Source organism: Macaca thibetana, chromosome 1 (assembly GCF_024542745.1).
Source record: "Macaca thibetana thibetana isolate TM-01 chromosome 1, ASM2454274v1, whole genome shotgun sequence".
NCBI classification, from domain to species: Eukaryota; Metazoa; Chordata; class Mammalia; order Primates; family Cercopithecidae; genus Macaca; species Macaca thibetana.
Window position 1 is genome coordinate 164085744 of NC_065578.1, and position 244990 is coordinate 164330733.

At 35.4% G+C, this 244990-nt stretch overlaps 1 long non-coding RNA gene across 1 annotated transcript; it reads left to right on the forward strand.

The window, feature by feature from the left end:
- Nucleotides 1–112117: 112117 nt before the first annotated feature.
- Nucleotides 112118–238313, forward strand: LOC126949682 (uncharacterized). Its single transcript, XR_007723881.1, has 3 exons — nt 112118–112425; nt 193472–195567; nt 232571–238313. It is a non-coding gene; the product is annotated as an uncharacterized LOC126949682 (long non-coding RNA).
- The last annotated feature ends 6677 nt before the right edge of the window (nt 238314–244990 follow it).

Genomic DNA, 244990 nt, shown 5'->3' on the forward strand with positions numbered 1-244990 from the left:
ATTTATTTTCCTTTCTTCCTTTCAATATTACAAAAAAGGTTGCTGTAATTTAATTTAAAATTTGTATATATCTTTATTATTTATTACGTTAGAAATACTGTTTGTTGTAAAAATATTTAAATAATACTGAAGTGTGTAAAGTAAAAAAAAAAAGAGCTTTACTGTTAAACGTTTGCTCTCTTTTAAAAGTACATTTTATGTAAGTAGAAAAATAATACGTAATATTTTAGATGCTATATATGTATGGGTACACATGTGTTCATTTTTATACAAATTATGTTATTAATTGGCATTTTTTATTTGTTTTTGTTTGTTTGTTTGTTTTTGAGACGGAGTCTCGTTCTGTCACCCAGGCTGGAGTGCAATGGCATGATCTCGGATCACTGCAGGTTCTGCGTCCTGGGTTCACGCCATTGTCCTGCCTCAGCCTCCCAAGTAGCTGAGATTACAGGCCCCCGCCGCCACGCCTGGCTAAATTTTTTTTGCATTTTTGTTAGAAACGGGGTTTCACCATGTTAGCTGGGATAGTCTTGATCTCCTGACCTTGAATTCCGCCTTCCTCGGCCTCCCAAAGTGCTGGGATTACAGGCGGGAGCCATGTGGCCAGCCTGTTTGTTTTTGTTTAACCTATCTTTCCCTCTCAGAACACAAAACTATAATACTTTATTTTTTTACAGGTTATGTAGTATTCCATTGCGTGAATGTCATGCTTTATTTAACCAATCCCCTATTTATATACATTGATTAAATCTTCTGAATGCTTTATTTGTATCATCTCATTTAATGCACATTCAATCCTATTTGATAGATGTTATTATTCCTAGAAATGTAAACTGAGGTTTAAAAAAGTACATTCTCAAGAGTTGTGAAGCTAGTAAGAGTTAGAACTCAGAGTTTAATTCAAATTTATAGAATCCCATGCCTTTAGTCTTATTTAGATTTTTTTTCCCTAGTGTTGACTATGGTAAGTTTTGGCTATGATGATTTATAAATTATCCTGAGGTAATTACTTATATACATTTTTCTCATTTCTTACTTGTGTAATTTAATTTTGTTAGAATATGATATAACATATCTTCTTTAATTATTAGTTTATAGATTAAATTGTTTCTCCAAGTCCAAAATATATGTGAGCAAAGAAAGGAAAATAAGTCACAATACTTTATTTTATAAAGGTTCTTTGTATTCATCCAAGTAGGGAGGCTTCTTTGTCCAGAAAGAAGGGAATGAAAAGAAAACATGTAGGGATAGAACGAACCTCTTTCTTCAGGAATCGTTCTCTACTTTCTGTCATGTTTTTATGTGCATGATTTAAAATTTCTGAAATTCATGCCATAACCATAATGAAGTAGGTTTACCAATAAGCATTTGGAAGATACATAAATAATTTAGAATTCTCTTTGCTCTAAAATTTAAGTTGAATTTTATATTAGGAATAAACCTGATACTATTAATTATTCTTAGAAATGTTCAGGTTGTGAAAGTACATTTTTTATCTTTTCATAATATTAATTTTGTGGCAATTCCTCTGAAATCAGGGATCCATGCAATAGAGATCTTTTTCAAGGATTCCACATGGTGAAATGTTTGTCATCTCTAACTTAATTCATTCTGAAGTAAATAATAATTAAGAAGCAGCTGAACTTTAGCAGTGTTTTGCGGCTGCTGCTTCTTCTGGAGTGCAGTGGCATGTGGTTTTGTGTTGCTTTTTTTTTTTGAGGCAGAATTTCACTTATGTTGCCCAGGCTGGAGTGCAATGGCACAATCTCGGCTCACTGCAACCTCTGCCTCCTGGATTCAAGTGATTCTCCTGCCTCAGCCTCCTGAGTAGTTGGGATTACAGGCATGCGTGAACATGCCCAGCTAATTTTGTATTTTTAGTAGAGATGGGGTTTCCCCATGTTGGTCAGGCTGGTCTCGAATTCCCGACCTCAGGTTATTCGCCCACCTCGGTCTCCCAAAGTGCTAGGATTACATGCGTGAGCCACTGTGCCCGGCCTTTGTGGCTTATTCTTAATCTTTAACTTTGATTTATTGCGTTCGTCATGGTGATAAATATATTCTAAGAGTATTGGTTCTACGTACAAATAACTAATGTCAAATTCTTAACACCACTCGACCACTGAATAGGGAAATAATAATGCATAATACTTATGTATTTCACCGACTTGACAGAAATCAGAAAAGTTTATTCACAGGACTTTTCTATAATACAGAAAAAATTAAGTATTCCTAATATATAATGTAACTATTATAACTTATGTATTGCAATGAAGACATGACCTGAGCATAACAGCTTAGGGAGAAGTACTTAAGCACTTTTAGGTTATGGAAGATTAAAAACTTTTTTTAAGAAAACAAAGAAGTTAATGCCTTTATAAGTATTTCTGTCTGGAAGTGAGTGACATACATATTTTCCAAATCGGGAACTAGGTTATGTGGTTCATTTGACAATAGTTTGAGGCAGTTCTGTGTTGAAAGACATATTGGAGGATTCAGTTTCCAATGAGACATTTAAGGTGTATAGCATTTTTAATTTTTCTGTAGATAAAAAGACCATTTATTTAAAAGAAGATTTTTCCAGAAAACTTCATGAGTATAATTTATTTTTTAGTTGGAATTTCTCTCTGTTGTCTAGGCTGGAGTGCAGTGGCATGATTTCATCTCACTGTAACCTCTGCCTCCTGGGTTTAAGCGATTCTTCAGCCTCAGCCTCCTGAGTAGCTGGGATTACAGGCACCTGCCACCATACCTGGCTAATTTTTATATTTTTTAGTAGAGATGGGGTTTTACCATGTTGGCCAGGATGGTTTTGAACTCCTGATCTCAGGTGATCCACTCGCCTCGGCCTCCCAAAGTGCTGGGATTACAGGCACCAGCCACCGTACCCAGCCCAATTATAATTTTTTATTTTAAAATTCCAAAGTTTCGGCCGGGCATGGTGGCTCATGCCTGTAATCCCAGTACTTTGGGAGGCCGAGGTGGGTGGATCACGAGGTCAGGAGTTTGAGACCAGCCAGTTTGAGACCAACCTGGCCAACATGGTGAAACCCTGCTCTACTAAAGATACAAAAATTAGCTGGGCATGGTGGTGTACTTCTGTAATCCAAGCTACTTGAGAGGCTGAAGCAGGAGAATTGCTTGAACCTGGGAGGCAGAGGTTGCAGTAAGCCGAGATCGCACCACTGCACTCCAGCCTGGGTGACAGGGCAAGACTCCATCTCAGGAAAAAAAAAAAAAAATCCCAAAGTTGCAAGGAACCAATATACTATGTCTTGCAAAAAGTAAACCAAATATATTGCACATAGATATTTCTGAGACAATTTAAGGGTTTTACCTTACAAAAGTATTACAAAAATTCAGTGTTTTTTAAAGTAAAAATAATTTACTTTATAATTTCACATATATTATAATAGCTTGATTGTCAACACATAATTGTATACAGGCCCATAAGCACTATATCTTGATTATTTAAGAGGCATACATGGCTCTATAATTTGCAAATTTCTCATGAGGATGTTTGAAATATTATTTTCATTTTGTCACTGGGCATCCAAACAATGATGTCTTGGAGCCATGTTTCCTCAATCCCACACTTGGCTATTTCATGGGAAGAGTCCCTGGGTATATGTTAATGAAATGTACACAGGATAAAATAAGCTTTACTTTACTAAATGCTCTTTCCATTTTATTTTTATTTTTATTTATTTTTCTGAGACAGGGTATCACTCTGTCGCCCAGGCTGGAGTGCAGTGATATGATCATGACACACTGCAGCCTCTGCCTCCTGGGCTCAAATGATCCTCCTGCCTTAGCCTCACATATCACTGAGACCACAGGCACACACCACCACACCCAGCTAATTTTTAATTTTTTTTAGAGAAAGGGTCCCACTATGTTGCCCAGCCTGGTCTCAAATGCCTGGGCTCAAATTATCCTCCCGCCTCAGCCTCCCAAAGTGCTGAGATTACGGGCATTAGCCACCATGCCTAAATGCTCTTTTTAAATTCATTGAATAGAACCAAACAAATGAGACACTGTACTTTGAATTCATCAGTACTGAACACCTATGTTCTTCAAGGTTTTTCAAAATGGCTGCTTTATATACCTTCCAACAAGTCTACTGCAGTTCTTTCTTGTATCAGTTATTCTAATGTCACCCTAAAGCTTACTCTGTAGAAAATCAGAAATCATAAAATCTCAGGTATGAAGAGTGTACTTACGATCAACTAGTCAAAAATCCCATAATTTGGTTCTACAAAATGGCCACAAAGTGTTGATTTAATGGATTTTTAAACTCTTCCAAAGAGGAGAACTCAATACTTCCCTCTGCCATTAAAACATATTTTTCTTATATTAAGCTGAAATCCATCTCCTAAAATCTTTTAGTTGATGCTGAATTCAGATCTTCTCTTCAGAACTGAGGGTCTCTTTCTTGAGTTGCGTGCAGTGTTGGCTGCTAATGGCTCACTGCTGAGTCTTTTCCCAGAAATTACTCAAAGATAAACCTAATCTTTCCCTTACCCAGTGACTCATTGGAGCGTGCGTTTGTGTTGTGGGGGATATAAACTACCAGCCCTTTACCTTATTTCTGGCCAACTCTGAAAGGCCATCTCAACTCTGAGATCCCTGTGGAATGAACCAGGCTTAACTTCAACCTCTTTACAGTTCAATTTCCCTTTTCACCTATTCTTGCTTTCCTCACTTTCTTACAGGTATTTCCAATAGTTACTCATCAATGAAACTTCTGTATGGAAATCTGCATCATAGACTCTGTTTGAAGAGAACCTTGCCACAAAAACTCTACCATTTCTTTTCATGAATACTTTTGAATCTTGCTGAATAGGTATAATCTTTTAAGCATGACTGAAGTATTCAGAGAAATCAAAGGTTGTTTCTTCATTTTCCATGCATGTATTATTTTAATATTAATATATATCTAGATATTGCAGTTCATGTAAGCTAGTTAACCCGTTCACTTAATGAACTAAATCTAGGATTTGGAAAAGCAGATTTTAAGAGCTCTGTGGTAGATAACAAAAATGGCCACATTCTTTCCATATCTCTATGTGTGTTCCACATGCCCCTTTGCAATGTGCTATTGCTGTTTCTTCCATTGAGAGGTAGGTTTGATCTTTTAACTTGCTTTAGCAATTGAGATGTTAAACAAAAATGATGAAAGTAGAGGTTTTGAAAGTATTTGCACTCTGGTTCTTGCCCTCATTTATTGGTGTTTGGAAACAGGAAACAGCCATATTAAGAAGCTCCAGCTTGCCTACTTAGGCAAGAGAGACCACATGAAGAAGACATAAGCCACCGCAGACTAATCAGTCTGTCAAATACCAGGCAAGAGGATGAGTACATCCTAGACCATCTACCACCAGCTGATTTGACTCAGTCCAGAGGAACTCCCTAGTCAACCCACAAAATCTTAACAGATAATAAATATTTGTGGTTTTAAATCTCTAATTTATGTTTAAATTTGCAAAAGCTAATGAATACAACCTCCATATGAATTATGCAGATCTTCAAACTAGTGATTCTGCTTTCCATCACATATTTTAATATTGTACAGGAACATTCTGGAAAGTTTTAATGAATTTTATCATTAAGAATATTCTGTGTTTAATGAGCTTTCCTTTTCCTTTTGAGACAGAGTCTTGCTCTGTTGTTCAGGCTGTAGTACAGTGGTACAATCCTAGCTCACTACAGCCTTAACCTCCTGGGTTCAAGTGATCCTTCTGCATCAGCCTCCTCAGTTGTGGGAGCTACAGGTGTGCGCCATCAAGCCCAGTTAATTTTTAAATTTTTTTGTAGAGACAAGGTCTCATTATGTTGCCTGGATTGGCTTGAATTCCTGAGCTCAAGTGATCTTCCCTTCTTGGCCTCTCAAAGTGCTGGGTTTACAAGCATGAGCCACTATGCCCTGCCTGAGTTTTATTCTTAATACTGATTAATGTAAGGAAAATTTGTGTGAGTCAGAGTAGCTAAGACAATGACGTAAAAAAAAAAAACCAAAAAACAGAACAAAGCATTTTGTTGTATGTCTTCTATATTAGATTAGTTTCTGAAAGTAAGAATCTGGGTCTTCCGTGACATTCCTTAAAATATATTCTACAGAATAATAATTCAAATGAATGTTAATACATTTTGCTTAAATAATTTGTTCCATGGTCAAACAAATTTGAGAAAACAATGAACTAAAATAACTTATTTATTTCAGAATTTATTGGAGGTTTTAATATGCTCTTATGCATCAGTAACTTCTGAGACAGAAATGTATTATGAATTATCTCTAAAGTAAGCTTAACTATCTGTCTTGGCCATCTGTGAACAGCCATCAACCAATTTTAGTAACCACATCCTGGTATTTATCTGGGAAAACACTACCATTTCCATTCTTCATTTACGTGATTTTGATGACAGCCATTCTACTAGGAATCCCAACTTAATGCCAGTCTGCTTATGAAATGATTCTGGCCACAGTGATTGATTTGGACATGAACATGTAAACCAATCAGAGATAATATGACACAAATATATTTCACATATATGTGATATATATATCACATAGTATGACACAAACATATTTTTATTGAGACTTATGGAAGAGTTTGTGACTATTGTGAGCAAAGCTGAGAGGATATGAGGACTCAATTGCTGCCTCCATCCTTTACTGCTTGGAGCCCAGGGTAAATCATAATGATATAATCTGAGTCAATATTCCTAAAACCAGTCACCCCGCCAACCTGCACCAACATTTTGGCTTCTTCAGCTAATACATTTTATTTTTGTTTAATTAATTTAAATAATTTTAATTTATTTAAAATTTAATTATTTTAATTAATTCTAAATTAATTTAAAAACTACTTTAAATAATTTCTGGTCATTTAACATTGAAAAAGTCATAACCAATAGGCCATAAGCCCTGTTTTTTTTTTCATAATTTTGGAGAACTAATATTTCACAAAACACTTCTTTGGAGAAATCTACACATAGTTAGCGGAGTAGTCAAATACATAGACTTTACTACCTCGATAAAAATCCTAATTTTATCACAAATTAGTTGTCTGTGCTTCAGATTGTTTGTAAAGTAGGCATCATAATATAGCTTGTCTGATAATGATTTTGTGAGGATGTAATGAGTTAGTACTTGTAAAACATTCAGAAAAGTGTTTAACACATAATAAGTACTCAAGAAGTTTAGCCAGAGAATAGATTGAATATCAACTTTCAGAATCATGGACTTTAGTTACCAAAACTGTACCAATATTCCTTCATCAGCTGTAGAACAAATGTACTAGACTAACATAAGATGTTACTAAGAGAGACTGGGAAGGAGGGGTAAAGGGAGTTTATGGGAACTCTCTGTACATTCTACTCGATTTTTCTGTAAAGCTGACACTGCTCTGAATATAATCTATTTTTTTAAAAGTTATTCGAAAAACCTGAATTAGTCCTGAATTGGGAAAAAGGAAGTAACCATGAAATAGCTAAGTTCTATCTTTTGTTAAGAATATTATACATAACCAATATCTATTTATAATAAATGATGTATCCTCAGCCTTTTAAATATCTGAGAAAATCTTGTTGCTGTAATGATCAGAGTCTGAATGAAAATAAATTAAACTTTAAGCCATAAAAAAAAAGTTTAGGTAGAGGGTAAATTGAATAGCAAATTTTAGAATCATAGATTTATAGAATTTTCAAGAGGTGAAAAGACCTTGGTGATTTTCTAATTCAACATTCCTCATATTACAGTTGAAGAAACTGAGAACCATGAAGGCAAGTGATTGCTCAAGGTCAAGTAGCTAGTAAGTGGATTAGGAAATAATTCTCTTTGTTATCATCCATCGTGCTGTAACAGAGTTCACGGGTTTCAAAAGTAAGGAATAATTATTGTTGAGGATCCTTGAGGATTTAGTTTTCAGTTTCCATCTGAATAAGAACACCTACCTTGTGAAAAATGGCCACCTCTACTTGAGAATAAGAATGTGCCATGGTCAAATAGCCAAGAATTTTGTCCACAATATTTGTGCTCGGATAGTCAATATTTTTATATTAATGATATAAATGGGTACTTAAGACTTTGGAATATTCCTAATGAACACATTATATTGAACAATAGACTTTTACTTTCAATTCCAGGTTTTAATTTTTTTGTTTGTTTCTTTTTAGTGATTTGCATTTTTAACTTAGCATTAGGTCAATTTATATAAAGAATACAATGTTTTGTTTACTTTTACAATAAATTGAAAATAATAGAATATATTTGTTTCAATGTATCTGAAAGGTGGTCTCAAATTATCAACCCAACAGTTGTAGTGAAGAATTTTCATCCACTGGAAAGTATTGATTTATGAGAAATCCGTCAATGAATTAAAAGAGAAGTGAGCAGGTGTCTGTCAACTTAGTAGAGATAAAGGAAAGCAAATCATTTTTTATTTATCATATAAAAGACTATCTTTCTCACTCTTCTTGCTTTTCAGATAGAGTTTTTACTTAATATTTTTCTATGGCCACCGAGTCAAAAATACCTTCTGTCATTCCAGATTGCTTGAAAGGTACCCACAGAGAATAAAGACTCCCTTGGCCGTTTGGGAGTATATTATCTCAAGTGGTTAGCTCATTTCCAAATACAGCATTACCTTTACTCACTCAAAACCACTTGGGTCATGACACGGATAAAAAATCCGAAGTTGAGAAGTAAAAGTAAAAGCAACTTAGAATTCTTATAATAGCAGAGTGCAGACCAAGAACAATTATTTATCGAATATACTTTAAAAAATTTTGGAAGACTCTGGCTCCAGACTGTTAACATGTTAATGGGCAAGATGATCTTCTTATGAAAGATCTTAGGTGTTACACAAATTAATAAATCTTGAAGAAAATCAGAATAATATGCTCTAATTAGTCTGATGTTTAATCAAATTAAAAAAAAATAAAATTAAAAGAGTTAGTTATAGCTGTTCTGACCTAAGGGTGGATTTCACTTTGACATACTCCTTGCATATGTTTTACTGTTTCTTAGGACATTTTGGAATTGGTAATCTGCCATGATTAATCTGATTAATGGCAATTTAAACACAAAATGCATGTGGAAGTATAGCAATAATATTTTTAAACTTTAAAATAAGATCTATCAACATGGTTTATGAATTCCAATTTTTAGTTACTACTCTATGACTTTACTTGTATAGGTTTAATATAAGAATCCAGATTTCTGTTAACTGCCAGAAAGTAACTTAATAGATTAAAATTGTAGCAGTTTGGGCAATTTTATGGAATTTTGCAGAACAACCCTTTAACTACATTTCATTATAGTTATTGCTTTCAGACTTTACATTTGAAATATGAAAATGCTTAAAAATTAACATGCACACCATATGAATGTTGATTGAAATGGCTGTTTTTATTCTGGTATACATTTGAGTAGGTCCAGGCCTAAAACAAAAAGAAAAGAAAAAAAAATGAGTGTAAGTATCCCACTAGGATGCCCTTTGCTTTTACCAGCTTCTGTACTGAGAGGCAGAACAGGCAGTTTAGAGAGGAAATAACACAGTTGCATTCCATTTTCTTAAATCTGAAACCCTTCTTGCCAAATTTTAGCAGTATTACCATCAAAAACAAAAGTCCTCAGACTTTAGGTACCAATTAGCCTGCAAAGACATACCTCCGCTTTTAATTTCCTCTCTTTAACCCATGATTCAATCCCTTTTTGTGTCAGTATTAGCAACATATTGTCTTTGATCCTCTACTGTAATAAAAATAGTTTATTTTTAAAAAGCAAAAACTTTTATATTTTGTTTTTCATACAAATGATGTAAAAATTTCATAGGTATTATTTAAATAGAAATGAGATTTTTAGGTGGAATGAGAAGCATACAGTTCTTTTTTTGTGAATATTTGCGTAATCTTATTTAGACTACAAAGAATGGTTCCTATGAATGACATCTTGATTTAGTAACATACAGTAAAGATATATGGCTTGATGAGAAGCATTAAGTACTCATACTAGGAACAGGATAAAGACCCGTTTTTTACAAAGTAAGCTGTAAGTTCATGCCTAAATTGTGTTTTTTCAAAAAAAGAAAAAAAAAATTATTTATTTTACCCTTAGTATGTGTGAGAAACTTTCAAATACCTTCTTCAAGGAAGCAACTTAATGAGAAAACTATTAGTTTGTACAGTCAGACACACGTGAATTGGAATTCTGCCTCTGTCCCTTAGCTACCTTGGGCTGATTACTTTATCTCCTTCTGTTTCTATGCATGAATTTGAATATTTGACAAATGTAGTTAACTGGTTGGTCAAATGAAACTTGATTATAATCTTAAAGAAAGGAATGGTAAATAATGAATATGATCATTAGACTGGTAATATGAAAGTCATTATCATTTTACTCTAACAGCTAAATAACATGCACCCTTGAGAATAACAGAAGTCAGCCTTGGTCTCCTATGTGTTATCTTGTGATCTGTGAAATAATCAGCTTTGTGAAATGGTAATGGACACTTAAGAAAAATAATGGACTTTACTTGGCTAAACACTCCACACTCAGGGAAGGTGTTACTCACCCAGGCTCCAGAAATAATTGTCTTGTTATAACTTGAGTTAGCCTTGTGTCCACCATAGGCATAAACTACAAATGTTATTATAGTTACTAATACTACTACATGAAAAGCATTGGTCAAGTAATAGTACAACCATTGCCAAACTCTTAAATTGTATACTGAAAGGTCTCTGCTGGTACCTATTCTACGTGTGGCATCTGTGAATAGAGAAATAACTCTACATCTTGTTTTGGGCTGATCACTATCTTTGAAAATTTTTACAAGTTGTTTAGTTAATTCCTTATATCATTACAAAACTCTTAGTGATTGTGCAACAAGCTGTGGAGATAAGAGAGTTTAACTTTATAGTAGCCATTTTAGAACACCAAGTTTAGAATAAAACTGTAGAACAATGGAGCCCACTTTCTATAAACAACAAAAATCTTGTGTCTACTTTGGTCTACTCTTGGATATTAGCTCTGGCATCTCATATCATGAACGGTGTTGCCACTCACTTTGCAATTAAAAAAGAAAGAAAGAAAAAACCTATGGGTGAAGCTCTTGGTTCTAAGAAAAGAAGTCTTGAGATATCATACATTTTGAAAGTATTATCATTCATTCAAGAATGATAAAATATTGTTTAAAATTATTTCAAAACCCAAAACACACATACAAAATAACCAACAAAATAAACCTTTGCTAAAAAATAAGTACATATGTCTGTTTCATAAATCAACACATAGATGCATTAGAAGGTTAAGTAATTTTTCCACAATTATTTACTCAGTAACTCTGCAGAAAAGTATTTGGCAGCAAAAATGGAAAATCCTAACATTGAAAGTCTTGCTCTGATTACTAAACAACAGTTTCCTTAAGGTAACACATGATATTGAGACTAAAACAAAATAAACCCAAACATTTTGTGTAAGATAGAGATTGAATTTATAACACAAATGACTTTGCACACAGTAGGTACTCAATAAAAAACTGTTCAATAAACTACACCAGTGATTCTCAGTCTGGCTGCACATTCAGATCACCTGAGGAGCTTTTTAAACATACCAAATGCTGGCGGTCATCCCAGATCAATTGAAATGTGATCTTTGATGGGAGTAAATACTTCTGCTCAAAATGTCCCCAAATAGTCTATTCATTTCTTCCTGCTGCTTCTCCTTTTCCTCAGGTTCTACTAACAGAGGAGGAGACAATTGCATTACACCACATCACACCGCGAGGGTAGAGGAGCACACAGGGAAGCACTGTAGTTGGTAAGGAGGGAGAAGGAGAAGGAGAAACTGTTGGCAAGAAACCTTACTGTGGTTCCCATGAGAAGGAATGGACAAGGCTGGGTAAACAGGCCTCAAATTGGCTATTTTGAATAATTCCAATGGTCCCTAGGACATAAGGGCTGTTTCAAGTTGTCTGGTGCCTGGCCCTAGAGTGATTAGAGAAGGTGAATAATAGCCTAAAGTGTGAGAGCCCAATAAAGAAGGTGGTTGAGGATATGAGGTCTAGATTGCTTGGTTTCAAACCAACCAATGAAAAGCATGCTCACTGAGTGAGTTGTTTACTGTCTCTAGGAATTGAGGTAGTAATATATCTCTCCCTTTATGCTAACCCTGGCTAGGATGGAGAAGTTAGTTTCTTCAGGGTTACCAAGACCCCAAATGTCACAGTATCATAATATAGAAAATAAAAGACAAGATTAATACAACTGGCTTCATCATGCTGTTTCATCGTATTAAGACAACTTTGGGGTGATAACAGAGGAAACATTTAGATAATAGGGAATAAATTGCCTTAAACAGTATAGAAAATATTTTACTATGAGAGTAGAAAAGAATAACATGAGTAGAAGTATAAGGAGTCCTTATAGACCAGCCTATAACCAACTTTCCCATTTATATGGCATTAGTCAAGAAAATAGATCTGACATTTCCAGGATCTCTAACAATACCTTGGTAGAGTTGCAAACTGTCAAGTGGCAGCTCTGGCGTTATGTTGTTGGAGAGTATGTGGTTGGTTGTTTAGTAAATTATATGTAAAGATTAGTGATATTTGTGAATTACCAATGAAAACGAGTAATTATAGTGATCATGATAGGAGACCCAGGGCAGGAGGTTGTGGTGGAAAACTGGAGGTTGGTAATAGAAGAAAGTCCTGGAGTGAATAGTTCTTTCCTCAAGGGGCCTAGGATTGATTGAAATGATGCAGTTGCCTCCTGGGGAAAGTAATAATTTCCATTAATTTTTGAAATGTCACAGATAGTAGTAACCTCTATCAGATTTTTCTTTAGAGAGAAGCGTGTGTATTTGGTCATAAAGCAAGGAGTATACCAGGATCATAGGCTAAGTAGACAATGAGACAATGAGACAACAGAATCCTCAACGTCAGTGGAAGAAAAGCAACAAATGTCTCATGTCCACTTTGTCAGGGCCTTAGGAGAAGTCCATGTGTGTCACTGAGATAGAGGCTTTGACTTCGTGGGTAAGGTCATCTCTGGTGCTGGGGAAGAATTTGTTTCCATTGATGAAGACTTTGGTTGGGGCAACATCATCCAGGATGTGGGACTGATGATCCTTTACAAGTGAATGCCCACTCACATTAATGTGGGTCTTACTTTTGTGACTGTATGATGTTAATGTGACACTGAGCCATTTGTGTCATTTGGAGGCAATGTTAGGCCTGGGAGCCTGGCTTGCAAATATCTTTCAAGTCAAAGGGATTTTGGGTTCACAGCTAGCAAAGGTGATATTGGCATCATGATGCTGTTGCAATGGACAAATGTGCCAGACCCAACTGACACCACTTAAGCCCCCATTAAGGATGGCCATATCTAAAACTTTCCAATAGTCCAAGGTTTCTATTAGATGGGTAATGAGAGAAGTTTGGTTGGAATTTGGTTTTGATTCAGATTTTCTAATTTGGTTGTTATTAATATGATGCCAGGTTATATGTCAAATAAAATATCTGTGCTTGAGTTTGGAGTGCCAGCATTAGCCTGTAGGCATGTCTTGTATTTTTTTTTTTTTTTAATTTATTTATTATTATTATACTTTAAGTTGTAGGGTACATGTGCATAACGTGCAGGTTTGTTACATATGTATACTTGTGCCATGTTGCTGTGCTGCACCCATCAACTCGTCATTTACATCAGGTATAACTCCCAATGCAATCCCTCCCCCCTCCCCCCTCCCCATGATAGGCCCCGGTGTGTGATGTTCCCCTTCCTGAGTCCGAGTGATCTCATTGTTCAGTTCCCACCTATGAGTGAGAACATGCGGTGTTTGGTTTTCTGTTCTTGTGATAGTTTGCTAAGAATGATGGATTCCAGCTGCATCCAAGTCCCTACAAAGGACTCAAACTCATCCTTTTTTATGGCTGCATAGTATTCCATGGTGTATATGTGCCACATTTTCTTAATCCAATCTGTCACTGATGGACATTTGGGTTGATTCCAAGTCTTTGCTATTGTGAATAGTGCTGCAATAAACATACGTGTGCATGTGTCTTTATAGCAGCATAATTTATAATCCTTTGGGTATATACCCAGTAATGGGATGGCTGGGTCATATGGTACATCTAGTTCTAGATCCTTGAGGAATCGCCATACTGTTTTCCATAATGGTTGAACTAGTTTACAATCCCACCAACAGTGTAAAAGTGTTCCTATTTCTCCACATCCTCTCCAACACCTGTTGTTTCCTGACTTTTGAATGATTGCCATTCTAACTGGTGTGAGATGGTATCTCCCCCCGCATCTCCAAGACAATCCTAAGTCAAAAGAACAAAGCTGGAGGCATCACGCTACCTGACTTCAAACTATACTACAAGGCTACAGTAACCAAAACAGCATGGTACTGGTACCAAAACAGAGATATAGACCAATGGAACAGAACAGAGTCCTCAGAAATAATACCACACATCTACAGCCATCTGATCTTTGACAAACCTGAGAGAAACAAGAAATGGGGAAAGGATTCCCTATTTAATAAATGGTGCTGGGAAAATTGGCTAGCCATAAGTAGAAAGCTGAAACTGGATCCTTTCCTTACTCCTTATACGAAAAATTAATTCAAGATGGATTAGAGACTTAAATGTTAGACCTAATACCATAAAAATCCTAGAGGAAAACCTAGGTAGTACCATTCAGGACATAGGCATGGGCAAAGATTTCATGTCTAAAACACCAAAAGCAATGGCAGCAAAAGCCAAAATTGACAAATGGGATCTCATTAAACTAAAGAGCTTCTGCACAGCAAAAGACACTACCATCAGAGTGAACAGGCAACCTACAGAATGGGAGAACATTTTTGCAATCTACTCATCTGACAAAGGGCTAATATCCAGAACCTACAAAGAACTCAAACAAATTTACAAGAAAAAAACAAACAACCCCATCAAAAAGTGGGCAAAGGACATGAACAGACATTTCTCAAAAGAAGACATTCATACAGCCAACAGACACATGAAAAAATGCTCATCATCACTGGCCATCAGAGAAATGCAAGTCTTGTATTTTTTTGTTGTCTTTTTCTTTTATTTATTTATTTATTTAGAAATAGAGTCTTGCTCTGTCCCCTAGGCTGGAGTGCAGTGGTGCAATCTCAGCACACTGCAACCTCCACCTCCCGGGTTCCAGTGATTCTCCTGCTTCAAACTCCTGAGTAGCTGGGATTACAAGTGCCTGCCACCGCGCCCAGCTATTTTTTGTATTGTTTAGAAGAGACAGCGTTTCGCCATGTTGGCCAGGTTGGTCTCGAACTCCTGACCTCTGGTGATCCACCCTCCTCGACATCCCAAAGTGCTGAGATTACAGGCATGAGCCACCATGTCTGGCCTTTTTTTTTTTTTTTTTTTTTTTTTTTTTTTTTTTTTTTGAGATGGAGTTTCATTCTTGTTACCCAGGCTGGAGTGCAATGGCATGATCTCAGCTCATTGCAACCTCCGCCTCCAGGATTCAAGCGATTCTCCTGCCTCAGTCTCTCAAGCAGCTGGGATTATAGGCATGCACCATCACACCTGGCTAATTTTGTATTTTTTTTTTTTAGAAGAGATGGGGTTTCACCATGTTGGCCAGGCTGATCTCGAACTTCTGACCTCAGATGATCTGTGCAACACAGCCTCCCAAAGTGTTGTGCTTTGTATTTTTGGCCAGTTGTTGTAGGCCGTTTGTTTCAGTTGTTAGTTTGGTTGGTGATGGGCAAGCTGGTAGAGATTTTGGGTTATAGGGCTTGTATTAGCCAAATTAAATGGCATATGGGCTTCACCATTTTCCATGGTTAGTTGAAATAATGGCTTACTTAGATGATTTGAGCTTGTGGATTGCAGACCAATGACATCAGAGTAATACTGATGAGATCAACAGTCAACAGGATAGTTTACAGCTGCATTTGACAGGTGTTTTGGGATTTGGTGTTTGTTTGTTTGTTTGTTTTTGCCCTTTGATTGTTTACCTGATAAACTCCTGGTGGTCCCAGATGATCATGTTCATACATGATTGCCTCCTTCTCTAGAGTGTACCAACTGGCCTCTGAAGGATTTGGATTTACTTCCAAGAGAGTAATAATAGCCTTATAAGTATTTTTGAAGTTCTGGATTTTGAACATAAGGCCCTTTGCATGCTGGTAAGCAGCAGGTCCCGATAAGACATGTGTGCACTATCTGAGTGTTTTACATTATTGAATCAATTGCACGACCTTCTCAGGGGTATTAGGTGGGCCAGGGATAAAGTGTTCCTTCCTTCATTCCTTTTAATGTAAGCATCACGCCATTGATTTACATGGGTGTGACCCCTTAAACCCCGCTATATCAGGAGACAAATTGTGACAGCTACAAGGCAGTCAACAACACAGGAGTTTACATTGGCTCCATGCGTGCCTCACAACACATGAGCATCTCTAAACAGCATCCTCCCTCTACTCAATGGAGCAAATTGAAATGTATAAGGAAAATAGTAACTTAGTTACCCCACCACTTGTCAGCAATGCCTTGTTGATTGATAAAGCCCATTTCATATCACTTGGAGGGAAGTCATACCACATTCTTTTTGGAGGAGACATTGTAAGTCTTAGCTGGTCAGTATAGATGGGTACTCCTGGGAACATTGTTCAGAATCTAGGCAATTGACTCAGCTTACACTAGGACTGCAGGAAAACTCAGCTTTCAAGTTCTCAATCTAGGGTGTGGATTTATAGTAATGCCTGCCAAATCCAAGAAGCAGTTGCAGCCATAGTGCAAGTGCATGCCAGTAGGTGGCGATACCTTTCCAGGCTGCCACTGCTATCTGGTAGAACTACTTAGTAAGCTGTTATGGGCTTGAAGTTTATGCCCCACTCCCCAGTTTAATAGGTTGAAATCCTAACCCCCAATGTGATGGTATCAGGAGGTGGGTGGGGTCTTTGGGAGGTAATTGGGTCATGAGGGTGGGCCTCATGAAGGCTTAGTTCCTCTCCATCACATAAAGTTACAAGGAAAAGGCATGTGCAAAACAGGATGGAGGCCCTCACTAGACAACAGACCATCTGGCACATTGACCTTTGACTTCCCAGGTTCCATAACTGTGAGGAATGTTGTTGAAGACACCCAGTCTATGATATTCTGCTATAATAACCCAAAGTGACTAGACAAAAGCCAAGTGCAGTTTAGTGGCACATTATTCCAGTCTGAGGCCAAACCTCAGAAAACTGCAAGTTCAAGTATTTCCTAAAATCACCCTCAGGTTTGCTAATTCACTCAAAAGACTCACAGGACTTATTGAAAGCTATTACACTCACATTCATGTTTACTATAGGGAAAGGATAGAATCAGCTAATGAAAGAGACATGTAGGGTAGAATCCAAGAGGATTCCAAATGTGAAGCTTTTATTGTCCTAATCACAAGGCATACCTCCTGGTATTGACATGTGACAGTATAGAGCATTGTCATCCCAGGAGGTCACTTGAACTCCCATGTTCAGAGTTTTTATTGGGGCTTCATTAGGTAGGCATAATTGATGGATTAATTGCCCATATGGTTGAACCCAATATCCAGTTCCTCCCTCACCATGAGTAACATTATTAGCATAGTTTATTAGGTGTGGCCTGAGAGGCCCACTGTGTTTCTGTACTATACACTTGGGAGTTTAGAAAAGTCCTGTAATGTCTTTAAGCTTGAGTTTCCTGTGTGTAAAAATTAGAATAATGATTTCTACCTCATAGGTTTATAATGGTAAAAAATGAATTAATTCATATTCCTCACACATAGTAATTATGCAATAAATGGTGAAGTAATTAGGTCATGAGGGTGGATCCCTCTTGAATGCAATTAGTGCCATATAAAAAGAGACTTGAGAACTTCTTTCTTCTCTGCCATGTAAAGTACAATGAGAAGACAGCCATCTGCAAATCAGGATGGAGGCCTGGTTATTATTTCATTAATTAATAATTTATTATTAATGTATTATAAAATATTATTAATATTCTTCTCTTTTGCAAAGTTATTCTTAATTCATTATCTATGCTTTCAGTAAATAGTGAGAAAAGAATCTATGTAACCAGCTCATTTACACAACTGTTGTGACTAAACAAGAAGACATGAAGCATAGAAAAGTTATTTTAATCCCTAATATGACCAGTTTTGAGTATTAGATAAGTGTAAAGACATCTTCAAGTCCTGATAATCCATAATTCTGTGGACTCTATGGCTTTTTTGGTGTAGGAAAAGAAGTGCCTCTTGAAACAAGGACTAGAGTTAAAGTTCCAGCACTATATTTGTTAAGTGTGTGACCTTAGGCAAGTTGTCTGTCATCTCTCTATCTAAGATTCTTTTCTGTAAAACAGGATAAAATAATAGCTACCTCAAAGTATTGTTAAATTTGGAAAAGATAGCATACTTAAAAATACACAGCACTGTGAATTGCACATAATAGGTGCCTAATAAATATTAATTTAAAAATTTATGCAACAATTAATTTCTTACTTAGTGCCAGTCACTAGAAGGTCTGAATGGTATAGTGATGAATAAAGTTTGATCATTGTCCTAAAAATGTATTTTATCCAATAGGAGAGATAGACAAGCCCACCAGGAGTGACCACACAGTTGATAGATCTAATTTTTTCTCTTTTGCCTTTCAATGTAAATGGCAGTCAACCCCTGAATTTATAGCTCTTTCTCCTCTACTTTCATCGATTCTTGCATCTGAATAGATCTTTGAAGCATTTACTCCTGTAAATCAAATAAATAATTATTTAATTAGTGAAATTTCAGCAAGTATAAAATGTAGGCAGGTGTTTTTTTGGTAAGGAGTATTTGATGACTCCTTGCTTGCCAACAAATAGACTCAAGTGACAATAAGTAACTTTTTAACCAACTTTCTTTTTCATTATGCAAGACTGATAGACAAATTGGGAGGTCAAAAGTACTAGTTTAATTGAATGCCAACATTTATCTTTTAGACTGTGGCTGTGAATAAATCATTAAAAAATGAAGACAGCATACATTAGAAAAGTTTATAGCCCTAGATTTGCTTCTGATTTCCAGTCTGATCTTTGTAGGTCTCAGCGAGTTTATTTCCCAGTTTTCTTTTCTGCAAATTGAGACTATGAGACATGATATCTAAGGTCCCCACCAGTGCTATTTTATGACGCATTAATAATTAATTAACAATATATTAATATAATGAAGCATTAACAATATATGCACAAAATATAGATTAGAAGAATGAATAATACACATAAATATATATGCATAATTATCATTTTACTAGAAAAATTGCATAAACTGATTAGATTTCTTAGCTATACAAGTTTTTAATGATCATTTCATATATTGCTCATTTTTCAGAAATATCACTGATTTTATGCTAATATATGTAATTATTGGTAATTATAATTATTATAATAGTAATTGCTATTTAAAAAGTAGTGCTGTCTGCATGATAGGAAGTTTCAGCCCTCATTCCTGAAACAATGGTTTAACAATGATATACAGACCAAAATACTTTTATGAGGTTTCCAGAATCCAGTTAAGAAGTTGCAATACCTCAGGTGAGCACAAAGTTTAGAAGAGCTGAATTGAAATGTGTAAGAACAATTTCACCATACCTGTGATAGCCCTTTCCCTGAGCCCACACAGCTCAGTATATGGAGAGAAAGCCCTGGCGTGTGAGTCTGGCTTGGGGGAAAGAAAGAGAATCCAACATTCTGACTTTATGGAGCCCTTCATAAGAGACTCGTTTCTGTTTCACCTAACTTCTCACTCAGAATACAGATAGAACTGACATGACATAGATTGGAGGACTGAAGGCAACTGAGAATAGCAGAAAGTCGCTGGCAGCCTGCAGCCTTTAGTACTGCTTTGCATGATTGGGAGAAGGCTCTTAACCTGAGACTTCTCCCCCAGGAAGTAGAAAGAGAAATGGAGTTTGACTCCAATGTCTGAGCTTTTTGGAGAACTCCCTAAAGGACTTTTCTCCCTTAACTACTTCCTCAGCTGGAGTACTGTAGGAACTAGCACAGGTTGTAGGCCTGGGGGCAGCAGAGAACAACAGAAAGCAGAGGGTTGCCTACAGCTGGCATGGATTTGCATGATTGAGAGAAGGTGCTCAATCCGAGTCTTCTCAAGGAGAAAGAGAGAAAAATGGAGTGTGCCTCCAATGCCATGGCTTTTTTGAGAACAGCTTGAGGGATTGGCTTTGTCTCACCTCATACCTCACACAGAATGGGAGAAAGGGAGAGGAGCAGTGTGTGTATGCTACAATTCAGCTTTCTGGAGGACTGCTTGAGGAACTGACAGCGGTCTAGAATGACTAAGGGTGTGGACAGGAGCTACTTGATGGCCACTGGGAATGAGAGAGCATGGGACAGCTTCCTCTTCTAGAACTAAGAACTTGTAAAGCCATATACACCAGAGTGCGCAAGAGATCATGAGTTCCTGAATAAAAGTAACCAGAAAATCCCTCTAATTTGGGCTTCAGATGCACAAATCCAGAGAAAACACATTCACAGGAAAGGTTTGAGAGGTCTCCAGATTCTAGCTGGGCTGACCAATAAAAGTCTTTCTCTATATACTGTTAGTCTATAAAGACTAACACTTCAGTCTTTGTAGAAGTCTTCATTAGTCTTTGGGAAACGTGGCTGGTTTTTCAAATGCATAGATATAAACACAAAGCTTCAAAGAACATGAAGAAACAAACAAACATGGCCAAAGGAAAGGAACAATGTACATCTTCAGAAACCAATCCTGAAGAAAAAGAAGCATGTAATATATTTGAAAAATAATTGAAAATAACTGTCATCAAGATGCTTAATGAGCTCAGGAGAATGATCCATGAACAAAAACCTTCCAACAAAATATAGAAAATATGTGTAAAAGGAAACAAGCAAAAATTTTGGAACTGAAGGATATGATAACCTGAAGAAATTCACTAGAGGGGTTAAACTGCAGACTTGATCAAGCAGAAAAAATAATCTGTGAATGCTGAGATATGTCATTTGAAATTATCCAATCAAAGGAGCAAAAATTAAAATAGAATGAAAGAATGAAGAAACCCTATGGGACTTATGGGGCACTATTTATAAGCCAATATATTCATTATGAAAGTTTTAGAGGAAGAAAATGAGAAAGAGGCAAAGCAATTATTTTAAAAAATAATAACCCAAAAATTCTAAACGCTGAGGAGGAAAATAAATATCTATATTTACAAAGCTCAACGGATTTAATGTAGGATGAGTACAAAGAAATCCACACTGAGATATTAAAACCAAATTGTCAAAAGTCAAAGACAAAAGAGAATTTTGAAAGCACCAGGAGAAAAGCAACTCATCATATACAAAAGAGTCTTCACAAGACTATCAGCAGATTTCTCAGGAGAAACTTATAGACCAGAAGGGAGTGGGTTAATACATTCAAAGAGCTGTAATTAAAACAAAAAACACTGCCAACTTAGAATACTATAATATCCAGCAAAATGTCCTTCAAAAGTAAAGGACAGATAAAACCTTTCCTAGGTAAACATAACCTGAAAGAGTTCATCATCATTAGACCTACCCTAAAAGAAATGTCAGAGTCTTTCAAGTTGCAGTAAAAGAGTGCTAAACAACATCATGAAAGCGTATGAAAGTATAAAGCTTACTGGTAAATCTATCTACATAGAAATGCACAGAATATTGTAATACTGTAATGGTGGTACATTAATCACTTTAAATTCTAAAATAGAAAGTATAAAACAAAAGAATAAAAAGTAACTATAGCTACAATAATATGTTAATGGATACATGATATAAAAAGGTGTACTTTCTGATATCAATGATATAAAATGGTGGGAAAGTAAAAGTTTGGAGTTTTCGTTTGCAATTACATTAAACTGTTACCAGTTTAAAATAGATTTTTATAGCTATAAGATGTTTTATGTATGCCCTGTGGTAACCACAAAGAAAATGCCTGTAGAAAATACACAACAGGAAATGAAAGGAATCAAAGCATGTTACTAGCCTTTCATATTATTGAAATATGAAGGAAGACAGCAAGAGTAGAAAAGAGGAACAACAGAGCTACAAGATAGGCTTAAAATACTTAAGAAAATGGCAATAGTAAGACCTTCCTTAGCAATAATTACTTTAAATGTAAATGGATTAAACTCACCAATGAAAGGACATAAAGTGACTGAATGGATAAAACCACAACAACAACAATATCTAACTATATACTGCCTATAAGAGATTTACTTTAGACTTAAAGCCACATAGAAGTTGAAAATGAAAAGATGTCCTATTTGTCAATTTTTGTTTTGTTGCAATTGCTTTTGGTGCCTGCATCATGAAATCTTTGTCAGAGCCTATGTCCAGAATTTCCTAGATTTTTATTTTCCAGGATTTTTTATAGTTTTAGACTTTACATTTAAGTCTTTAAACCATCTTGAACTGATTTTTGTACATGGTGTAAGGAAGGGATCTAGTTTCAATCTTCTTTATATGGCTAACCAGTTATCCCAGCACCATTCATGGAATACAGAATCCTTTCTTCATTGCTTGTTTTTGTCAACTGTGTTGGAGATCACATTGTTGTAGGTATGCGACATTATTACTGGGCTTTCTATTCTGTTCCATTGGTCTAGGTGTCTGCTTTTGTACTAGTACCATGCTGTTCTGCTTGATGTAGATTTGTAGTATAGTTTGAAGTTGGATAATGTGATGCCTCCAGCTTTGTTCTTCTTGCTTGGGATTGCATTGGCTATCTGGGCTCTTTTTGATTCCATATGAATTTTAAAATGTTTTTTTTTTTTTTCTAATTTTGTGAAGAGTATCATGGGTAGTGTGATTGGAATAGCATTGAACCTATAAATTGCTTTGGGCAGTATGGCCGTTTTAACAATATTGATTCTTCCTCTCCATTAGCATGGAATATTTCCCATTTGTTTGTGTCATTTTTATTTCCTTGAGCAACATTCTGTAATTCTTGTTGTAGAGGTCTTTCACCTGCCTGGTTAGCAGTATTTCTAGGTATTTTATTCTTTTTGTGGCTATTGTGAATAAGGTTGTGTTCTTGCTTGGGCTTTCAGCTTGGATCTTGTTGGTGTATAAAAATGCTACTAATTTTTTTGCACATTGATTTCATATCCTGAAAATTTACTCTATTTGTTTATCAGATCTAGGAACTTTGAGGCAGAAACCATGGGTTTTTCTAGGTATAGAATCATATCATCTGCAAACAGAGGTAGTTTGACTTATACTGTCTTTCTATTTGAATGCTTTTATTTCTTTTCCTTGCCTTACTGCTCTGGATAGGAATTCCAGTACAATGTTGAATAGGAATGGTGAGAGTGGGCATCCTTGTCTTGTTCTGGTTCTCAAGGGGAATACTTCTAGCTTTTGCCCATTCAGGATGATGTTGGCTATAGGCTTATCATAGATGGCTCTTATTATTTTGAGGTGTATTCCTTCAATGCCTACTTCGTTGAGGGTTTTTTACTTGAAAGGAGGCTGAATTTTATTGAAAGTCTTTTCTGAATCTGTTGAGAGATTCTGCACAGCAAAAGAAACTATCAACACAGTAAACTGACAAGTTACAGCAAGGGAGAAAATATATGCAGACTATGTATCTGACAAAGGTCTAATATCCCAAATCTATAAGGAACTTAAACAAATTTACAAGCAAAACACAAATCATCCCATGAAAAAGTGGGCAAAGGATGTGAACACTTTTCAAAAGAAGACACACACATCTCCAACAAGCATATGATAAGACACTCAACATCACTAATCATTTCATTATAGAAATGCAAATCAAAACCATAATGAGATAACATCTCACACAGTCAAAATAGCTGTTATTAAAAAGTAAAAACAAACAAACAAACAAAAACACAGATTCTGGTGAGGTTGGAGAGAAAAGAGAATACTTACATACTTCTGGTGGGAATGTAAATTAGTCAGTCATTGTGGAAAGCAGTGTGGCAATTTCTCAAAAACTTAAAAGAGAACTACCATTCAACTCAGCAATCACATTATTGGGTATATATATAAAGGAATACAAATCGTTCTACCATAAAAACACATGCTTGTGTATGTTCTTTGCAACACTGTTCACAATAGCAATAACAATAGCAAAGACATGAAATCAACCTAAATGCCCATCAATGGTACACTGTATAAAGAAAATGTGGTACATATACACAATGGAATACTATGCAGTCATAAAAAAGAATGAGATCATATCTTTTGCAGCAACATGAATGGAGGTAGAGGCCATTATCCTAATTCAGGAAAAGAAAATAAATACTGCATATTCTCACTTGTAAGTAGGAGTTAACCATTGAAAACACATGGACAAAAGGAAGAGGACAATAGGGGCCTACTTGAGGGTGGAGGGTGAGAGGTGGGAGGGGATCAAAAAACTGTCTATCAGGTACTATGCTTATTATCTGGGTGATGAAATAATATGTATACTAAACCCCTGTGACATGCAATTTACCTGTATAGCAAACCTGCACATTTACCACCTAAGCTAAAATTAAAAATTAAAAAATAAGAAACTTGAAGGATGGCAAAGATATTCTACATAAATGGTAACCAAAGAGAGTAGGGGTATCCATATTTATATCAGAAAAAAAATGTTAACTGAAGAACTGTAATAAGAGACAAAGAAGGACATTATATAATCATGAAAGGGTCAGTTCAACAGGAATATATGGTTATGAATATATATGCAGCCAGCATCAGAACAGCTAAATATAAGAATCAAACACTGATAGAACTGAAGAGAAAAAAATAGATGACAACACAATAATAGTAGGATATTTTAATAAACCATTTTCTATAATGGATAGACATCGAGAATTAAGGTCAATAGAGAAACAGAGGGCTTGAAAGTACTAAAAAACAAATAGACCTAACAGACATCTACAGAATATTCTACCCAAGAGTAGCGGAATACATATTCTTCTCAAGCATGCATGTTACAGTCTCCAGGAAATGTCGTGTTAGGTCACAAGTCTTATCAAATTTAAGAAGTTTGAAATCATACCATGAAGCCTTTTCTGACCGCAGTGGAATGAAATTTGAATTTAATAGCAGAAGGAATACTGGCAAATTCACAAATACATGGGAGTTAAACAACACAATCTTGAAGACAGAATGCATCATGGAAGAAACCAAAAGAAAATTTAGAAGATATCTTGAGACAGATGAAAAAGGAAATGCAACATAACAGCAAGTGCAGCAAAAGCAATACTAAGAGAGCAGCTTATAGCAATTAACATCTATTTTTAAATTACAGATTCAAAGTAAACAGCCTAAGTTTACACCCCAACAAACTAGAAAAAGAGCAAGCTAAACCCTTCATTATCAGAAAGAAGGAAGTAATAAAAATTACAGCAGAAATAGCCAAAATAGAGAATAGAATAAAAATAGAAAAAATCTCAACGAAGTAAGGTATTTTAAGAATCAATACATTGACAAACCTTTAGCTATGCTAGGAAATAAAGAAGACTCAAATAAAGTTAGAAATGAAAGTGCAAAACAAAGTTGATTATTAGAGGGTATTCTGAACATACAACCTACCAATACTGAATCATGAAAAAATAGTGAATCTGAGCAGTATAACTAGAAAGGAGGTTGAGTCCATAATCAAAGCTGCCCAACTAAGAAAAATCAGTACCAGATGGCTTCAGTGGTGAATTCTACCAGATACTTAAAAAGGAGTTAACACCAAACCTTTGCAAACTCTTCCAAAAATCTTAAGAGAAAAGAACACTTACAAACTCATTTTATGAAGCCAGCATAACCCTGATACAAAAGCCACAAAAGACACTTCATCAAAAGAAAATTACAAGTTAATATCCCTAATGGATACAATTCAAAGTCCTTAATAAAACACTAGCAAACCTAATTCAACAGCACATTAAAATGATCAGACACCATGACAAAGTGGAATTTATCCCTGGAATGCAAGGATGTTTCACCATAAGAAAATCAGTTAATGTGATACATTAACAGATCAAAGGAAAAAAAATCACATGATAGTTTCAATAGGTGCAGAAAAAGCATTTGACAAAATTTAACACCCTTTTATAATTAAAAACATTCAGCAAACTAGGAATAGGATGAAAACCTCAACATAATAAAGGTCACATATAAAAAGCCCACAGCTAAAACCATACTCAATGGTAGAAAACTAAAAGTTTTTCTTCTAAGATCAGGAACAAGACAAGAAGGTCCACATTTGTCATTTCTATTTAATGTAATACTGGAAGTCCTAGCCAGATCAAATCAGCAAAGAAAAAGAAGTAAAAGGTATTCAAATCAGAAAGAGTAAAATTATCTCTATTCATGGATGACATGATCTTACATGTACAAAACCTTAGACTTCACAAAAACACTGCTAGAATTAATAAATTCGGTAAAGTTGCAGGACAAAAAATTAATATGCAAATTCAGTTGTATTTCTATACAATAACAATGAACAATTTGAAAATGAATTTAAGAAAACCATTCCATTTATAATAGCATCAAAATTATAAAATGCTTAGGAATAAACTTAACTAAGGAAGTGAAAGTCTTATACACTGAAAATTACAAAATCTTGACCCCAAAAATTAAAGACAAAAATACATGGAAAGATATTTGTATTCATTGATTGGAAAACTTCAGCATATTAAAATGCAATCCCTATCAATAAAAAAATCCCAATGGCAATTTTTACAGAAATAGAAAAAAAATCTAAAATTTGCATGAACCCACAAAGGACTAAAATAGCCAAAGCAAACTTGAAAAGAAGGACAAAACTAGAGGCCTCACACTGCCTGGTTTTAAAACATATCACTAAGCTAGGGTAATCAAAACATTATGGTACTAACATAAAGATAGACATATAGACAATAGAACAGAGAGCCCAGAAATAAACCCAAGCATATATATATATGTGTGTGTATGTATATATGTATATATCACACATATATACAGATATATACATATATACATACACACATATATACATATATATACACTCATATATACACATATATACACATATGTATGATGTGCAAACAATGTAAATGTCCATCCATGTATGAATGGATAAAGAAAATTTGGTATACCATTAAAATTATAGAGCCTTCAAAATAAAGGAAATCCTGTTACATGTGATAACATGGATGAACCGTGAGGACATTGTGCTAAATGAAAGAACCCAGTCACAAAAGGACAAGTACTGCATGATTTCATTTATTTGTGTTTATATGTGTATATCTAAAGCAGTCAATGTCATAGAAGCAGAAAGTAGAAGGGTGGTTTCCAGGGGCTGAGGGGAGGAGGAAATGGGGATGTGCTGTTTAATGCATTTCAAGTTTCAGTTACACAAGATGAAACAGTTCTAGAAGGGATCTTTTGTACCAAATTGTTCATACTGTTAGCAATAATGTACTGTACACTTAAAAATGTGGTCAGAGAGTCCAGGCATGGTGACTCATGCCTGTAATCCTAACACTCTGGGAGGCCGAGGTAGGCATATTACTTGAGGCCAAGAGTTCGAGACCTGCCTGGCCAACACTGAAACCCCATCTGTACTAAAAATAGAAAAAATTAGCTGGGTGGGGTGGTACACACCTGTAGTCTCAGCTACGTGGGAGGCTGAGACATGAGAATTTCTTGAACCTAGGAGGTGGATGTTGTAGTGAGCCAAGATCGCACTACTGTACCCCAGCCTGGGCAACAGAGCAAGACTCTGTCTCAAAAAAATAAATAAATAAAATAAATGGTCAGAGGGTCTCATGTTGTGCCTTTTTCTTATTACAACAAAAAAAATGTGCATCATTACCTGTAAGGCTTATTCCTTGCAATTTATTCTAAACTTGCCTGTTCTTTGTGAAGTTCAGCTTAACCTGCGGCCTAAGATTAGAAAGCTGGTAAAGGAATGTTATTGTCATTATTAACAAAATGAGGAAACTGTTCTGGTGTGATTGGGTAATAATCTCAGGAGGGCTTGGTTATATAGAATTTTGTGTGGTTGTTAATTATGATGTTGAAATGTACAAATATCCTCTGTCCTTTTTAAATTTGACCCTTAGGTCCTCTGAATTTTCTCTAGTTTACTCTCACTGCTGTGACTAATACCTGGGGCCCGTTATTGGATTTTGGCTCTGGATGCATCCTCTGCACTCTGGGCAGAATTGAGAATTGCTGGAAACTGTTATTTCTGAGACATCTCTGTCAACTAGTTCACCTTTAATTTTTTGCCCATGGAAGCCAGAGGGCAACTGGAAGTCAGAGGAAAGGAACAAGCGACACCCTCTCTGCATTTTAGCTTCTGACACTGTCCCTCATAGGAATGGCGGGGCCACTATGGAAAAAGCATAGAGAGCATTCAGAGCAGCCACCTCCAGGTGCAATCTCCAGACTATTTCTGGTCTCCTGCTGCCAGCTACAGGGAAACCTCTCAGGGGGACTAGCAGTAGCTTGACCTTGGCAGTTGGAGTTACAGTTGTGGTTTCACCCTCCTCAGAGATCTGAATGTCAAATACATGATACCCACTCCACAGAGTGTCTCTCCATAGGTCCAAGCACAGGCCTGCCAGATCCATCCTCTAAGCTCCTAAATTCTGATAATCCCACTTTTCTCTCAGGTTTTTCCAGTCTTAGGAGTGAAATTTTCTTCCTTAAGTTATTCATCTCTGGGTAGTCTCAATGTCTCTTTTACGCTTTTTTGACTTTCCACTACCTGTGTAAACAATTTTCTGTATTAAGTCACTTTCTTTCTTTTCTTTTTTTCTTTCTTTTTTTTTAATAGTGCAGATGCAGAGAAGAGGTCAACATTGACTGAGCCTCCCATGAAAGGAATTTGTTACACCCTTCCAAACAAACGCCTACACCAACAAGGATCCAGATCCTTGGAAGGTGCACACAGAATCCTCCTCATTTACATCAATGCATTGATCTCTAAGGGCAGTATTTATCTAGAAATGATCCCACCAATTTTGTGAAGCTGGACATTAATGCTCTCACTTACATTTTAAGTCAAATGTGGGAGTGTATTGCAGCAGTATTAAAACCTCTGTCAGAGTATCACAAGTATCATTGAGAAGATTTTAAATTGATTTTCCTTTTTGAAATAAATTGGTTGTTTTCTTTTTCTTTTTTTTTTTTTTTTTGAGGCAAAAAATGCTTTGTCTTTTATTACCTATCTTTGTAGGTCACATAGCATTATTTCCATTTTTCTTTAATATTTTATTTTATTTTATTTTATTTTTTTAAATTTATTTATTATTATTATACTTTAAGTTGTAGGGTACATGTGCATAACGTGCAGGTTTGTTACATATGTATACTTGTGCCTTGTTGGTGTGCTGCACCCATCAACTCGTCATTTACATCAGGTATAACTCCCAATGCAATCCCTCGCCCCTCCCCCTTCCCCCCTCCCCATGATAGGCCCCGGTGTGTGATGTTCCCCTTCCTGAGTCCAAGTGATCTCATTGTTCAGTTCCCACCTATGAGTGAGAACATGCGGTGTTTGGTTTTCTGTTCTTGTGATAGTTTGCTAAGAATGATGGTTTCCAGCTGCATCCATGTCCCTACAAAGGACACAAACTCATCCTTTTTTATGGCTGCATAGTATTCCATGGTGTATATGTGCCACATTTTCTTAATCCAATCTGTCACTGATGGACATTTGGGTTGATTCCAAGACTTTGCTATTGTGAATAGTGCCGCAATAAACATACGTGTGCATGTGTCTTTTTTTTTTTTTTTTTTTTTGAGACGGAGTCTAGCTCTGTTGCCCAGGCTGGAGTGCAATGGCCGGATCTCAGCTTACTGCAAGCCCCGCCTCCTGGGTTCACGCCATTCTCCTGCCTCAGCCTCCCGAGTAGCTGGGAGTACAGGCGCCCGCCACCTCGCCCGGCTAATTTTTTTTTTGTATTTTAGTAGAGACGGGGTTTCACCGTGTTAGCCAGGATGGTCTCGATCTCCTGAACTCGTGATCCGCCCGTCTCTGCCTCCCAAAGTGCTGGGATTACAGGCTTGAGCCACAGCGCCCGGCCGCATGTGTCTTTATAGCAGCATAATTTATAATCCTTTGGGTATATACCCAGTAATGGGATGGCTGGGTCATGTGGTACATCTAGTTCTAGATCCTTGAGGAATTGCCATACTGTTTTCCATAATGGTTGAACTAGTTTACAATCCCACCAACAGTGTAAAAGTGTTCCTATTTCTCCACATCCTCTCCAGCACCTGTTGTTTCCTGACTTTTTAATGATTGCCATTCTAACTGGTGTGAGATGGTATCTCATTGTGGTTTTGATTTGCATTTCTCTGATGGCCAGTGATGATGAGCATTTTTTCATGTGTCTGTTGGCTGTATGAATGTCTTCTTTTGAGAAATGTCTGTTCATATCCTTTGCCCACTTTTTGATGGGGTTGTTTGTTTTTTTCTTGTAAATTTGTTTGAGTTCTTTGTAGGTTCTGGATATTAGCCCTTTGTCAGATGAGTAGATTGCAAAAATGTTCTCCCATTCTGTAGGTTGCCTGTTCACTCTGATGGTAGTTTCTTTTGCTGTGCAGAAGCTCTTTAGTTTAATGAGATCCCATTTGTCAATTTTGGCTTTTGCTGCCGTTGCTTTTGGTGTTTTAGACATGAAGTCTTTGCCCATGCCTATGTCCTGAATGGTACTACCTAGGTTTTCCTCTAGGATTTTTATGGTATTAGGTCTAACATTTAAGTCTCTAATCCATCTTGAATTAATTTTCGTATAAGGAGTAAGGAAAGGATCCAGTTTCAGCTTTCTACTTACGGCTAGCCAATTTTCCCAGCACCATTTATTAAATAGGGAATCCTTTCCCCATTTCTTGTTTCTCTCAGGTTTGTCAAAGATCAGATGGCTGTAGATGTGTGGTATTATTTCTGAGGACTCTGTTCTGTTCCATTGGTCTATATCTCTGTTTTGGTACCAGTACCATGCTGTTTTGGTTACTGTAGCCTTGTAGTATAGTTTGAAGTCAGGTAGCGTGATGCCTCCAGCTTTGTTCTTTTGACTTAGGATTGTCTTGGAGATGCGGGCTCTTTTTTGGTTCCATATGAACTTTAAAGCAGTTTTTTCCAATTCTATGAAGAAACTCGTTGGTAGCTTGATGGGGATGGCATTGAATCTATAAATTACCTTGGGCAGTATGGCCATTTTCACGATATTGATTCTTCCTATCCATGAGCATGGTATGTTCTTCCATTTGTTTGTGTCCTCTTTGATTTCACTGAGCAGTGGTTTGTAGTTCTCCTTGAAGAGGTCCTTTACATCCCTTGTAAGTTGGATTCCTAGGTATTTTATTCTCTTTGAAGCAATTGTGAATGGAAGTTCATTCCTGATTTGGCTCTCTGTTTGTCTGTTACTGGTGTATAAGAATGCTTGTGATTTTTGCACATTAATTTTGTATCCTGAGACTTTGCTGAAGTTGCTTATCAGCTTAAGGAGATTTTGGGCTGAGACAATGGGGTTTTCTAAATATACAATCATGTCATCTGCAAAGAGGGACAATTTGACTTCTTCTTTTCCTAACTGAATACCCTTGATTTCTTTCTCTTGCCTAATTGCCCTAGCCAGAACTTCCAACACTATGTTGAATAGGAGTGGTGAGAGAGGGCATCCCTGTCTTGTGCCAGTTTTCAAAGGGAATTTTTCCAGTTTTTGCCCATTCAGTATGATATTGGCTGTGGGTTTGTCATAGATAGCTCTTATTATTTTGAGGTACGTTCCATCCATACCGAATTTATGGAGCGTTTTTAGCATGAAGGGCTGTTGAATTTTGTCAAAAGCCTTTTCTGCATCTATTGAGATAATCATGTGGTTCTTGTCTTTGGTTCTGTTTATATGCTGGATTATGTTTATTGATTTGCGAATGTTGAACCAGCCTTGCATCCCAGGGATGAATCCCACTTGATCATGGTGGATAAGCTTTTTGATGTGTTGCTGAATCCGGTTTGCCAGTACTTTATTGAGGATTTTTGCATCGATGTTCATCAGGGATATTGGTCTAAAATTCTCTTTTTTTGTTGTGTCTCTGCCAGGCTTTGGTATCAGGATGATGTTGGCCTCATAAAATGAGTTAGGGAGGATTCCCTCTTTTTCTATTGCTTGGAATAGTTTCAGAAGGAATGGTACCAACTCCTCCTTGTACCTCTGGTAGAATTCAGCTGTGAATCCATCTCGTCCTGGACTTTTTTTGGTTGGTAGGCTATTAATTATTGCCTCAATTTCAGAGCCTGCTATTGGTCTATTCAGGAACTCAACTTCTTCCTGGTTTAGTCTTGGAAGAGTGTAAGTGTCCAGGAAATTATCCATTTCTTCTAGAGTTTCCAGTTTATTTGCGTAGAGGTGTTTATAGTATTCTCTGATGGTAGTTTGTATTTCTGTGGGGTCGGTGGTGATATCCCCTTGATCATTTTTAATTGCGTCGATTTGATTCTTCTCTCTTTTCTTCTTTATTAGTCTGGCTAGTGGTCTGTCAATTTTGTTGATCTTTTCAAAAAACCAACTCCTGGATTCATTGATTTTTTGGAGGGTTTTTTGTGTTTCTAACTCCTTCAGTTCTGCTCTGATCTTAGTTATTTCTTGCCTTCTGCTAGCTTTCGAATGTGTTTGCTCTTGCTTCTCTAGTTCTTTTAATTGCGATGTTAGAGTGTCAATTTTAGATCTTTCCTGCTTTCTCTTGTGGGCATTTAGTGCTATAAATTTCCCTCTACACACTGCTTTCAATGTGTCCCAGAGATTCTGGTATGTTGTATCTTTGTTCTCATTGGTTTCAAAGAACATCTTTATTTCTGCCTTCATTTCGTTATGTACCCAGTAGTCATTTAGGAGCAGGTTGTTCAGTTTCCATGTAGTTGAGTGGTTTTGATTGAGTTTCTTAGTCCTGAGTTCTAGTTTGATTGCACTGTGGTCTGAGAGACAGTTTGTTATAATTTCTGTTCTTGTACATTTGCTGAGGAGTGCTTTACTTCCAATTACGTGGTCGATTTTGGAGTAAGTACGATGTGGTGCTGAGAAGAATGTATATTCTGTTGATTTGGGGTGGAGAGTTCTATAGATGTCTATTAGGTCTGCTTGCTGCAGAGATGAGTTCAATTCCTGGATATCCTTGTTAACTTTCTGTCTCGTTGATCTGTCTAATGTTGACAGTGGAGTGTTGAAGTCTCCCATTATTATTGTATGGGAGTCTAAGTCTCTTTGTAAGTCTCTAAGGACTTGCTTTATGAATCTGGGTGCTCCTGTATTGGGTGCATATATATTTAGGATAGTTAGCTCTTCCTGTTGAATTGATCCCTTTACCATTATGTAATGGCCTTCTTTGTCTCTTTTGATCTTTGATGGTTTAAAGTCTGTTTTATCAGAGACTAGTATTGCAACCCCCACTTTTTTTTGTTCTCCATTTGCTTGGTAAATCTTCCTCCATCCCTTTATTTTGAGCCTATGTATGTCTCTGCGTGTGAGATGGGTCTCCTGAATACAGCAGACTGATGGGTCTTGACTCTTTATCCAGTTTGCCAGTCTGTGTCTTTTAATTGGAGCATTTAGTCCATTTACATTTAAGGTTAAGATTGTTATGTGTGAACTTGATCCTGCCATTATGATATTAACTGGTTATTTTGCTCGTTAGTTGATGCAGTTTCTTCCTAGCCTCGATGGTCTTTACATTTTGGCATGTTTTTGCAATGGCTGGTACATGTTGTTCCTTTCCATGTTTAGTGCTTCCTTCAGGGTCTCTTGTAAGGCAGGCCTAGTGGTGACAAAATCTCTAAGCATTTGCTTATCTGTAAAGGATTTTATTTCTCCTTCACTTATGAAACTTAGTTTGGCTGGATATGAAATTCTGGGTTTAAAATTCTTTTCTTTACGAATGTTGAATATTGGCCCCCACTCTCTTCTGGCTTGTAGAGTTTCTGGTGAGAGATCTGCTGTTAGTCTGATGGGCTTCCCTTTGTGGGTAACCCGACCTTTCTCTCTGGCTGCCCTTAAGATTTTTTCCTTCATTTCAACTTTGGTGAATCTGGCAATTATGTGTCTTGGAGTTGCTCTTCTCGAGGAGTATCTTTGTGGCGTTCTCTGTATTTCCGGGATTTGAATGTTGGCCTGCCCTACTAGGTTGGGGAAGTTCTCCTGGATGATATCCTGAAGAGTGTTTTCCAACTTGGTTCCATTTTCCCCCTCACTTTCAGGCACCCCAATCAGACGTAGATTTGGTCTTTTTACATAATCCCATACTTCTTGCAGGCTTTGTTCATTTCTTTTTCTTCTTTCTTCTTTTGGTTTCTCTTCTCGCTTCATTTCATTCATTTGATCCTCAATCGTTGATACTCTTTCTTCCAGTTGATCGAGTCGGTTACTGAAGCTTGTGCATTTGTCACGTATTTCCCGTGTCATGGTTTTCATCTCTTTCATTTCGTTTATGACCTTCTCTGCATTAATTACTCTAGCCATCAATTCTTCCACTTTTTTTTCAAGATTTTTAGTTTCTTTGCACTGGGTACGTAATTCCTCCTTTAGCTCTGAGAAATTTGATGGACTGAAGCCTTCTTCTCTCATCTCGTCAAAGTCATTCTCCGTCCAGCTTTGATCCGTTGCTGGCGATGAGCTGCGCTCCTTTGCCGGGGTAGATGCGCTCTTATTTTTTGAATTTCCAGCTTTTCTGCCCTGCTTTTTCCCCATCTTTGTGGTTTTATCTGCCTCTGGTCTTTGATGATGGTGATGTACTGATGGAGTTTTGGTGTAGGTGTCCTTCCTGTTTGATAGTTTTCCTTCTAACAGTCAGGACCCTCAGCTGTAGGTCTGTTGGAGATTGCTTGAGGTCCACTCCAGACCCTGTTTGCCTGGGTGTCAGCAGCAGAGGCTGCAGAAGATAGAATATTTCTGAACAGCGAGTGTACCTGTCTGATTCTTGCTTTGGAAGCTTCCTCTCAGGGGTGTACTCCACCCTGTGAGGTGTGGGATGTCAGACTGCCCCTAGTGGGGGATGTCTCCCAGTTAGGCTGCTCAGGGGTCAGGGACCCACTTGAGCAGGGAGTCTGTCCCTTCTCAGATCTCAGCCTCCGTGTTGGGAGATCCACTGCTCTCTTCAAAGCTGTCAGACAGAGTCGTTTGCGTCTGCAGAGTTTTCTGCTGCGTTTGTTATAGTTTACTGTGCCCTGTCCCCAGAGGTGGAGTCTACAGAGACAGGCAGGTTTCCTTGAGCTGCTATGAGCTCCACCCAGTTCGAGCTTCCCAGCGGCTTTGTTTACCTACTTAAGCCTCAGCAATGGCGGGCGCCCCTCCCCCAGCCTCGTTGCTGCCTTGCCGGTAGATCACAGACTGCTGTGCTAGCAATGAGGGAGGCTCCGTGGGTGTGGGACCCTCCCGGCCAGGAGTGGGATATGATCTCCTGGTGTGCCTGTTTGCTTAAGGCACAGTATTGGGGTGGGAGTTACCCGATTTTCCAGGTGTTGTGTGTCTCAGTTCCCCTGGCTAGGAAAAGGGATTCCCTTCCCCCTTGCGCTTCCCAGGTGAGGCAATGCCTCGCCCTGCTTCAGCTCTCGCTGGTCGGGCTGCAGCAGCTGACCAGCACCGATCGTCCGGCACTCCCCAGTGAGATGAACCCAGTACCTCAGTTGAAAATGCAGAAATCACCGGTCTTCTGTGTCGCTTGCGCTGGGAGTTGGAGACTGGAGCTGTTCCTATTCAGCCATCTTGCTCCTGGTTGTTTTCTTTTTCAAATGAAACCAGATAAAAGTTGACATTACCTTAATTTGTTAGAGTCTCAACATAAATTCTTCCCCAACCCAGTCTTTCCCAAGTCCTCATAATTTCCTCCTATTCTGAATCTAATCAAGTTCATCCATTGACAAATGATATCCATGCTCTACTGAAAGTTCAAAGTTGGCTTATAATTTTTACAAACTTCAAAGCAGAAAGTACATATTCTTTGGAACTCGATAGATGTAGGGTTAAATCCCTGCTCTGTTACAGTCAGTAGTTGCTTAATTTCTTTAAGGCTGTTTCTTCATCTGAAGACTGCAGATAAACTGACTACCTAGTAGGGTCAAGTGAGGATTAAATGAGATAATGTACATAATGCATGAGCACCCTGCTTAACAAAGAACAGAATAGCTTAAGAAAGCTTATATAGCTCTTACTACTTTTTCCTTTCTTGTATGACTTCAACTGAGTTCTTTGACTTTGCTAACTTTTTACCTTTTTAAACTCAGAGTTGTGCAAATGAAATGAGATACATGAGTAACTTTTTTTGGAATGGATTAAACTGTGTGCATGTAATCATAAACAAACCTTATTCATTCTCACCATTGCCTCTTTCAATAAATTCTATCAAAGCTTTCGTCCCCTTCCAAGATGAAATCCTGGGCAAATTGCATGGACATAAGACTTTCAGATGTTTAGAAAGAGCAATGCTGAAGGTCCAGTCTCTTAACCAATTTAAAGCACTTTTCCCTCTCTGGATGCCTGGTGGCCTCAAGCTGGTGAACTGTAGAAAGGTGAACTGGGAGGGATGGGGCTCTGCATCTTCACCTTCTTCTGTCATATACTTTGTATTAGGGTTCTCTAGAGGGACAGAACTAATGAAATATATATATATATGAGAATATATATAATGGAATATATATATGGGATGGAATATATATTTTCCATATGTATAATATAGAATATATACATTCCATTATATATTATATATGAGATAATGTAGATAATGCATGACCACCCTGCTTAACAAAGAACAGAATAGCTTAAGAAAGCTTATGATAGGTCTTACGTCTTACTATTTTTTCTTTCTTGTATGACTTCAAGTGAGTTCCATTATGTATTATATATTATATATATGTGTGTGTGTGTGTGTGTATATATATATATGTATGTAGAGAGAGAGGTTTAAGGATTAACTCACATGATCACAGGGTCCCACAGTAGGCCATCTGCAAGCTGAGGAGCAAGGAGAGCCAGTCTGAATTCCAAAACTGAACAACTTAGAGTCCAATATTTGAGGGCAGGAAGCATCCAGCATGGAAGAAAGATGGAGGCTGGGAGGCTGGGAGGCTAGGCCAGTCTCTCTTTTCACATTTTTCTGCCTGCTTATATTCTAGCTGCACTGGCAACTGATTAGATTGTGCTCACCCAGATTAAGGGTGGGTCTGCCTTTCCCAGCCCACTGACTCAAATGTTAATCTCCTTTGGCAACACCCTCACAGACACACCCAGGATCAATACTTTGTATCCTTCAATCCAATCAAATTGACACTCAGTTTTAACCATCACAGACTTCTACTCTGCCTCTTTCCTAGCTTGCAGTCAGGGATAAAAGGATATCACTGAATGGTGTAGTTGTCATCTGGCTTTTGTATTTTTTTGTTATTGTTGTATGCTCAATTGCAGTGCCTTTACAACTGCCTTTCCTGAGTAGTTCTGAGGGAAATTAAGAAATAAAGCAAATTCTATTCAGGGATTAAAATTAGGTTTTAAACAGCATATGCATCAAGATGTAGATGAGTTCTTTAGTACCCTTGTAATCTACAAAAGTTCTCATCAAGTCACTCCCTCATCCTTAAACCTACAATTCAGGTGAAAACAGGTGTACATGCTATGAAACACAACTTAAGCAAAATCTCTAGGGTGGCTTAACATAGTGCATATTTATTATCTTAAAGTTCTGAAATCCAAAAGTTCAAAATTATTTTCATCAGCTGAAACAAACGCTGGCAGTGCCTCCTTTGGGAGGCTCTAGGGGAGAATTCATTTCTTGCCTCTTCAGTTTCTCATGCCTGTGTCATTCCTTGGCTTGTGACTACATCACTTCAACCTCTGCCTCTGTGGTCACATGGCCTTCTCCTTTGTGTGATACTTCCCTCTGCCTTGTTCTTTTTTTTGAGTTGGAGTCTCACTCTGTTGCCCAGGCTGGAGTGCAGTGGTGTGATCTTGGCTCACAGCAACCTCTGGCCTCCGAGTTCAAGCAATTCTCCTGACTCAGCCTCCCAAGTAGCAGGGATTACAAGTGCTTGCCACCATGCCCGGCTAATTTTTTTTTATTTTCAGTACAGACGGGTTTTCACCATTTTGGCCAGGCTGGTCTTGAACTCCTGACCTCGTGATCCACCTGCTTCAGCCTCCCAAAGTCTTGGGATTACAGGCGTGAGCCACCGCACTGTGCCCCCTCTGCAACCTTCTTATAAAGACATGTGTGATCGCATTTAGGATCTACTCAGATTATTTAGATAATATCTCCATCTTAAGATCTCTTACTTAATCACATCTGCAAAGATCCTTTTTCCATATAAAGGTGGATTCCAGGGATTAAGACCTGGATATCTTTGGGGAAAATTTTTCATCTTGCCATAAATCTCAAAGATAATGTGAATACAGTTTATATCAAACTTGATAATATGTCCAGAGTTTGTTCTTTCTGGTGGGTTTGTGGTCTCTCTGACATCAAGAATGAAGCCACGGACCTTTGCGGTGAGTGTCACAGCTCTTATAGGTGGTGCAGACCCATAGAGTGTGCAGCTGCAAGAGTTATTGTGAAGAGCAAATGAACAAATCTTCCATAGCATGGAAAGTGACCAGAGCAGGTTGCTGCTGCTGGCTGGGGTGGCCAGCTTTTATTTCCTTATTTGTCTCCGCCCATGTCCTGCTGATTGGTCCATTTTACAGAGTGCTGATTGGTCCATTTTACAGGGTGCTGATTGGTCCATTTTAGAGGGTACCGATTGGTCCATTTTGCAAACCTCTAGCTAGCTACAGAGTGCTGATTGGCGCATTTTTACAGAGCACTGATTGGTGCATTTTACAAACCTCTAGCTAGCTACAGAAATGTTCCCCAAGTTCCCAGTCAACCCAGGAAGTCCAGCTGGCTTCACCTTTCAATCCCCACTCTAAAGAGGACACCCCAACTGCTGATAGAGGTTGGGCAATGACCGCTCTGGCTACTTCCTGCTGGATAGGAGCGAAGAAAGAGCCCTGAGGTGGTAGTGTCCTCCAGAGGGGAACTCTGTAGGCCAGCCAAGGGGTCAGTGGGTCCATCCAGGGGTCCTTGGTAGAAGTTGTTAGTTGAGCTCATTTGGGGTTCCATTTGTAAGACCATCTGTAGCTTGATGGCGTCGATCCTAGAGGAAACAAATTTGACAAGGAGGTTAAAAATACAGGGCCCAAAGGCGAATAACAGCAAGATGGCTGTCACGGGACCTAGAAAGGGGAGAAACCATGTCGCCCAGAGGTTGGTATAAGAGTTTGAAAGGCATTGTCTGATTTCAGAAGCCTTTTCCTGTAAATGCTGGGTGGCATCTCGTACTATCCTTGACTTGTTAGTGTAAAAGCAACACTCTTCCCTAAGAAGATGCAGAGTCCTCCTTTCTTAGCAGTGAGGAGGTCTAGACCTCGGCGGTTTTGGAGAGTCACTGCTGCCAAAGTGTCTATTTGGAATTCTGGAGTAGGGATAGATTTTGTTATTTCTTGTAAACTATCTGAGAAATCTTTTGAGAGTGTGTGGTAGTAGGAGAATGAAGTAGATAAACTGGCTATTGTGGTTCCTAACCCTGTAAGTAGGTGAAACTAGGCCTCATAATTCCTAAGCCTCATAAAATTTAAAAAGCTTGGCCATCATGAAACTTAAACCCCAGATGGCCACGGATAGCCCCCCGATGTTCCCAGAACCCAAACAGAAAGACAATTCCGGGAAATAGCCTCATGGGGTCCCACCCTGATAGCCTCATGAGGTCCCACCCTGATAGCCTCATGGGGTCCCACCCTGCCTCAATGTCCCCGATGTTCCCGGAATCAGCAATTCCAGGAAAGAACCTCCTAAGGTCCCGCCCCAACCAATCAGAACAAGATACCTTGCTCAGGCCATAGACAGACCCAATTACCACGCGCCTAAAGCTTTGTTTGAATTTCGCGCCCTAAGCTGTGTTTGAACTTGTGTTTGCCTATATAAACAACCTGTAACAAGCACTCGGGGTCCCAGGGCCAACTTAGAGCTTGGGACCCTAGTGTGCTAGTAATAAACAACTCTCTGCTGTGAATCTCGTGTCGGTGATCCTTCGCGGCGACCCCTGCCCAGGAGGGAATCGACAGTTCGGTTCCAACATAGGGATATTAGTTGTATGGCCCTGCACTGATGGACTTGAGCTTTGAGGGGCATGGATAGGGTCTGATTTCCACAAGATTGGAAGTTAGGATAATACATGTTACACTGTTAACTTTTAGCAAACTTTTGTTGAAAACCTTGTAAGTTTGGGATTTCAATCATTCCTTGCTATTAATAAGACCTCGTTCAGTTCATATTAACGTAGAATTGGTAAAGATGACTCCTTCCTGATACTATAAGTACTTTAAGGTTTGGCTGAGTGCAAACAACTCCCACGTTTGAGGAGACCAATTATTAGGCAATTTTCCTAACTCTGCTTCTACAACAGTTTCCTTATCACTTATTGAATACCCATTGTGTCTTTTTCCCTTAATCTTCAGGGAGGAACCATCTATCATTCTGTCCTGAAGAGAGTTCCTCCTAGATCTGGTTGGACCTTTGTATGGTAATTAATTAAAATTTAGATCCTCTGTTAGGAAACTGCTGAGTTAAGGATTTTTTGATAGGAAGGCTGTGGGTTGTCAGTGGCCTCAGTGCTTTTGGGCTACGCCCTTGTTTACACCAACAACAAGGTGGTATTGGAGTGCTATAGGGTCACAGAAAAGACCTTCAATTATCAATTATAGGTTTTAAATTTCTCTGGCTTTTAAAGGAATAGGGTACACTTTTTTCTTTACTACTTTGTCTCTCTCTCTCTTTCTCTCTCTTTGACTCCTTTATCTATCTCTTTCTCTCTGACTCCCTCTTTGTCTCTCTGTCTCTTTCTCTCTCTCCCTTTCTGATTCCCTCTTTGTCTGTCTCTTCCTCTCTCTCTTTTCTTTCTGTCTTTACCCCCTCTCTTTCCTCCTCTGACTTTCTGTCTTTCCCACTCTATTTCTCTGACTTTCTGTCTCTCTGTCTCTTCCTCTCTCTCTCTTTCTCTTTCCTCCCTGTTCTCTTTCCCTGCCTCTGCCAGCCGCTTGTGCTGCTGCTCTCCCCTCTCCTTCCCCTTTTTGATGGCTTCAGTGGTATAAGACTGCCACCTCCTTGGGTTTTTGCACTGCGTGCAATAACTCCATGATTTCCTTGTGGTATTTAAGGGAGGTTCCCCCAGAAGTTAGGAACTTCATTTCTTTCCATATTGCAGCATGGGCATGTAGGATTAGATAAGCATGCTTGCTATCTGTAGACACATTTACTCTTTTTCCCTTTCCCAGTTCTAAGGATCAGGTAAGTGCCACTAGTTCTGCTAACTGGGTGCTGGTCCCTGGGGGAAGAGGCTTACTTTCAAGTACTGTTACATCACTAACTATGGCATAACCTGCCTTTCATGTCCCATTTTTTTCACAAATGAATTTCCATCAGTATATACGTTAAGATCAGGATTAGCTAAGGGGACTTCTAAGAGATCCTCTCGGGCAGCATAAGTCTGGACTATAATTTGTTGGCAGTCATGCTCTATTGGTTCCCCATCCTCTGGGAGAAAGGTGGCAGGGTTGAGGGTCACACACGTGTGTATTTGAAGTACCAGTCTCTCAAGGAGTAGTGCCTGGTATCTAAGCAGTCAGTTGTCTGATAGACATAAACTTTCTTTGGCACCTATTATGCCATTTACATCATGAGTAGTCCAGACAGTGAGATCCTTTTCTTGTGTTATTTTGATAGCCTCTGATACTAAGACAGTCACCACTGCAACTACCCATAAACAGTGAGGCCAGCCTTTTGCTACTATATTAATTTTCTTACTTACGTATGCCACTGGTTGTGGGATTGTCCCATGAGTCTGAGTAAGGATGCCAAGAGCTATTCCTACTCTCTCTGTGATGTATAAAGAGAAGTTTTGTCCTGTGGGAAGGCTTAAGGCTGGAGATTGTACTAGGGCCTGCTTTAAGGTTCTGAAGGCTGTTTCTGCCTCTCATTCCCAATCTACTAGATGAGTATTTGCCCTCTGGGTCTCCTTGATTAGAGTATAGAGGGTCCTGACTATCTCGCTGTATCCAGGGATCCATAGTCGGCAAAAAACAGTGATTTGAAGGAACCCCCGCAACTGTTTTAATGTCTTAGGGTGAAGATAAGCCAGTATAGGCCGTATTCATTCCTTGCTGAGGGCTTTGGTTCCTCTGGCCAAGATTAGGCCTAGCTATTTGACTTGTTGTAGGCAGAGTTGGGCCTTTGATTTAGATGTCTTGTACCCTTGATTAGCTAGAAAGTTCAAGATATCTAGAGCAGCCTGCTGGCATGAGGCTTCCGAACTGGTAGTCAAAAGTAAATCATCCACATACTGAAGGACTAGAGTGCCTGAACTTGAGAAGTGGCCTAGATCTTGGGCCAGTGCTTGACCAAACAGATGAGGGCTATCCCTAAGCTCTTGAGGCAAGACCGTCCACATAAGTTGGGATGTGTGGTCTGTGGGATCCTCAAAGGCAAAGAGAAACTGGGAATCAGAGTGCAGGGGAATACAGAAGAAGGCATGCTTGTGGTCCAGAACCATGAACCATTCTGCTTCCTCTGGTATTTGACAGAGTAAGGTATAGGGATTGGGTACAACTGGGTATAGAGGAATTACTGCCTCATTGATGACTCTAAGATCTTGAACTAGTCTCCACTGACCATTCAGTTTCTGTACTCCTAGAATTGGGGTGTTGCAGGGACTGCTGCATTTTCTACTAAGTCTTGAGCTTTTAAATGTCTAACAATATCCTGTAATGCTTTATGAGCTTTAGGCCTTAAGGGATATTGCTTTTGATAAGGAAAAGTGGTGGGCCTTTTAGCCTGATTTGGACTGGGTAGGCATTATTTGCCCTTCCAAATTGTCCTTCCAATGCCCAGACTTCAGGGCTGACTCCCTCCTCAGTCAGGGGACAACAAATGGATATCTTGTTCCCCATATTCATGTAGATAATAGCTCCAGCTTTGGCTAATACGTCCCTCCCTAATAAGGGTGTGGGACTCTCAGGCATAACAAGAAAGGCATGTGAAAAGAGCAAAGTCTCCCAATTACAACTGAGGAGGTGGGAGAAACACCTGGTTACAGGCTGTCCCAGGATTCCTCAGATGGTAACAAACATTGAGGACAGCTGTCCGGGACAGGAGATTAACACTGAGAAAGCTGTGCCAATGTCCAGGAGAAAGTCCATTTCCTGGCCCTCAATGGTTAAACATACCCAGGGCTCAGTGAGGGTGATGACATCAGCTGGCGCTTGCCCCGGGCACCCTCAGTCCTTTTGTTGGATCATCTGGTTGGGGGCTTCTGACCCAGAGAACCTTTGTCCTCTGGGGCAGTGTGCCTTCCAGTGATTGCCTCGGCATAGTGGACATGGGTTGGGGGGCAGCTTGTTTCTCACTGGACAATCTTTTTTAAAGTGCTTTTGCAAACCACACTGATAACAAGCCCTACTGGGTGATTGGCCTGCTCCATTTTCTGTGCTCTCTGAACCAACAAGATTTGTTTGTCTGAGGGTCATGACTAAGACTGCAGCCTTTCTCTGATCTTGCTTTTCCTTTTCCACCTGTTCCTTATTATAGAACACCAAGGCTGCTAGGTTTAATAATGCCTCCAGATTTTGTTCAGGGCCCAGGGCTCACTTTTGGAGCTTTCTCCTGATATCTGCAGCTGATTGGATAATAAACTTATCTTTTAGGATCAATTGACCCTTGAGTGAGTCAGGTGACAGGGGAGTATATTTTCTTAAGGCCTCCCATAGCTGCTCCAGGAAAGCAGAAGTACTTTCTTCCTTTCCCTGAGTTATGGTGGACATCATTGAATAATTCATGGGTTTTTTCCTAGTTCTCCTTAGTCCTTCTAGAACACAAGTCAGCAGATGTTTATAACTCCAGTCCCCATGATCTGAGGCGAGGTCCCACTGGGGATCCATACTGACGACAGCTTGCTGACTGGTAGGGAATTTGTCCCTTTCTTCAGCTGTCATTTTATCATTTACTTGATTAAGATATCAGGTATCTCCAAACTTGGGCTGCAGCTAAAGCTGCATTCTTTTCACTAAAGGCCAGGGTTTGATCAAACAATAGCATGACATCTCTCCAAGTGAGGTCAAAGGTTGGCCCTAGACCCTATAGGGCATCTATATACCTATCAGGATCATCTGAAAGCTTCCCCAGGTCTACTTTGATCTGCTTTAAATCAGAGAGGGAGAAGGGGTCTTGTACCTGGGTTGGGCCAAATTCCCATCCCCCCACAGCTTGAAGGGGACATAACAGATAGCCCAGGGGTTTTTGCGGTCCCTTGGAGATTTCTTTACTTGTTTCCTTCCGGGTGGGGAAGATTAGAGGAGACTTATCATTAATAGGAGGGGGAGCTACTTGGACATAAGGTATTTCACTCCATTTGCCTTCTCTTACAGAAAAGGTCAAGCTGCAGCATAATATTGTAATTTGTACTTTCCTCAGGTGGTGATTTTTCCCCATCAGAGAGAGAATATTGGGGCCAGGCCATAGTGCAGAAAAAAGTGAGCCATCTCTTTTTCAGGGTTTGTGGGTCAAATTGGTCCCAATGGTTTAGGATGCATTTTAGGGGTGAGCCTGTTGATGCCTGAATGTTTCCCATCTGAAAGAAAAAAACACCCGCAGTTTTGGTTTGTTTGTTTTGCACCCCCCCGGCCCCCGCCCAAGAACCCGCAATGGTCCCTGGACCCTGCTCATTGGAATAGTTGCACTCACTGACGCAGCAGCAGATCCTCCTCTTGCCCAAGAACCTGCAACAGTCCCTGCACCCTGCTGATCAGAATAGTCACACTCACCGACGCAGCAGCAGAAACACTAGTTTTCCTCCTAGACCACAAAGAGGACCGAGAAAGGTCAGATTTAGTGGCCCTTACTGACGTATTCTCGAAAACCTGCACCCTTGCCTTTCCTCTTAGACCACAGAGAGGACCAAGAAAGGTCAGATTTAGTGGCCCTTACCGACATATTCTCTAAAACCTGTTAGAGTCCTAAGCATTTTCTCCTGTTAGCATTGGGACCTTACCCTGTCCTATAAAGGTGATATGCCTCAAAATGGAGTGGAGGGCTATATCTTCACGATGAGTGTTACGTCTCTTAAAGGTGGTATGAACCCAAAGAGTGATCAGCAGCAAGATTTACTGTGAAAAGCAAAGGAACAAAGCTTCCACAGCATGTAAGGTTGCTGCTGCTGGCTGAGGTGAGGAGCTTTTATTCCGTTATTTGTCCCCGCCCATGTCCTGCTGATTGGTCCATTTTACAGAGTGCTGATTGGTCCATTTTACAGAGCACTGATTGGTCCATTTTACAGGGTGCTGATTGGTCCATTTTAGAGGGTGTTGATTGGTCCATTTTACAAACCTCTAGCTAGCTACAGAGTGCCAATTGGTGCATTTTTAGAGCACTGATGGGTGCATTTTACAAACCTCTAGCTAACTACAGAAAAGTTCTTCAAGTCCCCACTTGACCCAGGAAGTCCAGCTGGCTTCACCCCTCAATAACTCCTAGTTCTGTTTGGAGCTCATCTCTAGAATCATCTGGCTTCACAGTCCAACCAGAATCAATAGTTATGAATATACCCTTGGTTGTTCTGGTCCACACTCATCCTACTGTCTTGCATGATCCAGGCCTGGATTTAAATTCCAATCATGTAGTATCTTCCCAAACTTAGACTACTTATTGAACTTTATCATCTGTAAAATAGGGCAATGTTATCAGCCTCACTGGATTATTTTATGGATTAAAAGAGAACAAATATAGGAAGTTAAGAACTAACTCTCGAACATGATAAGTGCTCAGTGTATTTTGATCTTTTTTCTTATATTAATCAAATAACGCCTCTCACTGCAGGCTTCATGAGAGTCAGTTTGTTTCTACAAATTACTTTTTATATCTTTTTAATATGTACTTCTTTGTTTTCCTACCAGGATAGCACACTGATGATGCTAAAAGTCTCGTTGAGAAACAACTGATAAATATCAGAGTATTACCTCCCCTAAAAAGGGTAATTCAGTTTGTAAGCAATGACATTAATGGAAAATGCCACTTCAATTACAATTTTTTCTTTTCTGCTTTTTTTTGGAGGGAATTGTAAAGAAAAATTATTCTAAGTTTTAATATTTCAAATTACATAGGATATTACATAGTTTAATCAAATTACATCTTTGCACATCTTGATTGATTCATTCATTTTGAAATATTACTTTAAAATCATGAAAATACAATAATAATTCTCATTTCAGTTGCTTTGATATTTTATCAAAACCAATATCCATCATCAGTTTGTGGCAATATTTGATTTTTTTTATCATGATTTAGTTCTTCTATTTTTAAGGATACATTTATTCTATCATCACATCACATTTTCAGAAGCATCATAAGAAACATTGTTGAGAACTCTGTGACCAAGTACTTCTTTTAGGATGTAGTTCTTTCATAGCAAGCTCTAGATTTTAATATAGTTGAGTTAGTACTACTTTTTGGCAATTTAATATAGAGGTATAAAATATTTGCACGAACTTACGTATTTCTTAGAGGCACCCTTCAATGTTTTGAAACCAAATACGTGTGTAACATCACCTAAACCAAGGAAGAGGATGTGGCCAGTATGTCAGAACACCCCACTTATGCCAACTCCAGTTATTATTCTCCACCCCATGGTTGACACTTATCCACTTCTAAAACCAGAGATGTTGTGTATCTCTCACCTTTATCAAAATAAAATTCTTCATTGACTGATTTTGTTAATTTTAATTGATTTCATTAAACAAAATGATATTATATCTATTTTGTTGTGTGTCACTTCCTGTTCAACATCATGCTTGGTAAATTTAGAACTGTTTTTGCACACAGTTGTAATCAGTTCCTTCTTACTGACATATAATATTTCACTAGAATTATGAACATACTAATACAGGAATTTTGGTAAACATGTGTATGCATTTCTGTGGGGTATATCCTTAGAATTTGAATTGCTAGGCTGTAAGGTATGCATATATTTAGCTCTAGAGGACACTGCCAAAGAGCTTTCTATGAGGTTGTCCTAAACTATACTAAACTATGTCTCATGCCAATAGTATATGAAACTTACTGTTGCTACAGGTGCTCACCAACACCTGGTATTGTCTGTCTGTCTTCTCATGTTAACCATTCTGGTAAGGAAGTAGAGGTATCACATTGTGGTTTTAACTTGCATTTTGTCAATGAGTAATAAATATGCGTAACTTTTTCTATATTCATTGACCATTTTAATGTATTTTATGTGAATTGTTTAAGCATTTTGTGCATTTTATCATTCGATTTTCTATCCTTTCCTTATTAGTTAGGAGGTGTTCTTTACAGAGTCTAGATATGATTTTTTTTTGGGTGGGGTAAATTTTTTGTAGATATATTCCTTTTTTATTTATTTAATGTTATAAGTTGATGAACAGAGCTATTGGTTTATCTTTTTGTTTTAGTTTAAAGATATTTGTGTTCTGTTTCTGAAATATTGGACTACTCTAAAATCATGAAGATGATTGCCCATGTTTTCATCTAAAGCCATTATTGTTTTACCTTAACTACATAGACCATAGTCAATTTTAATTGATTTTTGTGATTTGGGTGAGCAGAGATTAAGATACTGATTTTTCTCAAATAAGTAATCCATTGATGCAGCACCTTTATTGGAAAAACTACATGTTGCCCACTGCACAGCAGTGTTACTTTTCTGATAAATTAGGTTGGCATATACATGGGTAAAAGTGCTTTTAAAAAATTGTTTCTTAGTGAATATATCAAACATATATAGAAAATTAAAGAGAATAGTATAATAATCTCATACTATCCATCACACAGCTTCAATAATTATCAGTTCATGGACACTTTTCACATACACGCACTCACTCCTTTCTGCAATCCCAAAGATTATATTATTTATCCATTAGTATTTCAGTATATGTTTCTGAAAGATAAGATCTTTTTTATAACATTCTGTAATATTATATTATCACACCTAAAAACTAACAATCACTTAATATTACCAAATATCCACTTATTGTTTTATTGTTCAATTTCTGATTGTCTCATATATTTTTAAGGAGATGTTCATCCAAATTGCATTTTTAAGGAGATGTTCATCCAAATTAGAACTAAAAAAATGTTTATGAACCTGAGCAACATAGTGAGAGACCCCATCTCTTAAAAAAAAAAAAAAAAAAAAAAATCGGCTGGGCATGGTGGCATGCGCCTGTGGTCCCTGCTACTCCAGGGGCTGAGGCAAGAGGATCTCTGGAGCCCAGGATTTTGAGGCTGCAGTGAGGTATGATTGAGTCACTGCACTCTAGCCTGGGTCGTTGACAGAGTGAGATCCCAGCTCTTAAAAAGAAAATGTTTATACGTTGTAATTGGTTGATTGGTCACTTCAGTCTCTTCTAAAAACTACATTTTTTGCTCCCTTTCTTGTGTGTGTATGTGTGTGTGTGTTCTTTGTGATGAATTTTTAAGAAGCTGGTTCAATGGTTCAGTAGGGTGGTCCACATTTTGGATTTTGTTATATTAGTCAATGATTACTTCCTATTGGAACAAGACTTTTTAAAAAATGTATTGATTTCTAGGTACTGAAACAAAGCAACAGTTACTTCAATATCACCAAAGTGGAGTATCAGCTGAAGTTTGTGCTCATACCTAATGCGTATGTAAGAAATTCACCTAATTTTATAAACAGTTCATCTAAGTAAATATCCTTAATGGGTTTCAATATGCACTGTCCAAGGGCATTTTAACTGCAGTGCTATTGACATTTTTTTTGGGGCTGGTGAATTCTTTGTTGTAAGAGGTTGTCCTACACTTTGTAGGATGTTTAACAGTGTCACTGGCCTCTTTACTCTAGATGCCAGTAGCAGGCCCCAGTTGTGAACATATAAAACATTTATTGTCATTCACCCACTACTTGCCATTTTTTATCTCTATTCTTTATATTTTCTCACCTTGATCTGTTATAAGTTCCTTGCGAACAGGAGGAATGTCTTCATGAATGAATTGACGTTATTGATCATTTTTATGCCCTCGTGATATGGTGCTTCTGAGAACCAAATGAGATAATCCACAAAAGAAACCCTTTGAACAATTTGCAGAGCTCTGGTAAAAGTATCGGACATTTTTAGATCCTGTTACTGGTTTTGCCTCACCATTTCCTGCAGTGTTGTACTCAGTCCACTGCTATTGACTCCTCCATTTCAAACCAAGCATTTTTGTGTAGTCAGCAATGTTTTTCCATTAATTCTTCTTTCCTTCTTCACACAAATCAACCAACTTTTTCCTCTTGACTTAATTCCCACAGTTTCAAGTTACAGCTTTCCCAGCCTCGTCTCTCAGCTTCTCACACACTAATCTTTCTGTGTTTCCCACAGTTAACCTCCCTATTTCTACTCCTTTTACCTACACTCCCACCATTCTCTCCCCGAATACACTCCCACGCCATTTCTTCTAATTTATGTCTTCCTCTTCTTCTCTGTCTTAATAACATTTTCTCTGCTAATTCCTAAAAATCCATTGATGTATTCTTCTTTGTATTTTCTAACCTTCTACAATAATTTTTACTGTATTATTATTTTTTAAATTATTGAGTGTTGAAGCACAGCAAATAAGTTTAAAAAAGTTAAATAAGGCATAGGTCCTGCTCCAGAGGATCTTGGAGAAGAGACAATAGATAAAATAATTTCTGTGCCAAGAGGTCCTGTTATAATGATGCCTCTAATAGTGTTGTGAGACTCACAGATGAAGCAAAAAATTTTGCTTTGAAGAAGGTAAATTATATTTAAAAAGTGGTGCTTCTATTTTGTCTTAAAGGGTGTTAACTGAGGAAGAAGTATGGAAAAGGATTCCAGGCCCAGAAAAGATCACAATTCTTTTTTTGGTATGAAGAGTATTCCTTAAGATGGATGCATGGAGTCTCTGAAGTTGAGTGCCTAGAATTTTGTTCTATGTATGCTACTTCATTGGTCTATTTTAGTCATAAATCTTATACACTCTTCCATTTAGATTGAAATCTCTGAGAGGTTGGAATATAAATGGCATCAAATACCAGACTAATCCACTCACTGATGTTTTGAATAAGCATGGCACTGATAACATGCCCCACGTTCTGAAAGTCATACAGGGCAGCACATCACCCTCTTCAGTTGTCTCTAGAAAGAACAAAGTAAAGGTCACTTTCGCTGTCCAAAAACAATCAGCATGCTCTCTTGGGCAACTGATTTTAATTTCAAAATAAAAGATAACAGCTAGGCACGGTGGCTCACACCTGTAATCCCAGAACTTTGAGAGGCCAAGGTGGGTGGATAATGAGGTCAGGAGATCAAGGTCATCCTAACTAACATGGTGAAACCCCGTCTTTGCTAAAATACAAAAAATTAGCCAGGGGTGGTGGCGTGTGCCTGTAATCCCAGCTACTCTGGAGCTGAGGCAGGGAATCGCTTGAACCCGGGAGGCAGAGGTTGCAGTGAACCAAGATCACGCCACTGCACTACAGCCTGGCGACAGAGCAAGACTGCGTCTCAAAAACAACAACAACAGCAACAACAAAACCTGCATAGAATTCTCTTTCATGCTAACCATTTTCAATGAAGAAGAGATTTCAATTCAATGAAGACACAAGATAGTCTAATTGCCTTTTTCTCCATGGTTGTGGTCAGCAAAAGAGAGAAAATGTTTCAATTTCCTTTATTTCTTACTACTCTTTCCCTTTCTCTTCCCACTCCTGCTCTTCTTCCTCTCTGTTCTCTTTCTTCTTTTCTTTCTCTCTTTTTCTTACTTCTTTCCTTCTTCATTTTTCCTTTCACATCAGAGATACTATCTAGATGACAATTGAGATCCTCCTGGCTGGATTGGATTTGTGTGTGTGTGTTGGATTGGATGTGTGTGTGTGAGTGTGTGTGTGTGTGTGCGCTGCCTACCATGGTTTGGGAAGAAATGCTGAGAAAACATACTGGAGCTTGTCAGAAAGACCCGAATATGCCCTAAGTCTTCTAATTTTTCCATTAATTTAATAATAAACAGTAGACAGCCTTTTACTTATAAGTTAATAAGCAAAGGGAGGCACAGTTCGTTTTCATCCATTTGCTCTTTTCTGTGCCGTTAGTAGGGCTGATGTGCCTATTCCCGCTGCAGAGATGCTTGCTCCATAGCTCCTGAGTGGCTTGACTGATTTTCAGGAGTTTCAGTGATACTCTTATTCTACCACAAATTTCGATTGCTAGTTAATCTGAGAAACATGCATCACATTTAAGGGCAGAATAAAATTTTCTCTTTTAACAAGTTATAAAAGCAGCAGGCCGGGCATGGTGGCTCACACCTGCAATCCCAGCACTTTGGGAGGCCGACGTGGGTGGATCATGAAGTCAGGAGATCGAGACCATCCTGGCTAACACGGTGAAAACCCGTCTCTACTAAAAATACAAAAAATTAGCTGGGCGTGATAGCGGGCGCCTGTAGTCCCAGCTACTCGGGAGGCTGAGGCAGGAGAATGGCGTGAACCCGGGAGACGGAGCTTGCAGTGAGCCGAGATCGCGCTACTGCACTCCAGCCTGGGCGACAGAGCGAGACTCCGTCTCAAAAATAAATAAATAAAATAAAGGAAATAAAAGCAGCAAATCCTTACTAGCTGTACTGTTCTTTAGGGAACCAATGCCAGGAAAACTTATTCTCAGTTGTGGTAAGTAAACCTATGCAGTGAAATGTTCCCAGGAAGATACCCCATATTGCACATACTGTTTTATTGTTTTCTTTTTTGTCATTCTTTCTTGTTCCTACTTCTCCATTTCATCTTGGCATTAAGGTTTTCTGACTAATCTCTCTCTGACTTAGTGATGAGGTTCATCGCTAAAAGAAGGTCATGACCCCCATCCCAGATTTGTTTATCACCATAAGTCTTGAAAAAAACACACCACTGATAAATGTGCTCACAGCATCATATTCCTTTGCAAAATCCTCACAATAAAAAATAATCTATTGGATAAAATGTTGTAAGATCATTTTATGTGCTTTCACTAGCTGACTGAGAGACAAAAGTCACTGAAGGAGGAAATTCCAAGTCTTGCTGAAGATTACTCTGTAAATGATAAATCTTTTCTTAAGTCAGAATACAGCATTCTATCCTTCATGAAAAATTCTTACCAAGTTAAAATTCGAAATTCATTTTGTGTGTAGCTTGACCTTCCTTGTTAATGTCATGACAGGCATCTATTATGCTAAATTGATAGCTTGAAAAGTTCTGGATCAACATCAGGCAAACAAGAACAGGAATAGACTTTATGTAAGGGCTTGAAGGAGAGACCATTACAGTCTGGCCTTCCCTTTCTCTCCCCAGCAGTTCTAATCACATGGTATAAATACACGACCACAGAATCTAAATACATGACCTGGTAGGAGCATTTCTGTGTAAAGTCTGTGGTCACAGGGACAGATGGCAAAGCTTGCAATTGCATCAGCTGTCTCCCTGCTACTCAAGAAAAGGCACATGTTTCTTGTAAAACAGCATGCTTTCATCCTGCTGGGGCAGGGACTGAGGAATGGCTGGAAATCACTTTTCCTGGTTGTCACAGAGCCCCAAGAGTGGTAGAGGTAGACTTTTCACCCTCCTGTGCTTGTTCTTAGCACCTCACAAGAATCAAAGTTTGACAACTTGGCAGCTTCGAAAAATGTCTTAAGTTGCTTTTCAAGTATACTTTCTTTTTCTCTGTCTGAAGTGGAAGGAAAGTAGCTGGAAGTAAAATACTGCATTAATTTTTTTTACCTTAGTAAATTAATATATTCTACTTATATGGACATTTTAAAAATGAAATGATTACTAGGGAAAATATATGCTGAATCATCTTCAAAACATTTGCACATATTTTTTTCACATAGATACAAAACTACAAGAATGTAATATGAATTTGTTTAATACAAACTAAGAGCTGATGTGTTCAGAGATAACACTTGAAACAATGTCAAGGTTAGAGGACATAATCCAGATGCATGTCATCATTTACAAAACCAAAGCCAAAATTATCTTGAAAATTACAAATTTGGTGGGTTATTTTTAGTGTCAGCCAGGAGGAAAACCCAGGGTTTTTGTACCATAACAGCAGTGCTTAGTTTTCATGAGTCTGGAATGTAGTCATCAACCCAGCTGAAAATAGGCAACAGCATCAGTGTGTGCTAGAACAGAGACTACATTGCAGTCAGTGTGTGTGGACAAAGACTAATTCTTAGTATTGTTGGAAAGAGTGACTGCCACATCACAAACTGCTACTGTTCAAACTTCTCAGAAGCTGCATGCAAAGTCAAATAAATAAAACAACTCTCCAGCACAAACTTTACACAATACCACTTCAATTTCAATGGCATCCCATCATTTGACCAGGATAAATAGGTTTCATATTTGTAAGTATCCATATTTTTAGATTCAATCTATGAAACCAAATATTCTTTAACTAATGGGATAAGATGATGTCTTTTTAGAGAGGAAAAAAACAAAAAAACAAAAACACTTGAGCTCTTCTTCTTACCTGAAAGAGAGTTTTGGAAACTCTGGGACTAAACAAATGAAGACAGCACATTGATTTGTTTCTTGTGAAAGTAAAAGCCAGGGGAACTGCACATCTACAGCCTGACTGATGAAAACCTTTACTCTATTATGGAACTAAGACATGGTCATGTTTTCTCCTCAAGCAGCTATAGTCAGTGAAGCTGGGAATCTATTTGCTAAGGCAGGAGGAGATAACCTTGAGGGACTGAGTTGGCAATGATCAGAATTCTGTAGGACTCGAGGCCAGGTATGAACAGTGGAAACCGAAAATGCCTTTGACTATGATGCCACTTATACATTGAACACCTCCTTACATTCTCCTTTCCCCTGGGAAGAGGGGAGATCAGCCACACTCAGCTCTAACAAAGGTCTTTTGAAGCAGATGGAGCTGAGGCTGTGGCCACTGACCAGCCCTGGCTATGATGATCAAGCCTGTTTTAAATTCACTTGTCTCTTGGAATTCCCGGTTGTTGGAGGTAAAACAATGAGGTCGTAGACATATAAAGAAATATGATAAATATAAAACAGGAATGATTTGGTTCTGTTTTGTATCAGTAAAAAATATAAATTTAAATTATGCATAGCAAAAGAGAATATTCTAATTAAGAAAAAATAAAAGAAAATGAGAAAAGAAGAAACTCAGAAAATACAGCTTGGCTTGCAATATACATACCCAGGTTTCTGCTTAGTGCTTTTCAGTACATTATCTCATTTAGCCCCTTAAGTGTCTTCTTACCTTTAATCAATTATTAAGCCAATTTTTAGAAATAAAAAACTCAGAAAGGTTAAACAAATTGCCCAACATAATAGACACATAGATAAATATTACATGAGACATATAAAACAGAAGCTATGAGTATCAGAAATGAAAGAGGACAGTTGGCTTCAAATGTCAAAAAAAAAGAGATACCAGAATTACTATGAATCAAAGATACTCCCAAGACATAGAGTAAGGAAAGAGTGACTATGTAAGTTTGCGAAGAGAGATTGAATTTAAAATTGGAAAATAGGTGGCAGAATATTAAGGAAAAAAGTAAAAATTTAAGGTATGACTTTCTAGAACACATAAACAAGGACTCTTCAGAAAACTTAACTACTGATGTCATCCTCAGAAAAGCACCAATCCCCAGGCCCAAGACATAGATGCTACCTATGGTGTCCCTTAAAATGGAAGAATCCTAAAAGTGGTGGTTATCTCCTAGCTAAATTCTCCAGTGCTATTGAAGATTTACCTGAAATCTTACCCATTTAACAAAATTGCTATATTATTATCTCTTAATACTCATTTGTAAATGGAAATTGAAACATTTAGTCTTGAGTTTTCTCAAGTAAAATGTGGTGAAACTGGGAGTCTAATTACTTGTAAACATTCTAAAAATAGCTTGGGAATGGATTTGAAATTGTTAGGTATGCCTTGCTGACTCCTTTCTGGTTATTCCTCCTACTAATTTGGTGCCACTAATTGCCGTAGGCTTCTATTATTAAAATGTGGTTAGTGAAAGGGTTATGAGTTATGTCCACATTTTGCCTTTGAGATTGTAGACAGTGAATCTCAGTAGATTATAAAGGGTAGTTTTAGTCATCTGGCGGCTGTCATAGTGAAGCTATTTCTCATGACTTGCATACACATGTGGATAGACTTTTTTAAAGAATAAATTCAAATCCTGAAACAACTTAAAATCATTTTCAAGGGTTTCAGAAAGGTTGGTAAAATGACAAGAGTGATAAGAAGTTGGTAGCTAAACTCTTTCTCTGGTCTGAATACTCATTTTACTATTACTAACAAATTCTCCCTTACTTCCTGGTTCCTTATTTTTATTTGTCCATTATCTTATTTTCTAACTAGTCTGAAACCATTTAAAATGTTTTGTGGGCTGCATCATGCTTTCTACATAAGTATGTCATCAAATACTTACAAGAAAAAGAAATCTGAAGATTAACAATAGAGTGACAATGGTTTATTCTCTGAATCTATTTAAAAGGGAATGTTATGATCTATTTCAATGTTATGTACAAAATAATAAACAAAAATTGAAGCTTGTTTCAAAATCGGATTATAAAATTTAAAGACTGTGAAAGAAATATCAAATGCATACAAGTTTTAAAATTCACAGCAAATTTATAGCATCATTTTGAAAAGTGCAATGAATTGAGAATCTATACATGCTAAAATAATGAACAAATAACTTCTTCCAGGAGATGTCTAGGAAAATATCCACTGATTACAAGCTCAAAGTAACTATGTGGGGAAAAAAAAAAAAGGAAAATAAATACAATATAGTAGTTGGAAGAAATGAAAACCACCAATACTTTGGGTGCCTTGGGTTCACTTCCTTTTCATATATTTGTTTTAAAATCAATCTGAGAGCATGGAAAAGTGTGGAAAGACTTGACCTGGTGTGCAGAAGACAAAATCTCAGTGACGTCAGAGACTACCGCATACTTAGAGTGAGGATGATGAAGGGGTAGGAGGGAAAAATTTGGCCGCAATCAAAATGAACCAGCCAAAGAGGCTGCACATGTTTCTCAGATTTCAAGTAGTTCTAATTTTGAGGAGCAAAATGACACCTAGACTAGTTGTATTGGTAAGTTCAAAATCACTCTACATTTATCATCCACACACCTGTACTTACAGAAGAAGAGTTCAAAGCTAAAAATTCTAGAGAACAGAAAATAATGAATGTTATGAAGAGGCAGGAAAATACCATGTTTTCTGCCACTATATAAAGAATGGCTTAATTAATGACAGAAATTATCTTTAATTAATCATCTATTTCCTGTATTGCAGATTTCAGTTCTGTTTAAATCTTCGTGATATAGTGACTGAGGTTAATGCAATAAGGTTGCATATGCTGAACTTTCTTGCAGTAAAGTGATGGAAAGAGACGTGAGTCAATCACTGAGAATGTTTAAATTGTTGATAAAATGGTTATTTTCACGTGATATTGAAATGCAGCAGTTTAACCATAAACTGAATATTCAAACAAGGAGGCAATTGATCTGAGAACTCAGCAACATGCATTGGTTATTTTCAGATTTCTACAATGTAATAGGGAAAATATATGACTGGTGTTAAACACAGAATGATGAGGCCTCTGAGCGTACAAATAATTGAAATAAGCAAAAGAGTATCAAAAAACAGATGGAAATTTGACAGGTAAACACTAATGAAAATCTGGTTTACATGAAGACAATGTATTTGAGTTCTGCTTGTTTGGCAAATGAGAAAGGTTAAATGGAGGTCCTTTTAGTTTTAGGCCATCTGATCCAGATAATGATCATTTTGAAAATCACAACGATCAACATTCCATAAACAAAAGGCAGTACAAGATCACTAGGTATATTAAAAAATGTAGAATTAGTTCAACTCAATATCACTGTGTAAAAGGTAATCAAATAAAGTTAGAGCTATTTTTTTACATTTAAATGAATATGTTACGAGCTAAAAGTGAGAAAATTGAATAAGAAATAATTTTAATACTATAAAATTAAATGAATTGAGTAATATCTAAAAGAGGGAGTGGCTTAAGCTGAAATTTAAGTGATAAGGAATGAGCTTCATTTTATTAGCAAATATTTTTAAAAGGCTATTACATGTGCTCAAGAAAATTAGTGATACCAAATGTTCAGTATCCCTAAGCATGTTTTTAGTTGAGAAGTTAATCTTTCAAAAACACTAATGATACTGATTTGCTTGTTAGCTTGCAAGGAGAAGATGAATAATATTCTTTTATCTGTGTATTCCTAAGGGCTCATCCTTTTCACCGAGGAAATTAATTACCAGCACTCATAATATCCCGATAAAAACCCCCTTCTTTTCTTGAATTTCTCCTTTTCTTTCTTTATTTATTTGTGTAATAAAATGCAATGGTATTCTTATTTATTTTTTATTTTTTTATTTTTTTTTGTAATAAAATGCGATGGTATTCTTCCAAATTGGAAAGTTGAAATGGGATGGTCTATGTGAAATCACTTTGAAAAATGAGGTGCCAGTAAACCCTACAGATATCTGATACCACAAAAATATCATGTGGTAAAGTAGAAATCTAAAGACAAAAGCATAGGTTTCATATGATGCCTTGTCCATTAATAGTAATAATGCTGGCATGTGACACTTTCAACAGCACAGTTACCCCTCTTGAGAAAATCTAGGAGAAACAAACAATTTTCTGAACATTTTCATTTATAAAAGTTGAAAAGAAAAGATTCTGTATTTCTAATTCTAGTAAGAAATTTAGACAGAGCAGAGTAATATGTTGATAGGAATTGACTCAATCTATAAAAGTGGAAACAAACTTTCTGAATATATTAGAACATTTCAAGAGTGAAGTTTATTCAGGTGTAATTCATATGCATTAAAATTTATCTTTTAAAAACTATGCAGTTCAATTAGCTTTGACCTGTGTTTACCACAATCGAGATGCAGAACATTTCTATTATCCCAAACATTGTATTATTCAATAAATACCCTGTTCTGCCCTTGCTATGGACAACTGATCTGTTTTGTTTGTAGAGTTTCCTACCAATTAGATTTTTCCAGAAGATCATATAAATGAAAGCACACTGCATGTAGCTTTTTATGTTTTTTTTTTTCTTAGTATAATGATTTTGAGACCCACCAGTGCTGTAACATGTATTAATAGGTTTATATCTCATTACTGATTAGTATTCCATTGTGTGGGTATATCAAAATTTGTTTATCTACACACCCACAGACAAAAATTGGGGTTATTATGAGTACAGTTGCTGTGAAGAATTGCTTACAGATCTTTGTCTAGACACATAATTGTGTTTCTCTTTGGTAAATATATAAGAGTGGAATTGTTTTGGAAAGTATCTAGGAGTGAAATTTGTGTATTTTTCAGTTTGGGGTTATTATGAAAGATGTTGCTCTGAAAATTTGCTTAAACATTTTTGACTGGACATATATTTTTATTTCTATTTCGTAAATATTTGGGATTGGAAATATCTAGGTAAATAAAAGTTTTCATTTATAAGAAACTGTTAAAAGGTTTGCAAAGTGTAGTTGCTCTGTGTTCCCGCCAGCACTTTTTTTGTTTTTGTTATTTTAGTACTTGTTCGGCATTTAATACTACACATTTCCCCAGTGTAGCTTTGTCCTAAAAATTGTGATAGGTTGTATTTTCATATTTATTTAGTTGAAAACATTTTCTGATTTCCCTTGTGATTTTTTTGACCAATAAGTTACTTACACATTTGTTGTTTAATTTCCAAATATGATACCCAAAGAGCATATTTTGTATAATTTCAAATCTTTCAAATTTATTGATGTTTGCTTTACTTATGGTTCAGAATATGGTCTATATTGGTGTTTGATCAACACGTACCTCAAAGAATGTGTTTTCTGCTCTTATTAGGCACAGTGTTCAACAAATGTCATTTATGTCCAGTTGGTAATAGTGATATATATCTTTAACTTTACTGCCTTTTTCCCCCATCTTATATCAATTACTCGGAAAAGAGTGTACCCTACAACCGTAATTGTGGAGTTGCCTATTTCTCCTTTCAGTTTTTCTTTTATATGTTTTTAAGTTAACAGTTACATACACATTTAGGGTGGTTATATCTGTCTGATGGATTGATGTTTTTGTCAGTATGCAATATGCCTGATTGCCATTGGTAGTATGTTTTGCTCTGAAATCTACTTTGTTGGATATTAAAATAGGAATTCTGTCTTTCTTGCATTTGGTATTAGCATTGCATAGCTTTTTCTATCCATTTAACCTTTATATATATTTATATTAAAATGAATTTCCAACAGGATATATATAAATATAAAAATATATATAATATATATTTTATAAAAAATATATAAAAATTTATATATAAAAATATATATTTTAAAAAGTATATATATATATTATTCCCCGAGACGGGGTTTAACTCTGTCACCAGGCTGGAGTTCAGTGGCACAATCTCGGCTCACTGCAACCTCCACCTCTCAGGATCAAGAGATTCTCCCGCCTCAGCCTTCCGAGTAATTGGGATTACAGGCGTGCACGCCACGCCCAGCTAGTTTTTTTATTTTTAATAGAGATGGGGTTTCATCTTGTTGGCTAGGATGGTCTCAATCCTATGATCTGCCCACCTCAGCTTCCCAAAGTGCTGGGATTACAGGTGTGAACCACTGTGCCAGCCCTATATTTTTTAATCCACTATGACAATATCTGTCTTTCAACTGAATGTAAATGCATCTAATGTAATTATTAAAATGTTTGAGTTTAAATCTCTTATCTTCCTGATTGGTATCCATTTGTCCCATCTCTCTCTCTCTCTCTCTTTTTTTTGCTATCTTCAAGAGAGCAATTGGAAATAATGTAATAGTTTTTTTATTATTCAATTTTATCGCCACTATTTGTTTTACATCTTTTTTTGTAATTGCTCTAATATTTACTCTCTACATCTTTAAGTTATCACAGTCTACAATCAAATAATAATACTGTACTTCACATACATTTCTAGGAATCTTACAACAGTCTTTTGCTACTTCTTTTCTCCATGTTGTAAACTCCTCAATACGTTGTTACTAGTTTTGCTTTAAAAAGTCAATTACTCCTTAATGTTTTTAAAACGAAGAAAAATAAACTTCTTTTATACTTACCTACATTTTTATAATATCAAATGTCCTCAATTCCTTTGTGGAAATCTACATTTCCAATTGATATCATGTTCCTTCATTTAACCATTTATTGTAGTTTTAATTTGCTACCAGCAAAGTCTCTTGGTTTTTTAATATAAAAAATGTCTTTTTTTGTTTGTTTGTTTTGGTCCTCAGTTTTGAAAGATTTTTATTTTGCTGAGTACAAAACTCCATGTTGATAGAAGTGGAGGAAGAATCATGTAGGATAAGATGACCAGAGAATCCTGCCAGTAATCAACACTGTGGAGAAATAGAAAGGGTGAACAAAGATAATGGGATTTGTCAATTAAAACAACATTCATGCTCCACAGGACATTGGCTCTGTATTCTTCAGAATTAAGGAGAAAATATAGACAGTAGCTGTAGCTTATTTTTGCAAGAAGATCGGTATTAAAATTAGGAGGCAGAATAATAGACCAATAGGATAGGATAGGATAGGATAGGATAGGATAGGATAGGATAGGATAGGATAGGATAGGATAGGATAGGATAGAATTTAAACACGCACACACAAAACAAGGGCTAGTTGATGGAGCAAGTTTCAGAATCAAGTAGAGAGAATTGAATTTTTTAGTATGAGTTTTCTTTTGCTGTGTAACAAATTCTCACAGATGTAGCAAGTAAAAAAATCATTGCCCATTTATTGGCACACCATTCTATACGTCAGAAGTCTGGAATAATGTGGTGGGGCTCCTTGCTCAGAGTATCACAAAGCTGAAATCAAGATTTCGCTGGACTGACTTCTCGTCTTCACGATCTAGGGCACAATCAGCCCACAGGCCCATTCCTGTTCTTGTCTGAATTCAATTCTTTCAGGGTGATGTCCTCATTTCCTCGTTGGTAGTTAGCCAGGGCCTGGTCCAGGCTCCAAGAGATCACTGCACTTGTGGCCATGTGTCCTCCTCCATCTTTAAGCAAGCAACGGTGCTTTGAATCTATAAAATGCTCTTTTGCAACCATCTGGAGGAACCTCTCTGCTCTTAAATTAGTTATGTGATCAGGTCAGGCCCACAAGGATAATCTTAAGGTCAATTGATTAAAGCCTAAGGCTTTTAATTATATCAGCAAAACCCTTTCACAGAGATACCTAGATTAGTGTTTGATTGAATAACTGAGAGAAAATGTGTATACACCAGGGACCAGGAATCCTGGGATTTCAGGGGATGGTGTATTTGAACTCTGCCTGCTACACAGTACAAAAGGACCTGAACTAGTTAAAAATAGAGAGAGGGAGAAAGGTATTTCTTTCTCTACTTTATATGAGATAAAATATGTGATATTTTATTGCATATAGAATAATGAAACATTAGGGATACCTTTATGAATAAAAGGATGAAAGTTGATAAATTTAAACCACATGGAAAAATTAGCTGAATATTAGAAAGACAGGGGTAAAATTGATACTTTGAGGACTATACAATAGAGTAGGTAATCAACATAAGTTAGCATAGGAGTCCAGACTTCTCTGAAGACCTTTTGGAACCTGGCAAGGATGTAGCTATGAAGAAATGAGAGATTTACAATAGAGAACATTCAAGCAATTAAGGGATCCTTAGCTGTCAGAGAAGTTATAATGAATGGCTGAATATGTAGTTTAGAGTGATAAGTTGGTCAAGAGAAGACAGAAAAGCTCTGAGGTACAGGAAACTGTAGGGTTTAAAATACGAAATATTACAAATCATAATGGAGAGAAAATAGTAAGTTCAGATATTAGAAAGTGATACACGATAAAAAGCTATAATGCTGATCTTGAATTTAGATCTAGAATTAAAACATTAAAAATACGTTTCATCAGATGACACAAGTTGATTGTAATGACAAAATGTGATTATATGATGATGTGTGGCTAGAGATAAAGAACATTATAATATAATAATGGACGTAATACATACTATAACATAATAATGTACGTGACTGAGGAATTCTGAAGCCAGGTGTATTAGTCAGGGTTCTCTGGAGGGACAGAACTAATATATTTCCTACTGTATATATATATATTGGAGGAGCTGAGGAGCAAGGAGAGCCAGTCTGAGTCCCAAAACTGAAGAACTTGGAGTCCAATGTTTGAAGGCAGGAAACATCCAGCATGGGAAAAAGATGTAGGCTCGTTTTTCTGCCTGCTTTATATTCTAGCTGCACTGGCAGCTGATTAGATGGTGCCCACCCAGATTTTGGGTGGGTCTGCCTTTCCCAGCCCACTGACTCAAATGTTAATCTCTTTTGGCAACACCCTTACAGACACACCCAGGATCAATATATTTCATCCTTCAATCCAATCAAGTTGACACTCAGTATTAACCATCACACCAGGATAATAGCTTTTATTTTTTTACATTTTTAAATGTGGTTTTGTTTTCATCTTTATCCTCCTTGTATATGTACATGCAAAGCTATTTTTCTTATAACAAAATAGAGAATTCATTATGCCCTCTCTCTCTAATTTGCCTGTCTATAGATGCAACTCTTTTCAGCTTTTCAGCTGATTTTTTTTTTTTTTGGCATTTACTTCTATACTTCAGATATCAGAATTATATTGTTATGTCTTGACTTTTTGTTCAATTCTTAAGTATTCTCTACTTATTTTCTTCTATAAAGAAATGAGGTTTAGGACTCTTGTACTCTCATACACTCAGCTCTTACCATAAATGTATACCTCTTTTCTTTCTTTCTCTCTGCATCTCTCTCTGTCTCTCTTTCTCTCTCTCTTTCACACACACACACACTCACACTCAATCTTCCCCATATTATCAATACAGTTATAAGTTTGATTACATCAGTGTTTACACAATTATGTGTATGTAAATGCTATTTTAAGCTATTTTGCATACAAAAAGTATTTTTCCTTTCTTAATCAAATTTTTCACCCTTTATATTTGGATACTGCAATGGAATTTTTAAAAATTTTGCTGAATCCTTTTTTTTTTAAAAAATGTCTTATTTCTCTAAGAATATCACCGAAATGCTTTTTTTATAGATGTCCCAATTTCCAAAATTTCATATTTTTTCTCTGTGTATTTTGATCCTTTTTTTTTTTTTTAAACTTGGAAGTTCACAAATGACTGGTGATCCTTGGGTGTCTGCTAATATTTAAAAGTAGGGCATTTAAAAGCTGCCTTGGAACATTGAGCCCCCAAATGAAACTTGTAACTGTAATTTTCACTATAGGTTATGTCACTGTCTTAAAAAAAAGGTATATTTATGTTTTTTCTCTTGGCTAAGTAGAATCTCCATATAATGATCTTTCAATAACCCAGAGGTTATAACCTTGGCTGCTGTCATTCTGGAAGATATGTTGGGGAGAGAGCTAGGTGATCAATATTCAGTATTATAAATGTTAATTTAATTATCCTATGCTCAACAGAATACCCTACCTTCAAATATTTCCCAGATTAGAAACCTTCTATCTCTCCCACCTCCAGTCTTTTTTTTGGTACAAAATAAAATAAATCCTTTGGAGCCTTGCAATGATTGAGAAGACCTGAGGTTCTAATTGTTTCTTTGTTCTATTTTAAATTGCTTTTTCACTCATTGATTTTACTGAGGAATAACAGGCATGCAATAAATCCCTTCTACTGAAAGTATACAACCCAATAAATTTTGATAGTTGTATTAGCTCATGACCACACAACTGCAATCAATATACAAAATATATCCATCACCCACAAAGTATTCCTCACATCCCTTGCAGTCAATTCTTCCTTTAGTCCTTACCCCAGGCAACTACTATAGACAATTTTGAAATTTATACAAATTTATACAAATTTATTACAAATGTAATACAACTTGTAATCTTTTGTGTTTTGCTTCTTTCAGAATAATGATTTTGAGACTTATCCATGTTGTTGCATTTACAATGATTTCCTTCTTTTATTGTTGAGTAGTATTCCATGGTATAAATGTACATCCTTTATTTTATTCATTTTACTATAAATGGACTCTTGAGGTGTTTATAATTTTTGACCATTTCGAATAAAGCTGTTGTGAACATTTGTGTATAAATCTTTTTGTGGACATATGCTTTTGTTTCCATTCCATAAATACTAATGTGTAAGATTACATTTCTAAGAAACTATCTGCTTTTCAAAATGATTGGACCATTTTATAGGTACTCCACATCCTTGTCAACACTTGTTATTATCCGTGTTTACAATTTTAGCCATCCTAATGGGTGTATGGTTTTAACAGTTGCTTAGAGTTTTCAACTACTCATCCTTGTTTTAATCCACCTTGCCCTCATTTCCATCAGAAAACTGGCACTACAAGTTTATAATTTTTAAAAAGTATTCTGTAGTATAGATAAGGTTGTTTCTTAGATTTTTGCCATGGGTTAAGAGTTCAATTTTTCCCAGATTGCTAAATCAGTTACTATCTATTCATATGATTTCTGTCTTCCAAACTACAGTTGTGATGGTATCTACTCTACTTATGTTTGTCCTTATAAGTGTTCACATTCCAAAATCCCTTTATTTTTATTTTCGTGGGATTTTTTGATGGGAATATAAGAAACAGGTTGTGTTTAATTCACCATCTTCATTCCTCTGGTATTTAACAGGTATATTTAACATTTAAAATTGTTGTCAGAGCACAGACAATGTTAGAGGTAAAACAATTAATTAGATGTTAAGATAAATACTATGCAAATAATGAAAGAAATGATGTAATACAAATAATGAGAGAAATGATGTTGTAAGATACATAAGTGTAGATTCAAAAAGGCATATATATTAAAAGGGAGTCCTTTTTAAAAATTATTATTATGTTGGCATGATAGTTTGACAGGCCTTGAGGAAAAATAAGGGGTTAACATGTCCTATTTTTCAAAGATCTGGGGGAAGTAGTAGGAGAATAAATTTACTGGAGAGAGATATAGAAAATGAAACCACCTCACTAAAATAGGAGGACTCCACTTACATTGAGGCATTTTGATTTTGTTTTAAACATTTAGTGCACTGTTGCAATAACAGCTTCTGAAGGTGTCATATTTGGTATGAAATATGCATTCAGATATTTTTGGGGATCTCATTCAAACTTTTCATGGAATAGAAAAATAAAATTTAAATAATTTGAATGATCTTGTTCGCCATTCTATGTTTTCAACGTATTATCTTGAATGAGTGACATCAAATATATATTTTGTTGTCCCATTATTCTTTGATGTGTCACATTATTTGTCAGTGTATTGCCACACTGGAATTTGAGTGTTATAGGAACCATGTTTTCTTATATAATAGAATTATTAACAAAAAAATTCAATTACTTTAACATACTGTTCAACAGAAATATTAATGAAAAAATTCAATTGCTTTAACATACTGTTCAATTAAAGGAAGGAGCTATATTCCAGCGCAAAAGGAAAATAACAAATAATACATTTTTTTCTATAACATAATCTCCTCTAAAGCATTTTGAAACATAATTCTGAACTATCATTTATCTGGAGAAGTATAACCAGAATGAAGATATCCTAGAAAAAAATGTAATAGAGAAAAGTTTAAAAGAATTAGGATTGTTCAACTTTGAATAAACATTTAGGATGAGCGTAATAAATCTACTAGATTACTTTACTGCAAAGGTTCTTATGTGAAAGCTGAGATAGATATATTCAGTGTACATATAGAAAATAATCTTTTTCATAGGATGTAATATTCTGAATTGGGAGGGATGCTAATTATTGGAGCTCTTTCTAACTCTCGAAGAGCTTACTGGTTAAGCTCATAGCATTATAGTCACATTTAGAACAAAGTATCTAGTCTGCAAGCTTAATCATACAGCATAAATGACAGTCTTTGAAAGGTCAGTTAAGCTACCTGTGTTTGAGAATGGCTATTTGAAGAAAAGTACCAATAAATCAAGGAAGCAGAAATGTAAAATATATGTTACAATTTTTCTGATACTTAAACTTGCTAGCTGTCAATGTTTCGTCCTTCATATATTTTTAAATATCTCTAATTAGAAATTAAGCTAAACAAGCCTAAATTACTCATTACATTTTACATTTGATATGTGGAAAAACCCATCACAATTTTGAAGTAACATCATATAGAAAGGGTTAAATTTTAAGCTATTTATGTACAAGGTTAATTCTTTCCAGGTATTTACTGATGTAAAGCTAGGATGATATAGCTTAATCTTACATGCAGTTAAACCACGTCACAAACTAGAAAGATTAAAGTGCATTGGGTGGCCACTTCTTACAATGCTCTCCAAGGAAACTACTATAGATAAACCAAGCTAAAATTTTAAAATATGCACTTGATAAACAACCTAGCATTCACTTTTATCTGCTGTTTTAAAAAGGGGGGAAAAACCCTTAGTTTCTTTTTTTAACAAATGTCCAAATGCAACTGAAGAAGTTGGTAGGAACATTTTAAAGTTATTTTTTTTAACCTTTTATAGAAAGTTCAGAGTAGCAAGATGCAGTCAATATATCCAAGTAAAGATTTTTAACTACTGTTAAATAATAGTTTTTGCTTGTGTGTTTTTAATGGCTTTGAAAGTATTTTCCAGTGTTTAAGAAATAAATTCATAATTTAAATGATAATTATATTTATGTAAAACTAGATAGCAAAAATAATCAAGAGTGGCAAGAAATACAATAAATCAAGTCATCAGATTGACATGGTATAATGTGAAGAGTTGGGTGAGACAAAGCAATATCTTCTTTGGGAGAAATTGTGAATGGAGCAGTTAGACATGTGGTCTTGCCTAGACAATAGGTCAAATGAACTAGCTACGGTCTTCCTTGTTTGTAAAAATAATGACATACATCAGCAGTAGACCAGCAGTAAGAGTTTCCTGTTTTTCTTTCAAACTGTTGACTGTTAAAAACACACCTGTAATATAGCTTGCTATTTCTGCATTCACTTGTTGTCCATTGAACTTAATACATTAAAATTTCCCAGTTATGAATAAAGGTCAAACACTCTTAACATTTTCTTTCAGAAAATGATTCAGGGATTGATACATATATTTCACTGTTGGTTCTGCCCTTAGTCTATGCAGCTATCAGATTTATGTTGCTTCCATAATAGAGACCATTCTGCAACCCAAAGATCATTTACTTAATAAAATTCACATTGCTACTCACCAAATATTACAACTAGACAAGCATGCACTGAGCCACCCAGCACCCAGATGAATTAAATTTATGTTTTACTCTTTGTAAAAATTAAATCACAGCTTTTTAGTGATCTATGAAATTCTACATTTGAGAGCATTTCTGAAATACTATACCAAGGCTTGAAATATTTACATACTAAAGCATCTATTTCAACCCTAGAACAAAATTATTAACATGTTACATAGAAATAAAGAGGTAGCAATGGAAATTTATAATACAGACAGTGCCTGAAAATTTATTCTTTTTTAGACCAAATTAAGTGGTGAGCACCTATATAAATTTTTTTCTTGATTCACTGTAAGACAAAAAAAAACTAACTCAATTTAAGCTACTTGTTTATAGCAAGTAGGATATCTGTTAAAGTGCTATTCTGAGTTTCATATAGACCCATTATCTGTATCCTGTAACATGACTACTCAGTATAAACATACCTTCAAAATGCAGTCCAAGTGTACAAAGATTATTCACCTGATCACAGCTGGAGCAGAGGTGGTTACGTAATGATTTGGCTGCAAAAATAGCCAAAGGCATTTGTAAGAACACAACCAGTCAAATGCTCCTGTAAACTTTTAGAAAGACAAGAATATTGAAATTAAAATGAAAATGTCAAGCTTATGTGTTTATATACATATGTTTGAAATAATTTTATTGTCTTAATAGTTTATGCGTCTGTAGTGAATTGACTTTCATTTTGTTTAAAATGTTTTTGTTTTATTGAACAAATGTTCAGAGATTTTTTTTAGTTGATGAAACATATAATCTTTTTGGAAATTAATTTTGAAAAATACCCGATGTGTTTCCCAGTTTTACGATCTTGAAGAAATCGTTTCACCTTAGGATTTGAGGGAAGCTTACTTTCTCATCCACTAAATGAGGAGATTGGACAGATGATTTCTAAGTCTTTCCAAATATTACATAAGCTTGGATTTGCAAAGTGCATATAACATTTAATTTAAAAAGGTAGTGTTTGCTAGGAGAACTACAAACTGAATGATGATTAAGTTTCAGTTTAACAAGGACTATTCAAGGAGGCAGAAACATTGAGAAGAGTGGAATGGAGGAGATGCTGATTAAAAAATAAAGACATCACCTCATCACTTTTTCAAAACTGAAACCCTTCACCACCAAAAATATCATGAAGACTGAAATCGAAAATCTAAACATAAACGGAAACAATAGCATAGCAACAGAAGATAATATGCTTTCTATTTCAGAAAAAATGATTATTTAAAGAAAAATCAATATACTCTAGAATAGATGTATACATAATTTATCATTCTAAATACAATGGATTATAGTCTCTAGAGTGTTTATAAATACAGCTGTCACTCATTATAAATAAGCATAAACTGCAGAAAATTGAAACTTAAAAAACTAAAAAAAGAACTAATGTGTTTTAAATCATGTGAAATCATGGAATTAAGAACTTTTAAAGAGGTAGTACATTATATGCTAGAGCATAGTACTCCTTAGTGAAATAGTCAAATATTCTAAGCCCAGTGCGTAACAGAGTAGTATCTGTAATAGATGATTGAGAGAGAGAGAGAAACTTCTTAAGATCAAGGAGTAGCCAGTGAAAGATGGCATGACTGTGATCCCAGGGATGGGAAAAGAGACATTCGAAATGCCAGTGTTAGAAAAGATGGTACACGTTTTAAGAAATGCTTTTAAGTGTGGCAATTTTAGCAAAGAAAACAATTGAGTTATTGTAGGAGCTACACATAGTAGAATGAGAATTATTATTTTATCATAAAATATTTAATTTTTTTCATTATAGTCTTCAAATAGGCTTTAAGAAAATTATTTTTTTCCTGTTTGGGTAGTTAGCCTTCTCCATAAAAATAATTATAGCTTTAACAAGTTCGTTGGACTAAACACACAAAAACACTTTAAAATCTGCACAAAAATAGTCTAAGTCAAATTTCTCTTAGAAATAAATTGGTTGTTTCCATGTGGAGAATTCCAGAGAGTGTGCAGCATATGGTGAACAGATTCCATAATTTTGACTGGAAGACCTTCAGTGCAATACATATTAAAGATTATAGAATTGTAATATGTACAATTTCATCAGAGTCCTTAATTTAGGTTGATTCTCACCCTCTGTATCTCTCTGTCCTCCTACTGATCACCCAACCAATGGTGGATATTAGGAGGCCATGACAAGTGACATAATTTATAAACAGGCGCAAGTATTTTAGTGTGACCTGACTAAAGCCATTTGCTGATAAACTACTTGGTATTGGGGAAAAGTGACTTGTGAATTACTGTTCAGGGGAAGACTCTGTTCACATACATTTAACATAGTCCACTACTATGTTAGCTTTTGCATTATTGTCTCCAAAATATGACAAAATCATTTAGAGGAGCCCCCATCTTCAACCAATTTTTAGTGTAGCCTCCATTTTCCAAGCTTACATTGACATTACCTATTAAAATAACTTCAAGCACACATATATCTTAAAAAGCCATTTTCCCTGAGGCTGTACTATGATGATCAACAGATATTGCTTTGCCAGGAAAGACAATTTTATCAGTGTATTTTGAGTCATTCTGCCTAACGTGAAAATTACATTGAGCAAAAAAATCCACTAAAATTGTGTATTTTACATTGCTATGACAAGAACTTAAAATATTTCACCTAAAATCTTAGTGAAGTGCTTCAAAACAAATGTCATTAGATAGTTTTCTCACTTTTGGTTTTAAATAGACAGATGATTTTCTATGTAATGTTTTAATATTTAAGCTATGATGTTTACATAGATCACTAGTAAAATACCCATCAAGTACTTACTGGTTCTTTGAAGAGAAAAAAAAAAAAAAGGGAGGACTTAGTGTTCTTTCTTTTAAGTAGTAAAGTTAAATATAGCCCCAACAGAAAGTCTGGTAACACCTAACATAAGCTAAGCTAAGGTTTTTATTTACACCCCTTTCCAAAGAACAGCAATACATCAGTCTTTTACAAGTAATCTTTTTATTCATTTAAAAATATATTCTGACTACCCTCTATGTACCTGGGATTTTTTTTTCTTATTTCAATTTCAAGCTTCTCATAAACTGTTTTAATATTCGTGCCTGTTTTACCAGGATTTAAAATTTTACTATCTTAAATATTTTCGTTATTACATTGTTTATAACAGATATACTTTTATAATCTAAATGTGTAATCAAAAGAATCAGAAGACTCTGCTGCTAAAATTCAATCGTTTTTCTTGTTAATCTCCTGTAATATCTCTCCTAAAAGATTCTTCCTCCGTTCTGAAATCCTCACTACATACAATTCTTATTTTCATTGTAAGAAAAAAATTTGCTCAGCTTTTACCTGCAATTAACTGTTCAACTTACTGCAATCTGACTTCCCCACTTTTCCACTGAAATTCCTCTTAAGGTCATCAACAGCTACCATTTTGCCAAATGCTAAGGACTTTACTCTGTCTTTATCTTCAAAGTTTCAGCAGCCTTTAACAAAGGAGATCCCGTGTCTTTTCTGAAATACTTCTCTCTGTTGGCTTTCACGATGCCAGTATCTTCTATTTCTTTCTTCCTTCACTAGCTACTCCTGCTCCTCACTTTTGCCTCTCCTCTTCTGCCCACAATCTACATGTTACAGTAGCTTAGAGTCAAGCACCAGGCCCTCTCCTCCTTTCTGGCTATGCCATTTCCTGGATGATCTCATCTAGTAGGCTGGCTAAAGCAACACTTACATCAGTAGATCTCATTCCTATTGGATCTAAGGCCTTCTGTTATATAAAATATTTTATTGCACTGCCATCTTTACTATCCCCAAATAAAATTTATAAATACTGTAAATTATTTGGAGACATGATTAGAAAGAAAGTCAATACAGCAGCCTAACTCAAAGAAAAAGAAAAAAATAAAAGGAAATTAATTTATAATAAAATAATATGATTTAACATGTAAATTTTTAGAAATGTCTTTATTAGCAGACATACCCATAGATAATGTTTGTACCTATTTATAATGAATTTATCAGTGAGACAATCAAAGGCCATTATATACGAAAAGCAAACAAATATATAAGTGCAGAGAGGTAGAAATGGGCGTGAGAATAAAATCTAGTTTAGAATGTTATAGTAAATACAATTCATTTGTTTATAGTAAGAAAATAACTACCACAGGAATAAGAAAAGTAGCCAAGATAAATTTCAGACTGTTGAAGTGGAACCAATAAGAAAGTCTGATACTCTATGAAGGAACTTTTTTCTTAGTACCAAAATAATTCCTGTGTTATTGCATGGTATGAAGTAGTGATAAAGTATCTCAAAATTTCAAACATATTTTCTCTCTTAAAATTCTACCACAAATGGAAGCCTACATTTAGTTTCTAGTACTTGAGACAGAGGACTCTACTTCAATGGGCAACCGGGAGTAGAGTATAGCTAGCAAGAGAAGCAGAAATATAAGAGGATGCAGAGAAGTTGTGTTACACCTCTGGGGACAGAACGAGACCAAAGCTGAGAAACAACAGGCAGCCCCAAAACAAATGTAACATTTCCATGTTATTTTCACTATAGTCATTTCTTACCTTAGCAGTGATATATCTTTTTTTAAGTCTTATTAATGATATTCCTTAATACATATGCGCTATTTTAATTAACATTTGGTTCTGAGTCTGTTGCAAGCGATTTCATCTGTTACATCGGGGCTCCATTACAGCACTAAAACTACTGATTTTTAATAGCTGCATTACAGCACTGAAATGCTTTACCGCTAAATATATGGTTGGAAATACAATAATACATCAAGTACGAGACAGATAAACAGAGTACACAAATTTATTTCATGATTTTAAGACAATATATTTGTTTTCCTTCTCCTTCACTATCTTTTTATAAGTTATTGGGCTTCTTATGTAACTGCTTGTTGAATAAAAAAAGAATTATCATGCAATTAACTACTACCAATTTATCTTTACAAGGCATTCAGTTGGAGAGAACATTGAAAAGTTGTGTAGGACATGGGCCAATAATTTGTTTTTCCAAATTGTCGTACACACGGCTGGTCATCTAGCATTCCCAGCCACTGACAGCCAAATGTCAACAGAAGCCCCCAAATCATTGTGACGTCTAAGTAATGCCCACATAAAATTTCCAAACATTCCATGATGGCAATACAGTGTTTACTATGAACCATAGATCTCTATGGGAATAACCTTGTGCCCAAACCAGACTCATATCCGACTGCCTACTTGACAAATACCTAGTTGTTTTCTGTGATAATTTCCTTTCCATACCCCCAACATCTAATCTGCAACACTTCCTATTCACTTTATTTCCAACAGATATTTTAAATACATTCAATTCTGTCTATTTCCACCATCCCTCCTCTAGTCCAAGTCTTGATTAGTTCTCCCTTCGAGCGATGTGTTAGTCTACTAATTGTTTTTTAGTTCCATCATTATCCTTATTTCAAATACAACCGCCAGTATAAACATTTTAAGACATGCATCAGATCATCCTACCCCTTCATGTAAAATCCTTCAATGAATTCCTAATGTGCTAGATTAAATCTCAAGTTTTCCTATGGTTTGTAAGACTTTTGATGACTCCATTCTATTTCCTCAACTTTGCCACATAAATTCTTCCTTTGCTCATTCTGTTTCAGGTACACTGGCCTACTTTCTGTTTTTTCATGCAAACTGTTTTTGCACCAGGGTATCATTTTCTTTTCCAAGAATGCCTGTTACCACAGTTTCTATTTGGTGTGTTCATTTTAATTCTACTGGTCTCAGTCCAAATGTTGCCTTCTCTGACAGGTTTTCCCTAATCATACCATCCAATTGGATTCTCTTGATTATCTGTCATCTTTCTTTCCAAGTGTTCATTGTATTGTCATTATTTCTGTACTCTTGTGTTTCCATGCTTTTTATTTTTCTTTCATTCCAGAAAACATGTTCTACAAAAGCAGGAAACTTATCTCTCTTGCGCTTCACCATATCCCCAGTTTTTAGCAAATGGCAGAGAATCAATAAAAATGTGTTAAATTCATAAAACATTTAAAAACTTCATCTATAAATCATATAGCAAAAAGTATTCTAGATTCTCCAAAATATGGTGTCTTTTTAATTTATTTGATTAAAGCTTTAAAAGATAAAACAATTTCTTTCTTCTAATGCTGATATTAAGAAGAAAACTAAAGTTGGCAAATACTTTTTGGGTTGACATTATGATCTTTTAGTGATGTATAAATCAGGCAGTAAGTTGGCTCAGAGATAACTCAAGGGTCCTACGTGTACATTGTCTCCTATTAATATAACTTTAATTTTGCCTAGCAGGAATTATAATTCTATAAAAGACTGATTGATAATTTATCAAACAAGGCTTTGAAATGGAAAAGAAGAATGGAAGTAAGTACTTTCCAATGAAATCTAGTACCTTCCCTAACTTGAACCACAGTCTACAACTCTAAGTATGCCTCAGGCATCATGAAGTGAATGAGAGAAGAAGAGTGTAAGAAATGTATAGGGGGAGTGTGGCAAATCAGAAAGGAAAGGCAATGATATACTTATGTGAATTTATACACTGAGCAGACATGGGGAAAAGATTTAATATCAACCAACAGATTTAAAACACTTAAAATGACTTCAATCACTTTGTCAACATTTTTTAAAATTTTTATTTTATTTTAACTTTTAAGTGGATTTTATTTTTTCAAAACAGTTTTAAAATTACAGCAAACTTTTGCAGAAAATGCAGAGTTCCTGTATACCCTCGGCACTTATGTACAGTCTCTCCCACTATTAACATCTTGCACCTGAGCGGTACATTTGTTACCATCAATGAGTCTACATTCACACATCATTATCCAGTGTCCAGAGTTTATGTTAGGGTTCACTGTTGGTATTGTACATTCTATTGGTTTTAACATATATATAATGGTATGTATGCATCCATTATTATAGTATTATACGGAATAGTTTCACTGACCTAAAAATCCTTTGTACTCCACCTATTCATCCTTCCCTCTACCCTAATTTCTGACTACTGCTGATGCTTTCACTGTTTACATAACTTTGCCTTTTTCTGAATGTCATATAGCTGGAATTGTATAGTACACAGCCTTTTCAGATTAGCTTCTTTATCTTGGTAATATGCATTTAATGTTCCTCTGTGTCTTTTTAGTTGGCTTCATATGTCATTTCTTTTTAGCACTGAATGATATTCCACTGTCTTAATCATAGGATGTTTATCCATTGACCTCCTGAAGAACATCTTACTTCCCTCCAACTTTTGGCAATTGTGAATAAAGCTGCTGTAAGCATCCATATGCAGATTTTTATGTGGACATACATTTTCAGTTCATTTGGGTAAATACCAAGGAGCATGATTCCTGGGTCATATGGTAAGAGTGTGTTGAGTTTTGTAAGAAACTCCCAAACTGTCTTCTAAAGTGACTGTACCATTTTGTACTCTCACCAGCAATCAATGATAGTTCCTGTTGTTTCAGGTCCTCACCAATATTTGGTGTTATCAATGTTTAGGATTTTTGCCATTCCAATTCTATTAGATGTGTATAATATCTCATTGTTTTAATTTGAAAATTACTGATGATGTATGATGTTGAGCATCTTTTCATATGCTTATTTTCCATGTGCATATTTACTTCGGTGAGGTGTCTGTTCAGGTTTTTTTGCCCATTTTTTAATCTTGTTGTTCATTTTTGATTGTTGCATTTTGAGATTTATTTGTATATTTTAGATAACCATCTTTTATTAGGAAAAAAATTCAATATTTCTTTTAGATATGTCTTTTGCAAATATTTTCTCCCAAACTGTAACAAATCTTCTCATTCTTTTGACAGTGTCTTCTGCAGAACAGAAAATTTTAATTTCAGCGAAGTCCAACTTATCAATTATTTCTTTCATGGATTCTGCTTTTGATATTGTATCTGTAAAGTCATTACTATACCCAATGTCATGTAGATTTTCGCCTGTTACATTCTAAAAGTTTCATTGTTTTGAATTTTACATTTAGGTGTAGATCCACTTTTAGTTATTTTTTATGAAGGGTGTAAGGTCTGTGTCTAGATTTAATTATTTCTATGTAGATGTCCAATTGTTGGACACCATTTGTTGAAAAGATTATTTTTTCTCTATTATGTTGCTTTTGCTCCTTTGTTGAAGGTCAGTTGACTATATAAATATGAGTCTGTTTGTGGCATTGTATTCTGTCCCATTGATCTATTTGTCTATTTTTCCATCAATATCACACTGCTTTGATTATAATGGCTTTATAGTAAGTCTTAGAGTTCAGTAGTGTCATTCCTCCAACTTCGTTCTTCTCCTTCAATATTGTGTTGGCTGTTCTGGGTCTTTTCCCTCTCCATATCAACTTTAGTAACCCATGCTCTTTTTTAAACTACACCTTCAGATCTAGTGACACTAGATGTATGTATGTCAACATACATTACATACGTATATGATAGATATACTCTCAAAATTACTGTGAAATAGGTTTTAATCAATGGTATCTATTTTAAACATCAAGACAAATGACTTCTGAGTGGAAGTGCTCAATAAATACAAAACTATCATAATCATTGCCATCATCACCATTATTAAAAGCAACAATCTTTTCCACAGTGGTTGGAAACTCTGGTTAAGTGACTTGCCAATATCAGAGCTGGTAAGTGTAAGAAGATTCAAATCCAAGTCGATTAATTTCAAGTTTAGTGTTCTACTCCTGCATGCTATGAATGTTGAGGCAGTAAATACACTCTGAAATCATTTTTCCCATTTTTTTAACCAGATGAAACTTCTATGATACCAAGTAGAATGCAGTAGAAAACAGACTTTGCAATTAACTGAAACTCCGCTCCTAAGGGTGACATTATTTAACCCTATTCTTTCCCAAGTGTATAGAACATTTTATCCTGCAGAAAAGTTAAAGAAAGTATGGCCTAAGTAATATTATCATCTAGTTGGGATATTATTTCCATGGGATTTTCTCAACATTTGGGGGTTTTCAATAGAGATTAAGCCTGACTTACTAGAGGAAAAAATCATAGATTTTGGTCTCAGATTTTTTTTTTTTTTTTTTTTTGAAATTCACTTGGTTGTTTCGAGACTCCAATAAAATACTGGAGGTGAAAAATTTTCTCAACACTATAAAGTACAAGTATAAAAGTATACTACACTATAATTATCAACATGTCATTTTCTAAATTATAACTGTATAATATTTGAAACCTAATGGCCTATCAATAGTTGATTAATGAATGAATGTGATACATTCTTAATAATTCATAACTCTTAATAATTATTATTTTTGATGTTATGTAAATAGATGAGCCATTTAAACCATTAAAAATACAAAGTGATAAAATGGTTCCTCTGTAGGGAAATTAATAACTAATTTATAATTGTTTTATATTAAGTAAACTATAAATTTATTTTATATTGGATTATGTGATAGAAGCTATGTTCATTTCATTGATTATATTTTTTAAATGTTACTAGTTTAAGTATTTATAATATGCTTAATGTGTATATATAATGCATTAATTTTTATAGTAAGATAATTTCAGAGTAACAATACAAGAAAACAATGCAATAGAATTTATCTAAGAGAGATGTTTAAGTTTTTACTGGAGTATCAAGTGTTAATAGTCTTTCTTAACTTCAACTATAGGAAAACATACAGTCCTTTTCTTCTATATTGAATTATGTTTCAGTTAAAACTTAAAAGTTGGTATAACTGAAAGAAGAAAAAAATACATTTCAAACTAATTTAAAAATTTTTTGAATCATTTTTGATATTAAAATATCTTATTTTTTTACAGACCAAATTATAATAAGTGGGAGATCTAGAAATCTATTGGGAAAATAATACATGCTAAAATAAAGCATAAGGTAAAATTCCTGCACATGAATCATACCATTTTAGAATAAAGCTATGCAATTTACAAGGTCACCTTTATAAAGGCAGATGTATATTAAGCAAATGTTGAGTTGATTTATTTGCAGATGACATTCTACCTAATTGTCTTTTAGCTGTCCAGATACCTAGACAACTTTCAATACAACCTGTACTTTTTTTCCCATAGGTTATTGGAGTACAGGTGGTGCCTGGTTACATGAGTAAGTTCTTTAGTGGTGATTTGTGAGATTTTGGTGCACCCGTCACCCAAGCAGTACACCAGTATACACTGCACCCTATTTGTAGTCTTCTATCCCTCGCCCCCCTCCCACCATTCCCCCCAAGTCCCCAGCATCCATTGTGTTATTCTTAGGCCCTTGCATCCTCATAGCTTAGTACTTCTTAAAGTCCCACTATCACTATGTCACCATGTCACTATGTCTTGATCAAAGAAAGGATGAGATCACTGAGCCATAAGCAAAAAAGAACCAAAAAACAAACAAACAAAAAAACCCCTCACTGTTGACTTTGCTTGTCTTGTAGATTTCAAGGGCCTACTGAAGGCAGTGGTGAGAAATTCTGGCTGTTACTCTAACCCTTGAGATTGCCTCCAGAAGATACAGTTTTCCTTCCATAGGAAAAAAAGAAAAAAAGAATTCAAAGAGAAATGTTAGAAGCTGGGGGAGGGTATGCACTAGAGTGGAAGGGAATAAAGAACTGTTTTTGAGTGGGAGTTGATGCTCCCACTCCAGCTGCTGGTTTCTAATCTGGAAAATACCCAGTATGCTTTTATTCCTTAAGTAACCCAACAAGTATGCAGCTCTTGGGAGGAAACACATGTATTCATATGCAGATACTCATATTTATGATTAATTATACTGACATTTATAATTAAATATAAATACTTACATTACTTTAAGTGATTTTTCCCTCACTACTAACCTTTGGAGAACTTCCTTCCAATAATTTCTATAACTCTAATTTCCATCTCCTTCCTAAAGACTTAGGACCAATGGTTGCTGGGAAAGAGAAAAATCAGTTATTGTTTGACAATAGACAGTTTGTAGATATTTTTCTAGTTACTCTTTCCTCTCTTTTTTCTATGTTTGGTAGTGACAAATAAATATTAACAAAATTAACTCCTTAACAGCATGAAGATTTAGTAGTTATTATAAAAGCAGAGTTCTACCTGGGAGTGTTGCCAATTGCAGCGGACAATGTTTGTGCTCACCAGTGTCTCTCTTCCTCCTGGGCACACTGCAGGACTCATTTCTCAGAGTCTTTGCAGGTAAGTGAGCCAATGGAGTATGAGTAGAAATGATGTTCCCCATTTCCAGACCTGACCTTTAGACCCACTCATGCTGTGTTTCATACTCTCTTTCTTTGATCATTTACTCAGCCAGGTGCAGAGGATTCCACTGAGAACTTTGAGGCTTTAGGAGAGAGACATATGAAAGAAGCCTGGGCCCCTGAATAGCAGTGCACAGAGAGCCTTTTACCCCAGTTACCTTCATGGGACTCTGAGAGGAGCAAGAAATAGATCTTTATTGTGTTAAATCAAGATGCTTAACTAGTACAGAAATTCAGAAAGAACTAATGTTTGTCATGATCCTGGTAGTTTGGGTTTCTGCCCTGCCTTAGCAAAAGAACATTCTGATATATAAGAAATTGAGACTTCCACATAAAGCACAGACTTTCTCTCTATGACATGCAGACACGGACTGCAAAAGATGTACGCAGCTCTCTTCAGGCTCTCTTGAAGTCCAAGTCATTTATTACCATCAGTTCTGGAACAATCATTTTCCAAATCTAGAAATCAGGACACATAATTAGATAACTCACAATTCAGATAATGTGTCTATTCCTTCGGTCTAACTTCTTGTTTTATCACTTACTCATTTATACTTTTTAAATACCTTTTGAGTCATGTTATGTGCTAGACACTGTACTAAGTGGTAGAGGATACAATGAAGCACAGGCTCTGGCACCCAGCATAGTATTCTACAGACTGTAGGCACTCAACAAATAATTTAGTGGTGTGAAACAGAAAACTAACAGGAAGTTAATTCAGTAAGACATGAGAAACACAGGGGGGTGCTCCCCATCCTCCTTGACGTAGAAAGGACACCTTGACACAAGAAATGCAGAAAAAACTTCCTATAGTTAGTTCTCTCTACATAAATGCTTTCTTATGATGTGAGACACTTCCTGGGATTGAGTGACACCAGAGATATGCAACCAGCCAATGTGTAGCTAACCTGATCTTGCCATCTCTGATTAACCACTGGATACACACATGCGCACACACATGCACACACACAGGCACACACACTCCTATATGATTAATTGCAAATTGGTTAATTGAAGCTCTCTGTGGTGTTTTCCTTCCTGATAGTAATAACATAGTCAACTTGTCTATCCTACTCATTTTGTCTTTGAAAGAAAAATTGATTTTTAAAGCTCTAAAAGTTACAAAATTATTACATTATAAACTTTAATTTTATTATTACATAGTATTTTTATTATAAATCATACAAGACTAAAATTCCTTGATAATGTTTCTAATATTAGATGATGAGATGTCTAAACCATATCTCATTGCATTTAAATATATAGGAGGCAACAATTACCAAGTTTGTGACAAGGATAGAGAATGCATTCTAAGCAAAGCTCAAAAATAAGAAGGTGAATTTAAATTCCTAATTTTCTCCTTTAAAAAAAGAGTTAATTCTTTGTGTAAGCGTTTTGCACAATACAACTACACAATATTTATAAAGTCTTTGTAGAAATCTAGTTGAAATATACATATTTGGGCATTTTCCCTTTGACATATGTATATACGTACATATATTTATGAAATTTGAATACAGTGTTTATAATTTAATTTATTTATTTGTATGTGCATTTTTGATATCCCCAAAATAATCAAACCACTTAATAATACACTCTAATAAATAAATAAAAAATAATAATAATAAACTCTAAATACAATAAGTCTATACAATACATTTTTCTGCATAAAGATAATTTTTGCAAATATTAACTTAGGCATATGTATGCAAAGGCCAACCTAACTTTTTCACATTATCTCGTTTCTCCAGAAATATACAAATGCTCAGCAGTGTTTATAGTTACTGCCACAAAGTATTTTTGTATCTTCAAGAGTGCCTTTGGGTTTTTATCTGTAGGAAGGCTTTGATTGCCAAAAGTAGTTTCATCAACAGTAGAAATTAAAAGTAACCTTCAAGAGCCTTTTAGACATGAGTAGGCTTTCTGGGGCAACTCTGTAGGAAAACTGACTGAGAAAGATAGGCTATTCACCAGACACTGAGCTGAATAATTTAAGTGTGGTGAGCTCAATCTCCTTTTATACTGTTTTCTCATTGAGCATTGATTGAAATGTCATTAAAAATAATGAATGGCTAAATATATGTTACCCAAATTATTTCAATGCCTATTATCTAAAATGATCAAATGATTTTCATAATGGATACCATTGTGAAAGACTCAGTTTTTTGCTCTTGCCTGTTCTTGCCATTCCTGTTGTGATAACTCAAGGCACACTCATCAGACTCCATGTGAACTGGCTGGAGTGACAGTTGGTGAATCAGCAGTTGGCCAAATGATGAACTAGAGCATAGTTTGTCATTCACATGTTTCTCTAGTGAGGACTAATCTTATCCCCGGAATGATGTAAACTTTTCTAATGTTATTATCAGGGGTTGAATTGAGCATTCAGGAAATGCTCCACATGCTATAATTTGGTCTTCTGAAAATTAGGTTCCAATCTTTGTGTAATTCATCTTTAAATATTTTGGCAACAAACGAAATGTCTTTTTCAAATCCTTTTCTTTTTCTGCTCTGAAAATCATTTATCGGCCTATATAAACCAGAAATGCTGGCATGATTTGGTCCAAGCATACTATTTCAGTGCTTGTCTCTATGGTGGCATATTCCAAAGATCTCAGTAGATTTCCAGGACTTTCCATTAGTGTTCACTTCATCCCTGCAGGTGATCCATCAATTTTATTTTCTAATGAGGTACATGCAATGGCACTCTTTCTTATAGTATATGTCTCTAAGAACAGAATTCCTTCTAGCTCAGTGCTCTCATCTTGTGTTACCAAAAATTTAATTTTGAAATGCTTTGGCTAACAAATGAAAATTGAATTTAGTATGGCAATCTATTTAAAGAAAACTCATTATGTATTTCTTTTTGCCCCTGTAGCTTAACAAACTGGAAAATTTGAAGTAGCATCATGATCATCATCACCAAAAGCAGTAACAGGAGCATAGCCACAATTTACATTAAAATGCCTAAGAGATATTTATGATTTATATTGGACCTAGTCAGTTAGAATCATATCTGTTGACTTCTTGAGAGATCTACTTACAGTGTATTTATTTGTGTATTCTGGGATGGAATAGACTCAAAATTAGTACTGCAGTCTCAGACTACATGGTGTATCTCCTCTCAAAAGCAAAATCATATTTTCTATCTCTACCAGTAAAGATTTATTCATATCTCAATGAAACCTAAAAGGTTATTTATAATAAATGGAAACATTATGAAAAAATGCAGTGCAATGTTTGGAATAGAAAGGATCTTATTTGAAATGATATTTTTATTTAAAATACCTTTTTTACAAATGTTAACCATTTGTGGATTTAATATGCTAAAATTATGTGAAGAGTTTGCTCCATCCAAAATGTAACTCCATCATGGAATAGCATGCACACCGTAACTAAATGTAAAAGAGAGACAGATTTAGGACTTTAATAATATAACATTGCAAAAATAAAAGTTTTTAATAAATGTTAGTAAGACAAGTGAGTTAAAAGAAACAAATGTGTATACTTATGCAACTATATGCTACTATAAAAATCTGGTTTTACTCATAGTGGCAATTGTTTATTGATCTTTTAGGACTACCAGATAAATTGCATAGATGATCTTATTTAACTGGAGATATATATATATATGACTGGATCTTGCTGTGTTGCCCAGGCTGGAGTACAGCAGTGTGATCATAACACACTGTAGATCAAACTCCTGGGCTCAAGGGATCCTGCCACCTTATTTTCCTGAGTCCCTATGACTAGGGATGTATAATAGCACACTGGACTAATTAATTTTTTTTTGTTATTTCGTAGAAAAGATGCCTTACTATATTGCCCATGCTGGTCTCAAACTCCTATCCTCAAGTGATCCTCCCACCTCAGCCTCCCAAAGTGCTAGGATTACATGCATAAACCACTGTGCTGGCATTATTTTATGTATTTTGTTTATTGTTTTCTTTTTTTTTTTTTAGAGATAGGGTCTCACTCTGATGTCTAGGCTGGAGTGCAATGGTGCAATCATAGCTTACTGTAACCTCAAACTCTTCAGTTGAGGCAATCCTCCTGCCTCAGCCTCCTGCGTAGCTGGGACCACAGACATCTGCCACGATGCCCAACTAATCAGTCAAAATATTTTATATTTGGTACTTTAGCTTCATTTTCAAAACTTAAAAGACAGATGTTCAGTGATGTTCATAAGCTTCTCTAACTTCTGAGAGGTGGTAAGTGGCTGAGTTTGGATACCAACTACAGTCTTCTGGGTAGATAAAGACTGTACCTTCTGCTAAGCTTGCTCTGCTACATAACTTAAAATCAATCAACTCAAATAATCGGAATCTTATGCAGTGTTTGTTTGTTTTTTGTTTTTGTTTTTTTGAGATCGCTGTGTCGCCCAGGCTGAAGTGCAATGCACGATCTCAGCTCACTGCAACCTCCGCCTCCAGGGTTCAAGCAATTCTCTGTCTCAGCCTCCCAAGTAGCTGGGATTAGAGGCGCCTGCCACCACGACTGGCTAATTTTTTGCATTTTTAGTAGAGACGGAGTTTCATCATCTTGGCCAGGCTGGTCTTCAACTTCTGAGCTCGTGATCCACCTGCCTCAGCTTCCCAAAGTGCTGGGATTACAGGCGTGAGCCACAACGCCCGGCATTTTGTTTGATTTTTAAAATCAGCTTTCCTAGTATATATACTTGTAAAATAACTATGGGTTGGCAGGGAAACAGAGATCAATATTGTCTTCAAATGAGAGCAGATAGGTAGGATAGTCCATCTGCAAATTATTTTCTAAAATTAGATTATAATAAATAAAAATCGGAAATAAAAACTTAGTCAAAACTTAAAATTTTAGTCCAGTGGACAAGTTTCAAGACCAGTTCAGCCTCGACTTTAGAAAGGAAGTGACTATTTTAGAAAATCTCTTCATTATCATCATTGTCATTCAGATTACAAGGAAAGAGTCAATTGATCAAATAAATGGAATGAAAAAGTTAATTTATATACTTTTACACATCCCAAGTATTAAATCAAACACTTAAAAATACTTTTCATAGAGAATAAGGTGTTCGCAGGGCAAACTAAACAAGCTATTTAAAAACAGTTTGATACATCTCTTTTGGTAAGTATTCTGGGTATTCTTTTGAATGTGATCTTTGTTTAATCCTAATAGTTGTTATATGGTAAGCCAGAGTTCTGAAATGTTATGTACTTGTTTTTTTTTTTTTCCTCTAAAATTTCAACTTTTATTTTAGATAAAATATGCATATGCAGATTTGTTACATGGGTGTACTACACCCAGGAAGTGAGCATAACACCTGTTACATAGCTTTCCCACCCATGCCCCCTCCCCACTTCTCCCCCCAGTAGTCTGCAGTGTCAGTTGTTCCCATGTGTATGTTCCTGTGGCTTAATGTTCAGCTCCCACTAACATGTGAGAACATAGAGTATTTGATTTTCTGTTCCTGCGTTAATTCACTTAGGATTATGGCTTCCAGGTCCATCCATGTTGCTGCAAAGGGCATGATTTCATTCCTTTTTATTGCTGTGCAATATTCCATAGTGTGTATGTATATTTTTTTAATCCAGTCCACTATTGATGGGCACCTAGTTTGAGTTCATAGTCTTTGCTATTGTGAATAGTGCTGTGATGATGGTCTTTTGGGTTTAATGATCTAAATACCCAGAGGTGGTATTGCTGGGTCAAAGTGTTCCCTTTTTTCCACAGCCTTGTCAGTATCTGTTGTTTTTTGACTTTCTGTTAATAGCCATTCTGACTGGTATGAGTTGATATTTATTTCACTGTGATTTTGATTTGTATTTCTCTGACAATCATGAGCATTTTTTCCTATTTGTTGACCACTTGTATGTGCTTTTTAAAGAAGTGTCTGTTCATGACCTTTTCCCATTTTACAAATCAGGTTATTTGTTTCTTGCTTGTTCATTTAAGTTCCTTCCAGATTCTGGATATTAGACGTTTGTTGGATGCAGAGTTTGTAGATATTTTCCCCCATTCTTTTTTTTTTTAATTTTCCCCCATTCTGTAGATTGGCTGTTTACTCTGTTGATGGTTTCTTTGCTGTCGACAAGCAATTTCATTTAATTACGTTCCACTTGTCCATTTTTGTCTTAGTTGCAATTGCTTTTGGGGACTTAGCCAAAAATTCTTTGCCAAGGCTGATGTTGGAAAGGGTATTTCCTAGGTTTTCTTCTAGGGGTTTTATAGTTTGAGGTCTTATGCTTAAATCTTCATTGCATTCTGCATTAATTTTGGTATATGGCAAAAGGTAAAGGTACAGTTTCATTCTTGTGCATGTGGCTAGCCAGTTATCCCAGCACCATTTATTGAATAGGAAGTCCTTTCTCCGTTGCTTGTTTTTGTCAGCCTTTGTAATGGTTGTAGCTGTGTGGCTTTATTTATTATTAATGAGTTTTCTGTTCCATTCTATGGTCTGTGTGTATATTTTTATACCACTACCATGCTGTTTTGGTTACTGTAGCCTTGTAAGTATAGTTTGAAGTCAGAGAATGATACTGCTGGCTTTGTTCTTTTTTGCTTAGGATTTCTTTGGCTATTTGGGCTTTTTTTTAGTTCCATATGAATTTCAGAATAGTTTTCTCTAATTCTGTGAATAATGACATTGGTAGTTTTATATGAATAGTGTTGAATGTAAACATTGTTTTGGGCAGTATGGCTATTTTAACAATTGATTTTTCCTTTTAATGAGCATGGAATGTTTTTCCATTTATTTGTGTTGTCTCTGATTTCTTTCAGCAGTGTTTTGCAGTCTCCTTGTAGACATCTTTCACCTCCTTGGTTAGCTGTATTCCTCAGTATTTAATATTTTTTTTGTGTGTGTGTGGCTATTATTAATGGAATTGGCTTCTTAATTTGACTAACAGCCTGGACATTATTGGTGTATAGAAATGCTACTGACTTTTATACAGTGCTTTTGTATCTTGAAACTTTCTAAAATCATTTATAGCTCTAGTAGCCTTTTGATGGAGTCTTTAGAGTTTTTGAAATATGGAATAATATTGTCAGCAAAGAGATAGTTTGACTTCCTGTCTTTCTATGTGGATGCCTTTTATTTCTTTGTCTTGCCTGATTACTCTGGCTAGGAATTCCAGTACTATGTTGAATAGGAGAGGTGAGAGTGGGCTTCTTGTGTTGTTCAGGTTCTCAAGGATAATGGTCCTAGCTTTTGCCCATTCAGTAATTTTATTGGCTGTGGGTTTGTCACTGGTGGATCTTATTATTTTGAAGTATGTTGCTTTGATGCCTAGTCTCTTAAAGGGATGTTCGATTTCATCAAAAATAGATACTTTTCTGTATCTATTGAGATGATCGTATGGTTTTCTTCTTTTAGTTATGTTTATGTGGTGAATCACACTTATTGATTTGCATACGTTGAACCAACCTTGCCTCCCAGGAATAAAGCTTACTTAATTGTGGTGAATTATCTTTTTGATGTGCTGCTAGATTTGGTTTGCTAGTGTTTTGATGAGGATATTTGCATTTATGTTCATCAGGGATATTGGCCTGATTTTTTTTTTTTGTCATGTTTCTGCCAGATTTTGGTGTTAGGGTAATGCTGTCTTCCTAGAATAAATTAGGAAGAAGTGCCTCCTCCTTAATTTTTTGGAATTGTTTCAGTAGGATCAGTACCAGTTCTTTTTTATATGTCTAGTAGAATTCGGCTGTGAATCCATCTGGTCCAGGGCTTTTTTTGGTTGCTGGGTTTTTATCACTGATTCATTTTTAGAGCTTGTTACTGGTTTATTCACAATATCCTCCTGATTCAATCTTGGAAGATTGTGTTTTTTCTTGGAATTTATCCATTTCCTCTAGATTTTCTAATTTGTATGCATAGAGTTGTTTATACTATTGTCTAGGGGATCTTTTGTATTTCTTTAGGAACAGTTGTAATGTCATCTTTGTCATTTCTGATTTTATTTATTTGAATCCTCCTTTTTTCTCTCTGTTAATCTGGCTAGGAGTCTATTAATCTTGCTTATTTGCTTTGAAGAACCAGCTCTTGGTTTTTTTGATCTTTTGTATGAATATTTTCACTCAATTTTGTTAAGTTCTTCTCTAATTGTAGTTATTTCTCATCTTCTGCTAGTTTTAGGATTGGTTTTATTATTTTTTTTCTAGCTCCATTAGGTTCAAAGTTTTATTGTTAATTTGAGATCTTTCTAACAACTTCTTTATGAAGATGTTGAGGGCCATAAATGCTCCTCTTAATACTGCATTAACTGCATTCCAGAGATTTTGGTAAACTGTGTCACTGTTTTCTTTAATTTCAAAGATTTTAAAAGTTTCTGCTTTAATTTTGATGTTCACCCAGAAGTTATTCAGGATTAGGTTGTTTGATTTCTATATATTTGTGTTGTTTTGAGAGATCTTGATATTGATTTCTATTTATATTGCACTGTTGTCTGATGGTTTGCTTTGTGTGCCTTCATTTTTTAAAATTTGTTGAGACTTGCTCAATATGATGAAGCATGTTGTCAATCTTAGAATATATTCTGTGTGCAGACGAGAAGAATGTATATTCTGTGGTTGTTGGGTGATATGTTCTGTAGATGCCTATTTGGTCCAGTTGGTCAAGTGTCATGTTTAAATCCATAGTTTCTTTGTTAGTCTTCTACCTTGATTGTGTAATGCTGTCAGTGGGTTATTGAATTCTCCAACTATTATTCCGTGGTTGTCTAAGTCTTTTAAGCCTTTTCATAGGACAAGAACTTATTTTATGAGTCTTGGTGCTCCAGTGTTGGGTGCATCTATGTTTAGAATTGTTCAATCTTCTTGTTGAATTATACCCTTTATCATTGTGTAATGTCTTTCATTGTCCTTCTACATTTTTATTGGCTTAAAGTCTATTTTATCTTATATAAAAATAGTGACTTCCTCTCTTTTTCTTTTCTGTTTGCATGGTAGAGCTTTCTCAACCCTTTACTTTAAGCCTATAAGTGTCATTACGTATGAGGTGGGTCTCTTGAAGAAAACAGATAGTTGGGTCTTGTCTTTCCATTCAGTTTGCCACTGTACATCTTTTAAATGGAATGTTTGGCCGCACTTAATTCAAGGTTAGTATTGATGTGTATGGTTTTGATCCTGTTAGCTGGTTGTGCAGTTGCTTTAAAGTGCCTGTGGGCTATGTGCTTAGGTGTGTTTAGTGGTGGCAGGTGTTTTTTTGATTCCATGTTTAGCACTCTCTAAGGACCGGTTGTAAGGCTGGTTTCTTTGAAACAAATTCCCTCAGTGTTTGCTTATCTGAAAAGGATTTTATTTCTCCTTCACTTATGAAGCTTAGTTTGGTAGGATATGAAATATTTGATTGGAATTCCTTTTCTAACAATGCTGAAAATAGGCACTCAATCTCTTCTGGTTTATAAGGTTTCTGCTGAGAAGTTTGCTGCTAGCTTCATAAGGTTCCCTCTGGATGTGACTTGACCTTCTCTCTGGTTGACTTTAAGATTTTTTCATTTGCATTGACCTTGATGAATATAATGACTATGTTCCTTGGGGATGGTGGTCTTACATTGTATTTACCTGGGGTTTTCTGTATTTATTTTCATGTCAACTTCTCTAGTGAGATTAGTGAAATTTTAATGGACTACATCCTCAAATATATTTCCCAAGTTGCTTATTCTCTCTCAGGAATACAAAGGAGTCTTGGATTTTGTCTCTTTATATAATCCCATATTTCTTGGAGGTTTTGTTCACGTCTTAAATCTTCTTTTTCTTATCTTTCTTTTTTTTTTTTTTTTTGGTCTGTGTTGATTCAAAGAGCCAGCCTTCAAGCTCTGAGATTATTTCCTCAGCTTAGTCTTTTCTGTTTTTAATACATCTAATTGCATTACGAAATTCTTGTAGTGAATTTTTCTAGAATTTCAGTTTTTTTTTTTTTTCTTAAAATGGCTGTTTCTCTGGATTATTTTACTGGATTCCTTGAATTCACTGGATTGGATTTCAATATTCTCCTGAATCTTGATGAGTGTCCTTGCCATCCAGATTCTGATTTCTATGTCTGTCATTTCAGTCATTTCAGACTGGTTAAAAACCATTGTTGGGGAGTAAGTGGACTCATTTGGAGGTAAGGGGACATATTGGCCTTATGAATCAGCAGAGTTCGTGTGCTGATTCTTTCTCATTTTGGAGGGTTGGTGTTCATTTAACTATGATATAAGTTGAGTATAGTCACTTTGCTTCATTTCTGGATGGTTTCTGAGGGCAAGGGCTTTGCATAGGATCTTGATGTACGGGTGAATTGTTGTGCTTGGTTTCACAGGCATATGTATTATTAGCAGGATAATTTTGTTTTTGTAGTTTGGGCTGTGATCCAGTAGACGGTACTTAAGACTAATGGCTTATGGGTACACTAATACCCAACTATACCACTTTGTGTATTTCATTCAGTTTGCAGACGTGCTTTGTGGTTGAGGGGAGCTACATTACTCCCTCACCAGGTCTGCTTATGGCCCATGGGGGTGCCCCCTTCAATCACTGGCACCATGTCCACATTTCTTTTGTTAGGTGCTCTGGGCCATGGGGCTCCCTTAGGGAAAGGTTGCAGCAGGGAGGTATGCCAGTGTTTCTGCAATGGTTCTTCAGAAGGAAGCTCACCCAACTTCCACCCTGGCCCAAGAACCAGTGCATCTCACCCGTTGCAGTACTTTTAAGATGGGGGCTCCTTCCCTGCCCAGGTGCAGGCTACAGAGCTTGGCTCATTCTCCCCAGATTTGTGGTGCATCCCTGGGGGCATCCCATGGCTCAGGGTTGGATTCTGGCTGTGCTGAGGGATCTGATGTGCTCTTGGGTTAACAGGAAAGTATTCATGTGGAACAATGCACTCAGGCTGAACTGCAGAGGCTTCACTATGCACTTGTTTCTGCAGAACAGTTAGGCATGGACCCTATGGGGTCCAGTGGGCAGGAGGGGCCAGTGGGCAGGAGGGCTTATGGAATAGATGTGCTGTAGTTCCTCAGGGAAACCAGCCCTGCTCTTTCTTAGCTCGGAGGTCAGCTAAGACCAGTGCCTCCTGGAGGTGCATGGAGATCCCTGGGGCGTGGACATCTATGGCTGCTCTCTGCTGGAGCTGCCCAGTGAACAAAAGCTCCCAGGCTCCATGCTGTCTGAAGGCTTGTCTCTGCCTGCTCCCTGGGAAGATCCTCTAGATAACTTATAAGTCCATGGGTGATGTGGGGTCCCCTGTAGCAAGGATCCCAGAGGTTCATGACAAGTGTAAGTCATCCTTCACTCACTTCTTTCCCAGGAACCATTCGGGATCAGGAGCTAGCCCTAGCATTCAGGTACCCTGCATGGGGTTCCCAGCTTCCTCCCTGTTCAGTCTCAGCTTCAGCATCACCTCTTCCTTGAGTTTAGGCATTTTCTCTCTGAAGACATTCCCAAATTATGGTGGTTTACTTGATAATTTGGTCTCTCTGAGTGGGAGCAGTGCCTCCTGGCTGCATCTAATCAGCCATCTTGTTCCCCCTTCCCCATGTTCTGCACTTCCAAAGATGTCTACAATGATCAACATTATCCAATAAATTGACTGAGCAATCATGCAATATAAGTATTTTGTAAAAGTGGAGAAAAGTGCCGAATGTGTTATACATTAATTTGAGTAATACAATAATATCAGATTCCATTTGTAGACAATTATTTTGGTAATATTTAATATGACCAAAGATAAGAGAAATAGCATCAATGATAATACTTTATTATTTCTTAGTACAATAATATTTTAGACTTGTGGTTTGTTCTCTCCTCTCTTTCCGTATATATATGGATATATAGATAGATACAGATATTTTATTTTGTGTTGCCAAAATAATCAGTCTGCTTAACTTATTTTTTCCCAATATTCTTACATTTCACCTAACAGACTTGCACTTCTTTAAATTTGCATTTCCTTCTCATTCTTTTTTAGTCTTTCCCCAATTTGCTCTTCTTCTATTTTTAACATATTTGATTTCTTTTTTTAAATTCTAGAAATTACTTTTTTAAAAATCTGAATACAAATCTCTTTGTCCTCTGCTATTTTCCACTATTCAGTCTGTAAGAACTACTCATTTCCACCATATGGAGAGCTGAACTACTCCAATGTCCCTATTCTCAACCTGGTGTCTGTAAGGCCAGTGAACAATAGCAAATTCAAAACATCTTTCCAGAGCACACATCGGGACCAAGAATGTGCATCTTAAAATGTATAGTACAAAAAATTATGACATATAGATATGAATAGAGTGAGTATTGAAGGTGATCAGTGATCAGATTGTTTTTGTGTGTGTTACGTATGAGTGTGTGTGTGGGTACATGCATGTGCATGTGTGCCATTTTAATTTTAATTTAACAAGGAATCAATTAAAATTGGTGGGTGGAGGCTAGTTATTTATTCAAAGTATATCAAGATAGAGACAAGTAAATATATATAGTGAAAGATAAAACATCTATCTATATAGATGTAGGAATGCAAATAAACAGTATGAAAACACAAATGGCAAATCAACTTCCTTAACTTCCTTAATGTTTATAGCCTATATCATTCTGCTTGTGAGTTTTAAATTTCATCATTGATTTAATGAAAGGCAAAGAAGAAACTACAAGGCAGGGTTAGAAAGCAGACCACACTGGGGATTCAGAAACTATGAACTATGGACTATCTGAACCAAGTTAGGAGATTTGGTGGAAGATATTTTTATCTACAGGGGGATGATTAAAGACGCTTAACAAATCTGAAATATATGACCAAAGGCTCTTTGCCAGCTCTTTTCCAGCTTGTTCTAGACCAGACAAAGAACTTCATTTAAAGTACAGCATGAGAAATGATTCTGATGAAAGGATTTGTTAAATGCTATTACAGAAGTCAAGTACAAGGTCCTCAAAGTCATTAATCATAGAATTTAGATTTACTCATTCATGGTTGTGTCTGCTTAGTCCTCCTTGTAACTTAGGTTTATTCCATTTTAGTGATTGTATGTGGTTTGCTTTAGAAAAAATTGCCTTAATGATCCAACTGGACCAAAATAATATGATCATCTTTAAAAGTCATTAAAATGACTTTCAAAATCTAAAAGTGAATGAATCAGTGATCATAAGGACATTCAAATATGGCGTCTCAGGCCTCATCAAATCCATTGATATGATATTTTTCTCTAAAACGGTAATATTTAGGCCAAAATGGTTCAAGCTATTTTGATCATTTATTTTTTTATCTGCTCTGGGACCCTGGGCCCAATGTCTTACTGAGTAAAAATCAATTGCTAGTAATTATACTAAATTAAGTACACAATATTGGAAATCAGAAAACAACCTGATCCTTGAGCCAATCTTCAATATACTTACGGTGCTGAGTCTTACTTTCCTTAGCTGTAAAATAAGAGGATTGGACTAGATTCCTACAAGTGGTTGCTCCCATGTTAAATGCTTTAATCCTAGGAATCTTCTGTATTTAAAAATCCAAAAGAGCTGTATTAAAGGATAGTGTGACAATGTGAATATGGACATTGTAGAGAGTTTTAGACAAGTCTTAAATGTTTACAATATAGTCATCCTGCTACATAAAAGTTTGTCTCCCAGAAGATATTTCTAAATCATTATTTGGCCTGCCTTGGCTCTGGGATAGACCAAACAAACATCATGCATGAATTGTGCATGCGTGTAAAGCACACAGAAACATGTTATTAGAAAGTAGTCTTTAACCTAAATAGAAAATCAGTAAAGTAGCATTTTAAATTATCTTATAGCCTGATGAAAATTCAATTAGAACATGACACAGAAACATTTAGGAAATGAAGAAGTTTTCTAAGTGCCTTAAAAAAGGAAAGTGAGATTGACTCTTCCTATGTTCAAGAAGTATTTGAGAGAGTTATGCGAAATGGAAGAGGCCTCAGATGTGAATTAGCTATTGATATACTAGAGTGTTTGTCTTTGAGATGTTTTTCCCCAGTAATAGTACCTAGATTGCTTAAAGAAATTACCAACACACTTAAAATCTTACAAATTCACTAGATGAGTAGAATAGAATAAAAGACCAATGAATCATGCTTTTAATAAATTTATTTCAACTTTGTCATCATTTTCTACCTCACACTTCTTTTTTCCACATATATTTTATAGCGAAAACACACAATTTTTCCATGTGAGTGAGAATTTGAGTTATAGCCACAATATTATTGTTGAAGTTTGTTTAGTTTCAAATTGTTTCCAATAAAATGACTCTGGTAGTATGTTACAATATTGTGAAAGAAGAAGAATAATGATCATTAAAAACAGAGTAATGAACAAAACCAGAAGCCACAAAGAAGTCTTTCCAAGAGAGCATTTCCAACATTGTATTTAAGGATGAATATATTCTTATATTTCCTTATATGGAGAATAATATATATGACATTCTGGAAGAAGAATAAAATAACTAGAAAGAGAGAGAGAGAGAGAGAGAACAAACCAAACACAGAATGTAATTATTTTTGTTACTGTTCAAATTATTATGATGGGAGTTTCACAATAATATTTAAGAAGCCCAAGCTTCAGACTTCATCACATCTGGGTTCAAAACCTGAGCCCTAGGAGCTTGGTCAAAAGCCTCAATCTCTGTGAGTCTGTTTGCTCATCTATAATATGTGGATGGCAGTTCTGAATTTGCATTACAATTAAGTGAACTCACAAAACCAAATCAGTTCCTCTTAAGTGAGAAAAAGTGGCAAACTTTGTTGTTACTATTTTAATATTTATTATGAATATTTTTACTTATTACCTTTTTCAATATCTATATTTAGAAAATAAAAATATTTCCATTTCAAAGCATTCAATAATAGCTCTGTGAGCTTATAAAATGCTTCCTTGAGTTTCTTTTGGTTTGGTAAACATTTGTTTTTAACCTTCATTGAGATTGCTCTGGTTTTCAATATGATAAAGTGTAGGTCTCTATTTTAAACATCTTTGCTGAGAAGATATGTAGCTATGTGATTTGCAAAACGCACAGCTTGTAGGTCTTGTAACTTTAAAACATTTCCCTTCTCTCTGCATGCAGCCCTTCACGTCTCCGTTTCTTGGTCACCAGTTGAGTACAAACTCTCTCATTTTAAAATGTTATCTATGTAAATTCGTCTGCCACAGCTGGACAAGATGCATTCAAGAGTTTTTCTGTTTCCTGTGTGGTGAAGCAGCTTTCCCCTAACGACTATTTCCCATCAGTACCACAAAGACCTACCTTCTTAACCACTGTTTCAACGGTTTCTTACCACTTCCACCTTTCTATAGAACGTTTCATTTGGAAGGAGGGTCACAAATACTTGTTCACTGGGCTGTTCAGACTGATAACATCTCTTGGGACTTGAACATTGATGAACAATTCTCATCTGGAAAAAAAATTCAACTGTCAAACATTGGCAAATAATACCAGAAATGAAAACAAACTCTTTTCTGTCTCAGTGTCACCATAAAATAATTTTCTTTGCTCTCTTAGAAAATAAAATTCTTTACCTTTTTTCTAAAAATCAAAGTAAAGACATTTCCTTATTTATCTCTTTTGCTTACTTACAAAAATTTTTAATATATTTGGATTCTAAGCATGTGTTTTACTGATAAATTCATTACATTTTTAGTAAAACTTTAGACCTAAGAATAGAAAATCAAATGACATTGACAAACATGGTAACATAGACTTATTTTTTTTAATAAGGAATGAGAGAATTCTAGTACTTTATTCTAATAAAATAATGTCAAGACTTTTCTTTACATGTTCAAGATTTTTCATCTAAAAAAAGACCCATGTTAATTATTAACTGCAGAAACAAATTACAAGTGTTATGTTTACCTTTCTTATACAGAAATAATAATATAGTCTTCAAAAATCATAATTATTTTACCTGCTCATTTGTAAAATACTAAATGTATTTGAATTATTTTTCATAAATTAAGGAATTATAAAAGTTTAACTGTCATTTGTACATTATATCTTGATCTTTTCATTCATTTTTATTTTCTGGATTTATGGTCTTTGTTCTTATGGTTTTCATTGTATTGTATGTTTCCAAGATATTTTCAAATAGAGTTTTAACTGAGTGATGCTAGATTAGAACATTTTCTAGTTCAAAATATTTGATGATTCAAAATTATGTTACGGCTCAATATTACCCCTGCCCTCAATAAGCACACACTGATAAGCAACGACGTGTGTGGAATAAAAATGACAAGAAAGTGTGGCTGTGCCATAGCAAAAGGCAGAACTGAGAGCTAACGTTTATTACTTCTCTAAGCACCAGAAAGTGTGTACTAAAGAATACTAGGTTTTTAGACTATGAATAGGTGTTCCACATACAACTACAGACATGCCAATATCTACTGGAGTAAGATGGATAATTCTTGCTGAAATAAAGTTAAGTTGGTATCTTTACACAGGTCTTCTCATAGACTTTGATGTGTTAACACTCTGAATGTCCCAGAGGAGGATATGGTGCAGATCTCTTGAAGCACCTCCTAAAACTACGAAACACCCTTCGGCCCTATTAATATGTAAAACAAATATTGGCAAATTATTGATTAAGAATCTGCTTATGCTGTTTTTCTGTACATTTAAGTAACCACAAATTGTGTTTTTTCTTTCACAATATGTCACTTCCTTTCCATTCTCAGTGTCCCCACCCTAGTTTGGGCTTTTACCTCTCTCTGCCCACCTCTAGTTTCTCTTCTTGTTCCATCCTATGAATTTCATCATATTAATCTTCTTAATGCAGCTCTAACAAGAACACAAATTTCTTTGAATATTTGCCACAGCTTCCTTTATGAAGAGCAAAAATCTTTAAAAATGTAATCTGATATGCAGGGGTATCTATAATGCAATCCCAACCAACTTTCTAACATTTATTTTCAAATGACAGTGTTTCTTGGCCCACTTGTTTGATGAATTGACCTGGTCACCAGTCATGTCAGAAATTTCTTTTCTCTGATCTTTTGATCACATTAGTCCTTTGTCTGGAATATGCTCAACCAGCTTGTTCCTATTGAGATCCAGTGTAGTCCATTCCTTGGTTCAAATTGAAATGAAATTTCCAGCATGGAACTCTCAGATCCTTCCAACAGGACACAGCCTTCCCCTCATCTGAAACTCCATAAAAGTTTCTTAGAAAACTTTTGAGGTATGTATCACATCTGTGTGTAGTTGCCTCAGTTGCCTGTCTAAAGTGTAAAATGGTTTGAGATAGGAGATAGAACATCGGGGAGAGATTTCTGCTAGGAAGTCCATAGCTTTAGGCAGTGGTCAGTTTATATAAGAAGCGAGTGCAGGGGCAATCATCTGATGAGTTTATTATTCTGATAAAGTAAACGCTAAAACATTTCAGAATCACTTGTTTAAGAGAACAGCTATAAGACACTCATATTATCTTCAGCAAAACAGCTATTATTTTATATACTTTATTGAATATACCAAATTTAGAGTGTGTTTTGCAAATATTTTATGTACCTTCATATTTGCTTTTATTCTTTGAACAGAAGATAGAAAAAAAATTCCTAGTCCAAAAGAGTACATCTTCTTTGCCTGCTTTTACTAGTGCTATTGCAGTCCTTCAAGACCCTAAACCATGCTAGCCCCAGATAGGTATGTTAACCTTAAAGACAGCTTTTAGGAAATGCTTGAGTGCATCACATCTAAAAATCTCTATTTATGAGCATTAGACATTATTGTGGTTTTTAAATTTCCCTAAGACAAAAATAAACTAAAATATTTTAAGTAGAAAATAAATAAATACATATAAATAATTTTACATTAAAGCAATTAAGAAAGTTTCTCCCTAAGACAGCAGTAATTTCAGGGCAACTATGGAGCCCTATCAGGACTGAAAGACCATCTTACATCTAGGATAATCTGGTCATTAGAGTTGTGGAGGGGAACTCACAGACACGAATCAATATTTCTAATATGTAATACTTTATGCTGTAGACCAAATCTTTAAAACAATTCTGTTCTCTTCCAAAGAGCAGTTGGGACACAGATCCTGAGTTATACTTGAGGAACCTTCAGCAAGAGCATTACGATAGATTCCCAACAACTAGAATCCTTTCTTGGAATTCATAATGAAAAGAAAAGACCTGCTTTTAAACCTTTCTCTCAGCTTTTACCTTAGGTTCACAATAGACATGATTTTAATGGAACTAATGTGTCCATATCCAAGGTTCTTCTCCCATCCTTAATTCAAAGCAATTTTGATAAAAGTAAAGGTGAGTTAGCTATATGGATTTGAGCTCATATAAGTGAACGCTGACTTCAGAGCTACAATTTACATGTAGTAAGGCTTTATTACTTCTGGTCTATCTACTGTCATGTAACTGACAGGTGGTAGGTTAATGTATGTAGAACACACACGTGTGTATTTGATATACTTCCTGCTAATGCGCATGCAGATTATTTAGACATCTGGAATCAATTGAACAATTGTGTGAACTTTACGTAAATAGCCATTATCCAACTTAATGATTTTAGTGGTTGCAGTTGCCAGGGTTGTCAGTGGTCCTGGCATAGGAAATTTGAATTGAAGAAGATTACTTCCCTTTGGGCTCTTTCACTAGAAGAGCAGTTTGAATCAAAGAGAAAAATACCTGCTCAAACTCATTATCAAAACTGGATAATGGTAAATGGCAGCCTGTGGGAAATCTAAAGATAATTTAATTTATTTCTCTAATGAAGGGACCAGCATTATTATTTAAAATTAGTCCCTTATCTTACTTATACCTATTCTCTAGGCAAATATTTTAGAATGGATTGTAATTCATTTCTTTTTAAATTTATACTATTTGTCACTTACTATTGCTGCCCTGAGTGACTTGTACAATATAAATGATTTGGAGGTAAAACCAAGGAATGATATGGTTTAGGCAGGCTTCTAATTTGATAAAAATAATCCTTTGATGTCTAAAATTTTTTTTATACTATGCTGACCAAAAAGAGTGTGGGAAAATATTGCCTCTTTGTTTATTTATTCCTAATCAATTATAGAAAGTTATCAAACAGGCTTGACTATTTCATTTTTGGACAATTAAATGTCACTTAATCTCTATGTTTTTTAAAGATTGCCAAGAAGAAAAAGAACAGTGCTAAAAATAAGTGAGTTAAAATTCAGATGGAATTTTGATTTTAAATAATGAATAAACATTAATTTTAAAATTTAGAAAGTCCAAATAATTTAGGGGGAAGATAACATTGAGTCTCAACAAATGATATTTTACTCAGCCAGCAAGAGCAACTATAAATGTAGAAATTGTAAATATCATTAGACTTCTGCAAGGATAATCATTAAGCAGAAATCTACCGATTACTAAACAATTTATTCCACTTGGGTTCTATAAAAATTTATCCAAATTGTGGCTTTTTAAAAAAATTTCAGATCCAGTTATACTACCCTATTATATAACAACAAATTTCTTGCTTAAAGATAAAGGTAACACCAAGAAAAGACCTCTAACTTTACAAATTATTTAAATATTATTATTTAATGACCTTCTTTTTTCATGCAAAATTATTTTCTTAATTATATCTTTAGATAACATTCTCCCAGAATGAACTCCTAGTATTGTTTATGCCATCTTTCAAAATAGAAATCCAAATTATAGCCTTCTTTTGCTATTTCTCAAATACAGCTATCAGCTTTCAAACAAATTGTTGCCCAGGATTCTCAGTCTACCAAACTGTGAGATAAATGGGGCTGGCAGTGGTGGATCACAGTTGTAATTCAGGTAGTTTGGGAGGCAGAGGTGGGAGGTTCACTTGAGCCCAAAGTTCGAGAGCAGCCTGGGCAACATAGTCAGATTCCTGTCTCTACAAAAAACTTAAAAAATTAACTGCATATGGTGGTGTGCACCTGTAGTCTGAGCTACTAAAGAGGCTGAGGCAGAATGATTGCTTCAGTCCAGGAGTTCAAGAAGGCAGTGAGCTGTGATCACACCGCTATACTCCAGCCTGGACAACAGAGTGAGATCCCATCTCTATTTTAGAGAGAGAGAGAGAGAGAGAGAATTGTATGCATATATAAACTATTGAAACCTAGTGGAGAAAAGGAATAAGCAAGGAATACATCTTTTTTTAAGTCCTTAGTAGTCTCTCACTAAACGTGTTAGTTCATAGTTTGGAACCGCCTTTGGTGCAAATCATCCCTTTAATTTTAGATTCCAGTCTTTAGTATTTTCTTAAAGCATATGCCACAACATACTACCAAAATTAGAATGCACAACAACAGTGAAGAACAAATAAATTTCAATTTAAAATAGTGTAAAAAAATATATTATCCTAGGTCTTATTTTAATTCTAATTTATTTGATGTAGCTATTGTATTAGATGAAATGGACTAAAAGAATATAAAGTGATATATTCATCTATACATGATAGCATAGATTCATTTTTAGGTTCTAGCAAGTAGCTTAACAAAGCTACTACTTTTGTTGCAATAATTAATATTTTAAAATGAGGAGAAAGTCTTTGTTGCTTAAGTTGACATACACTTCATACCTAACGTGCAAGTAACATGCAGCATTGCTCAGAATTAGCCTTTCTACATATAAAGTAAAAATAACGACCGATATTAGTGAATGTTACCTATGTGGCAGTCAATTTATATATTTGATAATTTATCATTTAGAGAAAAACCGAGGCTAGAGGAAACTAGCTTGAATATAGGTCAGACTTTTTACATTAGACTCAACCCTGCTTGCTCCATGTATTTAGATGACAAATTGAGCAAAAGGAGGAGGCTTCTCTCAGATGAAGGTGGTAGCCAAGGGGCTCTTGCCACCCACAGCGCTGAGAAGATCAATACATGGCACTCATAGACCCATTTGCAGTGAACCAGCAGGGAATGTGGCCTACAGTACATTAATCTCTATTCTTCAACACAGTAGTCACATTTTAGACATTTGTCAGAGAGTTCAACCATAAAATGACCCACTTGAGATATCTAACACTTCAAAGATGCAGTCTAAAAATGGACCTATTTCTCATTTTGAAATTATCAAAGCTTTAGTCCTGTTTTAAGATTGAGCTTTCATTCATTTAATTTCTTTTCAGGCCCACTCTGAAGCACGGTGCTGAACCTAAGAACACTTTCAATCTAGATATGTAATGGGCATTCCTTCAACACATTAATCCTGGATTTATTTATAGTGCTTCTGCTATGTGCCGGGCATGGCTTTAAAGTTATAGAAGAAAATAAAGCAAGTCCCTGACCTCAGGAAGCTACATTCCAGTGACAGACACCTGTTTCTCTTTCCATGTAGGCACTTGATTTTCTCTAATAAACCAATACGCATGATGAAGCACACATAACAGAACAATATTACAAAATATTAAGCAGGCTTTGCTACCCACCCATCCTATCTACCCCTGCAACACACACACATTTTCTTTCAAAGCAGTGATGCTCCCCTTCCCCACTCCTTTGAGACTACAGGGCTTGACACTCCCATTGCTCCAAGGGAGAGGTATTATGACAGAGCCAGAAAATCATGATGTCAGAAAACTTTTGGCTTTATGAAAACATGAATGTCCAAGGTTTAAGAGAGAAGAGCTAGAAAAGTGCAAAGCATTTTCCTCTGCTCTAAATGGAGATGAGATTAAAATTTTAAAAAAGGATAAATGAAAAACCACCTCTGAAAACTTGGAGAGAAAGAGAATGGGAAAAGAAAACAAGAAAGTCAGACTCAGGTGAGGGTCTCTTGGAAGAGCTAAGGCCTCAGCTCCAGGAGATGAATGGTAGAATGCCGGGAGAGAGCTAAGGAATTCAAAGCAGAAAAGACCTTGCCATCTTCTGAAAGGGAAGAGATATGTGAGAAAAGTTGTAGATGATCCTGAACCATGGTAATAGTTGACATGAAGTATAAGCATACTGAATCCAGATGAAACCTGATCCAGCTCCCTGGTCTCTCATTTTGCAGAGTGCGCATTTTGCAGAGCATCTCAAAATGACTTCTGCCTTTTAAAGGGTGAGAAATGTAGGGAGAGAGAAATTAGGCTGAGCAAACAGAGAATGTGTGGGCTGATGGCAACTTGGACAACTCCGTGAGGCAGAAAGGGCCAGCAGAGAGTGATACACCCTGTGGACACCAACAGACATTTGGTGTCCAAGGACTCAGTGTTCTCTCACCCATCTCTCAACAACTTTAGGACTCAATATCCCTAAATTAGATGCATTCAAGGGAGAAGAGTTTTAAGGAAAATCTGAAATGACTGAGTTTAAACCTTTATTTCTTAAACTTACTCAAAATTGGTGACTATTACATCTTCTGATATGAATCACATAAGGTCTTTAAAGAGAGATTTGTTTGAATTATATACAAATGTAAAAATTATATTTTTATACCTAAATGCTCCATGAAATATATTGTGCATGTTACAAATATAAAGCAGGGGGCACTGCATATAATATTATCATTAAAGTTGAAGTTTAGATGACAGAGTCAAAAGGCATTCATCAATATTTATGCTTTGCTTTTCAAATGAACTCAACTATCCTCTTATTTCACTGACAAAAATCAGTGTGAGTTATTAGTCTTATTTCAACATGATAGCATTAAAAATATTGGCTTCCTGCATGGTTCATAATAATACTTTCAATTTCAATTTCAATACTTCACTTAGGAAAAGGTGGATAAAAACTTTTCTTATGTCAACTCATTACTCTTTGAGAGTTTTAATTAATAAAATATTTCCAACTAATATTTTTATAAAAGATCTAAAATGATTCTCCTTGTGAACAAAGGACACTTTAGGAAAATACAATAAAATTCCCACTTTATTTTTAGTGTCTTTTTTGATCTACTTACTAACATCATGTAGAAATAAGATATTACTTATTAATAAAATAAATTATGCTTTGAAATAAAATTCTTTCACAGATTTAACACAGGCCTGTGACTATAATGGGGTAACTCATAGATCTCTAGATACCCAGGCAGGGTTAACTGAGAAACATTCAAACAAAATTTCTGCCACAGATTGCTTATACAACCAAACAGTGGAAAGAATAAAAGTGCTTCTGGGGTTTATATCTTTTGGCTCAATGGGTAACATATTTAGGTACTAAACAAAGAAATGCAATTCTTTGTGTTTTTGTTTTTTTTTTAAAAAGGCACTGGATCATTTTAGATTAACAAAAGCAAAGAGGATTAATGCTGCTTTTAATCAGAAAGAAATTTCAGCTTTACCAGACTTTCTTTATTACAGAAAATTCAGACCACTTCAGACAGAACCAAACATGATTACAAATAAATCACTCCTTTTCTTCATGGCTATTTACTAATGTGTTGTATCAAACAAATAAACAAACACACACATAAATTAAATGTTTACTTCCTCTAGGTGAAAAAATCTCAATATCAGTTTTAACAAATATTCTATTTCTGTCATGATTTCCAGATTTTCACTCAGAGAGTCCTATAATTAATGTTCTTTAGTTTGTGAAGGTGCTGCCCAGCACTGGATAGGCCATTAAAGAAGTGCTCTGATCATTGCAGAACAAAATGCAACAAAAGCCTATCTCAGTCTGAATGCCTCCTGTCCACTGATGCAATTTAAGACTGAATTAGCTTTTTATGAAGTCAAATCACATTTTAGAGATGTATTATTGCCAAAAAACCAGTGTCTCTTTCACCTGTCTGCCTTGTCCATCCTGCACTAATGCAAACAATTTCTGTTTGTTTGTTTTGGACTAGATATAGGACTCCACATTGATAAGCATAGTTTTTATTATCTATTTAGAATTTAGCAAATTAAAAATCAATTTGGAGGCATAATATGGAGGCTATCTAAGGATAGTATTGAGAGAGAAGAACCGAGGCATAGTCACATAACACTGGAAAAACGAGCCAGAATTCAATCCTGGCTCTGTTACAAGCAAGCTCAATGGCCCTATGTCAATCATTTCACCTCTCTGGGCATTGGTTTCCTCATCTATACAATCAGTGGTTTGAAACTGTGTGATCTTAGCTTCAGTATAATTCTAAGATGGTATTCTTCTCTAAGTTTTACCTTATTAATTTTGTACTATGACTAATGATATGGTTTGGCTCTGTGTCCCTACCCAGATCTCATCTTGAATTGTACTCCCACAATTCCCACATGTTATGGGAAGGACCCAGTGAGAGAGAATTTGAATCATGTGGGCGATTTCCCCCATACCACTCTTTGTAGTGAATAAGTCTTATGAGATATGATGGTTTTATCAGGGGTTTTCTCTCTTACATCATTGTCATTTCCTCTTGCCACCACCATGGAAGAAGTGCCTTTCCCCTCCCACCATGATTCTGAGGCCTCCCCAGTCATATGGAACTGTAAGTCCATTTAAACCTCTTTTCCTTCCCAGTCTCAGGTGTGTATTTATCAGCAGCATGAAAACAGACTAATAAAGTAAATTGGTACCAGTCATGGGGTGTTGCTGAAAAGATACCCAAAAATGTGGAAGCAACTTTGGAACTGGGTAACAGGCAGAAGTTGGAACAGTTTGGAGGGTTCAGAAGAAGACAGAAATATGTGGGAAAGTTTGGAACTTCCTAGAGACTTGTTGAATGGCTTTGACCAAAAGCCTGATAGTAATATAGACAATAAGGTCCAGGCTGAGGTGGTCTCAAATGGAGATGAGGAACTTGTTTGGAACTGGAACAAAGGTGACTTTTGTTATGTTTTAGCAAAGAAACTGGCAGCATTTTGCCCCTGCCCTAGGGATCTGTGGAACTTTGAACTTAAGAGAGATGATTTAGGGTATCTGGTAGAAGAAATTTCTAAGCAACAAAGTATTCCAGATGTCACTTGGGTGCTGCTAAAGGCATTCAGTTTTAAAAGGGAAGCAGAGTGTAAAAATTCAGAAAATTTATAGCCTGACAATGCGATAGAAAAGAAAATCCCATTTTCTGAAGAAAAATTCAAGCTGGCTGCATGAATTTGCATAAGTAACAAGGAGACAAATGTTAATCCCCAAAACAAGGGGGAAAATGTCTCCAGAGTATGTCAGAGACCTTTGTGGCAGCCTCTCCCATCACAGACCTGGAGGCAGAGGAGGATAAAATGGTTTCATGGGAAGGGCCCAGGGTTCCCGTTCTGTGTGCAGTTTAGGAACTTGGTGCCCTGAATACAAGCCACTCCTTCTGTGGCTGAAAGGGGCTAACATAGAGTTTAGACTATGACTTCAGAGGGTGCAAGCCCCAAGCCTCAGCAACTTCCACATGTGTGGAGCCTGATGGTGCACAGAAGTCAAGAACTGGGGTTTGGGAACCTCTGCTTAGATTTCAGAAGATGTACGGAAATGCCTGGATGCCCAGGTAGAAGTTTGCTGCAGGGGTGGGGCACTCATTGAGAACCTCTGCTAGGGCAGTGCAGAAGGGAAATGTGGGGTTGAAGCCCCCACACAGAGTCCCTACTGGAGCACCACCTAGTGAAGCTGTGAGAAGAGGTCCACCATCCTTCAGACCCTAGAATGGTAGATCCACTGGCAGTTTACACTGTGCACCTGGAAAAGCCACAGACACTCAACACCAGCCCATAAAAGAAGCTGGGAGGGGGGCTCTACCCCACAAAGCCACAGAGGCAGAGCTGCCCAAGACCATAGTAACCCACCTCTTGCATCAGTGTGACCTGGGTGTGAGACCTGAAGTCAAAGGATATCATTTTGGAGCTTTAAAATTTGACTGCCCCACTGGATTTTTGGACTAGCATAGGCCGTATAACCCCTTTGTTTTGGCCAATTTCTTCCATTTGTAATGGCTGTATTTACTCAATATCTGTAACCCCAATTGTATCTAGGAAGAAATTAGCTTGCTTTTGATTTTACAGGCTCATAGGTGGAAGGGACTTGCCTTGTCTCAGATGAGACTTTGGACTGTGGACTTCTGGGTTAATGCTGAAATGAGTTAAGTCTTTGGGGGACTGTTGGGAAGGCATGATTGGTTTTGAAATGTGATGACATGAGATTTGAAGGGGCCAATGTTGGAATGATATGGTTTGCCTCTGTGTCCCCACCCAAGTCTCACCTTAAATTGTACTCCCATAATTCCCACATGTTGTGGGAGGGACCCAGTGGGAGATAATTTGAATCATGGGGGCAGTTTTCCCCATGCTATTCTCATGGTAATAAATAAGTCTCATGAGATATGATGGTTTTATCAGGGGTTTCCACTCTTGCATCTTCCTCATTTTCTCTTGCTGCACCATGTAAGAAGTGCATTTCACCCCCTGCCATGATTCTAAGGTCTCCTCAGCCATGTGAAACTGTAAGTCCAATTAAACCTCTTTTTCTTCCAAGTCCTGGGTATGTCTTTATCAGCAGTATGAAAACGGACTCATACAACTTTACTCTATTTTTAAATCTTAGCTTTTTTCATCCGACTTTGCTTTTATAAGTGTACCTTTATTTTTATCCAAGCCATTGATTAAAATGTTGAATAAGACAGTATCTAATGCATGTCACAAGAAACCTAACTCAAGGCTGACAGTGATTCAAAGCTTGGTATTCTTTAGGTGTGGTTATTCATAACTGGAATAATAACTTTATTATTCTTTCAACATTCACTCGTTTTATCTGCAGGAATATCTTGGAAAACTGATTAAATGTCTTTCAGAAATCAAGATATATTCTGACAGCTCAAGTCAGTGTGCATGTACAGATCTCTGAAAATTAACCTTGAAGGAAGCTGAGAAAGTTACACTTTATCTCAGTGTTAGATTATAGTAAATGGGTGACTCAGAAGGTACTCTATAGGAGGAAAAAATATATTTGAGATAGAGATCTTTTGCCCCCACAATCCTCCCCTTCTTCACACACGCACACACACATACACACACACACTTCTGTTTATTCTTACTCCTGATATAGTTACAGGCAGAACACTATCAGTTTGGTAGAGATGAAGTGACTGGGAGCAGGTGAAACTGTGTCATACACAGTGGAATCTGAGACTGGTCACACTCAAGCAACACATCATGTGTTTGTTTCTACTAATCCATGTTAGTAGAAACATGGGTTAGTAGAAACACATCATGTTAGTGAGAATCTAAGAGTAGAGAAACTCCCAAGGGCAATGCCAGATCAGGTCTCCTCAGTAGGTAAGAAGAGGCTACAGTGGCTAGAACTAGTGTAGGCACTCTGAAGTTATTTCCAGGTGGGCAAGATGCAAGATGCATTTTTGTAGCTGAGGTCCAGAGGAGCTGGATAATTTTAACTACTCAACAGATGAAGACAGAAATGGGATCACATATTTCCAATTGTGTTCATCATACCTGTGATATTCTCCTGCTACACAGTCTAGCTCAATCTGTACAAGCCACGAAAACCACAGAGGGATGAACAGGAATTTAAGGGCAGCTGCCTCAATAAGGAGTCACAATTTCTTTCCTACTGCAGAACTTCTAGCAGTTTTCAGTCCAGGAACCACTGATGGGAGGAGAGACCAACTCCTCAGGGGAAGGACCCTACGTTACCATTAAAAGTGTTTAGGTAACAATTCTCCAGTCTTTCCCCAAAAGGTCTGTGGCCATTTGCTTAGGTAATTGTTCACTGGGGAAAAGGGAACACTGAAATAATTCAAGGACTGTTTCATGTAGGACTCGAGTTGACCTAGATAAACAGGGGCTGGAAGAAATACCATGGCCGCTATATTAGATTAGGTATAAATGAGGGCTGAGTAATAAATTCAGGTTCTGGAACAGGTCCAGCTCACAGTGGGTCTACTAGGACCATGGATGATCATTTTCTCGGTCTTCAATATATAATTAAAGTAAGAACACCTTATTGTTGGGAAAAATCCCACTCTGGTTCCTTGGCCTGTGAGGTAGGGGATATTGTAAAAAGAAATGCCAAATGGAAGCCTCTGAAATTACCCTTGTACTCTACAGTCAAGAGAGTAAATCCAAAATAATACCTTATTCTGGAAAAATAGCAACAATTAGTGCCATTATTAAAGACCTAAGGATCCATGGGAGGTAGTCCCGATGATATTGCCATTTATTCACCAACATAGAAAGTCAGATGGATCTTTGAGCATGAGAGTGAGCTACCATAACTCAAGTAAATTTTTGCCTTAATTGTAGATGTTGTGTCATATATGATATCTTTTCTGGAGCAGTGGATTAGTTCGTTCTTGCATTGCTTTAAAGATAAAGCTTTATTTTATCTTTAAAGCTTTATCTTTAAAGCTGCATTGCTTTAAAGATTGCTTTTTATACCTGAAACTGGGTAATTTATGAGAAAAGAAGTTTAATGGTTCACAGTTCTGCAGGCTATACAGGGAGAGCAGGCCTGTCACGTGTAAGCAGGAGCAGGAGAATGAGTGGGGAGGTACCACATACTATCAAATGACTAGATCTCACGAGAACTCACTCACTAGTAGGATTTGATCAGCTCACTATAGGAGTGTTACAGAAAGTAGATACCATGAGCAGAGATTTTGGCAGCAGCTGGGCCACCTTCTCTTTTTTATCTACTCCTATTTCAAGCTATTTGACTCTGTTAACCCAGGAGACTTTGGAACTCATGGAAAGCTGGTATAATTGGGATATGACGTCTGTTAAAATCAGAGCAAAAAGAATTGTGGCAGGGCAAACTACTAGAGTAAAGCATTATTGCCTGGGCAAAAGGAAAATAAAGAAGTAGATTGTAGGATGACTCTAGCTTTCACAGATTTGTGGACTCATAAGCAGCAGCTTTATATCCTCTGGACCTATCCTACGATTCTTTCATTTTTTTTTTTTTTCCATAATTGCTATCTTATATTTTGGGAAACCACAAGAAGACGGGTGACATTCTTCTGACTGAATATACAAGGTGCCTCTGGCCCCTAGAATATTGAGAGGGTCAGTGATGAATGAGTTCTTCTGTCCCTAGAGGCTGAAAGAGTTCAGGGGAGCTAGGGAGTGAAGAGAATTCCTCCAGGTGCTTTGGCAAAAAACAGGCAACCCTCTAAACTGTGGGTGTTAGAACTATTCTGCTTTTCTTAGCAGTGGGATTCTAAACTCTTAGGAAACTCCAACCTCTAGATCTGAGCTGCATGAGACAAGAAGTCAGAAATAACAACCTATCTAAAATTTCCCACCAGTCAGAAAGGATGATCAGGCAGAATAATCAGGGCATATTTGCAGTGAAGCAAAACTGCTTGTGGGGAGAGATAAAAATATAAAATGTAGAATTGAGTACACTTGAGTTTTAAAAGTCTGTCTTGTGCTAAAACAATGGCAAAGCAAAATAAAACAAAAAATCATTATTTTAGGGGAAGCAATACAATAGTTGAATTGAACAAGAATGGCCAATATAAAAATCATATTAAGTAACTTAAGAGGTCAAGTACAAGTAACATTTCTAATGACAAAGCAAAACTATAGAGAGATGGTTATCATGAGGGAAAAATAATATGACTGAAGACTAGATTCATGAGATACAATATAAATGATAGAATTTTCAGAAGAAAAAAAAAACAGAAATAGGAGAGACAATAATTGAATAAATTATTTAAGAAAATTCCCCTGACATGAAGAAAAAACTAAAGTCTGAGCAGTAAAAGGACTTTAAGAGTTCTAAATAAAGAAACAAATCTAACATTTTATCCTGGTGAAATTCCTAAAGTCAAAAGTTTTTTAAATATAGACACCTCCAAATAGAAATAAAAGTTGTCTGCAAAGTTTGTAGAGAAGGTATGTTTGGCATGGTATTTCTTATTAGTAATAGTTGACACTAAAAAGGGAGAAAGGATTTATAACTCGAGAATTCTGTAACCATCTGAGATATTATTTAAGAATTTAGAGTATGTACCACACAAATACCTTGCCTGAAAAAAATTACTTGAGAAAAGACTCGCAGCGATCAAAAGGGAATTCAAGAAATAAGAGGCAGAAGGAAGGTGGTGACCGATGTTCCTATCCGCCTATCCATTCATTCATTCGTTCACCTATTTGTTTACTCGTTCTCTCTTTTTCAATATATTTTTTCTATCTTAGTAAATAAAATCTAATAATAGGTTATTTAATGCTAAATTAAAACATCTTGAGGCTGGCCAGGTGCGGTGACTCATGCCTATAATCCCAACACTTTGGGAGGCCAAGGTGGGTGGATCATGAGGTCAAGAGATCAAGACCATCCTGGCCAATATGGTGAAACCCTGTCTCTATTAAAAATACAAAAATTAGCTGGGTGTGGTGATGCACGCCTGTAGTCTCAGCTACTCGGGAGGTTGAGGCAGGAGAATCACTTGAACCCGGGAGGCGGAGTTTACAGTGAGCCGAGATCACCGCAACTGCACTCCAGCCTGGTGACAGAGCGAGACTCTGTCTCAAAAAAATAAAAATAAAAAAATCTTGAAGCAGCCAGTTGTAGTGACTCACATCTGTAATGCCAAGACTGTGGGAGGCTGAGGTGGAAGAATCACCTGAGCCTAGCAGTTCGAGGATGAAGTGAGCTATGATCGTGCCACTGCATTCCAGTCTGGGTGACAGAACAAGACTCTGTCTTTAAAAAAAAAAAAAAAGAAAAAATCTTAAAATTGAAATGGTATCTTGCAAAGAGTGGAGGGACCTAATATAATTCTTTCTAAGGTTTTCATCTTCCTTTGTTATTGTTTTGAGGAATAAGAGAGAGATCAGAGAAAACTGAGTGTTGACTGAGCAAGACAGTCTATCTCAATTGGGAGCATAGTTGATCTTAAAATAATAGTAGAGTCATAGATATCTAATAAGGGCAAGAAAAAGGAAAACCATTAACAGAATGGAAAACCATAATTGAAAAAAACAAACAAAAGGAAAGGTAACATAAATAGTAATTTGTTCAAATAAAACAATAAGAGAAAGAAAAAAAATAAAAAACTTAAGCCAGTAATAAACATGAGATATACTGATCTCTACTCTAAATGAGAATGGCATGAATTTTGCCATTAAAGGTAGACTCTCACATAACACCAATGTACATAATGTTTACAAGTCACACTTAAAACAATTGGTAAGGAGAGTTAGAGAGTCAAGAAGTGAACAAAAGGATAAAAAAAATGCAAACAAAGAAAGTAAAAAACTTAAAGTTAATACCAAAAAAGGTGTCATTTAAGGCTAAAAGAAATGCAAGAAATATGGATGGCCATGATATAATGGTAAAAGCTATTAAAAATTGCAAAGTTTCAACAGTAGTCAAATAGTAAGCATTAAATTCTGTACCAGCATGAACAAAGTCATAGCTGAAATTATAAAGAAATATTACAGAGCAGGTCTTGAGCATGGGCAAACTCTCCATCTTGATGGAGTGGAAGCTCCATCTGACTTGAAATGTTTAAGGCAGCAAAGTAAGTTATTTTAACTAGTGTACTCAGTGTCTACATACAAACATGAAATGAAAATATGTTAAGACAAATCTTATTTACACATGTCTAGTTGAAGCATGCCCAAAGAGAATGTGTCATGAAAACCTAAGAAGAAAGACCATTCATTTATGTTAAGGGCAAAATAATAGATCTCGCAAATGTATACTTTTTTTTGTCACTTCTCCCTCCTCTGGTTCAGTGCTTCTACTTCCACCCAGATGCCCAGTAAACCATCCACCTACTCAAAGAGTCAGCCTGGAACTTTCTAAATGTTGTTCTGCAAATAATCTTGTCTTCATTCTATTTACTAGAAGGGGAAATGGAAGAGGGTTGACTGACTCCATTTAGAGCACTAATTTATCTTAATTCTTATAAATAATCAGATAATATAACTGCAATTGCCTTTTTGCCTACACATAAAGCTAACCTATTCAGACTGAAGAGGCAACATTGATTCTCTTTTCCTGCTTAAGAGTTAGGCTAAAATAAAACTATCTTAATCCATTCAGTTGATTGTTTAATGTATAACATGCAATATGCTTATTGACTTTTGTTCTTAGGGAAGAAAACTCTGCAGATTAAAAATGGGGAAGAAAACCAAAATGATTTATCTGCAACACACAATTGACTAAGGGATACACATATATACAGAGAAAGATTAAACAGCTTCTATTATAGCTAATCTATGAGACAGCGTGTTTATGTCAAATAAACTTATTTACCTTCATGTTAACTTTTAAAATCATACTTAAAGTCTATCCCCAATTTCCATGTGCCTGAGAGAAATAATGGGAAGAAAATAGTACTTGCTATATTAACCATAAATTATAAATTGTACTTAAATTTATCAATTATAAATTTTACTTAAAAATTTTGAAGTGATATAAAAAGCACAGCATGAAAACAATGCATGTCATTATGTATGTTTCTGAGATACTCATTTGTTATTTGTCAAAACTTTTAAGTGGAAGAGAAAAATATAACAGATTTTTCAAGGGGGAGGAAAAAATGAATTTTTACATGGGTCAGAATATACACGAACTGAAAGTAAAAATTAAACCAGATTCCCATTATCTTCACTTACATTATAATTCTTCATAGTTATATTTTCTAGAGAAAATAAAGGAAAAGTAGTTGGTAATAAAATGCTCAAGATGTATACTTTTTCTATTATTGCAAGACGCCAAGTGGTCAAGGGCAAGGATGTTGTTCTGAGTGGCAGGAGTTGTGAATTGCATTCCCTTTTCCATTGCCAACTTGCCAAGTTGTCTTGGGTCAGCAAATTTATCTAACTAAGCCTCAGTTTCTTCAACTGTTAAATGATAGGGTTAGAATAGAGAAAAACTATAGTTCATTTCAGTCCTAAAATAATTATGGTTATGATGTCATAGCTAAGTAGAGACATTGGGGCAGCCTTTAATTATTGGTGGTGTTACTAGTGCTCAAGCCATATGGAACTTCTTTAACCTTGGCTATATCCATGATAGAACAATAGCTTGCCACTTAAAAGAAAAACTCTCCAAAATATTTCTCATGCTTGCTATTCAAGTTTATTTCCAAAGTTAACCGAAAGTCATTTTCCATAATATTATTATTAACAAACTGTACATTGTCTTTAAGGAATAGTAATAAAGGTGATGCCAAATGAGAAAGAGATCCCCAAAGGGAAGATTCTTCCCAAATATTACCATAAGAGTTGGATCATAAAATGGTTAGAAGTGGAAATTATACATATATAGTTTGAGCTTTTGAAAAATTGAAGTCCGACAGTGTTTTTATTTTAATTTGGTGAAAAATGATAGTAGAAACTTAATGAGACATGTAGTTCTCCTCTTTGATTAAAAATATGCCAGATATTAGAACGACAAGCACAAATCCTTCCATTCATCTTTCACTTTCTTGTTTTCTAAGAAGAGAATGCAAACAACATGGATTTTTTTCCCCCCTGGTCCTTCTCTTATGTAGTACACGTAAGAATCTGGTGCTATCTAACTATTCCCTCAGCTTAAGCAATAATAATAATGAACATTTGTTGAGTGCTTATAATGTAAGTTCTAGCCTAAGTACCACACAAGTGTTATTTAATTTATTCCTTATAACAATCTAGAAGGTAGATATCATTATAACCTTCCATTCATAGATGAGGAAACCAAAGGTCAGAGAGGGCCCAGTGTTGCACAGATAGAAAGCACTGTGGCAGGCCACCTGGCTTCAGAGCATGCATGCTTAGCCACAACAGAATACTTCCTCTCCACCCTGCAGCACACATGGAAATAAAGACGTAAAAAACGTAAATGAAGTTCATTTGAATTATATAGATCCTTATTGGTAAGTTCTGAATAAAATTCTGGTGGCAAACTCCTTAAAGTTCCAACTCCAAGCACAGAGATGTTCATGGAAGGTTTTATATAACATGTGTAGAACCTGTCCATGGCCGGGTTTTCTTTTGTTCAGTTTTGGGTCTCAGCACCTAGAAGACTACCTGGCATAGGGTGAGTAAACTCTGTGCATTTATTCTATAAATTAATATTTTAACATAGCATTGGAATGCAAGTTTTAATCTGAATAAATCTATATTTTAGAACTGTTTTGTATACCCGTTTAACTTGACACTTTTGAAGCGTCTCACTGTAATTCAAGTGGTATGTACTGAATTAACTCTGTTTTTCAAACTTTGTGAGGAGAAACAAAATTATTAGATATTGTTAACAATTATAACAAATCCAGTTTGTTCATCATTTGATCTTCTTTTCAATAAAGCTTTTCATGTTTTATTTGAGGAGAAAAGAAGAATGCCAAAACCCATGTGGGTTCCGTCTTTGGTCTAACATGTATTTTTCTAAAATAACAAATGTAACTGAGAAGCTTGCCTGGGTGGTATAAAAGAGTCAGTTAATTGGTAGTCAGCCTTTCTTTTTATAGTTGACTATAAGTCTAAACGCTGATTTAGGAGAAAGATACGTTTTTACTAAAGAAAGCTGTATATGCTATATTAAAAGTGTGATGACTTTGCTTTTTCAAAGAATCCATAAGCCCCACCCATCTCCTCTGAAAAGTTCAGACTGCCACGTGGCTTTCTAGCGTACAAAACTTTTGCTTTCCTGCTATATCTCTTTCCTAAATCAACATTCGCACATTGACCCAAACAGATTGGTCTAGCTTGTACATTAGTGACAGCAACCTGTCATTTTCTGTCTTAGAATATTGTAACTTCATTCATTCTTATAGATTTTCTTCCCTTACCCCAGAATTTTTTCTAAAAGCCCATATTTTCAGATTTTTCTATTTAAAAGCCAACTTTAAAAATAAGATTTAGAGACTATATTTCCAATAATGTTGCAAAACAGAAGGCCCTTACAGCAGCATAAATTTAAAAAGGTGAGATAATTAAATTTTCTGGAGGGAAAAAACTCCATATTTATAAAAATGTCAATCCTCACATATTAGTTACATTTTAAAACATTTAAAAAGTAATACTTGTCTTTCATTAAATAACATTTATCATCAGCCCACCCGTCACTTCCTTTTTAAAAATACGTTGATTTTCAGTACTCTATAGAGTAATAGAAGTAATGGAGCATTTGAATCATGTGCCTTCATAAAAACGTAGACAATGTAAGATGAAATCTGTAATAGTAAAATTAAGGTGGCATGAAGTACTTTTGAAACTTTATACTCTTCTGTATTGATTGTTTTACATTTGCAAGAAAAGACAGACACATGTTATGGAGAAAAATTACTAACAATTAAGTTGAGAAAATTACTTTTAAATCCAAATATAACCTTTAATGTTTCTTTTATCATTCAAAAGTTTATTTTTTCTCATGTGTTATTTTATGTTTTAAATTATTCATAAGTGACATAAAATATTAGCCTCAGAAATATAATGTATTGTATTGAAGATGAGACTCTTTCGCTTTCTCTTCATATACGTATATATGTGTACATAGGTATACAGACATATATATGCATTTAAATAGCTAACAATTTTTGACTTGTGTATCAATCAACAAGTTAAATATTGAATACATAGTATGTCATTATTATTCAAAAATCCTCATGAAATAGATATGACAATTTTATTTCTACTGATTAGGAAATAGGCTTAGAGAGTTTGAGTAACTGCCTAAAGTCACAGCAAATGAGAGAAAAAGCCAAAATTTAAGAGTTAGGAGTTGCCGGGCGCGGTGGCTCAAGCCTGTAATCCCAGCACTTTGGGAGGCCGAGACGGGTGGATCACGAGGTCAGGAGATCGAGACCATCCTGGCTAACACACTGAAACCCCGTCTCTACTAAAAAATACAAAAAACTAGCCGGGCGAGGTGGCGGGCGCCTGTAGTCCCAGCTACTTAGGAGGCTGAGGCAGGAGAATGGCGTAAACCCGGGAGGCGGAGCTTGCAGTGAGCCGAGATTGCGCCACTGCACTCCAGCCTGGGCGACAGAGCGAGACTCCGTCTCAAAAAAAAAAAAAAAAAAAAAAAAAAAAAGAGTTAGGAGTTAAGCTACAGCAAGCCCTCTGTATCTTAATGTTCCACTCATCCCTTCAAAACATCTACTAAATGCCAGGCACTAGGTCTATGCTGCTTACTTTTGGTTGGGTGTGGCTGACACCAAACCAAAATAAATATATATACACCTACATACACAAAGGATGACAACTCAGATGAAAATTAAGCAGGGGTGAAATTATGGACAATGCCTGGAAGATGGCAGCTACTTTTGGGGTGGTGACCTACAAAGACTTCTCTGAGATGGTGACATTTAAGCTAAGATTTGCGTGTCAAGAAGGAAATAAGCATAAGAAGATAAAGGGGTGGCAGCTGTGACCATAATGCAGAGGTAAATCTTCACATATTCAAGGACATTCAAGGGCCACTACGTTACCAGTATAGCTGGTATATCACACCCTGAACTAAGGAAGAATGATAGGCGTTGACATTAGAGAGGTTGAGGCAGGGACCAATCAAGTAGGGTGTTGAGCAGCCAAGTAATTTGGTTTATCCTAAGTGTTATGGAGAGATATTGGAGTGTTTTAAGTAGCAGAATGGCATAATCTGGGTTTCATTTTAAATGGATTACTCTAGCTGTTCTGCAGGAAAGTGAGGGGAAAGGAGATCAAATCTATATTCATAAGAATTATGTTTGGATACTTATATGTGCAGATTCACAGAAAATTATAGGCATATTGAATTTAAGACATTTAAATTTTAAAGAATGTACTCATTATAATGATAATCTTGAAATTATCACCTTGCAGAGAAGCACAAAATGAGAGTATATGCTTTAAAAATCTCCCATTCAATGAAAAGCCACTGAAAGTAAATTTGAAGATTTTTTAAAGTATTTTAGCAAACAGCATTATGAAAAGTATATTTACAATAATGTAGAATTTAATGTGTTCCTTTAAATAATGTATGTTATGACTTTTTTGACAATAGCACTTCACATGCTTTATGACTCATGCTTTGAAGTAATATTCCAAAATGACAACACAAATTGTAGTGAGTGAATATGTTTTTGATGTAGACTGATTCAATAGCAGTTTCTGAATGCTAAATGGAATGTTTTATACTTAAAGGAAGCATATTAGGGAGTAAAGCATTAATTTGTTGTGAAGCTTTTATTCCTTCTTTTATTTTTGATATTTTTGAGATAGACTACCATTTTTAAATCTCTTATCACAAAAGATCATTTTCATCTTACTCTTAGCAATTTAGAGGTGTTTATCAAACACACTTGGTGTGATACTGGTTCTACCAGGGTTATATAGTACAGATCTAAAAATGTTCTTTTTAAAAACCATAGTTCTGTAAATAAATAATATTTGAATAAATGAAAATTTAGAAAAGTGTCCTGAGTCTCCATTACATCTAAGCAGTTTTCAGAACAATCTTATATCTTTGATACACTGGCACTTACTGCTATTAGGAAATGAGCTAATTCATATAGAATAAGGATATAATAATCATGACTTCTCAATGTAGACAGAACTAGTACATGAAGACACATTCCTAGCAGAAAACATGTACAAATCTGCTTATATTTTAATGGTATTACCATATGTAATATTAAACATTATTCCAATTATCTTTACTATTCAGCAATTCTTATAAAGTACAGTTTCCTTTCACATACAACATGGATGCTCCACAAAGCATAAACACAGCCTTAGACTATCTTCCTGCTAATAGAAAATTACTTTCATTTCACTTACTATTTTTATAGACTTTTTTGAAAAACTAAAAAAGGTTAAATTTGTATTTTATGCTCTTATGTATGTTAATCAAAATCATTCTCCCAATACAGACAATAGTTATGAGTGTAGCAGATAGAATGTTCATTATCAATAGAAGACAAATATCGTAGACCATGGAGAAATAAAGTTAAACTGCTTTTCTTTATTTTAATAGTAAGTCCTTTGTGAAACCTTTAGAAAACTATTATCATTTACATAAAAATTAATTTCTAATTTTGTCTAATACTATGTATTTGTATCATTCCTTTAGAAAAACTTCTTGTATTTCACAATGCAAAGTAGTTTGAGCAGGTTATGAAAAAATAATGAGAAGTGCGAGTCTACTTCTCTGCAGTATTTACTAGTGTGATCAACTGCCCACTAAGCTTGTCATTGTATAAAACAGAAAGCATATATTTTAATCTTCCCAGCACCGAAATATTGAGGCTCAAATATTTTGTAAAATTTTTAGTGAAAGTATTTATTGAGCTATTAATATATTCAAAGCAATGTGTTGGATCCCTTGTTATTAAAGATGAATCAAATACAAATTCCGCATTTTAGAAGGTTATGGTCTAAAAGAGAAGATAAGCACCCATAATAAAAATGTAAAAGAAGTATGTTCTTAGAAGCAGATCCAGTAAGGTGATGTTGGAGTTGAGAGATGGGATAGATTGCTTCCCAAGACATGAGGATACTTCTTGGAGTAACTGGCATTGAGTTATAGCATACGGTAGAATTAAAATGTATGATCAGATAGAGAAAGACTTTTCAGACATAATGCAAAAACAAAAGGTGAGTAGTAGTCTTCTATCGCAGAGTAATAAATTATCACTAATTTGCAGTTTAATGTAACACACATTCGTTACCTTAAAATTTCTATGGATCTGGAATCTGGGAAGGGCTTAGCTGAGTCCTCTGTTTAGGGTGAACAAGATTGCAATAAGGATTTGTCTGCAAGTGCAGTCTCATCTGAAACTCAACTGGAGAAAGATTCATTTGTGTTGGCAAAATTTAGTTCCTTGCAGTTGAAGGACAGAGAATTTCAATGTCCTGTTGATGTTCAATTGGAGAACATCCTCAGCTCCTAGAGACCACCCTAAGTTCCTTGTCACAGTGGTCACCCAACATACAGCCTACAACATGACAGTATAGTTCTTTAAATACAGCCAGGAAAAAATAAACTTTCACAAGATGATCACACCTTATTCTCTATGTAATCATAAACATGTAATCACATTCCTCCTGTCTTGTTTGCTGTATCCTATTGGTTAGAAGCAAATCACAGGTCATGGTCATACCCAGGGGACAGTACTATTCAAGGCCATAAATGTCAGGAGATGGGGATGATGGGGAGGCACCAGAGAGCCTATCCACCACAGGGTGGAAGGTGAAAGTTTTGGTTTAGCTGAAGGCACATGTACATGGGACAATCAGGTTGGAAAAAATTTTGGGTTCAGGTTGTGGAAAGAATTGAATGCCCTACACTGAAGTTGAACATTATATTTTATACACAAGAGGAAACCATTGTTATATTTTTGAAAAGTAGAGGAAACTTAATGGAACTACGTTTCAGAAAGTTTAATCTGGAAATGAGTTATAAAATGAATAAGGAAAAAATAATTGGTTTAGGAATAAAAGTTAGTATATTAACTTGTTGAAAGAATGAAATAACAAATATTGTAGAAAATATGACTATAAAATTAGAATTTAAAATTAAACTTTTGTTTCTTAAACTGAATTACAAAAAGGAAGGGTGATCAGTCAGTCACTAGTTCCTTACTAGGTCATAATTACAGGCTTCCTTTTATACACACATGTAATGTAAGATGTTCTTTGGGAATGTCTTTGTAAGAAGGAGAGGTGAGTCTTTGAGACACCCAGGTGTGGAAAAACAGACTTCATGATACTCATGAAGGGGAAGAAAGGTGAGCCCAAGACAATATATTAAAAAAGAGTAACAGTAGTATGTCTAGGAAAATGCTGGATATTGGATGTGCAATATTTTGTGTAATTAAAAAGAAATTTACTCTATTGGCAGCACCATCAAATTAAAGAAAAGCTGATTTTTCATGAGCATCATATAAGGGATGTGGAAATGAGGATAAAGAAATATGATAGATGGCAACAAACAGAACTTGACAATAAAGAGACATTAGAGAGAGATAGTAGTAATAATTGACATTTTTAATCTAGTCAATTAGGAGGTTACTAATAACCAGAAGGATATGTTGGAAAAAGAGTAGGTTTGGGGGCTACAATAAAAATATTAGTTTATAAATACTCAATTTAAATGATTTGAAGAATTTTTGCTGAAGATGTACAATGTACACTAGAACCCACAGGCAGTCAGGAGGACACAGGTGGATTCTTGGAAGTCACTAGGTAAAGCTGACAATTGAGAGTATAAGATTGAGCAAAATTACCAAGGAAGTGAGTGTGGTTTGAGAAAAAATAAAGACTGTGAGCAAATCCCTATAAAGTATCTATATCTCAAAGATGGGATGAGGAAGCAGAATTGGAAGAACTTGAGAGAGAAGAAACAGAAAGAGTGATCCTAAAGGTAGTTGAAAACAACAAAGAAAGAGTAGAGTAGTAGCTCAAAGGAGAGAATCATCTAAGAGTGGCAAAGTTGAATCTTTTCAGTGGTCAGGCAAATACTGCAGCAATCCAAGTCTAAAGTAATAAGAAGACATGGGACAAAGGCAAAGTGAAATACATGTGACCCATATAAAGTAACTGACTTCAAAAGAAATACATTTTTTAAAACACAATATCCTTATGGAAAATCCACTGCTATCTTGATTTGGTCCACAGGGTGCCAGTTTGTGATCTCTAGCCTATAGTAATAAACAATCCAGAGAAGAGAAATAGAATGACATTGAAACAAATCATTGTTTTGCAAGTAAGAATTTCTTAATCATATCTTTGTGAGAGAGGTTTTATTAAATGACGGAAGCAGAAATTGAAGTGTAAGATTTAAGGAGAAAGTGGGTGATCAGGAAACAAAAACCTTGTCTGATTTTATAGTGATGTAAAACTTGAAAAACTCTGTCATGCAGTCGTGAAAACAGCCATGAGAAGGTTATGGCTGGTCACAGACAACAGGGGAATGACGAGGCTAAATACTGTGTCCCCACTGGAGACAACAAAGAGCTTCATGAGGCGAACGCAACAGTCAGGGCTGGGAGTGGGAATCAGCAGCAGTAGCCAAGGAGCAGAAGTCCAGCCAAACCTATTGGATGGTATCTTGCTGGTGTGTAGGCTCCTTCAGAATCGCTATCCATTCCACCTCACCAGCTTCCCCACAGGTTTCAAATGCCACCCAGATTTTCAGTGAATCGTTTACCTTGGGAAGGTGATGGGAAATTATTAAAGGGGCAGTGAATTGATCAGCTCCTTGGGTGCTGGAGGTTTGATTTTTTTATTCTTAGAAGACATGAGTCATGCACAGTTGTGGAATGGATGGGAGCAGCCATGGTAAGGAGTTGTATTCCAGAAACAAGAGGGCAACTTGGTGGAATCAGGTCCTGGAGCAGGACCATGGGGATTGGATCCCAGGCACAGGTGGAGACATGAGCTTTTGAGATCGAAAATGACACTTCTTTCTCTAAGTCTGTAGAAGATGGAAAGTGAATCCTTGGAGTTAGAGATACATTTGAAGTGGAGTAGAGATATATCAAATAAACTCCCACTGGGAAGTTCTGGCCTGTTTAGCATCAGCCTAATGATGGGAAACACTTGGAAGAGCCATGACACAGGTGACCTGGGCATGCCTGTGTTAGGTGTTCAGTTTTATCCTGATGAAAAAGGTGTGGTTTTCATGCTGCTGAAGAATAGTGGCTCATGTTTCGCAGTCTGCACAACGAACTTCATGCTCTTTGCTTGGGTTCAGTCACTCAACAAATGTTTACAGAGGTTCAGTAATATGCTATATTGCATAGTTGTTTAAAAAACTTTATTGCTTATTTTTCTGATTAGAAAAGGAATTTTTTTTCTTTGTAAAAACCTATACAGAAGAAAAATGAATATAATATCATTTAATCAGTATTTCTTGAACATGTATCATGGGTTGAACCCCATATTGGCAGTTAGGCATGCAATAGAAAACAAAACTGACATGACTTTGCTGTATAAAACTTATAATCTAGTAGAAGAAACTAAATTCTGCCCAGACTCTCCCATCACACCCTCTCCAGGTAAACACTGTTTGGTTTTGTGTATATTCCGCCAAATATTTTTTATTTTTAATATACTTCAAATAGTTTTCATCACATTCTATGAGTTATATTTTTCCTTTTTGCTGTGTAGAGATTAGGGTAGCTTCATGCTACATTCAGATACTAATTTTGAAGTTTTAGACAAGATGACCCAAAAAGGATGGCAAAGAAGGAGCTTAGAGCTGAAAGGGATTTCAAACGTGATCCCTCTCTTTACAATCTCTCTTTGAAATCTTCTTATTCAAAGCTGTATAATCAAATAGGTGCATTTACATGAAATAAAACACATTAATTAATTTATTTAATACATTTTGAGTGTCTTCTCTGAGTAAGATAATTTTCTAAATATGGTTTACTCGCTAAAGCAAATTTCCAAGAAAACCTAATTTTTCAGAAACAAACAAAACCTGTGGAGAAGAGCTAATAATAAGTACTTTTGCAAAATTCATATGCTCCAGTTTAAAAAAAGAAAATTAAAACTCATTTATTAAAAATTAAAACAGGCAAAAGGAAGACAAAAAATTTCAAGCTAATCTGAAGTATGGAGAGGCAGATTTCTTGATTTCTTGATTTTTCTGGCTGCAGTCATATACTAACATTTTAGTTTTATTCTTCTCTTTTATTGGAATAGTGGCTGTTTTAAAGATACATAAGCATTTATACTCTCTGTCAGCTATCTCTGTAGGGAAAAAAGAATTTACACACCAGAGCACATGGAAAAATGCATGCATGATGATAGAGTTTTACAAATTTATTTATTTTGGGTTGTTATAGCCCTTCTACCCTTTATTCTCATTCAAGTTCCCATTTTTTAAAAAAAATTCCATCTACAGGGAACTGCACAGAAAATGTGAAATTGGTAATTCTGCTTACTCGGCTATAGAAGAATGTAAGAAATAGCTATAGTGTATGTCACTATAATTTATGATGAGGCAGTGACAATAACTTAAAGACACAGAATAGAAACCAACTATCCACCATTAAGTAGTGGATGAGCTTGGAGTATATCATTTTGTTGATATTTCTATCTCCAACACTCAACAAATTATTACCCCTGCAATTCCTTACATTTTTTACTTCCTGGAAATGTCATGTATGATCCAACATAAAATGGAGACCATTTGTGCACTTTTCACTCAGTTTGTTACTGTAAGAAAGATGTTTTAAGGTAAGAGCTAAAATATTCAATCCAATTCAGTACAAAATTTATTGAATACCCAATATTATGGCTGCACTGTAAGAAGGTACAATAAATTCATTTATTGTCTTAAACACACACACAAAGATTGGAAAATGACTACCTCTTTATGGGGAAGGGCTGGTTGGTATTGAACAATTTCTTTCCATAGGGCTCACGAGTCTCTTGGCTCTCTAGCATCCTTACGAAGGAAACCTAAGAGTAATAAACTAAAACTAAAATAACAAAGGAAAGTATGATTTAGGAAATTTCACCCATAAGGTCCAACCTGCTGTAAAACAGTAAATATATCTAAATGTTCTGTTTTGTTTGCTGGCAGTAGATAGGCTCATTAGAGTTGGAGATGTTATCCCAAAGTGTTTTCAGATAGGATCTCAATGGCACTTCAGTTTAATCCTCCCAATTCTTTAGGGGACCACTCTGAATTTATCTTACAGGGGGCCAGTAAGCATAGAGAAAAGATTACTTCTCTGCGCCTTTCCCTAACCAGATCTTCGGTTATTCTCAGACAAAAGGAAAAACGTATCTGCCTTCAGAAGTCTGACTTCAGAATATTCTCTCCTATTTGTGTTTAAAGAGTCATCTTTCAGGAGCAGCAGCTCTCTGTGTTACAGCAGTTCCTTTATTTATTCATTTAGTTACAACCAGCGCTTACTAACTGCGCATGAGGCCTACAGGAGAAGCCATCAAAGCATACAGGGAAATAGCCTAGAGAATATTAGAGGATGAACACATAAACTTGGAATGCCCAGCCTAGACTTGAACCACCAAGGAAGGAAAAGCATGCTGAGACTGGAAATACAAAGAATCATGTGAAGTGTGTGTGTGTGGTGTGTGTGTGTGTATGTGTTTTCCCAGAACGTTTCAAGCAAGTTGACAGAATGTTCAGTTTAAGAGACAAGCGAGATTCCTTTAGAAAACCTCGAGTAGCTTACAACCTTGTGTTATGTTATAATTTGAACATCAGGTGTGGCAGGTTTTACATAAGCTTTCTGTACAAGTGTCTAAAGAATGAGTGCACAAGTTGAGAAAAAAAATCTTTGCTACATAAACCCAGGCTAACTTGCTTGATGTGGACAGAATGAGGGGGAAACTTGGATCCCTGAACATGGTTGCTTTTAGATTTCGTCCAGCCTACTGACATACTGCATATTCTTAGGAGTTAACAGATGGCTCTGGTTCTGACCCTGGCTTTTCCTGTGCAACTTCCTGTGTTACTATCTGTGTGGTACTTAGAAAGTTAGTTCACCATTGGAGCCTCAGCCTCGACATCTGTAAATTGGGAATAATAGTAGTATCTATCTTAAAGGGTAGTGTAGTCAATGAATTATTACATGTAAAAAGCTTAGGACATTGCCTGACGTGTCTCCTTGTAAATGTTATTTTTCTTTCTTTTTATTTCCTTTCTTTTCTTTTCTTTTCTTTTTTTTTTTTTTAAGATGGAGTCTCACTCTGTCACCCAGGCTGGAGTGCAATGAGGCAATCTTGGCTCACTGCAACATCTGCCTCCCAGGTTCAAATGATTTTCCTGTCTCACAATCTTGAGTAGCTGAGACTACAGGCAGGTGTCATCATACACAGCTAATTTTTGTATTTTTAGTAGAGATGGGGTTTTACCATGTTGGCCAAGCTGGTCTTAGACTCCTGACCTCAGGTGATCCACCCACCTTGGCCTCCCAAAGCGCTGGGATTACAGGTGTGTGCCACCATGTCCAGCCATAAATATTAATTTTAATTATCATTATGTATTAAACTTATTGCACAAGTGTGAAAAAGAAAATTAACCCACTGACTTTGAGGGATGTATATTCTGATTATCCCTTATAGTGTGGAAAATAAGTTGTCTTTAATGAAAAATAAAATACTTCAACAAGATCCTTTTTAGTAACACCAGACTAATGGCAACGTAATGGACAGAGTTTGCTTTAACTTCCTGAGAAAAATTAAATCACTACATTTTAAAATAACTAAAATGGATCTCTCTGTCTCTCTTTTAAATAATATCATGCCCTAAACCCAAAGGCCTAATTCTGCTTGAGAGCTGTTTTAAAATATGACCTATTTCTTTCAAGTTTCTCATTTTATTATTTATCCTCTTGGAGCTCCCAACTTTCAAATAAAAGTGAATGTATTTCTTTTAAATAAGAGGAGGTCTGTGCAGTGCACACATCTAGATTCTGATAGTGCCAAGAGAATTTTTTTTTCAAAGCAGCAGTTCATGTTCAGCCAGCGCCAAACGGAACTTAAAGCTCAAAGGGTTTGACTAAATTTAGAAACCACGATGTTCAAGTGGTTCTAAATTTGACAAAGCAAACCAGAAGCTAACCAAAATCGTACATAAAATGATCTTTTCTATTATGACAACAGATTAGACAAGATATTATTATCCTAAATTTAGGAAAATCAGACCAATAACTAAAAATGAGTGACTTAAGGCTGAAAATAAAACAAATGTATTTCTATTCCAGAAGAAGGAATTCTAATATCTTCATGAATATTTTGAATGACTTTTCTGATGCTATGAAGTTGAAAATATCAAAATTACTTATCAAATTTTAAAGAAGAAAAGAAAACTGTTCCTATCAAGTGTGTAGTCTCTATGGCAATACTTCCAATCTGAGTTCCAATATTATCAAGAGCAGCTCATGTTTGGCAATACTTCATAAAATAAACTTGAGTTGTCCACCTGGTTTTCCACACCAAGCCCATATATTTCATACATAATATTACACAATGATATGTTAAACAAAATTGATTTAGTCCTTTTTCTGTGTCTTATAATTTTAATTGTGTGTAACATTTGTAACATTTCCAATTCTTAAAGCATTGTGGTTTATTCCCAGAACACACCTTTGCTTCATTCTGAGGCTACCGTCTAGTACACTGATAAAAACCTGCTAAATTGTTTTTCCAGGGCAGAAATTTTAGGTTGAACCAGGAAAAGTAAGATTAACTGCTAACATACTACAGTTATACTTTAAAATTATTGTGAAACTATTATTTTAACAAACAGTAAAACAATCAAATGCATATGATGAAGTTTTCTATTTTATTTCAAAATAAAATATAGAATATGGTATATATGAAGTTTTTGCAATAGTGCTTTAAAAATAGTAGTAGTGCAGGATTTTACTAATGTCAAAGCTGTAACTGCAAGTTAACTTTGAGCCAGGTTAAAGGTGAAAATTATGTATTTTCTGAGAGAAACAAAATTTCAAGTTTTGAAAACCACTTTATACTTTAAATCAAACTTTAAGAGAACTACTCCAGTTTCACTGTGTGTTCCCTAGCCCTTCTACTGGCCTTTTGTGTAACTACCTAGCTTACCTAAGGTTCTCTATTGAAGTAAGAGTGTTTTCATTTCAGAATTCCTGTGATCTGGTGCACATAAACAAATATCAAGAGAAGTCAAATTTTAAAATGGTGGACATTTTCCAATTAGATTACTTCTGATCAATACAATGTCTGATTTTTATATGATGTCAACTAAAATTCAAATTCAGATGTCAAAAAGGTTTAAATAACCCTCCCTCCAATCTCTGTAAGTATATGTTAGATGTGGGAACCAATAAAGTTTTAGACAAGGAAGATTATTCCATGTAATGGGAAAGCTGAAACCCCTAACACTTCTATTGTGTACCTGCCTTACTTCTGAAAATAATTTCTTGCAATGTTCCATGAACATTAATGCATCAGTAAATTACCTTGGATCATGAATTTTTACTGGAAACAGTACCAAAACTCTGGGTTTTCTGTTGGTTATTTATCTCTAAGTTCATCACACAGTATTTGAACAAGGCACAAAGAGTCAAATTAAATCATACTGAGTAATTGCAGGTAATTGCAGGTCATTCTTTACTGTCTATAGGTGGATAAAAAACAATTTATTTGGGGATTAAGAAAAGTATGTTGATAATTTTCTTATCACAAACATAGTTTTATTGTAAGGACTTAGAATATGCAGATAAGCAATATAATGACAATATATCCAAAGATAGCTAACATTAATACAATCTGGGGGGTATAATAATTTTATACATGTTTATAGTTTGATTTCTATTTATCCAATGAATCAGTTGGGATCCAATCAATTTGAACAAAGAAGTTTATGATAATTTTTTTTAATTAATTAATTTATTATTATTATACTTTAAGTTCTAGGGTACATGTGCATAACGTGCAGGTTTGTTACATATGTATACTTGTGCCATGTTGGTGTGCTGCACCCATCAACTCATCATTTACATCAGGTATAACTCCCAATGCAATCCCTCCCCCCTCCCCCCTCCCCATGATAGGCCCCTGTGTGTGATGTTCCCCTTCCTGAGTCCAAGTGATCTCATTGTTCAGTTCCCACCTATGAGTGAGAACATAATTTTTTTAACTGTAACAGAGGTTTGAAGTAATGAGGGATTTGCAAGCAGCAGTAAAATAATGTTAAGAAATTTGGGAATACAGATATACAGACTAGCCACTATCCCTAGGGTTGAGCTAGAGATGGGCCAAGGGGTCAAGTGAGCATGCCGTGACTACAGGCACTCTGCTATTGCCCAAGGGAGGGAGCAACAGAGAAGTGGCTCACTTCCATGAACTGCAGGAGTCATGTGCAACAGAAACCACAGGCTCCCAAGAGTGAGGTTGGATGAGTGTCTGAGTAAATTAATGAGTCTCATCTTACTTACCTGATATTTTCTATCAACCTTTAATTGATGATTTTCATTTCCTCTTATTGTTGTCTTCAAGGTCTTCTTCCCACTCTATACTCTCTCTGGGGATCTCTTTACATTCCACAGCCGTTGAATCTTAAAAATAATACAATAAATAATTGAATGAAATTTCCAAGAACTTAAGAATATAGACCACTTTTTCCCCCTAACATCTAGAACAGTATCTACATATTGACAATATCCAATAATATTTGCTAAATAAATAAAGAAAAACACACACCGAAGAGTCAACATAATAAATGAATAAAAACATATTCAAAAGTATATCATTCTGAAATTGTACAATGCATATAAATATTTGATGCTGAAAACTTCTATAAAGATAAAGAAGATCACATATGGGAGTTACAACATTTAGACTTCTGAAAGAAAATTAATTCTAACCTAGAATTCTATGCTCCATTAAAAAAATTAACCAGAAGACAAAGATTAAGTAAAGCAACTTGCAGATAGGTTAGATCTAAAAATATGTATTTGTGATACACCCTTCTGTTGGAAGATATACATCACCAAAATAATGGAATAAATAAACAAGACATAGGATTAATGAAAAATGATTACAACACAGGAGAGGTTGAAAAGAATTCCTGGAATATTGTTGAAGGGAAATCCTAAGACATCAGCCATTCTTCTAGAAGCCCCAAGGCTATTGAGAGCATGAAGACTAAGGAATGAATGTTTCCAGGAAACAAAAAAGGAACGAATGAATTCATGACACGTTACCTGGTGAGACTGACTATAAACAGACATAAACAAAACAATTTCCATAGGTGTTTTATTGTTTGCAATGTAGCAATTTATGAAAAAGAAGACACAAGTATTAACTCCAGGACAAACAAAGAGTTATTTAGGTAAGGGTGCAAATCTTAGTAAATGACTTGGTTCAGAAGTGAACAATGTAACACAACTTTTAAAAAGTTGAGGGGTGAAGACTGAAGTGGTAATTTAAATACAAATTCTGACAAAATTTTATTGACAGGAGGGAGACGGGAGTGGAGAGAATTTCGTAGCATGGTACAAAAGTGCTAATTTTAATATTGCATAAAAAGAAGTCATTGATAGCAGTAATATATATTATTTAGCAATATGAAGGCTGAAGAAAGAATATTTTATTTTGGTAGAAATTTTTATTTCTATTATCTCCCTCCTTTCAATAAAATATCAAAATTTGTGTTTAAATTACACTTCAGTGTCCCCTCTCCCTCTTTTGTCCCTGGGTGCCAGAGTTTTTATTATTATTTTGAGTTATTACTTGAATTTTTAAAAGCAAACACATATTAGTTTTTGAGGTTTTTTTCTTGTTGTTCTTGGGTTATTGACAGCAATGGAGAGAGAAGGAGAGAGAAGATAAAATGAGAAAATACAAAAAATGGTGAAATACACAATTACTGGTTTCTAGGACTCTTTTGTCACTAAACTGAGCTATTGCAATAAGGTTCCTGCTGATTTTTCTATCACCAATCTTTCCCTTTAATTCCATCTTTCACAGAGCTTCCAAAATTATCTCCTAATCACAGATCTGGTCATTCACTTTCTTGTTCAAAACCCCAAAACAACTACTGACTGATCACGTTAAACTCCTCTGTGTGACATTTAAGTCCTTATCTTGTCTAACTCCAACCTAACTAGAGTTTATTTCTTTATTAATCAATGTTATAAAACTACATCCTAGCAATAAAAGATTATTTTCTCATCTCTAAATAAGACAATCCCTTTACACTTCCATCCTTTTCTCTTTTTTTTAATTTCAATAGGTTTTTGGGGAACAGGTCATGTTTGGTTAAATGGATAAGTTCTTTAGTGGTGATTTCTGAGACTTTGGTATACCCACCATCTGAGCAGGGTACACTCTACCCAATGTGTAGTCTTTTATCCCTCAACCCCCTCCCACCCTTTCCCCGAAGTCCCCAAAGTCCATTTCTTGGTCCAGAGTTCCTATCATTTGCTCTTCCCTCTTTGACCTAACTTATTTCCTATTTTTTCATACACAAAATGCTAAAGGCCCAGGAAAACTTCTCCAATCACTTGCATTGATATATCTGAAATGCCACTGTGTTGCCACTGTGCATTGTGTTTTTATTACAACACTAGCAACATTTTGTTTTGGGTCACAGTATGTACCTTACACCTATCTGGTCCACAAAACAAAATTCCCTTTTTCCTTGAGAGGAGAATCTGTGTCTTACTCAGAGGCATACTTCTGTGAATGTTTATCACAATGCATACAAAGAGTAAGTGTGCAAAAATTGCTTGTTTAATTTTAAACAAAGTGTTTTAAAATTGCATAAATATGTATGCCTATTTAATGCTAATATTCATAATAAGTCTATCAAAGATAGTGACCAAAATGTTCTAACTATAAAATGTTTTCATGCTTTGCCATTTATAAGGAGAAATTCAAGACTCAGCAACCAATTGTTTTAAGGCTTCCAATGACTCATAAAATTATTCCAAAAGTTTGAGAAAACTTATGTTTGAAATTATTTATTCAAAAATTATTAGCAAAGCCCTAACTAATATTTCCTAAATATGTTAAAATTAAATACGATAAGAAAATCCAAGGTCTCACAGGTGTTATTAATAGTGGCATTTTTATCAGCAAGATAATCTGTTCAATTCTATGGAGAATATAAAACTGAGAAAGTTTTAATAATTGTAAGCTAAAGACCTATAGATTTTAATGCTTGACTTTTTTTTTTTTTTTACCTTAATGCTCATTCTTTATTTGTTTTTTTTTAAGTTCTTTTAAAATTTTTATAAAGTGCAGGAGAGATAGCAATCTACAAATAAGGACACTTTGCTAGGTTCCCCCCACCCCAACCCCAATCCACTCATTCTCTTTGTCCTCTGATAATTTATGAGTTGGTTGAATACATCAACTCTCAGATTTGATCATGAGTACTTTCTTGGAATAGTCCAATTAGCCTTGTTCTGCTAAATATGTCAATAAGAGGAAACCGAGTGTATTTTACAGTATGTTTTTCAAGCATCTCTCCACCGCAGCTGTGTCAAGTATACTCACAGCAGATGTGAACAGTGCATGCAGTGCTGTTTCCTAACGCTCTATCTGCAAATCAAAAGTACTTATTATTAGAGACATAACAATTTTTACTCCACTTATTTTAATATCTTTTATAAACTTAATGAAACAACAACCATTGTGACAGGTCAATGTTGAAAGAAGAAATTAACTTTGCAATGAGTGTTGCTCTTAAAACTTAGGAGCTCCCAGATTATATGTAACTCAACATTTCTTGAATGATTTTTACCACCCTGGTAAGTATGAATAAATTGGGGCAACACTTTAATAAATGCCAGGTTGTGAAACTATTTGAGATTTTAAAATATTTGAATTCCAGAAATTAAAAAGTGAGCAACAAATAATATCAATGTAAATTATTTATCAATAGTCATTTTAAATGTCTCTGCAAGCATTTTCCTATTTTATAAACATCTATACTGCATACCATCTGCTGATGCTTATTTTAATTCATAAGAAGACTATGTTTAAATGAAAATGTAAGTGACAGAATCAGAACAAAAGGGAAAGGGCAGGAGAATAAACTGAATAAATTCCAAATATGACTTCTAAAGGCAGACAATATAAAAGCTGTAATCTTAGTTTAAGCCTTACACTCCTTAAACACAGTAATTACAAGACATCTGCTGGGAACACAGCTTTGCTATTGGATAACCTTAATTGCCCTGTAATATTTCCTGACACTCCCCAAAATATGCCCCATTGCTAATAATTCATTCACATTTCAGCACCATTATTAGCTACTAATTCAAACAATCAAGACAAAGACAATAAATGGATGACCTTGAACAATTACCCACTCAGTGAACAGAATTTATTTTGTGCTTTTCAAAGACGTAACTGCTTTCCTGCGACTGTGAATAGCACTTCAAAATCAGGCAAATGCAGACAAGAGAAAAAAAATTGTGGCATAAATGTAATGTTCCTTCTGATATTCTTAGAGGACTAGTGTTAAAACTTATCCACATATTATGCTTTCTCTAAGAAAAATAAAAGAAAGTATGAAGTTCAAGCAAGAAACAAATTCTCTTTATAATAAATAGAGACAATTTAGTCATGAATAGTCAAGTATACATTCAGTTATTTCTTTTTGTTTCAACCTGTGAGAACGTTTAAGAATCACATACATTCAGAGCCAGGAAAAACATTCACTACTCACAGCAAAATGGTGGGAGTTTAATGGACAGCTCCTCAGGGGGCTCCTCTTGCAAAATATTTTAAACACAGTCTGCCAAGTTAACACTCCCTCCCCCTCACCACCTCCCTGTTTCTCAAGAAATTTGAATTTTTAAAGAAATGTTGTACTCTTGGCCTTTTCTAATATGGAATGCATTAAGCGAAAACCCATAAATAAATGCTTACATATGCTTGTGAGAAATAAAGCAGACACCTCAAATTGATCTATTTGCCAACAAAGGGGAGGGGGAGCAGGCACAACCGACAACTAAGGCCAAGGAAGTAACAAAGATATGGGTGAACCTATGTTATCACTATATTTCTTGGATGTGTTGTGGGGCATATTCTGGTTTGGTGTGATCCAGTTACAAATGCAAGAAGAAAGGATGTAGAAAAATGGGTTAAGCAGAGGCATTCCAGTAGGGAAAGAGTTTTAGCATATTTTTATGGTCTGAAAAATCCCAGCAAAAATATTGAGTTTTTAAATATACAATCAAACAAAGGAAAAGCAGGTTTTGAATTCTCTTGATGATATGTGATCCTATAAAACAATTGTCATAACATTACAGAAATGTGTAATATATATATTTATGAACTTAAAAGTCATAATATTATAATTTTTCCCAGTGTTTAGAGAAAAAGTCTTGGAAGACAATTATTTCTAATTGTGTCATATTCCCCCTCCACCCCAGTGAATGTTTGCCAAGGCATTTGAAAAGTTCTATCATAATTTTTCACATAGAAAAAAATCCAAAAAATATTACTTATGTAAGAATTTTTATATACATTCAGTTCAACATTTTTATTTTAATGTTAGCCTAATAAAAACTAAAATAGAATTTATCCATACAAACCTTACACATTCATTTTTTTGTTTTGGAAATTTCTGTGTTCAAGAATTTTTATACAACATTAGAGACATTTATGTTAGACCACATATTATATAATACAGAAAAAAAAACATTATTTGATTCTATGAAAGCGAAAAGAAACTCTACCAAAATGATAAAGAAACAGGTTAGAAAGCTGAGGGTGAGAGGTTGAGAAAGAACCTGAAACATTTTTTCCTTAACAATTGATCAGAGGTGTACAAAACACACAGCAAAAAATCAGCCTTAAGAAAGCCGAAGATGATAACGTATCACTGGGAGATTCACCTAAGTCCAGAGGTGGTTCTAGGATCACTAATTATGCAAAGCACAGAGTGGGAAAATAATGATCAACTATCTACGTGTTGGGCTATATACTAGAGGCTTTTCATAAAATAGGTTTCCATTTGAAGACATTATAATGTAGTTAGAATGACAAAATTAATACCCAGTATAACCCAGTTTCCTTTACAAGCCTCAAAGTAGGTATTAATAGGGTCGCTGTCAAATGTGTACACATGTATGTGCATTTACAAAAAGGATTTCAGGTTGCTTCCCTCAAGGTTTCAACTTGCTATTTCTAGAAAACCCAGAAGAGATTCTTCTGTGTACTTCACACTAATGTATTTTCATTCCTTCCCTTCTTCCTCCACATTTCCCTTTTGGTACTTAAAGTCCCTGGAAGGTGCAAGCTTCCTATGATCGACAGCCTCTGTCTCAGTGAGAAAAACCAATGTGCACACCAAGGGCATGATTACCCTCTGCTCCCTGACTGCCCAATCGTGAGATTTCCAAGAGTTTCTGGGCTTCCTATTGCCCTCCCTGTTTTAAAGCAATGAGGAAATTCTTTTGTCCTCCAAGTCATGCTACATATTGCCACACAAAACACTGAGTAAGCCTTGTGTTTTCATAGACTGCTTCCTGGAACTGGTGTCTTCCTTTAGGGTCTAGACATGAATTCAGTCTGCAGCTCAGAGAATAGACCACAAGCTATTTTCTCCATGTTTCTCCTGGTGGCTCCATGCAAACATTTTCACGTCATGCAAATGTCCTCATGTAAATAGTATTACATGCTTATCGTTTTGAGGTTCTTTACCTATGGTTTCTCCTTTGATTCACAAAAAAGGTGATGATGTAGTTACTCCTATTATCCCCATTTTGCAGATAGTAAACCGTAGTTTATCAAAGTTGAATGACTTGGCCAAAAGCACCAGGTAGTAAGTAGTTGTGCATGGCCTCAAATCATCCAAATTCCATATTCTAGCCCTAGAATTGTCTAGATTCCTAAAATGGGCACAAATTGGGGTACATTGGAATGTCTGTTACACATTTGAAATTGTGGGAAGTAATGTAAAAGATTGTGCTGATGATACACAGCCACATGAGAAGGCGTCAATGCAAAGAAAAGGCAGCTCCAGAAAAGGCTCGTGAGTCCTGAATTTATTAAATCCTTGCTACTTGTTTTCTTTGGAATTACTAACCACTTTTCAGCTTGCCTCAGGTCAAATGAACACCTCCACACTGCTGAGTAGAATCTATGAGGCTCCTATTGTAATCCCGTCACTAAAGAAGCACATTTGGGCGTCATTAACCTAATCTAAGAATTAGATTAGTGTAACTTGCTCATGGCCATATAGATATTAAGTGGCAAAGCTGAGTTTCAAACCCAGGCAGTGGGGCTTTCCCAAAAGAAGTGCCCGTGCAGCTAACTTCAGGACATTGCACAACAATTTATTAAGGAAAAAGACATAAGCCTAATTTACTGTGTGTGGTATATAATTTTCCAATGTGTTATTTCCCAAAAGAGTAACATCCTAAAATCTCTACAATAAGCTTCAGATTATTTCCAAACAAGGGCCGTGGTCAGAATAATTTAGTAGAAAAATTTCTTTGATTCTTCTATAAGAAATCATGTTAGGAATATTAAATGCTTAGCATATAAATATTATTTAAAGTAAACAAATGCACATCTAAAATTGACCTTTAAATGGATATTAATAGTTTTCTCAAGCACTTCTTTTGGGAAAACCTCACTGCCTGGGTTTGAAACTCAGCTCTGCCACTTAACAGCTAGATATACATGAGCAAGTTACTTAACACTTCCTTCTCTGTAAAATGGGTTGTATAATGTGACCTTCGTCATACTTGGTAGGAAACTTAAACAAGTTCACATGTGTAAAGTATTTAGAGCGATATCTAGGCCATGACAAATTCTCTTTAAGTTGATTATTTTTTTAATTAATGTATGAAAAATGACCTGGAGCTGTTCATTTGAATCAGACCACCCAGCGTCCCTGATTTTTCTGGAGTCTAATCCAGCTCTGCCCTCAATAAGTATCTAGAGTGAAACTTCTGGCATACTGTATAGAGAATAAGGAGTAGGAATGAATTTCAGACCACAACCGTAATTTATTTACAGCTTTGAAACTCACTAAATCTCATACCTTACTCACATATTCTTGATATTTGATTTCCATTTAATTTTGGCAAAATGTGCATTTCCCCATATAAAGAAAAAGGTCCGGGATAGATAACTGGCTATCAAATATCCAACTCTTGCTGAATAGCATTTTGATGAGAGGAAAGTAAATTAATCAGACTCATTGTGATTAAATCTCTTTAAAAATGCACACACACACACACACACACACACAAAGGGAAAAATGAACAAGGGTTTTTTAGAAATCCATTTCAGTGAAATCCTAAATATCACTCCACAAGCTCATGGAATGTCTTGGACTTGCTTAAAATGGATGCATTGTTGAGCTACACAATTCTTTTCCACTTTAGAGACACTCAAATACATTTATATATAAATTGCTTTTTCTATAATTTTATTAAAAGAAGAAACCCTAGGTGAGTTTCTTTTTATATTTGTATAACAAAAAGATTAATATCCACTTAAAGGTCAATTTTAGGTATGCATTTTTCTACTTTAAATATTTGTATGCCAAGCATTTAATATTCCCAACATAATTTCTTATAGAAGAATCAAAGAAGTTTCTCTACTAACTTATTCTGACCATGGCCCTTGTTTGGAAATAATCTGAAGTTTATTGTATAGATTTTAAGATGTTACTATTTTGAGAAATAACACATTGGAAAATTATATACCACAGTCCATGAGGCTTTTTTTTTCTTAAAAAAATTTTGTGCAATGTTATGAAGTTAGCTTCATGGGTATAAAGATAAAGGGCATCTCTCTTCGAGGATAAATAAAATCTCTGGAAAGATACTCAATTGTCTTTTGTTATTTGTTTTCTTCTTCATCATCTTTATTTTTTTTAATAACTATTTGTTTAAAGTAACATTGTGTAGATTAAATTATTTTTTGCTTACTTGCAGTTTTGATATTTCCTTTTCAGAAAACCCCAAAGTTTTCAGCTAAAGTTTAGGTTCTAGTTTTAACTGCATACTTTTGTTTTTCTCATATTTTATTTCAAATACTGAGCCAACTTCGAATTAGATTCATGTTTTCTGTGCTTTTCTGAAAAAGAAAATTCTACAATTTCTATACAGATATGGATTATGTATGTTCAGAAAGATTTAGTGAGACTAAAAAGATGTGCTGTACAATATGAATCTCATAATTTATCCTACAAAATTCTCTTTAAATTGTTGCCATTTTTAAAAAGTAAAAATAAAATGCATCAAGCCTAGCATGAGGATAAGTGAATTTATTTAAATAATAAGGACTCTAAAGAAAACAGGACTTCAAGCAAAATTACCATTGTGGATGACAGATCTCATTATTTCTGCATATTCAACATGTTTGACCAACCTTCAGTAGTGCAAAATGCAAAGAAAGTCTTGTGCAATCACTTTATGAAATATTTATTTAGGAAATGAAAGCCCAGTTCCATTTATTAATTACCTTTTTTTTAAGTAAATCATTTGGAAACATCCAAATGTTATTATTTTATCCAACAAGTGTGCTGTTCTTTGATCTCTCATCTTAAACTCTGCCTACATGAAATACAGAATGCTTTGGATACTACAGTCTCACAGGCTCATTCTCAAAGTATGCTCTGCATGAATTTTAGAGACACCAGATTTCCATTTCTCACTTTGGAACCTAATGTTGCCAGATATCCAATGAGTAAGCTCAGGCAATACCACACATAGCTCATCAATACTCCAGAAAATTGTAGAATAATCAAATGGGTCAGTTGGAAACACAACTAATAGAAGGAAGGCTGTGAAGTCAAAATGGCAAGATCTAGGTTCCAATTCCAGCCTTACCACTTATTGCCTTTACCCATGTTACAGAGTATTAAGAATTATTGTCATTTTAGGTCTGTGTACTAGAGTGAAACTTCCTTTAAAAAGCTGAACGAAGAGTCAATCTATAATGTCTACGTGTGAGAAGGTAACGCCAAGTGAGACCACCTGGGTCTGACGACAGGGCTTGGGAGCACTCTGGTCTGGATGCCATGCAGAAGATGAGAAGTGAATGCACTGATCGTAACCAAATGACAGAGTTCAGAGAACGAGGTAAATGGCAGCTAATGAGAATGTAGCGAAAGCTTGTCTTGAAATAGAAACCCATTAAGTTTTGACAAAGTCTACAAAGAAGACAGATGGACATAAATGTCTTTGTGAAGAAAGCATCTAAAAGATAGCAATAATTAGCTTTAGTTTCTAAAATAATGTAAGAATTCTCACCTAATTAAATTAAATGCTGGCAGGGATAAATCTTATAAGCTATTATTGATGCATAAAATTAAAAGTGGATTATAGAACAAATTTTTCCTGTGCATTAGGGCAAGTCATGCTCACTTCAGAGTGCTAAAATTTGCAAATAAACATATATATACATTATATATGCATACATATATAATATATACATGTTATATATGTATACATACATATATGTAATATATACATATGTGTGCATACATATTATATGTAATATATGCATATATAATATGTATACGTACATATTATATATTTATTACATATAATATATATTACCTATGTAATACATATAAAACATAAAGTGGTATTTATTCTGTTAAAACCTTAAGTATATATAATACATATATATGTATTACATGTGTAATATATATATATATAATATGTATATTTGCAAATATATATGATGTGTGTGCATGCGGTTTCATTGTATTTTTCTAAAGTTACTATTGTTTTAGTGTTGTATCTATGTTTACTGTATACTTGTGTCTATGTTTACTGTAATACATGTCTATTCAGTAGATACTGTTATCTGGGCACTGGGTTAAATATTAGGAATGCCAAAATGTGTCTGCTCTTGAGGAGCTCTCAAAATGTTTACCAGAGACATCGTAAACATACATAAACTTACACTATCATGCACTAGGTATTCTAGTAGATATATGTACAAAGTACTATGGGAACACAAATGGGGAAATAATTCTGATTGGGAAAGAGGGGGACCCATTTTTAAAGATACACAGAGAAGATCTGTGATTGAGGCATTGAGGAATAGAGAATATTCTATGCATTCTAGAATTTTAAAAATACTATTAAAAAGACGAGCAATTGTTTATTTCAGTTGCTTAATTTTAAACATGAATAAAATGAGAGTTGGAGCTGTGAAATAAGGTGTTGAAAGGAACCAAAAATAAAAGGGAAAGAGAAATAAAGTACAAGGATTTCCAGGGTTTTCAGGTCACCAGACTTTCTATTTCACACAGGGACTCTATCCCTGTTCAGTGGCCCTGGCTTCACAAATCCTACCCCTAAGTCCAGTTGAGGCCGGTTAATAGAAGTACAGTTCAGGCCAATTCATATAGGTCCATTACTGAATAGGAAAACACTTAAACTTAAATCTCTATTTAAAGAAGACAATGATTCAAACAACCTAGAAGTGGTATTTTTAGTTGTTGTTTCAAGATGTTCCCATTTACTTACTTCACTTGCTAGGAAATATGATGTTTATCTATATACTATTTACTTTGGCATAAAAGAAGTATAATATGATTTCTTTTTTATTAGAATGCCAGAAATCCTTAAATGACAAGTGTTATTTATTATTTAGAATATCCCTCGAAACCCATAACCATCTGAAAACTACTTGCTAGGATCTGGCAACTTTGAATTGGGCCTTTTGCCATTTTGACAGATGGTCAGAAATATAAGAAGCCAAAATACCATATATGTGCACTGATTGTGAAAGTTTTGGGTGTGATTCTCAGCTTAATCACCCACATGGCTTTCAATGCTGATTTACATGACCATGATTAAAAAGAAGAGCATGGAAAACACACACACACACACACACAGACACACACACACGCACACATACACATAGCTCTTCATTTGGTAGCTAGATATAGATGCTCAAGTTCTTCTGCTGCCTTGTAGTTCTCTTGATAGACAGTCCATGTTGATTTTTAAAGCTATAGGAAAGTGCATTTTGAGTATTTGTAGGCTTCTATATATTTCAACCATATGCTTTTATTTGGATGTACCTTAATCCCAGAGCAGCCAGACAACAAATTTGGCACTCAAGTATGGAATGTAGCCATATTATGCTCTCAGATGGTATCAGCAGAACATTTATATGATTTAGATTTAATATTGTTCTTATAAGAAATATATTTTACTGCAAGTTTGAATATTGGTTACATGGTTACTCCAATTTGTACTTAAGGTTTTAACAGAATAACAAATATCTCTTTATATTATTTTGGTCACTTGGAATAACTAAATTAGTTTGGCCATATGGTGACCAAATGGCAATTATTAACTGCTCATTGATTAGCTATTACAATAATGCAAATATAACCATATTTGGGTCAATTTAGTTAAGCTATAGAAAATCTATCTCTGCATTATACCACCTATATAATCTTTTTTTAAGAAGCCAGTGATTGAACTCAATTAATTATCACTTTCAATATAACTAAGATGAATACAGGTATTCTGTTAACTAAATGCTGATATGGTTATTAGTATCAGTAGGAACCTTTTACTGCATGTTGATTATATATTGCATATTAATATAATTTTAATACATGCTAAAATGTATGCAGTATTTATATCATGAAAATGGTCAAATTCTACAAATTCTTTTGATTTCCATTAAGTGTGGTCTTCATTTTTTTCTTTCAATCATTAAATTTAAAAAGACTTAACATTTCAACAATTCTGATATAGAACAAAACAAAAATACCTATTTTTGCCTTTAATTTGAGCACACTGATTATGATTCAGTGTTAATGTTAGCATTTGAAATATTAAAGGATTAGATGACAAATAAAATGTAGTATCTTATTTTCTTATTGCTTATTTTTATTAAATGAGAAATTCTATAGTTTTATGGGGCACAGAACTGTGGAATCTTATGGGATAATATGTGGTACACATTTAAATAAATGAATCAATACTTTCTGTAAAATTACAGTACACCAAATAAGATAATCATACTAATTGATCTTTCCCTTTGGGGAAATGAAATAGGAAAGATGATTGGCATGGCTATATCCTTGTCTTCATCCAAATGCCAGGAGTATAATAATCACTCAACTCCTCCATTCTTTCCCAGTTTGAAAAATCATATGTGAGGGAAGATCTGGTACATCATGTGAAATATAAACTTCATATTTACTACTCTTTCTTCCCACCCACTTGCCCTTCAAAATGAGACGTTACTTGATTGGTTATTTGAGGATAGCAGTAATTCAAATGCAAATAGAGACCCTCTTTTGCACTCAAAATGACGTACCTCAGAGCTCTTTTTTTTTTTTTCCTTTTTTTAAATTATACTTTAAGTTCTAGGGTACGTGTGCACAACATGCAGGTCTTAATAAATAGGTCACAATGTAAATTCTTTACAACTAAACAAAGAAAAGCATAGACAATCTAGATTTTCATACATGAATCAAATTTTTACAAGTATATAAAAATTAAATCTCCTACTAGTTGGGCGGGATGTAGAATTAGAGAAAGGCAGTGTTTTTTTTTTTGTTGTTTTTTGTTTTTTTCCCAGTCTTTTCACCTTTGGTCCAGTAATGGCTAAACTGGAAGGAAAATTGGAAGGGAGCAATTCTTAAATTTGTTTTTCTAGTAGATTTTTTTTTCTTAACCTAATCCCTGCATATACCGTGTATAATAACACAGCACATCATATCAAGAGTTTCGGCCGGGTGAGGTGGCTCATGCCTGTAATCCCAGCACTTTGAGTGGACGAGGCGGGTGGATCACTTGAGATCAGGAGTTCGAGACCAGCCTCATCAACATGGTGAAACCTTGTCTCTACTAAAAATACAAAAAATTAGCCGGATGCGGTGGCATGTGCCTGCAATCCTAGCTGCTGGGGAGGCTGAGACAGGAGAATCACTTGAACCCAGGAGGCGGAGGTTGCTGTGAGCCAAGATTGTGCCACTGCACTCCAGCCTGTGAGATAGAATGAGACTCTGTCTTAAAACAAAACAAAACAAAAAAAGAGTTTCAAAAATTAACTGGATTATTTTGAGATGAAGTAAATGCTTGCTCACAAGAGAGAGATATATAAGAAATGTTTATAACATTAATCTATATAAATGTTAATTATATGTAACATTAATTTATAAGTATATATTCTTCATAGTTTGGTAATTCTGCTTTGGCATATAATAGCATAAAGCATGTAGAAGTATTGATGAAGTTTTAAATCTGATCAAGAAAACTTAGATGATTTTTCCTAATAAATGTTGGGGCAGAGTTAATGATATATTCTTGTGGGAAAGTTAATACATATAAATAAAATCATAGAAACACAGAAGAAACTATCATAGTAGATTATTATAATACTGTACTTATGATAGTTTTCAAGCAGATAAACACCATCTAGTTTCTTTACAGACAAAACAGAAAGTGAAAACCTTATATTAGATACTGAATGTAACATAAAAGAGGAAAATTGTTAGTATGAAAATCTTCTATTTATTTCCAGATGATCTCTTGTGTGCTAAAATTCATTCTTTATCTTACAGAGAAAAATAATAAAGATCAGGATTTTCAAGGGCCATGGTTTATAACACCCCAATACAGCTACAAAACGTACATACAGAGTTAGGATCGATGTGATGTTACATCAGAGTAAAAGAAGAAAATGTATTAAATATTGTTTTTTAGAAAGTCATTCTATAGTAATTTATGATTCTCACATCCATTAATATTACAGAAATGTCACTCTTAATAATTTTATGTTTTAATCACAAAAATGTTAAGCTTAGAATAAGATTTTATTTTTTCTAACTGGTGAATTATTTTTTCTCTATTTCCCCATGCTAGGGAAAACCTTAGATTGCTAATGTTAGTACATAAGATAGCATTGATATTACTATGAATTCCTAAAACAGCTGATCTTTGATTTAAAATGCTTATGATGTTTCTATAATTTAGTCCTAAGAGGAAAAATACACACACACACACACACACACACACACACACAAACACACACACTCTCTCTTGAGTTTTACCAATTCTTCTACTTGAATGTAAGTAGAAAGGCAACTGGAAGGGGACTGCAAAATATTAAAAGCAAAACCACGCCCTGTTCTCTGATGTCATCCCATGCATCTTCAATCCTTGGGGGCTACTCACGTTTTACACCTGAGCCAGGCAGATCTGTGTTTGCTGTCTCAATAAAAGAACAAGAAGAGGTATCAAGTTTTAAAATAATGAATAGATCTAAGACTCTTAACAAAGAAAATACTAGTATATTAATTAATATCCTATTGTGTTTCTCTGAAGTCAAGAGATGAGTCATTTTTCTGATAGTGTTAGGTCTTATCTGATAATCAACGTGATACAATGCATGGGTCATTTCACTGAAGATTAATTCAGCATGTTCTTGCTTATAACCCCCTGTATCACTGTATAATCTTGTGTTAGGTCATACAGTTCCCACATTGTACTATAGTGTTTTCAATTTTCTATTGATTGGCTAGGGCTTACTATTGCACATGAGGATTGTCAGTCTTCTGGTAATTGACATTTCACTGGGGCTGGCTGAGCTCACAAATGGACATTAAACTTTAGAGGTCATGAATTTTGCTCTTTGAAAATAATCATTTGCATTAGTTTGTATTTTCATCCATTTTTTTCTTGCTTAGGTTGAGTTTCTCCTGAGTACCAGTATTCCTTTCCTCTATGTTTTTTAATATGTCACTTTGGGTGACATATATTTATTGATGTGAATTAGCTCTTGAACATCCTCAGCAATGAATTTTGTTGCATTGTTTGTGTTTTCTTCAAGTCTTTGCCAAAATATGATTCAATTTGTACTCTTGAGTTTACTAATTATTCACTACACTGCCAAATGGGTCTATCGTTCCAAATTTTATTATATATTTATAGAGTAATAAAGCTCTGTATAGACAACTAAGGCACAATAGTGCAAAGAAATTATCAATTCAGTTGCTGATTTCCCTTTTTCCCAAATTTATTATGTATCAAGAAAATGTATAAAAATAGTTACTTATTGCTTTTAAATTGTTCCTTAAAAAGCCCACTTAGCACCATGGGTGCAGGATGAATTTTATTTCTTCTTTCACTTGTTACTGTGTCCTGTGTTACAAGTGCTTATGCATTAAGCAAAATTTTTTCAAGGTAGTTTTAAAGAGGTAGTGATATTTTAAAAGTTTAGATTCAAGAAAACCCCGATGTCCTTGGAAGTGTGTAGCTGTAAGAATTGGCAAACATAACTTACCCGTGTAATTCATTTTTAATAAATGCATTTTGAAAATAAATACGAGTTAATTAACTTTTTACTCGTCTACTGTGCTTCGCATGCACTAGACATTTCTATTTTAATGAGATCATTTGAATTGAACTCCAAACATTAAACTATGTTTGCTTCTTTTATTATTACCATGCTATTTATTGGATGATGTGATGGCAAATAGACACTTTCTTTCAGAAGCTGGTATAATTTTTGGGTGAATTTATAGGATTAATAAATTAAGATGAGTCTTTAACTTTTGCATAGCATTTCAGAGGTATTTCTATAGCTTTAAGCTCTGTCTTCTGGAGAGTTGGTTTCAAAATCATGTTGAGAATTAGCCAGACTACTCTGTCGCCTCCTCTTTTCCAGCTCTGCACGCAACACACACTTGGCACACTTGGTACTTTCTCATTGTCCTTGAGGGACATGGATGCACCCATGTTCGATATGAAGGTTAAGCAACTTACACGAAAAACATGCAATATAATACATGCGTAGGGACACATTTGGCATGAATATTTATGTACATATAAAGACATACACTTGTAATTTAACCTTCATTAGCACAGTTTTCAAATGTGAAAAAAAATTATGTAAAATTGAATTTAAAGCAGGCATAATTTCACTTGTATTAATACTTCTTTTTCCATCAGTGGGAGGAAGAACCCACATATCAGAGAATTAAACTGTAGACAGGATTCATATCAATACTGAATTTAATCTTCTCTCAAAAGGTGTAGTGGGAGTGAAGGATGTTCATAGAAGCAGAGGAATTATCATAGGTCATGAGGCACCTACAGTGCTCGGCAGGCCTCCTAGAAACATTTTGCTTTACTCTTTCTTAAAAAGAAAAGGATGATATTTAAATTTTTTCAGTTTAAACATTTTTTCTATTAAAAATAAAATACTTGTGCAATACCTATAAGTACGATTTCTTGAGCACCCATCATGTAACCCGTATCACCACTATGCAAGGGAAGCTTTGTTATCCCTATTTTACAGATGAGAAAATATCAAGGTTGGAGGGTTTTTTAATGATTTGGACATGTAATATATTAAATAAAACACATATTTAGGAACCAAAGCCAGCTTAACTGACTTCAGAGAAATATTTTATTCTTTTCTTCATAATGGCTGTTTAATAACTGTTTCATTTAAGCTTGTGTGGTCAACCTCATCCATGGTGATTTTCCAAATCACCTATTTTGTTGTTGTTGTTTAGAATCTCTTCAGTCATTCATTTATTCATTGGACATATAATGATTGATCACCTGGTGTATGCCAGCCACTGTGCTGGACCTGTTCTTCTGGCCTGAGAAATATCTTCCATATTTATATATCACACAAGTGATGATATGGTTTGGCTGTGTCTCCACCCAAATCTCATCATGAGTTATAGTTCCCACAATCCACACGTGTTGTGTTGTGGGAAGGACCTGGTGGGAGGTAACTGAATCATGGGGGTAGTTTCTCCCATGCTGCTGTTCTCATAATAGTGAGTGAGTCTCACGAGATATGATGATTTTATAAGGGGCTTTTTCCCCTTTTGCTTGGCATTTCTCCTTGCTGCCGCCATGTGAAGCAGGGCATGTTTTCTTCCCCTTCCACTATGATTCTGTTTCCTGAGGCCTCCCCAGACATGTTGAACTCTCAGTCAATTAAACCTCTTTCCTCTCGAAATTACTCAGTCTCAAGTGTGTTTTTATTAACAGTATAAGAATAGACTAATACAAGAGAATATTAAACTTTTCAGGGCCACAAACTCCTGTTCTTTCATTATGTTTTGATATAGAGCAATAAAATATAATAGACATGAGCTCAGAGCTCTCTGAATATTTATCACAAAATCTGAAAAGAGTACATTTTGCATTTCTAGATTGTTCAATAATGTTATGCCATAAATCAAATTACATCAAATAATTTAGCCATAAAAAGGGATATATTTGTGTCTTTAAGAAGGTATATTGTTTCTTCTAATAGAATGATTCTGGCAATTTTATTATGAGTGTAGTTACATAAATGAATCTTCTTTTCCTTTTTCTATTAATAAAGTGCTTTTAGAAATAAATTACTTCAATTTGTGTGTAATGGATAGGGACATTAAGCACAAGACTGTGAACTGTTAATCATGACTGCAAATCACTTATTTTTACCCAGGAATTATCTCATAAATTTTGAAATTGGGTACTGGTTACTAAGTTTGTCTATATTTCTCAATGTGAACCCATAATAAATCGATGTATCATACTAAATTAAATAATGAAAAATTCATAATTCGAAGGATCTCCTCTATCAACAATTTTATAGTGTTTAATTCCAACTGATACTCTGCTTATCCCCAGAGTTAAATCAGGCTATGGGTCTTGTTTTAATAAGGGAAGTAAAAATATCTGTAAGTATTTTTGTGTAGACAAGGATTTAGGAAACTATCGGCTTTTATAAAATTTCTTACAAAACTACAGCAAATACTGGAACAATGGGCTCTCTGATGGCCTTTCTAGAATGATTGACAGAACACTGTGGCACTCATTTGCCAAGTGAACTACCACTTTCTAATACAGGCAGGAAGATGGAGAATCAGGAGTTGAAACTGCAACTATTGAACGTGAGAATGTATTAACCTGGCTGTGATGCAGGGATCAGGAAGCCAGAATCAGGCTCCCTCCCCGAGAGAAGCTTATACCCTGGAAACAGAGTATGGTCACAGCTAAAATGCCATTAACATCCTAAGACAGTACAGACTAGACTCTGGTATGCCAGGACTTGTGACCACCATCAAGGTTTCTCAACTTCCACAAGGCTAACTCTGGCATCTTCATGACTTGACAACAGAAAATAGTCAACAATGGTAAGTTGTTTTCAGTCTTTGGTGCATCTAATTGAAAGAACTAAATTTGCATTGCCTATCATGGTTACAAAGGAAATTGAGAAGTATAGTTTTTAATTTTCCATACCCTGCAGAATAGACAGATACACAAAAAGAGTAGTAATTAACCACAGCTAGCAAAGGTTCTGTAGTGAATAAAATCATTTTTAACAACAATAATCTGAATACAGTAAGAAAGGGAGAAATTTACAAAGTTATCAGGCAACTTAGTAACCTAGACTCTGAAAAGTAGCCAAAAGTTTTCAAACTGCATTTAGACAGTCTCCCACTTTTCATGGCAGTTTGATTTTTGATTTTTTGACTTTAGGATTGTTTTGAAAATAATGTGCGTTCAGTAAAAACTACACTTCTATTTTTCACTTTCAGTACAGTATTTAATAAATTATGTGAGACATTCAACCCCTTATTATAAATTAGGCTTTCTGCTAAAAGGTTTTTGTCCAACTATAGACTAATGTAAGTGTTCTGAGCATGTTTAAAGTAGGATGGGCTAAGGTCTGATGTTTGGTAGGTGAATTAAATGCATTTTTTGTTACAATATTTTCAATTTACGATGAGTTAATCAGGATTTAACCCCAATCTAGGCCGAGGGGCATCTGTATGTGATTTGGAGAATGCGTACTTTCATACATCACTAAGCTATACCAGCAAGCTGGAGTTTATTTAAAACCATGACGGTTTATTTTAAGATTTTTTTCTATGAGACATGAATACTAGAATGGAACTTTAAAAATTTGTATTTGGAACCACAGAGTTTGCTACTATCTTGCTACCAGGTTTTCCTCTGTCTCTACATTTCTTTCCTCAGGTTCCATACCCCTTGCTTTAAATAACAGTATTTTAACTCCAAAATGAATATATCTAGATCCCAGATCTCTCCTTTGCATGCCAAACTTACAGTCCCAAATTCATATTCAGCCTCTCATCTTAAATGCCTCTTGAATATGCCTTGGAAATAGAGATCTCATAATCCCACCAATTTAGAGTAAGAACGAATCTGTTTCTTTCTTATTTCCCATCTCCGTAAATCATGCCACCATTCATCCAATTACAAAAGATAGAAACTTGAATTTCCCTTTTGAACATTACATTATATCACCAAGGCACTAGCCCAATCTGGTTGAAAGGGTACTCTTGATTTACTCTCTCAAGCACCCTTCTTCCCCAATTTTCCTCATCCCAATAGATGTAGATGCCTTTACCATCTACCAGTTGCTCAGGCTAAAAGTTTTGGAGTCTCTCCTGATCCTTCTCTTTTCCTTATCCCATACATGTAATGTATCAGCAAGTCCTGAATGTTCAGTCCTCAGAATATACTTTGAATTCTCCTGCTTTTCTGCATCCTCAATGCTATTCCTTCATTCAAACAATATCATCTCCTCCCTGCCTTACAGAGACAGACTCCAAATTTGTTTTCTAGCTTCTGCTTTTCACTCATCTAATCTATTCTTCATGCAGCCAATGTAAAACCCTTGCTACTGCATGAAGATTAAATGCAAAACCCATTTAATGGCTGAAAAACCTGTTATAACTCATTCCTGTCTACCTCTCACACCTCTTCGCATTCAATTGTTCCCCTCTTTCACTATACCACAGTCATATTGGATTTAGACAGTCCCTTACAATAAAATTTCTCCTTTTCTAACTCAAAGCCTTCATTCCTACTGTTCCCTGATTCATGGCATCTAATCTTTTAGAAGAGCCGTAACACCAGTTCTTTGAGAGCTTTTTTGCCCATCATGTCTAAATGAGATTCCTCATTAAACTCTTTTATTTCCTTCTGCTTTTTTCCTTCTTCTGAACTGTTTACCATCTGTCTTCCTCATTTGACTCTATGAGTGCATATGGGAAACTGTGTAATATTATTTTTTCAGTATGTATCCTCAGTGTCTAATACAGTGCCTAGCACACTGTAAATGGTTAATAATTAATTTTTACAGCATTTTTTGAAAGTGAAATAACATCTCAAAGTGTAAGTAGGATATGACATATATGTGGATTAATATTTTATACATACACATATTAATTTAAAAAGTTAGATGGGCATTAAGCATTCTAAGTATCTGTATTCACTTTATTCATCACACTCTGACAGATAACTCCATGCTTTCTCTGTTCAGTGACATACTCCAAGGCAAAGTGAGTGGGCATTTCACAATGGAAAATAACCACAATGTTTAAGCACATTGTGACATGATTTTTGTATGCCTAGTGGTATGGATTTATGAATTATATTTTCAAAGTTTAAAAGCACAAATGCTCAAAAAATTGACAAGTGATCAAAAAATCTTTCAATCAAATATGGATTAAATATACCACAAAATAGATGTGAAACAAATTAGAAAGTGGCAGAGCTAACACCTTTTCTCTTTAGAGCTACTCACTGGTCACGTTAAGAAGCAAAAGTAATGACACTCTAGTAAATTCTAAAAGGAGGCTGGTCAAACATTTGAAATGATCATGAGGACAATTTTCTTACAATAAGACAAAACTGAGTTTGAGCATTTTGAATATGCATTACCCACCTTTGAGCCTTATAACATTGCATGCAGTTCTTCAAGCTTTCTTGATTAAAAGTCTGTTTTAATATATAATAATGTTTCTTATTATAAAATAAATGAATTTTACCAGAAAATATAAAATATTGAGAGACAAATAGAATAACTGAAAATCATCTGCAATCGTGCCATCTAGAGATTACTTATATTTATCATTACCGTCTTCGTACATGCAGTTAAATCCATTTAACCAAAATAGGATGACTCCAAATTGATCAATACATGCTCATGAACACCTGGCAGATTTGTCCAAAAAAAGCAAGAAAAACAAAATCACAAATAAAATATATTCATTTTAAATAACCGATATTTATTAAGATAGATAACTTTTTAAAATGCTTATTGTAAATTGGCTTGTGCTAAAATGTCGATAAACATTTTCCCACTTAATTCTTAAAATTAATCCACGAAGCTCCTATTTTTGGTTATTCTTATTTCACAAGTGAAGAAACTGAGGCTAGGAGTATTAAAGGAGCTTGATGAAATCATTGGGAAAGTTAAAAATGCCAATCTTCCTTCAAAAATGCAACTTTTTACTATTCTCAAGTAGAATTATTTAAAATACATGCGATCCCCAGTTGCACTTTCTGAAATGATAGGGATTTTAACTGTCAAGAGTCTCAAATACTTCTCACAAAATTTCTTTAGAAATTAAAGGTAGTTTTAGCCTTCTGTGCTTCAATTCTCTTATCTGTAAAATAGCATAATAGTGTTTATATTTATAATATTATTGTAAAAATGAGATAATACATATGAGAGCATCTATGAATAAATATACAAGTCACAAAATATAGGTTTTTATGTTAAGAAAAGGAAAATGAAATAAGCATTCATGTGTGCCTGTGATATAAAAAATAGTCTTGGGTGCTGTTCTTAATTCTTTGATTTTCAAAACAAGTGTATGGGATATCATTTAGTTGCTGCATTTTATAAATGAGGAAATCAAGACTTAGAAATGGAGACTGTACATAGTCAAATGCTAAAAAACAAAACAAAACAACAACAAAACAGAACCAGATTCAACCCCGGGCCCAGCTGACTTCAAACTGAGGGAATGCCTGAAGTTGATGTGTTGTCTCAACCTGAAATTGTTTATTTCCTCAACAGTCAAAAACCTGTTGAAGATCTGTTTTTCTCTGGGGATAGTATAATGAGAGATCCTTTTAGAAAATCATAATTAACCAAATAAAAAAACAAAATAATTAACACTAATACGCACTCTTACAACATACATATGTCGACATGTACACATACCAGCTCTGCTGTGCTCTGTTTGTGTATGTAAACTGTTTTTTCATACATATATTTAGAACTTGAGCTACGTCATAAGTTTTACAATATAAAATGTATAAGTTTTACATTTTTAAAAGTTTTTTAAAAATGTATCAGTATAGACTTATTCTACTACAAGAAAACAAAAGCAAAAACCTTATTTTATTTGAAGTTTCACAGCGTTGTGCTTCTCGTAAGAGCTGTGATGTGCCACATGTACATGTGGTTTGAAACCTTCCTAGAGAGTAACGTTACCTCATTGTAAGTATTTCAGAACACTGCTTATAAAACAAACACAAATACTATGAACTGGAGTGCAAAATTAGATACCACAAGATTTTTAAGAACTTACAAGCTTCGGCCAGGTGCCGTGGCTCGCGCCTGTAACCCCAGCACTTTGGGAGGACGAGGTGGGCGGATCACGAGGTCAAGAGATCAAGACCATCCTGGCCAACATGGTGAAACCCCATCTCTACTAAAAATACAAAAAATTAGCTAGGCATGGTGGTGCGTGCCTGTAGTCCTAGCTACTCAGGAGGCTGAGGCAGGAACTCACAGGCTTCTGATGATCCAGTTTAAGTTATGACCTCGTGGGGAGAGGTACACATTACTTGCTTTTGTGGTTAAGGGATTGTATTAGTCAGATTTTCTTGAGGTCATGCTACATTACAAATAAGCTAAAAATACTGAGTGTTTACAACGACTATTTATTATTCACATAAATACATTGTTAACAGATACCAGCAACTACAGGTCATCTGCTGTCTTTGCTCCTGGTGGTGTTTCAGGTTTGGATTTGCTTCCCCTCACTTTTTATTCCGAGAATTAGGCTGCAGGAATAGTCATTGGCTGGGGCACGGTAGAGGGGGCAAGAACAAGAACACAGGCACAGACTTTCCTATATTTTACAAGTTCTGCCACTAGGTACCTATGTATGAGGAGTGTATCACATACACTTCCATTTCATTGGCCAAAGTAAGTCACCAATGCCAATGGGAAAGGGATATGTAATCCTCGTATGGAAAGAAGGGAGTAACAAGTTGAGAAAAATAGTTCAATCCATCACAGGCGCTTTGTAGGAAAGTTCCTGGAAATAGTAGTATAACATACATTCTTTCATTTTCATGGGGAGTCAATGATACTCAGCTTATTGGTTCCTATTTAACAAATCATGGAACTGAGTCTCAAGTATGTTAAGCGACCTGCTAAACATCAGTCTCCTACTTCATATCTCCCATCTCCATAAGCATGTTCTTTCATTACTTCTCTGACTTTTGGCCCAGATCAAGTGAACAATCTTCTTTCTATTACCATCACAGAGTACATAGGATACTCATTTTTGTATTTCTTTAATGTGTAACACAGTTGATTGCTTATGGTATTGATTGATTTGATTTGATGAAATATAGTTCGTTCATTCATTTATTCATCAAATATTTATTGACCATTTATCTTGAGTCAGGTACTACACTAGATGCTGTGGCTAAATCTATGAATAAGACAGAAACACTCTGCTTTCATTGAATTTACCTGAAGTGGGGAATATTCCATTTTTTAAATACAGAATTTGATCACTTTTTTTCTCATGATTTAAAATATCCTTATGAATTTATGTTAACATAAGTCTATTTACAAATGAAAATGGCTAGAAAAGTTATATGCCATTTCATCATAGAGAATGATAAAATAGGATAAGAGTAGAATAGAGAATATAAAAAGAGGATCATGTTCTGGGATCCTTGGGGGTTCATCCTGCAAATCATTTTTTTTTTTTAATTTATAGTTTTTCCCCTGTCATTCTAGCCCCTTCTGTGTGAACCTTTAAAGTTTTAATATTTCCAGGAAAAGGTGATTAGTATTTACTTTCAGATCCTTACACTTAAAATGGAAGATTAATGATCAATAAAGTAGTCAAATGTGAGCTGTGGTTTTCCTAGAAATATCTTGGCGTCCTAGGGGAGGCAGCCTGAATCAATGGCTAAAAGGAAAGCAGAAACTCAGGTTCTAATCATTGGCTTGTCACTAAGGTGCCTCAGGGTCACTGGTTTCATTGTGAAATCTTTAAATTGTGAGGTAAGATTAATCTTTAAATTACATGAAACATTTGTTAAAAATTCCTAGCTATTATTCTAAGGATTAGGGATAAAATAAAAATTGTCTTTGTGTGTTTCTATCATTTTTGCTGTTTCTTTGTACCGCATACTTACTCTTCACATGTATGCATTCCATTTTACTATACACTTGACTCCGCACTTTTTACATATATTCCTTTTCACTGTCTTCTTGTCTAGCTTAAAAAGCTGTCAAGACACTGTTTCCTATCTTGGGAGAAGACACTGCTTCCTATCTCAGGAATGGAGCAAATATTTTTTGATAATCAATAGCAGCTAGACAATCCAGAAAACACAGGTCAGCCGTAATAGACACTGCTCGCCTCATACTCTCATTTGATGTGCTTTATTTGTCTCTATGCTGCTTTACAATTTTCCCTATGACAAAATTTATATATATATGTTAATTATTAACCGATCAATATATTTGTGTATCTATTAATTATGCATATATAAATATTATTAAAGCTACATTTGATTCTGATAGTCATAAACTAGTCATTTTCAAAAAATTTAGTAGGAATATTTGTAATAAATATTCAAACGAAAGTAAAGTGACAAAAAATTACCTTTCAAAGTTGGAGAGATGAAATCACAGTATTATATCTAAAAATCAGAATTTTAGGCAAACTTTAACTTGGCTAGAGGGGATTTGGAAAAGAGGAAAGGGCAATAAGAAAGCCTGAAATTGCATTGCCCAAGTGTGCCCTATGTCATCAGCATGTATCTGCATACGCTCTCATCCTTCTCTCCTTTCCTTTTTTTCTTTTCTTGTCTAAGTAGCAGCATTTCCTCTTCCTATATGCAAGGTTAATCTCTCTGGTGTTCATGCCATACTAGCAACTCCATGTGGACAGATGCATCATTAATACTTTCTCTTTGCACAGGCCATTCTCTTTATCTAAATGAATATTAATATGACTAAATTGTTATTCACACGTGCGCGCACACACACACACGCGCGAAAAGGAAATCTCAATTCTGTCTACACATTGTTCTCATTATATTCCTTTACAGCCAGTCCTCTCCATCACCTTTAGTCTAGCCTCTTGCCTTGCACTCCTCTGGAACAGACTTACCAATGCCAGCAATTATTTCCCACTCCAGGGCCCTCCCCCTTTCTCACAGAAGTATATAGAGAAAGACGTGAATGGTCAGATACTCTCGGATCAGAAGAGTGTACTTGGACCTATCTTGTTGTAAGACTGAAGGTTTTATGGTATATATTTTACCTGAGAAATAAATGGAATATTTTCCTCACACATATGCATATATCAATATTTACCTAGATATAAAGATGATTAATATCTGTCTTTTTGGAAAATGAAAAAAATGCTGTTTGAATGTATTCACCATATCTAAAAATGTATTTTGAGGGCCTACTCAGAGCACTCCACTGAGCTTAAATAAAAAACAGAAATCAACTAGGTTTTTGCCTTCATGAATCTTCTGTTCAATAGAGGACATCAAAATTAATTAACCATACAAATGTAAAATTAAAGCTTTCTTAAGCATATGAAGGTAAAAAATTGTAGATCAAATTTTTAATGTCCTTGATGAGAGATTATGTGCACAAAAATGAGCTACTTGATACTATTTTTTAAAATATATAATTTGATGTTAGTTATTCCTTGTATTTTTAAGGTCAGTTTTCCAATTTTATTTTATTTATAAGTCTAGCTAATTTTAAGAGTAACTTTAAATAGAGCCCAGATTAATGTTTGGCTTCACCTATAAATTTAATTAATTAAACTCACCTAAATATTTTCAGCTCCATATTTAAGTTTATTATATTCTACTTTCTTTTAGAATATTTCAGTTATATAATCAACAAAACCACAAGCAAAATCTATAAGCATTTTAATAATTTTTAAGAATAAGACAGAGCTTATAACAAGTGAACCTTATGTTTTCTTAAATGTTTGAATTTTAAATATGTACTTATTACAATTTAACCTTAAAATCATGAGTATAATTAATATTCAAGAATCCTTTAAAAATTGGTGCCCCGAGTCTGACCAATTACACTAATAGGGTAAACATTCTAAAATATTTTAAGTACATAAAAATAAACCTGTAATCCAGCACTTTGAGAGGCTGAGGCAGGTGAATTGCTTGAGCCCAGGAGTTTGAGACCAGCCTGGCCAACATGGCGACACCCTTTCTCTACAAAAAAAAAAAAAAATACAAAAATTAGCCAGGCACGGTGGCATGTGCCTGTAGTACTAGCTACTCGGGATGCTGAGGTGGGAGGATAGCTCATGCCCGGGAAGCGAAGGTTACAGTGGGCCAAGATCACACCACTGCACCACTACACTTCAGCCTGGGCAACATAGTGAGATCCTGTCTCAAAAAAAAAAAAAAGAAAGAAAAAGTCTATATGTTCTTGTTTTCATAGCATATAATACTTTATTGCCAAAAATTGATAAAATAGTTATAATTAATATCATTGTAACTATATTGATCTATAGCTATGGCAATTACAGAGGAAAACTGCAGATAGCTGAATCCTTTTACATGACAAAACTAACAATATAACTGCTATGCCTCATCATTCATTCAGGTCTCTGGCTCTTTGCCTGCTTTGTAACAAACACACCAGAAACCTCACCGTATTTCCCTTTTTACTGTATGATGTCCATAGTTGCATATTTGAATTTTCTGTTCCTTTCTTAACTTTTTCTGCTCAAAACTTTATAATTGTACTGGCAGTAATCGCCTTTCTTCTTCTATCTGTATTTTGCAGAGTATTGAGGCAATACATCAACAGAAAAAGAAAAATGAGGTTGTTAAAATGGATGGAGACTGCAGGGCAAGATATCAAATGGAAGACAGTGGTTCAGAGAAAGTGATCCAGAAATCTGCCTAGGGGTCCCCTACATTTTTGTTCAGATATTAACTGTGCGTGAACAGGGTAGGTTAAGATGAGATCTGGCAAAGATAACTAGTAAGGGGTCTACGAGCCGAACAAAGATCCCGGTGTTGGGAGATGTAAGATTCCCAATGACCCAGAGTAGAGAGAACACATTGAACAACCCAGGTATTTAAGTGAGTCCTCAGAATGGTTACATATTAGTAACAAGGCAGTCTTAGAACTAAAAGTCCACTCTAGAAAACAACTGAAAACAAGCCTCCAAAGGATCCAACTTATCTGCCAGGACAAAACTGCCTTTCAGAACTAAATTAAACATTCCTGTTATCTTGAAAGGATAGTAGACTCCTTACAGTATATCCATGATACCAGAAAACAGTTAAAAGTATTAAGTATGAGCAGAAATAGTAAAATGTGAGCCTGTAGCAGGCAAAGGCATTAAAACATTTGTTAAAATTTGTTTAAAATATAAAGAAAAAGATGAACATAAGTGAAAAGATGAGGAATCTAAATCGAGTCATGAAAAGTATTAAAATGAACCAAATGCAGATTCTAGAACAAAAAATAAAATAAGTGAAATAAAAACTTCACTAGGTATGCCTAACAGGAGATTGACAGTGCAGAAGAAAAGATCACAATAGTGATTGTGCAGCATAGTGGTAATTATTCAAATTGAAACTCAGTGAGAAAAAGGAGCTAAAATAATGAGTAGAGCCTCAATAACCAGTGGGACAATGACAAGCAGTATAACACATATATAAATGAGAGGAAAGGGAAAGTGGGGCAGGAAGTATTTGAAATATGCTGCATTTGGAATAGAAGTTGCAATAAAAGTCACTTGCCAGCTTCTCTTTTGTATCCCTTCCCTCCCAGAATGTAATCACTCCTTCCCTCTAGTAAAAAGCTTTCTTTCTAGTTATTTTGGGTTAAAAAGGAATCAGACAATGGAGTAGATTTTTGCTCTCTTTCCCTTTTTCACTTGTTTCTTATGACCTAGGTCCTCACCTCTGGTTCATTTGATAATCCTTACTTGATTTCTGTTTTAATTCATTTAAGACTAACATTTGGAATAGCAACTGCAATTGCACTCACTATCTGATTAAACTGAAAATAATCCATAATCTGCTGCCATTCTCTGAAACTCATCTGTCTCTTGCACTGGTTAAACTGCAATATTTAATGGCGATGTAATAGGAATCCCCACCCGAGAGTCAAGTCTTTGATGGTGGCATTAATCTCTGTGTTATCCCTAGGTACCTAGAATAGAACCTGGTTTAATGTTTTGGTAATGACTAGGAGTTTCAGGTGCTTCCCCTTAGTCTTGCCTGACATAATAGCCTTTAATCTATCAGCCAGAGAACCAATATGAGGATTCTGCCAATTGCTGAAAATTATCTATTTCAACTACACACTCAGGAATTCAGTATGAAATCATGAAATGAGTCTGAGAACTCAATGAGCTTACTATGATGTGAGCTCAAATCAAAAGCCCATCATTAAATAATGCTCAGAAGTACTGCCCTGTGGCTGGGCGCGGTGGTTCACACTTGTAATCCCCGCACTTTGGGAGGCCGAGGTGGGCGGATCACGAGGTGGTCAGGAGATCGAGACCATCCTGGCTAACACGGTGAAACCCCGTCTCTACTAAAAATACCAAAAAAAAAATTACTGGGGCCCGGTGGTGGGCTCCTGCAGTCCCGGCTACTCGGAAGGCTGAGGCAGGAGAATGGCGTGAACCTGGGAGGCAGAGGTTGCAGTGAGCTGAGATAGCACCACTGCACTCTAGCCCGGGCGTCAGAGCTAGACCTCGCCTCAAAAAAAAAAAAAAAAAAAAAAAAAAAAAAAAAAGAAGTACTGCCATCTGACTGACAGCCTGTGGAGGCATTCTCGATTCTTAGGAATTAATACTACCTCAATCCAAGGCCCAGTAATATCTGAAAAATTGAGGTGTTTTCCTAATGGAGAATTCCCTGATTAGAGCCAGTCAGTGGGGCGTTTGTTGGAAAATCTGCAGTATACTCTTTGAATATGATTGCAGGGTCTTTCTTCAAGGTGTTTGATTCAAGTAGCTCTACCCTGTGAATTGGCTAGCCGCAAATTGGGAGCGGGGGAACAATTCTCTATTTTGATGCATCATCTCAGGCCTATTTTACCAGGTGAATTTTTCTCTTAATAAAACAAAGAAGATTTTTGTGGATTGCCTATCTCTTTTGACTCTGGAGACTCTGTAACCAATGTTGGTATGTTAATCAGGCCAATCTGTGGATAGGATTATACTGCGGCCATTATAATTGCCTCTCTCACCTGGAATTAACATTTTACCACTATTTGGCATGACCAACATCTCTCATTCTTCTTAAAATCAACTGTGGAGTCCACTGCCAGCATGCTTAGTCTATAAAAATGTTTCTACAAAATTACTCTTCAAAAAAGGCAATGTATCCCTGCCCAATTACTTTTTCTTAAGGCTTGGATGAAGGGAAAGATATTTATGGTTTTAAGAGTGCACACCCTCTAAAGTCTTTGGACTTCTTCTCTATATTATAACAATAACTATCTGCTATCTAAACTGTACTGAATGTGGATCACGTTTGAATCAAACCAAACTAGCAAATAATTCAAACTACTCATAACTGTTTGTGGCCAGATTCCCTGGTAAGTGCATCAGAGCTGATAAATTCAACTTGATTTTAAAATTATTTCTCCTTCTTTGTTCTATCACCTCAGAATTAATTCTCACATGTATTCTCCAGAGATTTGTCTATATATATCAGCGAATTTCTTGCATTTCTTTTCCAGTAAGAGCTGCAGATCTGACACTTACTATTAGGTTTAGTAACCATACAATTTCTCTTCTTTGTCTTAAAGTCATAATGTGTCAAAACACTCAGATTTATACAAATATGAAGCTATAAATGGCAACCACGTTCTTTTCACAGTTTTATGTGCTTTGTCTGGATACCCAGGGAACCATGCTGTAACCATTGCCAAATACGTGGTCTGGTGCAATGTTTATAGCTTCATCTTTATAATTATTAATTAAATGTCATTGTAAAGCATTTGTAGGAAGCATTATTTATAATTATGTAAACAATATAATCACCGTTTCTATTTTTTTTTCATGTTCTTGTTTACCCAAGAGTAAGAAACAAGTTAATACTGAATTAAATTGTTCCAACATTTTCCTGATCTTTTAAGATGGAGTTTCACTCTTATTGCTCAGGCTGAAGTGCAAAAGCATGATCTCAGCTCACCGCAACCTCCGCCTCCCAGGTTCAAGTGATTCTCCTGCATCAGCCTCCCAAGTAACTGAGATTACAGGCATGTGCCACCATGCCTGGCTAATTTTTGTGTTTTTAGTTGAGATGGGATTTCACCATGTTGGCCAAGCTGGTCTCGAACTCCTGACCTCAGGCGATCCGCCTGCCTTGGCCTCCCAAAGTTCTGGGGATACAGGCATGAGCCACAGTGCCCGGCTAGAGCAAGCTTTCAAAGTAATTAGTTCTCCCCTGATTCTTAGTTTTTAGTGTTTCTCCATTTCTTCTCTTAAATTATAAAGTCCAAGATTGTTTTCAAGACACATGAGGCTAGTTATTCAGAGAAGGTTGCCCTTCTCCAAACCAGTATCACATCACTTTCTTACCCTGTACTCCCACATATAGAGATGCTTGCTGTTTCAAAAAAGCATCATGCCACTTCCTCTCTCACCTTTGCTCATGCTGCTTCAACCTTCTGGGGACAGTGGACACCTCTCCACTTTTAATGGCCTCACTTCATGAGATCCATTGACTGGGCAGGCAGCATTAAGCACTCACTCCTCTGTGTAATGCCGTGCTATGTTTCAGTAACTTTGTTTGTATCTTTGTCCACTCCCAGGTTAGTGGTTAACAGTTTCTCAAAATACAAGTAATGGCTTAAATGAGGTGGGAAAATGAGGATTAAGTATAATTAAATAGAAAAATGAAGCTTAAACCCCTTGATATTGTAACATTATTATAATAAAATGCTTCCTTTTCAGAATTCAAGTTGAGTTTACTAAAACTTCTGCTTACTTTCAAATCTTGAGATGTGTTTCAGTCTTGCTTCTGGGGCATAATTCAGTGAGACACAGGTACATTACTAAGGTCTTATTATTATGTTATTCTGCTTATTCCATTGGCCATATCTCCAGAATCAAACTCCTTCCTTATCTGTCCCCTTCAGGACCTCAGGAAGTCAACCTTCATGGATTGCATTGACTTCCCTTGTTGACTTATTCTAGTGGGATTTGGCTAATGGGATTCACTGATGGTGGATTTGGGGTCCACTGCTGAAAGACTGCAGAGGAAAGAAGGAAGAGATCCGATCAGAGCATCCCCTGACCTCTTTCTTCCGCTCTAAGCCACATTTCCAGTAACAGCTGAATCCTTCAGGACTATAACTCCTGTCTGTTGGTCCCTGTTTTCCACCCTAGAGTTCCCTGGGTTTTATTAACACATCGTCTCCTTCACCCTTTAGGCCAAGAGGTGATAAAGGCTTCTCACATTTGCTACTCTCTGACTGCTTTTTAAAACTCTCTTCAAACCCTTCATTAGAGTCTCGTGAACCATCTTAGTGTGTTCTGTTTCCAGCATAGTCCCTGATTATATTGAATATTTCTGGTCTGCTTCCTGGTTTGTGGTTCATCTTAGGCTAATATGCTTCTTTATGTGTACCTCTTTAACATTAAAATGTATTATTAATTTATCTTCTTGCCTCTATTATGGGAGCAAATTTTAATGCAATTAATTTATTTATGATCTGCAGAGATATGATAATAATTTATAGCTTTTCCCAAAAAATTATCACGTCTTTCTTGGGATGGGTGAACATATAGATGAGTCTTTTTTATTCAAAATAATAAATTATAACTTTAGCATATGTCTTCCAAGATTAAATTATGCATCATAGATTACTTTTTTCAGTGTTGAATTACAATATATTATATGTGACCAGTGAAAACTCCGTATGCTTTGTTATTCCTGCAATACTGATCAGTAGCAGGGTCAATTAATGGTCATATTGAAAAGCTTGTATCAGTGATTGTCTTTAATTTTAGGCTATTAAAAAGTTCCAAGGCATACCAAACCTGTAGGCTTTTTTATTACATAAACACGATGAGAGGTAATTTAAAAACAACATAGTACCTGTTCCTGGTAAAATGTATTGAACTAGATTGTTGTTCACTCAGATAAAGTAAAGAAGTTAGTACGAGCAGTCCTTGCTTTTCACGGTAGTTTAGGACTTTTAAAAGATGTGAAAGCTGGTAGTACAAAGTGATCTCATTGTCAATGAGAAAATTACAATTGTTCTATGATTTTTAAAGTTTTCGGAACATTAAGGCCTCTCCTGATATTATCAGTTGTAAATGTAGGGGAAATGAAAACAAGTAATACAATTTGTATTCTTAGAACACTGTAATTTAAATCATTTAGAAACCCTGAGAATTTGTGTTTTATTTCACTGTAAAAATCTCATTGAGGGTGGTCTGAACGGTGTTTGCCTCCTTCTTGTCATATAATTTCAAAGAGTAAGTGTCTCCTATGCCTTAACAAACCGACATACTCTTTCCAAGTTTAGATAAGCTTTTAACATTTCATCTTTTGAATTTTTGAAGGCATGAAGTATTGTTGGGAATCCCCTTAATATAATTTTTTGTTGTTGTTGTTGGCATCACTTCCTCTGGGACATCGTCATCATTTTATCCTTATCTTTTTCATTATATTGATAAGTTAACCCTCATTAAGTTCCTCTTGACTACATACATGCAGTAGTCAACATTCCTTCTCTTAGTCAACCATGCCTTCTATACCCCCATCTATTCAAATTTCACTTCCAGTATCATCACTTTTCATTTCTTTGCTGAAATTTCATCTTCCTTGTCCAGTTTCCCCTTTTGATTATTTGTTTTATAAAATGTCACATGGATTTGTGACTAGAAGGTAAGAAGACAACATAATGACTTGCTTAGCTGTCTATGTGTGAATTGAGCAACAGGTGCATTGTGAGCAAACATCCACCTTTCTGAAAGAAATTACGTGATTGGCCACCGAACATGGGTTGTATCTGTTATTTACATAGTAATTTGTGGCCTGAAGAGCTAGCAGAAAATTTTATATCTTGTGCAATTATTCAGTTAATATGCCATGGTAACTAAAATTTGGACAACGTTGTTTGAGTACTAATACTATAGACTTGAAGCGTAGTAACGAAAATCAGTACGTACAAAGCTGTGTACAATGAAGGCTATTTAGATTACTCTTTGAATTTTAACATGATATGACTCTTTTTCATTATTTAATGTTGTCTGAGTCCCTGTTATATATCAGACCTATCTTGGCATGTGCAAAAGTCATGATGATTTGTGACTTTAAACAAAATTTATATTGAAATGAAAATAATTAATATGTTTTTTCTTCTCTAAACCACAGATTTTAGCAGGGTTTACAACTTTTCAATAAATATTATCAACACCAGAGCAAAACACTGGCCTCATTTCCTAAATCATTTCTTTTGGACATTAACATAAATGTGTAAAAACTAGGTTTAAAAACTGATAACAGAGTTTGGGATCTGTTGTTCAGACATAACTTATTTTGCTTTTTAGCATTAATCTCAGACTGAAGTTAGGATTATCCAGTAATTTGCTAGAATAAAGAGAACAAATAAGTTTTCCAAGTTTTAGATGGAATAGAGAAATTTAGTAAATTGTAAAATTAAAATCACATTTTATCTGATGTAAACTAATTAAACAGTCTTCATGGTTTGGTTGAACAAGAAGTATATAAAATTAGAATCCAATATCTAAATCAACTAAGGTAAAAATTTATTAACTATACTCAGGAACATAATTTAAAATCTACAAATCTATTTTAAAACCTAGAACAGTGCCAAAAGGCTCTACATCAAGTATCTAAAACAATGAAATCCAAGAACAGATGTTGTAATAACATTTTACTTACTGGAGTATGCCTATTAACAACTCTTTATAATTTCACATAGTGTAGAAAGATGTTGATAGCCTAAACCCTACTATTGTTACTGATGGCTTATGTTCATGTACTAAAAAGCCAGATGCTAATGAGAAGTTTTCTCATTTGTTTATTTATTTATGTACTTGTTCAGTCATTAATTAATTCATTCATCCCTGTGTTTATTCATTTACTTAGTAAATATTGCTAATGTTAATATCCCATATGCCAAATACCAGGGGTCTAATGAATCAAAAAGGCTTAATTTTTGCCCTTGTGGAGTTTATAGTCTAATGAACGAGAAGATATTTAGCAAGTAAATATGTATTAGTAAATATATAATCACTAACTTATGTGGGAAAAAAATAACAAAATAAGCTGAGGAATGAAAAGAGGGAAACTACTTTAAATAAGATGTTCAGAAAGTTCCATTCAATAGGGTGACACTTATACTGAAACTTGAAGGAATAGACATGCTGTCTAAAGAGTAAAGTGCCTTGGTCAGGTGCGGTGGCTCACTCCTGCACTCCCAGCACTTTGGGAGGCTGAGGCAGGCGTATCACCAGAGGTCAGGAGTTCAAGACCAGCTTGGCCATCATGGTGAAACCCCGTCTCTATTATAAATATAAAAATTAGCTGGGTGTGGTGGTGGGCACCTGTTATTTCAGCTAGTAGGGAGGCTGAGGCAGGAGAATCACTTGAACCTGGGAAGCAGAGGTTGCAGTGAGCTGAGATCATGTCACTGCGCTCCAGCCAGGTCAACAGAGCATGACTCTGTCTTAAAATAAGTAAGTAAGTAAATAAATAAATAAATAAATAAATAAATAAATAAGGTGCCTTCTGTGCAAGAAGTGAATAAGTAAAATTACCAAGGTGAGATTTAGTGCCTCTAAGAATATGAAAGTCTAGCTGGTCAGAGAGTAATAAGTAAGAGAGAGTGGTATGAGGAGGTAAATGGGGTCAAAGGCCTGAACATTAAGAGCTCTTGAAGTCATTTATTTTAAGTGCAAATGGAAGCCCTTTGGAAGGGTCTTATAAAAAGAATGATATGAACTGATTTACATTTAAGTTATTAATTTGGGTGATTGGTGGAATGGAACAAGAAGCATATCTTTAATGAAGAAAGAGGAGACAATAGAGTAGACAGGGATGTGATAGTCACTGAGGCAAATGTAGAATTTAACATGCTACTGTGATGTCGGTAGGGAGAGCAGTACTAGCTTGCTTCCTATCTAGAGAAGAAGGTTACTCAAGGATTGACTCCTCCTATGTATCTGTAGCTGTATGAGTCATCAAATTGAACATTGCTTACTGTCCTCCACCAATTACAACCTATTATTGACTTCTGTTACACACCCCTGACCCTCATTTGTTGACCTGTCCTTGTATTTGTGCATGGATGTATGTGCCTACCAGACTAAATTTCTTACTTACCACAGCTGCATCAGTGTCTCCTAGTGCCAACCCCATATGTGGGCCATATTTCATACCACTCTTAGTTCCCTTAACTCTTCAATGTTTTCAGTCTTGCCAAGCAGTGCCCTAAATATTAGAATTTACTTGTACTAGATGCATTCAGAAGTATCTGGGTAAGAGGCTCAGTTCTTGTTATTAAATTATGTGGGCAAATTTTATGTCCTACTCGATGATTAAACTTCTATAGGAGAAATGTATGTTAATGTTATTTCTATCTTTTTATAAGTCAATCTCCATTTTTATCTTTTTCTAAACTCTCCTAGATAATTCTATTTTTCATTGCTTTAAATACCTTGTAAATATAGAGATTTCTCCATTTTTTTTTCTTCCAGCCAAGCTAATTCTTCTAAGTGCCAGACTCATGTATCTCACTTGACATATCCTCATAAATGCCTCATAAGCATCTAAAAATTCACATGTTCATATTTGATACTGTTCTCCCTCCAGCCCCCCACTAAAAAAAGCAACAGCTTGTTCCTTTCTGAATTTTCCATTTCAGGAAAGGACAGTAGCTTAAGTTTAGCTGTTGAGCAGTCAATTCTGACTCCTTCGCCTTCAAGACCCACATAGAAAAAAAATTAGAAAATTCTTTGGACAGTGTCTTCAGAAATTATCTAGAAGGTATCCACTTTTCTTTTCACATTGCTTTCCCCTATAATCCTTCATTGCTTCTTACTTTGCTCCTACTCTAACTTACTAATGGATTTACCTAATTATACCTTTGCTTCTCTCCATTCATGCCAAAGAAGAGCATATCCAAGGTGCCTTATCTCTACAGACACAAGCAATCAAACATAGCACGATTTCTATCTACACGTAGCACTTTTCTCTAGCTGATTCAAAATTTATTCAATACTACAATTAACTCAAGGAGAAAGTTGCCACAATAAACCAACCTTGAAATTTCAACCAAGTAGAAAGCATCCTGTGTTACTGTGAATACATAAATGTTTATTTTTATTAGTTTTTTTGTGTGTTTATCTTGTTTTGTTTTGTTTAAAATTTTATTTTAAGTTCAGATATACAAATGCCAGTTTCTTACATAGGTAAACTTGTGTCATGGGAGTTTGTTGTACACATTATTTCATCACCTGGGTGTTAAGTCTACTACGCATTAGTTATATTTTTTGATTCTTCCTCCTCCCACTCTTCACCCTCTAATAGACCCCAGTGTGTGTTGTTCCTGTCTATTTGTATAGAAAAATCATGCAGCATTTGGTTTTCTGTTCCTGTTCTAGTTTATTAAGGATAATGGCCTCCAGCTCCATCCATCTTCCTGCAAAGGATGCGACCTTGTTCTGTTTTATGGCTGCATAGCATTCCATGGTGTATATGTACCACATTTCCATTATCCAGTCTATCATTGATGGGAAATTAGGTTGATTTTCATGTATTTGCTATTGTGAATAGTGCTTCAATGCACATATACATGCATTTGTTTTTCTTTTTTTGAGACAATCCAGTACTACCTCAAACAAATTCAACCCCCAAAATAAAAAAGTCCTTATAATTACTGCATTTCAATTCTTACATTTGTTACATTTTAGTGTGTTTTGGGAGAAGTCAATGAGATTATTTTCAAAGTTCCTAGTTTTTGTGAAGAAATAACAATCTTTATACAAATAGCCAGTAGTCTGATTTAAAATGATTTTATCTTAGGGCATCCTTTGTAAAGATCTAAAAACTCAGCTATGTATTCCTTATCTGCTAAATCGTAATCTAAACTTAATACATTTAAAATCTTGTCATCAAGCTAAACACAAATTTAAAGGACAATTTGTATTTGGTTTAAAAATTAGGTAAAAAGAAGTGTTTATGGAGATAGAAGAAACAAGCATGGTTTGAATAACTTAGAAATCATCTTCCTCATCTGACGCCACATGGGAAATTTTGTGCCGGGGGCACAAAATTTTTTGTTTTTATTAACGAAAATTTTTGTTATTATTTTAAAACGTAAGTGACGGTGCACAACTTATGCTTAAACTCCAAGTGACTGGGTACCCATTACTGTTATAGCCTATTATATTTACAAATAGCTCAAATAATTGGACAATCTATCCCTTTTTTGGCCTAACACTTTGGCCTATGGTCTGCCCTTTAGAACTGTACTCCAATCCAATTTCTCTTTCTTCAAACTTTTGAAGACATTTAAGGAAAGCTCTTTGTGTCTTATCAGACAACTTTTCTACTTTAACCTAAGTGACGGTTCTTTTCCATCTTTCTTCTTGTGATTCATTGTCACTGTTCAATTGTTTTGAGCATTCATTCTGGGCTATTATTTTGAATTCATATCAAATTTGCAAGTCTATATTTTTTTCAGAATCTTTCTGTTATTTACCCTTCATAAACTTCTGTAGAATTCTGTTTCATAATTTATGTGGAAACATTTCTACTGTCTCTAAATTTTCTAAGTTTATGGAGTTATGCTTACAAGTTATATCAGTGTCTTGATATACAATGATTTTGATCCTAAAAATTTGAACTCATTTAAAAGAAGAAATTTCTTTCTTGTCATAATACAATGCGAGTTCCAATTTTCTTATAATGATATTCAACAGCCATTTCCTGATTAAAGATAAGCCTAGATGGATGAGAATCTGAAAACACACAAAAAACTGAAACAAAACAAAACCCCTTTATTCAGAATCACTGTGAAAGTTCCTTTTGCCCAGTTGAAATTAAAAATCTCCAGATGATTCTTTTATCTATTATTTTATAAGATGCTTTGCTAATTTGTCCTGCATGAAAATTACATGAGAATATTGGAGCTCTCCAAGTAAAGCGGATCGTATTACATACATAGTTTTCTCTCCAGAAACAAATGGTCTGATTTCACAAAATGCATAGCCAGATTTTCAAGTAGTTTAAATTAATCCATATTTACATGGCCTCAACTGTATAGCACTAATAGAAAAAAAAGAAAAGAGAGATGAAATACATATTAATCTGTAATTTGTGACCCTTTCTCATATCCCACATTAGTAAAAACCTGAGTTTTATTTTCTCACATGCTTGCGAGAGGTAAAGGAATTAGCACTCCAGCAATGCAGGCTTACAGTGAATGTTTCATATCACTGGTTAGTAATGCTACATATTAAATTCAACCACCTCCTCTTCTTGGTACAGTTACTGTGTGATAGAGTTTCAACAGCTTTTTTTTTTCTTCCCCTCCTCATTATGAAACAGATATTACAAGGGCTAAAAGGGGTCATACATTAACTGGATGAGATCCAATTATGGGAAAAACCAGAGCAGTACTCTTGGGCAAACTGAAAGCTGTACTAAAGTGATCACATGACTACACATTAAGAAGCATGAAAATGTTCATTTTTTTCCAAGAGAGTTTAATATATGTATGTCAGTAAAATTATGATAAAGGATCCACTCAGTCAGATATAGATACAAAGTGACTAGGATTCCTAGAAAAAGAAATAATTTCTTCCATTTAAAAAGCCATTTCATATTTGATATGTTAGTATGATGCTTATTTAAATTGTTATAGAAGTGTGCATTTGGGAAATGCACAATTGAATAACTGATTTAAAAGTAACTGAAGAATTCTTTTTGCCTTTACACCTGTATTTAAAATATTTTTCAACTGAAGTTACTATTACAATATTACAAGAAAACCATGGCATCATACAAATTGTTAAACAACTTGAATTCATGGGTTTGAATATAAAAATCATGTTTTTGTAGGAAATTGTCATTATCTGAGTGGCAAATGAGATACTCAAAAATATATCAATGCAAATACATATCTACTTGTAGCAGAAACCAAGCATTTTTTATGTTTTGCTTTTGAAGATAATATATGTGGAAGCTTAGCTGCCACTTTCACTTTGAACATCAGTAACAGCCTAAACATATAAATACATAAATCCAAGAGTTAATAAGGTTAATGGACTACTTTGTACCTGTCTAGGAGGACACAAAACAAATACACTTGGTAACTATTTCCTTCTGTCTGAAATTTTCAACTCTGGTGAACTGGCATTAGGATCATGGCAGACGGGAGGCAGGACTAGATTGTCACCCTGGACAGAGCAGCAAGCGGAGGCTTGCATTGTGAATTTTAGCTCCAGATCAACGGCAAGAACAAACCACCAATCCAGAGAGGACCCATAGACCCTCTGAAGGAAGCGGACTGCTACCGCAAGACCTGGGAGACACCCCAAATACTCTGAGAGGCGGACAGCCTCAGGCAAGTTTTCAAGCTCATCTCACCCTCCACCTGGTAGAAACAGACTCCAGGCTGGTGGTGGGGGCACGGTGGAAGTGAAACTAGCCCTTCAGTTTGCGTGGGAGCTGGCTGAGGTCTGTGACTGCTGGCTTTCCCCCACTTCCCTGCCATAATCCTCCTAGATACACAACTGGAGTGACCTGGGAATCTCACCCCATCCCCCACAGCAGCCCCAGCAAGACCTGCCAAAGGAGAGTCTGAGCTCAGACACGCCTAGCCCTGCCTTCACTTCATGGTCTACCCACCCTGGTAGTGGAAGACAAAGGGCATATAAACTTGGGAGTTCTAGGGCCCTGCCCAACACCTGTCCCTCTCCACAATACTATAGCTGTTGCTTTCTGGAAAGTGCCACCTCCCAGCAGAAGGCTAATCAGCACAAAAACAGAGCATTCAACCACCAAAGCTAAGGACCCTCATGGAGTCCATTGCACCCCCACCACCACCTTTACTGGAACAGCCACTGGTATTTGTGGCTGAGAGACCCAGAGACAGTTCATATTACAGGACTCTATGTAGACAACCCCCAGTACCAGCCTGGATCCTGGTAGACTAGCTGGGTGGCTAGGCCCAGAAGAGAGACAATAGTCACTACAGTTCAGCTCACAGGAAGCCACATCCATAGGAAAAGGGGGAGAGTACTACATCAAGGGAACATACCATGAGACGAAAGAATCTGAACAACAGCCTTCAGCCCTAGACCTTCCCTGTGACAGAGCCTACCCAAATGAGAAGGAACCAGAAAACCAACCCTGGTAAATGACAAAACAAGCCACTTCAACACCCCCAAAAATCGCACTAGTTCACCAGTGGTGTATCCAAACCAAAAACAAATCCCTGAGTTACCTGAAAAGGAATTCAGGATGTTAGTTATTAAGCTAAACTTAATTAGCTTATTAAGCTAACCCAGGGAGGGGCCAGAGAAAGGTGAAGCTCAATGCAAGGAAATAAAAAAAAAAAAAAAAAGGTACAAGAAGTGAAGGGAGAAATATTCATGGAAATAGATAGCTTAAAGAAAAAAACAATAAAAAATTCAGGAAATTTTGGACACACTTCTAGAAATGCGAAATGCTCTGGAAAGTTTCAGCAATAGAATTGAAAAAGTAGAAGAAAAAAATTCAGAGCTTGAAGACAAGGTCTTCGAATTAACCCAAATCTAACAAAGACAAAGAAAAAAGAATAAGAAAATATGAACAAAGCCTCAAAGAAGTTTGAGATTATGTTAAATGACCAAACCTAAGAATAATCAGCGTTCCTCAGGAAGAAGAGAATTCTAGAAGCCTGGAAGACATATTTGGGGGAGTAATCAAGGGAATCTACCCTGGCCTTGTGAGAAACTTAGCCAAATACAAGAAGCACAAAGAACACCTGGAAATGCATCACAAAAAAACCTTCACCTAGGCACACTGTCATTAAGTTATCCAAAGTTAAGACAAAGGAAAGAATCTTAAGAACTGTGAGACAGAAGCACCAGGTAACCTATAAAGGAAAACCTATCAATTCAACAGCCGATTTCTCAGCAGAAACCCTACAAGCTACAAGGGATTAGGGACCTATCTTCAGGCTCATCAAACAAAACAATTATCAGCTAAGAATTTTGTATCTAGCAAAACTAACCATCATACATGAAGGAAAGATACAGTCATTTTCAGAAAAACAAATGCTGAGAGAATTTGCCATTACCAAACCAGCACTACAAGAGCTGCTAAAAGGAGCTCTAAATCTTGAAACAAATCCTGGAAACACATCAAAACAGAACCTCTTTAAAGCATAAATCACACAGGATCTATAAAACAAAAATACAAGTTAAAAAGCAAAAACAACAACCAAAAAAACTACACAGGAAGCAAAGAGCATGATGAAAGCAATGGTACCTCACATTTCAATACTAACATTGAATATAAATGGCCTAAATGCTCCACTTAAAAGATACAGAACTGCAGAATCGATAAGAACTCAGCAACCAACTATCTGCTGCCTTCAGGAGACTCACCTAACACGTAAGGACTCGCATAAACTTAAAGGGGTGGAAAAAAGGTATTTCATGCAAATGGACACCAATAGCAAGCAGGGGTAGCTATTCTTACATCAGACAAAACAAACTTTAAAGCAACAGCAGTTAAAAGAGACAAAGAGGGACAGTATATAATGGTAAAAGACCTCATCCAGCAAGAAAATATTACAATCCTAAACATATATGCATTTAACACTGGAGCACCCAAATTTATAAAATAATTACTAATAGATCTAAAAAATGAGATAGACAGCAACACGATAATAGTGGAGGACTTCAGTACTCCACTGACAGCACTAGACAGGTCATCTTGACAGAAACTCAACAAAGAAACAATGGATTTAAACTATACCTTGGAACAAATGGGCTTAAGAGATGGATGCAGAACATTTCATCCAACAACCTCACAATACACATTCTATTCAACAGTGTATGGAACTTTCTCCAAGACAGACCATATGATAGGCTGTAAAATGAGCCTCAATAAGTTTAAGAAAATTGAAATTGTATCAAGCATTCTCTCAGACCACAGTGGAATAAAACTGGAAATAAATTCCAAAAGGAACCTTCAAAACCATGCAAATACATGGAAATCAAATAACCTACTCCTGAATGAGCATAGACCAAAAAAAATCAATATGGAAATTCAAAAATTATTTGAACTGAATGACAATAATGATACAACCTATCAAAACCTCTGGGATACAGCAAAGGCAGTGCTAACAGGAAAGTTCATGCCCTAAATGCCCATATCAAAAAGTGTGAAAGGGTACAAACAGACAATCTAAGATCACACCTCAAGGAACTAGAGAAAGAAGAACAAACCAAACCCAAACCCAGCAGAAGAAAGTAAATAGCCAAGATCAGAGCAGAACTAAATGAAATTGAAACAAATAAAAAAATACAAAAGATAAATGAAAAGAAAGGTAGCCTTTTGAAAAGATAAATAAAATTGATAGACCATTCGCAAGATTAACCAAGAAAAGAAGAGAGAAAATCCAAATGAGTTCAGTAAGAAATGAAATAGAAGATATACAACTGACACCACTGAAACACAAAAGAATATCCAAGGCTACTATGAACATCTTTACACACATAAACTAGAAAACCCAAAAGAGATGGATAAATTCCTGGAAAAATAAAACCTCCCAGCTTAAATCGGGAAGAATTAGATACCTTGAACAGATCAATAACAAGCAGTGAGATTGAAATGGTAATTTTAAAAATTACAAACAAAAAAAAGTCCAGGACCAGATGGATTCACAGCAGAATTCTACCAGACATACAAAAAAGAATTGGTACTAATCCTTTTGACACTATTCCACAAGAAAGAGAAAGAAGCAGCCCTACCTACTTCATTCTGTGAAGCCAGCATCACCCTAATACCAAAACCAGGAAAGGACATAACCAAAAAAGAAAACTATAGACCGATGTCCTTGATGACCATAGATGCTAAAATCCTTAACAAAATACTAGCTAACTGAACCCAACAGCATATCAGAAAGATGATCCACCGTGATCAAGTGGGTTTCAAGTCAGTAAATGTGACATACTACATAAACAGAATTAAAAACAAAAATCACACGATCATCTCAATACATGCAGAAAAAGTAGTCAACAAAATCCAGCATCCTTTATGATTAAAACTCTCAGCAAAATTGGCATACAAGGGACCTACCTTAATGTAACAAAAATCGTCTATGACAGACCCACAGCCAACATAATATTTAATGGGGAAAAGTTGAAAGCACTCCCTCTGAGAACTGGAACAAGACAAGGATGCTCACTCTCACCACTCCTCTTCAACATAATACTGGAAGTCCAAGCCACAGCAATCAGACAAAAGAAAGAAATAAAGGGCATCCACATTGGTAAAGAAGAAGTCAGGTTGTCACTGTTTGCTGATGATATGATCGTTTACCTTGAAAATCCTAAGGACTCCTCTAGAAAGCTCCTGGAACTGATAAAAGAATTCAGCAAAGTTTCTGGATACAAGATTAATGTACACAAATTGGCTCTTCTATACACCAACAGCGACCAAGCGGAGAATCAAATGAATAAATCAACCCCTTTTACAATAGCTGCTAAATAAATAAATACTTAGGAATATACCTAATAAGGCAGTCAAAAGACCTCTACAAAGAAAACTACAAAACACTGCGGAAAGAAATCATAGATGACACAAATGGAAATGCATCCCATGCTCATGGATGGGTAGGATCAATATCATGAAAATGACCATACTGCCAAAAACAATCCACAAATTCCATGCAGTCCCCATCAGAATACCACCATCATTCTTCACATAATTAGAAAAAACAATTTTAAAAATCATATGGAACCAAAAAAGAGCCCCATAGCCAAAGCAAGACTACCCAAAAAGAACAAATCTGGAGGCATCACATTACCTGATTTCAAACTATACTATAAAGACATAGTCACCAAAACAGCATGGCACTGGTATAAAAAATAGGCACATAGGCCAATGGAATGGAATAGAGAACCCAAAAATAAACTCAAAAACTTACAGCCAACTGATATTTGACAAAACAAACAAAAACATAAAGTGGGGAAAGGACACCCTTTTCAACAAATGGTGCTGGAATAATTGGCTAGCCACATGTAGAAGAATGAAACTGGATTCTCATCTCTCACCTTATACAAAAATCAACTCAAGATGAATGAAGGACTTAAACCTAAGACCTGGAACTACAAAAATTCTAGAAGATAACGTTGGAAAAACTATTCTAAACATTGGCTTAGGCAAGGAGTTCATGACCAAGAACCTAAAAGCAAATACAATGAAAACAAAGATAAATAAATAGCTAGGACCTAATTAAAAAGATTTTCCATGGCAAAAGGAACAGTCAGCAAAGTAAACAGACAACCCATAGAGCAGGAGAAAATCTTCACAATCTATACATCTGACAAAGGACTAATATCCAGAATCTACAACAAACTCAAACAAATCAGTGAGAAAAACTCAAACAGGCAGGGCACAGTAGCTCATGCCTGTAATCCCAGCACTTTGGGAGGCTGAGATGGGTGGATCACGAGGTCAGGAGATGAAGACCATCCTGGCTAAGATGGTGAAACCCTGTCTCTACTAAAAATACAAAAAAATAACTGGGTGTGGTGGCAGGTGCCTGTATCCCAGCTACTCAGAAGGCTGAGGCAGAAGAATGGCATGAACCCGGGAGGCAGAGGTTGTAATGAACCAAGATCACATCACTGCACTCCATCCTAGGTGAGAGAGCAAGACTCCATCTCAAAAACAAACAAACAAACAAACAAAAAATCCCATCAAAAAGTGGGCTAAGGGCATAAATAGACAATTCTCAAAAGAAGACATAGAAATGGCCAAAAAACATATGAAATAATGCTCAACATCACTAATGATCAGGAAAATCCAAATCAAAACCACAATGTGACACCACCTTACTCCTACAAGAATGGACATAATAAAAAAATAAGAAAACAACAGATGTTGGTGTGGATATAGTGAACAGGGAACACTTCTACGCTGCTGGTTGGAATGTAAACTAGTACAGCCACTATGGAAAACAGTTGGAGATTCCTTAAAGAACTAAAAGTAGAACTACCATTTGATCCAGCAACCCCACTACTGGGTATCTATCCAGAGGAAAAGAAGTCATTATTCGAAAAAGATACTTGCACACACATGTTTATAGCAGCACAATTTACAATTGCAAAATTGTGGAACCGACCCAAATACCTATCAATCAATGAGTGTATAAAGAAGCAGTGAGATATATGTACATATATACACACACACACACAAATATATACATCTATATATACACACATAGATAGACATCTATACACACACATATATATATCTACTTGTACATATATATCTACATATATATATATATGAGATGGAACACTACAAAGCCATAAAAAGAAATGAATTAATAGCAGTTGCAGTGACCTGGATGAGACTGGAGACTATTATTCTAAGTGATGTAATTCAGGAATGGAAAACCAAACATCATATGTTCTCACTGATATGTGGGAGCTAAGCTATGGGAATTCAAAGACATAAACGTTCTCCAAGTCCCCACCAGAATAACTAGATACAGAGTGCTGATTGGTGCATATACAATCCTCCAGTTAGACATAAAAGTTCTCCAAGTCTCCACCGGCCTCAGGAGCCCCGCTCGCTTCACCTAGTGGATCCCATGCCTGGGCCGTGGGTGGAGCTGCTCACTTTGATCACTTGTCAATTTTTTGAGCATTTGTGCTTTTAAAATTTGAAAATATAATTCAGAAATCCATACCTCAGCCCTTGGGGTGATCGATGGGGCTGGGCCCCGTGGAGCAGGGAGTGGTGCCGGTTGGGGAGGCTCCGTGCGTGGGAGCCCACCAAGGGGCTGGGGGCTCAGGCGTGGCAGACTGCAGGTCCCCAGCCCTGCCCCGTAGGGAGGTGGCTGATGCCCAGTGAAATTTCAAGCACGGGCTGGCTGACAGTGCTGGGGGACCCGGCACACCCTCCGCAGCTGCTGTCCCGGGTGCTAAGCCGGTCACTGCCCAGGGCCAGTGGTGCCAGTCGCCACTCTGAGTGCTGGCCCGGTGAGCCAGTGCCTGCCTGGAACTCAAGCTGGCCCGTGAGCGCCACGTTGCAGCCCCAGTTTCCGCCCCCGCCTCTCCCTCCACACCTCCCTGCAAGCAGAGCGAGCTGGCTCCGGACTCGGCCAGCCCAGAGAGGGGCTCCCACAGTGCAGTGGTGGGCTGAAGGGCTCCTGAAGCACTGCCAGAGTGGACGGGAGGCTGAGGAGGCGCTGAGAGGGAGGGCTGCTAGCACGTTGTCACCTCTCAGTTATACAGCTTTCACTTTAAATCAGAATTTAGAAGTGATTAAGCTAAGTGAGGAAAACATGTCAAAAGCAAAGACACTCAAAATCCTAGGTCTCTATGCCAAACAGCCAACTTGTGAATGCAAAGGAGTAGTTCTTCAAAGAAATTAAAAGTGCCACCTCAGTGAACATACGAATGTTAAGAAAGCACAGTAGCCTTATTGTTGATTGGGAGAAAGTTTTAGTGGTCTAGATAGAAGATCAAAGGAGCCACGACATTCCTTTGAGCCAAAGCCTAATCCAGAGCAAGGCCATAACTCTCTTCAATTCTACTAAGGCTAAGAAAGGTGAAGAAGTTGCAGAAGAAAAGAATTGAACCCAGCAGAGGTTGATTCATGAAATAAGGAAAGAAACCACCTGTATAATACAAAAGTGCAAGGTGAAGCAGCAAGTGCTGATGTAGGAGCTGCAGTAAGTTATCCAGAAGATCTAGCTAAGATAATTGATGAAGGTGGCTACATTAAACCATAGACTTTCAATGTACACATAACAGCTTCCTGTTGGAATCAGATGCCATCTATGACTTTCGTAGCAAGAGAGGAGAAGTCAATGCCTGGCTTTAAAGCTTCAAAGAATAGGCTGACTCTCTTGCCAGAGACTAATGCACCTGGTGACTTTAATTTGAAGCCAATACTCATTTACCATTCTGGAAATCCTAACACCCTTAAGAATTATGCTAAATCCATGCTGCCTGTGCTCTATAAATGGAACAACAAAGCCTGGATGACAGCGTGTCTGTTTACAGCATTGTTTATGGATCTTAAGTCCCCTATTGAGAACTACTGCTTATAAAAATATATTCCTTTCAAAAGGAATTGACCATGTATCTAGTCACCCAAGAGCTCTGATTCAAGAAGAGCAATGTTGTTTTCATACCTGCTAACAAAACATCTATTCTGCAGTCCATAAATCAAGGAGTAATTTCAACTTTCAAGTCTTGTTATTTAAGTAATACATTCCATAAGGCTATCATTGCCATCAGTAATGATTTCTTCTGCTGAATCTGGGTAAAATAAATTGAAAACCTTCTGGAAAAGAGTCATTTTAGATGCCATACATAACATTCATGCATCACAGGAGGAGGTCAAATATCAAAGTTAACAAGAGTTTGGAAGAAGTTCATGACAACCCTTATGGATGACTTTGAGGGGGGTCAAGACTTCAGTGGAAGAAATAACTGCTGATGTAGAAATGGCAGAAGAACTAGAATTAGAAGTGGAGGTTGAAGATGTGATTAAATTACTGCAATCTTATGATAAAACTTTAGTGAATGGGGAGTTGCCTCTAGTGAAGAAGCACAGAAAGTGGATTCTTGAGATGGAATCTACTTCTGGTGAAGATGTTGTGAATATTGTTGAAGTGACAACAAAGGACTTCGAATATTATATCAATTTAGCTGAGGAAGCAGCTGCAGAGTTTGAGAGGATTGACTTCAATCCTCTCTACAGAAAGAAGCTCTACAGTGGGTAAAATGCTATCAAGTAGCCGTTTTAAGTAGAGTGTTGAAATCTCCTGTAGACCCACTCCATCTTCCTGGGATATGAATCCTCCGTTTGTTCAGCATATCCATGCTGTCCACTACCAGCCTGCTAGTCACCTAGTAGCCATCCGGGACATTAGATCAACTGTTGTGGTATTGCAGTCCTTGTGTTCAAGTCACCATTATTTTTACTTAATGGCCCTAAAGAGCAAAAGTAGTGATACTGGCATGTTGTTAAAATTTTCCTATTTTATTATCCATTACTGTTACGAATCTTTTACTAGGCTTAATTTATAAATTAAACTTTATCATAGATATGTTTGGTACTATGCAAGATGTTGGGCATCCACTGGAGGTATATATCCCCTGTGAATAAAGGGGAACTACTATATTACCAAGAAGTATTATCAAACTTCTCTCCAAATTATTTCAATATATCCAGCTTTAAAATAAAATCAGAAAGTATTAGGTTGCATTTTCAAATTTGTTGGACATATTTGATGTAATTAGTGAATAACCATAGCTAGATTCACCAAAGCACTTGAATACAGCATCCTCTTGGAATAGATGCACTGGGCACAGTGAAATAACAAGCAGGATTTTCAGGTAACATCGAGGAAATAGAAAACTAAATGTGGGTCTAGTAGACATAGTAACCGCAAATCTATCCAACAGTAGTCAGAGAAGATAAATATATTTGCTTACAAATGCAAATAAAGTTGGTTTAATCATAATTGTGTATACGGTATTCTACTAGATATACTGGGGGATTCATACAGATTTGAAACCCAGTTTCGATTCTGCTGATAAACCTGAATAACTGTGTGAAGAAGGTTTTTCTGTACTCTTCAGTGGAACTTGCATGGGGTTGGGGGTTATGCAGAACAGTGACAGAAAAAGAGGCACCTGCTTATCCATTCAGTTTTAGCCAAATCAACCCTGACAATCTACAGCCAGATTGACCCCACAGCTGTCATTTTGGCTAAAATTAAATATGAATAACTGGAAAACATTACAATATATTTCTCCCCTGCTCCCAGCTTACTTAAGATATAATTGACAAAAGATGATATATATTTAAAGTATACAACATGACATGCTTATATATGCATACATTGTGAAGTTATCACCACAATCAAGCTAATGATTATATCCCTCACCTCACATAGTGTGTGTGTGTGTGTGTGTGTGTGTGTATGTGGTGATGTGTGTGGTGAGAATATCATACATCTATTCTCTTAGCAAATTTTAAGTATACAATACATTGTTATTACCTATAGTTACCTTATTATACATTGTCTTCATAATTTATTCATCTTCTAACTGAAAGTTTATGGCCTTTGACCATCATCTCATTTCTCCCAATCCTGGACCCCTAGTAACTACTCTTCTACTCTCTTTTTCCATGAGTTCAACTTTTTTAGATGACACATGTAAGTGAGATCATGGAATAGTTCTCTTTCTGTGTTTGCCTTATTTTAGTTAGCATAATGTTCTCTAGCTTTCTCTATATCATTGCAACTGGCAGGATTTCCTTCTTTTTAAGGCTGGCTAATATTCCGTTGTAAATACATACATATATTATATTATAATATATTGAAAATATGCTATTGTGAATAACGCTTCAATGAACACGGGAGTGCAGATAACTCTTCAAGATAATGATTTCACTTCCTTTGGATATACAGGCTGAGCATCCCCAATATGAAAATTCAAAATTCAAAATACTCCAAAATCAGAAATTTGTTGAGTGTTGACATGATGTCACAAATGGAAAATTTTACAGCTAACTTAAATGACAGTTCACAGTCAAAAATTTGTTTCATGCACAAAATTATTTAAAATATTATATAAATTACCTTTATACTATATGTGTAAGATGTATATGAAACATAAATGAATTTCATATGTAGGCTTTGGTCCCATCTTCAAGATATCTCATAATGTATATGCAAATATTCCAAAATCCAAAATAGTTCGAAATCTGAAACACTTCTGGTCCCAAGCATTTTGGGTAAAGGATAGTCAACCTGTATATCCAGAAGTAGGATTATTAGATGATATCACAGTTCTATTTTTAATTTTTTGAGGAGCTTCCATACTGTTTTCCAAAGTGACTATACCAACTTACATTTCCACCAGCAATGTACAAAGGTTTCTTTTTCTCCACATCCTTGCCAACTCTTGTTATCTTTGATTTTTAGATAATAGTCATCCTAACAAGTATGAAGTAATAGCACATTGTGGTTTTGATTTGCATTTCCCTAATGATTAGTGTTGTTAAGCATCTTTGGAAAGATATTCATTGAGGTCCTTTGCTAATTTTGTAATCAGGTTGTTTATTTTTTCTATTGAGTTATATGAGTCCCTTATAACTTTTGAATATTAACCCCTTATCAGATACATGGTCTGTAAATATTTTCTACCATTCCATAGGTTGTCATTTCATTTTTTTATTGTTTCCTTTCCTTTGTTGTTCAGAAACATATTAGTTTGGTGTAGTCTCATTGTTTATTTTTGCTTTTGTTGCATATTCCTTTGTTTTCATATACAAAAGAAAAAAAAATCATTGCCAAGACTGATGTCAGGGAGAGTTTACCTTATGTTTTCTTCTAGAAGTTTTAGGATTTCAGGTCCTACATTTAAGTCTTCAATTCATTTTGAATTAATATTTGTGTACAGTGTAAGATAAGGATCCAGTTTTATTCTTTTCCATAAAAGATATCTGTTTTTTCCAACACTATTTTCTGAACAGACTATTCTTTCCCCATTGTGTCCTTTTAGTGCCCTTGTCAAAAATTAGTGGACCCTATATCTGTAGGTTTATTTCTGGGATTTTTATTATGTTCCATTGCTCTATGTGTCTGTTTATATATAGTAGCATGCTGTTTTGATTATGATAGTTTTGTAATATAATTCAAAATACAGAAGTGTGATACCTCCAGCTTGTTCTTCCTGCTCAAGATTACTTTAGCTATTCACTTTTGTGTCTGTGGTAGTTTCATACAAATTTTAAATTGTTTTTTAATTTCTGTGAATAATAAACAATGTTATTGAATTTTGATAAGGATTTCATTGACTCTATAGATCACTTTGTGTAGTATAGGATTTTGACAATACTGATTCTTCCAATTCATGAATAGAAAGTATATTTCCTTTTATTTGTTTCTTCTTCAATTTCCTTCATCGATGTTTCATAGTTTTCATCCTACAAATCTTTGATCTCCTTCATTGAATTTATTCCTAAGTATGTTATTTCTTTTGATGCTATTTTAAATGAGATTAATGTTTTAATTTCTTTTTCAGAGAGTTCACTGCTAGTATAAAGACATCCAACTGATTTTTTATATGGTGATTTTGTATCCTACAACTTTACTCAATATATTTAATAGCTCAAAAATTTTCGGTGAAGATTTTAGGTTTTCTCATATGTGAGATTATGTCAATTGCAAGAAGATATTAGTTACCAATTGCCGCTGTAATAAATTTTCACAAACTTGGTGGCTTAAAACAGCATATTATCTTATATATCTGAAGGTTATAAATCCAAAATCAGTATTATTGGGCAAAAATCGAGGTGTTGTAAAAGCTGTCTTCCCTGCAGGGACTCTCAGAGGCCTTCTTGCCTCTTCCACTGCCAGTTGCTGACATTCCTTGGCTGTGACCACCTGACTCCAATCCCTTCTATCTTCATATTTCTTCTCTTTCTGTGTCAAATCTCTCTTTGCCTCTCTTCCATTAGGACGCTTGTGATGACATTGGACTCACTTGGATAATCCGGGATAATGGCTTCATCTCAAGATGTTTAATCACATCTTTTACAACTCCGTATCAGTCTGCTATATCACTTATAACCTTAAAAAGAAAACAAACTAAATATTTGTAAAATCTATCCTAAGAGAACCTAGACATTTTTCAGATAATAGAATAAAGCTATCCAGTATTGCTAAGCAACACTTGGTAGTACCTGAAATAACAATAAAAAATATTTATCTTTTTAATATTTATGTAATATTTTGGTTATTTTTGAATTTCTGTTTATGAATCTGTCATTTTAAAGTTTCATATATACAAAACCCCTGTCCTTTCATTTTATAACTATAACACTAGTACACTACCCTGTTTGGTTTCAGAGTTGGGCTATTTATTCATGTAACAAATATTTTTCAATATCCTCTAAGTGCTAGGCAGTTTTTTAGTTTTTGACATGAAAATTTTATGACAGATGTTACCAATTAGGTTTTTTTCATACATTCCTGTGTAAATGAATCAAACTGATTTGTGAAAATTCCTTATAATCATGACCTGAATTAACACATTACACTGAAAATGTTTTTATGAATGCTAGGTATGTCCTACCATCTTCTTTGAAAAATAATGAAGCATAAACTCTTGTCAAGGAATTATAGAGCTTTAAAGAAACAGACAGAGGTGATCTAGTTCAAAAAGACACAGACCCCTAGTCAGCACAGCAGTTTAAACAAGGCATGTACTCATTTGCTTCTTATTCTCATACTCCTGCCAGTGTTTCATGTTTACTCCCTCACTAAATAGGTGGAATTTATCATTCAATGGAGAAATTACCCACATGAAATAGGCAGTTTAGTAGGGTGAGTGGGCATGAGATTTTTGGACCCAGATAAACATGGGTTGGTTTCTTGACTCTGGCACATGTGTGAGAGTGCATAAATTATTTACTTTGCTGCATTCATTTATATCAAGTGACTAGACATAGTAAGTCTCTCAGTATATGATAATAGCTATTGTGAACAAAAAATATAAATGAGAAAATGTAAATAAGACCAATGTTATGCGGTTAGAGACAGTGTGTGCTATGTATGCAGGATTTTTCTTAAAGATGACAATCAATTATTTTTTAGGGACTAAGAGAAAACTTTAGGGAGGAGGGTCTTTAGCCTTTAAAGGTTAAAGAAAGAGAATGAGGGAGGAAAAAGAGCATTTTACATATATGGTACACACATGTACCCAAACAAGAAGGAGGAGGAAGAAGAGAAGGAGCAAGAAAATAGTTACAGGGGGCGAGCCTGGCATGACATGTTTATATGACCTGATTGCACCAGGCAGAATCTTAGATAATACTAGAAAATAATATTTTATAGTTAGAGCAGGGCCCAAGTACCGTAGATCTTGAAAATCAGGCACAAATGTTTACATGTGATATGACGCAAGATAGGGAACCATTGAAGGTCTTTGAGTAGAAGAGTGACATGATGGAAATAGTTGATAATTTGCATATATAGTGAAAGAGTTTAAAGAATACTAATCAAATGAAATTGTGAACTGAGAAAATATATCTTCTGAAACAGACAATTTAATGGAAAATTGTGACACTATCCAAGTAAATAACATAACAAGAAAAAGACTTTGCAGAATATTGATTTAATGCATCACTTAAGCAAGAGAATATCTCAAACCTGCATTATCTATGCTCTATTTCCTTGTACCTTGGACAGCTTATCTATTTACCTCCCTCCAAAGAACAGGCACAGTTTTCTACATGAATTGTTTGCTTATGATGTATAGTATTTAACAGATGATAAACTGCATCTAAAAGAGAATTCAGCACTTTTAGAAGTTATGTATTCTTTAATATGCCATGGGTTATAATATCATGAATAAAAATGACTGAAATTAAATTCAGACCAGCGGAAGATAACTGCCATCATCATCATCTGTTGAAAACATATCACTGCCAAAGAAATCACTTTCAATATGCACAAAAGTTTGCAAATTGCAATTTGACCCCATTGTATAAATTTCAATAGTCATCTGAAACATCGAAAGAATCCATTTAAAATAATTATGTTGATTCTAAATTGTGCATTCAAATGATATGTTCTGTTCACAGTTAGTGGATATGACAAGAATATATGCCATAAAACTAAGATAAAAAGTTGAAGTTACTTATCAAGCCTATTGTTAATTTTAAAAATGTAGGTAAGAAAAATGTATCTCTTGAAAATGACTAAAATTTTTTTAAGAGAAATTGTTTGGTTGTATCTATATATTTATCATATTAGAGATAAAAATTAGCCTTTATTACAGTGAAAGCTCTGTGGAATTCTCTTAGCATAGGAAAATAAATGTCACTCTCCATTAAAATGAAGCGAATGCCTTATTTGGTCAAATCAGCATGCATAATTTAATTAGATGCCCGAATATTCTGCAAAATAGCGTGAAAGGGCAGCTCAAATATGTTTAGTAGTTCCGAATTTTAGAAGCATTATAGTGAAATGGTATGTGTCCTTACAGAACACTTCACGATAACATCACTCTGCTCATGACTACAGAGTGGTCTTAGCAAGTTTCTACTCTTCTCAGTCTGCAAAGCACAACAGTCACAGGGACAACTGGACATGAAAGTTGAGAGGCAGGGAGCTTGATGCATTTTATAGCATGGATCTGAACAGATCAAGGTTTGCAGGAATCTGGAACTGGTAGGAGCTGCAAAGGATGTGGCTTTAGGGAATGGAGGGTAGAGGGAAAAAAGTTATTGTAATTGAAATTCTTTTGGGGGATGAGAAGTTTGATCTCACTTTTGCTTTCATGAATGTGAGCAAGTAGGAAAAGTGATATCTTACTACTTATAAAACCCTGGCTATTTGGACAAACCCCGAATTTAGGGTAGGAAGTCAGAATCAGATGAAACACATCAGTGTCATTCGAGTTTCTCTTGCTCCTCTAGGAGTTGATTTGACCCTGGCTCAAGAAGAGCATCAATGAATGTGGAATGATGTAGATGAACTGAAGACGTTGATAAAAAGCTAACATAGAGAGCTTAATGAAAATCAGACCGTTTAAGGCAGCGGAGAACAGAAAACATCAAAGGGAAATAGTCATAAGAGATACTTGGAGAGCAATGCTCTTGACAGCTTTGGTGTTAGTGATAACTGGATTTTTATTTTTTTAATGTAAAAGATTGTTTCTTTTTCTATGGCTCTCCTACAGATCATATCCTACATAGTATAATATATATTACTCATATATTACAATATATAATCCAATATATTTAAAGAAGCCAAAGAACTAATAGTATGTTTGTCATTTTTAGATGCATTTCAATGGTTCCATAAAGGGTTTAGTATAGTAGGTTTAGTCATACCTTATTATCTCTTCTTGCCAGGTAAGAAAAGAGCATTATTGTCACTTTTATTTTCCCATCTGATAATGTTGGTAAATAGTGCATTCTCAACAGATATTTGTTAACTGACTCTTTCAACCTCACAATACATATTATAAGCAAAAAAATGATTTAAGCCTTTCATGGTGCTGGAGAAAAACATTAGGACAATTTATCCATTGTTCTAGGAAGATGGGAGTGACTCTAAGGAAAAATATTGTACATTTTTCTTATGAAAATGGAATGTACTGAGTAAGTCAGAGGGACAATGAGGCCTAATTATACACGGTATGATGATAATGATTAAAAGTTGCATCAAAACCGGTTTAGCCCGGATGTTTGTTTCGGTGATGAGCCCACATCAGGTCTCAATCCATGGGTCCTTTGTCTTCGGTCATTGAAGAAGAGATGTCAAGAAACCCAAGGGCCAGAACATAACTTGGCATTAAGATTGAAATCTATGACATTGTAGAAAACTCCACGTCTCTAGGCTCTGCGTTACTCCTCATTCTTGCTGATGGTTGACTTTCATGACTCTCTAGTGTATATTCTTGTTGAAAATGGGCTATTTTTCCCTCCTTAGTCTATAGACTGAAGCCAAATCTTAGTCAGAGTTTTAAAGTCCTAAGAAAAAGACTTGATTAACTGAACTTAGATCAAGTAACAAACCGGGACTGATACATTGTGGGCTGGGTAATAGGAACAAGATTACCTCAGTTGCAAACATGTGAATGGAAGGCTACAGCGGAATTTCTGAGAAAAGAGGTGTGGGAATCCCATGCAATAGGTATTCACTGTATTTGTCTATCTTGAGCTGCTGGCAGGAGTTGTGCTCAAAACAAAAAGAAGTAAATACCTTCCAGTATGACTGGATTTTCCTCCCTCCCATGCCCCCATATCATTCCAGATTCCCTTGTCTAGATTGAGCCAGTGGATTTGTATTTGATCTGAAAGTTTTCAATCTGCAGATGAGTTCTACAATCATTTGAGTATTCAAGTTTGAGTTTAATCCATTTCTGCTTTTTCTCCTTCTACCCAGACCTGAAGCTCAGGTTCCAGCATGCTCCATTGATGACTGTGCCCCCTGTACAGTTGTTTTCAATCCCCACTAGCTAAGAAGCATATTTTTGTCATTTGCTTTTCATTCCTTGAAATCATCCCTAATGCCAAAGCTTAAACTGGACTTTTTTTTTCCCCAGGCTTAATTCACTTTATTTTTCTTGTATAAAAACGTTATGTTGTAGCCACAGCTGGAGCCTGGGTCCTCTGCACCGAGACTCTGGTGTGGGTCTTGAGGAGGTGGTCAGTGAATTCCTGATAGAGAGACTTGGTGAATACAGTCTTCTTTCAGAGGTCTGCATTCACTTAGAGATGTTAAAATTACATAGTTTGTTAAAAGTCATAAAGGAGCAAGTATGTTTTAATTATAAAACCCCGGTCTTTCCTCTAATGAGTCCATAAAGCAAATAACCACAAGTAAATAAGATAATGTGTATAAAGTACCAGATAGCAATAACTTAATGCCACAACCATTTATTTGGAATCTTCTATATACCTGGCACTGGGCTAAGTACTCTACAAACTTCCTTCATTTAATTTTTAAGCCAAAAGAAGGAGGGAGTATGTTTTAAGCCAGAGGTCGGGGGTCAGGTAGCTGTAGGTCTTAGAGACAGCATCAAAGGTGACCTTGGCAAAGTTGCCCAGGGTGGCAATACAGCCCGTGGCTGAGGTGTAGCAGTCATTGATACCAGTCATCATGAGCAGCTTCCTGGGCACAGGTTCCGAGAGATGCCAGTGCCCCTGGGAAAGAGGATGAGGCTCACCAACACAGAGTCGCAGCGGCCTGTCACCTTACAAGGGATGGTGTGGGGATTGCAGATCTTGTTCCCCCAGTAGCTTCTGCGCATGGGAACAATGGAGAGCTTCGCCAGGATGATGGCGCTGCGGATGGCAGTGGCCACCTCCTTGGAGCACTTAACAGTCAGACCAACGTGGCCATTGTATTCCCTGATGGCAACAAACGCTTTGAACCTGGTGCGCTGGCTGGCGCGGGTCGGCTTCTGCTCCGGCATAATCTTCGAAACCTTGCCCTTGAGAGAGGCCCCCGGGAAAAAGTCAATGATCTCAGATTCCCTGATGGACAAGGAGAAGAGATAGATCTCCTCCAGGGACTTGATCGAGCTCCGCGGCCTCCGCCCCGGGCTGGCCCTGAATACCACTACCAAAGCTCCATGGAAGCCACAGCGGTGCCCCATCCCAGGGCCCCAGGGCACCTCTGCCCCGCCCCGCCCCGCCCCGCCCCGCCCCGCCTTTCCGCTGCACCTGCGTCATCCGCCATTTGGTGTTTTCTCAGAAAATAGACTAAATTGGAAATTTTTAACATAACAATCATCCGTTAAAGCAGCCAACTGACGTTACTATTCCCCTCCCCTGTCCCCCAACCCCTACTCATTTTAAGCAAACATTGTCTCAGATAATGACTAAGGTGTAAAAGTGTAGAAAATAATTTGTCCAGGTGGCAGGTATAATTTTATTTTCTTTCCAACCTTTCTTCCAATAATTTTATTGCCCTCTTCATATATAGTACGTTAGTCTAAGGCAAGTTCCTACAAAGGACTTTTTTTCTCTGCTTTTAATGTCTTTTAAGACAATCGTTAAAATTGTACATCCAACAACACATTTTCTATCTGATATTTTCTCTGCTTATTCTAAAACTTTAAAATTTTAAGCTTTCCCTTGTAGAACTTTCTGCTTAAATTATTAATCCAATTTAAATTTTCATAAGTTATTAAAGAAGATTGCATGTGAGTAGCCAATTTTCAGATTTGGCAAGTTCTAATTCAAGACAGTGCTAATGTGCAGCCTTTGGGTATTAACTTTCCTTAAGTAAAGCATGAAATCATTTCTTTCATCCAAGATAAAATGTGGATGGCAGATGCTTTTCAAAGAGTTTAATTAATTATCTCAATTTTAGACCACCCAAGAGTTGGAAGTAGAGTTGGAACTGAATATATAGATACAGCTCAAAAGTAATATGATGTCTGGTAGGCCTAACAATTTTCATAATTGAAGACATTAATAGATAATTTGGTGTGTCTTTGAAAGCCATGTATTCACCTACATTAGGAAGCTAGAGTTATGAAATAAACTGTTATTTCGTGTGACTTTGCCTCTATTTTATTTTTCCAGGGTCAATGGGATAATTTTGTAAAATTAATTGACCATTAGATCCTTGCTTTCATTAAATAAAGTATCAAAGTAGTCATTATCATGGCCTGAGGAATATTTTTGAAAAGAAATAACAGAAAGTAAACCTTTGTAAAAAGAAAACCCAAGGAAGACTAACAGAAGGTTCAACAGAAGTTTCCATAAATACGTACACTCCCCAAATAGTGTTAAATGTACTTCAGCCTTGAATTCCACTGTGTCACAACCACATACATACTCAGTTAATATAAACGAGGCTAAAGTGGCTTCATTGAATCATATGTGTGCTATCAGATGAAACATAAATACTAACACAAAAATGAAGTAGATAGGCATTCAGTGGTGTTATTTGAGGGTCATAATACAATCTCACCTTTTATCAAAAATTTCTTCACCAGGTAGTCACTTTGCCTAAAATTTTTACTACTGGTTAGTTGAATAGAAAAATATTCATCACTGGATATCGAAATGGGTAAATATACTTATTCATACTGGTGCTATCCAGTAGAAAAACACTACAAAACCAGCCTAGCAGAGCACTGAGCAAACATTTCAGAAAAGTAGCAGCTTATTTTGAAATTCATTTTGGTATAAAAACATAGCAAAAAACAAACAAACAAAAACAAAGCCAAAGTTGGCTATTATGTTTTTGAGCTCTTAATCCTTCAAGAGCTAAGTGAAAGCATACCAGAAATAAAGTTGTGGATGAAAGACAAATGTAACACCTTGGATAGATAATTGAGATAGCAGAAAGTAGGACTTTCGTTAGGAGTTATGGAGTGGTTCAACTGGATTTTTGTAAATTCTATTTTGCTGGTATACGGCTGATGATGACATAAGAATTGCTGTGACCTGAAGTTATCATGTATGGTCAAGAGATAGCAAGGTATGATAAAGTTGGAGGGTGAGGACAAGAATTGACACAGAGGATAAAAAGAAAAAGGGAGAGAGTGCGGTGCGAGAAACTCTCTTGTTGGAGATCGTTATTAAGTTACCTTTAAGTAGTTAGCCTCCGATGTTATGCCCTAAGATTTCTAAATGGTTCCTAGTGCCTTGCTAATGAGTGTGCTCAGCAGAGCGGCAGATTCAGCATCTCCCAGGAGATTGTTAGATATGCAGAATTGAAGACAGCGCTTCAGACCTACAGGATCAGAATCTGTATTTTAACAAGGTTCCAAGTACTTCATGTGCATTTTAATTTTGGAGAAGCATGCCTGTTTGGTATCTAGATGTAAAAGCTTAAATGATGTATTGATAAGTGAAATTTAAACTCTAATAAAAACATTGTTCTTTTATATAATTTTGTTGTTTTAATCTGAGACTAGGCAATAATGATACTTTGTTTTGCTCAATTTAATTCTAAAATATAGAGTATCTGTTCATAGGCTGCATGCTGTCTACATAGCTGTTTCCCTGTGATTAGAAGACAACATAAATTATACTTTGACTTTTGTCAGCCAAGGCATTGGAAATTGGAAGATTGCCTATCTTCTCTTTTCCACATGATGTCAAAGCAGCCACATGAAAAATGGAAAACGATGCCAAGTGTGGTGACAGGCACCTGTTGTCGTAGCTACTCAAGAGGCTGAGCCAGGATCACTTGAACTCAGGAGTTTGAGACCAGCCTGGGCAACATAGCAAGACCCAATCTTTAAAAAAAAAAACAATGGAAAAGAAACAAACCAAAATAATGAGTTTTCAAATTTGTTCTACATGAATGATATATGTATTTGAGAAATTCTCTATGTCTGAATGCTTTTATGTACTCATAAGAAATGTGGCCATCACTTTTAAGAAAGGATAATAGACTAAGAAAAATCAAACACCTTTCAGCCACTTAAAGGTAAAAAGTCTACATTCACAGAAAAGGTTATCTCTTACAGAGTTCAATGCAAAATAAGAGGCAGCCTTGTTTAGCTTGTTTACTTCAACTCCCTATGATCTGACCACATATTTCAATATGTACTCATTGTAAATTTGGAATGGTTAAGAAAAGTCCTGCTCAGATAACTCTCATTTCATCAGATCCCAATTTTCCCACCCAAGGCCCAGACCACCCAAAAAACTGGGCAAAATTACTAGCAAGAACTATATAAATAAAGCTTTTATGCATACCTGTGAAAAGTAGCTATTTCCATAATCATTCTCCCATTTAGTATGCAAGTTTGAGGTCAAATTAGAAATCTTAACATAATCCAATAATTTATTTGCATGTCCAAGATACAGAAAAATTTCACAGTCATCGTGAGACATGATGCTGTTCCTATGTTGCATTGTGACTTTCCAACAATCATATTATTTTCCAGATCTCAGTTTCTCTCTTTATATTAAGGAGATAAAAATACTAGTACCACCTTCCTCATAGTGCTATTGTGAATATAGGTAACAGTGGGAGTTAAAGAGCATTGAGATGTTCCAAGTGCTATATTAATATAAAAGATTATTATTGGTAAGATATTCTCTTTTATTATTATATTATTGTTATCATTATTTTGAGATGGTGTCTCATTCTGTCACCCAAGCTGGAGTGTAGTGGCACGATCTTGGCTCACTGCAACCTCCGTCTCCCAGGTTCAAGTGATTCCCCTCCCTCAGCCTCGCAAGTATCTGGAACTACAGGTGCATGCCACCATGCCTGGCTAATTTTTGTATTTTTAGTAGAGATGGGGTTTCGCCATGTTGGTCAGACTAGTCTCGAACTCCTGACCTCAGGTGATCCACCCTCCTCGACCTCCCAAAGTGCTGGGATTACAGGCAAGAGCCTTTGTGCCTGGCTGGTAAGTATGTTTTCTTAAAGACATTGCAGGATTTACAAAGTGGTATGTATTTTGGGTTTATTTAATAACATGTAGTTTAGGATGTCCAATTCTGCCATCAATAACATTCATTTTTCAATAGATTTTTCTTCAGAAAGTTGAACATAGAAATTGACCATTTTAATGTAGAAAGAAATATTTTTACAGGGCAACAACATAGATACACTTTTCTTCACTCTATTTGGTCTTGAACAATTATTAAAGAGCACATAGATACAATTTTGAAAGAGTGAGAGAAACATACTCATAAATTAAATTGTTGGTATTATTTTTATTTTCATTACTACTACATTTTGAGTACTTTATCCAATTTCATTTGCTCAATCAATTTCTTTATAACTGAATATACTTCATGGCCATTATAAAGTGTATTTAGAATTCTTGAGCTCAATTGTTTTACCACAAGCAACAAAAAGTTAATCAAAATTAGATTGTTAGATAGTCCTCTGAATATTCAACATCAATACATTTTTGGTTAACTTGTATATTGGGTTTTAGCCTTCAGTGAAAATGCAATAGTGGTTCTTTATTTTTTAACATATAGAACTAGATTAATAATTTTTATTGTGACAGGTGATTTTTCCCCTCAAGTACACTACTTGACTTATCTTATAATTTTTTAATTATTGAGGCATTCATTCATTCATTTAACAAAGATCTGAATGCCTATTATATGTAATGGAAAGTTCCAAGCACTTAAGAAAAAAATAATGATGACCAGCATTCTCTCGTAAGACTCATATTCAGATGGGGAAAGAGAGATAGTAGACAAGTAAATGAACTACTGAGACATTTTATGATAATAATTGCTATGAAAAAACAAGCAAAACAAAACAAGAGAATAAGTTAGATAGGTAGATGGGTAGGTATCATTCCAAAAAAAAAAAAAAAAGACATTTCTCTGAATGGTGACATTTGAATAGAAATACAGATGATGAGGAGGAGCCAGCAGATGAAGATCAAGGGGAAGGACATTGACAGCAGAGAGAACAGCTAATCAAACAGCTTGTAGAACGTCTGAAACAGTAAGGCCAGTGTGATTGCAGTGCAATGAGAGGGGGTGGGCACAAGATGAGATCAGAGTGTGAGGTATGGATTATGACAGGATGATGTTGTGTCTTACAGGTCACAGCAATGAATCAGGTGATTAATGCAGATGTAGTGGGAAGCAACTGGAGAATTCTAAGCAAGAAAAGAACATAATATATTTTATGTTTTAAAAGCTAGCTGCTGTTGGAGAACATATTGTGGTGGGAGTGAGTGCACGTGTAGAAGAAGAGACTAGATGAAGATGATTGCAGTAATGCATGTGGGAGATAATAGAGGTTTCAGTGCACACAGCAACGAAAGACATGGTGAGAGGTAATTGCATGTCAAATCTATTTTAAAGGTGAGCCCCACAATATTCACCTATCTGTGGGCATGCAGAGGAGAAAGAAGGGAATTAAAAAAGATAGGTAGGTTTCAGACTGACCAATTGTTGGGCTGCTATTAACTGAATTAGGAAAAAATGAAAAATGAACAGTGGTGAAAGAAAAGAGGGAAACTCAAGGAAATTAGAAAGCCATCTGACCTAACCCACCTTGTAATTTCTATTATTGCATTGTTTGTTTGGGATGCCCTCACTTTCACAGACCCCTGGAAAGGAAAGAAGCAATGTAAAAATATATAAGATTTCCTAGAACTCCTCTAGAGTTTAAAGACGAAAGATTTGTCTGATGGGGGAGAAAACAGGTCTCTCTGTTGCTGTGAGTGGGCTTTCAATCCTCTTGAAGAAGAAAGATATTGAATCTACTGTCTTCATATTCTAAGACTAGAATGTTAGTTCCTTGGGAGTTCTTCATTCCACTGGACAAATGTCCTCTGCTGATGCCTCAGTTTCACTTGAAGATTTTAAAAGCTTTGAGGGCAAGTTTAAGAGACTTAACTAAGTAAATAATAATATTATTCATAAATTAAACATTTCCATGCATTTATTTTATAAAACACTGGAGCTTACAAAAGCAGGCTCCTCAGGGACATTCACAGTTTGCCTTAGAAGTAATGGGGACCACTAAAAACTATTAAGCTGAGGAGTGAAAGAATCAGGTTGCCTTTTCAAAAGATCCATTCAGCTGCAAGTTTGAGAAGAGATTGTTACAGTCACAAGGATGCTGAAGTGGAGTTAAGCAAGACTGGAGACAAAAGGGACACCTAATGTTAACTATTATGCATACTGAAGAAGGCCTACTACGAATGAGATGCAGCAAAGTGAACAGATTCAAGAGATCTATGGTGCATGCTGATTAGTTGGATATGAAAGCCTATATAAAGGAAAGGAAGAGATAAATATTAGCCTCAAGTTTTCTGTCTTTGGCCTCTGGTGAATAGTGGTACTATTCGCTGAGATAAGAAACAATAAAAGTTACACGACTTTAAGATGAGATGATGACTTCTGTGTTGGATGTATTGGCTTTGAGATATCAGTGAGCCATCGAAGGGAAGGTGCAGTGGGATCTACAGCTCTGGTGCTCAAGAGAAAGGTCTGCTCTGCAGATAGAACTGTGGAAATCATTAGTACAGAGTTGCAAATGAAACTATTAGGTGAATGACATGACTCAAAGAGAGTCTTGTGGAGTGAGAAGAGAATATGGCCTAAGGGAGATTCTGAAAAATACAAATATTCAAGAGACAGGAGGAGGAAACACAGGAAACATAAGGAAGATGGGACAAAAGCTGGAACACATGAGGCTGAAGGAGGAGAACACCTTAAGAAACAGAGTGTTCAACTGCACAAACTTTTTTTTTTTTTTAAATATACTTTAAGTTCTAGAGTACATGTGCACAACGTGCAGGTTTGTTACATAGGTATACATGTGCCATGTTGGTTTGCTGCACCCGTTAACTCATCATTTACATTAGATATTCCTCCTAATGCTATCCCTCTCCAATTCCCCCACCCTGCAACCCAGACCCTGGTGTTGATATTCCCTGCCCTGTGTCCAAGTGTTTTCATTGTTCAGTTCCCACCTATGAGTGAGAACGTGCAATGTTTGGTTTTCTGTTTATGATAGTTTGCTCAGAATGACGGTTTCCAGCTTCATCCCTACCCCTACAAAGGAGATGAACTCATCCTTTTTTATAGCTGCATAGTATTCCATAGTGTATATATGTCCCAACTCAAATGTTCACAAACATTTTAGAGAAGCCAAAGACTGAAAATTGTTCATTGGTTTTAGTAGCACAGAGGTGTTTGTCAAAAATCAGTATGATGAGGACAGGAGCCAGATTGATTAGGTAGAGAAACAAAAGGAAATAAAGCAGCAATAGTGAATATCACAAAATCTTTGAAGAGATTTACCAAGGAAGGGTAGAAGACAGGAAGTGGGACCAGGTATCTATGGAGGAGATTTTTAAATATTAAAGAAACAAACAGCATTTTAAAAATGTTAATATCAATGAGTTTAGTAGGCAGGGATCTGTTGACAATTTGAGAAAGATAAAAACATCTAAGAAAAAATGTCCAAATAAGTAGAAGAGGTTGATATCCATGTACACAGTGAGTGATCTGCCTTGAAAACGTTGAAAAACAACTTTTCCATTGTGATGAGAATAAATAAGAAAAAGGTGAATCTACATATTGGCAAGTGCATTGGTTCTCCTGAGAATGAGAAGGCAACACAATCTGGTGAGAATGCAGGGTAGAGATGGTGGAGAAAAGATTGGATAGCATTGTGGAAAATGATAAAAAGAGCTGATTGGGGAAACATAGATTTTTAATACAGCACTGAGTAACTGGTCAAATCTGGACACTACTGGCTTATAGTAACATCCTTTCTAGGCTTAAGAGACTTTTCTCCAGCAACTCTTAGAAAGCCCAGAATAGCTTAGAAAAGTTTAACAGTTGGATTGATTCAAAATCCAATTTTCTTGGGAGGAGGTGGCCATCAGAAGAAAAACAGGGCAAGAAAGTTCACGATATTGTCCAGACACTGTATGAAATCATGAATCATGAACTCTAAGAGAGAATGAAGTATGAAAGGAAAGGGAAGAAAAGGAATGAAAGGGGTTATAGATAAGGAGAAAACATAGAAACCAAAGGATTGAAGGTATCAGAGAAGCTGAAAAACAAAGCGTAGTGATAAAGAGTTGGAAACATTGAAGTTGGTGGTTAGAAAGTAGGTGGTTTGGGCTAGGCATGGAGGCTCATACCTGTAATCCCAGCACTTTGGGAGGCCGAGGCAGGTGGATCATCTAAGGTCAGGAGTTCGAGACCAGCCTGACCAATATGGAGAAACCCCATCTCTACTGAAAATACAAAATTAGCCGGGTGTGGTGGCACATGCCTGTAATCCCAGCTACTTGGGAGGCAGAGGCAGGAGAATTGCTTGAACCTGGGAGGCAGAGTTTGAGGTGAGCCAAGATTGTACCATTGCACCTCAGCCTGGGCAACAAGAGCCAAACTCCATCTCAAAAAAAAAAAAAAAAGCAGGTGGTTTGATTTCACAATTTTAAAGTAAAAGTTTCCAGGCTTTAACACATGAGCACGGGTGATTGTCATGGGGAGTGGCGGTGAACCTCATCGAAATTGAGGAAGTTGCTGAACTGAGATATTAGAGTGTTGAATAGATTGCCTTTGTGAACACTGAACTAAAGCAGGGCTAGAGACAAAAAGGAAATCTGAAAAACAGTGAATGAGAGGAACAAAGAAGAAGTTGGTAGATGACAGCAGAGAGTCTGAGGTAAGTGCGTGCTAATACCATGACCATTAGTTTAGTTAGTATAAGTGTTGTATGTGAGCGATTTAGACCTATATTAGGGAGAGTCTGTGGTCTCACAATAATTTCTTACTTGTTCTCTAGTGTCTGATTCACTGTTTTAGACTATATTTTAAAGTGCTGAGTTTTTAAAAAGTATGTTGGCATTATCTCACCAGATTTATTTCTGATCTGTTGTGTACCAGTGAATAGGTCACTGAAGGAAAAAAAAAAAAAAATCAAATATTTATCTCATCTCTACTGTGATGATTATTATGCAGGATTAAAACATAACAAGATACAGCTCAGTCTTTGAAATATTTGCACTATAATAGAGAAGCTTATTTGATGAAGATAGGGATAACATAATGTTATCACATGCTCACTATATGAGAGGGCTGACCTGGAAGGGTTCCGGACAGCATGAGGTAGGTGATTGGATTGTGGATTGTTTAGGAAAGCAAGCACCACTTATGGAAAGAAACAAAAGTATTCCGAACAGAAGATGACTAAAAACTCTCTTCCGATGCTATCTGGGACCTGCCTAACCTGTCCTATATGATACTCTAAGTGACAGCAATGTGTGCTTTAGAAAGTGCAGGTGAAGATGCAGTTGCACTTCAGTAATCACCTCCTGTCTACAAACAAACCGCACGAGGGTTGCGGGAGCCAATGCAAATTTCCCGTTTGTATGATTACAGCTGCTGCAGGAGGGGTACAACTCAGGAAACTCGTTGGTGGATCTTGATACCTGGCTGAAGTGGAATTTTTGACACCATTTTTGAAAGGATCAGGTGCCTATTCTGCTGAACAGTGGGTTTCAGATTTTGAACCAGCAGCAGGACTCCTTAAGACCCAGGCTGATGTTCTGAGAGCATGTGCCCCGTCAACTGATACGGAAGCTCCTATGATTGCAAGACCCTGTGTGAGGCTGCTTGTAGAGCCCCAAGATAAATATGGTTCCATGACTGCTCCTCTGATGCCTATTTCCAGTCCCATATGGGTCACTAAATGGTATGATCTGGGTCTGAACCAAACAGACCCAGACAATGACATGACTACAGTTAATATTCCATATTTATGCCAAAATATTCTAATGTGTTAGGCCAGAAAAAAAAAAAAAAGAAAAATCAAGCCTTATTTAACACTGTGATGAGAATCCATATGGTGTGTAAAACAGATAAGAATTGTTTTGAATCACGAGTTACCAGCTACCACCTACATAATACTGAGTAGTACACACCTCATTTCCTCATCAATGAAATGGGCATAATAGAATAAGTGACTCATTAACAGTTGTGAGAATGGAATGAGGTGCTCTAAAGGGTTTTGCACATTACTTACCGTACAGGAGGAAGGAACTATGCATGAGAACCATCGTTATTTTGGAAGGACACATACCTAGTAGGAAAAAGTAGGCATGGAATCAGCCACTTGGGTTCAAATCCAGGCACTATCATGGTAGTAAAACATTTGAGTCTGTTTTTGCCGAGGAGAAATGAAAGTAGCCAAACTTATTCTGTGGGTTGTACAATTATTGAATTCCATGAGAAGGTAACTGGCTCTTGGTAGGTACGTAAAACAGAGGAAACTAGTATTTATTTCAATGTTTCCTTCATTTATTTTGCATAACTTGGTGGATCAGTGTGATGAAGAGAGTCACTACTGTCAGAGGCTACCTTCCTCACCTTTAACATAGGGAATGTGAGATTTGATGACTTCTAAAGTAGTTTACAGCCTCTAAATCTTTACAAACACATTTAAGGATTTTTAAGGAATTAGATGAATTAAAGAATCCTAGCATAACTAAAAAATACCTTCTGCCTGGCAGTTTTCTGGACATTCTGCCTTACCTAAAGTGGTAAATTAAAGAGTGACTTTGATGGAGAAATGTATTTCTTCTTCATCCCTGCTTAGTTAAAGCCCCTTATTTGATTTGTTTTGATATTGTTGCCTTTTATTATTTTCCAGTTATTTCTACCCCTCCTTTCTCCAAAATGAAATAATTACTCAAAAGTTAATTCCGTGTTTGGTGTCACTAGTGAACAATTTAGTTTGTTAGTTTAGAACTGCAATAAAGTCTCTGTAAAGATAAAAATAAAATTTGAAAATCCATCACGGAAAATAATTGATTTTGTGCTTCAAAACATGACAGTTCTGCAAAGGAATATGATGATAATTTACTTTCTGTCACTTCCAAAGTTAACTGAAGGGAGAAAAACACACAAAAAACATTTTTCTGACAGGCAAACAGGCAAATTATGGACAAAACTGCAGGGCAGGGTGATAAAAAGAAAAAAGAAATCTTAAAAAAGCTGAGCTTCCAATCACCTCCCACCAGTCTCTGTGAAGGATGACTTCAGTCCCTTTCTTAACTAATTCTGTCACTGTAAAATCCTACAGTCATTCTTCCACACATAAAGGACAAATAAGCTCAAGAGGAGGATCTAGATGCTTTCAGTTTTAACTATTCACCAATGGTGGAAAAGGCAGAATGCCTAAGCTATGTCTTCGTGGCCAATAGGATAGCTCTGTATCTCTCACATGACTCACTGCCCCTGTCTTTCACATGGGCTGTAATTTAGTTCAATTCAGAACTGCAGATAGTACAGCTTCCACAGGAGCAAGGGATGTCTGAGCACAAGTGGCTGAGTTCCGAGTGACTTTATGAAGCACTTTCTACCTTCCTCTCCGGCATGAAAACAGGGATTCTGCACCTGCATCATGGACAGTCTGGCAAAAGCCTCTGCTCTGCCTCCGGGGACAAGAAACTAGAGCAAATAACCGTTTTGAAATTGTAAGTATACCTTCCTTTCCGTCAAGTGTACTGATTAAAATAGTTTTATGTCATAAACATCCAATATTCGAAGATTTCTTAAGGGAACTCTTTTATGTGTATACTGAAGGGTATTCAGCTGGCAGGAAAATATTCCAGGGACAATTGTTGCATACTTTATTCTGTGAAGGATAAAGAATTAAAAATAAAAGTCAGGCGTTCCAAAGAGTAGCTGTAGGAGGCTGTGCGTCGGAACATCGCTCTAGTGTGCTGCTTTGTTCATAAGAAAAAATGAAGGCACACGCATATGTACTTAGTTCACTTCTTTTTGCTCTTTATGTCTAATCAGATTTGCTCTGTCCCCAAGAAAAATAAAAGGCAAACTTTGCTGACTCCACTGACAAGGGCACCATAGACTTTCCACACATCTGACAGTTATTATAATTAGCTATGAAAGACTGCAAAGACACTTGGGGGCAAATAGCTCTTAAATTCTGAACAATGGCTTCAAGCCAGGGCTTTCTTTATATGTTTTTTTAACTACCACTTTTAATTTTATAATAAGGATAGAAACTGAACTGGTTTCGGTGTTGTAGTCCACACAATGTGAAATAAAGTCCCGGCAGAAGTGAAGGCGACTGAAAGTGGCCAGTGTAAAGAGAGAAGGAAAAGACAGCTTTCTGTCTTAGGATCCAGCCTTCCATGTATAAAGATTTTTTTTTTTTTTTTTTGAAATTCCTAATAGGGTGGAGTGAGGATGTGGGGGTGGGGAGGAAGCATGCGGAAGCTTCTTTATAGAAGAATGCTTGAAGAATAAAATAATTTGGCATTTCTTCTTGCTAGCGAGCAAAAGATATGATTAGCATCTAAGTTCCTTACATTCATAATAAGGTTTTTTGATGGAGTTTCAAACAGAAGCAACACACAATGCAGTTTTAAAATTTATAAAATAATTGGAAACAAATGGATAGAATGTTGCTGTATTACTGCTTTCTTTTTATATTCAGCTAGAGTAATCTAGCAATGCATTATGCCTTTACTTCTAGAATTATCCACATCCTTAAAAAGTTATAAGCTAAGTCTTACAAGAAATTAAAAGGCAAATCACACCAGTGTGATTATGACTGATGGAGATTTTGAATGACAAAGCCTCCAACAAAAAGAGTTTGTGAAAAACATTGTCCTCCTCATTTTTAAAAGAGAATATTAACTCCATCAATTATTGAAAAGAATTATTCAAAGGCTCCAGACATAACTAATTATGGCTTAAAGAGAGCTGCCAGAGCAGAGCCTGTGTTCTAATTATAAAAGTCCAAGACGTTAGGATTCATTTTCTTAAGGAGGACTTGAAAATAAATACAAATTTTCACATAATCTTATAAAAATACACCATTTTTTTTCTTTGTCTGCTCTCATGTTATCTACACCTCCCCCACCGCCGCCCACTGTGTGCTGAGACACCTGAAGGCTAGACATAATGATCAACAGAGCTCCAGCCTGTCTGGACTCCAGCCAGATTTTTTTCCCCTTCTACAATCAAGGAGCTTGCACGCAATGCATGCCGAGCCTATTCCACTGCTATGTGCAGATCCGGGATGGAAGTCTTACACATACTGCGGAAAGATTAAAGACAACAATATCCCCTTTCTCTTACCCTAGACAGCCTCAATTTTTAACCCTTTCATTACCTTTGAAACCAAGACGTCTTACCCATTCAAAGGCAGGTCTCAAGGGACTTTGCAACTCCCACACCATATCATACAGATGCACATGCCTCCTTTGGTGTAGAAATCACATCTCAACAGATCCTATCAGAATATTTTAGGACTAATAGTGTGCTAACTAAACATAACGTAATTTGTTTGTGTGGGGAATGCATTTTTGAATGAACTTACGCTGCATGAAATCTGGAACAAGTCAAAGGTCTGTCGAAAGATTCTTGCAAACCTTGCAGAAGGTTACATACCATTTCTGATGATGCTGTTCTCTAAGCATCTCTCTGTCTCTCTCTCTCTCTCTCACACACACACACACACACATACATACACGCTCTCTTTTCTCTTTCTCTATCTCAAGATACACACACTCAATCAGGAAATTATATCATTGTATCACAGAGAAATCCAGGTTAGCTGGTGATGTCATCATATATAAAATTTTGCCTTTGTGGGCAACATTTTCAATCACCTAATCGCTAATGTATGTTGGGTGTGTGCCCATAGGAAGTTCACGTGCTCGTGGGGTTAACCGACACCCACAGGAAAGGACTATTTTATTTGCAGCTATCTTTCTTTTGAAGATGTGTTTATGGGGCAGGATGGGTATGTTTATCAAGATATATGTAGTCAGAGTTTCCTGGTTCTAGCAAGCCTTATTAATATGCTGTTTGAACATTTGAAAGGCGGCTGAATTTCGATGATATAAATAGGATGTAGAAATGGTGAGCATTTTGAAATCCAGTTGGATAGCAATGCTACAATATTGCAATTTATTATGACTTGGTGTTTTTAATTTGCCACTTAACATTTTGTAACAATTAAATCCTTTTTACTTTTAACTTATTTCTTAAGGAGAGAATAATTTTATACCAATGATTTAGAAGTAATGCTCTCTCGTGTGCTTTAATAAGGGTATATCTCTGAATTAGATAATAGTTGAATTAACTTTTGGGTGAGCTAGTACAGTGTTTGTATTTATTTATTTTCAAGTCTGTTTTATGGGCCTTACACTGGATAGTTAGTCACCAAACATGTGCACAGATTTTTATTAATGCACAGATTTAAGTACATTATTTTATTTCACGCAAATAAAGTTTAAAACTTTTACCAAAACATATTGCCAGATTTGAGATGTAGATATAGAACAACTCTGTATACATACTACCCCTTAACTACCAAGTTTTGATATGTAATTTAAATTAATATTCATTAGAATAGAATGACTGCGATACTTACCAGTTTTTACATAATACCACGTATCTGATACATAATTTTTAAAATTTTGGAATTTGCTCTTAATACTTCTTCGTTCTTGCATACTAAAAAGCGATTAATCTGAAAGGATTTTCAAAGCATATATGTATAAACAGCACTACGTATATGTCAACAAATTAATAAGATTCATTTTGCCAATGTATTGTGTGATTGTTTTAAAACAAATGAAAAAATGTTTGTTCTTTTGCTGCTTTCATGTTACTATTGTTAAGAAAAGTATATAGCTAAAGAGTTGACACATTTTGTACTTAGAGAAAACAAGCTACACAAGTTAGATGACATTCTATGGGGTAAGACTCCACTAAGAACTAATAAATAACTTCTTTAAGAAATTCTTGGCCTGAATCTATAATTTTACATAAACAGTTCTTCCAACATATAGTGGAAGATTGATGATTAATTATATAATTTCTTTATCAAAGATTAAAATGAGCAAATAGTTGTGTTTAAATTTTACCTACTTTCAAAAAACAATACATGGCATTGCCCATTGGGGATACAGGTTACTGAAAAGGCATCTTTCAAAGACAAGAAGATAATGGACTTGATTGAAATAGTTGAACTACGTAACGCCAATTCAAGAACAAATGGTTTTTCAGAGCATAACGGAGAAAGAACAATTTACTATAGTACAGTTTATTCTTCTTACACAATGGCAATGATTTATTTGAAATGGCAGAACAAACATAGTGGATATACAAAAACAACCAATGGGTATTTTATGTCAAGGATATGTCAAGAGTCTTTTGTTTCATATATTAGAATATCCTTAATCCAATTACTTATTTGAAGACTTAGCTTAAATCTACATCCTTGTTTAGCATGTGTTGGTATTAAGATCACATATGTCTCTTACATGCATGTAGCATATTTAGTATACATATATATAATGTATTTGAATATAGTCTTCTGACCCCAAATAATTGTTGTCACTTTATTATAAGAGTTCTTGAAGACTGCTAATGTATTTCAATACAATAAAATTCAGATTGCGACATCAATTAGCTATGTCTATACCACCAGAAGAGCATTATCAGATATTGGATGAATTACTGTATTGATGTTATAATTACCACAAATACCTCATGTCAAAAAAGAATATCAAAAGATATGACTCTAATTTGACAAACAGTGTAAAATGTGATTTTTAAAACCATCTCTGTTTCTTACTACCGTGAAAATGATTTGTAAAAGAAGACTCAACAGTTATAATTTCTCTTCATGAAAAGAGAATTTTTTTTTAACTTAGCCTTTAGGCATAGGGCCTGAAATTATTGTGAGTAGATACCTGAGCACTGTGCAGAGAATGCACAGGAACCTCAAGTTGCGATGAGAAAACAAGGGAAACTGGTTTGTCTGCTTTATGTTTCAAATTTTATTCTTGCAATCCTACATGAAGATAATACTCAAAATTAATTTGAGTGAAAACTATCAAAGTTATTTTCTCAACTTTCAAAAGATCCACTGTCTTGTTGACACTCTATGAAGGAAAAGTGTTCTAAAAATGATTGAATATTCTACTGAGTGAAACTCAGTCAAGCTCAGTGAGGCACTGGGGTCAAATGGGCTCATGAATCACAGATAGGAAATGAACTGTGTATTGCATATTTGAAAGTTTAAAAAGAAACATTTGGGATATTTTACCGTAAACAGATTTTGGTTTGATTTCTGGCACATCTTTTTAAACATTAAGCCTGCAGTTCAGCTGAAATAACTTTTTATATGTATAGCTAAGACCAGATGGCCACGTGCTCCTTTCTTATTTAGATGAGACTTTTCCTTTCAATAACATCTTTCTTCCTGACCTGCTTAAAAATTCCAGCGAATGAAATCAGCACAGGATTTTCAATTCTAATTGACCATGTGCAGAGGAAGGGCCAGTAGAGAAATCAGTAGAGGCATTGTGAGGCTCACTGCCTCAGTTTTGTCTTTGTGTTTTGCCCTTACAAACCAATCTAGACTAATCAAAAGCATTTAATTTTTATTAATATTAATATAGCTGCAAGATTCATCCTCAATCAAAATTATTTGAGTTGGCTTTTTCTATCATTTTATCACAAGTAATTTTTTAAAGTTATTATTCGCTTACACAGTTTCAACTGTCAAGTAAGCACTTTAGTGGTTAAAAGATAAAATATTGGTTGTATTAAGATGAAAGAATGATTGTACTAAATTATTTTTCTTGTTATTTAAAAAAACATTATTTTTGAAAGATACATATGCTTTTTAAATTTACCATGAAAATATTCACTATATAATATTCTTAGTTCATTATCTGCATAGTCATTTTATAAAGAAAATATGTAAATTTTATTTGAACTTGAACCAGTAAAAAAAATCAAGAATAGAAGGCAATCTCCATATTCTGTATAGCTTAGCGAATTACGTATGTATTAAAAATGGGCATCTAAGTTCCCAGATGTTTTTTCTTTTTGAAAAATTCTTGACTCAGATAAATATCTTTATAATTTATTTATTACTGCAAATAGTCAAAGATTTTTTGAAAAAACATTTATTATTCGAATGGTGAAAATATTAGATGAAAACAAATTATCCAGACATATTGACACTTGTTTGCCTAATAAAGATAGAAAAAACCATAAACCAAAGGTGTATATTTAAAAAATATATAATAGACATAAGAAAAACTCCAAATTAATTATCAGGGTTATTGAAGTGGCCTCACGGCAATACTATCTGATTTGGTGTTCTTTGCTGATTCTTCTTCAGGTACCTTATATCTCAAGCAAATCTATTAGTTGTCCAAAAATATGTGCTGCCTAATCATCAAAAGCCATGTTTTTTCAATTGTTTGAAAAATGCAAGTCTTATGAAAGATAAGATCAGTTAGAATTTTTTAAAATCAAAATTTCAGAGAAAACTGAACTGTATTTGTTCATGGGATTCACAAATATAAAAGGAACGTTCTAAGCTACCAAAATATGAAGCAAATTCTTTATGAACATGTAAAATTTAAATATTTGAGATCATCTTTTTTATATATATGTGTGTGTATATGTATTCATTCTATATATAGAATATATATATTATATATATGTTCTGTGAATCAATTTGTGCTTCCAAAATATAAGAATTTTCCAATATTTGATGATTTTACCATCAATGTAGGTGTAAAAACCCATTAGGAAAACTAAGGGCAGTGATTTAGCCAATTCTTGTTTTCCTGCCTCAAATAAAAACAATATTTTTAGAAGCTTGAAAAATCAAGCCAAGTATACACAAAAAAACCCAAGCATAAAAGTGTTACATTATACATATTTGCAACTTTGCTTTACTTTTAAAACTATACATTTTAATAGTGCTGAATCTAACTCTGTTGGTCGGAGGTAATGGATAATAGGATCTTGGGAAAAAATAGCAAAATGTCATTGGTGTTATAATTTCAGATGGTTGATGCTAAGATATTCTGAACAGATAGGTTTAAATAAGGAATAGAACTCTGAGCTACTCCCATTTTTCTCCTTTTCCGTGTTACTCTGGAAAAATTGGTCTTGATTCTGCAAGATTGTAGATAATCAAAAATATTACATAAAATAAGAAACACTTTCCAGTTATCTTTGAAACAAGTTTTGGTACTTTTATTTGTGTGGGGTCATGGTTGAGATTTACTGCTCTGTTTTCATGTATCCTGATTCTGTAGGCGAACAGAGCATAACAAAATAGGGTCAGTTAGGGAAGCTTTGCAATCGTGCAAAATGTCTGCCCTTTGCTATATCCTCTTTCCTGTTCTCTAAGACTGTGACAATCAGGAACAGGAATCCTTGAGAAACCCAGGCCTCTTTTAACTCTCCAGGGACACTACTTCTATCTGTTTTCATGCTCCTTCTAAAGGATCCTCCTTTAGACTATAGCACACTTCTGAACTTCCACCCAGTTTGCTACATTCCCAGTTATTTCTGCTTAGTTAGGACTTTGCCTCACCCTCCATGGTTCTGTTTATGTTTCACAGGCAGAGCTGTCTTCTTACATTTTTGTTTTAAAACGTTATATTTTTAACTCTAAGGGAAACGGGGTTAACAGGGTAGACATGACATCAAAAGGATACATGTAGGGACAGACGCAGATGTCTTTGGCATTCTGAAAATTTGCAGGGTAGTAGGCAGAATCACGCGATTACACTGAATTTGATTGGGCAGCTCTCACTTCTGGTTCACGAAGTGTGCCCACTTCAGAGTGGAAGGCTTCTCTCAACTAATGCACTTGAAGTAGATGCTCGACTCATTCTTGTGGTTTATACTTGATTCGGTATATTTCCTGTAGGGAAATTACTGTTTTAACTTAAAGGAACTAACTTCTCCTTCAGCACATGTTGGACTAGAAAAATAAAACACAAGTATGAAAAGAGGAGACTATGTCAATAAGAATATCAGGGTGTAAACTGTATCAAATAATTTGAAATTAGGAGGGTGTGTCAAAAATTGGTTACAGACATTTTTATTATACCTGTGAATTATCAAGAAAACCTCATGAAAACGCAACCACTGTGTGATGGGAAACCAGAAGTAAAAATTCCTCATAAGGTTTTCAGTATTAATCTAATTTTATTGCTTTAAAAACATTTATATAGGAGACATAATTCACTGATTTGTATAATTGTTTGATTGGCTGTTACTATTAGTTATCTATCAGGACATTATTCAAAATATATTGGGAGAAAATGAAACACTCAGTCACTACTCTGGTTATTATGAGCCACTTTACAAAGTGCCTCTTGCCCTGAAAAGAGTTAACGATTTAAGCTGACAACAGTGACTATGAAGAAATTCATTCTTTGGTTAGTCTGAGGACAGAAAGGGGTTAATTTTTCAAATCTTTGTAAAGGGGGTAGTGGGGGGAAACTCTGGAAGATAAAAAACCAAACCAAAGACTAAGCTGTTAGTGATTTGGTTGTATTTATGGATTATACTACATGTTGAAAAGAGGAAAATCAGAGCTGTAAGATGACGCTGCAGGGGTCGTCTGGACTTTTCACTGAGTCTAAAGTCTATTTAGTCAATGCTTATTAAGGCCTGGTTTTGACCTTTGCCCTTCTCACTCCTCCCTGTTCCAGGTGCAACATTTTTGCAAGTGCTTGACCATTATTAGACACTATGTGCAAACTTTAAATTGTGAACGGAGTGTGTTGAACATAGCAAATAATCCAGTAGTTATGATGCTCACATTTTTATTAGAAAGTGTAAAAACTCAGTAAACTTAGATTTGTTTCCTTTTATAGTTAATAAACAGTGCATATTGCTCTTCTTCAAAATATAACGAAGGCTATTCAAGTGCAACTTACATTTAAACCAGATTAGCACATTTGTTGTTAGAATGAATTCTTGTAAGAATATATCTAAAATAGTGATTTCTATTTAAGCTACTTTACTTTGAGGGGGACATAGAAAACTTTATATAATTATTTCCTCTATATTTTCACACATACACTTTTAGTAATAAATAAAGCTCTTCTATTCCAGGCTTGTATTTGTTTAAAGGATTAATTTTACTTTTAAAAATTATAAACTAAGAGATGAATACACAAACTACTTTAGTACTTTTAGTAGACAGTTTTTACTACAACATTTTGTAAAATATATTTATGTATTTACATGGTGTTTGATAAATATAAATGAAAATCCATTTTTACATACTAATTAACAGATATTTTTAACAAACCAACCATGTATATGCCTCTAAAATCTAATGTTATTATAGATAACATGCATAAAACATATAAAATGACTCAATATTAACTATATAAACATAAAAAAGGGAAATAAAGTTAGGCAAGTATTGGATTACATTAAAAAACATTTAGAATTTTATTTTACTTTTCTGCTGAATGCTTTGTTTAGCAAAGAATTATCCACATTACGTAAATTCATGTATTTTAAATACATGCTTTTGAATTGTGAAGACAATAAAATATCTAACTTGAGGAAAAGGTTGGTTTTAAAATCTCACTGGAGAAATAATATATAAACATTTCTTTTAGCTTGAATTTTAAAAGGTAGAAAAAACTTTATTTTACATTTTGAAATATTTTAAACTACACAGAAAAGTAAAAGCAATGTAATATACATATGCATATTTCCACCACTTTTTTATGCATTATAAAAAAGATTTACAATTTATAATATTTTGCTATACTTACCCCCAAATTATTAAAAAAAAGAATTATTTATACACAATTGAAGACTCCCATCCTCATTTCATATCCTGATTTCCCTCTGGCTATGGAAGTAATCACTGTCTCATAGTTTGCAGCTTATCTTTCGTGTGTCTATTGTCACACTTTAATCACCTACATATCAGAAACAATAAAAAGAATAAGGTCTCAAATATAAAATTCCTAACCAGTTTTTAAATTTGTCTTTAAGTTATTGAAATTTTTCAAATAAGTATATTCATTGGATACTATACTTATTAATAGATTTTTAGTTTAAAACCATAACGTTGATTGAAGATTTAAATTAAAAGATCTTTCTACCTGCTTCAACTAACTTTCATGGTTGCAGAAACTGAGAAAATATGCCTCATGCGTTTCTTTTATTCAAATTCTTTGGAATTAAGTCTTACATTCTAGCTATTTTTATGTTACATAAGGAATTGGTAATATGGTTAAAATATTATTCTTTAACATTATTTCTGTTTCTCCCATTTTATTGTTTTCATAAAGAAACATGTATTACAGTTAGCTTCATGCATTAATTTTCATATGCCACACTCTCAAGGGGTTTTGTAAGGTGCTTATTGTAAAATGTTCTAAGAATCCATAAGAATTGTCTTATTTGCCAAGAAAATAGCACCAATAGCATAGTTAAAGAAAGAGCATTGACAGTAGGGTTGCTTTTTGGAACTAGATTTTCCTTTAAAAGGGGCAAACGCAATTCTGAACAAGTGTACTGAAACCAAGATCCTTATTTGAATACAGTATTACTGCAGATTTACATGAACCATGTGGTAATGCATTGCCATACAAACCTCTAATGCTCTGTCTCTGCCACGGCATCAGAGTAGAAATCTGCATCAGCACCTTTCCTATCATGCGTGATCCTAAACATAATCTATGGACAAAAAACTTCAGAGGTACATAAAGGTGAGTTTAAATGATTTCCCCCCTCACTAATTAAATTATCTAGGTAGCACTATATCAAGAGATACCTATAGTCAATTTAAAACTTTAGTCAAGATCTCAATGCCTAAAAGATGTAAGCAACTATACTACCTTTCTGAGATATTTGAGATTGCTATCCACTTAAACTATCTTCAACTCACATTTATTAACTACGAGTTATTTCAAAATTGGACAATTAGTATCCACTAGTAAATATTTACTCCAGACAATGTTTGGGCTTACATGGTCTAAAGATGAAGACAGGTGAATATGAAAGACTGTTTTTTCTCAGGTTCAGAGAGAGTATATTATAGCCCTCAATAAATGTGACTCCTGACTTTTTACACTAGATATACGTAAAAAATGCTGATACAATGATTGCAGCCATACCATTTCTCAAAAGAACATATTATGACTATACAATAATATATTTAAAATTCTTTATTCTGTAAGTTTTGTATACCAAGTCATTTATTCAAAGACATCACATTTTTGCTCTAAAATACATTCAAGAATATGGAAAGCTGCTTTTTAAAGGCTCTCATCTTATACTTTGGCCAAAAGAACTTGAAATATATTTACTAAATATTTATTAATTTTTTTCTTTTTCTTGACATTTGTATCTTTATTAGACTTAAAAGCTACCAATATTCTTTCCTCCAGATAATTACACAGTCAGTGTCTATTGTTTCAGTCTTTTTTGTTTTCTTCTCCACAATTCTGGTCAATTAATTATCTTTCAGAATGCCTATATCTGTTTCTCATGGTAAAATAGCAAACAAGAAAAGCACTGGGTAAGGAGTCAGAAGACATGTTATTCAACAGCTGGGTGGCTCTCTGTGGACCTCATTTTCCTTATCAGTAATTTAGAGATGTAGGGCTGGTGGATCTCCAAGGTCTTAGGACATATCTCTACATGATTATCTAAAAATGAGACCATTAGCCAATTAATAAATTCTGAGCTCTCAAAATAATCTCTATATTATGCATGTGCCAAGTGGTCCATCCTATTTAAAATGTGGTCTCACTTATACTTGTTCAAGGTTATTCTCTTCTAGTATTAAATTTTCATATTTTAAACTCATTTGTATATGAACTTTTGTTCCTGTATGTGTCTTCTGAAAAGCATTCTTCACCAGAACCCACTGATTTTCTCTATGAAGTATCACATCTAAAATCACATAGCTTAAAAGGCTCTTACTCAGTTCTGATAATGTATTTTACAGATAAGCCAAGTAAAGTCAGGAAACAGCATGGGCAATAATTTGTAAAGATTCTTTTGGGGTAGAAATTATTCTCTGCAAATTCTGTAATAATATGGAGCCATTGGGTAGCTCAAAAAAAGAAAAGATTCACTGCAGGATAGATTTTAGCTATTATTACTGAAACCACATGATATGACTGTGGGGGTTTTCCAACCGCTGATTTAGACATTAATACTAAGAGTTACAAAATGGATGTCCTCAGAGTATTGTCAAATTTATTATTATAAAATTTTATTATAGGAAAATTGATCATTGAGTGACTGTTGCCAACACTTTTACTCTGAATTTTATCATTGCAAACTTAACTCAGATTTCTTATTTCTAAATAAATGACAATAAATTATAAATTATCTTACTAATTCAGACTATGCTTTAGGTTTAAATTAGTTTATAACTGTGATGTACATATAATGAACTTCCATTAAGAATAAGCATAAGGGATTGAACTTATAGATTCAAATGTCAGAAGTAGTGATAATAATATAAATCTAAATATGAAGAGTGTAGCATGAGTAATGGTAGTCTGTGGAGAAAAACATCACAAGTGAGTTAAAGAAGAAATGTAACATGAATTAGAAACATACTTGAAATGTAAATAGTTATAATTATATTGACAATATTTTTTCCACTGAAGTCTATACAAAAGATTTAATTTATTCATTTACGAAATTATAATCAATAACTATTTAGATCATGCCATAAAACAGATAATTAGAAACAAATTTTTAAATCTATTTGTTTACCAAAACTATCTCTGGGTCTGGAATATTCTATAAACACAGAATAGATTCACGTTAAATTGCTTTTTAGGTATTCATAGCATCCAAAACTCAGTTATTCTTAATCTATCCATAATATGAAAATTGCAGAAATGTCTGTGATTTTCTTCATCCTTCTTTTTAAAAAAATATCAATTTATTCAACTGATATTTGGTCCTATAAGCCCAATCTTTAGACAGAGGAAAGTGAATGGAAAAAAGTTAGAGATGCAATGGCAGACCATATTAAATAAATATCAAAAGTAGTTTCTTACTTGAAAATGTGGAATTAATTATTTAATAAAAATCATGTAGAATTTTAGTAATATTTACTTCTATTAGACTTGGATGTGATTTGTCATTGCATTAGGCATTGATGTGTCTACACCATGTGCACCTATTAATACACAGTACATTATTAATGATCATATTTGGACTTGGTAGGAAAAACTTTATTTCTATAACTGCTGTTAATGTTAGACTGAGTTTACAGATCTGAATTTCCCTTCCAACATTTTTTGAATTGGGATGTTAAAAAAAAAAGGAAGAACTGGCCTAGGAGTGACTAATATCAGTACCTAGTTATTATCACAAAATAATCCATATCATTTTTATGGTCAAAATGTGGGTTCCTTTTCTTTTAATTTTGGATGGTTTGTTTATTAGAGTCAAATTTAGAGTTCAAGAGTTTAATGATCTAGTTTGTGAAATAATGTAACATTATTTTCTAACAGAAAAGAGCCTTAGAGATTACAGAAAGACAAAGAAACTGAGGCCTGAGAAGAGAAGCAAGTAATCTATATTCATGTAGTATCTAGAGTGATAAAAGTATAATTCTTTCAATTCCTTGGACTTCCCCTTAAAAATGACTGCGTCAAGGGAAACAAAGGTCACAATGAACCCATTTGGTTAAAAATATTAGCTCTGATAAAAGTCCTGCTAAGGATAAAGCTGAGCAATTCATTTTAATAAGAAACATCAGACTTCCTACAGAAGGACATAACCCCTTTGTTATTCAGTTTCCTCATCTGTGAACAGTCATAACAGCACATGCTCTATATATCTCATAATACGAGAAACATCTATTAAGTGCTTACTACAGGTAAATCATAGAACTATGTATATTGCACCTAATTTTCATAAAATTTCTATGAGGCAACTCTCCCATTATTATCCTATTTTGGAAATGAAGAAACTTAGAAACAGGATGGCCAGGTCATAAGCTCAAGATGCTATAATGCCTATGGGATACGGCTAGGAATTGAACTCAGAAGCTAGAGAGACTTTTTACTTCTGCATCTGACTGCTTTGCTTCATAGCTTCCCACCACTTTTGTCTTAAAACATAATAATAGGTGGGAAGAGGGGGAAACATCAAAGTCGTAAAGAATTTTTCAAATGCAAGACCATATTAATACTAGAAGGGATGTGGGCCCTATCTCAGATTATCATCAGTAATCAATACTTAGATGCACAGGTCAAATCTCTGTAATAAGTTCCATTACAAGGAAGATTGAGATAGAACATGTATAAGCAAAATGGAAAAGTCCATTCATTTTACTTATTTATTTAAAATTACTGTATACTAAACTCTCTTAAAATTCATCATAATAAGATTTTACCTATGTGGATAATACACTTTTCATTTCCACACCACTTATATATTTTTTTATAAATATCAGTTTGTTCTGTCATGTTTCCCTATGGCTCATCTGTTTAGTGTTTTTATCTCCTTTACCTGTTATATTCTTCTATTCCATCTAAATAGAACTAATGTTTCAAAAAATATACCAATAATGGCTGCAAATTTAAAAAATAATCTCACAGCGTTTTAGTAAGTGTACTGAGCTTGGTTACAAGACAATTCACAGTAGTCCAGCCTGCAGTGGCTTCCATCCAAATCCATGTAGCCACCAATAATCCTTACAAAAGGATAAAACTCAGTCCAAGGACAGTGTTATCAAATTGTTACAATGTAGTCACTTTATAATCAATCTCAAATGTTTATTGAATGTTAGCTCTGGGGAAGCCATTGGGCATCAACATAATTCATGTTCTCATGGTTTAAAAAATAAAATCTGTAGATGGTCTCAATCTTGGATCAGGGTTAACGGAGTCTGTCAAGGATTAAAAATACGTACTTAGAAGTACTTAGAAATCCAAAAATCTCACACCCCTCAATTTTTTTGGCATTTTCTAAAATTTCCATAAACAACTAAATTTCGGTTTAGTTAGAGACTTGGTTGGACTCACAAGTCCTTCTCTTCTCTCCTGTGACTCTTTAAGCGTTAATCAACTGAAAGTTACAAGATGTGAAAGTGTGACTCAAGTCAACTTCTCTCTTAGAGAAGTAATGTTAAGTCATTGCCCGAAAATTTTCTTGTTGGTTCCCAGCTTTCTAAAAAAACAGTTCTTAATTTTGTGTCAGGTAGTGAAACTCACTATAGAAACTCATTTATTCCATAAACAACAGAAAAACAGTTTTTATTATTTGCTAGAGCTGAAATAATTTCGTGTATATATACATATATATATATATATGAAACTAAATTGGCCAGGCCCGGTGGCTCATGCCTATAATCCCAGCAGTTTGGTAGGCTGAGGTGGGTGGACTACTTGAGGTCAGGAGTTTGAGACCAGAATGGCTAACATGGTGAAACCCCATCTCTACTAAAAATATAAAAATTAGCCGGGCATGGTGGTGTGTGCCTGTGGTGCCAGCTACTGAGGAGGCTGAGGCAGGAATACCTCAGAATACCTTCGTTTTGAAGGTATCCACTATTTTAAAACATGTCTCTAGTGTGTTTATATGCAATTTCAGCCTACTATGGTAGAACTTTTCTTGAAGGTCAAATGCAACATAATAGTAGGGAACAGGAAGCAATTGTGGCAAAGTTTTCTACAGTATTGCCCTAACTTCTAAGAAATTCTACAATAAATTTGAAATTGTCTGCTGAAGTCATGTTGAGTATCCTGAAGAAGTTCCATTATTTATCCCTGAAAAACGAATCAGTGTTCCAAATGTTGAGTAGTCACTGCAAAAGTCATTAAAGAAACCAGAAACTATTATTAGAAACAGTTTTGTTTATGCTTTCTGTTTGTTTGTGTCTGGTTTTGAGACAGGGTCTTGCTCTCTCATCCAGGCTGGAGTACAGTGGCAAAATCATAGCTCACTGCAGGCCTGGCCTCAAGTAATCCTCCAGCATGGCCTTCCAAAGTCCTGGAATTATAGGCATGAACCACTGCGCCCAGCCAGAATGTCTTATATTTGAGTACTCATTTATAATTTTTCATCAGTTTTTTTCTTCAACTTCCATATTCATAAATGATGTTTGAGTCATGAATTCAAACATTCATATATTCATTTTTTAAATTATATAAGTAAAGAGTAAAGCTAATCTACTACTTTGTCCTTGAGGAGTAGAAGGCAAAAAAGGAGATGCTGACCAAATTCCCTAGTTAATTTTCAGGGTAGGAAGACAGAGACTGGATCACTGTGCTACTTTAATTCAATGTCTATTTATTAAGCCTTTGTTTATTCTAAACACTGCACTACACAGGTAGGAGGATATAAAAAATATGAGAAAAATGTATTCTCTGCCCTTGATATATTCATAAGCAAATTGATTTAAAATGACATTTTAAAATATGCACCATAATTAATTCTTCTCTTGTATTCAAAATATATCTTCTGTATGTTTGCAGAACATTTTATTGTAAAAATCATAAATTTGTGAATAGCAATACATTTCAGGAATTACATTTTTTAAATTGTCCTTCTTCAATACTTTGCTAATATAATTGATGTTCATAATGTTGACCAGAGGAGTAAATGTCCTAAAGATTTAGAATTATAAAAATAAACACTAAATTGGCCAGGCACGGTGGCTCATGCCTATAATCCCAGCACTTTGGGAGGCTGAGGCAGGTGGATCACTTGAGGTCAGGAGTTTGAGACCAGAGTGGCCAACATGGCAAAACTTCATCTCTACTAAAAATATAAAAATTAGCCGAGCATGGCGGTGTGCACCAGTAGTGCCAGCTATCGAGAAGGCTGAGGCAGGAGAATAGATTGAACCTAGGCTGTGGAGTTACAATGAGTCGAGATCATGCCACTGCACTCCAGCCTGGGCAACAGAGTAAGATTCCATCACAAAAAAATAAATAAGTAAAATAAAAAATAAAAATAAACACTAAATTATGTTTAGGGCAATATTAGAATAAAATCTGGAGTTTTTACAATAAGACTCCAAGAATTAATTAAATGTATCAGTTTCAGAAAAAAATCTGCATTTCTGTATAATATTTCTTATGTAATTCTTAGGGCATTTTATTAAATCAAATAATTACTTCTTGCTTTGATAGTATGTAAAAAATGTTGTTATTAGTTTACTAAAGTCATATTTTCCCCAATTCTTAAAGGATGCACATGTCATGAAAGAAAAGAAAATCACCAAGCAGGGACATTTTCTATGTGATCAAATAAGTGGCATCTGCTGTAGGATATTTGTTCCAATAAATGTACAGACCTTTGGAAGAGTTCAGATATACTCCAAATAACAACTGGAATCTTAACATTCATTCATGTCATTCTCAGTGTTTCAGGATCTATCTTCATCAAATAAATGATATCATTGAGAGTTTAGATGGACGTAGCATAAGCACAATTAGCATAACCCCTGACCACATGATCTGATCCAATACACTATGACCTATGATTTCCTCAAGAATCTTCTAGATTATGACTGTGTCCTTTTGATGCCCTATGCCACTAGCTTTTTCAGCAATCCTTAGACCTAAAAAACTAGTGGTTTCAGAATCATTTCAGAGCAGGAGAGGTGGTAGGATGCCATGATGCTCTTGGAGCTAGACGGATGAAGACAGAATACTCTCATCAAACTGTAAATTCTGGAATAGCTTGGACTCTCATAGCAGCAGTAGTTTATGGAACCACTGATTTTAGAAAATTGGTCATCTAGCACCTTCCAATTGATAAGTGAGTTCTCACTGCTTGTCATGTTAAAACTTGGGACTACATTTCTAAGATCCTTGTTCTTATCATTGAAGCTTGATACTAATTCTATCCTGTTCATCAATGTCACCATCATTATCTTTTTACTTCTCTATGTGTCAAACAAATGTAAAAGAGCTTAGTTTGATTTTTTCCAATCCACAATTAACCTGAAGAATACAGGCATACCTCAGAGATTTTGTGGTTTCAGTTTCAGACCACTGCAACGAAGCAAATATTGCAATAAAGTGAGTCACATGAATTTGCTAGTTTCCTGGTGCATATGAAAGTGTGTTTACCCTATATGATAGTGAGTTAAGTGTGCAATGGCACTATTTAAAAAATTGCATACCTTAATTTAAAATATTATTTAAAATGCTAAAGATCGTCTGAGCCTTCAGTTAGTTGTAATCTTTTTGCTGGTTTTGGGTATTGCTTCAATGCTGATGGCTGTTGACTGGTCAGGTGGGTGATTGCTGAAGTTTGGGATGGCTGTGGCAATTTCTGAAAATAAGACACCAGTGAAGCTCACCACACTGATATACTCTTCTTTTCATTTAAGAGTTATCTGTACCATACAATGCTATTCGGTAGCATTTTACCCATAGTAGGACATCTTTCAAAATTGAAGTAAATCCTCTCAAAATCTGTAGCCGCTTTGCCAACTAAATTGATGTAATATTCTAAATCCTTCGTTGTACTTTCAACATTTACAGCATCTTCACCAGGAGTAGATTCCACCTTAAGAAACTACTTTCTTTGCTTGTTCATTATAAACAGCTCCTCATTCCTTAAAGTTTTATCATGAGATTGCAGCAAGTCAATCACATCTTCAAGCTCCGCGTCTAATTCTTGTTGTCCTGCCATTTGCACTACATCTGCAGTTACTTCCTCCACTGAAGTCTTGGAACTCCTCAGAGTAATCCATGAGGGTTGTATTAAACTTCCTCTAAACTCCTGTTAATATTAATAATTTGGCCTCCTCCTATGAATCACGGATGTTCTTTATGGCATTTACTATGATGAGTCATTTTCAGAAGGTTTCCAATTTACTGAGATCCCTCAGAGGAATTACTATCTATGGCAGTGATAGCCTTACAAAATGTATTTCTTAAATAATAAGATTACACCTTGATCCATGGGCGGCAACATAGATGTTGTGTTAGTAGGCATGAAAATAACATTAATCTTCTTGCATTAGAGCTTTATCAGAGCTCTTGGGTGACCAAGTACATTCTCAATGAGCAGTAATATTTTAAAAGAAAATTATATTTCTGAGCAGTAGGTCTCAATAGTGGGCTTAAAATACAGCATGTCCACCATGCTGTAAATAGATATGCTGCCACCCAGGCTTTGTTGTTCCATTTACAGAGAACAAGTGGGGTAGATTTAGCATAATTCTTAAGGGCCCTAGAAATTTTGGAATAGTAAATGAGCATTGGCTTCAAATTACATTCACTCGGTTCATTAGCTTCCAACAAGAGAGTCGGCTTGTTTTTTGAAGCTTTGAAGCCAGGCTTTGACTTCTCCTCTCTCACTATGAAAGTCATAGGTGGCATCTTCGTTCAATAGAAGACTGTATATGTACGTTGAAATTATATATTTTTAGTGTAGCCACCTTTATCAATTATCTTAGCTAAATCTTCTGGATGACTTGCTGCAGCTTTTATATCAGCACTTGCTGTGTAACTTTGCACTTTTATGTTTCAGAAACAGTTTCTCTCCTTAAACCTCATGAACTGACCTCTACTGGCATCCAACTTTTTTCTGCAGCTTCTTTGCCTCTCTCAGACTTCATAGAATTGAAGAGTTAGGGTCTTGCTGTGGATTACGCTTTGGCTTATGGGAATGTTGTGGCTGGTTTGATCTCCCATCCTGACCACTCAGAGTTTCTCCAAATCAGCAATAAGGCTGTTTTGCTTTCTTATCATTTGTATGTTTAGTGAAGTAGCACTTTTAATTTCCTGGAGAACTTTTCCTTTGCATTCACAACTTGGCTAACTAGCACAAGAGGCCTAGCTCTTGGTCTATCACAGCTTGCCACATGCATTCCTCACCCAGTTTAATCATTTCTAGCTTTAAATTTAAAATGAGAGGTGTGGTTCTTGTCTTTCACCTAAACACTTACAGGCCGTTGTAGAGCTGGCCTAATTTCAATATTGCTGCGTCTCAGGGAAGAAGGAGGCCCAAGAAGAGGGAGAGAGACAGGGGAAAGGCTGGTCTGTGGAGCAGTCAGAACACATACAACATTTATCAATTAAATTCTCCATTTTACATAGGTGCAGTTCATGCACCCACAAAAATGACAACAGTAATACAGAAAATCACTGATCATAGATTGCCATAACAGATAAAATATAATGAAAAGTTCTGAATTATTGAGAGAGTTAGCAAAATGTGACAAAGAGACACAAAAAGAGCACATGCTATTGGAAAAATGGCACAGACAGACTTGCTTAATGCAGGGTTGCTACAAACATTTTATTTGCAAAAAGCACAATTTCTGCAAAGTGCAATAAAGTGAAGTGTAATAAAGTACGGTACGTCTGTATTTTGGCCAGATGACAGAATTATACTTCCTAGAAACTGGCCACATAAACATCAGGGGTTTTTATTCTTTCTATGGGGTAAACCTGGAAGAGGTAACAAATGAAACTGCTAAAAAGATTTTAAGCTAAGATGGTTTTTAAGATAACAGATGGAATTGATTTAGAAAGAAAATGAAATTGCAAGGAGATAGCAAAGAAACACATTGTCAGGACTAAACAGAAGCCGTGCATGGGGTGCTCTGACCTAGGAATCTGGATGAAGCTGAGGAGGACTTCAGAAGCAACAGCCACATTTTTATTTTGGTCATAGAGCCTCAGGTGTGCAATGCTAGCTCCAAAGGGATTTCAAGTGCCATGAAAGGCAGCCCCTGACAGTCTATGCTCTCTTCTAATTTTTGTGGAAATGGCATTCCAGTAGGATTCCCAGCAGCTATGATAACAACAGCCATGGTGCTCCCTCTGGAATATGTCATTCTTTCCCGTTAACACAGCTGATTGTCCCTAATGAGCTTTTCGGTATCAATATGGCTCTTTATTAGCCACCTCTAAAGTGTTGACTTTGACATATGTATAGTCTCAGATGATGTTTTTTAGAGTATAATTGTAGCTCATTGTCCCTAATACAGCCAGCTTCCAGAGTTTGACTGAATTGCTATAGCTTTGATGTAGTTCAATGTTAGATGCTAGAGTGTTATGGGGGTTTCAATTACTGAGAGAGTAAATGAAAAGATAGCCTTTTTTTTTTCCTGCTCTTGATTTTGATGATTTTTCTCACTGGAGAGAAATAACACCTCTGAATTAATGGGAACACTGTACGAAGAAATAAGGAAATCATAATTCAGAGCAGAGTTACCCTGTGCTGAGACTCCCTTTGTGCTTTAATGCAATGAGAATTTAAAAAGATATATTAAGGGTAAAATATGTCAATTTTGTAAAATAACACAATCTGTGGTAAAGCAGTTTTAAAAAGAAAGTTGTTGAAGTTGTTTTCTTTTTTGGTCAAGTTTATATTCATTCCTTCATTGAGCAAAATCCAGGTGTTTGCCATCAAAAGTCTTAATCCGTATTCTTTTGACTTATTTTCCTAATTTAGGTACAGATTATCTTTGCACCTCAGAGAAATGAAGTGTCAGCACAATTAATTGAAACAATTGATTTGTTGTTTAAGAAGAAAAATAAGAATGTGATAATTAGGACCTACTGCACATATATTTCTGAATCACAATTAAAAAACAAAATAAGGTACCAAAACAGTAGTAGAAAATATTGGTAAATATGTGTTGATAATACTTCATTCCACGCAGAAAAGAAGGTTATATTTGTTTGAATCCAAGCATTAGATAGTTGGAGTTCTTGAGGAAGTCAATAAATAGCACCCTTCTTCCCCACTCAAGTTCTGAAATAAAAAGCAAAATCAGTGGAGACAGAATATCACCTTTATTATTGCTATGGCTGATCATTTTGCAGAATGTGACTCACACCTTCAAGTATGTAGGCTGAAAATGTATAGCATGGAGAGGTCACCTGAGAGGATTTGCCTTCTGTAGGCAATACAAAGAGAGGAAGAGAACATGAGAGCTAGACAGTGAGAGGATGAGGGAGAAAGAAAGAAAAAGAAGATATGGAGATATGCAGGCTCATGTGCGCAGTTTTTCCTTCCCAACTTCCCATTTAAATGTGTGTCTGGAGTAGAATAAATAGGAGAGCTTAAAGTGTTACATTAATGAAACTCACTACATATGAAGAGACAAGTGTAGGGAAAGAAACCTTTCCCCATAAAGGTATGCATAAAAGAAATAAAAGGCAATCAAATATAAAGTGTAAAAATATAGTATAGTAAAGTAAAAAAAATCCTAACTTTATTTCTTTTTTTTTTTTTTTTTTTGAGACGGAGTCTCGCTCTGTCGCCCAGGCTGGAGTGCAGTGGCCTGATCTCAGCTCACTGCAAGCTCCGCCTCCCGGGTTCACGCCATTCTCCTGCCTCAGCCTCCCGAGTAGCTGGGACCACAGGCGCCCGCCAGCTCGCCCAGCTAGTTTTTTTTTTTTGTATTTTTTAGTAGAGACGGGGTTTCACTGTGTTAGCCAGGATGGTCTCGATCTCCTGACCTTGTAATCCACCCGTCTCGGCCTCCCAAAGTGCTGGGATTACAGGCTTGAGCCACCGCGCCCGGCCCTAACTTTATTTCTTTATTTAAATTAATATCCATAAAGATAGCTCACAAAAACCTACACATATATAGTAATAAGTAGATAATTCTCTACAGGAAAGAGCTACCAAAGCTTGAAGTGATTGCCAGAAATCTCCACTTAAAACAATAGGTAAAGAATAATTGGGGGTTTACACGAGAGGCATATGCCCTTTATTTCCCAAGACTTGGAATAGGGCTCCAAACTGTAGAGGGCAGAGCAAGTTGATTCTCCATCCAAACAAGCTAAAAGAAAATTGCCCCTCAATGTCATGTCTACACTCCACCAACTACTTCAACTCTGGTTGAAATATTAAATTAATCCTACTTTTTTTATTAACTAAAGGATTTCATTCAACATTTCTACAAAGTGTCCTTCTTATACTACCTATCATAAATACTCAAAAATAATAGGACATGGCAAATATCTAAAAAAGTATTTGATCATATGAAAAATTTTTCTGCCTGAGATTCACACATGATGCTAGCCTTCTAACAACAATTAAAAGTTATTTATATCCTGATCATGAGATGAGAACATCACCAGCCACATCATGTTACCATGTAGTATTAATTTTTGCAGAGAGTAGAAACAATTTTGCTAAAGATGTTGATGAGGCATGGAATTCTCTCATGCTTTTCCTCCATTATCATCTGTTCTTGGTTCTTCCATTATCAACCCTTTGCCTTCCAGGGTAGCTAGCAGTAGGAGGGTTGTGACGTAGCAGAAATAGCCTTCAAAGTTGTCACCTTTCAGGCCAGACATTCTAGAGATACTGTACTGACTACTGGGAAAGCCAGTCCTGCATGTTGGAATAATTTCAGTGCAAAAGTGAAGCTGACACATCCAACAGATTTCAAGTGTCCTAGTTCTAAAACAATTTTAAGAAGGAGTCTTTGACAGGATTTACCAAGGAGTTGTAGAGCAAAATATATTTGAAGAGGCTGGTCAGTATTCAGATGGTCATCTTCAAGCCATACAACTTTCCTATTTTAGTCAGTGTTGTCTAGAGAAAAAAAAAATAAGGTGTATATATATAAATGTATACATATACATATGTATAGAGGGAGGGAGAGAGATATTAATTTTAAGGAATTGGTTTATATGATTGTGGAAGCTGGCAAGTCCAAAATCTGTAGAGCAGGCCATCAGGCCGGGAACCTAAAGGAGCTGCAGTTTGAGTGTGAAGGCAATCTGCTGGCAGAATTCTCAGAAAATCTCATGGGTGTATGGAGGCATTTATACAGCATTCCATTCTCAAAATGGATCTCAACATATATGTGTACCGTTTTATTCTGGGAATGACATCTAGCTCCTTTGCAAACACCTGATTCATTTATACAACCACGTTCATTGAACACTTCTATGTATCGGGTAATTGACAGTCATCTGAAGATTGCAAACAAAACTATGACAGGATCAAATCTGCATTTGGAAAGATAACTCAGGCATCAGTTCAGATGAGGTGACATCATAATTGCCAAAAACGAAATATGGATTCAAGCATGAAATGTAATTCATATTTTTCCTCAAGTGTTTATTCTCTAAACAAAAGACTTAAAAACAGGCAGCCATTAATTTTTCTCTTCGCGTTTGTCTTTATTTACACATTTGGAGCACATGTTTAAGTTGGTGTAGTTTCAGGCCAGATATAATTTTATTATTTCAAAGTATAAAAAGCAAAATGCAACCCACACAGGAAAAACTCTCAGTTGTTAATTCACATATGGACTTCCCGAGAGTGTGTGGCTGGTCACTTGGGGCTGATGTTTGCATGGGCCTCCGCCAGCACCCCACGTAATTGCTCTGCCTTGCTCAAAATCATTCAAAAAAGAAACTATATAAAGGAAACAATGCTTTGGGATGAGGATAATGCCTAATACATTCGAACTGAAGTTTACTTTTTTTTTGCTCTGCCTGAGATTCACACATGATGCAAGCCTTCTAACAATTAAAAGTTATCTGTGTCTTTCTTTGGCCATGTATTTGCTAGTAATGCAATGTATCAAAATAGTTATAGTGAAGTCATGAATTGCATGTAGGAGATAACATGTTGATTCTCACTAAAAATACAAAAATGGAAGAGCAGTTTTACCTTAAGTTTCCCTAGCAAGTTCTCCATGTTCATAATCACTAGGCATAGAACACATGAAAACCATCTCAGTGTGCATATGTAGGCAGGTATTTTAGCAAGAAAGCAAATATCTGATAAAATGAACACATTTAAATAGCAACTTAAAGTGTGTGCCACATACTCTGATTACCCTGAATATAAAGAATATTTAAAACTTACGTAATTTTTTTTCTGCAAGGGCTCAAAGCTACATATGCCTACATTGCTGCAATTGTATGTATTACTTATTGAATTTTCTAATGTAACTTAAACATTGATTTTGGGAGTTTATAAGTTACACAAGAGGAAAAACAAAAGAAAATTTTATTTTTGAAGTACATGTTTTCAAGTGTATGTACAAGTCCACTTATATTTAGGCCATATTGTGCATTAGAGTAAGCATACTCTTAAACAAAGAAATTGAGTGCATAAACAATCATAGCCCAAGGTTTCCCATTATTATGTGAACCTATTGTTTTGTTTTCCATATACTTCCCAAATTTGCTTCTGCTATTTCCTCCTATTGAAATGATTTTTTTCTTGCTCTTTTCTGAATATCCAAATGTAGTTCAACTCAAATGCCACCTTCTCTAATACTTACTCATCTACCACTGTGGTACTTAATCTCTTCTTTAAATGTCAAGAACCTTTCACCCCTATTCTTTTAAGGCTACTTGCAACACTGTTTCTTGTGTTACTGTATTTTCATCCTTAGAAGACCAATCCTTGGAGGCAGGATCTCAATCATTCAGCAGAGAGCCCTTGATCTAATAGATAAAAGTAAATATTTGTTAAAATATTGAGTTAATGTATAAGGATTTAGAAAAATCCCCGAAGAAATCCAAAAGCCAGCTCTAGAACGTGAATATCTCTAGAAATGTGAAGAGTACTAAGTTGCCTCTTCCTAAATTGTAATATTCAAATAGTCCTATTTTTAAAATAAACTGAATACAAAAACCTTAGGAATTGAGGGGAATTAGATCGGAGTGGGGTTCTAATTATATGAATTACAAATCTATGCCCAATACATGACCAATGTTGAAGACAATGATTACTTTTACAGATTTTAATGGAAGTATGTCCTAAACATTCATCATTAAAAAGCACAAATAATGAGCTTATCGAAGAATAAATGTTGAGAAACAAATGAATTGCATATAACAGAAGTACCATTATAAGACTAGAAGAAGAAGTGATTATGAAATACAACAAATAGATGTAATCCTAAAATATCTTATGGCTGATGTATCTCTGTGACTGATTGCTAGCTCATGCATTGTTTCATTCCACAATTTTTTATCGAGTACCTATTATAAATCTGGCACCCTTCTAGTTGCTGAGAAGACAGTGATAAACACAAATTCCCTGTACACAGCAAACATATATGTAATCAATCAGGTGGCTATAAATACTAAAAAGATAAATACAAGAATTATGAAAGTGCAATGATGTGGTTTGTCTGTGACCCCACCCAAATCTCATCTTGAATTGTAGCTCCCATAATTCCCACGTGTTGTGGGAGGGACCAGGTGGAAGATAATTAAATGATGGGGGCAGCTTTCTCCACATTGTTCTTGTGGCAGTAAGTCTCACGAGATCTGGTGGTTTTATAAGGGGTTTCCCCTTTTGCTTGGCTCTCATTCTGTCTTGCCTGCCATGCCATTAAGATGTGGCTTTTGCCTTCTGCCATGATTGTGAGGCCTCCCAGACATGTGGAACTGTGAGTCCATTAAACCTTTTTTGTCTTTATAAATCACCCAGTCTTGGGTATGTCTTAATTAGCAGCATGAGAACAGACTATTATATGTGGTATGAAATTTTATATACAGCTATCAGGAAAGACCTCTATGATATGATATTATTTGAGCTGAGCCTTGAAGGAAAGAATGGTGGGAGTCATATGAATATCCAAAGAAGAGCTCTTCACACCTGACTAGGGGAATAGCAAGTGCAAATGCCCTGAGGCAGGAATGTTATTAGGATGTTTGAGCAAAAGAGTAAGGAGGTCATTAGAGTGAACAAGGAGACAATGGCAGGGGGCACAGTGAAGAAGTGAGGTGAGCAAATCATGTAGGGCCTTGAAAGCTCTGGTTAAGATTCAAGATTTTATTCTGAGTGTGATGGAAAGCTATTGGGATCTGACCAGTGGACATATGTGATTTGGCTCTAGAATTAAAAGGATCACTCTGGCTTCTGTGTGAAGAACAGCTTAGGCTAGAGGTGGTGATAATGTGTAAGGATGAAGCATAGAGGCCACTGAAGCTGGTATGGCAATAATCCAGGCAAGAGGGGCAGGTGCCTTGTGTTAGGGCAGCAGCTGTGGAGGTGGTGAGAAGTGGCTGGATTCTGGTATATTTTAAGTTACAGTGAAGGTCAAATTATTATATAAGACTTTACTAAGTAAGATTCCGCCAGATGTAAAGAGCATCTTTTTTGAGAGGACTTCATTATATCATATTTATAATGGTAATTATTCTCACAGTTACTCTCTAGGGAGCTCATCTGTTAGGATTAACCCCATCTCTCAGAGAGGCCTGGGTGACATGCTTTGTGTCACAAGTCAAGACAGATCCCAGAGCTCCAAAGCTACTGTTCCTTCTACTAAATTTCACATTTTGTTCTCAGTTTTCTTCTGCATATTCAAGAGGAGTTTTGATTTAAAATATGTAAAGTATTTTTAGCATGAGGAAAAATTCTGAATATTGACTTACATGGTTAGCTTCATAAAAAATTGTTAGCATCTTATTTTCAAAAGATTAGTGTAGTGATTTTAGCAGTGTTTTGCATTTTTTTAGGCTGAACACAAGCCTGCAATAATTCATTTTTGAACAATTTTAACAAGCACATTCTATGGGGAAAATATATAGTATTAGTGATATTTTCTGTGTTGCCTTGTTTTTAAATATGTGTGTTTAAAGTATAAATATTATTAAAAGCATCCTCAAAGATATCATTTAACAAACTATTTCCAGGAGAAAAAGTCTAACTTTATTGTTAGTCCTGACCATTCACATATTTGTTTATTCTGAATCATTAACCAATGACCTATTTTTTAAATTCTGAAACATTTTTCAGTTACTACGCATTTACAGCACTCTAAAACACTAACCAATCAGCTAACAGGTTTTATTGTAATGATTTTATTGTGCTAGAGAATACTTTTTTGTTATAATATTTGAGTTCTAACCTATTCGTTTCTTCTTGTTCTTAAATAAGAATTTAAGGGATTCTTGGAGATTCTTAGCTGCTTTTATATTTAGAATGCTAGAACATGATGCAAATACCCTCACTTTAATCAGGAAATATGGACACTGACATTAAAAAGTCTTCCCCCTCACATACTTGTGAGTCATTTTTCTTCTACAAGATTCTTTTCTGCATATTTCCACTAGACCCACATCTCACTCAAATAGACTCTCAGCCTCTTGAGTCAGGCATTCATTTATTTCTTTTCCCTACACCCTTCCTCTGGAAACACAAAGAGAATTTAATGCATTGTGTATTTATTGACAGCCCCTAAAATGCATGATATTCTGGCTAAGTGGTACAAAGAATAACAGAGAATTGAAAACAATCCTTACTTTCTGAGGACCTAACTCCTAAATAATCATTTAAGCTAAATAAGAAAGGGAAAACCTGCCACTAGTCTTGAGAGGTTAAATAATTGATAATCTGGTGACTCCCACAAATTGCTTATTCTCTAAGAAAAAAAAAAAAAAAAAGGAAAACATTTTTTTCAGGTATCCAAAGAGAATTCTTTAACCTTTTCTTTGTTCCATCAAAGATGAGTTCTGTCGTCTCTTTCAAGGTATTTTCTCTTAGATCCTTCTTTTCATTTCAGTCCTCAGTGTTGTGCTAATCCTTGATCATAGGGGAATTTGCAGATGTAAGTATGGGAGATAGAAGAGTATAAGAAACAGAATTAAGGATTTATTAAAATACAGAAAGGAACAGTCTCTGTTTAAGTATGGATAGTCACCAAGAGCAATCAAGATGGCACTGCATATTTACTGGGAGTCGTCTCATTGGTTATATGCTAGGTTTCCTTCCAATGAAAGAGGAAAAAGTGACTTTTTTTTTTCTAAGAAGATGCTATAATAGATGCATGTAGATTTGCTAAAAGTAGAATAGAGTAATTTATCCTGTCAGAGTTATTGATGCTCAAGTCTGTCTTTTTGGAAATTGCATTCGTTGAAAGTCAGGCATGCTTAAACCCTGATTGCAAATTTTAGATGTTTTCAAAAGATTATGTAAGAGCAGAAATTGAAGTGTATCATCTTCTGTCTTCTATTTAGTGTTGTTCTGTTCTACTTCCAATGAGTATCGTAAATATGATGACAGAGTATAATGATATGGTTATTTGGTTGTTTTGTTAGGTTCCAAAGTTCAGAATTTTCTAATCCCATTAACAATAATAAAAAAAATACTCTGCCACTCAAAACCACAAATATCTCAAATATTTAAGTTTACTAAGCTTACAATTAGCACAAGAAATCTTTTCTCATAGAGCTTCAAGACCACAACCAAATAATTCTTCTTGAAATTATAGATAAAAGTCTAGTAACATAGTATAAAAAATAACTTTTTAAATAATATACAAATAATAAATTTTATTTATGGTGTTAATTTTATGAGCAAACTATTTTAAAATATTGCTACATTATGTATAATAAAAATTGTGTACTGTGCATAACAAAAAATAAATATTGATGGTTTTGCATAATAAACATTGTTAAAGGAATGATTTTTGTTACCTGAAATTATAAGATTTAAATTTGTATAGCAAGTTTCACTCAGTCACTGTTTGCTGCCATAGAATTTATAAGAGAACATACAAAATATACTAAAAAGGAAAGAAAATCTGTTGTTTTTCTGTCCAATAAATCTTTCTTCCAGATATATAAATGGCTGTTGATTCTATTGCCATTCCATGAAATGTGGAAGTCAATGAAGAAATAAGACCTGCCAAATAAAAGGGCACATCCCCTGTTTATAATGAGCAATGGATACCTATTTAGAGAATGAAGAAACAACAGAAACAGGCAGAGCTGATTTGTGTTCTATTCTCTGTATACAATTTGACATGCCTATTTATCACACTTCAATAAAAGTGAGCTGAACACTTTAGAGATACTGCAACCCGTGAAGAACAGAAATGTAGAATTGAGCAGCATCAATTCCCAAAAGTTGCTTACACATTGTTCTAATTTCCTTTCATAGAGAATTTATATACCATATTTAAGGTTTCAACAAACCCTTTATCTAGAAGCAAGTAAAATTTAACAAATTGTTAATGTATACTTATACATTTGCTAAGCAATCTATAAATAAATCCATGGGTTTTTAAAAGTCAGAAATTATCGCAAGCAATACCATTTGAGTTCTCATTTAAACAAAAAAAAAAATGAAACTATACTTCAAAATTATTTTCATTTTTAAATATCTATAGTTTTTGTAAAGCAGAGCTAAATGTGTTTCTGAATATATTATGGATGAGATATATTATGAATATTCTACTTGTTAAACCACCAAGACAAATGTTATACTTTTGCTCTACAAAATTTGAATTTATAAACATAATTTACACTCTAGCAAAGCAAATTTGATTTCTCTTTGAAGGAAGAAGACATGTAAATGGTGAGAAATTAGAAAAAAGGATGCTAATTGGATGGCAGCAATGATTCACCATTTTGTTTTAATTGTAAGGCCAAAATAAAAAGGTTGATTTTTATATGTTAGGCATGTTCTGTTGTTTATTAAAGAAGAATCAGCACTCTTGATATTTATAGTAAATGTGCATGTCCAGCCTTGACCTATAGTTACGCTACAAATAAAACTGTAATTGTTACTTTAATGTAGGTCCTATCAAAACCATCATTTATTCACATTTGAATAGATTTTTAAAAACTGCTCTTCAATCTTAATAATTTCTGCTGTTAGCACATTATTAACAAAATAACATGTTTTCCTCCAGTGGGCTCAGTGTGTATTACAGGTCACAGTGTTTAGAATGATGACAATGACAGGAAATCTATTGGGATGTTCTAAGCAAAGCACACGACAATGCAAGACAAAAAGATCTCCAGAAACTTGGTTGGAGTTTGAAAGAACTTCCTTGTTTGGGGAAGTCTGAAATAGTCTTAGAGTTTTGTTTGATGATAACAATGAATCTTAAAAGGGAGCAGGAAGGGAGGTGTTGAAACTGCTAAATTCTCTGTCAAAGAATATTACCAATACTGTTTCCTTGCTCTTTAGCAAACTCTGTTGAGGGGATTACCCTGTTCATACCTGACATTCACAACAGAAATTCCTCTGCTTGTATTGGAAATTTACTAGGTATCAGATGGATTAAAGGAGCTACTGAAAGTGTTAGAAGGCACCAAGTAGTCAAGAAATAATTTTTTCAGTTTCCACTTATGCCCATATGTTTTATCCCTTTAGAATATCTGTTAGAGAAAATTTACAAAAGACTAGCTAAATGAATAAATTAATAATAGAGGGAAAGGCAGAAGTCAAGATGTGAATTTTTACTGTTTTCTGGGGCAGATTACTAAAAAGAAAATGGAAACTAGAAGACAGTATACTAGAGAAATCACCAATCGTGTGTTTATAGGATGAGCAAACAAAAATGAAATTTATACACCATACACAAACCACTTGAACCAAAAGACGTTACTATGAGAACATTTACAAAAGTCTAACTTGGAACTTTGCTTTATATATTTCAGTTCTTTGATTAGAATCTTTGTTCAAGTTCAGTGGCATGTATAATGCTGAGGTCAATAGTGTTTTTTATTCCAGGTCTCATTTTCAAGAAATGAAACTCTCTTTCGTACTTTCCTACACAAGCAAGATGATTTACTGATGCTCTGACAATTATGCACAGAGCTCATTGTTCTCTGAAATATATACACCAAATTTTTCCTGTTAGATTCATCTAAAGACTAGTACATTGTGCTCTCATGGAGCCAAAGAAAGGAGGAGAAATTTTATTCCTGCCAGGTATTGGGAATTCTATTCAACCTAACCTACCTGAGAAATAAGTGTAACTAGATTTGGGGTGACTCTGGGATCATATCACTAAGCAATGTAAGTCATATCATGTACATGGTCTTTATGATAAACCATTTCCAAGAATACCTTTAAATATTGTGAAATGAGAGTATGATAATGAATCTGCCTGTGAAAATCATTATTTTAAATTTGGATATCCTCCTTGTTTTTATATAAATTTATGATTATTACTTATAAGTTAGTTGATACTTAAAAGTTTTCCAAGAAGACTTTTATCTAAAATTTTTGAAAGATATTTTATATTTTCCAAAGCATCAATTTGCAAATAGCATAATTCTAGTAAGAAACCTGATTGATTTTCTCTTCTTCTTACAAGGATTTAACAAACGACAGCTCTATTGACATTTCTTATGATTTAGGATTCATTAACACTTTTTTCCCCCAAAAAGCTTCTCCAAATAATTAATATATACCTAAAAAACAATAGATAGAGTCCATCCTATACTTAACAAAAATTCAAATAAGTACACTTTCATCACTTTAAATTTTTGCATGTTGTTCTTGCTTACCTACAAACTCACTGAAATTTTACAGCCAAGGACATGTTTTACTTTCTCTTGCAGTTAGCAAAGGTCTACTCTGGTAATTATTCCAACACAACAGTTCCTTTAAATTCAAAGTATTTATTTGGTTGATTCCAATTTCCACAATAAATATAAGATTCTGGAGTTAAAGTGTGTCATATGTACTTCTCTTTCACTCAGATATATATAAAATATGAAACAAGTGTTGTTTATTTGTAATTGGACCTATTCCGTTTTGAGTGTAACTTCCTTGACTCAAATTTATATCCACTGCGGGTATGGTTAAGAAAAAAATAAATTTGGTTTTTAGTTCCTAAGTCAGTTGCATGAATGTATATTACACATGTCACAAACCACTGCCCTTGCCACCCAGGACACTTTCCATTTTCATTTTTCTAGTGTTGAGATACGACTTATGAGAGCCTACCAAGAAGTCAAGTAATTCTACTTATGTAGCACAGTTTAGGTCTTTTAATTACTCTCAAATCATCAAAATACATCCTTTAATGTGCAATATAATACATCATTTAAAAAAGCATGTTCTTATGTTCCCCTTTGTTGCTTATTCGCTTATTCATCTTAAAATAAACAGAAATAAATATCTGCTTAAGCTTATTTTACATTTAACCATTCTCAGCTAATCACCTTTAACACGTAATTTTTAAAAATCACTTAAGGATCAAGCAATTCATTCCTAATAGTTAACTGTAACTTAAGCAACTAATTCTTTTTTAAAAATTAAAACAAAAATTTTAAACTCAAACTCAGTGTTTCTAAGCAGGGACACTACGTATAACCTCAATTTGCTACTGTCAAGGTCAATATTGGGATCAGTGAGTTCCCATTCTATGATACAGTTGGAAGATAAAGACCCATTCCTTCCAGGGGCAGCATTGTCCAGAGCTTTAAGCACAAGTGGGTCAAGTTGCACAGTGAACTCTCTAATTAATGACTGTTGCATTTAGTGTGCCCGACACCTCATAAATATACACTACCCAAATAGGATATACATTCCTCCCCCCCAAAAAAAACTTACACTAAAATTATCTTATTACGTGTTCCCATTGCATTTCCAGAAGTATGCAGCAAGAATGGACTTTTACAATCTTCTAATAATTTTTTTGTTTGTTTTGTTTTGTTTTGTTTTTATAAAGATTGTTTTTCTTCATGTTTACTTGATAGTCTGGAAAATCTATATTCCAGGAAATAATGATTTTCTTCCTAAATGTTAAATGTCTAAATAGCCAGAGATCATTTTCAAATAGTAAGCAGTGGGATAAATAATTGTACTCTGCAAGCATGTGTTTACATGGTCAGAAATATACGATTAATAATCTTTGTCTTTGGGGTTTTATGTGAGTATTGCATAAGTGTATCTGAACCGAGCTACTCTTCTGGAATAACCATACAATGCTTTATTGTTTTCTTTTCCCATGTTTCTGTGTATATGTTACTGTTTCAGTTTCATTTGTCAGCAAAAGTCTGTTTACCAGGCTTCCTGTTATTAATTAAGGGAAACAGGTTTTCTTGAAATATACAAGAGACTCTTTAAACTCTTGTCCAGATACTTCAAGACAAGATATTGATGATTCCGTCAATGTTTGCACAAATCTGGAAAATGAATTTAAATACATTGTTGCTTCACATAACCTACAACTTCTTATCTCCCACAAGAGTGGGAAGTGGGAGAGGGGAGACAAGTAATAAGAAACAAATCACAGTAGCTTCTGTCCCTGTTACTAGATACTGAGATAACAGAGGGTTACTTTCTTCCTTTGCCACAAGGATTAACTAGCAGATCACAATGTGGATTCTGAAATCTAATGGCCCACAAAAATAAGTTGCATAGATCGACTCAAATTGTAAAGTGCTCAAAGACAATGAGATGTATTCTAATGTAAATATACTCATAAAGAGACAAAAATACTGACCTGATTATTGGTGTATTACAAAGCTTTTCATATAGAAACATCTGGTCAGTCCCTCTAGCTCTCTCTCTTTGAAATGGGAAGAAATATACTTGCATGCATTAAAATCATAAAGGAACCAAAACATCTGGAAGTTTTAGAAGAAAAGCAAAATAGTTATGGGGGAAATTCAGATTAAAAAATGCAGATGTTTAATTGGGCTGTCAGTTTTGTTACAAGGAAATAAGAGCAGAAATAACCAGAAGCCACTGGTGGAAAATTAAAATAGTTTCATGAGCCCTTGCCAAGCTAAAAGCAATGAAATCGGTAACACAATATGGACAGGGGCTTTCTAAACTGAGATCTGAAAATGTTACCATGTGCAATTTTGTAAATTAGCCATTTCCAAAAAGTCTTTTTCATTAAAGCACAATAAAAGTTTTTCAGACTCTCCCTTCTCTCTTTGGTCATTAACATTGGGCAGTTATTCGGGGTTTGGCTTTCATCAATGACAAGCTCTTCCCCACACCCTCCTCACCCCGTTTCTAAGACCTTCTAATACTGCTGAGTGGCCAGAAATTACAGATGCAAGAAAAGCTGACAAATGACTGCCAGGCCCCTCCCCCAGTGCCTAGACAGTCAAAGCCCCTGCCAGAACATGCCTGAAAGCAGCGCTCCTAGAGACAAAGACACAAAGATTCCATTTTCTCAGTGAAAATAGATTTCATGTGTAAAACACTAGTGAGAAAAATTGAAAGCTGACACATATGTGCAATTTCAGAGAGGCAGGGCTGAATAATTCAAGATTGAAATTGCATTTGATTGCATCAAAGCCTAACAAATGTTGTTTAACCTAAAAGTCTTTTCAGTCTGTAAAAAGACATTCAGTGGCAAGATATTTTAAATTTTTTTTAAGCACATGGCTAAAAAGGAAAAGGAATCTTGAGCTCAGTAGAGAGATGTTGATTATATACTACTGTTGGATTAGGAATTAACACTGGCTCACATCACAGGGTCTACAAAATAAGGGGGAAAAGTTTTTTTTAAAAAAAATCCATTAAATCAAAGGGTTCTGAAAGATAATATTAAATCCTTATGAGTATGTTTCCTATAAAAAGAATCCCCTCCCAGCAGCCCCAGGGTATCATTACTGGAGAGGCAGCGAGTGGTTTATTAGAGATTCAAACCTTGGCATCTGAGCCTTGCCAAGCATGCAAGTTTTAGCTTGTGTGCCCAGGGCCTTGGCTTCTGCAGTCCCTTCTTCTGGCATCTAACAGTGAAGGCCGTCTGCTTGGCCTCCACACCACACCAGGCAGTGCATAGGTATAAAGCCTAGGACTGGGAGACAAAGAAAATTTGTCATTTACTAAAGATGGTTACGCTTTTCTTCCTGCCCGCTTACATATTCACCCAAATCCATTCAGTGTCATTTTGTTCTTAACACATAGGCTCAATACTTACAGAAAACTTGGCTTAATATGTTTTAGAAAGTGTTAGACCCTTAACAGGTGAAAGTATAATTAATAGTAGCTGTCAGGAGTAGTAGACCAAGAAATTGCACTGGGGACATTTTAATTAAAAAGAAAGTTTTACAACAAATTTTTTAAAAATTGACAACACACTTTGTTTTCTCTCATCCCCTTCCAAGCTCCTGAATTTCTTAAGTTTATTTGGTCAATAGGAGGATCAGACAGAGAAAAGAGACTGAGAAATTACTTTATAATCTAATGAGAGATAATTGAAAGGAAAGAGAATATTAGGTAAATCCTATGTCTGTTAAATGTTTTATACAAACTCTTTAAGTCTCAGAGCAACATTCATGTCAGGATACATTTTCAGTATCGTTTTTAATCTAAGAAAAATACTGTGGAGTATTTAAACAAGGTAGTTAAAATATTTATTAATAAAATTAATATTTCATTTGAGATATTAAAATAATGTGAGTATTCATCTATTTGTTTATCAAATGGGAGCACTGGTTTGGGAATTTGGACTTTTTAGCCCTATTCAGCTACTCTGAAATCTCAGTGAGTTTTAGAGCCTTAGTTTACCTATCTATAATATGAAGAATTTTGCCAACTGAAGAAAATGGGCACTAAATCTACAAAGCCAGCACTGACTACAAAACGCTAATATGTCGAGTTGAAGGGAGTGTGCAAAACTTTTGTTGTCTTTTAAAACTTTCAAGCTTGATATGCAGAACAGTTCAGTGTATTAATAAGGACAGGAAGTCCCTGGTAAATACAGTAAAATAAATCAGTCCAAAGGTTCCAAAGCTATGTAGTCACTACACCAAAGACCAGTTGATTTGTGTATTTGTTCACTTTTCAGAATGTTTCACATGCTATAAAATTAAATCTGATACTCTGTGACTTTTAATTTATTAAAGTATATCTGCTTTATTTATATTTGTTTATATGATTGATTGATATTAACTCACCCTTCCTTTGTTAGTCATTTAACTACTAAGTATATGTACACAGAATAGCTGAGTGAGCCAGTGTGAACCAGAGTGACCCAAAAATCCAGCCAGAAAAAGCAGGCAAGATTATGCCCTTTCCCAGTCTGCCAAGCCCACTGCCTCTGCCTTGGAAGGCAAGAACAGCAGTGGATGACATGTAAAGCTTTTCAATATACTTCCTTGCAGTTTCAGCCAACAGGGTCATTCACACCTCTTTAGTTGTGCTTCCTAAGCAGTCTCTAGAGCTTTGAATATAGAATACTATGGGAAGAAAACATATTGTAATATAGAACATGTTCAAGAAAATATTGATAGTGCTTTGAAATGTAAGTAATAGAAATTCATTCCTGCAGAGAGAATATGTAATGACTAACCTAAGAAGGTCATCAAACTTATAAATTCTAAGCAGTCTCTTACAGTATTTTTTTAAAACAAAATATCAGGATTCTATACTTCAGTATTGAAAAGAAAAGAAACAGATTTGTTTATCTTTATTTAGCACAATTGAAGGGGGAAAATCACACTTCTTAATCATGTTTAATATTTTCTTATTTGAAAATTTATTATCATAGACTAGAAGAACGTTGTTAACATAAAATAATAATATTATTATTAGGTAGATAAAGTCTCTTTAGAGATACTGGATGATTTAAAAGCAAGTATATTTATATAAGATGTTTGAGAATAAAATCTTAGATTTTCTTAACAATTATGCTAATATTTAATGTAATATTTTTAAGCGTTTCTATGCATGGAATATGCATTGAGAGAAAATGTAGACCTTATATTCAATTAGTATACCAGAAATATCCAAAACCAGTTTATCTTTTCACTAATCTCTGGTTGCTATTTGACAAAGCTTATTTATAGAGGAAAAAAAAAAATGTTTTCTGCGACCAAATTAGTAGCCCTAGAAAGGAGAAAATTTAGAATGTGAAAAGTTGGCAGATCCCTATGGATTGTTGAACTGGAAAACATCCCCATAAGAGGATAAAAATAAATTTCAGCTAATTTGCTCAGCATGGCCTGAGTTTCACATAATATCTTTTTGTTTTGTTTTGTACAGAGATCCTGGCAACATTACCAACAATCAATGATGGAAACTGAAGGCAGATTGATTTAAATCTTCAATGACAGTTGTACAGAAGTTGAAGAAACATGTCATGTTTCCAAAGAAAAGTGAGTAGCTTGGTTGGTGGTACCCTAAAATTAGGGCATCATTAAGGTACGTCATTTCTTTTAGTTCAATCGAAGTGCTTTGCTGTTTCAATTGTGGAGAATTTCTTCCTCTTTTTTTCAATCTCTCTCTCTTCCTCTTCTTCCTCTCATTAGTAGATGTCTTTTATAATTGATGTCATTTACTGTCCTTTCATCAAATGTATGCCACATCACTTAGGCGAACCAGCAGACAGGGCACCAAAATACACATTAGAGGAGACTGGCTTCCATGAGACGCTTCAACTGTCTCATCGGGGCACTTGTAATAAGCATCTTGGTGCCACTGAATGCAATGCTGTATTCAAATAATAGCTTTCATCTTCACTCTTTTTAAATATAAAAGTAAACCTTGAAGCCCTTTGAAGGACCTAACCAAACAACATACCTATGAAAATAGATCAGTAAGGCTTTGAGAAACATTCTTAAGTAAAATCTGTAAAGCATCTTTGCATTTTTTTTCAAGAAAGACCTCCAGGTAAATGATGGCTTTTAATAAGACATATGACAATCACAATTACAAGAATCATTAATGTGTGTCCTGTGTGCTATTTTATGTTCCCAGCAGGATATATCTTTTCTCATCTAGGGTTTCCAGGGCTGTCTACTGTTCTCTATGTGTAAAACGTATTTAAGTGTTCCCCCAATGCTGCAATAATGTTGAAACAAAACAAAACAAAAATGAAAAAACCTTTGTCAAGTGGTCAGACAGACTGGAACTAGAGGATTATAGGTAAGAGAGATAAAATGAAGGGTTGAAAGCTATAATTTCTATTTATGTGGTGGCAACCAAATCAGCTGTTGGAGTCAGGCAATTTAAAGATGTGGCTACTGGAGCTCAGAGTCTGGGAAGAAGACACTTCGGCGTCTGACAGTGAATCAGGCTCCCAGTTTTGAAGATGTACTGTAGGTGATTCCTCGCTGAATCCATTTCCCACTTAGTTTCTATTCTCCGACCCATTGCTGTGTCTCCACACTTTCCACTTGATTTTATCTCTTTGACAATTCTATATTTTACTTTCCTTCCTCTCATTCCCCTTTTCCCAGTTTTTTTTTTTTTTTAAACCTGTAGTTTCTTGGCCTCTGACTACTGTTCCACGCTGGATGTCCCCAGAAAACAGAGTATGTTTAGAAAGGAGACAGTGCATCTCAGAAGTCCCCTGTCCACTAGTTCATGTTTGAAGGTGTTGTGCTCTATGGGTATCAGAAACATTTGTAGATGAAATAATTTGAGGCATGAATTTTGATAGAAGCAGGATCACCAATGAAATGATAAATGTAGGTACCTGTTTACCTTGCATAATATTCACTATGATCTTGAGAATTTCAATGTATAATTTGTCTTTACTCTTATTTTTCATTAGAATTAACAGAATCTCAGAGCTGGTAGAAAGTATAGAAACTGTATATACAACTCTCATATTCAGAGGAAGAAAATGACGCACAGAAAATCAACTGTCCTAAGCCATTCAGCTTGTCTATAAGTGCTGTTGGCTTAATTATAGTTTTGCATATATTTAGGCGAAGGAAATACTTTCTCAGAAACTGGTTAGAACTGTTTGAGAAGAAATATAATCATCAAAATATATCCACAGTAAAATGTAACCATCCATCATTCAACATAGGCAAGAATATGTATTGAATTGCCTGAGTGTATTATTCATATAGCAAAACTTACTTGAATTGCTAATAAATCTCCTGATCTCTGTATATGTATAAAATATATAAACCCAACCAAATTCTGTACATAAATAAATATTATTTTTGGATACCAGTACAATCCCTATTTCACTTTTGTGTATTCCAGTTATTTATTACTCACAGTTCTATAGTTTTAAGCAGAACAAAGGGATTATCCAGAAGAAAAGAAGGTAAGCTATTTCATCAGTTTTGTTGGAAATCAGAAGTTTTTTTTTTTTCTAATATTAGCTTTGCATTCTTAAACAAGAAAAAAGAAGGGAAAAACTCTCATCTTCTCATTCATAAGAATTCCCATAAAAATTGTCAGTGGTGAGGTGGGGAGGAAATGCATTACCAATAAACAGCTAGATCCTACTATTGGGGACACTCAGTTTTATTCTACAGAAAATATAGTTTGTTCTTGAAGATGTAATAGACATAATATTTTTAAAACCAACATATTAAATATGCCAGTAAATATTTTTGTTAAACAAGGCTTTTAAAATTTAAATTACACCCCTAAACTGGCTTTCTAGTTTTTCTAGAGAAATAAAGCAATTTTAAAGGAAATAGCCACTCAGATTAGTATTTCAAATATCATACAAAGTGTATGTGGTGATATTACTGAAAATGAGGATTTTTGAAAACTAAAAAAGCAAAAAGTCATTGCTCTGAAAGCCTTCAAGACTGCCTTAAGGTTAACAATGCAAGTCTTAGATGTATTTAGGTAATCATAATTTAATTAGCTTTCTAATTCTAAACATATTTTGACTCAAATGTTTAAAATATGGTCATCTATTCAGTTAAAGATGAACATTTTGATGAAATAGCAATACTTAAAGGGTTCTCCATTTCCACAATTAAGTGCTACCTATTATTTATTCAGAGCATATGTTTCAGTCTCAAAACACTGAAGACACATCTCAGTGAAATAAAAATAATCTTTTTTTTTTTTTTTAAGAAATCAGAATATGTGGCAGTCGGCAGGCTTAATTTGTATTTTATGGGCTCCAAATTCAGATGAATATTATCAAGATCTGAATTGTCTCAATGGCTGTCATAATTCAAATAATAATGTCAAAAATATAAACTAGTATCATATAATTAATTTGTATATATGGAAAATTGAATTCTCTTAGCCAAAGAAAGTAGAGGGAAATCATCACAAAGGAGAGTGAACATGACTATTTTTTCCTGTTGTTTCTATAGACTTCTCTGTAACAATTGATATGAAAATATCATCAGAATTTGTAGGTGTGCAGTATCTGTGGTATTAATAAAGGTATCTATAATCAAATATAGCAGAAATAATTAGGCTTCACGCCAACTGCCTTTCCTAGAATCTTCAGGGACAGGAAGTGCAGCTGTGTATCACCTGCCCATATTCTACAAATAGCACTGAAGGATATAACTCAATGAAACTTGAAACCAGATTGCACAAAAATACATTATTCCCAATTTTTTATTTTTTATATTTCTAGATAAATTATAAATTCACAGCAACATTTGTCTATTGTTATCTTTATGTTGCAAATTATACTACATTTTGAGTGACATCTTTAGACAAGGAAGCCTAGAAACATCCTTTGGCTAAAAAATAAAAACATCATAATGTACACTAGAGAAAACATTTCTAGAAAATATACCTTTCATTGTGCCTTTAAAAACTAAAAGGCACAATGGAAGGTATATTTTGATCAACAGCTTATATTGTTTAGAAATTTGACTGTGATTTAGTATTTTGTCAACTAATTTTCAATCACAAGAAAATTTAGAAAGTCATGAAATAGAAATAAAAGTCTTATTAGGAATAGTAATTATATAGATAGTGAAATGACTAATTTTTATAAGGAGTAGTAATTTCATAATGTAATAACTTCCTTTTCAGAAAAAGAAAGTGATTAACAAAGCTAAACATTCACACAAGGCAATGTACCACATAATTCAAAATGCCAGTGCAAAAATATTAGTTAATAAATAAAGATTCAATGCTGGTCTGTAATAATTAGTCATAGTTTCTGCACTTAGAAGGAAAGCTGTCCCTGGGAGTTGAGAATTAGAGTGGAAACAGAGATTTTGAGTATAAGAAAAGTGAATTTCATTCATGTTGCAGGGTTATACTGCTATGATGGAAGGCTTTCATTTTTCAAGTAGGAAACATGGAAATTACAGTAACTATGGCCAATTTATATTGGCCTAGAGAACACTATTTTTCTCTGGGCTTGAATTTCTCAACAGGTGCCACTATTGATATTTTGGACCAGATAATTCTTTGTCCTGAGGAAATTTGCTGTGCATTTGAGGATTTTTATCAGGATTATTGACCTCTCCCCACTAGATGCCAATAGTACCCCCTTCCACTATGGTGATATCCATATATTCCCAAATGTTCCCTAGAGAACAAAATCTGCTTAGACTATTTGTCTAGGCAAGTTTGCTTTCTTCATTTAACTTTATGCAAAATGAGTTTGATTGGTTCTTTGAATTAACATTAATAGGAATGTTGCACAGGGAAAGTTTATGTAATAAGTTAAGAAGAGCTCTACAATGCAAACATTTCTGCAGGATATAAAAATAAGAATATCAATAGTATATTCATCTCTTGAAATATTTGCTATACAACACATGTTGAATGTTGAAAGATGTTGAATGTAGGCTCATATTTTGTGCATTATTTGAAAATTTGCAATGTAAATAAGGTAAATAGATGCAAAATGTTTGCCTTTGGGCATGAAAAAGTTTTCTTGTGTGTTATAAATACGGTAATAGGTTTTTAGAGGTAACTTTCTTTGGCAGTGAACAAAACAAGACCCTACTATGATGATTCTACATGGAGCTGATTTTAACCGAAGAGTAGCCTCCACTGTGCCTTTCCATAAATGTTGGTTTTGTCCATGTATTAAAGCACGGATTTCTTGGGAGATGACAAATATTGAGAGTGAAAGATAAAATCTGAAAAGAACCTGGGAAATCATCATTAAATTGAGCTGATAATCATGTTTAAATATGGACTGTCAACTTTTTTTTAACTAATGATGGGATGGTAGAGAAGCTATTAACTTAATACACCTCTGTGTGTGTGTGTGTGCACGTGCGCGTGTTTGTTTTGGTGGAAATAAATAAGAAAGGGAAAAATAACAGTTACATGGAATATAGTTACATGGAAGCTTAGGAGGCAAGTCAATAAAAGAGAAATATTAGAGTAGTATGAAACCTTAAGCTTTACACAATAAAAAAAAATATATTATATGGAATTGATCCATTATTGTTTCAAAAATGGTGAAAGTTGTTAAACCAGTAACTTTTAGCTTAGCTCATCTGTAAAAAGAAAAAAGCTACATGCACTATTCATGATTTATTAAATGTTGAAGATTTCCCTTCAGTATAAATTTATAACTATCTAATGAGTGTGTGTGTTTGCGTATATAGCTTCCTTATTGAGCACCTGGAATGACTTAGCTGATTTGCCCTTTATTCTTTATGACTTTCATGGATTTTTTTTTCCCCAAAGCTCCTGAGGATTATTTATTTATTTATCATTTATTTATTTATTTAGGGGACTGGTTCTCGCTCTGTTGCCCAGGCTGAGGTGCAGTGCTGTGATTACAGCTCATTGCAGCCTCAACTTCCCTGACTCAAGCAATCCTCCTACCTGAGCCTCCAGTGTAGGTGGAACCATAGATGTGTGCCACCACATCCAGCTATTTTTTAAAAAATTATCTGTAGAGATGAAATCCTCAGGCTGGTCTTGGTATCCTGAACTCAAGTTTGGCCTCCAAAAGTATTGACGTTACAGGCATGAGCCACTTCACCTCTCTAGGTCACTTACTTTAAAACCCTTTACTAGGTGATGTGAAGGTCCCAAAATTTAAATATACCAGTATTTCTCTTTGATTATATTTTTAAAATTTGAGATTTTAATAAGCTATCTAGATCAATGAATGTTAAAATACATTTTTCTTTTGTAGACCCAGCATTGTTCACTAAGGATAGATATGGGATCATTTCCTTTCAGGTATTAATTGTAATGTTGCTGAACATATTACCATGAATCTGTAGTATCAAAATTCAGATATTAAACTTGGGAGGATTTATAGTCCAACTTGTAGTAACTAAATAATAAAATGATGGCATGATTATAGTTCAAGTTTTTTCTTTATGAAGAGCTTAGGGTAACAATGCTTTGTTTCTGTATGTTGCACTTTTAAATTACAGTAAAGTCTTTCCCTGATAACAAATAATATGACATGCAATAAAGGGGAAAAGTGGATATGAGAACTTATCCTTGCCAGTATATTTGAAATGTGACAAAACATGTTTATAATGAATATGTTCAAATTGAAACGAAATTACAATTTCCTTTAACCAAGTACTGGGTCACTAGTTCTTCCAGCTTAGTTATTGAAGAAACACTCAGCTACTATAGATTTGCTAGGCCAAAGTGTCTCAAACGTTAGCTGTGTCAGAATTACTTGGAGGGTTTATTGGAATGCATATTGCTGGGCTTCATGTTCATAGTTTCTGAGAAGTTGCATTCCTAACAAGTTCTCTGGTGATCCAGTACTATAGAGAGTCATTGTTCTGGAGACATGCTTAGTTTTAGGTACAACTTATTTTGACTTGAGAACTTTCTTTTTATTAAAATAGCAAAGGCAGTGTAGATACAAATAAAGAAATTGTATTCATTTGGGTTTTCTCATTTGCAATAGACCAAATCAGCATTACCACTGGAAAGAATGACTTAGGAGAGTGGTTGTTTTTAATGAGAGATTCTTTACATGCCAGTGAAAGACAGGAAACCTTAAAAGAAAAACAAAACTGATAATCAACTCCTAAACGGGGATTTGAATTAGCCAAAACCTTTTTTTTCAAATGCCTACTACAAAGTCAAAGTTCATCTTCCTAGACTAGCAAAAACTTTGTTATCAATATTTTTTATATTTTCCCACAATTGTCCTTATTTCACCTGCCACAAAAGAATTAATCATTTTACGTCCTCAGTCTTCAACCCTCCCTAAAGTACCAATAGCTCTTGTCCTTCCATATGTCATCACCTAAGTGTACTTTAAGATAGTACTAATTCAATAACTTTATTTAGAGTTTGACAGGATTCTATTAAATTTAAGGTATATTACTAATTAAACTAGAGGGCATCCACTATAGTGAATAAATTATCCATGATTAAAAAAAAAATTCAAAGGTAGACAAGGCCACCTGCAGCCATAGAGGCTGTGTAACCTCGGGAAGAAAACTTATGAGTTAATGATAGGAGTGGCACTCTCTGGAATTGTACAATCCAGTGTCCCTTAGTCAGATATAATAGGCCAGGTTTAGCAAGACAGGCATAAAGTTCTATCTCTAACTTCAAAATTCTACAGAATGTGGGAGACATGAAGTAAGAATGGCACATGGGATTTTCGGCTGTTTAGTTGACCATTAATAGCTCAGTGTGATTCAATGGTGATATGTAACTGTCCTCAAAAACTAGGAAAAGCTTAGAGTTTTAGCAGAGGATAGTGTATCTGGTATGAGTGAGATGAGAAGTTCCTCTCTTCATGGCTGGTAGAATGAATCCAGAATTGGCAACTTCACATAACTCTCGCAATATCCTCAACCCTGCCTTATTTTAGGTGAAACGAATGCACCCATTATTCCACTCATATACAAAGAAATTTAAGCTAATATCTATATTCAGTACAATAAGTCCTAAGGACCCTTCAACCGAAAAAAAAAACAAAAAAAAAACAGAAATTGTCAAAGTGAATTTCTTCAATTAATTTCACTTTAATTTGTGTGGACAAATATGTATTGTTTTTGACACTAACATATATCAAAATACTGTAGTCTTTAAAATTCCCATATGGAAATATGGCACCGTGATTCTAGCTTCTGAATGCAAAACAGAGTTTTCAGTAATTTGTACTCTCCTGACTACATAGCACGAGAAGTTGAGAAAGAAATTCTTCTAGGTTGAATACTGGGAAAATCATCATCTGTTTCCTCTACTCAGTCACTAGTATACAAAGAAGGCCTTAAGCAGATTTGCTGATTAATTTATCGGTATCTAAACATTTTGTTTTCTCTTAATTCAGTGGATGAGCTATAGTACTGGAACATTTATAGTTAAACTTTGTTGTTTGGTTATTGTCCTTATAAGACCAACTTTTGCTGATAAAGCATATTAACACTTACAGATGCTTTATAAATCCAATAATACAGCTTTGAGAGCATTTACTCTGTTTCCCACATATTTTAATAAGTCTGGCCCAGCCTTTTCGACTGAAGCAAATGTACAGACCTCTACACTTCAACATGAAGACCTCCAGTTCATAATGTGCATATCCAAAGCACTGACACTAATGCTGTATCCAGAGTTTTCAATGGGGAGGGTAATCTGTGATAACAAAATTGTATCCCTTCCTTCCTGCAATTACCTCACTATCCTCACAGCCTTGACATCTGGAAACCCACTGCTACTGTAGCAGCTGTGACTCCTCTCCTAGCAGGAAGTTAACTACACATTCCAAAGAGCACCAATTGTTTTGATATTTTCTGGCAGCTCAAAAAGCTTGGATATTGGTGAACACATTATTTTGTGGCAACCACATTTTGGAATTATACACAAATGTACAACATGTCACATTCTGAACAACTTACAGGTGTTAATGTTGTCTTTCTCTTAATGATACCATATTCCAAATGTAATCATTTTAAATATAGAGTAGTATAGTAGGGAATTAAACCTCATTCTGCTCATACTCACTTCTGCCATCATTTTCTCAAATGATCAACATGGAAGAAGACTACCCAAATATATACTCCTATTTAAATCATTGGAAGAGAATTAATTAATTTAAGTTAGAGAGTAAGTATTGCGAGAATTATCCTGCTCTGTATTTGCCCACATAGCACCCCTGTTAGCAGAGATTTTCAGATACTTATTAATTTTCTAGAAATCGAGACCTCCAAAAAAAGAGCAGAACTGTTCAATGTTGGGCAAATCCAACTGCATTTTAGTGTCACCAAATGCCTAAAATTATTTTGTGTTTTTGAGCTGATAAACCTATATATTGTTTAGTCAGAGTGCTCTTATTCTTTAAAAATAATCAAAGGGATCACTGCTGGATTGATTTACTGTAAATTTATCTTTGAAATGGCTACAAATAATTGTTATTCTCACTTTAAGAGCATTAGTGTCTTTTGTTCATCAAATTAAGAATGAAATGGATTTTAGTACTGCCCCACAATTACTTTGCTAATCAAAATGATTGCCAATGATCTCCAAGAAACTAGACTGTCTTGCTACAGAACAGATGGAGGATTGCTTTGATTCACAGAAAAGCTCTGCAAAAATATAATTAATTACATATGATTTTGATTTTGTTTATAAATTTTATTTTTATTTCCATTTTCCCTCTTCCCTACCTTTCTTTTAAAATTTGGCAAAGTTTTTCAATGTATATTTTTATTTGACCTAATTTCCAATTAAATTTAATATTTCTCCTTGCTTAATTATTTCTTCTGGAATTTTACACTCATAGTGATTAAATCTCAATCTCCCCTCTCTTGTTCTCTTTCTTTTTTTATTCTCTCTTTCTCTCTCACACAATTTAATAGTTCATCTTAAGTGATTGCTGATGCCTTGTATTCAGTGACTAATTTCTGATATCCTCTTCTGGTTAAAAATATTTTTGCAATGTATTTATAATATATTTTGTATTACACTGATTCTGTGTATGTTTAAGCATTTGATCACTTTTATCTAAGTGTTCCTATGATAACCAGAAGATACTGTGCATTCTCATATTATTTTAATGCTCCACTGTATACTGCAGGCTTAAATAACCATAAAAGCAATGTTTGTTTAGAAAGTGACTGGTTTGTTTACCTTCACTGCTGCAGAAAATCTCACTAGGCAATTTGCCTGGGGCTGATCCTTGTAACCATTAGCAATTATGGATTCTAGAAAGACGTTGATAGGAAGTTTTTAAAAAGCTATTTCAAAATCAGACACAAAAAAATACAACACATTTTCTAAGATTGTTTTTCTTGCCATTCATGGTGCTTGCCTTTCTTATCTTAACTAAAATTCACTTTTCATCAGCCTGCAATGAGTCATAAAAAATTCTGTATCAATCTGGGGTTGTTCCTGGGCATTCATAGTCAGATAAACTATTTTCAGAATCAGCAAAGCAGAATTATTTTTATATAATGGTGTCTTTACACATCATTGATGTTTTGCAGAGGTCTGGACAAAATGCCAGTGATGTACTTTTAATTGCCAAGGGATCCACTTACACAAAGGAGACATGGGCACACCATTCTGTAGTCAGGGCACTCATCATTTGACATACATATTGAGCTTTGGGGGAAACACAAAGAGGATACCTGGGAGACTGTTCTCATCCTCTAGAATCTTTACTAATAATATGTCAAATGTAATAAAATACACTAAGTGAAATCTTTTCAACAGAAGCATTTCCATTAGTCTCCACTTTGGGCCAGACAGCAAACTGAGCCTCTGTTTCTATTAAATACAAACTGATCTCAAATATTTAGAACAAAGAAAACACATCCTTTCAGCTAAAAGTTATAGATATCCTTTGCTACATGACAAATGGTTGAAATTATCAAATATTTATAACAGTATGATTGAAGAGTTCAGTTACAGGTTTTGATTTTGACTGTTTGCTTGTTGATAAGTGTTGTGCAGAAATGCCCAATATGTTTTAATTGCTTCACTTTGAGCATGATTTGTGCCAGAAATAGTGCTGATTAAGCTTCCCCCCCCCCACTTTTCCTTACACATATAAAAATCACTCTTTACTTTCCAAAGACCTCTTGGTCAGAAAGTTGGTTTTAAGAATTTTGTTATGCCACAATAAAATAAAATGTATCACGGCAGAAAATAAAAGAAACATGATTTATGCATAAGGCATTTTGCCTTTAAGCTATTCAAACCTGACTTTAGTGAAGTTTATTATCAAAAGTTTCTCACCTGATAACATAAATTTTGACAGAATGGAAATGTTAGTTCTGGCCAATAAACATACAGCCTTTAATCATCCCAAGATTTTCACATAGGAAAGAAACTGGAAACGGTTCTTAAGTCTAATTAGAATAGAGAAATAAGTAACATTTTTAATACTAGATTTAATCTTGGCGAAAATATCTGTATCTCTAACTCAAACTCACTATCTACCTTGTAAAAATAATATTGCTCATCTTTTAATATAAAGGAGAATCACAATATAAGCCATTAAGACCTAAAATACATTAGGTGCTAGAAGCTATCATTGACATACTGTCATTCAAAAATTATGTATATATTTGGCATAAATGTAATAGTTCATGTACAATGAGCCATCAAGACTACGTGCAAATCCCAACAACTGCTTCCTTTTCCTAGTTTTTTTAAAGAAATAAGACACAATGAATCTGAGAATCTCCCACATTGTAGCTTCCCCTTAATCATGTAATATGTACATTTAAAATTACAACTTAATGCTTAAAAATTGTTAACATTTTACAATTTTTTTTTTTTAATTTAGAGACTTGATCTGGAGAGCATTGGGTGTGATTTTACAAATCGTGCAGCACATATTTTATTACAGATTTTAGCTGCTGAGGTTTCTTACAGAGGTCAAATGTGTGTGTTTATGTTCTGCTTAGTCTTATGACAAAATATATCACTATTGCTGAAAAAGAAACACATATAAAGAAGAGAACTACAATGTTCTTAACTCTTAGCATACAAATGCCACTAAACTGTCCACATAAAAACGTTTGAAGTTAGCGTCTCGTCACTCTAAACCCAGATGTGTGTATTTTGGGCACATTTTTTTGGGCACTACATAATCATAATGTAACCTAAAATAACAATGGAAGAAAACTAAGCTCTGCTTGATAAAATGCACTTTATTTTACATGGTGTTCACAGAATGGCTTCGATTAAACAAATGAAATCTGTCTTAGTTTACGACAGAAGCACAAAAACATTTCCCTTCTGGACAACAGACTTTGGCATTGCAAGATCAAAGGAACAATTTTATCTGCATTGTGACTACAGACTAAAAGATTTTACAGTATTCCTGTCTCCGTGCTAAAGCCTATGTGTCTTTAATGGCATTTAAATTATAGCCCTCTGTAGCCATGCAGTCAAAACACCACATCATACCACATCATCTGATGGGACACCATGTTATATTCTGTCAGTATGTCTCATTTAAAAATTCTTCTATACTGTACTTGCCCTCATTTTTCTCCTTTGGTAGAAAAATTTAGTAAACTGCCTTTTAAACTAGGTTTATGAGTTGAACTAATCAAGACAGACAGAGACATACTTTGGCTTACATTATTCTAACTTAATACATTTAAACCAACGTAAAGATTTTTTTTCTTCTTTTTGTTCTGCGATACACCTCTTCCACATTTTTGTTTGTTTGATTTTAGGATTTTCTTCATTCTAATGTATCACATGGCACATGGCATACTATAGACATTTGCGACATGAAAAATAAAAATTGTTCCCATCAGAAAATTATAGCTAAAGTATCGCTTTTTCTAAGCAAAGTATTTTATGTTAAACTGA